The sequence below is a fragment of the Geotrypetes seraphini genome, chromosome 7 (assembly GCF_902459505.1).
Source record: "Geotrypetes seraphini chromosome 7, aGeoSer1.1, whole genome shotgun sequence".
Taxonomy (NCBI): domain Eukaryota; kingdom Metazoa; phylum Chordata; class Amphibia; order Gymnophiona; family Dermophiidae; genus Geotrypetes; species Geotrypetes seraphini.
The window spans coordinates 140,724,164-140,998,793 of NC_047090.1; the positions used below are offsets into that span (position 1 = coordinate 140,724,164).

The window sequence follows — 274,630 nt, forward strand, 5'->3', positions numbered from 1 at the left end:
CAGTTTCCAATATCAAGCATTCATAAAAATAAAACCATAACAACATATAGACATAAAATCAACAATCTCTGCTTTCTCATTCAAACATACTGGCTGGGGGGATTTCCCATCCACACTACATGTAGGCATCAACAAACAAGTGTGTCTGTAATAATTTCATGAGGCTTGCAAAGTCAATACTTAGTCTTAAGTGTCCAGGGAGATTATTCCATAAGGCCCTGATTGGCCCTATTGTGACTGAGAGGGGTGGAAGAGGAGTGTTGTGGGGGTTGGAAGGGTGATCAGACCTTGCTGGAGGAGATGGAGGGAAGGGAGGATATTGAACCATGTGCCAGAACTTTATGCAGGTGCCACATGATATTCAGCAGGAATAGTTAGGAGTGATTTTTATGTAGTCCATGCCCGGTTAGCTATATGGGTGATGACACTGAATATTGTTGGCACCCACATAATTCTGGGTTTATCCCCGCTCTGTTCCTGTAACGCACCTGACCTGCCCTGACGTTGGACACAACCAATGAGTACTAAATGTCACAGGATATCTGTGGCTGGGCAGACACAAGTGACTTAAATGGGCAGGAGGATCTCCCGTTTATTTAAGTAGTTTTAAGTATCAACCCTATCTGCTCGATTCTGTGTAGAGTATTTTCATTTGTTAAACACATTCTAGTACATATAGCTCCTGCTTCTGCAGATGGAGTAAAGCTGACTTAAATGAATGAATTTCCAGGTGCTTTCTATCCTAAATCAGTAAATAATGATTTATTAAAAAAAAAATAAATAAAATCTCTAGCTCTCTCCAATAACATCTCTCCAGCCAGAAAAACAAAATACTCATAGTGTGTCGTAGTTTAGCATCTGTGTTTGATTACCCTTAATCCATTCTTGTAAATGACTTGTTATACCTTTAGAATCACATTACATTAGAGATTTCTATTCCGCCATTACCTTGCGGTTCAAGGCGGATTACAAAAGAGTTATAAACGGTAGGTTACAATGGAAGATCATTTGTCATTTCTAGAGAGGTAAAGAGCAGGTCATGTAGTTTCTGTGTGGCGGGAAGAGGGAGGGAGGAAGGACGGTAAATGGGAAGTTAGTTTAGCAGTTTCAAATGGTGATGGGATACTTTGGTGAACTGAGTTTCCTGGAATCCATTATTCACATTATCACAAACTCCCTTTGTCATATGTATCCCTAACGTAGTGGCCTTTTATGAAAGGGCCCTGAGCTCTTAATGCAGGGTTAGCACATGAGAACAGGCTACCACAAAATGCAAAACCCACATGTTATGTAATTGTTGGGTTTTTTTTAATTATTATTCATTTTTAATTACAATTAAACATATTCCAACAAGATGACTCTTGCACAAGTAATACAAAAGGAAAATCTAAAGTAAAAGAAGGCGTCTCCTATTAACTCAATATTAATTAATATTTATTTATTCATTTATTTAGCCCGTCCTCCCAAAGGAGCCCAGAACGGGTTATAGGAGTACATTCATAGTATGGGTAGGACAAACTTTAGTGAGAAATACAGACTTTACAGTATAGACAAGGGGGTTTAGATTACAGCATTTACAGTGAAGACATAACATACAGATTAAAAAATATAGACTTAGTAGGCATAGGGTGGATTAAATTGCAGCGTGTACAGTGTAGATGTAACATGGAGGTGACATAACTTTCCTAGCAGGTGGGTGTATCTTTGTTGTCGGAGACCATAATAGTTGGAAGGTAGGTCCTAGAAAAGGGAAGAGAACCAATTTAGAATCAAAATAATAATAGGAAAAGGCCTAACGGGTTAGGGTCCTAATTTGCCATAACAGCACTTCTAAATTCAACTGAACATTTCAAGTCACCAATTTTTTCAAATCCAGGAATGTTCTCAACAAATCCAGGAATGTTCACAAGTGGTTTTTAAAATATTTTTTTTTGGGGGGGAGGCAGCGTGCCTTCCCGATCTACCGATTGCGATCGACGTATTGGGCACCCATGCATTAGAGCTTACAACAGCATTCACAGGTGTATACCCTAGCAGGGAAAGGAGAGCCTGGAGAGAAGGCAAAGCACCGCTGCCCAGTTGTAAGCTCTAATGTGATTATGCTGCTAATTGCCTGAGAATTTAAAGTTGTTGCTGTGTCTCCGGTTCCTCCCCCTTTTTGTCTTGACTGCCTGGAATCAATCTGACCTCTGGTCTGCCTCAGCCTCAGCGGAGGCAACTTCTTATGTTCTTATGCCTTAGTCTTTAAAATACAGTCATTTATTACAACCGTATCTATCGGGAACCATAAGAACAAGGGGGCACTCGGAGAAACTGAAGGGGGATCGGTTTAGAACCAATGCCAGGAAGTTCTTTTTCACTCAGAGGGTGGTGGAAACCTGGAATGCGCTGCCGGAGGTTGTGATAGGACAGAGCACACTACGGGGTTTTAAAGAAGGATTGGATAAATTCCTGACAGATAAAGGAATTGAGGGATAAGGATAAAGATAGGATATAGAAAGGGTATCAAGGCAAATTTTAAGGGATCACATACAGGTCATGGACTTGATGGGCCGCCGCAGATGCGGACTGCTGGGCGCGATAGACCACTGGTCTGACCCAGCAGAGGCGACTTCTTATGTTCTTATGTTCGTGTTGGCCTGTTTGATTCTTGAGGAAGGGGCTATTACCCTGAAGCCCTGCTGGGTAGAGCCGTGTTGAAAGAGAACTGCACCTTAACTTTGGTCTTTGATCCAAAAAAAGCTGGACTATCCTTGCTAGTATTTGACTACAGCACCTTTATTCAGCTAAGTAACTGGAGGGACAAGTGACTAATTTTTTCATTCTCTGTTCAGGTCAGTATGTTAGGCATTCGGGGCATTGCAGGACAGTGACCATTTTGTCTTCCATTTTTATATATAATAATAATAATAATAATTTATTTTTATATACTGCCTAACCAGCAGTTCATAGCAGTTTACACAATAGGTACTCAGCATACAATATAATAATAACATCATACATAATAAAATTCTAAGTAACTAATACAAGCATTAAAACTAATGAATAAGGAAAACACAATATAAAGTATAATAAGTATAGATAAAAAGATTAAAAGTACATTATAACTACATGATAATATAAAAATCAATAATGTATATTATATTGTTTACTTAAGATCTTTTTGAAATTGATCGTAAGTAAGAAATGGAGAAACAAGAAGATTCAAACATGAATTCATTAATCCTGCTTGGAATGCTAAGGTCCTATCTAAAAATTGCACATTGTTTGCACTTGACTTGCACTTTAAAGCACCCAGGAGCACCCAGATGATGGTGTGCGGCTGGCAGTGAGTAGTAATCTCTTCTCAGTGTTTGCTGGCTTTGCTATTCTAAGCACTAGAGCTGCTCTTTGAGTCACTCTTGAAAGCTTTCAAACTCATGCTGAGGGTGCTCCTTATCTTAAAAATTTAGATTTGAGGTTTATATATATATTTGGTGGAGTCTAGGGAGTTAACTTTCCTGCAATGTCCTTGGGCATGCCCAATTTATATTTTGGTGTCTTTTAAGGATATTTTGTCTTGGGGTTTTTGCTATAGTAATCTTGTCAGCATTCAAACATTTGGGCACCCACTTGTCTGTCAGCTTCTGCATATGCAGCTGCTTATGGATTATACACCCAGCACATTCACTGGATATCTGTAGTGTCTCAGCAATTGCTTTAACTGATACAATATTTGCCAATCTGCTAAAATCAGGTTATGGACATGGTCAACAATTTCAGGAGTTAATACCGTTTGAGGCCTTCCAGACCTTGCTGCATCTTCAGTCTTGACATCTCCATGATGAAAGTTTGCACACCATTTCTTCATTGTGGAGTATGATGGGCATTTGTCTTGTCGCTCAATGTTTGCATCATACATTCATGGATTTCCTTTGGAGTTTTTTTCTGCAGGAACAGGAACTTTATGGCAGCTCAGAATACCACATTTGAAAATTCCACACTTTTCATTGACATGGTTCAATGTCAAAACATGGCCTTATGAGTCTGCAAATTTGCACTTTGCAAAATAAAATAACAGTGTTTTCAGCTACAGTGGCAAAATAAGGCAGATTTAGGAAGTTGGGTGGGCTGAGAATTTTTCAGCACTCCCTCATATAAACTATGCCTAACTTTGGAGGTAGTTTATAGAATAGTGCTAAAAGATATTTTGGGCACAGATTTTTTAGGCCACATGTATAGAATTTGGTCCAAACTGGGCATTGGAGATAGTGAATGTATATCAGATAGCCTGTGCAATCATATGGTCTTGATGCCTCTTATCTCAGTTTCTCTCTGAACTTTCAGTGCTAGCAACTGCATATGACCAATTTGCTTATTAGCTGTGTATTTAATCAGTTTTAATATATTTTGTAAATTTATAATACAGTCAACAATATGAACTGATCATAAGTTCAGCTTACAATTGTCTGAACAGTGAATGTATTAGCCACTGGGCTATCTCATTTCAACGCAGTAACAATTACTCCATTTGGAATAGATTTCTATTTAACAAGAACTCTGATTTTATTGTCTAAACATTGAATAAAATGAGTTTGCTTAGACTTGAGCAGTACTGTAATATCCTTAAAATGTATTTAATTAAAGCTCCATTTGAGGATAGCTGAAGATGGCATGAGAAAATTGGTGGCAACAAGGGACTGTGCACTCATTAGCTAATGACAGTGACATAAATGAAAAAAAAAAATCCTGAAAAGTTTTCTTTAATTAAAGAAAATCAAGGCTTCCTAGTAAAGAAAATTTTTAATGATGAATCCCAGTTTTAAAATAATTAATGTCATCTATGATTTAAAAGATATGTGTTGTCTATTTTATAGAAAATGTGCTTTCTGTGTGAATTTAAAACAGTATTTCCCAAGCATTACATAGACACTGACTGCATGAAATGAGTATTCCACACACACATCAGACAAGCTTTAAAAAGAGTTCCTAGCTGTCTACAATTTGGCTGAATTCTCTTCATTGACTGTTCTTCATTGGCCATAGCTGGGGGTGGGAAGCCAATCAGAAAACTGGCTGAGGGAGTGCCCAGCAGGAGCTTGGTAGAAAGGAAATCAATTCTTAGCTTGCTTCCAGAAATGCATAGTAATTAAAAAAAAAAAAAAGTGAGCACCCAAAGGCATATAATTTTAGAGAATAGTCCAACACACCCATATCTCTGGTGACTCTTTGTTGAGTTATGCTGAATTACTTCTCTACATGTAGATTTTCTGCAAGGTACCAGATTGTAGTTTTAGAAAGCGATTCCCTTCACTTGTCCACAAACCAAGCTGACCATGAAATAACTGCAAGGCAAATATATCTTTGTTATTGCCATGACAGATATGCTTCAGTTCAGTCTCAGGAGGTATGCATGGCTGTGATCCTTTTTTAAAGGGAATCCCTCGGGGATCACTTTTTTCTTCCATGCTGTTCAGCTTGTATTTGGGGCCATTGCCACAGCTTTTGGATAGTTCCGGCATTAATTTTCATCTTTTTTTTGCAGATGACATTCAGCTGTTAATTTTCATCCAAAGGCAATCAATGTGAGACTCTGGCTGACCTAAATTTGAAATTAGCAAAGTTAACTAAATGGCTTTATGATCATGAACTGTTTCTTAATGAATAAAAATCCATGTGTATGTGGATATCACAAAAATTGAATCCATTGTCACTGTTTGTATTTCAGAGTAATCTTTGGCGATTGTTTATTTATGTATTATTTATATTCCGCATATCCTACAATTCTATGCGAATTACACATTATTCAGGTACTCAAGCATTTTTCCTTATCTGTCCTGGCAGGCTCACATGCTATCTAATGTACCTGGGGCACTGGGGGATTAAATGATTTGCCCAGATGTTGTACATGTGCTACAGGCTTTAGGACCCCTTCCCAGACTCCAATTGGTTCAAATACCTAAGGACCCTCCTATGGGAGGGGCCTTAGACCCCCCCTCCCTGGTGCATCCCAGGAAGCACTGGGAAAGAGAAGGCCCACCACTTTGAAGAGGCAGGCTTGCCAGCAAGAGGGAGTGGGCTTAAGGTATCTGAACCAATTGGAGTCTTAGGTCCCTCCCAGTGTATCCTATGGGAGGGAACCTAGGTATCTGGGCCAATTAGGGCCTTAGGCCCCTTCCTGATGCACCCAGGAAACACCAGGAAGGGGAAGACCTGCCCTTTTGAAGAAGTGGGCCTGCTGGCAAGAAGGAATGGGCATCCTTCTTGTAGGCTTTCTTCAAAAAGGTACGAGGGGGTTTGGGGGGAATTTGGAGAGTGTGTGTTAAAGATGGGGGAAGGGGGTTTCTGACCTGATCCCCCCAGCCCTTCTCTTGGGGACTTATTGGTGGGTGGTGAGAAGGGGTGTCGGGGGAGCCTTGGTGTCAGGGGTGTGGGGGCAGGCACCAGGTTGTTAGTAAAGGGTGTGGGGGCGGTCTGGGTGGCCGAAGCAGGAGGGAGTGGGCATCCTTCCTGCTGACTTTTTTTTAAGTTGTTGAGAGGGGCAGAGTGTGAGTGAGGGGGTCTTGGTGGCCTTCTGCTTATAATCTTCAGGGGGGGTTGGGAGCATGGTTTTTTTCGGGTGGCCTTGATCTTTGTGTGGGGGGGGGGGGGGGGGGGGAGCACAGGGGGTCCATTGGCCGCTATCTTTGTGGTGGGGTTTCAGGAGCATGGGGGTATGGGTTTCTGAGGCAGGAGGCGTGGGCATCCCTCAGCCTCTTGTTTTTTATGGCAGATCTTTTGGTAACACAGTTACTGACAGCTAGACCTGTTGGTTTATTTGGGTTGTTATTAACTGTTGCTAAATTTAATGCATGCCTTAGCAATGTTAGACCATTGATTGAAGTGTTCGTTTTAAATACTAATGAGGTCATGGAAAAGCACACGGTGAGCCACTGTGTACAAATTAGGTCGTTGCTAAACCAGATAGTGACAATCGTTAGATGATCTGAGCGTTTAGTGCATCCGGGCCTTAATCCCTCCATTGCCCCAGATGCCACAGCTAGTTTGTGAGCCTGCCATGACAGATAGGGAAAAATACTTAAACAGTACCTGATTACTATTCAATGTATTGTAAACTGCTTTGGGTTAATCTCTATATGAAAATGGTGGTTAATAAATCCAAATAAGTAGCAGCTGCTGTTTTCCAGCTATGTGGTTTTGAATCTTGACCCAATTGTTTGTACTGCAGCTCAGCCATAGCACTGTTGTGCAGAAGAGTCAGGTCTGAGATATCCACATGACAAATGCAGATGTTGGCAGGGGAAGGGAGATGACTCTCACATGAGCAACTGAAGAGAAACTTCCTGTCAATCTTTAACTGTAGTGGCCTAGGTAGGCAAGCTATCTGCCAAGGGACATAATAGGGTGGTGAAAAGTAGAAATTTTTTTAAAAAAACAACAACTTTATCTTCTCTTTTTCAGACGCAGTAAATATTTTTTTGTGTATACTTATTATTCGCTTTATACAAAGCGAAGTACATGCAAACATACATAATAAAATATGCAAACAGACATAAAATCACACATAAAACAAAATCATGAGCTAAAAATACAGAGCATTTAACTGCAAGTGAAGTCTATTACAATGCTTCTCAACCCAGTCCTCAGGGCACACCCAGTCAGTTGGGTTTTCAAGGTACCAACAATTTTTTTTATTTTCTTTTATACTGTCTACAAGCTGAAAAGTGATCAAAATCGTGTATGCTCAGGTACAGTAAGCATTTTGGGGGAAATTCTAGAAACGGCGCATAAATTTAGGCACCAGTTGACGCCCTACCAGTGCCTAAGTTAATTAACAAACGCCAGTTAAAATGGAAAAATCAGCACTGTTACAGTGCCTAAATAATATGTGCCAGAATCGCGCCTATGTAGGCGCTTTAGGCCGCCGAATGCTACTATGGGCATGGCTAACGCTGGAAGTGGCACCAGACGGCCTTAAAGTGCCTACGTAGACACGATTTATGAAAAGGAAAGGCACCGTTAATCTAGGCCCTAAAAACGCTGGCCTATATTTCCGGCGCCTATCTTTCTCCGAAGCACCGGTGGCTGCTTTTTAGGCAGCAGCTGATATTGGCGCCCTGTAAACAATCCGGGCCTTTCTGTCCCAGGAGGGCAGACAATCTAAGGTGCCCTAGTATCAAGCAGTCATAAAAAGTGACCTGAACTATTCTCATTGTTGGTCTTTTCCATGTGCTAAGACCACTTTTAGTGACACCAGGAAATGGCTGATTTTCCTATTTCTACAATAATGGCTATGCACTAATTTTTGCATTATTTTTTATTTATTTAGTTTTTTTTATACCGTTCTCCCAGGGGAGCTCAGAACGGTTTATATGCATTTATTCTCAAGCAGTTTTTCCCTCTCTGTCCCGGCAGGCTCACAATTTATCTAACGTCCCTGGGGCAATGGGGGAAGTAAGTGACTTGCCCAGGGTCACAAGGAGCAGCGTGGGTTTGAACCCACAACCTCAGGGTGCTGAGGCTGTAGCTTTAACCCCTGCACCACACTTTCCAAGGACAAGCAGGCAGCATATTCTCACATGTGCGTGTGGTATTACTTCATGAGCACTTACCGACACCTATTTTGTAGGTGGTGAAGGGCTCACATGCTAATCAGTTAGAATGCAATGGAGCTGCACTAACCGACTATCACAGAACACATCTACTCTCTAATCTAAGACCTATTCCAGCATTAAAAAAATAAAAACTATTTTTTAGGATGTGGGTAGCATTCACACAAGCAAAAACTACCGCAGGATGTCTGAGCATGCCCCATGTTAGTGCATTTTAACTGTAACAGGACACCTACATTTGTACCTAAGGCAATGGAGAGCCTAATGACCTGCCCAAAATCACAAGGAGGAGCAGCAAGACTTAAACCAGGTTCGCAGCCCTATTATGCAAATTTATCTCATGCATATTCATCATTATAGATACAGTATTGTGAAAACTTGTTGGCTGTGCATGCCCTGAGGTTTGGGTTGAAAGTCTCTGGTCTATTATACTGTCTGCTGAAACCTTTTAAATTTATTCAATAATTTGTTATACCACCAATTGGTATTCCTTCTCAGTGGTTTGCATCTTTTATTTATTTATTTATTCAATTTTCTATACCATTCTTCCAGGGGAGCTCAGAACAGTTTACACAAATTTATTCAGGTACTCAAGCATTTTTCCCTGCCTGGCCCAGTGGGCTCACAATCTATCTAATGTACCTGGGGCAATGGAAGGATTAGGTGACTTGCCCAGGGTCACAAGGAGCAGCGTGGGTTTGAACCCACAACCTCAAGGTGATGAGACTGTAGCTTTAACCACTTCACCACTCTAGAAATCAAAGTGTAGTAAAAGTGAGTCAAGTATAGGACAATCAAGCCATTGTGACATCACTGCTCTTAGGCATCGGTGGAATGAAGCATTATGATGTCACAATACCAGCTCTGGTTATCAGAGGCTGAAACTTTTCACACTATTTATTTATTGGATTTTCTATACTGTTCTCCCAGGGGAGCTCAGAACAGTTTACATAAATTTATTCATGTTTAAAAACATTTTTCCCTGTCTGTCCCAGTGGGCTCACAATCTATCTAATGTACCTGGCGCAATGGGGGAATTAAGTGACTTGCCCAGGGTCACAAGGAGCATCGTGAGTGTGAACCCACAACCTCAGGGTGCTGAGGCTGTAGCTTTAACCACTGCCAAACCCACTTGCTCCTAAGTACTGAGCAATATCTATTATGTGGAATCATATAAATATGGATTTGGTTAATTGAAGACACTTTTTGATACTGTTTAAAGATTATTGTTTGATACCATCTAAAGACTATTGGGAGCACTGGTGGGGAGACTTTTGTCAGTGACTGAGCTAGGGAGCAAGGAGATTTTTCTCCAGCATGCTCCTGTTGAAAATTTGAAGCTTTTCCTCCTTGTGAGTGAGTTCCTGTTTTTCCAAAGTAGGTGTGTGAATATTAAAGATCTGGTGAAATATTTATATGATTCTACATTAGGTATTGCTCAGTACTTAGGAGCAAGTGGGTTTGGTAGTTTTTTCCTGCTATCCCAATTGAATGTGGTGCTTTAACCACTGCACCACACTCTTCCCTTATGGGGCCATATTCTAAAGCATACTATTGTAGATCATATGAAAATAATGGTTCCATTTCATTATAGAGAAATGCTATGCATTTCTTGTCCTGGATCTTCTTTACTTTGCCATCCACCTAGTATAAGGGAGAAAAAAAGTGAATAAATCCACTTTCAAGTAAAAACAACAGAGTCAAATGCATCCATAAAAAGATACGTTTTATTACCATTTTTAATCTTTGCAAAAGAAGTCTCCTGCCATAAAGAAAATGAAAGATTATTCCACAGTGTACTTCTTATGTTATCGAATCATATTTGTCTGCAAGAGGATATAATCAAACGATTATGTTATGACGACCTAGGAGATGAATACAGGAGCAGCAAATGAGATAAACATACTTGTAGACCTGAAGAGTGTGTTTTATAAACCAATAGTAATAAACTTCATTTCTCACAGACTTTAGGAGGACAAGGTTTTTAATGTACACTTAATAAAAATCAAAAGGAAATTTAGAACAATCTATGGAAGCTGTTCAGTGAAACATGGCATAATATGTTACATCTTAGAATGTCTTTATGACCGCCAACATCATTCTAGTCTTCAATAATAAAAATAACCTAATTTCTCTCAGGTTCTGAGAAACAGTTATGAAAAAATATCTTCTATATATGAGTGCAGATATAGAAGGTTCATTTAATATGAGGGGCTGCTGAAAAGTTCTCAGCCCAACCAACAAAGTTGGGGCAGTCTCCATCGAGGGCTATACACTTATCCTTCTTTTTATGAAGCCATGTTAGGTTTTTTTTTATCACTGGCTGCGGTGATATTAGCTCCAACATTCATAGGCGTCAGAACTAATACCACTGCAGCCAGAGATTTAAAAAAGCCTAATGCGACTATGTATAAGGAGCCCTTAGTCCAGCGATTTTCCACTTTTTTTGTTCCATTTTTTTCAACGGAACGAAAAAAGTGGAAAATCACTGGACTAACCCCCTGTTTTACTACGGTGCGCTAACCGATTAGCGCACGCTAAATGCTAACGTGTCCATAGACTAACATACACGCATTAGCATTTAGCGCGCGCTAAATCAATTAGCACGCGCTAATCGGTTAACACATCTTAGTAAAAGAGGGCCTAAGTGTTAAACCCTCAATGAAGACTGTCCCAACTTTGTTGGTTGGGCTGAGAACTTTTCAGCAGCCCCTCATAAAATATTGCAAGAATTTTTGCATAAAATGTCTTTTAATCATTTTTGATGACAGGAGAATGTATTCATATACTTTTGTGGTTGTAATGCTATATGAGTGGGGTTCTAAGGAATTCGACCCCATTTGTTGGAGACTCTACTGTTATTTCTGTACTGATTTACTGATTGGCATTTTTGAGCCAATCAGGGCCTTCTACCCCTCCCATTGCATCCCAAGATGCACTGGGAGGGAAAAGCCCCATCATTTGCATCATGCAGCCCTGTAGGCAGGAGGGAGTGGGCTTCCCTCCTGCCATTTTCTCATCCAAAGGTACGGGGGGGGGGATGTGGGAGGGGGGCCAGGAATGTTAAGGGATGTGGGAGGATGGCCCAGGAATGTTGGGGGGATGTAGGGGGGGTTACAAATGTCAGAGGATGTCAGGGAGGTCTGGGATGTCGGGGGGATATCAGAGGGAGGGGTATAGTAGAGAATGACACCGGGAAAAATTTTGTCCCTGCCCTGTCCCCGCAATTGCTATCCCCGCAGGATCCATACAAGCCTCAGTACTGTAATATTTATCTTATTCTTTCCTTATAAATCAAAGTTCTGGCTGCTGAACTAGAGAAAGAGATGTTCAGCTGGCAGGGCTTTGTTTATAAATATTTATGAACACAACTAATATACTACTTTATCCTAAAGCAATAAAAAAAAGAGAAAATAAATAAATAGAAATTTTTTTTTCTACCTTTGTTGTCTGGTTTCTGCTTCCCTCATCTTCTTATTCAATTCCTTCCATCTACTGTCTGACTTCTCTCTGCGTTTTCCATTTGCTCTGTTACTGTGCCTCTCCCTTCACCACCCCAATTGGTCTGGCACCCATCTTCTTCCCTCCGCTCCCCATAGTCTGGCATCTCTGTCTTCTTCCCTTCCAGTGTCTTCTCCCCACTCTCCCTTCCCCATTCCCTTCAGTGTCTTCTCCCCATTCTGTCATCCCCATTCCCCTTCAGCGTCTTCTCCCAACTCTCTGTTCCCCATTTCTCTTCAGCGTCTTCTCCCAATCTCTCTTCTCCATTTCACTTCAGCATCTTCTCCCCACTCTCTGTTCCCCATTACCCTTCAGCGTCATCTCCCAATCTCTCTTCCATATTTCCCTTCAGCATCTTCTCCCCACTTTCTGTTCCCAATTTCCCTTCAGCGTCTTCTCCCAATCTCTCATCCCCATTTCGCTTCAGTGTCTTCTCCCCACTCTCTGTTCCCCATTTCCCTTCAGCATCTTCTCCCAATCTCTCTTCCCCATTTCCCTTTAGCATCTTCTCCCAATTCTTTGTTCCCCATTTTCCTTAAGTGTCTTTTTCCCACTCTGTCTTCCCCATTTCCCTTCAGCATCTTCTCCCCACTATCTGTTCCCCATTTCCTTCCAGCGTCTGTTCCTCTCCATCCCCCTTCAGCATCTGCTCCTTTCCTCCACCACCCAGCTCAACTGATGGGGATTCCTTTGCCGCAATCAGACAAGGTAGTTGGTGGATAAATCTACAAAACTTGCTTTTGTACGTTTTTCATATGGACGTTTTTATTTTTGAAAATGGGCAAAAAAGGTAGACGTCCTAAGGACCAAAACTTATACCTAGCTAATTTTCAAAAATAAAAGACATTTGGCAGCTTTGAAAATGGATATTTTTCCTACTGGGTTTGTGGACATCTTGCACAAAACGTCCAACCTCAGACTTAGGCACACTTTCAATTATGCCCCTTCAAGGGTTTATCACTCAGCACATTCTTTGAGGTGGGAGACTACAAAGCAATTGTATATTTCAGTATTGTGTACTATTTTGATATGCAGAGACCAGGTCAATGCCTTTTTGGTAGCTGGACCACATTTATGAAATCAGCTACCAGAGTATTTGTGGCTTTATGCAAATTTGAAGCAGTTTAAAAAATATTTGAAAACACACTTATTTCTTATTGCATTTCCTCCTGACTAAGCAGACCAGGTAGATTTAGTCCCAGGGGTACATGCTGTCACAGTTATGAGTATTCTATGACTGATCTTACTGTACTCCAACAAGTTGTAGGCGGATTATACATTTTTAAGGATAAATAAAATAAATATTTTCTTTCCCTGGTCAAGAAGATAATACTCAAATGCTCACATTTTTCTTTACCTAAAACTATGTACTGGTATGTAAAGGCTCACCCATCATCTGGCTTGAGGTTCATTTCCCTGAGCACCCAGTCTACTTTTGGGAGACAAAAAAGAGGCAAAAATTATTTTCCTCCCAACATACTTAGGGCCTGTTTTACAAAGCCAATTTAGCGGCTGCCGCGCGGCAACAGCCCCAAAGCCCATAGAGGGCTTTGGGGCTATTGTTGTGTGGCAGCTGCTAGCACGACTTTGCAAAACAGGCCCTTACTTTATAGACTAATGGGGAGGTTAGTGTGGACTGCTGTTGAGACATATTATTTTACGGTTAACCCAGGTTATTAGTAACTAGGCCTTGTTGCATAAAATGGGATCTGTGCTATAACAGCATGAGCTGGTGGGAACTCTCCCCCCCCCCATCTTAACTGTAGCCCACGTTGATAATTTCCCCCCAAGAGATTTCACTATTACTTCTCTTGCCACAACCTTTTTGATAGAAGCCAACTACAAAATTCACTGAACCAGGCAAGTGGTACCTTTTAAGTAAAAATACTTCCACATAGATGCTTTTACTGACAGGTGTCTTATTTTGTTTTGATTCTGTTTGATTACATACTTATCAATGCAGCCTAGGGCTAGTTACAGCGTGTCTGTGCACTTTGGAGTGCATATAATAGACAAAACTACATCCAAAGTAAATAATTCAAAATTTAAACCGAAAGAAACTATACCTAGCCCATGTTGTGGCATGAAGCAGTTGTACAGTTGTTAATACAGCAAGCTAAGAACCAGAGAAACTAGTTCCAACAAGCTATGAACCAGGAAAACCAGTTTTCAAGCTTGCTGGCATTCTCTGTGATCCTGGGTAAGCCACTTCACCCTCTGTTGGAGTGGAGGAAACTAGGGTTACCATATGGCTCCAGAAAAAGGAGAACGGATTGAGACATCTGAATTTTACTGCAGTCTGCATTTATATATTTTTATAATTTTTCAAATTTGTATTAATTAATTTTTAAATTCATTTGTTAATTTGGATGTTATAGGATATTATGTATTAAAAATGTTATTTTTCCTTTTTCTTTTCTTTTTCTCTTCTATTTAAATGGAATTCTTTTCATAAATTTGATCGAGTTATATTGTAAACCGTTTTGATCCTTTTTGGCTGTATATGTGGTATATAAAGATTTTAATAAACATAAACATATTTCCATTACTTTCAAGTTGGTAGAGATCTGGAATGGACTACCAGATCCTATTAGAATGATTAGCCAACTACAAATATTCCGGAAAACCTTAAAAACCTTGCTATTTTCACAATATCTAAAAAATTTACCTGCAGAATCTACTAACTCAGTGTTTTTCAACCTTTTTACACCTATGGACCGGCAGAAATAAAAGAATTATCCTGTGGACCGGCGATTGAAGAACACTAGGCTAAGTCATGGGCCAGACCCCACCCATCTCTATCCAATCTCCACCCCAGACCCTGCCCCCAGAATAGTACTAATTGTAACACTATTTTTTCCATTCATTTTTTACAGATACACAATATAATCTTATTAACAACACATAATGGTTAACCACAAAATTAAACTACACAAAGCACACTGACAGCAGATGTAAATTCTCAAAATTGACATAATTATTCAAAAATAAAGTCATTCTCCCCTACCTTTGTTCCCTCCCTCCCTCCATGCTATGCCTTACCTTCTGGCCTGCTCCCGCCTGGCTATTTTATGCCGCCCCCGGTATTATCTTCAGCCAAGCTCCCTCTTCCTCACTGATGCAGTGCACAAAGCTGTGGGCAGCAGCTCCTTGCACGTCCCGTGCCTCATCTGGAAGCCTTCCCTCTTGACGTTGCAACGTCAGAGAAGGCTTCTGTTTCAGGCGCAGGATGCATGTAGGAGCCACTGCCCGTGGCTTTGTGCACTGAATCAGTGAGGAAGAGGGAGCTGGCTCGAAGATAATGCCGCATCGATCGTACCGTGGACCGGCAGTTGAAGAACACTGTTTTGGGCCTGATGAACATGCTGGCCCTGTGGACCGGCAGGAAATTTCTGTGGACCGGCACCGGTCCATGGATTAATGATTGAAGAACACTGTACTAACCTATAACAATGCAAGACCTTTTTATGATAAATTTCTAATTTTAAACTTTGCTTTATTCCCTATCATTTATGTACATTCTAGTCTTCTGATTATTTGTAAACTGAGTCGAGCTCCGACGAGAGATGACCGAAGATTAGATTAGAACCCTAGAAATGGCCTAATAGAGCAGCAGCAAAAACAAAGGAGTAAACACTACAACAATAAAAACAAAACAAACAAAAAAAAAGCGGTTTACTTCCACTTTTTTTTTTTTTAGTCTAATACAGCAATCCTCGAGGGCCACAACTATTAGGTTTTCAGGATTTCCCCAATGAATATGCATGAGATCTAGCTACATACATTGGTGGCAGTGTATGCAAATAGATTTCATGCATATTCATTGGGGAAATCCTAGGTCGAGGTGCCTAGTGATGCCTAACGCACCGGCGCCTACCTCTGTGGCACCTAGAGATGCCTAAGTCTGCTTAGGCGCTGCTAGGTATGATTCTATAAGTGGTGACTGGAATTGAATATCCATTCTATCTTTGGCTGACTTAAGCTTAGCTGCTAGGTCAGTTTTAAGCGCTGGCCAACTAAGTTACAGTGGACAAAAGTACAGTGGTGCCTCACACAACGAACTTAATTCGCTCCAGGAGCAAGTTTGTTATGTGAAAAGTTCGTTGTGTGAAACGCGTTTTCCCATAAGAATACATGTAAAACAAAATAATTCGTTCTGCAGCCCTACATTTCCCTCCCTCCACCTCACCTTATATGCAGAGTTTGCCAGCTTTCTTTTTCACCCAGCTGCACGCTTTCAAAAAGCTGTGCACGCGCAGCTGCTGGAGTTGATCAATGTTCTCCTCTCCTGCAACTTCCGGTTTCCGGTTGCGTCAGAGGAGAAGATTGAACAACAGAGCATGCGCGCATGTGCTGCTCTTTGAAAGTGTGTGGCTGGCCGAAAAAGAAAGCCGGAAAACTCGGCATCTAAGGTAAGGTGGAGGGAGATGATGGAACACTGCATTCAGACAGGAGGGTGCTGCTGTTCCCGGCTCACATTAGGAAGCGGCGAGAGTAGTTCCGCCCCCCCCCCCGGGCCCCTCGGGCGACTTCGTTGTGTGAAACGAAGTTCGTTATAGGGAGCAAGACAAAAAGTTCGTTATGCGCAGCGTTCGCTGTGCGAGGCGTCCGTTATGCGAGGCACCACTGTAGACTTGTTTTTTCCATGAGCCAATTTGGTCACTAAATTTGGTTGGTCAGCACTTAAAATGAGTGGCTATTGTGTGACATAGTCAGCCAAGTTTAAGCTGCTAACCAATAATATTCAGTGGAGATAGCAGGCTTTCTCCTGCTGAATATTAATGTTTAGCTGGCCAAATGCTATTTAACTGGCCAGGAGCTGAATTAACAACAGGATCTGGATGAGCTCCTTTGTTCCCTGTGACCCATGTTCCATGTCCCCAAAATACTCATCCTAACTATTCAATAAAACACAACAACTCTATTTTTTGGGTAATTAGCCGCAGCTCAGTTTATTGATACAAATCAACATGTTAACATTTTATCACAACTTTAATCAATATAAATCCAAGAGCTCCCCCGAGCTACCAAAAAACAAAAACATTCTGTGCCCTCGACCCTGCCACTTCAACAAGGGTCAGAGGGGTGGCATGTCCCTCATGCCCCTTTATCCGGGTCACCTGACCCACCAGGCACGGCACCCCGCCGGCCCACCGCTCATCACCTGATGAGCCCCAATGACCGAGTAGCTCGGGAGATCCGCCACAGGCCTGTGGTCCCACAGGCCCCCCCCCCCCAAACAACAGAGCAGCGGCTAACCCAAACCCAAAACGCGCTCGCAACCCACCGCGAAATCATCCAAGAGTAAATCACACCCGATATCGGACAAATGCACCCTGTCAACATGGAAAAGCCCACCACAACCAACGTCAACCCACCCATGCAACAACTGAGTACCGCCTTGCGACTCGACCCACTTCCCCACCTGACGGTTAAACTTAGCCAACCCTCTAGTCCACCGACGGGACGCAAGACACCGCGGGCGCGGAATAACATCCGACCACAGCACATGCGTGCCCGGAAACCAGGCAAAAAGAACCCGCAAATCGTCCTTAATAACGTTAACTAACTGTCGGGCCGACAGAGAATCAACATCATTGCCCCACAAATGAATAATGAGCACGTCCGGACGACGAGGGCTATCCCGCAAATGAGACAAGAACGGCAAGAGCTGATACCATCTCATGCCACGCTGACCCCACCAAGATACTCGAACAAGGTGACGACCTCCAGGACGCAACAATGACCTCTCTCCAGCCCAATGCACAAAAGAATGGCCGATTATCCACACGGAACTGCTCCGACCAGCACCTGAAAAACAAAACATATGTGCCACAGACAGAACAAATACTCACCCAACTACCCCACAATAACACTACCGACCCACCGAGCTACCCCCAGGTCCCATAACCGCACCAGACGGTCTAATATAACCGCGGAAGGCCCCAGACACCCAGCGACCCAACCGCCGCATGCCTTCCTCCGACATACCCGCAGCACGAGCACAGGTGGCTGCACCAATCCGAAACGAGTGAGTGCCATAACGGCTAGGCTCCTCACCACAGCGCACCAAGGCCAAACGAAGCACCGCCAGAAACTGGAATCTGGAAAGAGGGGACCCATTCGCGTGAACGAACAAGACCGGGGAAACCGCAACTCGCACGGACAAAAAATCGCGCAAGCAAACAACTGGACAAGAAACACAGCCCACAACCCGATGAAGAACCAACCACTGGCCACGGCCGGCCTGATCCGTCTTGGAACTAGCCACACAGATTCGCACCTCACCGACTCCCAGCCGCACGTGGTGAACCAACAACCCACGCCCTCTGGCCCTATCAGCTACACTGACCAACAACTCCCCCACACGCAACGCCCCAAAAAAGGCAAGTGAAAAAGCCGCCCGAAAAAGGGACGACTCGTATGAAGAGTGGGCCAGATCAGGTAATACCAATAAAAGCCGAACGAGTAAGCCATGCTGAATCGGCAAGCGCGAATCAGGCCTGGGAGGAACAACCCTGCCCAGTGCACGAAGCAAACGCTGAACCACGAAACCCGAGGAAGGACAGTTCCAACCCAAAGCCCGACAGAAAAAGGCAAACACCGCCAACCGCCCCTGAACCACCCGTTTTGAGACACCAGCTCTACTCGAGGCCAGCACGAAATCCTCAAGAAAGGACTCGGCCACATGCCCCGGAACCCAACCCCTGCTGAACAAAAAGGTAGAAACCACACGGAAACCAGCTGAGTAATGCGACCAAGTCGTAGGTGCTACCGACAAACGGAGCATTTCCCACACTCCTTCTCGACCAGGCTCCACAAATGCTCCGGCATCGTCAAACCTTCCACGTGAGCCTCCGGCGCGAGTCGACGAAACTGTGAAAAATGGAAACGGGAGAGAGCATCAGCAATGCCATTCTGCAAACCAGGCACATGCCGAGCCCTAAGAAAGACATTAAGACGCAAACAGCGCAGCACCAACTCCCTGACTAGCACAGCTACTGACAGGCAGCGAGCCGTCTGCCTGTTAAAAACCTCCACAACCCCAAGGTTATCACACCAAAAAAGTACACGCCTATCCCTCAATTTATCAGGCCACAGTTCACATGCTACAATGAAGGGAAACAATTCCAACAGCGTGATATTACATGTGATACCCCGAGCCACCCAATCCTGGGGCCACCGCTCAGCACACCAGGCACCCTGACAGTAAAGGCCAAAACCGACTCCTCCCGCCGCATCGGAAAATAACTCTAAGTCCCCGTTAGACACCTCCGGAGCCTGCATAGGCAAGCAACCATTAAAGTCTTGTAAAAAACAAGCCCACATGCGGAGGTCCGCCCGAACCCCTGCCGACAGTCGCAAAAAATGCCGCTTATCCCGTACCCCAGCCGTGGAAGCAGACAGCCGACGCGAAAAAACGCGGCCCTTTGGCAGCACCCGACAAGCAAAATTAAGGGAGCCAATAAGCGACTGCACAACATGCAAAGTAGACTTATGGGCAGATAACACACGCTCAATGAGATCGAGCAACTTCCGAACCTTAACCACCGGCAGAAGAGTCACCAGCGCCTCAGAATCCAACTCGATCCCTAGAAAAACCAGGGACGTAACTGGACCCTCGGACTTGTCGATCGCCAAAGGTATCCCAAATTCATCGGCCATCTCCTCGAAAACCCCCTTAAGTCGCCCGCATTCGTCCGAATCCCGAGGGCCTATGAACAAAAAATCATCGAGATAGTGTACCACAGCGTCCAACCCAGCGCGCTCAACTACCACCCAATGAAGAAACGTGCTGAACATCTCAAAATAAGCACACAAGATAGAACATCCCATGGACAGACAACGATCATAAAAATAGGCACCCTCAAAACGAAACCCCAACAAATGATAAGACTGAGGATGAACAGGCAATAACCTGAAGGCAGATTGAATATCCACCTTCGCCAACAGGGACCCACGGCCAGCCCTGAGGATAAGCCGAACGGCACAGTCCACTGAAGAATACCGCACCGTACACAGATCACGCGGAATACCGTCATTAACAGAACACCCAACAGGACGAGATAAATTGTGAATAAGGCGGAACTTACCAGGCTCCTTCTTAGGAACAATCGCCAGCGGAGACACCATCATGACTGGAAAAGGCCGCTCACGGAAAGGACCGGCAATCCGCCCCAAACGCAATTCCTCCCCCAATTTACTATGCACTACCGAACGCAACTGAGTAACCGACGACGCATTGCATGACCGCGCCCCCGACAATTCGCCCCTTAAAGGTATCTCAAAGCCAACTGAGAACCCACGCTCCAACAGAGAACCGACGCGCTCTGGCCGGTAAAGACGCAGCCAAGGACCCAACGCACTCACCAAAACCGGTGTGGGAACAGCACCGCTACTTGCCCACGCTCGAGGGCCCCGAAGTCGGTTTCTTGGGGCACTTAAGCAAGGGATGAGGCTGCCCACATTGGGAGCAGGCGTGACGAAACCTGCAATCTGTGAAGGAGCAACTTGATTTGTTGAATCTCCAACAGACGTCACTACCCGCTCCCCCACCGGATCCCACCCCCGTCCCGGACCGAAAGGGCCGTCCGCCACCCGAAACGCCCACTGGAACACGACCCCCGCTCCCAGAGACCGCCCCAGACTTGGAGGACATATGTGTCAGCCATAGGTTAACATCCTGCGTACCCCATGACATATGAGAATTCTCCTCCATTTTATCTCTAAACGCCTCATCATAGTTCAACCACGTCCAGCCCCCGAAACGCTGGTACGCGTCAAGCACAGAATCGGCATAAGCGAGCAATAGACCATAATCACTAGGATGCGCACGCCCCCATACACTAGCAAGCCGCATAAACGAACGGATCCAATTAAGGATAGACTGCGCAACTAGAAAAGGCTTGGAAGAACCCACCTCCCGCTTCGTCTTCTTACGGCTCCGCCGATGCACCCTACCCTCCAGAAGACGAAAAATATCAATGCAAGAACGCCGCCTAATCTTACGCCTCAAAGTATGCGGCACCCGCTCCCAAAGTTCGGTCAGGGCCACCAAAGCGGGCACACCCCGACCCTCACCCTGCGGAGCAACAGTGCCGCCCCCTGCAGAACCAGCCTCCCTCACCGGCCCGGGGACCAAAGAGGAGGAGGCCGACGATGAAGAGGAGGACGAGGAAGAGGACTGACTAGATGAAGAAGACTCGCGCCTGCGCCTCCGCTTCCCTCTACCCCCTTTCTTACCGGATTTCCCCCCAGCAACCAAAGCAGGCGCTACCTTACCTGAAACAGAAGGTTCTTCCACAGGAACGGAGATGCCGCCGGAAACAACCTCCGCCGAGGATACAGATGGACGCTCCACAACAGCGACGCCACGGCCAGCAACCACCACATCAGCCGAGGGACCAGCAGCGCCACCGCCAACAGCTACTGTCTCCAACGCCGAAGTAATCGAAGCTCCCTCGCTGTGCTGCCGATCAGATACCGCTCCAACGCTGCCTGCCAATGGACCAGGAACACTGCCAACTGCGCTCCACTGGCTCTCCGGCACGACCAACGGACTCTGTGAAGAAAAACCACAACCAGGAACAGAGCCCAGGAAACCACCCCCAGGCACCCCCCAACCAGCACCACCAGCCCCACTCGGCAGGGGCCCGCCAGTCCACCCGGGAACAACACCCCCACCCCATAAAGGAGAAAACATGCCGGGGTTCCAGCCCTGTTGCCCAGAGCACCACCCTTGCTGCCCAGGACCCCACGGGAAAGCCCCGTAAGGGACTCCATAAGGCCCCCCAGAACCAGCACCCCACGGTCCGGCACCCCAGCTAGTGGATGGCTGGGGCGACTCGCGAAAAGCCCTCCTCTCAGAACGACCAGACCCATCCACCCCAAAAAAGGGAGACGCCTGCCCCGCAGCGCCACTGCTACCGGAAATGGGGAGAGAAAGACCTACAGGCTCAGTCCGGTCACCGGAAGCCTGCTGGGTAACATGAGCCACACTCCCCATCCCCGGCAGCAGACCAGGAGCCCCTGAGCTGCTGCTTTCCAGCCGAACGGACTGCCGCCCGCCCGACTTGCCCCGCCCACCATGTTTTGACTTCCCCGACGCCTTGCGCGGCGCAGCCCCATCCGAGGACACCCCAGGCGCCGAGGATCGTCCCGCCACGCGGCTCGCGGAGGCAGTGATCGCTATGGCCGACAGGGCATCCCGTTTTGATCTGCGGGTCGGCCTGCCCTGCACCGCTAAACCTCCCGAACCCACCTGTTCTTCAGGATCCTCGAGCAGGGAATCGCCTGCACAAAAGGAAATCTCAGCCACATCCGAACCCACCGCAGCCGATCACTAAATTTGGTTGGTCAGCACTTAAAATGAGTGGCTATTGTGTGACATAGTCAGCCAAGTTTAAGCTGCTAACCAATAATATTCAGTGGAGATAGCAGGCTTTCTCCTGCTGAATATTAATGTTTAGCTGGCCAAATGCTATTTAACTGGCCAGGAGCTGAATATCAGGTGAAATCTGTTGGTTTCAGAGATATGCCCAAGTCTTGAAAATTATTGTAATACATTGCAGAGTTTTGGTTTAATTCTTAATTAAATGGGGTACAGTATTCAAATTTTGATAACTGCTTCACTGTATTTAGACCTTTTTCAAAGGCTAATCTAGTAAGGCAGCAATACAGAGACACTGGAATGTATTCAAATCATTTTTCTGTAAATACTCAATGGTGCCAAGATCCTTTTTGGTGACTCTACAATAATTGTTGAACTGTACAGGTTTCTGTTGAGAGGAGGAGAAAACCATACTGGCAACAAAGTTTAAGTATAAGGTCACTGCATAAAAACTAACGAAAAAGATAAGGAAGCCAATAAAGCAGAACAACTTTAAGCTTAATATGATGCTTATTGTATATCAGGGCATTATTGAATCAGGTCTCTGCTCGAGTGAATTTGCAAATCCCTGGCAGAAATCAGCATTGGATACTACCGTTGTTAATGTAAAAAATAGGTTTTGTTTAACAGAAATAGCTTTAGTTTTTATTAAAATATCTAGGAACCACATTGATCCAGTTGCCCAGTCTCATTTTATGCACGTTCTAAAACAGCTTGGAGGGGAGCATCATGGACTTTTTTTTTTCCCACTGATGCTGGAATATACGGTCCCCGTTTGGGAAAACCTCCGTGAGAACCTTCATATTTGCTTCTCACGTAAAAACAGAAATTGCGATTTATGCCAAACAGCGCTTTCCCGTGCAAAGCCTGTTATGTATGCCCGGACAAAAATAGACCTGTGCCTTTAAGAATTCCCTTTCTATTTTACTCTATGTTTACATAACAGAAAGGACTCTTTCAATGCGGGCAGAATGGGGGGTAACGGATTCACATTTACCCTGAAATACACTTTACACGTAGACAAACGCTGAGAAAACAAACAGCGCCACATGTAAAAAATATCACGCTTTGAACAGGGAATGTTGTTTCACGGTTTGCTGCCAATGTACTCACGTGTCTGGCGGTGGTCTGGGTGTCGCTCCCCCTCCCTCCAGTCAAGGCTTTTGGGAGCGTCCGTGACTGAAGCTCGGGCTAGCAAGGGTGCTTTAATCGGCTGTGCCTGGTTGGGGCGGGCTGTCAGTGTGGCTGCGGTGGAGGAGGACAGGAGGGGGTGGGGGGAGTCGATTGTTTCCTGGATGGAACTGTAAATCCCTCAGACAGAGAAAGGAAGCGCGAGACTCGGAAGGATTAACTTAAGTCGGGAGAACAGTGGCTACTTATTATCCATGTTTTCCCCGAGCCAGGAGGAGCACTGTGCCCCCAATAAAGAGGCTGTGAAGTACGGCGAGCTGGTAGTGCTGGGGTGAGTGTGGAGCCTGCTGCTCCTTCTTTCCCGCTCGCAAGGGGGAATAAAAAGCAGCCCGAGGTCACTTTATTGACAGGGAGGAAAAAAAATAATTTTACCCTAACAGTGTTTATAGCGTTGTGGAAGCTCAGCTCTTCAAGTTACTTCTGGTATTTTTTTTTTCTGCTCTTTTCACCTCATATACTGTGGATGCGGGTCGGTCACCTAGCTCTCTCTCTCTCTGTTGTATTGTGATTCTTATTTGCATATCGAATCCGTGTGCTCGAGACTACAAAGCCGGGCGATTGATGTTTGCCATTTACCTACAGGGCGAGACTGCACGCGCGCACCCCCTCCCCCCCCCCCGGGTGCTCTGAAAGCCTGTTTGCAAATGTAGGCTCCGGGATGGAAGCTGAGAGCTCAGTCTTCCAAACGGAGGTAATCACTAAGGCTGTCTTAATTTTTGCCCGTCCCTTCTCTTTACCACTTCTGGACTGCAGAGGTGGCAGTTAAAGTTGGTCTTTTTTGCACTCTATTCCACCCTCCTACCTTCCTCTGTAGTTTGTCTCACGAGTCACGGCCACCTTTTAGTGACAATAAAAACGGCGCTAAGCTGTTTAAACTGCCCAAGAGGCAACTGCAGTGGTTGGTGTTTTTAGTTTGTCTTTTTCGGGGTTGTACCTCTTAGTTCTACGGATTTTTGCTTTTATTCCTCATGGGCTGACCCCCCCCCCCCCCCCCCAGTGAGATGAACTGCTTCTAAAACATTTTCTTTCTACCCCTCTTCTCACACTTTGAAGAGTCCTATAGTAGAATTTTCCTTTGTCACCTTAGCTTGTTTGTTTTTCACCCTTTCAGCTGGGCTCTTTAATTTTCCCTTCTTAATCAAGTAAGGATCTATGGAAAGGTAGTTCAAAGTTGAAGACTGAGCTGTGACTTACACTTGGCCTATTTGCTCATAGCATAGTATGCTCCCCCTCCTTTTTCCCCCTAGGCACAGACCCCGTTCCCCAGTGAAGTCTGATGCCTAAGAAGCCCAGAAGGCCCTTCCTCCTCACATCTTTTTGTACAAGATTGCAGCTTTGCACACTTAAAAGCGGTCTAAGTGCTTCTGTGGGCCACAAGATGCAAGAAGGGTCCCAGTACTGAAATTGACTTGCACAATAGACAGCAGTGCACAGCATATTAAAGTATAAGGAAAGGAAGCTTTTTAGTAATTCACAGCTATTGTAAAAGTTGTGTGCCAATGTTTACTATGCCAGCACAGCACTAAAAAAAAATACTACCAGGTCTGAGACAGTGTTAAATAATCCATCTTAACCCAACCACTAGTAGCTTTCCACGTCGGGTCCTTCCCCCCCCCCCAACTTAACCTGACCTCCAACTCCCTGCCATCCCCCCCCCCCAACAAGATAGCTGACACTCCTGACAATCCCTGGCAGACTAGTGGTTCTTGATCTTGATATTTAAAAATATCATTCTTGGTAGTCTTCTAGTTTACCCCCTCCCATGCATCTCAAGACTGGAATGGCAGAAGTGATGCCCACATTTTCCTGTCTCTGGCGCTGCCATGATTCAAAATGGTGTCACCTGACCCCTAGTGCTAGGGATCATGGCAGTATAAGAAAAATGAGCGAGTAGGCATCACTCCTGCTTTTCCAGTCTTGAGATGCATGGGATGGGTTTGAGGGGAGGGGAGTACAGTAGACTACCCAGGGATACAATCTTGTTTTTAAATGTTGGGCTTACAGGAAGCTGTGGATTACTGCTGCTATTTTAATGTGACAGTAAGTTGCATACCCATATTTTATGGGAAACTCATGTTAGAAGCCATGCCATCATGGGCTCTAATACACAGCTTTCTGCATCGGTCCTTCACTTTTGAATTTATCCCTTGTTTATTCCCTTTAATGTGTTGTTTTCCTTATGTTGTCTACCAGCATGGCCTGCAGAATTACAAATAAGAGTGGGGCAAAGGTTGTCTCTGCAGTAACCACACAGCCTAAGGCCTCTTGTACCCCAACACCATCTTATTTTGATACCATCTCACTTCTCTACCCTCACTGACACTCTACCCGCACTGACAATTGCCATGACTGTCACCAAACCCACTCTGTGTCCCAGAAGGAGTGCTTCTGCTTGGGATGTGGAAGGTAAAAGGGGGAAGTCAGCGGGAGGGGAAACTCATCACTACCTCGCTCATCCCAGGAGCAAATTTAACCAATGAAGCAATGATACCAGCTTCTTGACATCAATCAGTACCCGCTTGAGACAGAAGTTGAGCACCAAGTCAAACCTACCCCTCCACTCTTGTGCCACCCCCAAGAGGAGAGTGCTTGTGGGGAAAAGGAAGCATGCCCTGGAAACTAAATACGTCTCCTCCTCGTCTTCTGTCTCGAATGGGAGAGAAGTGGTTTTCAAGCTCCAGTTGGGACACCATGTCATATGCAGTAATGGTGGCTGCCTGCCACCCACCCACCCACTCCTCTCTGCCCCTTCCACCTTTGTGGCAGGTGGCTTTTGTGCTGCTGGGGGACTGACTGGGCTTGATCTTAAGTACAGCATGGCCTCTTCTGATTGGCTAGGATTTGCATCCTACATCCTGTCATTGGCTATAAGTCATAGGGAGCAACAGGGCGATGTTGAAATCCAAGATGTATAGGAAGATGATGTCTTTCTGTAGTTCCCTAGCAGTTGTGAAAAAGCCTTGGAGAATGTTTTACATTAGCTAAAGTCTCGAAATAAAAGTGGTTCTTTTTAATGAGGATCATAGGGAAGTTATCACACCCAACTTGGCCCTCCCCCTGGGGTGCATGCTGAAAGATCTGCAGCATGTATCATCATTCCACGGGCAGATGTGAATGGCAGGTAAAGGGAAACTTTAGTATGTCATATGGCTTGATGAACATCTAGAAGTTCTGTTTCATGGAGGAAGTGTGGTGCTTTCAGTTCTACTAATATGGGTACTTTAAGAAACAACTATGTGCCTTCAGGTGCTGCTGGCAGTTCAGGAAGCGATGCCCTCTGTACCCAGAGCTTCTTGGTGCAACCAATCTTGCTCCTATAGGCATGCCTCTGTTACGTTGTGATACTGTTGAGGGAGGAGGTAGGTGTGCTCCGCTCCCTATTGCTCGGAGAGGATCTCCTAGTGTTCCGCCTATCACAAGCTTTACCACTACCAGTGATACCACCTCTTCATGGCCCATAACAAATTATCCCTCAACTTGGTAAAAAAAAAAAAAAATCCAGATCTGATGTTAGTTAGAAATTCCTCAACTGATTTGGTTGTGCTGATTCATAACCTTGAAGTCCACCAAGATGAACATCTCTGTATATGTGGTTATATTCTATATATGTAATGTATATTTTCTTGGGCTACTTGCTAATAAGAAGAAATCCCTTCAGCTTGCTCAAAACATCCCCGATCATTTACTTTGTGGGGCTGCTAAATACGTAGAATATGATCATATTGTATTTCACAGGTTTGTGTGCTGTACTAGCTGCTTATTGCTCAGCAGGTGATATTCAAAATCTGTACCTTGATTTTTAAAGTATTATCTGGCCTTGGTCCTCCTTATCTGGCTGTCCTACTGAGATGCTATCAACCAGCATGTGTGTTATGCTCCGATTTATTGATGGTCCTAGCTGCATATGAGGCTAACTTGACTTGAATAAGACCCATGGCATTTTAGCAGGAATTCCCTGTCTTATTCATTTTTGTATAGTACCCAATTTTTATATGATTTAGATGATAGTTGAAATATCTTCTGTTTTCCCTTGCATACACTTGATTTCATCTTGAGATGTACTGGGTTTAGAAGATTATGTATCACAAGATGGAGATTGATTAATTAAAGAAGTTTTTTTTAGGTATTTCTTACATATCTAAACCATATTTTTGCTTATTTCTCATTTAGAAGTTTATATTATTTTTCTTTTACTTTTGATGCTTTACTTTTGATTTTATTCATTTAGACAGTAACTAGATTTTATGGATGAATGTTTTGTTGTATGCTGTAGAGAAGAGTTATGAACTAGATGTGTTGGGTTTAAAATATAAATAATTCAGTTGCTGGAGAAGAAAACACTCCTCCTCAGGAGCATGGCTGCTATTCCAATCTTCTCCCCTCCCTCTGTTATCTGCTTCAAGGAAGAGGGGGGAACCTCCCAACTGTCAAAAGTGTAGAAGGTGGTGTGGATTTTGAACTGCTACCTCCTGAGCTTCTGCAGCCTTAGGAGATGCTGTAGAAGAGGTGAGGGGCACATGCCTTCTCCCTCTTGATTTTTGTAGTCAAGGACTTCCCACCTATGCCCTCCCCTGCTTCCAACTGCTCACCTGTCTTTCATGGCAAGAGAAAGAGGTTTGAGGAAGACCCCCCACCCCTCCATATTTCTTCACTCAATGTGTAATTAAACTCTGGAATTCATTGCTGGAGAATGTGGTGAAAGCAGTTAGCTTAGCAGGGTTTAAGAAAGGTTTGGATAATTTCCTAAAAGAAAAGTCCATAAGTCATTTTTAAGATGGACTTGGGGATATCTGCTGCTTATCGCTAGGATAAACAGCATAAAATCTGTTTTACTCTTTGGGATCTTGCCAGGTACTTGTGATCTGGGTTGGAAACAGGATACTGAACTTGATGAACCTTTAGTCTGTTCCAGTATGGCAACTCTTATGTTCTACTGGAGATTCTACCTTTGTAAGAGGGGCAAGAGATGAGGAATGGTAAAGGGAGCCCAGACTACCATATGGCTCCTGAAAAAGGAGGACGGATTGAGACGTTTGGGTTTTACTTCTGCTGAAAGCAATGGAAGTAAGGAGGATGGATTGAGACATCTGGGGTTTACTTCCAATAAAAGCAATGGAAGTAAAACCCGGATGTCTCAATCCATCCTCCTTTTCTGGAGTCATATGATAACCCTATGCATGCCCTGTTCCAGTGCAGCAGGACACTGATCCCAGAGGGGTGGGACTTTGAACTGGGCCCTCCCTCTCCCTGGTGGCACACTTGGTCTGTTCCCTTTTCCTATCCTGACCTACGAAACTGATGGATCACTCTCTCCCTGTCCCCTTGAATCTGCAGATCACTTTCTGAGGTCAGTCTTGTTTCACCATATGTCAAGTTGCTTCATGTATACCTGGAGATTCTGGATCTTGAGGAGGAGCTACCTGCTGGTATAGACCAGGGGTAGGCAATTCCGGTCCTTGAGAGCCACGGGCAGGACAGGTTTTCAGGATATCCACAATAAATATGCATGAGATAGATTTGTATCTCAAGGAGGCAGTGCATGCAAATTCATTTCGTACATAGTCATTGTGGACATCCTGAAAACCTGACCTGCCCGTGGCTCTCGAGGACCGGAATTGCCTATCCCTGGTATAGACTGTTATTGAGGCATTGCTATTCTATAAGTTCATATGGTTGTTGAACAAATCTTTTGAGTTTACAATACAATACAACTTCTTGTATCCTGTAGTTTTCTATATGGAATCAATATGACTCACAGCAAGATGATTTTACATTAATGATTAAAGATTTAGAGATGAGAGAATTTAACATTGATGGTTCAGATTTATAGGAACAGAGCTTTGGAATGATCTTCCAAATGCACTATGAAAAGTGTCTTCTTATACGTTTAGAAAATTGTTAAAAACTTTTTATTTGTAATGATTGTTAAATGAATAATTTGGTATTGGCACAATATCTTTTTAATTGTTGTTATCCGCCTAGAATCTATTGTGAGAATAGTGTGGAATATAAATAAATTAGAATAGAATAGGAGTTGATACATAGGGGTGACTGCTCTAGAAAAGAGACCCACTCGTCATCTATTTTAATGAGACTGTTAACTTTTACTCATATAGGCAATATCCAGGGGTGTCCTCTGGTTTCACCTATATTTAGGTGGCCCAGGAAAGCATATCCTACTTTCAGCTTGCCCAGTGGTATTTTAGTCACATCGTTAATGTACGAGTCTTGATGAATGCTGTGGAACTGGTACCCTTCTCAGATCACAAAGCTGTGGTCATGAAAGGGCTGTACTTAGCCCTGCTTGAGCCGTCTACTTGTACTCTAACAACTCCCTCCTGTTAAAGGATGGGTTTGTTGTGGTGGTCTTGGAGTTTTCAATGGATGGGTTCTCTTGGGAGGCCAACTTTTTTTCAGTTTGTCAATGGTAGGATTTGGGAGAAAGTCAACTTTTGTGTTCTCTGTCATAAGTACACCAGTGGCGTTGACGGGAAGAGGTGTTGCATAATCAAACTATTTTTGGAGGAAATGTTTGTTGCCCATCTCTGGTGTCCAGAATAAGGCTCTGTAACTGATATATATATATATATATATATATATATATATATATATATATATATATATATATATATATATATATATTTAAGAATAAGTATTCTTTCTGAGATATTAAGGATTGGTGAGACCAAGGGTCCCATGTGAGGTCAGTGGAGGTCAGTCCCATATGAGAAGTGGACTGTGGCTCATATCTCCTCTTCTTCTGTGGGTTGTAGAAGGGGAAGGGGCACAATATGCAGATGGTATACTTTCTAGGTACAGATGGTGTCTCCTTCATGGATCAGGGCAAGAGCTAAGGAATTTTTCTAGGCTCTTCTCTCTGGATTCGGTCAACTCTCATTTGCAAAATTCTGTGGGAGGAGCTACCTGTTGTCAGCAACGGGAACAGATATCAGCTGGATGAACCCTGGAGTCTAGCTGACTGCCTAAGTAATCCTCAGCCAGATGTTATTTTTTCCCTTAGGCATCATTTTTATGTCATTTTGACTTGCTAGAGCCCGATCTCCTGCAGGTCCTGGTTGAAGCCCTGGAGATTGGGAAGTTCGATCTCTTGCTGTTCTGTCTCTGTAGGGTGGAGGAGAAGCCTAATGGTTAGTGCAGCAGTCTTAAGTACCTGGGAAGCTGGTTTCAGTTCCCATTGCAGCTCCTTGTGACTCTGGGCAAATCACTTCAAGTTTTATTAAAATTTTGATGTATCACAATATCATTAATTCAAAGCGATTTACAATTAAAAACAGGGTCTTAATTATTAACTACAACAGAAACACACAAACATGATGTACTGATACATAAGGGAAGTAGGGAGAACTACAAAATAAGCATAGTAAAGAACACATGAAAGGAAAGTACAAAAGGAGGGTAAAAAAATTTTGAAAAGTATTGAGAAAAATTGAAAAGAAAATTAAGAACTTTTTAAAAAAATTTAATTTTATTAAATTTCTCGGAGCCTAAGACAGAGGACATATGAGTTTATGCAGAGAATGGGATCAAAAGAGACTCCAATGATTAGATCTCAAAAGCATCCTTGTACAACCAGCATTTTAACAGTCCTTTAAATTTACTTAGGGCTCCTTTTACAAAGGCGCGCTAGCGATTTTAGCGTGCGCTAGCCTCTACTGCCTCCTTTTAAGCATGCGGTAATTTTTCGGCTAGCGCGCGCTATAGTGCACGCTAATCTTGTGCGTGCGCAAAAAACGCTAGTGCACCTTAGTAAAAGGAGCCCTTAGTGATTTTTCTTCCCTAAACGATGGTAAGGAATCCATATTCCATTGCCCTAGATACAAAATAAATCCCCATATATAAAATGTAAATCACTTTGATTATAACCATAGAAAGGTAGTGTATTCAAATCCCATCCCCTTTCTCTTATAAGATTTAGGCCAAACCACTATCAGAGTGGCTGGCTATGTTTTATTAAAACTTGTTATACTGCTTGTTCTTATGACAAGTCCAAGTGGTTTACAATTATACAAAATTTAGGGCTCCTTTTACAAAGGCGCGCTAGGGCCTTAATGCACGGAATAGCGCGCGCTATAATGCCGCTACCACCTCCTTTTGAGCAGGCGGTAGATTTTTGGCTAGCGCGTGCTAATCCGGTGCTTGCGGTAGAACCCATAGTGCACCTTCGTAAAAGGAGCCCTTAAAAAAGGAACTCCATTTAAAACAGGACAGACCTACATAGTTCTATAGTCTGGATCAGACTTGTTTTGATAATCTTTTGGGGGTTTAATTTACTTCATATGTATAGCTGCTCTGTAGGTAGCTTTTTTTATGTCTTTACATCAGAAGAAAACCTTCAATAGGATGGATCATGTGTATCTCTCAGTTTGTAAGTCTTTTCCACCTCCTATACTGAACTGCATTGTGCTTATTTATGGTTCACTGGTTTTTGGCAGTACCCCTGGTATTTGGGAGGGGAGTACATCAAGGGTGCTCATTGTTTGGGCAACTACATTCATTAGACATTGAGCTGTTCCTATGCCTCATATGCAGGCAGCTCACTATATTGACCTTTAGGTGATGCTGTTGATCTATATTGATAAAATGCTGCTTGTGGTTTGTTACCCAGAAAATATAGAGATGATATAGGCCTGCCAATAGGTCTATTCTGCTGCATTCTCCAGCAAGATCAACTGGACCAAATGCTCAGATCTTTGTAGAACTTTTCATGAGGCAGAGAGACTGTAAAGTACTTAGAGGTCTACTTTTCTGTCATGGAAGTCCTAGCCTCAACTGCTGTGAGCTGGTGGAAACAATGGAGATCTGCCCAAGCTCATGGTTGGGTCTTGAGCAACTAGTGTCCTTCCAGGGCATGATCTTATAGCAAAATCAGCTGATAGTGAGCATGATTTGACACCAACTGACCACCCTGGAGTTCCAAGTCTGAACTCAGGATAAGCTACTGATTTCTTCTGTGCCAGTAGGGGTCTCCCTGTGAAGGAATGAGAGTCATGGGTTATTGTGTCTTGAGGAGTTGGGTAAGCGCTTTTTGCCCTCAGGTTTTGCAAATATCTGCCCCATTTTAAAAAATGAAAAAGCCCCCCCCCCGGCCAATGACGGCCCTCCTTGACATCCCCCTAATAAACTGGCACCGGGACCAATCTCCCTCCCCACTGCGTCAGTGAAAATTGGCAGGAGGGATGCCCACTCCCTCCTTCCCCCGAACCAGGCACCCCGAACCATCCCTCCCCCTCCCCCTTTCTCTCCCCCCCCAAAAAAAAGCAAGAGGGATGCCCACTTCCTTCTTCCACTGGATGCACTCCGAACCTCCCCTCATGATGCACTGAAGAGGGGAAGGCCTGCCATTTTGGATTGGTGGGCCTCAGAGCTGGAGGGGCTAGGTTACTTCCTGTTCTCTTCAGAGAAAAGTACTGGGGGGATGTTCAGGGGAGCATCCGGTGGCAGGAGGGAGTGGGCATCCCTCCTGCCTTTTTTTTTGGGGGGGGGGAATAAGGGGAGATGGTAGGGGATGGTTCGGTGGGTGGCACCTAGTGTGGGGGATGGGACTCTGTTGGCAGGAGGGAGTGGGCATCCCTCCTGCCAATTTTCGTTAGCTTCGGGGGGGGGGGGGGGGGGAGGGAGGGAAGTATCCGGTACTAATTCATCAAGGAGATATCAGGGAGGGCTGTCATTGGGTGGGGGGGGGGGCTTTTCTTTTTAAATTGGGCAGATATTGTGGTGTGTCTGTGCCCATTAAAAAAAAGGTTTGGCATGTTATAAATATTTTTGTATCAGTGGGACTGTTCTCATTTCCAAACCTGTCATTTTTGGTCACTGCCCACATTTACCCCCCAACACACCAGCCTCTACAAACAAATTAACCTTTGTTACAAGTTTCTAGGAGGAAGAGAGGTCAAAGGTGAGCACAGCAGGAGGCAGAGGTTAACTTATTCTCTTTAGTTTTGATAGTTTTAGTTTTATTGTCAGTTTTACTAGCCAGATGCACTGATTAGGCACCTGGCTGTCATTTGTGATGAGTACTAGTCATGCCCTCAAGGGAACATAGGCAAGCCCTCTTCATAAGGGGAGGGCGGGGGGTGGAGAACTGAGGAGGATACCTGAAATTTTCAGATTTTATGGCATTCAAAGGGGATATTGATTTGATTTCCCAACAAAACTGTAATTCAAGAGGTGGAGAAGGAAAGAAAACGAAACAAAACCCGGATACGGACGTGCTTGGAGAGCAGAGGCTACTTTATTATCATGTTATCCCTGAGCCAGGAGGAGCAGTGCAGGCCCTAGTATAGAGGCTTTGAAGTAAGGTGAGCTGGCGGTGCTGGGGTGAATGTGGAGCTACTGCTTCTGCCTTCTGTAAAAGGGGAGAAAGAACAACATGAGGTTACTTGCACATTCATTCTGTCCAAACAGCATGTACAGTTGTGAAATCTTGCTCTTGCAGGCTACTTCTGCTAATTTTCTGCTCTCTTTACCTCTTTCCACTGGGTTCCCAAGCTCCCTTGGTTTTTTTAGTGCATTCTGATCGTTATTTACACATCAAATATTTATGCCTTGTTGCCTTTTACTTACATGGTGAGACATTTTTGCCCTCCTGCCCCCCACCCCCCACCGTCCTGTGGATTGGAAGCATGTTTGTAAATGTCAGGCTCTAGAGTTGGAAATGGGATTACCCAGAAGGGACTAAGGGACAGATGTGTCTTTGACAGCTTTGTTCTTCCTGGCTGCTGCTAAATGTGCTGTTCTGTCTGCAAAGAATGGGGGTCTTCGAGGGACTTCATATCTCTTTTTATTTAAAAATTCAATGCTCTTTCCTTTCAATATAAATTGTATATTTTTATATTGGTTTTCCATGCTTTGTGAAAGGTGAAATATTAAGTAAGTAAATCAAATCAAATTCTGGGGACGAGAGGGAAGAATATCCTCCAAATCTACAAAAAAATTTTGGTTAGGTGTCCCTTAAATCAAGGGCGAGCCAGATTTGAAAGCTGGGCTTTCCCAGTAACACGTGAGTTCAATTTTGATGCGGCTTCTCCTGCTGGAGCAGGGGTGGACATCTTGAGGCTCATGGGTCAAATGTGGTCTGCCATTTAATTTTATGTGGCCCGCAAAACCATGAGAAGCACACAGAAAACAGCAACAACCAAAGTTTTTGTCAATTTTAAATACTGTGTTTTACAAATATTTGCAGAATAACCACTCTAGCAGTTTTTTTCCATTGTTTTTAGTTAAATTTTTACTGGTTTATCTCTGAAAGCCTATGGGGTTCTGTGCATTTATGGTTCTGACATTATGTAATGTTGCAGCACGCAAGGGATGGTATCGATATTCATGCAGCTCTCTGGTCCAGATTCTGTAATCAGGGCAGTTGGCGGCCGCCTTAAAAGCGGCCACTGATCACGTGTCAGTTATGCGCCAGCGCTGGCTAGATAATTGCACCTCTGGCAAAGGTAGGTGCCATAAATATAGGCCAGGGTTTCTGGTGCCTATCTTTGACGTGAATTGCACCTCTGAAGTTGCCTACTGACGCCTAATGCCATTTCTGACGTTAGTAAAAAAAGAAAAAAAGTATTATAGAGGCCTATGACGACCATGGATGCCAATTGAGTCTGTATGATCTTCAAAGCTTATAGACATACAGTATGGTACTTCTGAGGTCTGTTAGCCTGAACAAATATTAAATGTCTTAAGTCTAAAGACTCCTTTTAGTTAGTTATCTATTGCTTTATTCTAAAGGAGGTCTGAAACACTTGAGCCTGGTAGTGTGGACTTGTATTTCTGACGTTAGCCATGCCTATAGTGAGTGGTGTTAGGTGCTGGTAGGTGCCTCCGGAGGTGATTCTGGCGCCTTTTATGTAGGCACCGGCAAGCGTTTTAAATTTTAAGTTAACTGCCATTTCAAATGGCGTTTGCTAATTAACTTAAGGCCCCTAAGTTTAGGCGCCGGTTAGAGAAATTCCCTCAGTGTACAAAGGTTGGCCACTCTTGTGCTAGAGAAACTTTCATTTGAAGGGTGATGGCTCTGAGTAGGGTTACTAGATGTCCGGATTTCCCCGGACACGCTCTCCTTTTCGAGGACATGTTCAGGGGTCCGGACGGCTTTTCAAAACCCTGCACTTTGTCTTCGTTTTGAAAAGCTTCCTCAAAATCTCATTGGGTAGGAAGCCATCTGCGCATGCGCGGATACCCTCCTGCCCAACGAGAGCAGGCAGTGGGGTAGGGGGTGGGGTGGGTAAGTGGAACTGGGTGGGCCTGGGGGGTTGGTCTAGGGGTCCGGATTTACTAAAGATTTGTATTGGGGGACGAGAAATAGGGGGTTATAATGCACTTGGGGGTCTTCTGAGAGCCTCATGTTTTTTGACATGAAAATGGGGATGCAGCATTAGGTTAACCATCAATGTGCACTAAAGAACAGGATTTGCACAAAAAAAGGGGAAGGGTGGCTTTAAACTGAAGCTAGCCATGATTATATTCCAGCGATTAATCCTCTGTATTGTCTGGTATTCAGTATTAGAGGTGCAGAAAGCTCAGAATCTTAATTTAAAACAAGGTAGTTAGGCAGTGAAGTTGTCACACATGACATCAGAAAAGAAAAACTTGGATTCCTATTCTTACAGGAAATCTAAATGTTTATTTTATCAGCTTGATGTGGAGCTTTAAGTAATCATCCTGGTGTCATGTTCATGCCTTGCTGTTAGAACAGCAATCTTTTATAGGAAACTATCTGGCTTCATAATAAAGTGGAAAAAATTGAATGTTGTCCTGTAAAAATAGATATTATTGATTTGATGGAGTATTTTTTTTTTTTGTGAATCATATTTACATATACTGTATTTTTCAGTCTATAAGAAGCACCTGTCCATAAGACGCACCTCCCTGTAGAGGAGGAAAAACCAAGGAAAATAAATTCCTCTTCTATAGGGGGGTGCGTCTGGTGGTCTGGTGCATCTGGTGCTAAGCAGCCTGAAGCCACCCGCACCCAAAGCAGCCAGCCCACAGTCAGAATCTACCCGCATGCGAAGGAGCCCGCCCGATGACACCTGCACCTGAAGCCTCCGGCCTGCAGCCCAGTCAGAAGCCATCGCATCGAAGGAGCCCGCCCGAAGCTACCCGCACCTGAAGCCTCCGGCCTGCAGCCCAGTCAGAAGCCATCGCATCGAAGGAGCCTGCCCGAAGCCGCCTGTACCTGAAGCCTCCGGCCTGCAGCCCAGTCAGAAGCCATCGCAGCGAAGGAGCTCGCCTGACGCTGCTGGCACCTGAAGCTTCCCGCCTGCAGCCCAGTCAGAATCCGTCGCATCGAAGGAGCCCACCCGAAGCCACCCACATCCGAAGCCGCCAGCCCGAAGCCGCCCTGCTACCTTTTTAAAGTTGCGATGCTCTCCTGGGCTGTCTTTGGAAGCAGTGCAGAGCCAATTATTGAGCCAATTATTGAGCCAATTATTGGTGTGGGACCAGGCAGGAAGCGCAAAGGTCACGCTCCTGCATCACGCCGCTCTGCTCTGCTTCTAAAGACAGCCGTCCGGCAGGAGAGCACGGCAACTTTTAAAAAGGTACCAGGGTAGGGGGGGGGGAAGGTGTATTCGCTCCATAAGACGCACCCACTTTTCCACCCCCTTTTACAAAGGGCTAGATTCACTAAGCCCACCGATCAACTTCTGACCACTTAGCGACCCCTTTATGACCCGATTTTCCTCTGACCCAATTCACTAACCTCCAATCATCCTCCGATCCATGCATGTAAAAGAGGGAAAACGGCATTCAAATGTAGGCAGGAAGTGATTCACTAAAATAAAAAAGCAACACCGACTGGGCTGGCCAATCCAAAAATAAGCGACTGCTGAGGACCAGTCGCTGAGGTCCTTCTGCCTTCTGCTGCCCTGCTCTCAGCCCTAATCTCCTGCCCTCTCCTGCCTGCCCCAATCTCCTGCTCTTGCCCGAATCTCTCCTGCCTCCCTGACTCTCCTGCTCTTCTCCGCAGTGCAAGCCTGTGGTTTTAACCCGCAGGTTTAAAGCGGGTTAAAACCACCGGCTTGCAAAAAAATTAAAAAACAGTTTAAAAAAATTATTTGCCTGGTTCAGAGGGCCAGCGCATGTGTAGACCACCTACAGATGGTCTGTGCATGGGTTGGGATCACTATAGAGCGATCTGGGTAGGTGGTTGGGGGCGTGATTCTGATCGCCCTCATTTGCATGAGGGCGATTCGTGAATCAGCCCCCTGGACACGGATCGTGAATCTAGTCCAAAGCCCGATAGTGTGGGCCAATGTGGTAAATGCTCTGATACCCATAAGGTATAACAAAGGAGTCTTGAGGATGAGATGTCAATAATTCAGCCACGGGTGTAAAGTTCAAAGTTCACTTTATTGATAGTAGCACTGTGAGGACATTTCATCCTTACAACTCCTTTGTTGTGCCTTGATTGTCTAGTCGTTGAGGCCTCCTTGGGCTCTCTTTTTGGTGCTGACACCCTTAAGAACATAATTGCCATACTGGGACAGACTGAAGGTCTATCAAGCCCAGTATCCCGTTTCCAAAAGTGGCCAACCCAGGTCCCAAGTACTGTACCTGGCTAGATCCCAAGTAGTAAATCAGATTTTATGCTGCTTATCCTAGGAATAAGCAGTGGATTTCCACAAGCCATCTTAATAACGGCCTATGGACTTCTCTTTTAGGAAATGATCCAAGCCTTTTTTTAAACCCGCTAAGCTAACTGATTTCACCATTCTCCGGCAATGAATTCCAGAGTTTGATTACATGTTGTATGAAGAAATATATTTTCTCCAATTTTTTAAAAATCTATTACTTAGTAGCTTCATCGCATGCCCCCTAGTCCTAGTATTTTTGGAAAGAGTGAACAAGCGATACACATCTACTCGTCAGAGAATTTGCCACATGGCTTTGTAAAAGAGGCCCTTAATGTTTTACACTAATGGTGCTCAGTTAGACATCCGGGATAGGTCTACAAGTGCCTTTTGTTTTTATCTACAATGCTGTACTTAAGAATCTGATTATGTATTAACTATTTATGAAAATGTCAGTAAATCAACAGTGAGCTGTTTGTGGTATAGAGTTCAGAACTTTAGCCAATGAAATGGCTTTGATGCTTATTGTCACTTGAGAGGCTGTGGCTTGCGTGCAAAACTGTTTCAGCACTTTCAAGTCACAAAATCCCACATTAGGTTGTTAACAACAGAAGAGGATACAATACGTATATGATTGTAGGAGAGAAAAATCGATGGTAGCTTTGCTAAAGAAAATTATGTAGTTGTTTTTGCTAATTTTTTTGTTTGTTTAATATACGGTACTAAAGAGCCAGACTACAGTGTTTTTCATTAGGCTGTATAAATTGATTTGCATGGTGACCCAACACAATTTGAAGCACCTCCTCCTTTTGGTTATGCTGTATTGAATGGTTTTGTGCCTTATTTTAAAAATATAAAAGATAAATTTGGTTTATTTAACAAACCAACATTTAATGCAATATTACACTTATATAGTCTGGGGGGGAGGGAGGTTCCACTTCAAAATCACTGAGCTCTGGAACAACCTTACCTCCCCTCTTCAGAACTTGAGCTCTCTCCAAGTTTTCCGCAAACATCTGAAAACCTGGCTTTTCTCAAAAAATGTAAGTCTCCCTCCAACTTAGGAATCAAGGAAACTCTTATATCTTGGCATCCCAAGTCCTCTAAATTTTCTTCACACTTCTACCTCTAACCCTCTGTTGTAGTTCCTTCCTATTTCTCCTACTGTAAACCGTGTCGAGCTCTACGAACGTGGAGATGATGCGGTATACAAACCTAAGGATTAGATTAGATTAGATTAGGTTCTAGCTTTTTTTTGCATATTGAAAGTCATAGGAAAAAAAAAGTTTGCAAACTCTACAGTGCATTGTTTTGTTTAAAGCAGCCATTTTCAACCCAGTCTTTGGGGGTACCCCTAGTCCCATCTGACTTTCAGGATATCCACAATGAATATGCATGAGAAAAAGCTGCTTGCAAATCTAATTCATGCATATTCATTGTGAGAAGCTGCTTGCAAATCTAACTCATGCAAATTCATTATGGATAACCTAAAATCCCAGTGGGACTAGATATGCACCGAGGGCTGAGTTGGGAGTGGTTGATTTAAAGCAGATCATGAGAGAAAGCTGCCAATTGTTCAGGACACATTAAGGTTGCAAATTTGATCTGGATTTGCATGACAGGGTTGATCCAGTCCTGGGTTTACCCCATTGTAATGCTGGGAATTATAGTCTTGCTTTTATTAGGGAATGCAATGGGGAAATCGGAACTACCGTATTTTCACGCAGATAATGCGCACCCGTGTATAACGCGCACACGGGTATAGCGCGCAGAAACCACGATTTTATGTATAAAAACTTTTGTATACCGCGCTCACGGGTATAACGCGCATGCTGACCGACTGTCCTTTCGCCCGCCCCGACTCTCCTCTGGCCACCCCGACTCTCCTTTCGCCCTCCCCGACTCTCCGTGCGCTGTCCCGACTCTCCGTTTACCCGCCCTGCCCTCCCCCCCGGCAGGACCGCTCGCACCCCCACCCCGAACGACCGCTCGCACGCGCTCCCACCCGCACCCGCATCCACGATCGGAGCAAGAGGGAGCCCGGCCGACTCCCCGACAATATCGGGCCAGGAGGGAGCCCAAACCCTCCTGGCCACGGCGACCCCCTACCCCCACCCCGCACTACATTACGGGCAGGAGGGATCCCAGGCCCTCCTGCCCTCGACGCAAACCCCCCTCCCTCCAACGACCGCCCCCCCCAAGAACCTCCGACCGCCCCCCCAGCCGACCCGCGACCCCCCTGGCCGACCCCCACGACATCCCCACCCCCCTTCCCCATACCTTTGTGTAGTTGGGACAGACGGGAGCCAAAACCGCCTGTCCGGCAGGCAGCCAACGACGGAATGAGGCCGGATTGGCCCATCCGTCCCAAAGCTCCGCCTACTGGTGGGGCCTAAGGCGCGTGGGCCAATCAGAATAGGCCCTGGAGCCTTAGGTCCCACCTGGGGTCGCGGCCTGAGGCACATGGTCGGGTTGGGCCCATGTGCCTCAGGCCGCGCCCCCAGGTGGGACCTAAGGCTCCAGGGCCTATTCTGATTGGCCCATGCGCCTTAGGCCCCACCAGTAGGCGGAGCTTTGGGACGGATGGGCCAATCCGGCCTCATTCCGTCGTTGGCTGCCTGCCGGACAGGCGGTTTTGGCTCCCGTATGTCCCAACTACACAAAGGTACGGGGAAGGGGGGTGGGGGTGTCGTGGGGGTCGGCCAGGGGGGTCGCGGGTCGGCTGGGGGGGCGGTCAGAGGTTCTTGGGGGGGGGTGGTCGTTGGAGGGAGGGGGGTTTGCGTCGAGGGCAGGAGGGCCTGGGATCCCTCCTGCCCGTAATGTAGTGCGGGGTGGGGGTAGGGGGTCGCCGTGGCCAGGAGGGTTTGGGCTCCCTCCTGGCCCGATATTGTCGGGGAGTCGGCCGGGCAAGAGGGCTTGGGCTCCCTCTTGCTCCGATCGTGGATGCGGGTGCGGGTGGGAGCGCGTGCGAGCGGTCGTTCGGGGTGGGGGTGCGAGCGGTCCTGCTGGGGGGGTGAATCGGGCGTCGGGCGGGGTGGGAACTATGTAGAAAAACTTTTGTATACCGCGCTCACGCGTATAACGCGCGAGGGGTATGCGCGGTAGGTAAAAACGCGTATAACGCGCGCGTTATATGCGTGAAAATACGGTACTAATTCCTGCATGTAATGGGGTAAACTCAGGATAGAATGAACCCTGTTCGGCAAATCTGGATCCAGCTGGCAACCCTAGAGCCAATGGTTCAATATAAGGTGGCTTCCAAAATTGCTGTCAACCCATGGAAATTAGAGCTTTCTGATAGGCTGTAATAAATAGGTTGAGGTAGTTTGGGTGGATTTAAATTAGAAATGGATATGAATGATTCCAAATTTTCCTGTATCATCTGCAAATTAAAAGCAGATTTTGAATAGAAACATGCAGAGTATGGTTAATAGAATTCTTTCCAAGCCCCTCTACATGTGTATGTGTATGTTCGCATGTATTTTTTATCTGCATTGTACCAGTGCATGTCTATCCTAGCTGGAAAGAAAGGAGAGGAAGAGGGGAAGGAAGTTTGAATGGAGTGGTTGCCAAACATTTCATTGCTTTGGAAGTAATAGCAGTAATATTGAAAAGAGTTTGAAAATAATAACAAAATGAATAATGAATCTATCCATTAGATATCACTGTCGATGGATATTAAAGGATGCATTTTACATTTGAACCACAGTAGCAAGGCAGTGGGCTTTGCTTTAGCTCTTCATTATTAGGTTGCAGCATAGCAAACTATAGGCTTGAACCACTAGTTGTCTCTGTGTAGAAGCAGTGGTTCACAACCTTGTCCTGGGGGACCCCCAGCCAGTCAGGTTTTCAAGATATCCCTAATGAATATGCATGAGAGAGATTTGCATATAATGGAAGTGATAGGTATGCAAATCTCTCTCATGCATATTCATTAGGGATATCTTGAAAACCCGACTGGCTGGGGGGGTCCCCCAGGACAGGGTTGGGAACCACTGGTATAGAGCAACCATGAGGAAAATCTACATACTGCAGTTGTTGTTATTAGATTTCACGGTAGAACTTACAAGGAACATGAAATGCACATTTGAATCACTAAGATCTAGGCAGGAATAAGGGTGTGGTAGTAGTTGAGAGAGTTTGGTGGGGATAGTATGAACAGCATTTCTGATTGTTTCCACTTCTTGTGTGTCTGTGACTATGAGAATAGAAAAGAAAGGGGTTGGTGGCTTATATGATACTTTTTCTCCCATTGAAATGTATTAGACCATTCTTGGGGGGGGGTACATTTTCTCTTTGGAATTTACCATCTAATCTGGCCCATTTTTAGCCTAATGTTTCTGTTGAGAAAAGTATTTTGTCCCCATTGAGATAAATGGACAGAGGTTTTCAACCCCTCTTGTGTAATTTCTGTCCAACATTCCATTCAGATTTAAAGAATAATAAAAACCATATTGTTGTCTATGTACAAATACCAAAAGGAAAAAACATTAAGAGCTAAAATGCTTGGCACCAAGGGGTATGCTTATTAAAGGGTGGTAAGTTTGTTTATTTTTTTGCACTTACTGCACCTTAAGTATAAAAGCTTGTGCCTTAAATACTACTGCTAATCATTTCTATAGCGCTCTAGACATATGCAGTGCTATACATCAAAACATAGAAGAGACAGTCCCTGCTCAAAAGAGCTTACAATCTAGTCAAGACAGATGAACTGGACAAGAAGGTGCATCAATATACTCTTAAATGCAGAGGACATGCCTAACATCAGCACACTTACTGCATGGGCCCTAAGTTACATGCATTCGCTTATTTGGGGCTCAGATTTGGCAAACAAACCCATCCAGATTGCAATCCAAGCTCCCATCTTCCAAGAAGAACCCCCTCCCCCCACACACACACACCTTAGTAGTCTAGTGGGAAGGAACACTTCCTGGAAAAGCCATGTTTGTGGAGAAATCTTGAACTTGTTTGACAATCAATGTTTTTCCGTCTCAACCAGAGATATCTGTAGGTTGTTTTTTGTTTTTTTGGTGACTTTAGGCCTCACAGTAGCTTTCCTTAGCTAATTTTGTTATCCCATGATTACTCACTTTGGAAGAGTGGCCTGACTCGCAATAGGGTGTCTTGAGGGTGCCAAACGGTTTCCAGTTTATAATGAGCTGATAGTCTCCCAAGATATTCAAATACTCGTACACTGACATTTTCTCACAGCTTTCCCCCTATCTGCACTTTTTGAATAACTTTCATAGAGTTTGTTTGGCAGCTCTGTTTTTTTGACGTGTTTAATTAGCTTCACATTCATTTCATACAGCAGAAACAGCTTGATTCTTCATTCAGAAGTATTCAAAACATCTTAGTTATATTGGACACTGAGCTCTATTTAAATTATTGTAGACTTTAAGGCAAGTTTCGGAACCGAGGCTAATTTCAGATTTGCTATGACAAAGAATCGTACAATCAAGACTTTTTGGCCTTTTCTTAATATCTTTTTGAATATTTCTGTAGTGTGTTTTGTTTTTTTGAGTGTAAAATATGCTATCTACCATATTTACCCGAAAATAAGACCTAACCGCAAATTCGGGGGGGGGGGGGGGGGGGGGGGGGGGGGGGCGAGGTGGATGGTCAGCCCCAGGCATCATGTTGGTGGATGGGTGTTTCGCACCATTTTGTCTCTCCCACCAATCAAGTTTCATCTCCTATTCTTTTGGGAAAAAAAACAAGGACTCTGTCTGGTCACTATGATCACCAGACAAGAATTTTCTTTTATCCTATTTTTATAAAATAGGCCCCTTTCTGCAAGTCTCATTGTTCATTTTTACTCAGGGCCCCTTTTACAAAGCCATGGTAAATGCACTGAAGCCCATAGAAATTGAATGGGCTTTGGTGCATCTACCGCAGCCCTCAGGTTAAGAACAGCACACTAGCTGATAAGAGGCCAGACAGTTTATGAGGGAGTGGAAAAAGTCCCTAAAGTCTCGGTTTATATTTGAGCTATCCAGCTGTGCAACCCCTCTTCCCCGCCCATTCCCCTCCTGGACCCATTGCAGGCCTCCCGCGGGCTTGCCTTGAGCCCCTCCCATCTCCTGTCCCAGCCAGCTCCACCCCACCCCACCTCCCTTCTGCCTCCCAGACCTTGCAAAGGCCTACCTTGCATGCCTTTGTGGTCCAGTGGTGAATCAGGGCAGGAGTGATCCTCCTACGCTCCTGCTCCGTGCAGAGCTGCTAAAGAAAATGGCTGCCGTGAATTCCTGCTGCAATCTTGAGGAGGGGTCGGGGGCGCAGCCCCAGCAGGGACCAGACATGGGAGGGGGATTCTGTTCTGGCTCACTGCTGGACCACCAGAGATCAAGGCAGGCCCGGGGAGGCCTGCAATAAGTTGGGGAGGGAGCGGAAGGTGCAGAGCCAGCTGTTACAGGATAGAGGGGATTGCTTCTGTCTTGGCTTACCACTGGACCACCAATACCTATACAGTACTTGAATATAAATCCTCAATTTATACTCAAGTCAACCTTTATTTTTTTGGGGGGGAGGTTATCTCTGTTTATATTTGAGTATAAACGGTACATGAAAATGATTTTCATACAGGAAACGAACCCTGAATTTTTTATTTCATGTCATCTACCATGATGATGGTGGAGGGAGGTGTAGGAGCAAACTTTTTTTTCTCCCAAATTATTGGGGATACTAAACTCAGCAAGAATTACCTCTCCATGGACCCAGTCAAAAAGTTTGTTCAATATTGGGGGTTCTTAAACACTCACAGTATCCACAGAGCTGGCTGCTATGGGGAAAGGAGGAGATATGGGGAGGGGGCCTGAAAATTTTCATTTTATGTCATCTACCATGATGATGGGGGGGGGGGCACCTAAAGAAAATAACATTCCTGGAAATGACATGGCAATTGAAACAAACCAAAATTTTTCTGGCTGTCCATCCCTATATACCATGTAACTGAGTTCTTTAGTGGAGTGCCTCATTGGGGCCGGTCCTATTTAACTTATTTATAAATTGGAACGACGAGTGAGGTGATTATATTTGCAGATGACACTAAACTGTTAAATTGTTAAAACACATGCAGATTATGAAAAATTGCAGACAGACCTTAGGAAATTGGAAGACTGGGCATTCAAAAGGCAGATAAAATCTAATGTGAACAAATGCAAAATGATACACATTGGGAAGAATAACCCAAATTATAGTTACCGGATGCTAGGGTCCACCTTGGGGGTTAGCCCCCCAAAAAAGGATATGGGTGTCATTGTAGACAATACAATGAAACCTTCTGCCCAATGTGCAACAGTGGCCAAAAAAGCAAACAAGATGCTAGGAATTATTAAAAAAGGGATAGTTAACAAGACTAAGGGCCTCTTCTATTAAACTGCACTAGCAGTTTCTAGCATGGGGAGCCGTGCTGAATGGCCCGCACTGCTCCCAACGCTCATAGAGTTCCTATGAGCATCGGGAGCAGCGTGGCTCCCCCGCGCTAGAAACTGCTAGTGCAGTTTAATGGAAGAGGGGGTAAGAATGTTATAATGCCTCTGTATCGCTCCATGGTGTGACCTCACCTGGAGTACTGTGTTCATTTCTGGTCACCTTATCTCAAGAAAGATATACACTTCTCCCTCCGTATTCGTTGTTTCAGCATTCGCGGTTTTGATTATTCACGGTTTTTAGCTTGCTGGCTCCTCCCCCAATTTACATCAGCTTGCTTAGAGAAATCGCTGATTCCAAGGATTTACAGAAAAAAAAATCACTGATTCCCAGCATTTACTTCTCCGTGTTTTGCCTCTCCTTCAGGAACAGGCCAGGTCACCCACCATGTTATTCGCGGTTTCACCATATTCACAATGTTTTTAATAGAAAACAGTGAATAACATATGAAAAAGTTATTCACGTTTTTTCTGTATTTGCGGTTCTCTTAATCCCCTATCACAGCGAATACGGAGGGAGAAGTGTAGCAGCACTAGAAAAGGTTCAAAGAAGAACGACCAAGATGATAAAGGAGATGGGACTCCTCTTGTATGAGGAAAGACTAAAAAAGTTAGGGCTTTTCAGTTTGTAAAAGAGATGGCTGAGGGGGGAGATATGATTGAAGTCTACAAAATACTGAGTGGAGTAGAATGGGTATAAGTGAATCGACTTCACTTATCAAAAGTTACAAAAACTAGGGGACACTTCAAGTTTCAGGGAAATTCTTTTAAAACCAGTAGGAGGGAATATTTTTTCGCTCAGAGGATAGTTAAGCTATGCAATGCATTGCCAGAGGTTGTGGTAAGAGCGGATAGTGTAGCTGGTTTTAAGAAAGGTTTGGACAGTTTCCTGGAGGAAAAGTCCATAGTCTTGACATTGAGAGAGACATGGGGGAAACCACTGCTTGCCCTGGATTGGTAGCATGGAATGTTTCTACTTTTTGGGTGTTTGCCAAGTACTATGGACCTGGATTGGCCACCGTGAGAACAGGCTACCGGGCTTGATGGATCATTGGTCTGACTATTCTTATGATGTTAGGTATGATTTCTGCGCAGCTCCCTTTGAATTATATCTACTCTCTGACATAGTTTTTCTTAATACGCTAAAATGAAATTTATTTTTATTTTGTGTAGCTGTTTTTTAATGGCTGTATCAGTGTTTTAAAGCTTTGAACGTAGCCCAGTATTAATTTACCAGTTTTGTTCTGTTTTCAGTGGCGTACCTAGCATATGTAAAGCAACACTTTCAATTGGTGACTACTATGATTGTAGGACAATGTAGTAATAAAGTTTTGCAGAAAACTATGTGAGACAAGTATCAACTCTAAATTTACTCAAAAAGAAGGAAAAAGCCTCAGAAAAAGGCCCTCCCACCGCCACAAAGGTGGATATCAAGGTGGTTAGACGGTAACCTCACAGGCAAAACCTTCGTTAAAATGAGTGTTTGAGCAGAAAAACTTGTGCTTCACATATACAAATTTGTAGATAGAGGAAAAACCACTTATCTTCAACTGATCGGCACACCGACGGAGGCCAGCGTTTCACCGACAAGCTGCATCAGGGTGTGACCCGACCGATCAGTCTGCAAAACAAAGAAGAATAAAAGAAAAAGAACTTAGACAGTTTCTCAATGAGTTTTAACTTCTTAATATTAAATACTAGCAAGTACCTTGAAAGAGCGGAAACTACCGCTTCAGAAGAGTCCAAAAAGAAGGCTTCCATGGGGCGGCTCTGGAATTCTGAAATTTAAATACCCCCGGTGTGAACGTCACTACCGGAAATAAATCAAAAAAAGACGTGACAGCTGAGAGGAAAAAAGACGTGACAACTGAGAAAAAATCTGACAAGATGAACCAGTGCTACGGACCAGCAAAAGCAAAAACATGCATTTTTTGTTTTTTATTTTATTGTATTGTATTGTTTTTCATTTTTTAAAAATTTCAAAGAAAAACTTTGATTTTGAGAATTTTTGTTTGCTTTTCTCTTTTTTTCTCTCTTCTTTCTTGAATTATTTGTCCGTAAAATCTTATGTGATTGAAAAGGACCACTGCCAAAAAGATATAGAAAGATGTGAAAAAATGTATTTATAATTTTTTAAATTTTTAAATTTTTTAATAAAAAGCGTTCCATTCGAGTCTTTGATTTAAACCGACAGGTTTTTCGCTGTTTAGTAGGTGGATCCAAAATTGTTCAGCACGTAGTAACTGAATCTGGCAGTTAAAAGTTCTTTCCTTGATATGATCAATGGCAAAGCACCGTAGTCAGGGCAGACTACACGCACCCTGAGAAGACGCATTACTGAACATAAGAGTTGTCTTCACAACAACAAGCTACAAGCTCCCCTTGTTGTACACTGTCTTGAACACAACCACAGTTTTGAAGATTTACGGTGCTTTGCCATTGATCATATCAAGGAAAGAACTTTTAACCGCCAGATTCAGTTACTACGTGCTGAACAATTTTGGATCCACCTACTAAACAGCGAAAAACCTGTCGGTTTAAATCAAAGACTCGAATGGAACGCTTTTTATTAAAAAATTTAAAAATTTAAAAAATTATAAATACATTTTTTCACATCTTTCTATATCTTTTTGGCAGTGGTCCTTTTCAATCACATAAGATTTTACGGACAAATAATTTGAGAAAGAAGAGAGAAAAAAAGAAAAAAAGAGAAAAGCAAACAAAAATTCTCAAAATCAAAGTTTTTCTTTGAAATTTTTAAAAAATGAAAAACAATACAATACAATAAAATAAAAAACAAAAAATGCATGTTTTTTGCTTTTGCTGGTCCGTAGCACTGGTTCATCTTGTCAGATTTTTTCTCAGTTGTCACGTCTTTTTTCCTCTCAGCTGTCACGTCTTTTTTCGATTTATTTCCGGTAGTGACGTTCACACCGGGGGTATTTAAATTTCAGAATTCCAGAGCCGCCCCATGGAAGCCTTCTTTTTGGACTCTTCTGAAGCGGTAGTTTCCGCTCTTTCAAGGTACTTGCTAGTATTTAATATTAAGAAGTTAAAACTCATTGAGAAACTGTCTAAGTTCTTTTTGTTTTATTCTTCTTTGTTATGCAGACTGATCGGTCGGGTCACACCCTGATGCAGCTTGTCGGTGAAACGCTGGCCTCCGTCGGTGTGCCGATCAGTTGAAGATAAGTGGTTTTTCCTCTATCTACAAATTTGTATATGTGAAGCACAAGTTTTTCTGCTCAAACACTCATTTTAACGAAGGTTTTGCCTGTGAGGTTACCGTCTAACCACCTTGATATCCACCTTTGTGGCGGTGGGAGGGCCTTTTTCTGAGGCTTTTTCCTTCTTTTTGAGTAAATTTAGAGTTGATACTTGTCTCACATAGTTTTCTGCAAAACTTTATTACTACATTGTCCTACAATCATAGTAGTCACCAATTGAAAGTGTTGCTTTACATACATTGGTTTTCAATACATCTGTGTTTCTGTACCTAGCATATGTGACACCCGGGGCCCATCAATTTTTGGCACCCTCTCCCCATCTGTATGAAAAACATGAATTTTAGTAACAAGCCACATGTCACACATGAGTACCTAGTAAAAGGCAACGAGCAATACTTCAATACACCCATTGTAAAACTTAACAAGCTAGACCAGTACAGATCAATCCTACACTGTCATTCCTAACAGAAAACCATGTCTTTTGAACACACAGAAAACACCTTCGCCTAGTATGGAATATGTCATCACAAACTATCCCCTCCCCCTTTTACAAAACTGTAGTGTGGATTTTAGCCACGGTGGTAACAGCTCTGACGCTCATAGAATTCTGAGCATCAGAGCTGCTACCACCACGGCTGGCGCTAAAAAACGCTCCACAGTTTTGTAAAAGGGGGGATAAAATAGAAATACATAAACAAAGGTTAAATTGAACCAGCAAGAAGCTGGACTCTGCATAAAATGCAACACCTCAGAAACAGTGACATATGTCTCCTAAAGCAATAAATAAATAGAAAATTTTTGTTCTACCTTTGTCTTCTCTGGTTTCTGCTTTCCTCATCTTCTTGTTATTGTCTTCCTTCCATCCACTGTCTGCCATCTCTCTGCCCTCCCTATATGGCATCTTCTCTCCTTCTATGCCCCTTCCATAAACTGTATGCCTCCCCCTTCCATCTCTCCTCTAGACACCCCCCTTTGGTCTGGCATCTTTCTCCTTTCATCTCTCTTTCCCTCCCCCCTGTGGGTTTTTAGCATCTCTCTCTTCTCATTTCCTCCGCTCAGATCTGATATCTCTGTCTCCTTCCCCATTCTCTGGCATCTCTCTCTCCTCTCTCTCTCTTCCCTTTCCTTCTCTGGTCTTCCTTCTTTATTTTCTGCCTCCGTTTAAATTAAATTCTTTCTTACTATGCAGTCCTCAGTTTCCCTCTTTTCACTATATCTACCCACAGCATGCCCCCCTTTCCTTCACCCCTCCACTATCTCACTAACTCTATCTTTTTCCCCCATCCAGCATATGTCCTCTTTCTTTATCCTTCCTTCCATCCAGTATGTGTTCTCTTTTTCCACTTCCATTCAGCATTTGCTCTCCCTTCTCCCCACTTCCATCATCTGACCTCTTCTCTCTCCCCTTTCTACCCACTTCCATCATCAGCCCCCTTCTCTCAATCTCTCCATCCACCACAGGCCCATCTTTCTCCCTTCCTCACCTTTCCAATTTTGGCAACAAGATCTGCAAGTCCCCCCCCCCCCCCCCCCCGGACAACAGGCCCGGTCCGACAAACCTCCCTGCCCTGTGGCTGGTGATGTCTAAACTGCCTTCTTACAGCATCCGGAGCGTTGTAGTTGCATATGGCTGCCGTAAAGGTCGTCTCTGATGCAACTTCTGGTTGTGTCAGTCAGAGATGACCTTTACGGCAGCCACACGCAGCTTCAACGCTCTAGCTCAGGGGTGCCCACACTTTTTGGGCTTGCGAGCTACTTTTAAAATGACCAAGTCAAAATGATCTACCAACAATAAAATTTGAAAAAAAACACAAAGCACACTGTACGCTGAGAAAATGTTAATTATCATTCCTATTCTGGGGTTTTTTTCAAAGAGGTCAAGGCAGATGACTCTATGCATTGTCACCTCAGTAACAACCATACAAAAATAGACAAATATACCCCCCTCCCTTTTTACTAAACCACAATAGCAGTTTTTAGTGCAGGGAGCTGTGCTGAATACCCAAGGCTGCTCTCGATGCTCATAGGTTCCCTGTGCTAAAAACCATTATTGCGGTTTAGTAAAAGGGGGCTATAGTGCAAAATATAGACAGCAGATATAAATTCAGACACATTTTGATCATTAAATTGAAAATAAAATCATTTTTCCTACCTTGTCTGGTGATTTCATGAGCCTCTGGTTGCACTTTCTTCTTCTGGCTGTGCATCCAATCTTTCTTCCCTTCTTTCAGCCTGTATGCTTCCTCTCCTCCAGACCTCATTCCCTCCCCCAACTTTTTCTTCCTCTCTCCCTGCCCTTTCTTTCTCCCTGCCTCCCTTTCTTTTTTCCCTCTTCATGCCCCCTTTCTTTTTTTCTGTTTCCCTTCTGTCTCCCTGCCTGCCCTCCACCAGCCACTACTGCCACCACAGGCCCCAAAGCCGCTGCGGCCGCCCCAAGCTCACTGCTTCCCTGCGTCGGGCCGACTAGCATTCCTCTCCCCGACATCAATTATGCCGTCGGAGAGGAAGTTCCGCCCAGCCAGGCAGCGATTAGCTGGCCCAAACTTCCTCTCCGATGGCAGAATTGATGTCGGGGAGAGGAAGGCTGATCGGCCCGGTAGATCGTCAAGGCAAAGTGAGTCTATCACGGAGCCCGGGATGGGCTCCGCAATCGACTCACTTTGCCTTGGCGATCGACCATTTTCCGGACCTGGCAGGCTGTGCACCCCCCCTAAGGCTGCACCCAGGGCGGACCGCCCCCCCCCCCTCTTGGTACGCCACTGTCTGTTTAAGGAATATGCAAGTAAAGTGTGCCATATGCAATGTAATCTGTATTTGTGTATGTATCCCACAGGCAGCCCCATGCTGGGTGAACAGAGCCCTTTGCTGTTTTGGTGGAATCCTCTGGGTTTTTTTTTGTTCATCATTATGTTCACATATTTGGAAAATATGCTTTGTAGGGAAGTAGACTTTGAGAGAAGATCAAGAAGAGCCAGTTGGTGGTCTGGAGTGTGATGAAAAGAAGAGGAAGAAGGATATGGAGGGCCTCAGCATTCTTTCCAAACAGTGTAGTTCTGCTGGATATCTCCCCTCACCAGGCATGACAGCTCTCTTTCCTCCCTCCTGCTCCCTCTTTCCCTGATGCTGCCTGTTTATATTTAGAGTTCTGGTTGCTTATCAGCGGAGGCAGTTCAGTTCACACAACTCAGAGTTCCTCTTTCAGGAAACCCACAAGCTTACGGCCCATTCTCTCAGGTCCTAATTAAATGGACACCATAATTTTCTTTCTTTTTTTTTTTTTTTTGTAATTTTGAAAACACTGTGATCATTCTTGAGGTGCATTAGATCCCTATTTTGAAACTAGGAAAAGCTAAATGCTTTATAAAGCAAAGAGGTAAATAAAGTAGCATGACTTAGTCACACTGAAGCCTGTAAGGTCGTCGGGGTACTAGCAGCAGGCTACATTTTCTCAGAAGGCACCTGGCTGTTTGCTTGCAATTTGGTGATGGCCAGACACTGTCCACCAGTGTCACAGGGACTTAGGGTGCCAGATGTATGGTAGTAAGGCATCTGGAGAGCGAAATGCTGGATTAAGTGCAGATCTTGCATGTTTATCTGCTCAAGATGTAGAAAATCACTGAGGAAGAAATTATTCCTTATCCAAGTCAGTTACTATTCTACAAATGTTCATATTCCAGCTGGAAGCATTGTGGACAGGAATAACTGGGCAAACTAAACAGGCCAATTTGTCTTTATCTGCTGTTTAATGTATTATGCTACTCTGCTTTTGGAAGAGAGTGGGGCTGATGGAATAGAGAGCGACATTTTAGAAAGGGCATTCAAGTTAGATCTGCAGTCTGAATTTCTGGAAGTATTTTAGAAATTCCTCTTGTACACATCTGGCATACAGATGTCCATTTTAGTGAGGGGAGGAAAAACCCAGGTACCTAAATGTTGTTCACTTCACAGCACATGAGCATCTGTATTGCAAATAGTACCACAAATGTTCATATTGTCCCAAGCAGTCACATGACTTCCTCCCCACTAAGAGTCCCTGAGCCCCCCCACAACCCTGGACACATTGCCTGCAGCTGCCTAGTTTCCCACCCTTCTAACCTCTGTAAATGTCTACTTTCAGTGCTGCTGGGTGCTAAGAGGCAGAGATGTCATCTTAGTCAGCAGGAAGGGGGGGGGGAGGGATTACTGCATTCCAGGAGCACTGAGAGGCGACATTTACGGCCTGGGTAAGTTTTGGGGAATTAGGGAGGGTAGGGCTCTGGACAGTCATGGCTGACGTGTCCCTAGGGTCAGGAAGAGGGTCAGTGCTGAGGGGGGGTGTTGGAAGGGGGTCAAAACTCTTGGTGGGTGGGTTCAGGAGGGGGCTCAGACATACTTGGAGTGGGGTGGGAGGTGGTTAACGCTTGGTGAGGGTGGGTGGGAGGGGGTTCAGGTACCAATGGAGTTTGGGGACGGAACATTAGTTTGGAGGTGCATCACCACCACAGCTTTTGAGTTTATGTGGGCTCTGGATGGTGTGTGTATTAATGTAGGGCAGATGGTTGGGCACATTCCTTCCATATACTGCACAGGCTTTGCACTTCCCCTTTGCTATGTTTTTCGTTAATACAGAATAAGTGCAAACATTTACTGATTCTTCCAGGGGCTCCCTTGCTCTACATACCTACCTTTGTGTGGCAAAAGTATAAATCTATTTTTTGCTGGAAAAATATTTGGAAATTCAATCTCATTCTACTCTTCTTGTATCATTTGTATTTGAACAAGACTTGAATTCTATAATTGGAATGCGCTACCGGAGGAAGTGATCAGGCAGAGTACGGTACATGGATTCAAACAGGGATTGGATGGATTCCTGAGGGATAAAGGGATCGTGGGATACTGAGAGAGGTGCTGGGATGTAACACAAGTATAGAAAGCTAACCAGGTAATAAGTATAGAAAGCCAACCAGGTCGTGCATGGGCAAGACCAGAGGGTGAGGACTTTGATGGGAAGATAGGACTTAAATGAGAAACCAAGGTGGAAAGGGGCCCCTTCTGGTGATTCAGACAGGTCGTGACCTGTTTGGGCCGCCGCGGGAGCGGACTGCTGGGCAGGATGGACCTATGGTCTGACCCGGCGGAGGCACTGCTTATGTTCTTATGTTCTTATGTAATGCAAATGTATTTTCAGTTTTCTCAAGCTGTATTTTTTGGGCAGAGAATTTGGGTATTTCCTGATGTGACTAAATCCACTCAAGAATGCAGGAAATTGTTCCTGAATATGAGACAAGAAGTTAAGGCATTGGGGACTACAAATGTCTGATTAAATATGCTGGTATAAAATATGTCTTTTTTGCTCCAGAACAGCTTAAGGACTTTTTGGATACTAAGGGCTCCTTTTACAAAGGTGCGCTAGGACCTTAACGCACACAATAGCGCGAGTTAAATTCCCGAGCGCGCTAGCCACTACCGCTTCCTTTTTAGGAGGCGGTAGATTTTCTGCTACCGTGCGCTAAAAACCCTAACACACCTTCATAAAAGGAGCCCTAAGAGGCTTGCCCAGGAAATTAAGGGATGATTGAAAGAAAGATAGATGAAGTGTAACCCGTTAAGCTTATTTCTTATTTTTAACATTTCTTTATAGAAGATCTCCTTATCATGTTATATTCCCCTCTAGCGGTTTGTTTTAAGGTCTAAGGAAGAGATAACATTGTTTATATGATGGGATTAGTTTGCTTTCTATATTATGTTTATACCTTATTCTCTGTATTACCAGAACAAGTTGGATACTTGTAAAATTTGTTGTTAAAATGAATTTAAAAAAAAAAAGTATAAATCTATTTTTTCTCTTCATGATTATTTGAATTGAAGTTTGTAGCAGCTGGTAGCGCTTGAAGTTCTTTATGTATTTATGTTCTCCTTGCATTGCTTAAGGCTTATAACATCTCCCAATGTGTGAAAGGTTTTTTTATGCCTATGACGAGACTTACCCCTGGAGGATTTTCCTACGTTTGTTTAACTCAGTAAGTTGTTTGTGGGAGGGGCTCTGAGGCTTTTTCCTTTATAACCACTCACATTGGTTTGGCTTAGATGTTTGTGGAGCCTTTGCAATGCCAAAGAACGATTATTTGCTTCCACTTTACCCTGTCTCCTTTGGAGTGTGTTTTTGAGTAGAAGGGAGTTGTTTGTGTGTGTGCGTCCTGGATAGCTGTCGGGAGTTGTACCAGCTATCTTTTTGGATATGGAGTTTCCTTCCTCTTCTGCAAAACATGCCCAGATCATATCCCTTTGCCAGATACACAGTTTAAAATTAAATGTTCATATCCTGGCTTTGTAAAATCCGAAGTTGGACATTCATTCAATGTGAACATCCTAGGGCTCCTTTTACTAAGGTGCGCTAGTGGTTTTAGCGCGTGCTAGATGCTAACGCCTCCATAGAGCTTGCATTAGTATTTTTCGTTTAGCGCGAGCTAATCTTCAGTGCATGCTAGAAACACTAGCACACCTTAGTAAAAGGACCACTAGTGTCAGTTTATGAATGTCTAAAACAGTGGTTCTCAAACCTGCCCTGCCTAGCATCTGTGTCCATTAAAAAAAGAAAAAAAAAAAAAGGTTTCCTGCCCTCAACAGCTGAGTGGCAGGAGGCTGCTTTGGGGCTTCCCCTGCGGCTCTATGCATGTGTGAGAGTCGCTTTCACAACAATTAATCGGTCTGGAGAGTCTGGGATTATGATGAACCTCTACGTGAATCATTTGCATGTACAATTTTTAGTGCATCAAAAGCTCTTTTAGAATCGGCCAAAAATCGGATCGGAGTGGACCCGTGGTCTTACCGATCCTGTTTTGTGCATCTAGCTCTTAGTCCGCTAGCATGCTTTAACCTTCCCCTTTTATCAAGCTGCACTGCCGAGCAGCAAAAGCTAAATGCCGAGCCATAGGATTAGAATGGGCAGCTCAGCATTTAGCTTGCACTGCTAGGCAGCATGGCTTGATAAAGGGGGGGGAGGGGGGTTAAATATAATGAAGTAGCTGATTAATGCTATCATGTCCAAGACACACTCCCTCCCCAAAAATATTTTTAAATAAATTGGTAATGTGTAGGTTAACATGCACAAATATGGAAAATACTACAAAATGCTTTAACAGATTTCTATGGTAGCCTGTTTATGCATGCTGAGTGTTTTAGTAAATGGGCCCGGTAGTGTTTATATTAAGATTTACTATACCACCTTATCTGGCAACAGGTCTAAGTGGGCTACAAACTAACCCCCCTTTTCCTTTTTGCTAAGCTGTGATATAGGTTTTTACCATGACACAGAGTGCTAAATGCTTCAATGCTCAGAGAATATGTTCCAATATGACGGAATACAAGAGACAAAGCTGTCAGTAGAGTCTTCTCCCCCACCCCAAGTTCTTTAGGGAGCATGCAAGAGAGCCAAATTTCTCAACAGAACCACTCACTAGAGAATAAAGTGGTGACATGCATTTTACAATCCTCTTCCAAAATCAGAAATGCCATTCATATGCTTCAACATCATTGGAATGTCATGGAGATGCACCCGGTGTTTAAAGATACTCATTTGAGAATCGCATTCACATGGCATTCAAGGAACTGTTGAGCCTCTCTGATATCGGAGAACCAATGGATCATATTAGGCCAGTTGGCGGTCACTATAAATGTCACAGATGTATGATTTGTGCCATCATATTAGAGCTAGAAGGTTATTTTATTAATTCATGTATGGGTGACAGATTTAAACTGTTACATAAGACATCTTGTACCAAGTCTTTTGTAGTCTATGTAATCTGTCTGTGCCCTAAACTCTATATAGGTCAGACAATTCACCCTTTTAAAACACACATGACCGAACATACGAGTTGTTTGCAGAACTTAAGATTGTAAGCCCCTTTGGTATGGCACACTGTATGGAGTACACTCACACTTTTGAACGTCATATCCTTGACGTTAGTGGGGATAGGAAATGGATTTTGGTCCAACAAGAGCAGTTCTGGATTCATGAATTACAGAGTGAAGAACCTTATGGTTTAAATCTTAATTGGAATGGAATTAATTTTTGAGATTCATTCTTAGTGCAACTTTTATTTATTGTTTGGTTTCAATATTCCACACTATTCACATTGAGGAGCAGATCATTTTTGGGACATTGCAATATGCCAATAAAGGGTTTTCTTGATGCCATCATAAGTATGTTTGTATGAACAGATTTCATATGGTAGTGCAAATTCATGTTTTGGGTCTACTTTAGATATGGATTGCCCATTATTTATTTATTTTAAAAATTTCTATTGCCTAAACAGTTTACAAAATCTACATATGTAAGTTTTAAGACAATATAAAAAAACATATAAACATAAATCAGATTCTCAGAAAATCAGCAATCAGGAAAAATCAATGCCTAAAAAAAGGCATTTACAAACAGTTGTCTTCTTGAGTAGTTTCTTAAATGCAACTCTATTACCACATTTCCGTATCTGCCCCACCAGTGAGTTCCACAATTTTACTCCTGCACAACAAAAGGTCATTGCGATGGCTTCTACGTGTTTTGGGTAGACATTCGCCTGTAATAGCGCTGCATTTTAGAGTGCAATAATCTTTTTGGTTGGTAATTAGCCATCTTGCTCTTGAAGAGTTCATGGATTGCACCGTACAGAAATTAATAGGTTCCTCTCACTTCCGGGTTATGATGTCACATGCACGAATACAGGATAATAATAATAATAATTTTATTTTTATATACCGCCAAAGCCATAGTAGTTCGAGGCGGTTTACAATAAGAAGAGCTGGACATTCAGCGAAAAATTATAATGAAGTCTTTGAATATATGAGTATTTGTAGGGAGGGAGAGAGACACAGTAAAAGTCACAATGTAGGGACATCGAGTACATGTAAGTAGAATACAGGGATAAGGCTTTAAAAGTTCTTGGTTACAAATCGGTTAAACAGGTTGGTTTTAACTAGTTTTCTGAAGTTAAGATAGGATGAGGAGTGCTTAATGTCTGGGGCGATACTTGGAAAGACCTCCCAGGAAAGAGATTTGGGAATTCTGATCGACAAGTCGATGAAGCCGTCTGCACAATGCATGGTGGTGGTGAAAAGGGCAAACAGAATGCTAGGAATGATTAAGAAGGGGACCACAAACAGATTGGAGAAGATTATCATGCCATTGTACCGGGCCACGGTGCACCCTCACCTGGAGTACGGCGTCCAGCACTGGTCGCCATACATGAAGAAGGACACGGTACTACTTGAAAGGGTCCAGAGAAGAGCGACTAAAATGGTTAAGGGTCTGGAAGAATTGCCGTACAGTGAAAGATTGGAGAAACTGGGCCTCTTCTCCCTTGAAAAGAGGAGACTGAGAGGGGCATGAGCGATACATTCAAAATACTGAAGGAAATAGACTTAGCAGATAAAGACAGATTGTTCACCCTCTCCAAGGTAGGGAGAATGAGATGGCACTCTCTAAAATTGAAAGGGATAGATTCTGTACAAATGTAAGAAAGTTCTTCTTCTCCCAGAGAGTGGTAGAAAACTGGAACGCTCTTCCGGAGGCTGTTATGGGGAAAAACACCCTCCAGGGATTCAAGACAAAATTGGACAAGTTCCTGCTAAACTGGAACATACGCAGGTGAGGCTGGACTCGTTTAGAACACTGATCTTTGACCTAAGGGCTGCCGTGTGAGCGGACTGCTGGGCACAATGGACCACTGGTCTGACCCAACAGCGGCAATTTTTATGTTCTTATGTTCTCAAGAAGCGTTTGTGAACATGGTTTGTCCATCTTTGGAAGAAGGAAGACATCGGTTGTGATACTTTAAAATGCAGGTACGATTTTTTCATTTTCATATATATGTTGAGCGCACACTCAAGTTGGATTGCAGTCACAACAAAAGGGTTTCATGTTATTTGTAATGCAGGTCAGATCTGTCTTTCTATACCCCGAGGTAACAGGAATTACGAAATGCTGGCCACGTTAGATATGTTGATCTCCCGCTTAAAATAAGCACACATTATTTTGATTTTTTTTTTGTGTGTGGTTTTCTGCATTGCACAGAGCTACTATTGTCAGTAGAGGAAGTTTTATATGCCACTACCCTTATATGCCTTTCATCTGGTCCGAGTAGGGTAAAGGTGGGGATCTGAGGCTTTTTCCTCCTCACTAGATTTTTAGTAGCACATGTGAATGAAAGAGTGTGCATGTGTACATATTTGTTCAGTGTATTTAGACACCAATTTAGTATAGGTACTTGGGTTTGTTTCTCAGTGGACGAGTTTTGATTTGCATTTCTTATGGAAATACATGAGAAATGAACGTTCATATCTGACATACAGACTTGGACATCTTTTCTAAAATTCTGTTTGTAATTATCTCATTACATCAAGTCCCTGATGAAAGCTATGTTACTTAGGAAAGGCCAAACTATGGGGCCCTTTTTACTAAGCTACAGCTTAAAATGGCATAACGCAGGACACTCGGATATCCTGAGATAAGTATCGCTTTAGCAAGCACTAATCCATGTGCTAAAATGTTCTCTTTATTTTTGGGGAGGGGGCGTGTTGGGGCGTTCCTGTGGTAATCAGCACAGCTACATTACTGCTCATTAACTGGTTACAAAATGGGTGGCAGTAAGGGGCTGATTCTATAAAGGGCACCTAACTTCCCCTCCCCCCACCGTTTTACAAAACTGTGCAAGAGGTTTTTAGCACCAGCTGGTGTGCTGAATGCTCTGCGTTACTCCGATGGTCATAGAGTTCCTATGAGCATCGGAGCAGTGCAGAGCAATCAACGCGCTGGCCAGTGCTAAAAATCTCTTGCATGGTTTTGTAAACGGGGTGCGGGGGTGTTAATTAGCAAAATACCTTTAATAGGCTCAGTAATTGCTAAAAATAATAATAATTGGGCGAAAGGCGCCTATTGTATGGTGCTTAGAGGCGCCTAAAGCCTAAGTGGGCATTTCTATGGGTGGAGCGTGACTCAGACGCCACTGAGTTCATTCTTCAAAAACTTTGTTGCCTGAAATGTAGGTCTTTAAAACTCTTTCAGGTGCCACTAGCCGTGATTTTGTGAACAGCACCTAAGTGTGATTGACATGTGGCTGGTGCCATTTATTTAGGTACCTGACGATTTAGGTGCCGTTTGTAGAATCGGACCCTAAAGTGCTTATGTGGTAAGTTAATTTCTATTATTTTTGTTTGTTTGTTTATATCCTTGCACTAATGGCAACAGCACATGACCATTAATACAAAAAAAAAAAAAAAAAAAAAGAAAGCTGGCCTTTTTATAGCTGTAGCAAAAATGGCCTTTGCGCATAGGAAAAACTCAAGCAATGATGTGCTAAGGCCACTTTTTGCCACAGCTTAGTATTAGGGCGTCTATATTCTTATATAGTCAAGCAAGCAATAAATGGACTTCTCACTCTTATCAAAAAGCTTCCTGAGTGTAAAATTGTTGGAGAACAGGGCCTCTTCACTGCTAAATGTGATGCTTAAGTTCCTTATCTTTGTTCTTTTATCACTTGCAGTTTGTTTCTGCTAAGGGTAAGTGCTACAATTGCTCAGTGGAAGTGATTTACAGAAGTTCAAATAGAGATCTGTCTCTACTGTTGACCTTATCAAACAAAAATCATTCCTCTGTTTTGATTTCAGAAAACAAAGCCTTGGCAACAGAGTTGATTGTAACTGGAAAACCAAACTGTTCTTTGTTGAAATCTGAAATCTAACTTCAATCAATGAGTTTCATTTCAAAAACTGACTTTTAACTGCTTAGGGACATTTTAAGATTAAATTATACCAGGAAAGTTCTGTCTCTGGGCAATTTCTCCAAATAATGGATTAGTTTTGTACATATTATGACAGGCATGAACTTCATTCCTATGCCAGGGTATGTAGGGTATGATCTCTGTCCCTCAAATCTACTGCTAACACTCACTATAAAGCTTGAATTGTGCCAAAGAGAGCTTCCCTCTGGAGTTCATAAGATGTAACGTTTAGGTCAAGATTCTATGGACGGTGCCACAATTGGCAGCTGCCCACAAAGGTGGCGCTGATCCTGTGTCAATCATGCAACGGCATCATTTATAGAATCGAGGTTACATCATAGGTGCCATAAATGTAGGCCAGGGTTTTTCAAGGCCTACAATTCCAGCGCCTATCTGTGACAAAAATTGCATCTACCGAAATCTAAGGGTACTTCAGCATTAACCACGCCTATTATATACCCTTAGGTGCCTCCATAGTCATGGTTCTGGTGCTATTTGTGGAGACTCCTCTTTTATATAATGAGATTTTAATTGCTTTTAAATGACATGATCAATTATTGCATCAATTAAAGGCAATTAAACCAATTAAAAATGACCCCGTTAGGTTACCTAATGGTGCCTAACAAGCAGTGCTGTTTATTTTATTTTTTTTAAATTCTTTATTCATTTTCAAATATACAATAAGTGTAACAATATATCCAAACAAATTAACAATAAATATAACACTTACTAATCATCAATGGTACAAATAATATGCTCTTATCTCCCACCCTTCCCACCCTTTCTTATCATATAATCAATACCTTATACAATATGTAGCAATAAATTTACCCTCCCCTCCCCCCCTCACAATCAAACTTGTAAATTTAAGGGAAAATAAAATAAAATGTCATCTAATCGGTACAATATTTTGTAAATGGCTCCCACACATCCTTAAATTTCCTGAAAAAACCGCTCTGTATTGCAATAAATCTTAACATTTTATAAACATGACATAAGGAATTCCACCAGAAATTATAATTTAATCTACTCCAATTTTTCCAATTATACGTAATTTGTTAAATGGCAACCCCAGTCATTATAAGTAATAATTTGTTGTTATTTGTAGAAATCTGACTTTTTGCTCTCATTGCCATACCAAATAGCACAGTATCATATGATAATGCCACTGGGTTATCTAATAAACAATTAATTTGGTCCCAAATTGATTTCCAGAAATTCATAATAAATGGACAATAGAATAATAAATGATCTAAAGTCCCTGCTTCGAGATGACAGTGCCAACATTTATTAGACTTAGAGCTATCCAATTTTTGTAATCGAACAGGGGTCCATAATGCTCTATGTAACAGAAAAAACCAAGTTTGTCTCATAGATGCCGACACTGTACATCTCATCCTCCAAGTCCAAATTCGTGGTCATTGAGGCAGTGCTGTTTAAAGAAGTTGGGCCTTATATGCTACTCTTCTCTGTGCATTTAGAAATTCTTTGCAATTAAGCCTGTACCCAAAATGATGGGAAATACTTCTGTATCTTTCTGCCACTTTTTCTTGGTCTCAGACTGCATTTTCTGGAACTTCAGTCTTCTGTTCCATGCTGTGTAGAAGTGCTTCTCGTATGATTGCTTACAGGAAAAGATGTAGTTGGAGGAGTGTGTGGCGCAGTGGTTGGAGCTACAGCCTCAGCACCCTGGGGTTGTGGGTTCAAACCCCGTGCTGCTCCTTGTGACCCTGGGCAAGTCACTCAGTCCTCCATAGCCCCAGGTACGTTAGATAGATTGTGAGCCCACCGGGACAGAGAGGGAAAAATACTCGAGTACCTGATTGTAAAACCGCTTAGACAACCTTGATAGGCGGTATATAAAAAAACTTAATAAACTTAATAATAATAATAATGTATGTATTCTAAATGTTTGTAATCCTGCAAGTACATTTTTAAAGTTATGTTCTCATTAGGTGGGTTTTGGGTATAAATGGTATGATGGTTTTTCATTAGGTTAAGCCCTTGGTTCTTTATCTTCAGAACCCCCCCCAATCTACATGTAAATTGACTAAAAATATCAGAATGGCCTTCAAAGCAATGAGTTAACGTGTTTGATTATGAATAGTCTTTTGAAGTGCAGTGTGCTTGCAAATATCCTTCATTTTTCTTCTTTTGTTATACAGTGAAGGAGTTTTTTTAGATCTTTATTTAAGTTTTTGATTAAACGCTTATCCAAGAGTACAAAGCATTGTACAAAATATTTAAAAATAGCTGGAAGATAAACATTTCAACTTATTAGACATACATAAACTAATTATTGGACATACATGAACAATGGGAAAAGGGGGGGGGGGAGAACCACAATTTTTATAGAAAGAATACATAGAAGGAAAATACAATAGAAGATGGGAAAAAGTTAAGAACCACAATTTTATAGAAAAAATACATAGAAGGAAAATACAATAGGAGATGGGAAAAAGTTAAAAATTGCTGGAGTAGATACGTGTATGATTGTCAGTTATAGGCATCTCTTCTTAAATTTGTAGGGCTTAGGGCACACTTTTTTTATTTCAACCACCCCCCTCCAAACCCCCCCCCCCCAACAAAACAGGTAATCTTCTTAAAAATGGGGGGGGGGGGGGTGTTTGGCATGTCTGGGTTTTTTTTTTTTTTTTTTTCTGCTGTTGCTTTAAGACTTCCAGCTCACTCTGAAGAATCCCACCATGATCCTTCATTCGTATTTGGGAGTTTCTCACCTTAATGGTCTCCTTTCCAAGATGATTAGAGTAACAGAGATGCCAAGTCCAACTCATTAGGAGTGTATTACACTCATTTGAAAGCTTTCTCATTCTCATATTCTTGGAGCCCTATATCTCACTCATCAGAGCTTCAGTACCAGGGCACTGATCTTCATCACTGCTTTCCTGAGAGTGTAGCCTAAAGGAAAAAAAACCAAATGATCCAGCCAGTGGGAAGAAAACTGAGCACACCTTCTGCCTACTGCTTCCCCTTGCCTCATCTCTTTTTCTTTTATTTCAAGTACATGTGCCCTGAAACCAATGTACTGTACTTTAAACTACTGGGTAGAAGGCAATTTTCAGCTCAAAATTTTTTTAACCAAATCACTCACTATTTTGTCTGTATTCTTTCAGAGGCTCCAAAGAAAAAACAATATCATTTAATGCTGCCTTAATTCATTTGCAAAGCAATACTATACTTAAATCCATTCTAGATTTATAGCTTGGATGTATCATCTGAAAAATCTCACTATGGGATGGTTTATCCTTGGTATCTCTGAGAGTGTGGTAACAAGGGGTAATGCTATAAAGTGGGTGTGAACATTTACATGCTGATTACATGTGTAAATGATTAGAATAATTTCACTTTCCTATATATCTATATCTATATATGTATCTACTATTGCAAATACTTCACATTTTTTATGAGTTGTGGTAAACGATCTTCTGAGGTATAGCCTTTAAGATTTCATAACAAAATTGCTATTGCTTAAAGGAATTTCCCCAACTTCATTAGGTCAAGAAAATGTTTTCTTTCATTTCATTACAAATAAATATATTTAATAGATAACTTGTCTTCTTTTAGCTATCCAAAATTCATTTTCAAAATTTATTAGCTGGTGACATTATTGCTCTGACATGAATTCATGTTTTGCTAAACTAGCTGAATCATGAGGGTCTTCTAAAAACGCAGAACTTAACTTAGCAATGTCTTTTTCCTTGATCATTCATAAACATATCGAAATTATACATTCAAAAATTATACATTCTTCAATATGAGGTACATATCATCTGCCAAATCAAATTAGAATAATGGCGTGCACAAGTGCCAGAATTCTACCTAATTTATCGCACTGGTCTGTAAATACTGCTTATACAATCTTTTTAATTGTACTAAAGTCATATGTGTATTTCTCATCTGATGTAAGGCTAGATACACAAAACACAGTTGCTAAGACCATTCGGTTTATTGGGGGTTGATTTTTTTTTTTTTTTTTTTTTGGGGGGGGGGGGCGATTCTGGAACAGCGATCAATGTTCCAACAAGTGTGCATGCAAACACATGCGCTGAGCCGGTTTGGAGAAACTCAAACAGCTGAGTGGCAGGGAAGCCCCAAGGCAACCTCCTGCTACTCAGCTGTTGGGGCTTTTTTCTTTTCTTTTTTTTAATGGCACAGATGTGTGTGTGTTACACACATATACAATATCTCCCAATTTAAAAAAAAGAACTGCCCCCAAAGACCTCTGGAACCAAAATAGAGACAGGAGGGATGCCCATTTCCTCCTGCTGCTGTGAAATCCCCCCTCACTCCAGCCAAAATTGACAGGTATGCCCACGCTCCCTCTTGCCACCGCAAATCCCCCATCGAACTGAGTCTCCCCTCTACACTGACACCTCCCCTTTCCTTTCCAAAAAAAAATCAGAAGCAGGGATGTCCAGTCCCTCCTGCTTGCAGGCCCGCCACTCCAAAATAGCAGATCTTCCTGTTTTTTTTGCATGGGAGGGGAGCGGCCTTAGGTGTCTGAGCCAATCAGGGCCTTAGGCTCCTCCCTCCTGTATTCCGTCTGTCCCATGCTTTCTTGAATTCAGACAGTCTATGTCTCCACTACCTCTACTGGGAGACTATTCCACAGATCTACCACTCTTTCTGTAAAAAAGTATTTCCCTTAGATTACTCCTGAGCCTATCACCTCTTAACCTCATTCTAAGCCCTCTCACTCTGAGAGACATTGCCTCATTTGTATTTATGCCACATTGATATTTAAATGTCTCTTATCATATCTCCCCTCTACCACCTTTTCTCCAAAGTATACATATTGAGATCTTGAAGTCTGTCCCCATACGCCTTATGTTATAGACCACCAATCATTTTAGTTGCCTTCCTCTGGACCAACTCCATCCTGTTTATATCTTTTTGAAGGTGTGGTCTCCAGAATTGTACACAATATTCTAAATGAGATCTCACCAGAGTCTCATACAGGGACATCAATACCTCTCCCTATGCACCCTAGTATACTTTTAGCTTCGCTGTTGCCTTTTCAACCTGTTTGGCCACCTTTAGATCATCACATACTATCATACCCAAGTTGTGCTCCTCTTTCGTGCACAAAAGTTCTTCATCCCCTAAACTGTACCTTTCCCTTGGGTTTTTGCAGCCCAAATGCATGACCTTGCATTTCTTAGCATTAAATCTTAGTTGCCAAATTTCAGACCTTTCCTCAAGCTTCACTAGGTCCTTCATGTTTTCCACACTATCAAGGATGCCTACTTTATTGCAGGTTTTGGTATCTTCTGCAGAGAGATAAATCTTATCAGTCAGCCTTCAGCAATATTACTTACAAAAATGTTAAAAAGAACAAGACTAAGAACTGAACCTTGAGGCACACCACTGGTAACATCCCTTTCTTCTGAACGATTTCTATTGACTACTACCCTCTGTTGCCTTCCACTCAACCAGTTTCTGACCTAGTCGTCACTTTGGGGCCCATAACAAGGGCACTCAGTTTATTTATTAGATGCCTATGTGGAAAACTGTTAAAGGCTTTGCTAAAATCTAAATACTCCATATTTAGTGTGTTCTCTCTTTCCAATTCTCTGGTCACCCAGTCAATGAAATTGATCAGATTTGTCTGACAAGACCTACCTTTAGTGAATCCATGTTGCTTTGGGTCCTGTAATCCACTGGATTCCAGAAACATCACTATTCTTTTTTTGTTTTGAAAGCGTTTCCATTAATTTATTTACCACAGAAGCTAGAATTACTGGCCTGTAGTTCCCCCACTTCTTCCAAACTTCTACTTTGTGGAGAGGGACCACATTTGCCTTTCTCCAATCCTCCAGTACCACTCCCAACTCTAGAGAAGCATTGAAAAAATTAGCTAGCAAAGCTGCCAGAACATCCCTAAATTCCCTCAGTCCAACTCATTGATATACTCCATCCAGCTCCATCGCATTATGAGCGAGCTCCTAATAAACACAATCTGAAAATTGATCAGAGTCTATTTTGCATTTGCCTTTGCCTTCTGTGGTCCTTCTCCTGGCTCTTCAGCTGTGAACACAGAACAGAAATATTTGTTAAGCAATTCAGCTGTATCTTTATCAGCTTCTACATACTAATATATTAAATAACGGCAGATAAAGACCTGAATGGTCCATCCAGACTGCCCATTAGTTATTATCATTAAAAATACATGATTAAATTAACTTCTTTAATATTTCTGGGCCCTAGACTAAAATCCACGTGGTATTGTCCTAGGTTCCAACTGCTGAAGTTGCTAGCTAAGCTCACTCCAGCCTATTCACCATCCCCTTGTTTGCAGGATATCTACTGTAAAGTCTGACCAGTAATGTCCTTAAGTTCCAAGTTAGTAGAGTTCCCATTGATGCCCTCCCCAGCCCATCTTACATCGAATCATCATATATGGGACACAAACCATACAAGTCTGTCCAGCACCAGCCTTAGTTCTTTAATTTATACCATTTGTTTTCTAATTAGAGATTCTCTGTTTATCCCACGCTTTTTGAATTCCATCACCATTTTCTTCTCCATCACCTTTGCGTCTCACAATGCCACTTTTGTACTTCCTCCTATCACTAATGTATCTAAAAAAAAAAATCCCCCCCCCCCCCGTTTTACTGTGTCTGCTATTTTTTCTTACATTTGTATATTTGCTTTCCTGACTACTCAACCATCCTCTCAACTTTTCCAGATATTTTTGCATGTTATCTTCTTTCTGTTATCTTTTGTAGTTTATGAAAGCTAATCTTTTTCCTTACCTTCTAAGCAGCCTTCTTTCCTCTTACGTTTACTTATTTTTCTTACAAAATAGTTTGTTGCTCTTACAATAGCTCTTTTCAGTTTTGCCCACTGCTTTCCTACTTCTTCCAGATGTCCCCATCCAGACAATTCCTTGACATTAGCCCCCATCTGAACAAAATTAGTTTTATTTTCTTTCTTAAGTTTAGAACCTTCACATTTGAATGAGCCCTCTCTACATCTCTCAATCTTAAACCACACCATGTAGTGATCACTGGATGCCACATGATCACCCACTATAACACCAGAAACACTTTCCCTCTTTGTAAGTACTAAGTTTAGTATATCCCCCATCCCAAGTGGGTCCTTTTACCAACTGCTGGAACAGTTCTCTTTGAAGAGAATCCAGAATCTCCTTACTTCTAGGAGATCTCGCATTAGGGATACCCCAATCAACAACTGGCATATTAAAATCTCTTATTAGTAGTTTTCTGAGCAGTATAATTTATGCTGTGACTTTCCAGGCACAGCATGTACACGTAGTACCTACTTGTTCACTTTCCCATCCTTGAAGTGCTGTATCTACAAGAGATTCCTCGATAGAACATTATCATTCCAAGCAGGCAAATGGAATAAATGTTTAACCAACTTTATCTCAAACGCCCTTTCTTACCAAACTTTTAGGAAGTCAATAAAAACTTATCTCTTTGACAAATTTCTCTGTCTCCATTTCTACCATGATGTACTTCTAAAACACTTCCAGGAAAAATTGATTAATCTTACCATATTAATGTAATTTTGAAAGTTTTTTGTAATATTGCTGTCTGTATACAGTCTCTTCCTCTGTAAACCACTCTGAACTGTTTGTGGTATTGTGATATATAAAAATAAAGTTATTATTATTATTCATGATTTTATCCAAAACACTTCTATGGTAATCCATTGTACCTAGGGAGGAGAAGCCCATTATGGAACAACTAATTTATTTAAATTGGTCGCCATCACAAATCAGGTTGGGAAGATACCTACTAGAACTTTTCTTTGTAGGTGGCAATTCAGAGGAATTGAAACGGATCTGGAAGACGTGTTAGAGCAAATTGAGAAACAGTAGCAAATCATTAGGACTTGAAAGCATTCATTCAGAACTCTGAAGTAACTGAAATCTGAAATTATAGGTTTCCAGTAGCAAAACTGTTGCTTCTCATTCAAATCTGCCACTGCAATTGAGAACTGGCATGTAGCTATAATAATGTCAATTTCTGTAATAGTCATGGGTGATCCAGGGAACTGCAGAAAGTGAACTTGATGCTGGTGGCAAGTAAAATGAAGTAACCAATAAGAACAAAATTATTGCATATATAGTATAGGTAAATGTAGCTTAATGGGAAAAGGATGGATTTAACAGGATGCTTTTAGGACCCCTTTTTACAAAGCCGTGGTAGTGATGCTGCTGCGGTAAATGCACCAAAGTCCATGGGAATTGAATAGGGCTTTGGTGCATTTACCGCAGCAGAATCGTTACCGCAGCTTTGTAAAAGGGACCCTTACTGATCAACTAGAATTCCTAGAGGTACAATTAACATATACAGTAGGTAAGGGTGATCCAGTCGAATATCTTCTACAAATCTGTATTTATTATGTTTAATAAAGTCTCTCTTGTGAAATTAAATTCATGGATAGCAAATTGAGAAGCATGTTTTATCAAATTGTACTTACACATGTTAAGATGTTTTATTGGTCAGTAGGCCCCATTAATCTCATTGGAGCCTATTGATTAACAGCATGCATTAGTGCAATTTGATAAATAGTACCATTAGAGTAGGACTAAATAGTCAATTTTCCTAGCAGAGAGTGGGAAATAGTGAATTGCTGAAGGAATATGTTTTGAACTAGTACTGAACTACCGTTATTATGTTAATGGTCTGGAAAAGGAGTAGTGAGTGAGGTGATCAAATTTGCAGAAGACACAGATATTCAAAGTTATATATATATATATTTGCGCAAATATAAACAGAGATAACATTTTACACTCCACCCTACACTCTTGAAAAATCTCATTGATTGTCTCATTAGATCTCTCAGCCGTCTTCGACCTTGTAGACCATCCACTACTACTGATTAGCTGAAATTGGAATCTCAGGCACTATATGGGCTTGGTACACTTCCTTCTTAACCAGCAAGTCCTTTACAGTTTCTTATCATTCATTTCGATCAGTCATACTCTTATCTGTGGAGTCCCTCAAGATTCCCTACTTTCTCCTGTACTCTTCAACATTTTTATTAGTCCACTAGCAACCCTTATACAATCCTTCAATATTCTGTCTCTCTGCCTTCTCAACTTGGCTATCCTCCCATTGACTTATGCTCTATCCTGATAAAACTGTTGCTTGTTGGATTATTGGCCCTCTATTACAACCTACCCAAATCCCTGTATTTTTTGACAGGGTTTTGGGTGGGTTTCTAGTACTTGGGGGTCATACTGGACTCTAAATTGTCCTATCATGCATTCAATCTGGTTTCCTTCAACTTCTATTTCACATTTATCTCATTCGTGCTCTTATTTCCAAATTAGACTATTGTCAGGTAAGTTGTGCCTCTTTGCAGATGAAACCAAAATCTGCAATAGAGTAGATACTAGTGCTGCCCGATTCACGATTCAAATCGATTCACCGATTCATTTCGGGTTAATTGATTCAAAAACAAAAAAAATCGGCCTCCCGATTCGGCGACTGGCCCTCCCCCCTTGCCCCCTAAAGCAGGACCGGCAGTGCTGCCTCTTGCTGGCCAGCCACTGCCGCTCCTGCTTTAGAGGGCAAGTGGGGAGTGTCAGTCGAGAAGTGCTTCTGTCCGGCCCTGTTCCCCCCTGGCCTCCCGGCATCAATTTACCTAATTTCAGCAGTCTGCATAGATCACTAGTGCTAGCGATCTTTGCAAGCTGCCATAGGTCTTCCAAGCTGCCTTCTCTCTGCCGCAGTCCCGCCCCTCCTCTTTTAAATGGTGTTTGGTCTTTGTCATAAGGCATAGGGGAAAGACTTAAAGACCTCAATATGAATACTTTAGAGGAAAGGCTGGAGAGGGGAGATATGATAGAGACATTTAAATACCTACGTGGCGTAAATGTGTATGAGTCGAGTCTTTCATTTGAAAGGAAGTTTTGGAATGAGAGGGCATAGGATGAAGTTAAATGGTGATAGGCTCAGGGATTGTAGATGCATGGAACAGTCTCCTGGAAGAGGTGGTGGAGACAAAGACTGTCTGAATTCATGAAAGCGTGGGATAGGCATGAGGGATCTCTTAGAAGAAGAGATAATGGTTACTGTGGATGGGCAGACTGGATGAGCCATTTGGCCTTTATCTGCCAACTATCCAACTCAAGTGTCTCCAGACTCTCCAAAATACCTTTCTATGCCTTCTCTATAATGCACATCTGTTTTGACCTTCTCATTCTGCCCATGCAATATCATATTCTCTTTAAAAATCTAACTCTCAATCATAAATCCATTGCTACAAATATAGCTATGTGCATACTAAGAGGAAGGAACGTGTCAAAAGAATGTGGTCAACTGTCCTAATAACTGCTTTCACTCTGTCTAGAAAGTTTCAGTAAATTGCCTTGGATTTCAAGACCCTTCTTCGCATCCTGTTTGACCTTTTCCTGTACCCCTTGTGGTTGAAGCACCACTAGTTACGAACACCTAATTTAAAACATAGGGACTGAAGATTTGTAGGAGGATTTTGAGATACTGAGCATCTAAATAGCAGATTATCCCTTTGCACTTATCTATATTAAATATGCAGTATAATATGGAAAAATAATCCCAACATTGTATTGCCTATTAAGAATTAGGAAAAGTATGTTGGAGTCATTCTGGACAATACATTGAAAATCCTGAGCTCAGCATACCGTAACAAGTGGGGAAAGCATGCAGAGCATGGCTCATGGAATTCTTTCCAGCCTCTATGTGCGTAGGTATGTATAGTTGTGTTTTCTCTTTGATTTGGAGGGGAGGGAGTGGCTCTGTTTATGATATTGCCACCATGCATTGCCTCTCCAGAAGTAGCAAAGGGACAAATTCAGGGCTTAGTTCTGGGTTTGGCAGCAGCAGCTTGTGAATGAGCTTGATGACTGTGCAAGTACATGTTTTGAATGAAGTAGCATAAGGGTTAGAGGGGAAGACTGACAACCAGAGAAACTGGGCTAGTCATTTTCATCCTCCATTGCTATTGGTGCAAACCAGAGATGCCAAGAATTATATTAAAGGCCAGAGGGTTTATCTCTGAAGTATAAATCCAGAAAGATTTAATTGTCAAATAAGCTCCACAAGTGGAAGAGCTAACAGAAAGTGATAACTTTTTCTTCAGTGTCACTAAGTAGAGACTGTGCTAGTTGATGATTGTATTAATGTGAAGCAATGGGAAGTGAGAGTTCTACAGTTGTACCAAACTGAGATTTTGGCTTGTTAATTGTTATGAAATGGATCCTTGTTCTACCAATATAAATATATATATTTTTAAAAGGAACTTTTCAGTCTGGGACATTTTATCCAGGTAATTATTAGCTAGCCACATTCTTTTGAAACTTTCCTTGCACTTAGTATGCACATTTGTAACAATAGATTTCTCATCTAGATTTTTAAGTGGTTCCATTAGAGAAGACTCAAAAATACTCTCTTGCTCTTCATACACACACTCTTCTAGTGCCGAGTTGCTGTTTGCTGTTCAGTACTGCTCATCATCACTTGAAGTTGTTGCACTTGGTGACAGTACTTCTCATTGTGCAGCAGTCCTAACTTCACCTCATCCCTTTTCCTATTTTCTAGCAAATCTTGGCACTCTTCCTTCCCCTTAAGATATCTGGAATACCTCCAAAGTCAGCCCAGTGTCTTTTGCAGTGCTCATTCCTCCCACTTCCCATTGTCATGTAGAACCTTTATTTTGTTCAGCAGAGAAGTATTCTCCTGGCTCACATCCACCCTTCCTGTGAATATTGCAACCTATCTGTCTACCTATCCATTGGATGGATCCTATGTGCAATCTCATTGGCTGTTCTCCCCAACTACCTTTCCACTGGCTAGATTCTATCTAACATCTTTGCTGGTGATGACACCAGAAGCAGATAGGGCAAGCTCACTCATACAGGGAAAACGATTGAAGAACTATATAGGCTAGATGGAGTAGGGTGGTGATGGTAGGAGGGATGTGTGTATGAGAGCACTGGTGTGGTAATGATTGGGTTTGGATTAAGTGGTTGGAAATGTAAAGTGATGGGATGTGGAGGGTGATGGTGGATTGGTATTGGGGTGTTTTGAAGCAGTTTCATCAAGAGAAAACGGCCCGCGAAGAAAGCGGTGGGACCGTTGGATGACCATAGAATAAAGGGAGCACTAAAAGAGGACAAAGCAATTGCCGACAAACTGAACACATTTTTTTGTGTCTTTATTTACTGAAGAAGATGTACACAGCATACCGGAACCCATCAGGCTATATGCTGGAAACGAAGACGGAAAGCTGACAGAATTGACGGTCAGTATAGAGGAGGTGTGTAGGCAGATTGATAGCTTAAGAACGATAAATCCCTGGGACCGGATGGCATCCATCCGAGGGTCATCAAGGAACTGAAAGGGACCATAGCTGAACTGCTTCAACTAATAGCCAATCTATCGATCAAATCGGGAAAGATTCCGGAAGACTGGAAGGTGGCGATTATTACGCCGATCTTCAAGAAAGGTTCGAGGGGAGATCTGGGAAACTACAGACCTGTGAGTCTGACCTCAGTACTGGGAAAGATGGTAGAGTCACTGATAAAGGACAGCATCATTGATCATCTTTGATGAACTTTGGATTCCTGGACCATGGAAAGGCACTCCAGGGACTGCAGGGACCAGACGGACTTCACTTGACCAAAAGAGGTAAAAACGTACTGGGACACCGTCTAGCCCGCCTACTTCGCAGGGCTTTAAACTAGGTAAGTTGGGGGAGGGTATCCACTCACATTCCACAGCAGTAAGGAACCATCCAGTGGAGGCGAGACACAACCGCCCTTTTGAGCCCAAGGTAAGCACCCATAGCACGCATGACAGCTCTAACAAACACAAGGGATGGAGGGCCATGTATGTCAATGCACACAGTTTAGGCAATAAAATTCTGCAATTGGAAACCGAGATAGTGAATGCCAACCTAGATGTGGTGGCAATATCCGAGACCTGGTTCACGGACTCTCATGGGTGGGATATGGCTATACCGGGTTACAGTTTACTTCGTCGAGACAGAGAGGGCAGATTAGGCGGAGGGGTAGCGCTATACATTAAAGAAGGAATCAAAACCACCAGAATCTCGGAAGTCAAGTACAGCGGGGAATCCCTCTGGGTGAACCTGGCCAGAGGGAGAGAAAAATGCCTGTATCTTGGTGTGGTATACAGACCTCCAAGACAACCGGAAGACAAGGACACGGAACTAATCGAAGACATAGAAAATATCGCGCTAAGGGGGGACGTTGTACTAATGGGAGACTTCAATATGCCGGATGTAGACTGGAGCACACCTTCAGCAACAACCAGCGGAAGCAAGAGGCTATTAGCCTCCATAAAAGGAGCACGCCTCAATCAAATGGTAATGGAACCCACTAGGGCCCAAACGATCCTTGACCTAGTACTCACCAATGGAGAAAGCGTCTCAGAAATCTTCGTGGGAGATAAGCTAGCCTCCAGCGATCACAACATGATATGGTTCCATCTGAGGAAAGGTTTCCATAGATCAAACACTAAAACAAAGGTACTCAACTTCCGAGGAACAGACTTTGCACGTATGGGAGTTTTCGTCCATCAGGCACTCCAGGACCAAACGGAGACAGAGAATGTGGAGGATATGTGGTCATCCCTGAAATCTGTCATACACAAGGCAACCTGCCGTTACATAAAATCATCACATAAACAGCGAAGAAAGGACAAACCCCAGTGGTTCACCGCAGAGATCTCACGTCTCGTTAAGGAGAAGAAAAACGCATTTGCTTCCTTCAAACGCACCGGGAAAAGCGAAGATAAACTGCTACACAGGATCAAGTCCACAGAGGTCAAAACGGCAGTCAGGGAGGCCAAACTTCGAGTGGAAGAAACTCTAGCAAACAACATTAAGAAAGGGGACAAATCCTTCTTCCGGTATATCAGTGACAGGAAAAAGAACACAGACGGGATAGTACGCCTGAAAAAAACAGACGGGAATTACGCAGAATCAGATCCCGAAAAAGCAGAAATACTAAATAAATACTTCAGCTCGGTCTTCACCTGCGAGGCGCCAGGGTCCGGCCCTCAATTGAAACCACAGTCAAACACAAAAGACCCGTTTCGGAGTTTTAAATTCACACCCAGCGAGGTTTACTTTGAGCTAACAAAACTCAAGGTGGACAAAGCCATGGGACCGGACAATCTGCACCCCAGAGTGCTTAGGGAGTTAGGTGATGTCCTGGCAGAACCGTTAGCCGTACTATTCAATCTCTCACTGAGTACAGGGACAGTCCCCTTGGACTGGAAAACAGCTAACGTCGTTCCTCTACACAAAAAGGGTTGCAAGACAGAGGCTGCAAATTACAGACCGGTGAGTCTGACATCAATAGTATGCAAAATCATGGAAACACTGATCAAACGCCAGTTGGACACGGTCTTGAACGAAGGGAATCTACGGGACCCCAATCAACATGGATTCACCAAGGGTAGGTCCTGCCAATCAAACCTCATCAGCTTCTTTGACTGGGTAACAAAAAGACTGGATGAAGGAGATTCACTGGACATAGTGTACCTGGACTTCAGTAAAGCTTTTGACAGCGTCCCACACCGCAGACTGTTAAACAAGATGAAATCAATGGGGTTGGGAGAGACTCTGACGGCATGAGTCAGAGATTGGCTGAGTGGCAGACGTCAGAGGGTGATGGTTAACGGTACTTTCTCTGGGACATCGGAGGTGACCAGCGGGGTGCCTCAGGGCTCGGTCTTGGGTCCGCTCCTCTTCAACATATTCATAGGAGATCTGACTCAAGGGCTTCAAGGTAAAGTAACATTATTCGCCGACGACGCCAAACTATGTAATATGGTAAGCGAGGACAATTTACAAGATAGTATGGCGCAGGACCTGCGCACATTGGAATGCTGGTCCTCAACCTGGCAGCTGGGCTTCAATGCTGGAAAATGTAAGGTCATGCACCTAGGTAACAGAAACCCGTGCAGAACTTATACCTTGAACGGGGAGACCTTGACCAGGACTTCAGCGGAACGAGATTTGGGAGTAATCATTAGTGCAGACATGAAATCTGCCAATCAGGTGGAGAAGGCTTCCTCAAAGGCAAGGCAGATGCTGGGTTGCATCCGTAGAAGTTTTGTCAGCAGAAAGCCTGCTGTCATTATGCCATTGTACAGGGCCATGGTGAGACCTCATCTGGAATACTGCGTGCAATTCTGGAAGCCACACTACCGCAAAGACGTGCAGAGGGTCGAGTCGGTCCAAAGAATGGCCACCAGAATGGTCTCAGGGCTTAAAGGTCTCCCGTACGAAGCAAGACTAGACAATTTGCAGCTCTACACTCTAGAGGAGCGCAGGGAGAGGGGAGACATGATTGAGACGTTTAAATACATCACCGGACGTATAGAAGTGGAAGATGACATCTTCCTTCTTAGAGGCCCCTCAACCACAAGAGGGCACCCGCTCAAACTCAGGGGCGGAAAGTTTCACGGCGACACCAGGAAGTATTTCTTCACGGAGCGAGTGATTGATCGGTGGAACGGGCTTCCAGTGCAGGTGATCGAGGCAAGCAGCGTGCCAGATTTTAAGAATAAATGGGACGCCCATGTGGGATCCCTAAGAGGGTCAGGGCAAAACACTAGCTAATCTTAAGGGGAGGGTCTATAGTGGGCAGACTTGATGGGCCTTGGCCCTTTTCTGCCGTCATCTTTCTATGTTTCTATGTTTCTATGTTTCTATGTTTCTATCTTGACGGACACGGGCTGATGAGGAGCACTCAGCAGGGTTTTAGCAAAGGCAGATCGTGTTTGACGAACTTGCTGCATTTCTTTGAGGGAGTAAACAGACAAATAGACAAGGGCGATCTGGTCGACATTGAATATCTGGATTTTCAGAAGGCGTTCGACAAGGTTCCGCATGAATGACTACTTTGGAAAATTGTGAGCCATGGAATCGAGGGTGAAATACTCACGTGGATTAAAAACTGGCTGGAGCATAGGAAACAGAGTGGGGGTAAATGGACAATACTCGGACTGGAAGAGCATCACCAGTGGGGTGCTGCAAGGCTCGGTGCTTGGTCCTGTGCTCTTTAACATCTTTATAAACGATCTGGACATAGGTACGACGAGCAAGGTGATTAAATTCGTGGATGATACAAAGTTAGTGAAGATACAGGGGGATTGCAAAGATCTGCAACGTGACATAATCAGGCTTGAGGAATGGGCATCAACATGGCAGATGAGGTTCAAAGTGGATAAGTGTAAAGTGATGCATGTCGGTAACAAAAATCTCATGCACGAATACAGGATTGTCCGGGGCAGTACTTGGAGAGACCTCCCAGGAAATGGACTTGGGAGTTCTGATCGACAAGTCGATGAAGCTGTCTATGCAATGTGTGGCGGCAGCAAAAAGGGCAAACAGAATGCTAGGAATGATAAAGAAGGGGATCACGAACAGATCAGAGAAGGTTATCATGCGCCCTCACCTGGAGTACTGCGTCCAGCACTGGTCACCGTACATGAAGAAGGACACGGTACTACTCGAAAGGGTCCAGAGAAGAGCGACTAAGATGGTTAAGGGGTTGGAGGAGCTGCCGTACAGCGAAAGATTAGAGAAACTGGGCCTCTTCTCCCACGAACAGAGGAGATTGAGAGGGGACATGATCGAAACAAACATTCAAGGTACTGAAGGGGATAGACTTAGTAGATAAGGACAGGTTGTTCACCCTCTCCAAGCTATGGAGAACGAGAGGGCACTCTCTAAAGTTGAAAGGGGATAGATTCCGTACAAACGTAAGGAAGTTTTTCTTCACCCAGAGAGTAGTAGAAAGCTGGAACGCTCTTCCGGAGGCTGTTATAGGGGAAAACACCCTCCATGGATTCAAGACAAAGTTAGACAGGTTCCTGCTGAACAAGAATGTGCACTGTTAGGGCTAGTCTCGGTTAGGGTGCTGGTCTTTGACCAGAGGGCTGCTGCGTTAGCGGACTGCTGGTCTGACCCAGCAGCGGCAATTCTTATGTTCTTAACTTGGGGAGAGAGGCAGTTTGATAGGAGAAGTTTCTTGGGTTTTACTGTCTTGGATTTGCTATTCTGCAGAAGCCAGAACTGCTTCTTTCGTATAAATGAGTTGGGCCAATTGTTTTAGGATGCAATCTGGTACATTTTTGAAATGGTGATGGGATAATCGCACGCCAGACACCAGCGCGCCGACAAGCCAGCGCTGACAATTCGGCGCAAGAAAGAAGTGCGCCGTGGGAAAACTTTGTTTTAAAGAGCTCCGATGGGGGTGTGGGGGGTGCAAACCCCCATTATAGAACTTTTTCCCAAAAAAATTGGAAGAGTTCTGTTTTCTCTATAATGCAGGGTTCCAACCCCCCAAATCCCCCCAAACAGCAGCGCGAACACTATGCAGTAAAGTGTGTGTGTTTGGGGAGGGGTTCCCCACTCACACCCTGCTTTGGAGCTCTTTAAAATTAAGTTTTTCTGCGGCGCGCATCTTTCTTGTGCCGAATTGTCAGCGTTGGATTGTCGGCACGCTGGTGTCTCGCGCAAGACAGACTATGAACCTTTGAAACTGATGGCTTTTTTTATTGTGAGGGTTTATTTTTCTCATTGTGAAATCTGATTCCATTAAATTTTTTGGAGAGTTATTTTACCCTGAGACAGACTGACATTCTTGACCGTCTGTACATTCTTTCCAACACATTGGGCTGGAAAGAATAAAAAAATCAAATGGAATATTAAGAATTATCAATTTTAGTTTTCTCTTCCTGTACAAATATCAGAATGCCTCTGGATAAGTACATTGCATGACCACACCAAGTGTATTTTGTACGTTTCTGGTTGTTGCCCCCATCTAGAAAAGTATTACAGAACTTGAAAAGTTTCAGAGGAGAGGAACAAAAATGATAAAGGGGATAGAGTGAATCTTACATAACAAAAAAGGCTAAAGAGTTTAGGACGTTTCAGCTGGGTAAAAAAATGCTGAGAATGGGATATGATAGAAAGTTATTTATGTGTGTAAAACAAATAAATAGGTTGCTTTTTTTCCTTTTCAGATAGTACAACTGCCAGCAAGACTGCTTTAACAAGTCTTACTGGCATGGAAAACCTTTTATGTATCTGGGCCTGACTGAAAATGTTGGTCATAGAGCAAAGGTCCATCAAGCCCAGCATGGCAAGTCTTATGCACTAGGATGTGCTCCATGACCAACATTTTAGTCAGGTAGGAGGATGTATAAAAGGTTTTCCGTGCCAGTAAGACTCATTAAAGCAGTTTTGCTGGCAGGAAATCCCTCTTCCTGATGCACAAAAGGGTTTTCTGTGGCTGCTACCGATCCCTCCTGGTAGCAGCCACTGAGATTCCTATGTTAATGCATTAAAAGGTGGTCATTAGTATTCTAATGAGCACTCCCCGTAATGCCCAGCAGGGAAACACATTGTTTCCAGTGCAAATTTTAACAGCGGGGTCTGAGCTGTTGTAGCCATACTTTCCTGTCAGTGCTGAATGCTAATTGATTGGCTCATGCACTGACTGGAAAGTAAGGCTTGATAGCTCAGACCCCCTCCCCCACACCAATTAAAAAAAAATAGACCCCAATCCCTCCCTCCTTTAACATCCACCGATGCCGGAATTCACCCTCCCGCCGAGCCCCCTTTCAAGAAGTCCTGGTCTAGTGGGCTGGGACACCTGACACCCTCCAGTCCCTCTTAGGATGCAAAAAGGAAGAGGAAAACCCTCCATTTTGAAGAGGTAGGCCTGATGGCAGGAGGGAGTGGGCATCCCTCCTGCCCAACTTAAAAAAAAAAGGACGGGTGGGGAGTGTCTGGCATCTGGGATGTATGTGTCCCAACCCTGGGGCAGGAGGGCATCCCTCATGCTGGAACTTCAATAAAAAAAAGTACGGAAGGGTGTCAGGCGGTCCTAGCCAACTAGGCCACTGAGATTTTTATTTGGTGGGAGAGGGGCTTGGCAGGAGAAGGGGCTATTGTAGAGCTTGGGGGGAGGACAGGTGGAGGGAGGAATTGGGAATCTTTTTTTTGCTTCCTGCCCGCTGAAGCTTTGGGGAGTCCTGCTGGCTCAGCTGATAGGGGATTCCCCTGCCGCGATCAGCTCAGCTGGCTGGAGAGCAGGACTGCTGCAGCAGGATTTTTCAGGCAGACAGGTGGAAGAGAGATTTAGGAAGGCAGGAGGAGAAGGAACCATGCTAGTGATTGCTCTTCTGAGCAAGCACCCGGCACAGTTCTCCCCCTTTTACCGGGACTGCATGCTGTTCATGAAGAGCATCATCCACTGCTGAAAAATCGCTCCCACCATAGCATTTTGTACTTTGGTGTCGGAGCTTAGTGCATCAGGCCCTCTGTAGAATTTTCTGTAGGAGGATGTGGTCAAGGCTGGTATTATAGCTGGGCTTAAAAAGATTTTCTGAAATAATTAGCCAGGCAGTCTTGGTGGTTGCCACCTTTTGCTTCCAGGTGTGCGCTATAGAGACTATCTACCATTGGCATCTGCCAAGTTTCTTTTGACTGATCTAGATTGGCCACTGTTAGAGACAAGATGCTGAACTTGATGAACCATTAATTTGACCCAACATGGCACTTTTTATTTTTACTAGCCCAATGGCATGCTAGCAAGAAATTTGACTAAAGGGGAGAATCCCCTCTGAAATATAAATGGGACAGGACAAAATCTGGTGTGTATGGGGGGGGGGGGGGGGGGGGTGAACTGGAACAAAACATGTCAAGTTTTGAAAATAGATTAAACTGCAGGTTGCAACAAAATAGTCTTTCCCTTCCCTCCTCAAAAAATGGCCTAAAGCATTTCTGTGAGAGAAAAAATTATTGCACTTACAGTATAGAAATGCTAATACAAAGAAATACAGCTGCTAGGGCAGTGGTCTTCATTGCACTGTTCAGGAAGAAATGCATTTCTTTCTGTTTCTCTGGCATCCTTTTTGTGTATATTAGGACTTTGTGGTCCTGTATTTCCGTGGGGTTTATCTGTGTTCTGCATGTGTAATCAAGGCCAGGTGTTCTGGTAGGAATGAATGTCGAGAAGCTTTATTGCTTTTATGGCCCAAAGTAGGAACATATTTGTCAGCTCTCTTTCACCCCTTTTGGACCCAAAACAGCCCTCGCTTAGAAATTAACAAAGACCACTAGGCTAGGGGATTGCTCCATTTAGATTGTCTCTCCCCTTGCCTGTTCATTCCCATTCAGACACATACACACATCGACTCAAACACACACTAACTGAGACACATCCCTATCCTTACAGGGCTGACTCTTAATGATTCCGTTATATATTTAATTTTATTTGGTTTGCTACTAGTTGCTGTGTAAATTGCTTCCTAACAGTGTTGCTTTATTGCAGTGGAGCCCTAGGGTTTAAATTTAAAACACCTTTCTTAACGTCTGCTCCACTGTTTAGCATAAATGGGAGTTAGCTCTTCACAGCAGATACGGGGTAGAGAAAATAAAAATCTACCAGTGACATCACCATTGTAAGCTCTGGTGCTCTGTAAAACAATTCAGTATTTTCTCAATCTTCAGCAGTTGATAGGTCATGCTGTAAAGTGCTCCTGTCCCTGGCCTAACTCCCTGTTCTGCTGGCTGCACAGCAAGGCCAAATCTAATGGCCACTCCCAGATCATGGGACTTGCGTGATTGAGCGTGAAGCTTGGATCTACAACCCCAGTCACATTTCATAGTGCCTAAAGATAAGGCTTTGGCTTCGTCCCAAGGGACCTTACCTGAGGGGTATGGGTGCCTATCCCCCCCCCCCATCTCTTTGCCTGTACATTCTGTTTGGGTATAGTTCCCTCAGGCTCCTCTGTAGCTCCCAGGTGCAAAAACTTAAAAGACTTGGCCTGGCTAGACTTAGTCTATTTAAGCTGTTTCTGCAACTTTAAAAACTCCTTGTTTTTTGTTCTGTTGTTGTTGTTGTTTTTGTTTTTTTTAATAGATAAATCCCTTCTACCAATTTAGAAGTGGTTTCCCTTCTCTAGCAGAGGGGTAGCTCATCTGCAACTGCTGCTTCATCCTACTTTTCCTTCTTGGGATCTAAATTTGATGCTCTGGATGCTATTTGGGGCCTCGTTTGAACCACTATAATCAGCTTCCATTAAGGATCTTACTCTCAAAATAGTGATTCTGGTGGCTATCGCCTCTTTTCAAAGTATTTTGTAGTTGCAGACCTTTACCTTTCCTTCTTAGAGGATTCTGTGCCCTTGTGTACTGTTCTCTCCTTTCTGCTGGAAGTGGTGTTTCCATTCCATGTGAATCAGGAGATCTGCCTGCCCTCCTCTGTGGCAGAAGGTTTGACTTTCGCAGACTGGAGGCTCCATAAGTTGGATGTCGAGAAGATGTTGCTTCAGTACTTTCAGGAAACAAATACATTTTACTGTTTCATTGCCCTTGGAGGGGACAGGTAGCATCTAAGAACTACATTGCAAAGTGGATAAAGGCGGCTGTGAGTCTGCCTACATCTGCAAGAAGCGTCTGGTGCATCATGGGGTGAAGTCCCACTCTTCTTAAGGCTCAGGCTGCTTTCTGGATGGAGGCTCGGGCGCAACTTGATTATCGCTTCACTCCTTTTCTTAAGCATTACAGATGGATATGTTGGCCAAGGTCTACCTGGGCTTTGTCAGAATTGTCATTTGGTTGAGGCATTGTTTTCCTTCACCCAATATATCTGCTTCTATACATCCCATTTGTGCAGAACGGTGGAGCTAATGCTAAGAAAAGAGAAATTTGGCTTATCTTTTTTTTGTTTAGTCAGGAACACCATTCTTTAATCTTGCCTTTGGAGGGCCAGTATTATGGGTGTGCTTTGTGCCGCCTTTATCTTTTTCTTCTGAAAAAACTGAAATTTCCTGTTTTGATTGGCAGCTTTACGGGGTTCCTGTGATATGGCTATATCCTGGTATATGCAAGGTAATGAATGCCAGTTTATCCCAGGACAAGCAGGCAGCATATTCTCACGTATGGGTGACGTCACCAACGGAGCCCCAGGAGGGACCACTTTAAAAGTGCATTGTCACTTTAAGATCTTAGAAAATTTGTGATAGCACGAACCGGCCATGCGCGAGTGCCTTCCCGCCCGACGCAGGGTGCGTGGTCCCTCAGTTTTTTTGTTTCTGCGGAGCTAAGAAATCGCGTTTTCAATGGCTGTTGAAAAAAATCTTCATTTCGCTGCATTCCCGCTCTCGTGGCTTCTGACTTTTCTGTCAGTTTTCTATTCTTTTATTTTTCTTCTATCGTTTAAAAAAAACAAGAGATTATATATATTCTTTGTTTTTCTTTTTTTGTTGTGGGCTTCGGTTCAGCAGGCCTTTATGGATTGCCATAGCATTCGTTTTTCCTATGGCTGTCTTACCGTTTCTGGCCCTTGCGATGATTATTCTCAATACACGAGTATTTGCTGTGCTCAGGCACTTGTGGTCACCGCCATCCACCGCTGCTTCTTGCAGTGTTGGGCCCTCAACCTTGCCGATTTTTGCTTCCTCTGCTTTTTTTTCTTCTGCAGCGCATTTCCACTCTGCTTCAACAGCAGCTCCTATTCCATGCCGTCAGGAATCCGGTGCCCACCGCTTTTCTGACACCGGGCCGTATTCATCAAGCCTGCACCGATATCGACGCCGAGAGTGGATCTCCATATGCTGTCTGTGGTGGCTGCCTAACTTTTCCCTGCGCCCTCTGGACTTCGGGTCATAGTAGCAGTGAGTCTAATTCTGCTGACTTCTACCAGCCCCACCTATTGTTCCGCTTCGGCATCGATAAGTGCCATCTCCGGAGCGTAGAGTGGCGCCGAAGGTACCAGCTGAAAAAGGCCAATGGTACCGGTACTTTTCTCTTCTGCAGCGCATAATGCAATTGCTGCAAGAGGACTTACGGGAAGATTTTCGACTGCTTATGTCGACTCCCATGTCGACATTGATTCTCTCGGTGCCAGTTCAGTCTGAGCCATCGACTCCGGTAGTACCTACCCAGGAGTTTTTCAGTAGCGGCACCGATTCTGGTATCAGAGCCGACATCGACGGTTCTCCAGACACCGATCTTCTCCACCATATCGGTACCTTCTGCCAAAGCTCTCCGCAAGTCAAAGAATTTGGAACTTTTGGTACCGTATGTTCGACGCCCTGCATTGCTAGAGATTCAGATCTCTCGGGGGTTTTTGAACAGGAACTTTTGCTCTTCGATGTCAAGGTTCTTCAAGAAGTAATTCTACTCACCTTTCTTCTCAGGAAGCTCCTTTACCACATTTCACCTGCAGATGTTGGGGCTTTATCCATTCCTTTAGAGGCGGATTCTAAAACATCTAAATAATTCTTAGATACTTTAGTTATAATCAGCCACCCAGGGAGTTCTTCCATCTTTGCAACTCCACTTACAGTATAGGTGGCTTCCTGCACTTTGGACTCACTATACAGGGTGGTTCCCTTTTCAGGTTTGATACACCTCCACTCCCTCATACATCTCTTCTCGGGAGTGAGTGTCTGTGCCTTTGTACCTCTTAGCGGAGAGGACAAGGCTCTGCATCAGTTTGGCTCACGTCTTTATCAGAATGCTATCTTGGCCAACCGGTCTGGTATTTGCTTTTTCCTTCTACCTGAAGCATTTGGTGCACCAACTAGCCACTTTCCAAAATATCTTCTGGATGGATCAACACATGCCGCCTTTACCTTTATTTCTTGTGCGGCAGTAATGTCAGTTGCTATGAGGCACATTGCCTGGCTTAGAGGGTCTCAGCTGGGCAGGCTAGTCATTGCACCTTGTTTAGGGGAGAAATTTTTGCCTTTTCATGGACAAGGCTACTCAGATGTTCTCTGCCACGAGCTCAGATAGGACACTCTGGGCATGTTCAACATGACCTTTGACTCTGTTCCAGTCTCAATCCAGGAGACAAAGTCACAATAGCAACCACGCTAGCAACAATAGGCTGCTCCGTACACATTAATACAGCCTTTTTTTAATGTGTTTCTTCAGATCACATTCAATCTTCCCTTTTTTTCCAGTGAATGCCTCAACCCATTGAAGGTTATCTTCACTTCTTCATAGATCATTTAGAGCTCATCACCTCAGATCTCTGTATTTTCACTATTATGTGGCAGGGTTGTATACTCGATTTTCACATCCTGCCTTCAGACTCCCAAGCGAGTCTGTTTTGGACCTATCACAGTCCTCCCTTCTTCTTCAGGAGGCTCATTCTATTCTCCTGCTTAATCCCATTGAGGAAGTTACCTTTGATCAGCGGGGTCAGGCATTTCCTCTTGTTCCTTCTAGGTATCCAAGTAGGCTGACAGTCTGAGACCCATCCTGGCTCTCAGACCTCTGAACCTTTTTCTAGTCAAGGAGAAATTCAGGATGCTCTTCCTCGCCCTGCTTTCTCCTCTCCTCTATTGGAACGAATGGCTCTGCTATCTGGATTCCATGGAATCCTACAAGCATATCCCAATCCATCTGGCTTTCAAGGAGTACCTTTCCACTCAATTGGTGATATTACCAGTACAAGGTACTTCCTTTCGGCCTGGCATCTTCTCCCAGAGTCTTCACGAAGTGCCTGAGTTAGTGGCCGCATCTCTCCAATCTCAGAGTTTTCAAGTTTTTCCTTACCCGGATGACTGGTTGCTGTAGGCTGTTTCATTTCTGTACATGGTCCAAGTAACATCTCAGACCATTTTCTTTTCTTCAGTCACTAGGATTCTCAGTCAACTTCCCTGAATCACATCTCTCTGCGATTCAACGTCTGCAGTTCATTGGGACAATCCTAGACACCACTCTCATGAGAGTGTTTCTTCTTCCAGATTGCCTTCAGGCTCTCATTCATCTGTGTCAGCAATTGCTTCCTCTTTAATCCATCTCTGCCAGACACATGATGGTTCTTTTCTTGAAAGCTGTCTACATTGAAGGGGAGATGAATTTCCTAGTAGACAACTTCAGCAGAATTCTTCAGCTTCATGAATGGACTCAACTCTGCAATTTTCCAGTCCATCTTTGTTCAATGGAGCACTCCTCAAGTGGACTTGTTTGTGGCTCCTCACAATCACTGGTTTATTTTCCTCTCCGTCTGGAAGCAGATGCCTTTCTCCTGGATTGGATGGGTCTGTTTTTCTATAAGCATTCCCTCCAATTCCTCTAATGTTGAGAACTCTGTTCAAGCTCAACAGAGAACCAGCCACCATGATGTGGAATTTACTGCGTGCGACGTCTACCATGAGCTATCAAAACTAAAAGTAAACAAAGTTATGGGCCCAGATAATCTATACCCTAGAGTACTTTGAGAATTGAAAGATGTCCTGGCAGAACCGTTAGCAGAACTCTTCAATCTTTCCCTAAGCAAGGGAATAGTGCCCCTGGACTGGAAAACTGCCAACGTTATCCCGCTCCACAAAAAGGGATGCAGGTCAGAGGCCGAAAATTATAGACCGGTGATTCTCACATCAATAGTGAGTAAACTCATGGAAACATTGATTAAAAACAGATTGGACACGATTCTGGATGATGAAAGATTAAGGGATCCCCACTAGCATGGCTTTACGAAGGGAAAGTCTTGTCAATCCAATCTGATAAGCTTCTTCGACTGGGTAACAAAAAAACTGGATGGGGGGAGACCCTGGACATCGTTTATTTAGACTTCAGTAAGGCTTTTGACAGTGTCCCACACAGCAGGTTATTGAACAAGATGAACTCGTTAAGACTAGGAGAAACACTGACAGCATGGGTAAAAGACTGGCTTAGTGGAAGACTTCAAAGGGTAATGGTAAATGGTATTCCCTCAAAAACGTCGAAAGTGACCAGTGGAGTGTCACAGGGCTCGGTCTTGGGCCCAATGCTATTTAATTTCTTTGTAAGGGATCTGACTCAGGGACTTCGAGGCAAAATTACATTATTTGCTGATGACGCTAAACTATGCAACATTGTGAGCAGGGCAACAGAACCTGACAGCGCCACCAGGCCCAACACTACTTTTACTGGAACAATGGTCCAGTACTAGGCAACTGAACTTTAATGCCAAAAAATGTAAAGTAATGCATCTTGGAAGCGGAAATCCATGCAGAATAGTGAAAACTTAACAAGAACTACTGCAGAAAGGGACTTGGGAGTACTCATCCAGGAAGATATGAAGGCTGCCGATCAGGTGGAGAAAGCTTCAGCAAAGGCTAGACAAATGCTGGGTTGCATCAGAAGGAGCTTTATCAGCCGAAAGCCTGAAGTCATACTGCCGTTATACAGATCTATGGTGAGACCTCACCTCGAGTACTGTGTCCAGTTTTGGAGGCCACACTATCAAAAAGATGTGAAGAGAATGGAATCGATCCAGAGGATGGCTACTAAAATGGTCTCAGGTCTTAAAGATATCCCATATGAAGAACATCTGACCAGATTGCGCTTATATTCTCTTGAGAAGCGCAGAGAAAGGGGAGACATGATAGAAACATTCAAATACATCACAGGCCGCATTGTAGTGGAGGAAGAAATCTTTTTTCTTAAGGGTCCCACGGCGACAAGAGGGTATCCACTAAAACTTAAGGGGGGAAGATTTCATAGTGACACCAGGAAATACTTCTTCACCGAAAAGGTGATTGATCAATGGAATGGTCTTCCACGAAAGGTGGTCGAGGACAGTAGTGTGCTCGACTTCAAGAGTCGATGGGACAGGTAGGTGGGGTTGCTACAGAGTTATGCTTAAATGACTCTCTTTGCTCCACGGTGGCCCTGGCAATATGGGTTCTCCTTTCTACTTCAATTCAGCTCCAGGGAGCCCATATCTCTTCCAGTTTTTCCTACTCTGCTTAACTCAGAATAAGGAATTGCTTCTACATCCAACCTGCAATCACTCTACCTGACCGCTTGGTTTCTCTTGGGCTGAATCCATCTCACTTACATCTTTTTCAGCCTGTTCGTCAAATTCTTGATGCATCCAGGCAACCAGCCACTCACCTATGTTACCAACAAAAGTGAACTAGGTTCTCTGATTCATCTGTCTGATTCTGGCCTCAAATCTACATCTGTCAGAGTCCATCTCAGCGCTTTTACAGCTTATCACACGCCAGTCGAGGGAAACTCTCTTACTACTCATCCTTTGGTCTCTAGATTCATGACAGGACTTTTCAATGTGAAACCACCTCTCAAGCTTCACCTGTCGTCTGGGACCTTTATGTGGTCCTTTCCAATTTGATGCAGTCACCATTTAAACCAATGGCTACAGCTCATCTTAAGTTTCTTACCTGGAAAGTGGTCTTCCTTATTGCTCTCACCTCTGCCAGGAGGGTCAGTGAGTTACAAGCATTAGTAGCAGATCCACCCTTCATAGTTTTTCATTATGGCAAGGTGGTTCTGCGTACACGTTCAAAGTTTCTTCCAAAAGTTGTCACTGAATTCCATCTTAATCAGTCCATTGTTCTACCAGTGTTTTTTCCCTAAGCCTCATTCTCATGCTGGAGCTTTGCATACTTTGGACTGTAAACGAGCTTTGGCCTATTCCATTGACCGGACAAAGCCACATCGAACATCTCCCCAACTGTTCATCTCTTTTGATCTTCATAAGTTGGGGCATTCTGTTTCTAAAAGAACGATTTCCCACTGGCTGGGCTGCCTGCATCTTGTTCTATGCTCAGACTGGACTGGCACAGGAGAGTCATGTCACAGCCCACAAATTAGAGCTATGGCAGCTTCTGTGGCTTTCCTCAGATCTACTCCTATTGAGCTGCAATCTGGTCCTCAGTTCGTACCTTCACTTCTCACTTTTGTCTGGAGTCTTTTTTCCAGACAGGATGGGCATTTCAGCTAATCTATATTATAAAAATTTATTTTCTTAAGGCCAACACTTCCACCATCCAATTTCTGTTAGCTTGGAAGTCACCCATACATGAGAATATGCTGCCTGCCTGTCCTGGGATAAAGCACAGTTACTTACCGTAACAGGTGTTATCCAGGGACAACAGACAGATATTCTCACAACCCACCCACCTCCCCGAGTTGGCTTCTTAGCTGGCTTATCTTAACTGAGGGACCGCATGCCCTATGTCAGGCGGGAAGGCACTCGTGCATGTGCGGTTTGGGCTATCGCAAACTTTCTAAGATTTTAAAGTGGCGATGCACTTTTAAAGTGGTCCGAACCGGGGCTCCGTAAGTGATGCCACCCATACGTGAGAATATCTGCCTGTTGTCCCTGGATAACACCTCTTACGGTAAGAAACTTGTGCTTTGTGATATTTTGCTTGCTTGACTATCAGGGTAGTTGCAGTTGCTCAGGTGGATGCATACTGGATTGTTCCAGGGAGTACCACAGCTTATACCGGTTATATCACTGGTAGAATTCAGTTTTTTCCACCTTCACCTGCAGGAAGAGAACACCCATGTGTGCTGAACGGTGTCATTGATTTAAGAAAAGAAAATTATCCAGTAATGACATCCAGTGATTAGATATGTTGTTATGCTTTTTGTCTTATTGTTTCTAAACCAACGGAATGCTGAGAATCTCTCCATTCAAAACACTGCACCCCTCTTCCCTCCCAGGTCAAAGATTACACTCACACCACACACACAGATGAAACAGACCACTTAAATTCTCTCTCTCTCCTTTGCCCCTCTCTCCTCCCCCTTCCCGTTGGAAAGTAACTGTGAGCCATGCTCTGCATGCTTTTCTCTCACATGTTATCATACATAACCAACTACCGGAGTCCTTGGGGCAGCATATAAGAGCTATAGTTTTCAAATGCTTTACAGCACAGATTCAACTTTTATAAAAACAATTCTTAATTGTTCAGAGTATATTGAATGCTAATGTTTATATAGGAATGTTTGGATGATGATATTGTTAAATGTTGACATAGGGAACAGAATTGTTCCACTATTTGGTTTGCTTGGAAAAAAAATTTCAATAAAGATGCTTTCTTTAAACTTATTTTACATGTTGTTGATTTTCAGGATATTAAGTTCTGGCACATAAAAAGTTGCTTTCCTTTCTCAGCATGAGTGTATATCCATTCTTTAGACTTAATTAGTTTGTAGCAGTAGGAAGAAATCTGAATTTGACCCATTTGTTTCCGATTAATGTTATCAATTTTGCCTTAGCTGAACCATATTTGGTAAACTTTCAAAATTGCATAGGTTTTTTATGGGTACTGTTTGTATATCTGGTTAGAGAGGAATTCCATAGAAAAAAGAAAGGCCAGTAGAAAGAGGTGATGTCCCTGTACAGGTTGTTGGTAAGGCGTTATGTGGAATATTGTGTTCAGTTTTTGAGGCAGTAACTTAGGAAAGACTGTCAGGAGGTTAATTTATAAAGATTTTTTTCATCTGTATATAGCCATATATGTACACATAATGCTTTATATAAAAAAAACATTGGCTTGAAAGTGCCGAGAAGATGCATGCTTTGCCAGTAGAACTAACCAGGGAAACATTCTAGGTAGAGTCTAGGCAGAGTTTGCAAGTAAGCGTTGATTATAACGAACTTTGATCAATGCATATACTCGCAAATAATAATAATAATAATTTATTTCTTATATACCGCCAAAGCCGTAGTAGTAGTTCGAGGCAGTTTACAACAAAGAAGGACTGGACAATCAGCGAATATAGGTACAATCAGAGAAAATAGGTACATCAAAGAAGGACAGTACAGTCTGCGTAAAGGTTCAGTCCATGAATGTAGGTATAACAAAGGGGTACAATCACTGAATATAGGTATAACAGAGAGGGGGTAGGAAAATCAGCGAAAATAAGTACAATCAGCAAATGAAGATACAATTAAAATGGGTAAGCAGGATACGGGTGCGATAAATGGAGCCGTAGGTTGGGCATAGAGGTCTTAGGTTATAAATCGGTTAAATAGATTAGCTTTTAGTAGTTTCCTGAAGTTTAGGTAGGATGAAGCGCATGAGATAATGTTGGCCAGCCAATTATTAAGCTGACCTGCTTGGAAGGTGAGATTTCTATTCAGGTATCTTTTGTAACGGCAGACATTTAGAGTTGGATGGCCAAACAGATGGGTTTTACGTGTGTGTTTGGATGGGCGGTCTAAGATAAAATGGGGTACCAAGTAAAGGGGGGCCGAACCAAGGATGGATTTGAAACAGAAACAGGCGAACTTGAATTGCACTCTTGCTTCCAAGGGAAGCCAGTGGAGTTTTTGGTAGTAGGGCGTTAAGTGATCCCATTTTTGTAGTCCAAAGATCAGTCGGATGCCGAGTTTTGGATGATACATAGTCTTTGAATGTTTTTTTTTTTAAAGATCCCATGTAGATGATGTTGCAGTAATCGAGTAAGCTTAAGATGGAGGATTGCACAATTAGGCGGAATGAGGAAGCGTCGAAGTATTTTCTGATGGATCTTAGCTTCCATAAAGTGGAGAAGCCTTTTCTGACCAGAAGGTCGGTGTGTGTTTCGAGGGTAAGGTTGCGGTCAAGTGTCACTCCTAGAATTTTTAAGGAGATTGTTATGGGAAAGACTTGGCCATTTAAGGAGATTGAAGAGTCTTTGATTTTGTCGTTCGGACTCGCCAGGAAGAATTTGATTTTTTCTGAGTTGAGTTTCAGTTTGAAATCGGCCATCCATAGTTTGATTTGCGTTAAGATTGATGCTAGGTGATTAATTATCTCAGGGATTATGTTGGTTAGGGGAAAGACTATGGTGATGTCATCGGCGTACATGTAGAATTTGATCTTCAAACTTTGCAGTAGATTTCCTAGGGCGACCAGGTAGATGTTGAACAGCGTGGGGGACAGGGTGGGGGGAGCCCTGCGGGACTCCACAAGCGTTAACCCAGCTGACGGAATGAGAGTTGTCACTGTAAACTTGGTAAGAGCGTTTACCTAGGAAACCCTGGAACTATTTTAACACGTTGCCTGAGAGACCGCTTGACTCCAAACAGTATAGAAGAATGATATGATCAACCAAGTCGAAGGCACTACTAAGATCAAATTGCAGGACTAGTGCACTAGTGCCTTGACTTAACAGGTTATGAAGGTAGTCTAGAAGAGAAGCGATGACAGTTTCAGTGCTGTGTCCGGGACGAAAACCTGACTGGTTATCATTTAGAATGTTGAATTTGTCAAGATAGGTTGTTAAATCTTGGTTGACCAGACCTTTCATCAACTTTGTAAAGAAGAGAATGTTCGCAATCGGTCTGTAATTAGATGTAAGGGAGATGGAATCTTTGGTGTTTTTTACAATCGGATTGATAAGTATCTGGCCTAAGTCCTCAGGAAATATGCCTGATTGTAGCTGGGAGGCGAGCCAGGTGTGTAACTTGGCTTTGAAGGAGGTCGGGGCAACTTTTATTACATTTGGAGGACAGCAGTCTAGTTTGCAGTGGGAATTGGAGTATTTTGAGTAGAATTTGCAGATTTGTTGCCAGGTGAAGTTGCCAGGTGAAGTTGTTCCAGAACAAATCAGCCCTGGTTTGTTCTTGAGCAGGTGTACACGTTTGTTCCTGTTTTTCAAGGCACTGTTTCTTTTATGGACACTAATTGTCAAGACTAGGTCCACTCAAATGGAACACCAAAGGCGAGAGTCGCATACCTTAACAGTTCTCTTTCACTTTGGGTTGAACCTTCTAGTACTCAAAAGCTGCCAGGACTTGAAGCATGGGGAGTGGATGCCAAATATCAAGCAGGGGAGGGGCAGGAAAGATAACCAAGTAGTGAATAAATCCAAGATGACAGGCAGAGACAAAGCCCCAAAACTAGGAAGGGATCAGCTGGGTACACCGCTTCATAGGATGGAGAATAACAGAATGTAAAAGGAAAGAGGCTTGAGCTCATCTCATATTTAAGGTCCAGGTTTTGCAAAGGTTAAGTGCATTATAAGTAACTATGGGGCTCATAAAAAAAAAAAAAAAAAACATCCAAAAAGTGGCCTAAATCGGTACTTGGATGATCAAAAAGCTAGATCATCTAAGTACCGATAATCAAAGCTGGTATTAGATCAAGTTTTCAAGTTTATTAAAAATTTGTTGTACACGCAATGTCAAATATTTCAATATGTATGACAATTTAAAAAATAGGAGACAAAAATAAAACAATTTTATACAAATAAACATACAGTATTTACATACAAATAATTATTGATACAAAAGGATGTATCTAAAACCAGCTTAGGCCTTTATCCTGCCTCTAAATGCCTAGAGCGAAAAGAGGCGTTTTTAGAGGAGGGGAAAGGGCGGAAGGTGGGCCGACCTAGACTTAGTCGTACAGCAAGTATACTTCTCCCTCGGTATTCACGGGGTATAGGGGCAGAGCCGGACCGCGAATATCTTCTCGTCTGGCTCTGACCCACCCTCGCCTTCCCCCCAGCATCACGGCCTTACCTGGTGGTCTAGCAGGCTTTCGGGGCAGGAGCGATCTTCCTATGCTCCTGCCCCGTGCAGATCGCTAATAGGAAATGACTGCCGTGAGTTCCCGTAGTCTCTCGAGACTACGGCGGGAGCTCATGGCAGCCATTCCTATTGCCAATCTACACGGGGCAGGAGCGTAGGAAGATCGCTCCTGCCCCGAAAGCCTGCTAGACCACCAGGTAAGGCCGGGATGAGGGGGGGAAGGCGGTAGAGAGGTGAGAAAGTGATAAAATATGGGTTTTTTTCCTCTCCCCACCTCCCAAAAAAATCATGAATTTGTGAAACCGCAAATGGGGAGGGGGAAGTATATAACCAAAAACTTGAGCAGGTTGCTCAGTTGGAACGTTTTGAATTAGACCAAGTCAAAACAGGTATAAGTTCTGAATAGGGACCGCTGACCATATCGCGGCTGCCGCGATCAGCTCAGCAGCACCAGCAACCTGCTCACCTCTCCACGCAACGATCGCGGCAGGAGAGATGGCTCATCGCGGCAGGAGAGATGGCTGTGATCGCGATTTCCCCTGAACTGCTGCGGTTCGCAGAAGTTCAGGGGGGATTGCGATCGAGGCAGGGAGATGGCCAATCTCTCCTGCCGTGATCGTGATCCACCCCCTCCCCCAACACAATACCAGCAGGACGAAGCTCAACCCCGCCTGCCGAGGTGCGAGCCCCATGAGCCCCACGACCTACCCACCTGATACAATACAGGTAGGAGGGAGACCAACCCCTCCTGCTGAGGCGACCCGTGACCCCCCCACCCCCAGAAACTACCAGCAGAAGGGAGCCAACCCCTCCTGCCGAAGCGACCCCCACCCCCTCTCAAATAGGGACAGGAGGGATCCCAGGCTTTCCTGCCCTCAGTGACCCCCCCCCCCTAAAATATGGGCAGGAGGGATCCCAGACCCTCCTGCCCACAATGCACCTCTCCCACAACCACACCCCTATCGCCCCCTTGAACCCCAGAACCCCCCATAACCCTGCGAACCTCCGAACCCTCCCTACCCTTGACACCCCCCCCTGAACTAACATGAAGTTGGCTGGATGGACAGGTCCGAAGCCCATCTGCCTGGCAGGCCCGCCATCCTCCGAAAGGCAGGCCTACGCCTGATTGGGCCAGGTGCCTAAGGCCCTGCCCACAGGAGGGGCCTGAGGCAATTGGGCCAATTCCGGTTGGCTCAGGTGCCTAAGGCCCCTCCTGTGGGCGGGACCTTAGGCACATGGGCTGGGATGGCCCTATGTGCCTAATGCCCCGCCCACAGGAGGGGCCTAAGACAACTGGGCTAATTCCAGTTGGCCCAGGTGCCTAAGGCCCCTCTGGGCGGGGCCTTAGGCACCTGGCCCAATCAGGCTCTAGGCCCGCCATTCGGATGATGGCAGGCCTGCCGGGCAGATGGCTTGGGACCTGTTCGTCTATCCAATTTCATGCAAGTTCAGGGGGATGTCAGGGTTGCGGGATTAGGGGGGGGTTGGGGGTTTGAGGGGGGCGATCGGGGGGTTTGGGGGGCGGGCGGGGGGGCATCGTGGGCATGAGGGCCTGGGATCCCTCTGCCCATATTTTAGGTGGGGTGGTATCCTTCCTGCCTGTATTTGAGAGAGGGGTGGGGGGGTCACCTCGAAAGGAGGGGTTGGATTCCCTCTTGCCGGTATTGTTTCGGGGGGTGGGGGGGTCAGGGGATCGCGGTTCGCCTCAGCAGGAGGAGTTGGGTTCCCTTCTACCGGTATTGTTTTGGAGTTTGGGATTGAGCATCTCTCCTGCCGCGATCGCGATCCCACCCTGAACTGCTGCAAACCGCGGTAGGAGAGATTGGTCATCTCTCCTGCTGCATTTCACAGCATTTTGGGGAGGGGGATCATGACACGGGAGGGGAAATAAGGCATCTCTCCTGCCGTGATTGTTGCGGGGGAGGGGGGGTGGATTCTTAAACCGATGTTGTTTTTGACAGACACTGGTTACAGATTCCAGCTTTTAGGCGAAGGACTGGCTCCTTCGCCTAAAAGGTCTTGGTTTGGACATTTGGGACTTGGGCTGTTTCTTGGTTGATAATGTGTTCTAAGGTTAGACGTAGTGGTGGTCTGGGTGATTAAACTGCTGAAAGTAGAGGTAGGCCATTAAAAAAAAAAACAACAACCTGGAGGAAGTGACGTCATCGTGGCTGATGGCAGCCTAGAGCGATAGCTCCGCGGACCCCCGTGCTGTTTTTGGCGATCTTCGCGCGATTTCGCGTGCCTACACTGTCTGCCTCCCTCAGCTTGTTTGTGAAGCTGCCTTGCTACATCTCGATGGCGACGCGAAAAAAACAAACGGATATTAAAGCGTTCTCCTCACCGATCCCGAATGGGCCTCTTAAACCTGGCTCTAAAATGGCGCCCGATCCGGCCGCGGCTGCGGAGGGCCCACCTGCTGATGCAACGCTGCCGACTCTACAGCTGGAGATGCGTGGTTGGTTCCAAGAACTGAAATCTGAAATCTCTGCAGTTCGAGCTGATATCCATGCTGTTGTTGCTGAGCTAAAACGAGAGGTGGGTGAAATCGGAAATCGGGTGGGAGAGACGGAGGTTGCAGTGGAAGCACATGGCTCTGAAATAACACAGCTGAGAGGCAGGATTGCAGCGCTGGAGGAAAAGGCTGATGTGAGCACCCTTAAGCTGGAGGATCTGGAGAATCGCTCCAGACGGTGCAACCTTCGCTTTCGGGGTGTGCCAGACACTGTTTCTGACCCTCGCTGTATGGGGGTGATTGATCATATATGTATACAGGCACTAGAGACTGCTGGCTTGCCTGTGGAAGTGGGTAAACCATTGCTGGATAGGGCACACCGCATCCCTGGCCCTCGTGATGTGAACCGCCCTCGTGATGTTGTGGCTTGTTTCCATCGCTATATGGATAAGGAGCATGTGCTTAGGGCGGTGAGGCGCTCGGGGGGAACTGTGAAATGGGAAGAAGCGGACATTGATGTCTATCCTGATATAGCTCCAGCAACCCTGGCCCGCCGTCGCACGTATAGAGACTGCACCCGTATACTGCAGGAGCGCAGTGTTCGATATAGATGGATTTATCCCATCGGACTGGCTTTTACACATGCAGGCAAGACCTACACTGCAATAACTGTGGCGGATGTTCAGGCTCGAATGGTGGAAGCAGGTTTGATGGCAGCTTCAGAAATGGCACCACTTCCTCAGAGGTCTCCTGTGCCCAAATCAGGAAGAGGGCTGGGATGGCAGAGAGTGGCTAGATCGGCTGCAGCTCGTCGCCCTTTGGAGACAGCTGCCCCCTCACCCACTTGAACATTTATATTTGTGCACTGTGATTAAGAAATTTTGTGCTGTGACTGTTTTTTCTTCTCATTGCTGAGCGACATCTGTCGCGAAGATTGTTTATAGGGCTTGTTCTGGGGGTCCCTTTGTGAACTGTTTCTCTACACTTCCTGTACCATGGTTTCCAGGTGCTTCGGTGGCTGGACCATGTGGGGTATTGTTGGGGGGTTGGGGGGAGGGGGGGGGTGTTGGTGCTGGGAAAAGTGGTGACCGAGTGCTTTCTTGTATGATTGTATGGAAGAGTGTTTGTATAATGTTTTTCCTAAGGTTACGATTGCAGGGGTTGGTTGATTTGGCTGCTTTGGAACTAATGGTTGATTTGGTAATGCTGTGCTTTTTCTTTTCTGGTACAAATGGATAAACTCACTTTGCTATCTTATAATGTACATGGGCTGAATTCTCCACAAAAACGACGCTTGTTACTTAAAGAAATGAGCCGCCTGAATAGTGCGGTTGGATTTATTCAGGAGACCCATTTTCAATCTCATTATGAGAAATTGCTTACACACCACAACTACCCACACGTTTTCCTTTCTTCTAATAAGGTCCGGAAAAAGACCCAGGGGGTGGGCATCTTAATACATAAACGTGTCCAGGTGGTGTTGAGAGAGGTGGTGCGGGATGTTGAGGGCCGCTACATATTGGTCAAGGCTGAGCTGGATGGAACCTTGTATAGTTTGCTGAATGTCTATGCCCCAAACGCTGGTCAGGGGGCCTTCTTTACACTGCTAGAACGTGTACTGTTGGATCATGTAGAAGGTACTCTCCTTGTGGGTGGAGATTTTAACCTTACTTGCTATCCTCAGGAGGATAATTCAAATTCATCCATCCGCTACGCTAGAAGCGACAGAAGAGCTTTGCTGCGCTTCTTGCGTAGGCATGATTTGATAGATGTGTGGCGTTATTTACATCCAGGCACGCGAGATTACACATTTTATTCATCGAAACATAATTCATATACTAGAATTGATATGTGGATGCTACCTCGTATTGCTTTGCCTCGAGTCCTGGCCTCCAGTATTGAGCCCCGGGTGTGGTCAGATCATGCTCCTTTGACTCTGGAGTTACAGATCGGACAGGTTAGAGGCGGCCGTCGCTTGTGGCGTATGAATGACTCTTTGTTAAAGGATCCCAATACCTTGACTCTTTTAGAGACTGATGTCGAGGAATTTTTTGCATTCAATGACATAGCTGGCATTAATGTTGCAATTCTTTGGGAAAGTTTTAAAGCTACCCTTAGGGGTTGTTGTATCTCGAGGGGGTCGTACAGAAATCAATGTCGAGTGGCACGCAGATTAGAATTAGTGTCTCGCCTTCGCCGCCTAGAGAATGCTCACAAGAGAGCCCCGTCGGTGGCTGGGGGGGTTGCGTTGACGGAGTGCCGGAGAGATTTGCAAGAACTTGATTTAGAGGGCATGGCTTGGGCCCTGCAGAGGCGGAAACAACAGTTTTTTGAATGGGGTGGTAGGGCAGGCCGCTTGTTAGCTGCACAGATCAAGCAAACTCAAGCACAACACTCCATAACTCGGATTCGTAATGATTCGGGTCAGCTTTGTGTGGATGATGGGGACATCCATCAGGCCTTTTTATCCTTCTATCAGACTCTGTACACTCCGGAAATTGAATCCACGGAGGGAGAGATTGAGGCTTTTCTATCTAACGTTACCTTGCCTTGTTTGGCGGAAGTTGATGCGGAGTGGCTCTCTTCCCCTATTCAACCCGCTGAGGTGGTGGCTGCCATACGTCATCTGGCTGCTTCCAAGGCACCGGGTGTTGATGGCTTTTCCCCCCTGTTTTATAAGAAAATGGAGGCCCATATAGTCAATCCTCTGACTAGATTGTTTAATTCTTTTCTGGAGGGGGATTGCCTGCCGTATTCGTTTTGTCAGGCAGCGGTCTCCCTTCTTCTTAAACCTGGGAAAGATCCCCTCCTTTGTGGGTCTTACCGCCCTATTTCATTGTTAGGAGTTGATTATAAGCTGTTTACCCGTATTTTGGCAGTCCGGTTGCAACGTTTTCTGCCTTACCTAGTTCATGGAGATCAATGTGGCTTTATTTCAGGGAGGCAACCTGGTGATAATCTCCGAAGAGTGTTAGATCTTATTGGAGTGGCCCATCAAAATTCTGTTCCGGCAGTCCTGTTATCAGTTGACGCTGAAAAAGCCTTTGATAGGGTTTATTGGCCGTTTATGTTAGCGGCCTTGAAGAAAATGGGCATTTCGGGTGCTTTTCTACACTGGGTAACTTTATTATATGCTGCCCCGGAGGCTTGTTTAAGAGTTAATGGAAGATATACTGCTAATTTTATGATCCGTAGAGGAACTAGGCAGGGGTGCCCTTTGTCACCTCTGATTTTCGCGCTGGTCATGGAACCTTTAGCAGCCTCTATACGTGCGACTGCTGACATTCGGGGAATTATGGTGGGTGGTGAAGAGCATAAGATTTTATTGTATGCTGATGATATTTTGTTTACCTTGACCCACCCACTTCGTTCTCTGACGGGGGCGCTTCGTGTTTTGACTACATTTGGTGTGGTAGCTGGCTTTAAAATTAACATCGAAAAATCTGAATTGCTTAACATTTCCCTTCCGGACTTATTGGTGACGGACTTACGTACTAGGTTCTCGTTTCGATGGGCGGCTAAATCCATTAGATACCTTGGTGTGCGTATATCTAGAAGACTTACTGACCTTTTTGAATTGAATTACCCTCCGTTGCTAAGAACTGTATTTGCTGATCTGGACCGATGGGAGGGATTGAGATTGTCTTGGATGGGTAGGATTAGTGCTTTGCGTATGAATGTGCTGCCTCGTTTTTTGTATCTGTTCTCCTGCCTACCTCTCTCAATTCCTAAACGGTTCTTGCTTAGACTACAAAGGCGGGCCTTTGCTTACATCTGGACACGTAAACCCCCTAGGGTGCGGAGGGAACGTATGTACTGGGACAGATTACATGGGGGAATGGGTGTTCCTGATTTTTCTACATATTACTATGCATCCCAATTGCAGGGACTGTTTCATTGGGCATATCCCTCCCAGCGCTGGGTCTCACTAGAACAGGCCTTACAACCTACTTACCCATTGGCAGCAGTGCCCTGGCTGTCTTTTGATATCCTTCGGGATCTGCAGACTGAGACATCTTATGGGATGGAATGTACTTTGCATGCGTGGAGCCGGGTTCGACGAGCTTGGTTCCCACGTCAGCGCTATTTTTATGCTACTCCCATTAGATTTGCCCCTGATTTTCTGCCTGCTAAAGATACTGGGATTTTTCGGCGTTGGGAAATGGAGGGTCTTAGGGTCCTAGGTCAGCTGGTAGTGGGTGGACAACTGGTACCCTTTGCTGCCTTACAATCCATATATGATCTCCCCTCGACTGACTTTTTCGCCTATGTCCAACTTCGAGATTTTATGGTGAAGAGGGTGATCCCGGAGTGGGAAGGGGCAGACTCTGCTTTCTTACAAGTTTTTAGGATGGGATCTGGGGTGGGCCTTATTTCCCGTCTCTATAGGGCTCTTTTATACACTCGACCACAGGCCCACACATATGAACATCGTTGGGAACTCTTGCTAGGGAGGGCTTTGGATTATCGACAATGGGACTGTCTTTATGGTACACTGCTGAGAGTCTCCTTGGCATCTCCCTTAGTGGAGCAGGGGTATAAGATGCTATTTCAGTGGTACCTCACGCCTGAAAAGGTGCATCGTTTCTATCACTGTGGGAACGGGCACTGTTGGCGCAACTGTGGGTGTCTGGGCTCCTTTGGGCATGTGTGGTGGGATTGTACTAAGATTGTACCTTTTTGGAAGATGGTTCAACGACTGCTGATTGATGTGTTACGCTTACCCATCCTATTGCGTATGGAAACATTTTTACTTAACTATCCTTTGGGAAGTTTGGATGTGGATCAGAATCATTTTGTGGCCCTGGTTGCTACGGCAGCCAGACTTTTAGTGGCTACATATTGGAAGCGGGACTCTTTGCCTTCTCGTACTGAACTGTTACATAAGGTTGACCAAATTTACTTAATGTCCAAATTGACTGCACTAAATAATGATTCCTGCGGATTGTTTCATCGACAGTGGTCTCGATATAGCTCCTGGCGAGGTCTACTTTGAAACTTTTCTTATTTTTCTTTTGCATCTTCCTTTTGTTTTAGGCTTATATTGTATCACTCGGTGGGGGGGGTGGGGGGGTTCTGTTGTTTCATGTGGGCAATGTATTTTTGCTGTTGGCATACTGCCTGTGTACTGTTTTCATTTTGTTTAATAAAAAATTTTAAACTTCAAAAAAAAAAAAAAAAAAAAAAAAACAACAACCTCATTTTGGATGTTTTTTTTGAGAATGGACATTTTCCCTGCTGCTACTTTCAGCAACTAGGCCCTTAGGCCAAAAGGGGACTTAGAAGTTTTTTAAAAAAAATTATGCCCCTCTATGTGTTTCTATAAAATACTGGTATGTGGCTTTTTATAAAAATAACTCCTAAGTAAGCGCCTACTTGGCCCCTTAATCTGGGCACCCTGATAAAATTGTCTTCTAAGAGGGCAGTATAGAGAAGAGTAAACAAAATGGTATGGGGTGAGTACCAGAAAACATACAAGAGATGTGCGGACCTAAATATATATACCCTACGACTGGGGTAGTTTGATAGACATTCAAATACATGAAAAATATTAATACACAAGAAAAGCAAAACAAAGAAAACCAACAGAGCCTGCAGTGAAAATGCAAAACAGAACTGCAGGATAATGTACAAGCAAAACAGAATTATAAGTTTAAGTTTCAAGTTTATTTAAGGCTTGATATACCGACCATCACATGTATCTGGACGGTTTACAATGTTAAGAATAAACTGTCAAATTTTAAAAATCTAATTAATATGAAATAAAAAAAGGATAAAACTAAAACTATGACAAATTAGGACTTATTAGAAATGAAAGGTACTAGGGGGTAGGGATGTTTTAATTACAATATATTAAAAAAAAAAAAAAAAAAAGAGGAAGGATAGAGGGGTAGGGAATAACGAGAGGAAGGTAGGGATAGCATTTCTTAAAAAAGAAAAGAAAGATAAAAAGGTTTTTCCCCCCCCTTATTGATAAGGCATCTTTAAAATGAAATGTTTTAAGATTTGTTTGAAACATGGACCGTGTTGTGTCCTATCCATTTGCAAATTAGGACCAGTTTTTTTGGATATGTTTATTAATGTTGTGCTTTATATGTTTTAAGAATTTTTGTATAATAAATTCCTGCACCACATTGTCCTGCAATACACAAGAAAAGAATATTGTTTTTTTCCAAAGGAAAGGAAGTTGTAGAACTAGGAGGGGACATGATATGAAGTTGCAGGGAGATAGACTTACGAGCAACATCTGGAAACATTTTTTGCACAGAAAGAATAGTGGATGCTTGAAATGCTGTCCTGGAGAAAGTGGTAGGATTCAAAAAGGAGTGGGATGTTCACAAGATTTCTGAAAGGCAGAAGGATTGATAATATGCATATTGATTGCCTCAGCTCAAAACAGCACTGAAATGACTTTTGCAATTAGACTGAGAAGGGGCTGGTAAACGGCATGGTGCAGCAGATACATTCTCCTAACCACGTTACTGCAGAGTGAGGCGCAGTGGTTAAAGCTATAGCCTCAGCGCCCTGTGGTTGTGGGTTCAAACCCACGCTGCTCTTTGTGACTCTGGGCAAGTTGCTTAATCCCCCCCATTACCCCAGGTACATTAGATAGATTGTGAGCTCCTCGGGATAGACAAGGAAAAATGCTTGAATACCCGAATAAATTCATGTAAACCGTTCTGAGCTCCCCTGGGAGAACAGTATAGAAAATTGAATAAATAAATGAAGGGGCAATTCAGGATCTGCCATCTACTATGCTAGTCTGTAAAAATAGTGCTGCTCTTAGGGTCTTTGTATTGTTATTTTTCAAGGAATATACTGCTAATAAAGGGTATGGAAAATCTCTCATATACCGACAGACTGAAAAAGTTGGGGCTGTTCTCCCTGGAGAAGCGGAGACTTAGAGGAGACATGATAGAAACCTTCAAGATCATGAAGGGCATAGAAAAAGTAGACAGGGACAGATTTTTCAAATTATGGGGAACCACAAGTACAAGGGGGCACTCGGAGAAATTGAAAGGGGAAAGGTTTAGAACAAACGCCAGGAAGTTCTTTTTCACCCAGAGGGTGGTGGATACATGGAATGCGCTTCCGGAGGCTATGATAGGCAGGAACACGCTACAGGGCTTCAAAGAAGGTTTGGATAGGTACCTGGAAGACAAAGGGATTGAGGGGTACGGATAGGAGTAGAGGTAGGTTATAGGGATAGGAATAGAGGCAAGTTATAAAATTAATCAGGGACCACTGCTCAGGTAATAGGCCTGATGGGCCGCCGCGGGAGCGGACCGCTGGGCGAGATGGACATCTGGTCTGCCTCAGCGGAGGCAACTTCTTATGTTCTTACTGTAGCAAAGAGAAAGTTCCAATTAGCATTGCCATTTATTTGTATCCATCCATGACCATATATCAGGGAGGCTCTGGCAGACTGAAATGTGCCTCTGAAGAATTTTTGCCTGATCCAGTCTCTTCATAAACATACTGTGAAAACATGCCTGGTGCATTGCCAGTGCAGGTTTTAGCAATTCATTTTTATTATTTTTATTGCAATCTTTTTTCTGTTAAGATGTTTTGATAAACACTTCGGACCTTGATTGAATTCATGTGTTTTGAAATAAGAATAGTCAGTGGGAGTGCCAAGGATCCCCCTAGCTGCGAAGAGGCATACTGGAGTGAATTTAACTGTAAAGCAAAGATATTTCTAAGTAATCTTTCCAGAAATGTTTTGCATTAAAGTCTCACGAGTTTCATGCATTTGTTTGGCACTTTCTTAGAGGCCCTGCTGTTAGATTGTTTCTTGCCAAGGAGTTTGGTCATGTGCAGCTCATATGTAACCTTAGCAGACCAAAGCTCAAGTCTTTGTTGATGACGTCAACATTCAATAATAACTCGCATAGCAAAAATACCCTAAAAAGTAGATTTTGCTATCTAATATAAGTAGACCTCTTAAATATAATTAAGAAGGTAGAGAGATGTGAACTTAATACATTGATTACATAATTTAGAACATTACTTTGAAGATATGTCTGTTAATTATTGTTGGGCAGGATATAAGAACTCTGCTTTGATGTGACTAGCAGAAACCATGTTCTGTTTCTGTAATCTGCATCATTTTGATCAGTCGGGTGGGAGTGGTGCAATGCTGTGGCTTGTATGGGCTTGAGTGAGGCTGTCTTGCCTTCTTTAACTCCTTCAAGCCAAAGGCTCAATTTTTCAAATATATGCTTATGTACACTTGATTGTATTTTGATATTAGTATACAAAGAGATGTTATATGCATAGCATGCTGTATTTAAGATGGGATGGAATATACCTGGAACCCCATTTTATATAGAACGTAGAAATTGGATCTGGGACATCCAGATAGGGACAGACTCAATTCCAGTGGTATTTTAAAAATAGATCAGCAAACATAGAGTCTCTTCTAAAATACCTGTGGGAATGTATTTACATATGCTGGTATGTGTAACTGGCGTATTGATTTTTTTTTTTCCTATGTACTTGTTTGTAAAACGAATGGCGGAAACTCATCAACTTGCATGTTTAAGTGCTGACACTTAGAGATGAGATGTTTGCAAATTGTAAAATACCATGTGTGAATGCTGACACGTGTATGCTAGCCATTTTGTGAACCTGTACTTGTGAATGCTGCTAATTTAAATACAGAGACCACAATCTTATGTTTAATTTGGAGGAGGGAATAAATAATGGGAGGATTACGGAGGGGCTGACCAAAACAAGGACTTCTTTAAAACCTATATGTGCTAGGGAGCAGCTGCAGATCCCCACTTGAACATATTAGATCCTACACATGCATTCCCTTTGTGAAATGAGAAATAAAAACATGTTAATGTTATAGACAACCTCTGAAATCATCATGGATGCCATTTCTAATGTAAATGCCAGTATTTCCACAAAAAATTGCCAGTAGGGCTTCTAAATTAAACCCTTTAATGTGTTACGTTCTGATATCTATAAACGTATGTGTATGGGACAAAGTGAGTGCCATTATAACATATAGCTTGATAGGACGGAAATTAATTTACTTTTAAAGTGCATTTTCCTTATGATAAAGTGTAAGAACCTCCTGCTTGAATATTGTAGAAAAATTGCTGGGCAATGGAAAACAATGGTACTCCTTTAACTAATGTCATGCACTTTTGCTCACTGATAGCTTTATATACTAGCCAGTCAGCATGTGGACATATGCTTCTGGTTTGAATGTCAGGTAACAAAACATAATGGGACTAAAAATGGATCAACTGAGTTAGCAGGAAATGCAGGTTAATATTTTTTTTTATTATTATTAAATGAGCAGCTAAAGATTAGATTCAAAGAAGGATGTGGATGGATTTATGTATTTTATTTTTCAAAAATTATATCACTTACATTAAAATCATATATAATAAAATTAGATTCACAAATTGTTCAATCAAAATCAATACATAACCTGACATTACAACAAAAACATTCCTATATACATCCACCAAGGGGCATTACAGTATTTCTAATCTGATATTATGTTGAGCAAGAACTACCTGAAGTTCAAGCTGGTTTCAGAAAAGGTCAAGGAACAAGAGACATTATTGCCAATGTTAGATGGATATTGGAGAAGAGCAAAGAATACCAAAAATCCCTATACCTTTTGCTTCATTGACTACAGAAAAGATTTTGACTGTGTGGATCACTATAAAATGTGAAGAACTCTAGTGCAAATGGGAATATCCAAACACATAACTCAGCTGAAAGAGAGCCTATATGAAAATCAAGAAGCTGCAGTGAGAACTGACTATGTTGCCAGAAGATGTGGTAAGAGAGGATAGCGTGGCTGGTTTTAAGAAAGGTTTGGACAAGTTCCTGGAGGAAAAGTCCATAGTCTGTTATTGAGGAAGACACAGGGGAAGCCACTACTTCCCCTGTATCGGTAGCATGGAATATTGCTACACCTTGGGTTTTGGCCAGGTACTGGTGTCCTGGATTGGCCACTGTAGGAACGGGATACTAGGCTTGATAGACCATTGGTCTGGCCCAGTAAGGCTATTCTTATGTTCTTATATTCAGTTTCCAATAAAACATGGCATCAGGCAAGGATGCATCTTGTCACCTTATCTGTTCAACCTGTATGATGAAACCATTTTCAGAAAAGCAAATTTCGAAGAAGAGAGTGTCGGTTTCAAAGTTGGTGGCCGAAATGTAAACAACCTGCACTATGCAGATGATACAATGCTCATCACTAATAGCAAAGAAGACATGCTATATCTACTGAGAAATGTCAAAGCCAAAAGACTTAAAATGGGCTTAGAACTGAACATAAACAAGACGAAGATCATGAACACGGAAAATGATGAAGATTTTGTGCTTGAAGGCAATTGAAATCCTTTACAACTTCTGTCGTAGGCTATTTTATAAACAAAGAAGCAACTAGCAGGGAGGAAATACTCCATAAAATAGCACTTGGTTGCTCTTCAATGAAGGCTCTCAACAAAGTATTAAAAGGCGAGGAGGAAACACTCCAAATGAAGATCAGACTTGTCCATGCACTCATTTTCTCAATGGTCAGTTATGGATGCGAAAGCTGGACACTACAGAAGCAAGACATAAAGAAGATTAACTCATTTGAGCTTTTGTGCTGGAGAAGGATTTTAGGCATGCCATCGACTGTCAGAAGAACTAACAAATCGAATCTGGAAGAGATCATAGAAACATAATGGACGATAAAGGGCAAATGGCCCATCCTGCCTTCCCATCCGCAGTAACCATGATCTCTTCCTCTCTAAGAGATCCTATGTGCCTATCCCAGGCTTTCTTGAATTCAGACACAGTCTCTGTCTCCACCACCTCTTCCAATAGACTGTTCCATGCATCTACCACCCTTTCTGTAAAAAAAGTATTTCCTTAGATTACTCCTGAGTTTATAACCTCTTAACGTCATCCTATGCCCTCTCATTCCAGATCTTCCTTTCAACTGAAAGAGACTCAACTCATGCACATTTAGATCACATAGGTATTTGAACGTCTCTATCATATCTCCCATCTACCGCCTTTCCTCCAAAGTATACAGATTGAGATCTTTAAGTCTGTCCCCATACCCCTTATGATGAAGACCACTCACCATTTTAGTAGCCTTCCTCTGGACCGACTCCATCCTTTTTATATTTTTTTGAAGGTGTGGCCTCCAGAATTGTACACAATATTCTAAATGAGGTCTCACCAAAGTCTTCTACAAGGGCATCAATACCTCCTTTTTCCTACTGGCCATACCTCTCCCTATGCACCCTAACATCCTTCTAGTTTTCGCCATCACCTTTTCAACCTGTTTGGCCACCTTAAGATATCATATACAATCACACCCAAGTCCCGCTCTTCTGTCAAGCACATAAGTTCTTTACCCCCTAAACTGTACCGTTCCCTCTGGTGTTTGCAACCTAAATGCATGACCTTGCATGTGAAAGAATAATAAACGATATACTGAATAAAAAAATGTGCTAAATGAATGGCTTGAAATGTGAGAATCTAAATTGAATGAATGATAATATTGAGTGTTAAAATGAGTATTACCAAATAAGCTTAAGCAGGCTTTTGTAACATATTCTGAAGTGTGGTAATGTAGATAAACAATTTGTATCATGATATCATCTGGTATCTCAAATTTCTATTTTGGCGAAACAGTGAAAATGTTGTAGAAATTGATCTTTATGTACATTTGTGAAGAAATAGATATGAAGAAGTGTTTGCATATTTCTTTTCTCCACGGTTTAAAACAGTTTATTTGGCAGCAGCTTCTAAAGTACATTCAGTTCAAATCTTCCTCCAATTGCATGTTTGATGACAGTATAAGACTCCTTAGATGATTACCTTAAATAAACTTTTTAAGACCTCAGCGTTGTAACTGTGTGTATAGCAAACTCCCCACATAGGTTAAAATACCAACCTCTTCATTGGTCCATATTGATTAAAGTGCTATTGCTTTTTAAGTTTTTATAATTTATTTTATATGATTTTAAATAGTTAAATAGATACTCATCTTATAAACACGGCAAGGGGTACATATTCTGACATAGGACTATGTTTCGCCATGGGCTGTTTCAAGGAAATCCCCCTCTAAGATGCCATTTCCACATCTCTTGTATCGTTAAGTTCTGTCCTTAACGATACATTATGTTCTGGTTTGCTTGTCAATACAAAGCTGTGTTTTGCCTATCACATGTACTGTTGCACACATACGAGATTACAGCAATTCAATTTTATATCACTTTTGTTTAACTTTTAATATTTGATGTTATAGCACATTTCTTATGTTGTGACACTTCTTCATATCCATTTCTTCACAAAGATACATAAAGTTCAATTTCATAAGTTCAATTTTTTTATTATTATCAATTAGTTATAGACAAAGAATTAACTTTGAAAAGAAAATTAGAAACAATACAATCAATCAATTCCACTGAATTAGAACAAACAAAATTCAACTTAATATATAGTCCTCAATTGGGAGAACAAAATAAGAAAATAAAGATCCCTTCCAGGAAAAAGGGTAAATTCTAATATAATTATAAAGAATAGAGCAGTAAACCTCGGCTAATTATTCACAGACATGAGTTATCCTGTACTTTACTAAGTAGCATCAGAAATCCCTTTTCCTTCTAAGAAAAAACGCAGCTGTTCTGGGTCAAATAAAATATACTTATTTTCTTGATAATTAAACATTTACAGGGAAGCCTCAACTGAAAGGCTCCCAAAGAAATAACTTTAGATCTATATTGCAAAAAATCTTTCCTTCGAATTTGAGTCCATCTTGAAATATCCGGGAAAATGTAAACTTTTTTACCCAAATAGAAAAATCTGTTTTAAATTAAAGTATAGTTTCAAAATCATGTCCTTGTCTTGAAGAAAAATGAAGGATACTATCAAAGTAGCACAACCCAGAGTTTCAATAGCCTTAAATTCAAGCTTCTAGTTTGGTTTTCAAGAATTTCAATTTTCCGTAGATAAAGAGTTTTATCTGTAACTTGTTGTTTATTAAAAGTTTTGACCTCTAGCATAGTTGTTCAATCCCCCACTATTTTCTGATTTTGTTGTTGAATCTGAGTTTCAATTTCATTCATTTTTTATTGGGAGCCCAAGTGTTAGTGATATAACGTTGGTACATACCAAATGCAGGTTTTCTATTGCTGACCAAAGAGAGTCCAGGGTTATCACTGATAGCTTGAGAAGCTGCTTGAGTTGGGTCAAATGAGACTAATCTTATTCCAGCCGCTGAACTCCTTCGCGGCTCATGTCTCCTCCCAACTCACCACTGTTCTTCGGTGCTCCTCCCTCAGTCGGCTTCAACAAGCTTGAAGGTGTTGAAGCTGCTAACTGCAATGGGTTCTCCCTCCCTTCCACTCTCAGGGAGCTCTCTAGTCGGAGATTTGTCGCAGTCACGTTTCCAGGTGCAGGATCAGGGTCAGGTCCAGCTGGGCTCAGCAAAAATTTGCTGTCTAGGCTGAGCCTTTCCTGCAGCTCTGCAGCAGAGAAGCCCGTCGCCGAGGGGACTGTAAACAAAGTCATTACAGTCATAAGTTAAATTTTATGCAGTATACACTATGGCCCCGATTCTGTAAACTGCACCTAACTTTAGCCATCCATGTTGCACTGAGTGTTACATAGGTGTCGGGTAGGCAAGTTGCACTGAGCGTTACATAGGCGTCCGATGCGTGTTCCCAAAAATCACACTTTTTTTTTATGTAGACGCCAGATAGACGTCCCTACGATGTTAGTTATATATAAAAATGTGTGTTTTACTGATTTGTTATCATTATTTCAGGATTGTAACCTTTTAACATAATAAACCCAAAGTATACCATCATTAAGGCCAGTACTGGGAAGACTTGCATGGTCTGTGTCTGTATATGGCCATTTGGTGGAGGATTGGCTGGGGAGGGCTTCAATGGCTGGGAGGTGTAGATGGGCTGGAGAAAGTCTTAACAGAGATTTCGGCAGTTGGAACCCAAGCACAGTACAGGGTAAAGCTTTGGATTCTTGCCCAGAAATAGCTAAGAAGAAAAATTTTAAAAATTTTAAAAATTTAAATTGAATCAGGTTGGACAGACTGGATGGACCATTCGGGTCTTTATCTGCCCTCATCTACTATGTTACTATGTTAATATTAAAAGTATAATAAAAACACAGTATACCATGTTTAAAAGGATATTTATAATATACTAGTTCCAGTGGGAGTTGAACTGGGAACACCAATGTGAATTTTGAAAAAATGTGACATGCTTACACGCTAACCTTCATTCTAATCTGCTGTGCTAGACAATGAGCCATACAACAATAGCAATTCTGATTTGATTATACTGCTCCTTATAGGTAGTGAATGGCAGTTAATTCTGCTAGGAGACAGAACAAGGTAGATCTCACTGCCCTGTTATATCCTTTATCTTCATTATTTCAGAATTGTATACTTCAACAGTATAAAAACAAAAAAAGTAACAAAGTATGCCATGTTTAAAAGGATAAGTATATTATTTCTTTTTTTTTACTGAGAGGTACTGATTGGGAGTTGAACTTGAAACATCAGCATAGAAGGGGGTAAGCTTCATTCCTGTGCTACACATAAACTTGTATAGTAATGGTAAAATTAGCTGCTATAAGAAGTGTAAAGCATAGGAATTTGAGCATCATATAGGTTTTAGATAGACATGGTTTAAGCTTCAGAAAGGCTTTAGCAGGATACATGCTATTTAGGGAGCCTAGGTCGTCCAATGAGCTTTCTCTGGGCATCCCATAGATGTTATGTGAAAGATGTTTTTAGACGTTTCCAACGTGATCTTTTAAATACAGTTCAGTGATTTTTATTTTGTTATTCAGGCACCACATAAACGGGACACATCCATACAAGCATATTGAATTTAAAATTGCCTAAAGAAGCAATGTTATTAACTAATTACAGCACATGAAAATCACAGCTTTAGGTTCCTTGCTCTAAATAACACTCTCTTTCTCATTAAACATTGCTCCAATTAGCTCATTCTTGAAAGCAAAGAGAAAGCCCATAACTTCACCAAGTTTAAAAACAGAATAAAACACAAAACAGACCTGAATGTGGCCTCTAGTTCATTGGAAATGGAGCTCTGAAATTCCAAAAATGCTGATTTTATTGTGAGATCATCAAGGTGCACCTATTTGAGCAGCACACAGCTTTTACACATTGAGCTATACCAGCTTCCACACAGGTTAAAGCGCCTGACTTTGAATCATTGCCTTCACTTCTCAATGCTTTTACATGAATGCATTTGACATTTCTTTAGTCTGTAGAGGCTCCTGTTACCAAATCCCCAGTGTAGCTCTATGCTTAAAAACACTTCTTATATCATCCAAACGTCAGGGATTCAAGTCTTGAGTGCGGTTAGCAAATATTTTATATTCATTTTTCTACCAGAAAACCTGCAAACTGTTTGGGCGTTCTTTTGCTAAACACATTTGGGTTGATATTTATTGGCAGCAATTCTAAGATGTCTAAAGCAGCCTAACTAAATAACAAAATATATACCATCAAAATAATCATTGCAAAAATATGGCAAAGTCCATCATCTAGACTCTCTTTCAGAACTAATAGAAGTTTGTTAAAATAAGTGCAGGTGATGGTGGGACTTGAACCAGTGAGCTGGAGAGGATGGGCGAGGTGCAACCTTAGCTTGGTGAGCTATACATGATTGCTTGTGTACTGACTGAAATTAGCATTTAGCTGAAACTCTGAAAATGCTGAAAAGTAGACAAGCTGCAAAAATATGTGAACATCCTAAGACTATGCCCTAGTTACTGTATCTCGCTTTTGACATTTATTTAGTCTGTGTAGCTTGTACTTATATTTGTTAAAATGAGTATTGTGTCAGTTGAAGTACATGAGGGAGTCGAACCCACACCAGGCTCACACGCCAACCTTCATTCTAACCGCTGTGCTACACAATGAGACATAAAATCGTAGCAAATCTGGTATCTGGTTTGATTTTACTGCTCCATTTAGGCGTCATTACGGCAGTAGCTATGGCGTGCTTGTGGCTCTGTAGCGTAGCGCCAGAAGCATGCCGTAATGGCTGCAGTTAAGCATATCTTAAGCTGTCAGGGTATGAAATCTCTCCCCTGACTGAAAGAAGCCATTTCTGGCTCACCAAGTTAAGGCACCTCGTTGCACCTTTTCATTCTCTCCAGCTCTCATATAATCTCATTTTCAAAAATATTATGCTGGTTGCAGGCTGTGAGGCAGGAGACATGCTAGCTACCCTGTTTGCCACCCCCTAAGGGCCTCCCCACTTTTCTCCTTTGCAGCCTGGTGCCTCATGGAACACTAGAGAAGACAAAGGTCAAGCTGAAGTGGTGCTTATTAAGGAAACACTAATGTCCAGCTGCTACTCAATGTAAATAAGCACAAGGTGAAAAATGGTTTAAGATTTTTATTGCACAGTCTAGGAAAGCAGCATGCAAGTGTAATATCAGGCAACTGAAGTACGATGAGATGGATGACAGGTATGCAAAGTAAACCACTCCTAGGTCCAAGTTGTTACTGTGATAGAATTGTTAAGGTCCCATAATCTGCTCCTGGTAGGAAAAGGCAAGCTGTAGAAAAAGAAAGATGGATTGAGACAAATTGAGTTTATTGGTGAGTTTTAGGCTCTCTTTTACAAAGGTGCGCTAGTCAACCCATGCGCTAACTGCTAACGCGTCCATAGGACAATATGCAAGCGTTAACATTTAGCACACGCTAACAGCACCCTAAACACACCGCTTTAAGCGTGTGGTAAATGTTAATGCGTGCATGTTATCCTATGCACGCATTAACAGCGCATGCATTGATTTAGCACACCTTTGTAAAAGAGAGCCTAAAACTCACCAATTGACATTTCTCTCAGAAAATCATCAATAACTATACCCGTCTGAAGGAAAAAAAGTGTGAAACATGTTAGTATTGTGAAAATGTATATAGTTCATCATAAGGAGAAACAAAACAAAGGTACATCATTCTCACCTATTCTTTCTGTTTTGGTATTTGAGCTGTTGGCTTTTTGGCCAGGTGCAAGTTGGTGTGCTGAACCCAGTTTGAACAGACCTGCTCTGGCCTCTGGGGAACACAAGGAGAGTCATTAGCTACTCTGGGAACCTGAAATCAGGAGCAAAGGGGGAAATGTTACAAAGACATCTGTGGCAAAAATAAAAGCAGAAGTTGTGGGAGAATATGTCTCAGCACAGTCTCAAAATAACAGCTAGAATGAACAGAAGCACAAACACTGTTCCCTTTTTATAATAAGGATGCTTAACAATTATGACTCTCAAAAGATTTACCTTTAGTTCTATGAGGAAATGCACTGCTATAGGTTCCACATATTTATGTAACTTGCATATCCATTTTCCTGGCACCAAAGTTTCAAACAGCATGTTTTCTCAGCCAACACACCTGAAACCAATTTTTATCATCACTAATTCTCAGACCTGCTAATGACCCTGTGGAATGGAGAAAGTTGTGGCAGATATCAGGGGGACAAAAAGTTAATGGAGAACCACTATAAGCAATAATACAGAATGGGAGTCCAAAAGAAGAAATCAGTTCTGCCTGAGCTTTTATCTAATAAAGACACCTAAGTAGCTAGCAATATATCATTCTCACCTGGATCTGAGCTGCTAGCAAGGAGTTTCTTGCATAGGTGCATAGTCACCTGGAAAGATGAAAAAGATTAGAAAGACATAAAAATTGCAAATTACTATAGCTGCTAATGGTCCTGTAGAATGGAGAGAGTTGTGGCAGATATAGGAAAGAAAAGGTTAAAAGATAATCAAGAAAGGTAAGATCTCAGAAATCAGCATAAGCAATAATACAGAATAGGAGACCTAAAAGAGAAATAGCTGCTCTGATGGACCTTCTGATACTAAGTATGCCTAAGTAGCGTCTGACGTCATAGGCACCATTAGGACTTCCACCAGAAAACTTTCAAATCTGATTGGGCATGCCCTAGCCATGGCAAGATCTAAATAAATGTGCCTGAAAATTGCACAATGATGTTGAAAAATTGCAAAGTCCACCATATATACACTTCTATGAGAGCTTAGGAAGCTGTTAAGAAGTTGTTAAAATGAGTGAAGCTGAGGGTGGGATTTGAACCGGTGAGCTTGAGAAGATGGACAACTTGGTGAGCCAGAAATGCTTTCTTTGTGGTGATTGTGATATCATTCCTAACCAGATGATACATAGGCAGGTCAGTAAGCTATGATATGACAGGGGAGCCAGAGAAACTGGCGTGGAAGGTGGTGTAGCTCAATGTGTTAAAATCCTATGTTGATCTTGCAGAGGTTGTGAGTTCAACACCCAGCGCATCTTTTAATTGTGGCATTCTACCTTGCAGGTGCACCTTGATGATCTCACAATGAGGTCAACTTTGTGCAGCTGAACAGCTCCATTTTGCAATGAGGGAAAATGCATGTTAAGGTCTGTATCTGGTTTTTCTATTTTTAAGCTTTGAGAAATGAAGTAATGTGTGCAATATTTATATCTTTTCATGTTCTTTCTGTGCTCTCAAGAAAGAGCTGATTGCAGCACTGTTTGGTGAGAAAAAAGGGGGTTGTTTTTAAGCAGGAAAGCCAAAGGTGCTATAATTTGTAAATCATTTTGCTGTTTGGGCAGTAAAGTACTATGTTTTGCATGCAATATGTTTGTATTGATGTGCCCTATTGATATGGTGGCTTATTAAATCTATTAGGAGGGGAAAAAAGAGGAAAAAAACAGATTCATGAAGTCTAAGTAGAAAATATCATTTCAGAAGCCCAAAGCAAGTCTATGTTCCACCCATCGAAACCCAAGTTCAGCCCAAGCAGAAACCACACTTAGACCAGCTTTTCATTCACCTACAATTTTCATGATGTTTAGATGTGGTCTGCCGCCCAACTAGCGTCTATCTGGTGCCTATCCTTAACCACGCCCATGTTACGCCCTCATCTATATACTTGGATGTGACTTTCCTAAAAACTCGCAACTACCTTGCGTCTATATTCTGACAACGCCTAACTCAGTCTAAGTCCCAATTAACGCTTGTTAAGACCCTTAAATCGCTCGTTAACCACTTAAATCGGACGCCTAAACCATGCCTAAAGTTAGGCGCAGTTTACAGAATCAGGGCCTATATGTTTCTTCCATAGCTAGAAGTTTCCATTAATTGGACTTGTGCTTTTTTTATAATCCATCATCACACTCATAGCCTCCACAGGATAGAATTTTTTATTATATTCTTTTTGGAACTTTGATTCAAATCTTTTGCAGTTGATCTTATTCATTATTCAAATTATCTCTTTTTCGATCTTATGCATTATTCACATTGGTCTGATGTTCCATCTTTAAGTGACATTCTTCACATGTTTTAACATTTTTAGTCATATATTTATGATTTTTTATTTGCCAATCGTCTTTATGTCAATTCTGTTTCATTTTCACACCTCATTCAATATTAATCATTTGTATCATCAAAATTGATTTAAACATTAATGACCACTCATATGTTTCCCTAATTTATTCTTTTTCATCATTTAATTAATAGTCGTTTTGTTTGTTTTATAAAATTATATATGATGGTTTTGCATTGTCAAGCTTTTATTATTATTTTATTTTTCTATTGTAAATGTTGATTCACTGACCCCTGATGCAGGCTCATTGAGCCAAAATATGGGCCACTTTGGGTCCAGTAGTTTGATATCAATAAAGATCTAATTTGCATTTTGAATTCAATAACTTTATATCAATAAAAATCTGTTTTACCTTTTCTCCACTTTTTGTTTTTTTGTTCTAGCTCTGTGGAGATTGTTTTAGCCCCTTTTTTTGGACTGCTAATATTGTTGGCACTTTCAGCGACACTTCATAAGCTATTATTTACAGAATTGATGCAAATGGATATTGGAGGGATAGAATGGAATTGGCTTGTTTCCTATTTGAGGAATAGGTTGTAGGTAGTAGTTTGGAAAGGGCAATGTCTCATTGACCTCTAATCCTCCTAACCATTCCCATCTCCTCCTCCTCCAGTGGTTTGTGGTGTTTTTTTTTGTTGTTGTTTTTTTATACTGCTTTTGATGCTTTTTTACCGATTTATTTTATACCATTGTGTTGCAAACCCTCTCTAATGATGGTATATCAAGCACAAGTAATAAATATATTATAAAAGAAAGAGGTCTTACAGTACATAACCTTAGTATAAAATTAAGCACTGTCTATTCTCATTATTCACAGTGGTATGGTTCCTGAAAATGTTTGCGAACTGCAAAATCGCGAATAACAAAGGTTAGGTTCCAGCAGTACATGTGCCTCAAAACCACGGAAACTGAACAGTGGATCCAATTGGGAAAATAGGTTAGGTTCCTGCATAAGACAGCACTTGAGTACCTGTAATTCACACTCTGGACGCTTGGGGGCCATATCTGGAAGCAAACGCCAGTCCGTGAATACCTGAACATAGCGTGAATGGGAAATATTGGTAGCAATTGATGCAACCGTGGATACGCAAAATCGTGCATTGGGAACATGCGAATAATGAGAACAGACTGTACAGTCAATTTTTTTTCTTAACCTTGATGTTTGCCTTTTTAGAGCTGTCTTGTCATAATAAGCTGTGAATGTAGTTTTCTGAAAAAAAGAATTGCATTTAATTCTTTTCATCTGTTCACATTCAATATGCTTTTGATGTAGAGCAGTGTCCTATGGGAATAACATGGCAGCAGACCAGAAATCTAGCCATGCGGGGTATTTTCTGTTTTCATTAAGTTTGGTATTGTAGGCTATGTAACATTTGGTGACCTATTCTGAGTGTTAACTTTCTTTATCCCAACAAGACCCTTATTCCAAACAGGCTCATGTGGACTAGAACTGATTAATAAAAAAAAGGTAATTAAGTGAAATTTAGAAGGAGGTTACTTGGTGGGATAGAGGTAGGAAAAAGGTGGAGCATGGGGGAGCAGTTTGCAAATTTAACTAAACAAATAGTTTTCTAAGTTATGAGTGGGAAAAATGTGGTGCATGACTCATGAAATCCTTTCATGTGTGACTGATGGACAGGGGTAGTTCATTTTGCAAAAACATTTATGGTCCTTTTACTAAGCTGTCTTAAGCTGCTTGTGCAGTTTTTACTATGCAGTAGATGTTCGCACGAACCCATGCTAATGGCTACTATATATTAAACTAACAGAAAATGGGGAGAAAAATTCTCTCAAATATATATTAAGGAGGTATTGATGCCCCTGTATAAGACTCTGGTGAGACCTCATTTAGAATATTTTGTACAATTCAGTTGACTGAACCTTCAAAAAGATATAAAAAGGATGGATTCAGTTCAGAGGAAGATACTAAAATGGTGCATGGTCTTCGTCATAAGGCATTTGGGGACAGACTTAAAGATCTCAGTCTGTATACTTTGGAAGAAAGGCCGGAGAAGGGAGATATGATAGAGATGTTTAAATCAATCACAAAAAAAAAAAAAAATGTTATTAGCCAAGTGGTGGAAATGTCCACTGAAAAACCATTTCATTAAAGTGGAGAAAAAGCCTCAACTTAATTTTATATGTAGACAGCAACCCAATGAGTTTTTCAGCCATTCTTAATCTGTATCATGGGCAAAAAACTTCACTACTTTTCAAAAAATGTAATCTTTCAAACTGGGAACATATTCCACCACTGTGAACAGGGAACAGGTAAAAGAACCTAAGGGAAAGTTTCAACTTATCTTCAAAGCTGTTAAACAGACCAGGATCGCGATCCAATGCAATGATCTTCCTGCAGTAACAATTTTATAGAAGGTATAGAAGGATATGCCATTCAACGGAGGATTTTATGAGTAAAGCAAGAGTGCTGAAAATATGAAGAACGTGGATATCCTAAATCAGTGATTTCTAAAGCATATAAATGAGCGAGATATAGTTCTCGCGAACAGCTTTTACAATACAAACAGGATTCTGGGACAGCAGATTTTATGACATGTGTACTGAGGTTTTCTGGTATTTCTCAACAGCTAGGAAGGAAAATCAAAAGTCTATGGCCAATGTTACAAACAAAGCAGAATTGCCAAGAGTTGGATTATAAAGTGGCATTCTCACGAAATAAGAATTTAAAAGATCTGTTATGCCCGTCAGATGTATGGTTCACTAAAGGGATGGAAAGGGTGGGTTTATTTCACTGTAATAACCTTGTCTATTGATTTGTGAAGGAGATCTAGTACAAATTCTAAGAAAAAAACCCTGGAAAATGACAAGTTGGATTACATGTGAAACTACGGGTGTAGTGTATGCAATAATATGCCCATGTGACCTTTGTTATATAGGGCACACTGCGAGAAGTTTAAAAACTCGACTATTTGAGCATCGGTCCAATATCACGCATAAAAGACAAGTGGATGTGCTGACTCGTCATTGTGCTGAAAAAGGACATTCTTTTGAAGAATTTAGATGTTTTGCATTAGATCATATCCCTATAACAGCGCGGAGAGTAGATGTGAAGACTAGATTATATTAAAGTGAGCAAAGATCTATTTATTTTTTGAATACCATCTGGCCTAATGGTCTTAATCAAAAAATAGAATGGTATGCGTTCTATTAATATTTGGAATCTGGTCTTTAATGAAGTACTGTGCTTTGTTAATAAAGTTTCCGGCGTAAGTGACATCACGAGATAAGGAGCTACAAATCAGGTGCTATTGTGGAGCCAGATTGTGAACGGAATAGGAGGGAACTCCCTGAAGCAGCCATTCGTTGGTGAAACAAGAGCCTTGTTGGATCTGGACATCGGTTCCTTATCTTCACTTTAATGTCAAAATTGTTACTGCAGGAAGATCATTGCGTTGGATTGTGATCCTGGACTGATAAACCTGTTCCCTGTGCACAGTGGTGGAATATGTTCCCGGTTTGAAATATTACATTTTTTGAAAAATAGGGAAGTTTTTTGCCCATCATACAGATTAAGAACGGCTGAAAAACTCGTTGGGTTGCCGTCTGCATATAAAATTAAGTTGAAGCTTTTTCTCCACTTCAATGAAATGGTTTTTCAGTGGGCATTTCCACCACTTGGTTAATAACATTATTTATTATTTTTTTGTGATTGATTTAGATTGTTATTATTATTATTGTTCTAGAGAGATGTTTAAATCCTACGTGGTGTAAATGCGCATGAGCTGAGTCTCTTTCAGTTGAAAGGAAGCTCTGGAATGAGAGGGCATAGGATGAAGTTGAGAGGTGATAGGCTGAGGAGTAATCTAAGGAAATACTTTTTTATAGAAAGGATGGTAGATGGGTGGAACAGTCTCCTGGAAGAGGTGGTGGAGACAGACTCTGAATTAAATTCTTATGTTGCCTTTGCAAATCACTGGTAAAAACTAGTAGTCTCCTTCCCCAAAGCATGCTGTTAGCTGTATGACAGCACCCTCTATAGCAGTGTTCATCAATGGAAGGCTCTTGGTGGCTCTTGGATAACTCTAGAACGGCCCTCATCATTCTGACTTTTTTTCTGCTACTCTCTTCCTTTCTAACTAAGTTCATGACAGAAAGGGGGAAGTATGTTGGAGAATGAGCAACATGCTTGAAAGATGAGGCATTTCTGACTAGGTGAAGAGAATGCTTCTGGAAATGTCCACTTCCTTGAAGATACATGCAATAAAGAATTTAAAGGTGAGCTGGTGCTGTGGATGTCATTGAAACACACTAGTCAGTAGTATCATGACCTCACATGGGAAGATGTTCGGTGGCTTTCCTTCAACTCATTGGATCCAAAGTGGCCCTAAATTAAAAATTAGCGAAGACCACTGCTCTAGATAGATGAAACAATGAGACAAAGTTTCTGCTGAACAAGGACGTACGCTGATAGGGCTAGTCTTAGTTAGGGTGCTGGTCTTTGACTAGAGGGCTGCCGCGTGAGCAGGCTGCTGGGCATGATGGACCACTGGTCTGACCCAGCAGCGGCAATTCTTATGTTCTTATGTTCATTCACATTTATATTATGTAGGTATGTAAATGTCTCTATCATATCTCTCCTCTCCCGCCTTTCCTTCAAAGTACACAGATTGAGATCTTTAAGTCTGTCCCCATATGCCTTATCACGAAGACCACACACCATTTTAGTAGCCTTCTTCTGGACTGACTCCATCCTTTTTATATCTTTTTGAAGGTGCTGCCTCCAGAATTGTACACAGTATTCTAAATGAGGTCTCACCAGAGTCTTATACAGAGGTACTACTGATCAATTTAGAAGAAACCTGACATAATACAGAATGGCAGGTACGACTGATCTATTTTGAAGAGAACTGACAAAATAGATTGCAAGCAGCATTTCCTTTTAGGTATTAAGTAAAACAAGTCAGTAATAACCAACCAACGTACACTGAACATATTATAGAGCTTCGTCTGACTCAGCTAAGAGAGTTTATAGTTTATCTCCGTAATTAAAGCCAGGTAATGAGCCCAAGTAGGAGAAACAGGTTATTGTGCTGAGGTATACAATATATTTCTTCATATACAAACCCTCTTTTTTAGGCTGGGTTTGTTGTAGCAACATTGGCAACATTTGAGTTTTAATGGGCAATTTAGTTCTGTTCCCTAACATGTCCCTAGGTTATATGGGTTAGTTATTTCAAACAAACAAAAAACCAAAACAAACCTTGTATAATTAAATTCATTTGGTGATGTGTGAAGCTGTCCTGAAGAGGCTGTAAGTTGAAGAGCACAGAGCCAAAATTTATTATATTTAGCTGATTGGTTAGTTTTACTTAAGATGAGAGAGTTAACAGAATATTCTCTTTTGTTTTATGGATGATATCACTACTTGGCACTGATGCATGCCAAAGCTTTCCATGCATTTCCTGAAAAAGCCCTTCTGGGTATGCATAACAGCTTTGTTTTATTCTGTGTAGAGAATGGCTATGTGTTTTCAGCTTCAGCAGTCTCAGTCTTTCAGTTGCATTGTGGAGTGTTTTTGTTTTTGTAGTGACCTGTGCTCTTTGCAGTTTACTTTTTTCCCATCTGAATCGATATGCTTTGTATACTTGAACTGTTATTTCCTTATCATTCTGGTAGACCATTCTAGATGAGTGGTTATGTCTCCACGCCAGCAGTTGGAGGCAGAGAACATTGACAATTCAGCGATATTACTACTATTATTACTACTACTAGTTTTCTCTTTCCCTTTCCTATTGTTTTTAACCTTAATTGTTTTTCTTTATAATCAGATTGTATTTCCTTCCCAGTCTTTCCTTGTGTTTTATTATGTTTGTACAAGTTGGTTTTTTAATATGTTTAGTAGATTTAGTATTTTTTGTTAATTATGTTTGTTTCCCCTAATTCTGTAATTTTTATCGATCGCTTAGAATTTGGAATAGGCGATTAATCAAATTTTATAATAAACTTGAAACTTAAACTTGATCATTTCTATAGTGCTGAAAGGTGTACACAGCGCTGTACATTTAACATTCAGCAGATGGTCTGTGCTCAGAATAGCTTGGACAGACAGACAGAATCCTCATCGGACACTGTTAAGCATTTCTCTGCATCCAGCAGATGGGTCAGATGGTCTGGTGCAGCTGGATGAACACTTTTTTTAAATTGTATTTGTTGAGCTCTTCCTGAAGTACAGACTGTGGCCTATTGCCCACGGTTGTGTCTGTGCCTGAAAGAGCTTTCAGGGATCGGTCTACAGCCCTCTCTGGAGTGTGGGAAGTTTTCCCTGAGGGCTCTAAGTAAGTCTTTCATATGTTGAGTTTTCTCTTTTGTATTTCGATAAAAATTTTCAATAAAATTTCATGGTAAACCGCCCCCTCAACATATGAGCCTTCATTTGGTAACATGTACATGATAACACAGTAGATGAGGGCCCATTAACATAGTCCTTTCAGTCTGTCCAAACACGATAAGCTTAAGGTATGTGCATACTTTGATTGTGATTTGACCTTTGCCTTTTCAGGACACAAACTGTAGAAGTCAGCTCAGCACCTGTTGGAGAACTAAGCTGGTACTGGGAAGATTTTTACGGTTTGTCCTTAATGTCCCACTCCATTGCAAGCTAACCACTAAAAACACCCATTACATTCCTATAGGTGTCTTTAGCGGTTAGCACACACTAACTTGCATAGTGCCCTTTGATGAATTCCCCCTAAGTCTCATAAATGCGCATTAATGTGCATTCATTTGGGGAAAAAACCTCATTATTTAAATTTTGTTCCCCCTGGATTGCTTTCATATCCATTTAAATGCAAATGACATTAGGGAAGGCAAGTCTGCATGTATGAACTGTAATTGTTTGTTCTCCATCTTACATAGAACTTTACATGCTGTATGGAATGAAATAATAGGCACCAATGTGTTTAATGGTACAAATTAAAGCTGGTGCACCAGGTCTGATCTGTGAGTCTAGAGACCCATTAACTTTTTGATCAGGTCTGTTTCAACAAGAGCATCAAGGCATCCTTACATTTTATCTTTCCATTCCAGTGAGACCTGAGTCCCTGCAAATCAGTTTTCCTGAGCCAGTTTTCCTTTAAGATTGATTAGAACCACAGGGAGACTGATGAGTAGTACAGACATATATCTGAGACAAACTACTATTCATGGTATATCTAATCAGTTTTTCCTCTTGGTAAACTGGATATAATGGGATACAAATTTTTTAAATAAATAAATACGAATACTTATAATGTGCTAGATTGGGGCGCTGAAGTTCAAATAGTGCTAGTAAAATGACTAGCGTAACGTATATTGTTTTACCATAATATCTACAGTGATGTGAAAAATTGCATATTGAAGCTTTAAAATAGCATTAAAAACTGCTTATGCTGGACTTTTGCACACCACTGTAGTTGTTTTACAGACTCCACTGGAGGCTATGGAACAAAGAAATCAGGGATGCTAATATGTCAGATTTATTATATTACCCCTTGACTCCCAAGGATAAAAGAAACTATGAACGCAAGCTAACACAAGCCAGGAAATTCTAGGACCTTTGAAAGCAAGACCAACATAGACTTTTAAGATAAGTTAGGATATGATTGAAGTATAACATTGCTTCCAGTATATGAATGTATTTAAAAGAGGAACAGGTATTTCTTTGGTTAGGATTCTGTATGGACCTTCTTTGTTAGTTTTATGAGAAACTTACCGTATTTTTCGCTCCATAAGACGTACCTCACCATAAGATGCACCCCAGATTTAGAGAAGGAAAACAAGAAAAAACCCATTCTGAACCAAATTGTATACTAATATATACCCGACACCTTTAAATTCCATCCCAGCCCCCCCAATCAATCATCATTTTTACATACCCCCAACACCTTTAAATTCAATCCCCCAGCACCTTTAAATTCCGACCCAGCCCCCCCATCAATCATCACTTTTATATACTCCCAGCACATTTAAATTCAATCCCAGCCCCCCAAAACCTTTAAATTCTGACCCAGCACTGCCCAATCAATCATTATTTTTACATACCCCCCAGCACCATTAAATTCAATCCCAGCCCCTCAGCACCGTTAAATTCTGACCCAAAACCCCCCAATCAATCATCATTTTTACATACTCCCCCAGCACCATTAAATTCAATCCCAGCCTCCCCAGGCAGTACCTTTAAATGTTGGAGGTTGATGGACGGCTGCCCTGCTGCTTGTCGGGGCCCGCGGTGCACAAGCGTGCTAATTCCTGGGCCCGGACACTTCCCTAATTGGACTGGTCACTGGTGCTTTGCAGGGCTGCTGTCTGCTGATTACCGGCACATCGGGACCAGTGGTGCACAAGCATGCTGCTGCGTGGGTGGGCACCACTTCTGAGTGACTACTCAGTTCTACTGAGGCAGCCATTCAGAAGTGGCACCTGCCCACGCAGCAGCGCGCTTGTGTGCCGCTGGTCCCGACATGCCGGTAATCAGCATGCAGCAGCCCTGCGAAGCACAAGTGACCAGCCTCTAACATTTAAAGGTACCGCTGGAGGTTGTTTTGTTGGGTTTTTTTTTTTTGTATAGTCACTTCATAAGACGCACCCTTATTTCCGCCCATTTTTTTGGGGGAAAAAGTGTGTCTTATGGAGCGTAAAATACGGTAAATAGTTAAATATGTAACAAAGCTCTTTGTTTATGGTTTTCTTTAATAATAAACAATTTCTTCTTGTCTAAATTCCCCTACCAGTGTCTGAATTGAGGTTTAGTTTTCTGTCCTGAAGTATAACTAGTTAGCCAACAAAAGCATAAACCTTTTATTTCTTTTCAAGCTCTATTCTTATAGAATTCTCAATGCAGTCAGTTTATTAGGATTTCCCCAGTTAATTTGCATGAGATCTATTTGCTTGCACTGCTTCCTTTCAGTGGCGTAGTAAGGAGGGGTAGTTGGTCCACCCCGGGCGCCCTTCTTGGTGGGGGCTCTGGCTCCCACTCCTTTCCGACACCCCCTACCGTGCACCTATGCTCCTTCCCTTCCCCCATCCTATATAATAAAAGGCTAACTCGCGCATGCGCATTCCTATCTGCGTGCTTCCATGATCAGTAGTTCCGTGGCCGCAGGAATGCGCATGCGCGAGTCCCCAGCCTTACTTTCCAGTACCTACCACTCACCGCCAGAGCTGGACTTCATGCTCTCCGTGTGCGACACTCCCTGCTCTCCAGCAATGGCATGGCGGTTTCCCCAAATTAAAAAAGATACTAGGCCGTGCAGATAATGGGGGAAGCCGAAGAAGTCAGCTGTTTGCAATGGCCCCGCACCATTCCTTCCCTTCCTCCATCAGCTACAGTTCAGCTCCGCCTATGTTAAAAGGAGCTGCTTTGAAATTGGAGCCCTGCCGCCACCGTAACATGTTCCCTCTGCCGCGGTCCCATATGTCAGAGAAGGGGCGGGACCAAGGAAGAGGGGAAAGTGCTACGGCAGTGGCAGGCCTCCGATTTCGACGCGGCTCCTTTTAACATTGGTGGAGCTGCACTGCACCTGATGGAGGGAGGGAAGGAAAGGTGGTTGTGCGCTGTTTAGCCCCTCTTTGCCCTCAGACCCTCTCCTAACACTATCTGCGCATTGTGGATGCTCCCTCCTGTCTCAGACCACTGGGGGGAGGTGCCTGTCTTCAGCTGCAGGGATGGAGGGAGGGAAAAAGAAAGAAGGGGCCCTGGCAAGCGAGTTATCAAAAGCCAACCATAACCTGGGACCCCTGCATGATATGAATAATGACCAGACAACAAAAGGTAAGAAAAATAATTTTATTTTCTGTTTTGTGATTTTGAAATGTGTCTTGAGGGAGGCTGCTGCCGGGGCTTTGGACAGAGGGGTACCATTTTCGTGGGAGCCAGCCTTCGGAGAGGCTTGGGACGCGGGGACGGATGTGGGAGGGGCTACCGCTGCGAAGGGCTTTGGTGGGGGAGCCAACCAGACCGCGAGTGTGGGGCCGTTGTAAGCGCGGATTGGTCAAGGAGCCGCCGCTGCCGAGGCTTTGAAATTGCTCTCCCACCGTCACTCCCTCCTGCCCTGGCTCTGCCTCTGCCCCTGCCCAGGTTCAAAAGCAGGAGAGGCGGTCATCTAGCACCCGTTAATCTAACGGGCTTAAACACTAGTAACTCTATAATTTTCCCAGTGTGAGCAGCATCATGAACTTGCTGCCCAAGTCGGTGTCTGCTCTCTCTGACGTCATTTCTGGGTGCCGCGCCTAGGAAATAATGTCAGAGGCACAGCCAACACCGATGGGGGCAGCAAGTTCGTGATGCTGCTCACACTGGGAAAATTATAGAGTTATGGGGGAAGGGAAGGAGCACAGGTGCACGGTAGGGGGTGTCAGAAAGGAGTGGTCTTGGGGGAAAGGAAGGGCGCATGTGTAAGGCAAGGGGGGTTGGGAAGGAGCAGGGGACGGAGAAGAAGGCAGGGAGGGGCGCCACTGCTTCCATTGTATGCAAATAGATCTCATGCATATTCATTGGGGAAATTCTAAAATCCTGACCTGTCAAAGGCCGAGGTTGAACACCCCTGATCTAAAGAGATGATAAAATGCTGATTGTAGGAGCAAGGTTTTTAGTCATGAACCTGCTCCAGGATTTGGCTTCAAATGTATATTATTTTTTAAAATTCTGTAATTGTTTCCTTTTTCCTTCCCCTCCTCCCCAAGGTACAATGGCTCTCTCCCAAATGGTGACAGAGGGCGCAGGAAAAGCAGATTTGCATTATATAAGCGACCCAAAGCAAATGGAGTCAAACCCAGCACTGTGCATGTGTTATCAACACCCCAGGCATCCAAGGTAAGTTCTGTTTTGAAGTGATGATACTGAGTGGCATAGTTTCCTTCTTTAATCCCCTTTTCTTTCTTTAGTCTTTTTTGTATGTTTTTTCAGTTTTCACTGTATGATGACCATTGTTGGTGATAAACCATTCTTTTTTTTTTAATTCTTTATTTAAATTTTAACAACAATTCACAAGAGTAATCTTGTTCCATGCAATACAGAGAAAGAAACAAATTTCACCAAAACAATATATCAAATTTGAACAAAACATTTCAAATTGAAATAAAACATTTTATCCCTTCCTTAGACCACAATGAAAGGGGTGTGATAATCAAATAATATTGGAGACATAAATTAAAGAATTTAATTCAAAGGAAAAGGCTTAGTGAGGCACGGCTACCCTCTAATTATATTATATTCCATTCTACATCAATCCTTGGTAATCTTTTTAACTCTTAGAAACTCCTTTAAATGGTCTGAAGAAAAAAAAACCATATTTGATTCCCAAGTACCTTACCAAACATTTACAAGGGTAAGCTAGTAGAAATGTAGCACCCAATTTAAGAGTTTCTTGTCGTAGGGAAAGAAAATCTTTCCTTCGCTCCTGAGTCACTTTGGAAACATCTGGATAAATCCAAATAAGTTGTGCTCCAAATAATTTTTGAGAATTTTTAAAATATAATCTTAAGATCATATTTAAATCTTGCTCAAAAACAAAAGATATTAGAAGCGTAGTTCTCCCAGTATCTGGATTCAGAGTTTGTTCTAAAAGAGCAATAACATTAGCAAAATCAATCTGTTCCTCTTGTCCATTATTTTTCTCTGCTCCATCACCTATGTTAACGCTAATTCTTGCTGTACACTGTTTTGGGTAAATTTCTCCAAAAAGGCAATAACTGATTGACACCATAGATCTAGTCTTGAACACATCTCCTCACATTGCTTGGATCCTGTTTTCATCAGATGGGGCCAGTGCAGCTGGAATGACTGGATAGCTGCTCATGTGCAGTTGCAGAGCAGGCACCCTTAAATCCAAGCTTAAAGATTCTCATTTATTTTATTTTTTAAAATTTAAACCCGGCCTAAAAACTAAGTGGCTTACAATTAAAACATTCATAAATTAAAAACAATATTCACAAAAAAAATAGAGATTAACAAAGAATGCACAGTTAATTCTATGGGGTCCTCCTGTTTCCAGTGGGCCAGCCCTAGTAGCTCACTGTGTCTCTGCTCACCGGTCTCATTGGAGTAGCAGACACAGACTCTCTGAAGGACAAAAACAGAGCTTTCTCCTGTAACTCTACTTAGATATATGTATTTTAACATTTTTTTTTTAAGAAGAATATTGTTTGGGGTTGCTCTTAAGGTAGACCTCACTGCTCTTAGGTATGCCGCCTCCCCCTGTTTGCCACAAGTTATCTCTGAATGTAATTTGAATATATTTAGTTTGAATACATGGTGAAATGTATGTACACCCTATCTGGGTAGCACTGGTGCAGTCCAGGGTCAGAGCTTGGGCAGAGCTGGGAATTACCTGATTAGCAGCGATATTCAGTCCTCAAAGGCTGTTCTAACTTTAGCTGGTTACCTATTTGGATACCAGTGGGTATATTGCCAGTATCTGGAAAAGTAGCACCAGCCAACCTATATCTGGATATTTAAAACCAATCCATAACTGGATGGAGGCAAGCAATAGCTGGGTATAAAAACCCGTGGTATCCAGCGTTTATAAAAACACTGACTAATGCAAGCAGAATCATTTATTTTCTTTATGCCGTAAACTGTCCTATATATTTATAAACCTTTAACTTTGAGTAATTATTTTATAAAATGTTGGAAACTCATGAATACATTAATGCTTTATTTAATTACTACTTAATTCTGTAACTGTCAAAATTAAATCTTTTAATTAAATCTTTCATCTTTGACTGTAGTTTAATGCATTTCATTTTGTTAGAAACGAGTCGTGTTTCATGTGACTCATATGAATGGCAATGTAAAAAAATCTTTCACTAGAATATTTATTAACACTGAATAGTAGACCCTTTATCTAGATATTTGTTGCCAACTATTGACCTGCTATCACAGTGGGCACTACTTATGGAAAGTGCCCAAGAGCAATATAAAAAGCGGAGACTTAGAGGAGACATTATAGAAACCTTCAAGAGCATGAAGGGCATAGAAAGAGTAGACAGGGACAGATTTTTCAAATTATGGGGAACCACAAGTTCAAGGGGGCACTCAGAGAAATTGAAAGGGGGAAGGTTTAGAACAAGCGCCAGGAAGTTCTTTTTCACCCAGAGGGTGGTGGATACATGGAACGCGTTATCGGAGGATGTAATAAGCAGGAGCACGCTACAGGGCTTCAAAGAAGGTTTGGATAGGTACCTGGAAGACAGAGGGATTGAGGGGTACAGATAGGAGTAGAGGTAAGTTATAGGGACAAGATTAGAGGATTAGAGGCAGTTACAAAATTAGTCAGGGACACTGTTCAGGCAATTAGGCCTGATGGGCCGTCGCGGGAGCGGACCGCTGGGCAAGATGGACCTCTGGTCTGCCTCAGCAGAGGCAACTTCTTATGTTCTTATGAGCTCTAAAATGTAGGGTGCCATGGCTAGTAAAATCTCAAAGATGCTTGGTACCTTATACTATCACAGCGTGTTCTTTATTTCATTGCAGTCCTTTAGTTTGACATTGTAATGCCACAATGCCAAATTCTTAAACCTCTATTTGAGAAAAAAAAAATCAACCTTTCATTAGCAAGGTAAGGTTCCCTGTGCTGACACTAAAAAAAAGGTCAGGTTTGAGAGAAACCAAACTTTGCAAATAAGTATATCATGCAAATCAATCCTTTACTCCTTCAGAAAATATATCCCCCTCCCCCTTTTTACACAACCACGTAAGAGGTTTTTAGCACCGGCTGGTGTGCTGAATGCTCTGCACTGCTCCAACACTCTTAGGAACGCTGTGATCATCGGAGCAGCGCAGAGCATTCAGCACGCCAGACGGTGCTAAAAACCTCTTGCACAGTTTGTTAAAAAAAAAAATTTAAATGGGGGAGGGGATAAAGATTAGGAGACATACCATGAAATTACAAATAGGAGACAATATTTTTTCACTCGATGCATATTTAAGCTTTGGAACTTTTCATTGTTTTATTTATGTGTGTGTATTATTGTAACCCACTTAAGTAAAAGTAGGCAGGCTAGAAATGTACAAATAAATGTGTTAAAATATGATGTGATAAAATCAGTAATCACAGCTGGGTTAAAAATTATTTTTAAAAAAGCCTTGGACAAGTTACTGAAAAAAACCCCCAATACAGTTATTGAGATAGATCTGATGAAAGCTATTGCTTATCCATGGGAATATATAGCATGGAACCTAGCTACTTTTTAGGATCCTGCCAGATACTTGTAGCCTGGATTGGCCACTGGTGGAAACAGGATACTAGGCTTGGTATACATTTGGTCTGACCCAGTTTGATGATTCTTAGGTTTGTACTCATTTGTTATTCTGGAATCCCAACCAGTTAGAAGGTCATGAAACTGAAGTCCAGAACTACATTATCAAAGAGTGCTTGAGTGTTTCCCAAACTATCTCAGTACCTTAACTGCAGGGCTTCTAATGTATTAGTATAAGATGGAAGTACTGTATTAGTGTTCTGAAAATTATTCTCTATTCTGTCACACTCACTGTACTGTAAATTGTGGGTTGGATACCATTGTGAGGTGAGAAAGGGATAACTATTCCGGCATTAGCTTCTTACTCTTTTTTGTAAGACTCCAAATGAGAGCCCCCTATACTGTGTAGCATCCTGCCACAGCTTTTCACCCATTGATTGGCAGAGTTGAAAAGTATTGTACTAAAAAAAAAAATAAAGAAATATCTATCTGTTTGAAAAGATTATTAAGAGATTTATCTGAAGGGATTAATGTTTTTCTGCCACAAGGGAAGCTTAAGTCATTGTTTAGACCAATAAACTTTTTACCAAAGGATTTTTACAAGAAAACAGTTCAGATATTTTCATTCATAGAAAAGGCAATCCCTCACCAATTTTTTCTTTTGTAATTTTAGGAGAAACTGCATCAATTAAATAACTGGACAGACCATATGAACCAATTAATAACATAAAGAACGGCAGGGAGAATCAATTTAAGTATGTTAGCAATAGAGCTAATCTTCCTACACTCCTAGGTAATATTGTGTCAGTTGTACATGTGAACAAACAAGCTGGAACAAGGATTTCCCTAATCTAGGGTTTTATATATAACTTTATCCCAGGACAAGCAGGCAGCCTATTCTCACATAAGGGTGACATCATCGACGGAGCCCGGATGCGGAAGCCTCACAAGCAGACTTGCTTGTAGAAACTAGAAGTTTTGAGTCGACCGCACCGCGCATGCGCGAGTGCCTTCCTGCCCAGCGTAGGATGCGTCTCCTCAGTTCTCAGCGGAGCCGAGAAGTCCGTCTTTGACTCTCTGCGTTTAACTTTTTCACTTCATGCCTTCTCTACACCGTGGTTTATGTTGTTTTTCTTCATGAATCACTGTTCGTACTTTCTTTATTTTATTTCTAGTTAAAAAAAAAAAAATTATTTCTTCCATTCGGCTGCCGGGGCAGGCCGCTCGGCCGCAGCCCAGGGGCTTCAACCTTGCAGCGGCTGGTTTTCCTTCTATGTCCCGGTCAGCGACAGGCTTCAAGAAGTGTAGCCAGTGTCAACGTGCGATTTCTCTCACGGACCCTCACACCAGGTACCTCAAGTGCCTTGGACCACAACATCATCCGAAGTCGTGCGAACGCTGTGCTACTCTTCAACCTCGAGACCTTAAACGTCGTTTACTTTCAGCGGAGAAGCTCTTCCAGATGGATTCATCCATTTCTTTGACTCCGAAGCCGACCTCGGTCTTGCCTTCGACCGAGGGCCCTCCTGCCTCCACTGCTTCGACTTCGACCCTCATCAGACCTTCTTCGTTTGCAGTGGCTCTTTCCTCAACGACGTCTGCTATATCTTCCCCTGTATCCTCAGGTCAGATAGCTCAGCAGACAGTAGTGCTTAAGGTGCCTAAGACTTCCAAGTCGAAGCACATTTCCAGTGCCTCGGTGGAACCTCCAGCCAAGGCAGGTGGTCCAGTTTCAAACGCAGATCCATCTTTGCTGGCTTCTTTCCAGACCATGTCAGTTCCTCACCAAAATGGGACCGAAGCTAGCTACTCTAATTCAACCTGGGCATTCTGCAGACTACCGCAAGGTCAAACCTCTTCCTATGCCTCAGTCTGAGTCTACACACTCTATGCAGGGAGCAGAGTCTCTGCAAGTATCTGATCTGGCATCTAAGCACGTGAAACAAGGAGCAGATTCTTTGCCAGTGTCTCGGCAGGAATCCTCACACTCCATACAAGGAGTAGAGTCTTTGGGAGTGCATCAAGGTTCCTCCATCAAGCCTCTGGAGCTTCGATCTACAGCCTCCAGCCCTATCCATTCTTTGGTGGCATCAGCTGCTTCCGTCTCCAGGGCGAAGTCTCCTCGATCTTCGAGATCTGCTTCCAAGCACCGTTCTCACCGACGATTGAGGCCTTCATCGAGGCATCCTTCCAGGCATAGTTCTTCTTCTAAAGAGTGTACTTCCTCAACTAAGCCTCGATCTACACCTACTTCTATTAGACCGATGACTCTTCGTTCGAGGTCTCCACTTCCACGCCTAGAGGACTCAGCGGCTTCCATAGCCTCATCCAAGTCTCCCTTTACTTTTGAGGCCTTTTTTCCAGCCGAAGCTTCATATTCGACCCAGGCTGCCTCGACGACCTCGAGTCCTTCTCGAGGCAAAGCATTGACGGATCAGCTATCTTTCTCCTCTTTTCTTCGTCAGATGGCTGTGGACATGGACCTTCAACTGGATGCTGGTTCCAAATACTCTAAGGAGTATCTCGAAGTCATGCATCTCCTCAACCTCCGGCAGAGTCACTTAAGCTTCCTATTCACAAGCTTTTGTCTCAAACTTTTACCAGATGCCTGGAGACTCCTTATGCAATTCCAGCTGTTCCAGGAAAATTGGACTCCAAATATAAAACTCCCCATTGTAAAGGATTTGAGAAATCACAGTTATCTCATCAATCCCTACTTGCGGAGTCTTCTTTAAAAAGATCCCATCCTTCCAAGGTTTATGCTACAGTTCCTCCTGGAAGAGAAGGGAAAACTATGGTTCCTACAAAGTTTGGGATTCGAAATCAACTTTCCTAAATCTCAACTTCAACCCTCACAAAATCTACAATTCATCGGAGCTGTTCTAGATACTATCCAATTCAGAGCATTCCTTCCACAACAACATCTGGATGCTCTCCTTCAACTCTGTCATACAGTGTCTTCCTACTCTTCCATCTCAGCGAGACACATGATGGTACTACTAGGTCACATGGCCGCCACAGTACACGTGACTCCTTTTGCCAGACTTCACCTCAGAATTCCTCAGTGGACCCTGGCTTCTCAATGGACGCAGGTTTGCGACCCACTTTCTCAACACATAACAGTCACTCCTTCTTTGAAGCAGTCTCTCCATTGGTGGATGCTCTCTTCCAATCTCTCCAGAGTCTTGCTGTTTCAAACGCCCTCTCATCAGAAGGTCCTCACGACAGATTATTCGAGCTATGCTTGGGGCGCTCATCTCGATGGTCTCCGTACACAAGGCCACTGGACCAGTAGGGATCGTCAATGTCACATCAATCTGTTGGAACTCAGAGCGATTTTCAAGGCTCTCAACGCTTTTCAGCATCTTCTTCACGACCAAGTAGTCCTCATTCGGACAGACAACCAAGTCGCCATGTATTATGTCAACAAACAGGGAGGGACGGGATCTGCCTCCCTTTGCCAAGAAGCTCTGAAGGATTGGGACTGGGCAATCCACCACAACACCTTCCTCAAAGCTGTCTTCATCCAAGGGGCAAAAATTGCTTGGCGGACAACTTGAGTCATCTTCTGCAACCTCACAAATGGACTCTCCATTCCTCGCCTCTTCATCACATTTTTTCACAGTGGGGAACGCCTCTTTTCAGCTCCCCACAACTACAAACTGCCTCAGTTCTGCTCCAGGATATACTCTCCTCATCGCCTCGAGGCAGATGCTTTTCTTCTGGAATGGATGAAACTCTTCCTCTATGCATTCCCTCTTATTCTCAAGACTCTGGTCAAGTTGAAGAACAATCATGCCACCATGATTCTGATTGCTCCTTAGTGGCCGAGACAACCTTGGTACTCCCTTTTACTTCAACTCAGCAGCAGGGAGCCATACCTTCTACCAGTTTTTCCTTCTCTGCTTACACATAGTCAGGGATCTCTGCTTCATCCCAACCTGCAGTCTCTACACCTGACAGCTTGGTACCTTTCAACATGACTCCTCTTCAGTTTTCTCAACCTGTCAGAGACATTTTAGAGGCTTCTAGGAAACCTACCACTAGACAATGCTATCACCATAAATGGACTAGATTTTCTACATGGTGTTTTTCTCATGATAAGGAGCCTCAATATTCTTCCTTATCTTCTGTTTTGGATTATCTTTTGCACTTATCCAATTCTGGCCTCAAGTCTACATCAATCCGAGTCTATCTCAGTGCAGTTGTGGCTTTCCAACAGCCCATTGAAGGGAAATCCTTCTCTGCTCATCCGGTGGTTTCCAGATTCATGAAAGGACTTTTTATAATTTCACTGACTATTCTACATATTGTAACTCACTGATTGTCCAGCTCAATCTGCGTATGCTCAAGGCCTGCGAGTTCACGCTTTCTCCAAGATTGTCGGAGATCTCGGAGAGAGCGTGAACTCGCAGGCCTTGAGCATGCGCAGATGCTCAAGGCCCAGCAAAGAAGAGGAGGCCGATCTTTGGGCATCGGCACCAACGCACAGGACATGCCGGTGCCGAGGTCGAGATGGAAATAAGAAGCCTGTTCGGGTGGGTCTGGGGGACTTCAGATCGCGGCGGGGGGGGGGGGGGTAAGGGGTTGCCGGATCGCGGGGGGAGGTGCTGGATCGCGGGGGGGCTTCCCTCGTAAATCAAGGCACGCTCGGTTTCCAAGGCATCGATTTTGTGAATGTTTTGCTCGTCTTGCAAAACACTCGCAAACCGGTGCACTCGTAAACCAAGGTACCACTGTATTTTAAAAATCAAGATTTGATCACATTACACCATTGTTTATAGATTAACATTGGTTTGCGGTAGAAAAGCAGGTTAAATTCAAATTATGCTGTTCAACATTTAAGGTCTTATATGGAGATGCTCCTGATAATTTCTCCAGATTCACTGAATTGCTATGCAGATCGGTTGAGCACCAAAACTCTGATTGTCTAATATTATCCTTTTCCATCTCTGAAAAGAGTAAAATATAAAATGATTCACTGCAAATCATTTAACTATCAAACTGAAAAACTTATTCATTTCCCATTGAGACCCGCAGTACTAATACATATGCTCTATTTCATAAAAATCTTAAAAAATGGCTTTTCTAGAAATCACTGTTAGAGGATTAATTTGACCCTGACTTCGCATTATATGTAATTTTGTGCTAACCTGATTTTGCATTATATCATTAAAACCTGCTGCTTCTTCCTCTATAATATTACCAAAATCTGACCCTTGCTATCTGAGCACAGTACCAAAACACTTATCCATACCCTCATCATCTTGCGCTTAGACTACTGCAACTCGCTACTCTCAGGCCTTCCGCTTAGCCATCTCGCTCCCCTCCAATCTATCCAGAATTAGGCTGCATGACTCATATTCCGGGAGAGCCGCTTTACTCACGTTATCCTTCTCCTAAAGTCACTTGATTGGCTTCCCATCCATTTTCGAATACAGTTCAAACTCCTCTTTCCTACAAATGCACTCACTTAGCTGCCCCTCACTATCTTTCTTCACTTATCTTCCCCTATGATTCCCCTCCACCCCTGTGAGCTCCGCTCAGCTGGCAAATCCCTCCTATCTGTTTCCTTCTCTTCAACTGCCAACTCCAGACTCTGTCCCTTCTGCCTTGCTGCACTGTATGCTTGGAACAAGCTGCCTGAATCCCTGTGGTGGGCTCCGTCTCTGGCAGTGTTCAAGGCACAGTTAAAAAAAACATTGCTTTCAACTCCTAATTCCTTTCATCTTGGGTTCTACATCCCCAACCCTATATGTCGTGTCTGTCTGTCCAAGTTAGATTGTAAGCTCTTCCGAGCAGGAACTGTCTATAAATGTCAAGATGTACAGTGCTACGTACGCCTTTCAGCACTATGTAAGTGATAAGTAGTAGTAGTAGAGTATGTGTGTAATGAAAATGATGTTTGTAACCTGCCAATTTAGAAGACTATGATAGAAACCTAAGCAGACTTTGACATCGCACTATTGTATCATAGGAATACTGGTTGTAACTTGCCTTGAACTTTGTTTCAGAGGATTTGGTGGGATATAAGACTACATAGAATATAATAGTGCGGTAATAGGTTACTGTGGTTGTATACTAACAGTTAGGTGCCATTGACTCATGTTATTACTGTGTTCATTCTGCTTAGCACACTTTAGCAAAGGAGCACCATAATGATGATGATTTCTGTGATGTCCTTGCTGAAATTTCACTTCTGGTTGGGGTTTTCTTTTTCCAATCCTGATAATGGTTTTTTTAGATGTATAGTTTTGCATATGGCATATTGCTCTTCTTCCCCATTGAGAATGGAATGATAGAAGTTGGGAAAAGTTAAATACGTACATGAAATCTGTGAATGATTGGATGGACGATCATGGATTGCAATTGAATGTTGGAAAATCAGAACTAATGATTGTGAGTAAGGATGAGGTAGGGAACCTTCCAACTGAAATACTGGTCCATGGTACAAGTTTGCAAGTTAAAAGAGAGATTGTGATTTTAGGTGTCTGTTTAGACCACACTCTTTCCATGGGAAAACAGGTCCTCATGGTGATCAGGGTGGAAATGCACAGTTGCGAACACTTTATAGAGTAAAACCAATGCGCCTTCCATATGACTCATTCCGTGGTTCAAGCACTGATTTTGACTCGTTTGGATTACAGTAATATACTCTATTTGGGTATGGCGAAGGTCAAATGTAAAGCATTACAACAATTGATGAATTCAGCAGCTAGATTGATTCTGGGTATTTCATGCAGAGAACATATTACTCCGATGTTAAAGAAATTGTATTGGTTACCAGTGGCTCAAAGAGTTTGCTTTAAGTTGAGTTATAATTGAAGATACTTTTTATGTATTTTGTCTGGAACTGCTGGAGAGGGTGCAGAGGCGAGCAACTAAACTAGTGAAGGGTATGGAGAAACTGGAATATGAGGATCAACTTAAAACACTGGGATTGTTCTCCCTTGAGAAAAGGAGACTGCGTGGGGATATGATCGAGACCTTCAAAATACTGAAAGGAATCGACAAAATAGAGCAGAGAAGATTATTTACATTGTCCAATTTGACACGGACAAGAGGACATAAAATGAAGCTAAGGGGGGGCAAGTTCAGGACTAATATCAGGAAGTTCTGCTTCACACAGAGAGTGGTTGACATCTGGAATACTCTCCCAGGGGAGATTATTGCAGAATCGACAGTCCTAGGCTTCAAGGGCAAACTAGATGCATATCTCCTTGAGAGAGGCATATAGAGATATGGTTGGCTATAGGGTAAGCCAGGTGTATACCTGGCAGGGCCTCCGCGTGTGCGGATCACCGGACTAGATGGACCGAAGGTCTGATCCGGAGATGGCGCTTCTTATGTTCTTATGTTTTTACTGTTAACCGCTTAGGAATAGGTGGTCTATAAATTTTAGAAATAAATAAATAAATAATAAATTTTGCTACAAATCTTTTTGGCTGTATCTTCACTAATGTGTGATCATTCAGGTGTTCTCTCTGTCTTATTGTCCTGCCACCTTCTGGGGTTTGTTTTTTTAATATATATTTTGTTCCTGTTCTACACATCATCTTTCTGCTACTATGTCTTTTTTCCTGTCTTCATCCTTTCAGATACCCAGAAGACCTTCAATTACTGCCAATATTCCTCATGTCATCATCTTCCACATCATATCAGTCCTTCCCTATTATTTATTGGCATTTTTTGCCACTTGTTTAAACTTTTTCTTTCCGTTCTTGAGACAAAAAAATTTGTTTGTTTATTTATCACCCGCCTTTATCCAGGGCGAGTTGCATGTTAACATACAAAATAAAATGTCATATTTATCGTACAAAACACAAGACCAACACTATAACAACTACATACAAATAAAATCAGATTGCATAAAACATACTAACTAATCCTATCCTACATCAAAATGTAAAAATACATAAGGCACACAAGATGCCTCAATGAAAAACTTCTTTATGTCAAATGAGACAAACTAGACCATCAAAAACCTCTGGGACCAGCACTCAACAGTCATTACTCCTACCCCCTCAGTCAAACTCATACCATATATTTCATCTTACAGAACAGGTGTCTTTTCAACATTTTCTTGAAGTTCTGTAAATTTTGCTGTTGGTGAATATATCCTGGAAGGTTATTCCACTCCCTGGGACCAATACAGTGGAAAACACTGTTCCTGGAAGAAGAAAGCCTTAAGCCCCGCACAGCTGGCAAAAACAGATTACAATGCTCAACTGAGCGGAGCAGTCGAGCCGGCTCACAAGGCAAGATGCTCTGGACCCAGGTGTTCGGGGGCCAACTTCCGTAAGCACATGATAGAAATTTTCTATCATACCAAGAACTTGTAACCTATCTTATCCCTTACTTTCAACCAATACAGCCTTACTACTGAATTCTGGGCCACCTGAAGTGCACTCAACACTGGCTCTTGCACTCCCATCAACACCCAGACTGCAGTAGTCGAAAATAGACAGCACCATCGATTGCAACACCAACCTAAACAATGGAGCTGCCAAATTAGGCCTAAGTCCATTCAAGTTTTTTTATTAGGATTTTATATACCGCCTATCAAGGTTATCTAAGCGGTTTTACAATCAGGTACTCAAGTATTTTCCCTATCTGTCCCGGTGGGCTCACAATCTATCTAACGTACCTGGGACTATGGAGGATTAAGTGACTTGCCCAGGGTCACAAGGAGCAGTGCGGGGTTTGAACCCACAACCTCAGGGTGCTAACCTAAGATGAAAATACACCTTCCGAACTACTGCAAGCACCTGCCCTCTCATAGTAAGTCCTGAATCCAGAAGCACACCAAGATACTTCACCTCACGCCTCACCACTACCTTCTCCCCCCAACAACTGAACTGCCTCCGGAACATTAGCACCTCGTGTTCTTATAACAAACAACACCTGTGTCTTCTGAATACTTAACTTCAATCTGTTACAATCCATCCATTGTTTAATCGCCACTGCTACCATAAGTGAGACGCTGCCTTGTCAAAATCCCCAACAATGGGGAAAAAGAATTGGATATCATCAGCGTACAGTCGGTAGGATATGTTAAGGTCCGACAGCAGTTTACACAGCGGAACAAGGTGCAGATTGAATAGGGCCCCAGAAAGAGCTGATCTCTGTGGCATTCCTATTTTGACTTCCTTACGATTCGACAGATTTTCACCCATGCGAACCTCCTGCTGTCACCCCCTTAATAAGGTCTCAAACCAGGCCACGAATCCCACAGCCCCTCAGTCTGCTTAACAATATCGCATAGTCCACCATATCAAATGCTGCTGAAATATCCAGAAACACCACCAGGAATTGTTTTCCCTCATCTAAACCCGCTCTCAGTTCATCAAATATAGATACCAACAAAGTCTCCGTCCTGTGGTATTTTCTGAAAGCATATTGATGGTCATCTAAGATACAATGATCCTGCAGAAACTGATGAAGTTGGGAATAAACCACCTTTTCCATTATTTTTGCCACTACTGGTAATGACGCTATCGGACGGAAATTGCTCAATTCTCAGGACCCTATTTCTTTTCTTTTGTTCCTTTTAATGCTTTTATCATTTTCTATCATATCACTCTAATTTGGGAACAAGACACCTGAATAAAAAGACTAAAGAAAAGGACAGAAAGAGACCACTATAAAGTAATTGTCCACATCTCTCTTGTCCACAGTAGATACAGAGATAAAGAGATTATCGTGTTTCCCCGAAAATAAGACACTGTCTTATATTAATTTTGGGCCCAATAAAGGCACTAGGTCTTATTTTTAGGGATGTCTTATTTTTTTTGTGTACAATGATCATCTCTCCCTTCCTCTTCTCTACCCCAATTCTTCCTATTTCCTTTCTCTCCCCCACATGTGCAGTATCTTTCCTCCCCTCTCACCCATCCCCTTGTGCAGTATCTTTCTATCTCTCCCGCCCATCCCTTGTGCAGCAGAACCCTTGCAGCTTGTATCCCTCCCTTCCTCCCATCCCCCCATATACCATCTTTCTATCCTCCCCCCCCACCGCCGCGCCTCCACTGACCCATCTCTTCCTCCGACCGTGAGACAGAAAGAAATGTACCTTATAACAAACCAGCAGCATCAGCAGCAAGCTAGAAAGGCTCCTTTGCGGCCTGGGCCGTTCCTCTGCTGCGTTGCTGATGATGTCATCAGTGATGCGGCAGAGGAACGGCCCAGGCCACGAAGGAGCCTGTCTAGCTTGCTGCCGGTTTGTTATAAGGTTCATTTCTTTCTGTCTCGTGGTGAGAGGGAGAGATGGGGCAGAAGCGCTGCTGCTGCTGCTGGTGACTAGGACTTATTTTCGGGGAAACACAGTAGTTTTATAACAGGTCACCTAAGCATGAAGGTCAAGTGGACACCTGTTACAAGCCTATTTTATAAATACATATAGTGCTTATGTGATATAAATACTAGTGGCAAAGCAACAGAAATCATACCTAGATTGAATCCACAAACATTTATATCTGCTTGGGATCAAGCATAAATGTTTGCATGTATTCATTTTATAAACAATGGGCTAGATTCAATAAATGGCGCCCAAAGTTAGGGCTCCTTTTAATAAGGTGTGGTACCCATTTTAGCGCGCGCTAAAAATTAGGGCACGCTAAACGCTAACACGTTCTAATGCGTCCATAGAATATAATGGATGTGTTGGCACGCGTTAACATGTATCGCACACTAAAATGGCTACCGCACCTTAGTAAAAGGACCTCTTAGACTTTGGTATGATCTGTGCTAAGCTAGTATTCTGTAAAGGCTGTTCTGTGTGGAATATTCTTTATATAATACTAGCTTAGTTGCATTTCATGTCTAAATTTGGACATGAGCATTTACACACCCCAAAGGTCGATGTACAAGCTGGTGCCCAACTGATAGCATATTTGTTTCGGTCTTTACAGAAGAAGATGTGAGAGATCGGCCTGAACCGGAAATAGTTTTTAAGGGTGGTGATGCAGAGGAACTGAAAGAAATCTTGGTGCGCCTAGAAGATGTATTGAGCCAAATCAACAAGTAAAAGAGTGATAAATCTGGACTGGTTGGGATACACCACAGGTTACTGAGAAAACTCAAACATGAAATTAATGATGTGATGATGGTGATCTGTGAACTGTTACTAAAGTTGCCTGTAAAACTTGAAGATTGGAGGGTGGCCAGTACTACTTTGATTTTTTAAAAGGTTCCAGGGGTGATCTGGGAAATTACAGGCCAATAAACCCGACCAGTGCAGGGCAAAATAGTGGAAACTAAACTATTAAAAAAAATAAAATTATGGAACATGTACACAAACATGGCTTAATGGGACAAAGTCAGCATGGGTTCAGCCAAGGGAGATTTTGCCTTACCAATTTGCTTCATTTCTTTGAAGGTGTGAATAAACATGTAGATCAAGGTGAGCCAATTGATGTAGCTTATCTAGATTTTCAGAAAGCTTTTGACAAAGTTCCTCATGACAGACTTCTGAGAAAATTAAAGTGTCATGGGATAGGAGGCAATGCTCTTTTTTGGATTAAGAATTGGTTATTGGATAGAAAACAAAGAGTAATGTTAAATGGCCATTTTTCTCAATGGAGCAGGATAAATAGTGGTGTGCCGCAGGGATTTGTACGGGGACTGGTGCTTTTTAACATATTTATAAATGATCAGGAAATTGGAACGACAAGTGATTGATTAAATTTGCAGATGATACAAAACTGTTCAAAGTTGTCAAAACTCATGAGGTCTGTAAAAAATTGCAGGAAGACCTTAGGAAATTGGAAGACTGGGCATCCAAATAACAGACGAGATGTAATGTGGACAAATACAAAGTGATGCACATCGGAAAGAATCATCCAAATAATATTTATCTTATGCTAGGATCCACCTTAGGAGTTAGCACTTGAAAGATCTACTACTATGATTACTACTACTGAATGTTATTGTAGACACTACACTGAAATCTTCTGCCCAGTGTGCGGCTGTGGCAAAAAAAAGCAAACAAGGTGCTAGAAATTATTAGGAAAGAGATGGTAAATAAGACTAAGAATATTACATTACCTCTATATCCCTCCATGCATCCTAACCTTGAATATTGTACACAGTTTTAGTCACCATATCTCAAACGTATAGCAGAATTAGAAAAGGTTCAAAGAAGAGCAATGGTAAAGGAGATGAAACTCCTCTCTTATGAAGAAAGATGAAAGAGGTCTTCAGCTTAGAAAAGAGATGATTGAGGACAGATATGATTGAGGCCTACAAAACTCTGAGTGATGTAGAATGGATAAGAGTGAATCGATTTTTCACCCTTCCAAAAAGTATAAAACCCAGGGGACCCTAAATGAAATTACATATGAATACTTTTAAAACAAATGGAAGGAAATATTTCTGTACATAAAGAATAGTTAAGCTCTAGAACGCATTACCAGAGGATGTGTTTACAGTGGTTAACATAGCTGAGTTTAAGAAAGGTTTGGAAAATTCATGGAGGAAAAATCCAGTCTCCTATTGAGACAGACATGTGGGAAGCCACTGCTTGCTGTGGATCGGTAGCATGGAATTTTGCCACTATTTGGGTTTCTGCCTGGTACTTGTGACCTGGATCGGCCACTGTTGGAACAAGAAATTGGGCTAGAGGGACCATTGGTCTGAGCCAGTGTGGCTGTTTATGTTCTTATGACCGTTGCACAAATCCAGGCCTTCTGTAACATCATGCCTAACTTCTGGACATTCCCATGCCTTCTTTGGAGTTGTTCACTAGGAAATTTAGTTACACATGTTATAGGACATAGGCATATCTGTACGTAATTCCTAATTACAACCAATTAAGTGCTTGTTAGCTCCAATAATTGATTGGCATCTAACTGGCCAATGCAGAACCCAGGGGAATATGTCTAAATCACAACTGTGTTCCACCCAGATTCTACCCCTTAACACATCTACATGCATGTCATATAAAAGTTCCTGTGTTATGGTCACCATGCATATTTTTAGTCATTTAAACCCTCGGGGACTATTTGTTAAAACCTATTTACACAAAAAGCCCTTTATAACATTTCCCTCCTTATCCTTAATTCATTACTGTCATGCAGCACAAACAATGCTATTTACATAATATACAAGCATGCTCAGAAAATCTAAACTGCAAAGAGGCATACTCTACTCCATGCACCATGGATGGAAGACCAAAAAAGATGTTTCAGATCACATGCTTGTTCCAGGCCCAGGTTACACAGTTACATCTGTCAGCTTGTGGGGGACACCAATGCACAATTTCTTTAAAAATAGATACATGTCCATTGATTTCTGTAAATACACCGTGGTCCTCGGTGTTAAAGATTAAAATAGGGAAAGAAAAGTCATTTTAAGCAATCTTAACATATTCAGCAATTTTTTCAGATCAGGCTTGTCTAAATTCAGTCCTCCAGGGCTGCAAACAGGCCAGGTTTTCAGGATATCCGTGAGGAATATGCATGAGAGAGATATTTTCATGCCCGCTACACCCATTGTATGCGGATCTCTCTCATACATATTCATTACGGATATTTTGAAAACCTGGTCTGCTTGCAGCCCTTGAGGACTGAACTTGGACAGCCTGTTTCAAACAGTTTATGATAACGATGTTACTGTACCAAACAGATAACTATTTTCACAAACTCCCTGAGATTAAAAGCAGCTCTGAATAATTGGATACTGTCTGACTGCCCTATGAATGGGAAAGTCAAATAAATGTCTTTTAGCCAAATTGCATAAATTGACTGATTAGGAATTTCCTCTGCTGCCTGTTCTTTATAATGTTCGTTTTCTGAGAAAATGTAGTGGACTCATACATTTTGTACTGAATTGTATCAACATTAAGCTCAAGCAGTATGAAAGGCAGAAAAATGTGTTTTTACAAAAACATGACATTTTGCTGTGAGAGCTTTTGATTTATGGTTCAGTTTGTTCAATTCACAAACTGATAAGCATAACTGTCTTCTTTTTCCAGGCAGTACAAAAATGGTGTAAAAAATGTGTTAGCTAAAAGAATAACTTCCAGAGTGCTATAGAGATGGAACTTGCCACTAAATCAAAAACAACCTTTATCCTGATCTGTAAGAGTATAAATAGAATTAGTATTTTCAGCACTGAGAAATTAAGGTGTGAATTATTTTTATCCTTTATCACTGGGGAGGGAAACAGTCATTTGTCAGGATTCTAAGTTTTGTATGCTCCTCTAGATCGGGGTATCCAACACACGGCCCATGGGCTGCATGTGGCCCCATGAGGTATTTCATGCGCCCCGCTCGAGGGCAATGCGGCATTTTCCTCTACCGCCCACGGGTGTTTACCTTTTTGCCGGCTCCCTACTCCGTCTTGATGCAGTGTTCTCTCAAAGCAGCGGACAGCGGCTCCTACGTGCCTCCTGCAGCTGACCCGGAAGCATTCCCTCTGACATCGCGACGTCAGAGAGAAGGTTTCCAGATCAGCCACAGGAGGTGTGTAGGAGCCGCTGTCCGCAGCTTTGAGCAAAAAAAATGACTGTAGCAGTGAGGAGGGAGCCTGCCTGAAGGTAAACACCCATAGCACAGAAGGGAGGGAGGGAGAAGGGTGTGTTGGGACTTGAGAGGTACTGAGCACAAACTTGGGACAAATGATGGAAAGGAGGGAGGGGCATGATCTTAGGGCACAGAATGAAGGGAAACGGAGGGGAGCATGAGCCATAAGATGGAAGAATGGAGTGAAAGAAAGAGATTCTGAAGTGAGGGAGAGAATTGAAAGGGAGAATTGGATGTCAGAGACGGAAAGAGATGGTGCACATGGGGAAAGGAAGAAAGAGGAGAAATGTTGGGTAGAGAGAGGAGGGAGAGAGAGAGAATTATTGGACATGGTGGTGGGAGAGGAGTGAGGTAGCGATGCATGGGTACGGAGAGAAGGGGAAGAACATGCTGGGCCGAGGAAGCCTCCTGGACTTTTTTTTTTAAATACAGAGGGGGAGGGTATCAAAAGAAGTGCCATATTAGGCAAGGGGGGGGGAGAGCTTATGGGGCCAGAAACAGAGGACAGAGAGAGAGATGGTGGGCAGTGGTCTGAAGGGAAAGAAGTTGGACCTGGGGTGGTGTGGAGGAAGAAGGAAATAGATACTTGAAGGGAGAGCTGTTGGGAAGAGAAATGGTGGACCTGGGGAAGGGAGGCAGGCAGGCAGAGGGAGAGATGGGATGGGGCAGTTGGGAAGAGAAAGGGAGAGAAGTTGGATCTGGGGATGGAAGTCAGAGAGATGCAGCATCTCTCTTTATTTTCCCTCCATTTCATTGTTCAGCATCAAGGGGGGAGGGTAGAAGAAAACCAGAAAAGAGAGGGAGCAAAATGTTGGATGATGGGGATAGAGGAGGAGAGATGGAACCATGGGAGGGCAGGAGGGAAGAGAGCTGGGATAAGATGATGCTAGGGAATGGAAAGAAAGGGAGAGGGAGTTATAGCCTGATCAGTGGAGAGATTCCAGTGGGGGATTCTGAAAGTGGTGAGCCATGTGGATGAGGTCAAAAGGTAGATGACGACAAGATGAGTGAGAGAGCAGTAAGTACAGTGGTAGAAATGTGATAATAGGGAGTAGATAGAAGGAAATAGGAGGCTGGGAAAGGAGTGAGATGAAAAATGTTGAGAGCTAGGGACTGAGAGAAGATGAGAATTGAGAGGTAGCTGAACATTTAAAAAGAAGAAGGGTAAGAAAGAAGGCAAGATTTGAGGACAGAGGCAAAAAAGAAAAGAAAAAGTTAAGAAAGCTGAAAGGGAAAAATCAATACACTGGAGACAGGCATAAGAAAGAAATGGAATGAGAGAAGAGGAGAAAAAGTTGAAGAGGAGAATTAGTTGAAGATAGACAAAAATCAGAAAGAGAAACTGGGACCAAGATGATGGAAAAACAAAACATCCAGACAACAAGGTAGAAAAAATTGTTTTATTTTTAATGTATTAACTAGAATAAGTGGATGGGCACTAAGTTTCTCCCCGTCTGAGTGCAATTTAGAAATACTTGAGCTAGTGGGGATTCCCAAGCCCTACCAACTGAAGACATCTTCCTCCAGTCTGGCAACTCAAAATCTCCAAGCTTTGCAGCCAATGGCAATATCCTCAAGCTGCCCCTGCTTTCATGCATGCATGAAAGCCAAGGGGGGGGGGGGAGGCAGGGAGGAGGGAAGGCAACAGCTCTGCAATATTGCTGCCAGCTGCAGAACTTGGGAAGTTGGAGGGGGAGGAGGTGGCCTTCAGTTGGTGAGGCTTGGGGATCCCTACTAGCTACAGCAGGGGAGATGTTCATTTTGAGGGAGCCTAAGCTGAATGTGGGAGGCCCAAAAAAGCAGTAATATTTACCCTGACTGAACAATCCTCCACATGCATTGCTGACAGCATATTCAGCATCCCTGCTCTGATGAGGCTCACCTCTGAAGAGGCTCACCGTAGCTATAATAGAAGTGAACGGGAGAACCAGGAGCGTGCATCCCCGCTCATCAGAGTGGGGATGCGGAAACCTGTGGTTGCTCCCACTGTCATTGGTGCACATGGAGGATCACTCAGTCAGGGTAAGTATTACTGTTTTTTGGGGTTCCTCTCCACATTGTTCCTTTAATGAAGGTTTATTGGTAGATACGTACATCTTCTGTATTAGTGATTGCAAATTTGGGATCTGCTCAACCTTTTTTGTGCTCATCAGCGGCCTCAGAAAATTTTATTTTTTCGTACAATGCAGCCCAGGGAAGCCAGAAGGTTGGACACCCCTGCTCTAGATCATAGGTTCCCAACCTTTTTTGAATCAGTCCTCTTTTTCAGTGAATGATTTGATTGCGCCCCCTTGGATAAACTATATTGTACATACTTCCCTTCAGCGTCTGCTTCTCTCTCTCTCCCCTCCTTAATTCCCTTCAGCATCTGTTACCCTTCCTCCCTCTCCCTCCACTTCCCTTCAGCACCACTCAACCTCTTCCCCTCATCAGGACACCTTCTTCCTTTCCCCTCACCTTCACAGGTGCTCTTCATAGTTTTTTCTTTCTCAGGTGTCCAGACGCAGCAACGTTCTCACCAAGTCCTGCACGACTGCTCTAAAGCTTCTTCTCTGACTCACTTCCTGTTTCTGCCTGAGCGACTTGCGTCAGAGTAGAAGCTTTGAGACAGTGCTACCATCAGTGGCCCTTGGATTCGCCAATTTCTCAAGGGAGCGGTAGCTGGTCCTCAAAGCCCCATCAATATGACTTGGACACAAAATGCCCCCCTTAGACTTCTCAGCACCCACCAGTGGGCGATATTGCTCCCCCCCTCCCCCACCCCGTTGGGAACCACTACTCTAGATATCTATGGGACCTCACTGTTACAAGATCTAGCATCTAACTGTTGTGTCCTATAGATCTCAAGACAGGGGAAGCAAATTATTTCTTATACTCTGTGAAAGAAGAGAAGCAAAGAAGCAAAATTATATAGAGTACACATTTTTAATGATTAGAAATTTATTACCGAAGTCAAATATAGATCTTTAGATACACATAGAAAATAATAGTACAGTACTGTAGAAATAGACCATGGACTCATGTTTTGGATAAGCAGCATAACTCCTAATTAATGTATTTGTGCATGAACAAAAGTTTACTATTAACCTATGATAAATAATATAACTTGGATATACTGTCTTCAGTATTCCAAAAACATTATTTTATGCCAAGGGTGGGCAACTACAGTCCTCTAGAGCAGTGGTTCCCAACCCTGTCCTGGAGGAACACCAGGCCAATTGGGTTTTCAGGCTAGCCCTAATGAATATGCATGAAGCAAATTTGCATGCCTATCACTTCCATCATATGCAAATCTCTCTCATGCATATTCATTAGGGCTAGCCTGAAAACCCGATTGGCCTGGTGTTCCTCCAGGACAGGGTTGGGAATCACTGCTCTAGAGCCATAACCCAGGCAGGTTTTCAAGATTTCCATAACAAATATGCACGAGATTGATTTGTATAAACTGCTTCCATTGTTTTTTTATTAGAATTTTTCATTAATCAATACAAAACACTTATTATTTGGAAAACAATGCAGCCCACACCAAAAGATTGAGAAGAAGATTAAAAGTAACTATAAAGGAAATCCAAATTATCCTGGTTAAAGTCTTGGTGATCTTACAATTAACCACCTGAAAAAAAATCATCTCGCTTCTCTAACAGTAGACTCTCTAATTGTTCTGGCTCAAAAAAATAGTATAAGAATTGTCAGGAAATGTAATGATATATTTAGAAGGACATTTAAAAAAAAAAAATTGCACAGAGTGCCTGATCTCATGATTTTAAATTGAAGAAATTGCTTATAAGAACATAAAATTGCTATACTGGGACAGACCAAAGGTCCAACAAGCCCAGTGTCCTGTTTCCATAGCTTGTGTTGCTTTAGAGCAGGGGTGCCCATACTTTTTGGGCTTGCTAGCTACTTTTAAAATGATCAAGTCAAAATGATCTACCAACAGTAAAATTTAAAAAAACAAACTACAAAGCACACTGAAAGGCAGAGAAAATGTTAATTATCATTCATATTCCGGGTTTTTTTTCAAAGAGGTCAAGGCAGATGACTCTATGCAATGTCACCTCAATAACAACCATACAAAAATAGACAAATATGTCCCCTCCCTTTTTACTAAACCACATAGCAGTTTTTAGCACAGGGAGCTGCTCTCGACGCTCATAGGCTCCCTGCGCTAAAAACCGGTTTAGTAAAAGAGAGCCATAGTGCAAAATATAGACAGCAGATATAAATTCTCAAGACGGACACATTTTGATCACTAAATTGAAAATAAAATCATTCTTCCTACTTTTGTTGTCTGATGATTTCATGAGTCTCTGGTTGCACTTTCTTCTGACTTCAGCCCACTCCTGCATCCAATATTTCTTCCCTTCTTTCAACCTTCTATATGCTTTCTCATGTCTAGACCTCATTCTCTCTCCCAACTTTTTCTTTCTTTCTCCCTGCCCCCTTCTTTCTTTCTCCCTCCCTCCCTGCGGGGGTTTCTTCACCACACATTTTGATAAATTGACTTTTCTTAGGACCTCTGAGGAAGCAGTAGAACCCTCTGACGTGTCCCACCTCTAAAGGAACTTTATGTCAGAAGAGTGGAGCACCTCACAATATGTAAAAAGCTGGACATATCCAGGAATTCATATGCTTTTTCAGAAAATTATAGTAGAATTCATATGTTAGTAACTTTTAACTTACAGAATACAATCTTAAAATATATCTTTAAGGACATATTTCTTAAATAAATATATTTTAATATTTCTACAAAATATCGTGAGAAACTGAAGACCTAAGTATAAAAATGATTGCTTAGTTTAGTTGCTGTTTTGTCTTCTTGGCTTGCTTGATAAAGAGCAAGGGAAGTTGTGGCAGTGATGGAAGGAAGTGCTGGACCATGCAAGGAGATCAGACTCTAGAGTTGGAGAAGGGTGTAGGACAATGTCCAGCAAACATTTTCGAGCTGCGGCACACTAAAGGTAGTGGCCGTGGCTCGAGGCACCTGGAAGTGTGCAGATATCACCGTGATGATATCATGTGCATGCGTGACATCATCATGTTGATGTCCATGTATGTGTGAAGGCCCTCCAGGCAGGCCCTGAGACGCCAGTGGGGAGTGCCAGAAGGAAAGAGGGCCAGAGAGAAGGATAGGTGCTGGTACCCACTGATTGCCTACAGGATGTGCCTCTTGCCATGAGAGGCACGTCCTGTAGGCAGTCAGCTGGCGCCGGCATCTCTCCTCCTCCCCAGTGTAACACGGCATACCTGAAATCTCAGTTTGAGATACACAGTTTGAGATACACTGGTATAGGAGATGGTGGATGATGTCAGGGGCAGGAGAAGAAAGTAAAGAATAGGAGGAACTGAGAGGGAGGAAGGTGCTGGATCCAAAAGACAGCAGGCATCAGCAGCTCAGAAATCCAGGGGTGGGGCAAATGTCCTTCCCACTCCCATGCAAGTTAAGTAGATTGGGGAAGGAAGTGAAGGGAGCGATGTTAGACCACTGTATCTTGACGGTGAAAGCAAGAACTTATTCCATTCCCAGAGCTCAGGAGTAAGGGGAGAAATGTGTTTAAGTAATTTCATCTGGCCACCAAGATCTTCAAACTCAGCTCTACAGATCCTGGATTGACATAAACCAAAGTTCAAGAAAGATGAGCCAAAGAGATACTCTGATAGTCATCTATCCCCTGGGAGCAACCAGAGCTAAGCAACATCTTCCATGCTGACAGAATCTCAGGAGCCCTGAGTAAAAGATAAGCTGTCAAGATTGCAAGATGGACTTGGCTCAGAGATCCATTGCTTATTCCTAGGATAAGCAGCATAAAATCTGTTTTACTCTTTGGGATCTTGCTGGGTACTTGAGACCTGCATTGGCCACTGTCGGAGACAGAATGCTTGGCTTGATGGACCTTCGGTCTGATCCAGTATGACAACTCTTATGTTGTTATGTTCAAATATATGTTAGTTATACCTGCTGTTTGTATGAGCCACTTAAATCATATACTGGCAAAGATTCAGAGTGATAAAGCCAAGCAGGAGAGACTGATGTAAGTAGCTCTCATAACACACTTTGCAGCTTTTCCAAACGACTGACTGCTAATGGCCAACAGTTTTTGTAATTATTTTGTTCGTATGCCAGTGCTGGAAGGCTTCTCACATAGTTTATTTACTGTATCTTAGTATATGTTGGTATCTCATCTACAAGGTAAATGCAGTACAGCTGAATCTTTCAATACCATTTTACTAATAACAAGGTCATGTCTGTGTTTTGACTTTTCATGGTGTGAGCATGCTTTGATTTATGGAATTTTGAATGCAATTTAGCAGTTATTCTTCTTAAGTTTGTGACATATTGACCTGTCAGTGGAAAATAGTTTACCCAGTTATATGAGCTGGTTACCCACCTTCTTCAGTGATGCAGCATATAAAAAAGTTCTTGAAGTGTGGGTATATCTAGGTGAAAATAACAGTGTGAGCTGCTGACACTTTCAATAACAGTAACTTTTGAAGGCCAGAAGAGAATCTGACAACCCTGCTGAATAATTATAAGCATGCATCTGAATAGAAGCTCTGAAGAGAAAGCCAGATGCTGTATTAAGAGTCATGCACTTAGCACCAGAACGGCTCAAGTGCAGAGAATGCCAAATTTTAAACAAATCTAAGAGGTCTTTCATGCAACTTCAAAAGCTTTCCTCTAGAGCCGAAGTAATATAATATACTACAGCAAGATTAATCAGTTTCAACTTAAGAAAAAAATTGTATACAACAAATAAGTTCACAATTGTATTAGTTTAACCTTAAGGGAATAGCAAAATGAATTCCGTTTACAGAGAATGTTAAAATACATCAGTTATCTTATTGAAAACTTGCTGAAATATGATTAAATGCCAAGTGTCTTGGATAAGAGTTGCATATTCGGTAATATTTCAAGCTAGCAGTTTGCACAATTTAAAAGTGCCTACATGAAATATTTGTATTATATAATAAACAAGCAATTTCAACTTTATTACATTTTCAAGAGGCAACACATGCATGCTGCAAAGTAAATTTAATATTTGCAGTATTTAGTTGCATTGAAAAAGATGAGCTCTGTGGGAGTATTGCTATAAAATGGGTGCAAACATTGGCATGCTAATTACATGTGTAAATGTTTATAATAAGGGCAAGTATGCACTCAAATGACAAGCTTTCACCCAAATACTAGCCTGTAAATATGTGCTTGTCTTCATTGGACTGGAAAGTGTGGCTCACTTGCAGAGCTGCTGCCTCTGCACCCAAAGTTGTGCGATCAAATCCCAGTGAGCTCTTTTTGACCCTGGGCAAGTCACTTAAACCTCTAGTGCCCACTGCTTTGAATAGCTTTGAAATGCCAAAGCCACAGAAAGGTGGTATACATGTTCTCTTTCCATTTCAAGTATTTTACAAGTAGTTGCATACATAGTTGGAGTCTCAGTGGAGCGTGGGCGAGACTCGTACACATGTAACTTAAGAATGTTACCTGCTATGTCCGACATTTATGAGTGAGCCCTTATATCAGCTCTATGGATGACATAAGTCCTCATTCCTAAATTAAAGGGCATAATTCACCTGTTACGTTAATATTCTAGAAAGGAAAGTAATGGCATTCTTTCCTTTATAGAATGGGTGCTTATATATAGAATTACCCCCTATATATCTGAATCTGCTTTTGAAATAATTATTTTGCTATATGTAGGGTGATAAAAACTCTTGATGAAAATTATTATTTTTAATAATCGATTTTCAGTCTCTTCTCTGTGTGTCAAAGTTATCGCCACTTACAGATCTGTTGCAACTTTGCACCAGATGAAATAAATGTTTGACACGAGAACAGAAATAAAACCAGTTTTCATGTTTATATTTGTGGCAACTGATGTTATGGCTTGTCAGAGCTCTGTTCTGTTGCTGGTTGAAGGATTTTCATTAAGAAAACATTTTAATTTTTGAACTAGCTATATCTGTGCTGTAGGTGCCACTTGGAAATTATAAAAGACTACTGCAAGGGGTCATGCTAGCCATTTTGGATCCTAACGCAGTCCTGGGTAGGAACAGAGGGAGACTACTCCCTCCTGGGACCACTGAACACTAATGAAGACTCCTGGGTAGGTCCTGGGGAAGGAGAGGGAGGGCCCTTGGATTATTGGATTGGGGGGGGTGAGATTTCAACCTGAGGGGAGTGGGATCTGATGCTGGCCTGGTGTTGGGAGGGGGAGTTGGATACTGTAGGGATGTTGGAAGGGGGAGTGTCTGAGAAGAAGGGAAATGGACAAAGACAGAAATTCATGAGAGGGCACACCACTGTGGCAGCTGTTCTTTATTCTGTGTGAATTTGCACTCATGTTGCCACTGCATGTTAACAAGAGGCTTGTGCGCTAAGACCCTGATTCTGCAAAGTTCGTCTAAAGTTAAGCGGAGTTTGGAAGTCCAAGATAGGCGTCCTTTGTAGAATCGCTCTCAATGACGCTCTGCACTGTTTACATGTCCAAATTTTGAGACGTCCTTTAGAGAATCGGGCTTTAGGTGAGAGTTAGACATCCAAACAATGTCCTTAATGTTATAATATTTTATTATTACGACGTTATTAGAATGGCAATTTTATGTTGTTTTTCATTATAATTGTAATACTGGGAGTTGGGTCTGTTTAATGCTTTTATTTATTTCTCTTCCATCAGAGAGAGAGTGACTGGGATTCGAACCAACATTAGATACATTAAGGTACAACATTAAGGTAGAAGGCTGTAGGTTTCAACAGTGTGCTACACAGTGAGCTAGCAAGTTGCATAGCAATTGTAAAACTATGTCCTAAAAGCATTGTAAAGGAGGTCTACTTTTCAGCATAGTTTGGGCTTCAGATAGACCTGAGCTCTATGGATGGAACTTAGGCACAGTTTGGATGCCCTTAATGCAATCTGTTAAATAGCTCTCTGGGTTTTTATTTTTGCTTTATTAAGCTCAGAATACATTTAATAAGGCACCACATAAACAGGGCACATCAAACCAGATATATTGCATGCAAAACTTTCTGTTTTTGTGGGTAAACAGCAATGTTATTTGCTAATTAAATGAAAACATCCATTATCTGAAGCAGAGCATATGGAAAAAGCACAGCTATAGGTTTCTTGCTAAAAAGCTACCCTTTTTTTCTTACTCACGGGACTCGCGAGAACTGATGGCAGCCATTCATGAAGCTGTGCGGGGCCAGGCTGGAGCGCGAAAAGCTTGTTCCTGCCTTGTGCACCACTGGCCCCGAGATAATGAGGAGGCAGCCGTCCAGCGAGTGAGGGGCGGGAGCACGCAAAGCTCACTCCTGCTTAGAGAATGACAAGGTGACAAAATTCATCACCGTTCCCATCCCCGCAGATAACCGCGGGAAATAAACCCATGTAATTTTCTAGTGTCTATTTCATCCTCTGTCCTTCTACACCAGCATCATTCAAAGCAAAGCTTGCGGGTCAGTGGTTGTGGCCATTCATACTCTGATTCTTCCCTCTTTCCTTAAAGAATGACATGAAGATGGTTTCCCGTGGTTATCCGCGGGGATGGGAACGGTGATGAATTTTGTCACCATGTCATTCTCTACTGCTGATACACCGCTGGACCACCAGAATTTAAAAGTACCTTAAGGTGTGTGTGTGTTTAAATTTGCACCATAAGACGCACAGACATTTCTAACCACTTTTTTTGGGGGGGAAAAAGTGCTTCTCATGGAGCGAAAAATATGGTAGTTTGGACGCTTAAATCCCGCTTAGCATTAGGTGTGATTTAAGTGTCTGCCCTGTACATTAATTGCAGGGCAGATGCTGGGATCCCCCCCCCCCCCCGTGTTTACCACGCTTACTTGAAATTAACCTTGCTCCTAGTTTGTGCATCTTAATGCACAGTAAGTGCAAAAACTTACCACACTTTAATAAAAGGATCTCGTAATGCTAGAAAGATATTGAAATACTTGGTGATTTTAAAGTGAATCACAAATGCTAGCTGGAACACTGATTTTAGATCTTTGTATTACATTTATATTTGACCTTACTGAACATTCTCTTTGGACCTTCTTTGTGAAATTGCAGCTTGACAAAATGTTCAAAACATTTGTTTTCTGCAGAAGCAATGGTTGTAGGTAAAACAGCAGTGTTTGTGAACGGAATGAGAATATGCTCGGCGTATGCAGTTTAACTCTTCAAAACATTTCAAGGTTATAATTTGAAATTCTTACTACTGTTTGCCATGTATTTGTGTGAATAGCAGACTAGTAAATTCAATGAAGCTATTGAGTTAATACACATAGAGGCCCTTTTACTAAAATATGGTGAAATTTTGTGCTTACCACATTGTAATTGCCAGGACTCTGGGCCTGATTCAGCACTATTTAGCCAACCAGTAACAGCTCTCCATTTGTCTCCTTCCCTCCCCACAACCTATTACTCCTCCTCCTGAATCTCTTCCCCCCCAAGTGATTCCTGCCCTCCCCTTCTACCTGAAGGCTTCCTTAGGCCTATCTCACAATCCCTGTTGGTCTACAGGTGTAGTTGGGGATGAGCTGCCAAAGCTAGGGCAATATTCCTGCCTCAACTACACTACTAGACCACCAGAGATTGTAAGGTAGTCCTGGGGGGGGGGGGGGGGGGTGCTACTCTGTATTTCTTTTTGTGATATTATTACAAGTAATGAGATTATGATCTGGCAAAATAGTTTATATGGTAAATGGAAGCTTCTTATAAATGCAACGTTGCAGTAGGAATTAAGTCTGTAAATTTAGGATAATACAGGAGACTCTCTGTTAACTGGAACTCAATTAACCAGAACTTTCAAGCAACCAGGAAAAAAAAAATCTAACAAATACTGTAATGCTTTAAATAAAAATCAGTTTCTGGCGGAAATTTAAGTGTAAACTTGACACACCACGCTTTGCCTACCACGTGTCCGGTAGTTTGTCTGGAACAGTTTATGGTATATGTGGCATAGTATGGGTTATAGTATTAGTTAGACCTATTTTTAATAGTAACTCTCAAAGAACCAGAAACTACATTTGTTCGGCATCTATCAATACCCATGGGTGCCGGTTAACTGAGAGTCTGCTGTACTTCGGAATTAGTCTCTCTTTGGAGGTATAACATTGGCTTTCACTCTGAGTGAAGTACAAAGTCAGCCACTATAAAAGCAATGTGATTTTTACTTTGTTTTCATTAGCTGCAGTCTTTATATGGAGGCTATTTTGCTTGGAGGTAAAATACAGTCTTTTTTTGTTTTATATTATTATTTTCTGACTTGGATATTGTGGGTTTAGCAGAGAGATGCAGACTGCAAGTTCTAACAATCCCCAGCAGTCCTCACTGTTTACCTTCACACATCCAAACCTGAAGTTTTGGTTTTGACTTGAAAGCTTTTGAACAATTTTGGTGGAAGTTTCCATTTTGGCCCAAACTGGAAAAGGTTTGTCAGTCTCTGTTGCTAGGCTCATACTAGGCTGCTGCCTATATGAACTAACAAATGTCTCTAACTCCACTTTCTTCCCCCTCCCCCCCATATTACTGCACATATATTTAATGCCTATCTCTCCTTGATTTTTTTTGTCTGCATTGTGCTAAGAAAAATTGACCATTGTTTTTATTTATTCTAACACCTTTTGGTTTTCATGTACTTTCCTTCCTCTGTGCTGCTCTACAAACATCCCTTTGGATATATAATAAATATAAATTTCTAAAGTGCATAGTGCTCTCTAATGCATGTTCAATTTCCTTAAATTAAAAGATTTTTTGAAATTGAAGAGCTTGAGCGTAAATATTTATCTTAGTATGTGGCTCAGTGGGATGCAGAGGAAGATAAACTTTGTGACTCATTTTGGTTGTCGCTCTCCCAATAGCATAATGAGGTTTCCATGACAATGTTTTGTACTAAAGGTTGCAAGAGAGCTGTACTTAACATTATTATCAGGTTAGTATGTTGTCTTTGTGGCTGTATTAAATTACTCTTGTATAGAAGAAGTTATTTTGGTCAGTATATTTTTGTCCTACCTACTAATGCAAAAATCTACTCATAAGTTGAAATTTGTTAATGAATGGCTGGCAAGTATATTCAAACCAATATCGCTTAATCCATGCAAGTGTGTTTCTCCAAGGACATGATGTAATATTCCTCATAAGTGAATGATGTCTTCTAACAAAACTCAGAATGAGAAGGAGAACTTAGGTTCTTACCTGCAATTTTCTTTCTTTTAGTCGCTCCAGACCGGAACAGAAACGGATGGTTTACGCTCCTCTGCCAGAAGGTGGAGACTGAGAAATTGACTTTTGGCTGTAGTACAAGTGGGCTCTGCAGTCTCATCTACAATCAGTCTAACGAATAGCCAAGCAGGAACTAACTAAGCACTTAAGAACTACTGTGAACCATAAAACACCAACTTTACTCCCAGAAGGAGAATATCAAGTAATTGTCCGGTGTGGACAGGGAAAACACTGTTGGATATCGATTAGAATAAGAACCTTAAAAAACATCCCCACAGCTCACCAGCTAAGCCAGATGAACTAAACACTGCTGCTCTTATTCAACTCCCCAACAACCCAGACAAAAAGATACCACAGAAAAACTGTACTCTTCGAGAAAGAACACTGAATAAAAACAACAGGGCGGGGTCTGTGCCGGTCTGGAGGGACTAAAAGAAAAAAAATTAGCAGGTAAGAACCTAATTTCTCCTTCTTTAGCTTTCCTTCAGATCGGCACAGAAATGGAAGGGACGTACCAAAGCAGTATCCATCATGAGTGGGACTCCATGTCCCAATGTGCCTGAACGTCCACATTGTCGAACAAAAGGAATGAAGAGAAGACTAAATCACTGCTTTATAGATATCCTCTGGAGGCACAAGAGAAGACTCAGCCCAAGAAGCTGCCTGCTCGAGTGGAATGAGCATTGAGAAAATCCGGAACAGGCTTCTTTTGAAGAAGGAATGCCGAAGCAATAGCCTCCTTGATCCAGCACACAATTGTAGCCTTGGAAGCACCATGCCCCTTATGCTAAAAGGACAAAAAGATGATCTGACTATCTGAACTCCTGAGTCCTCTGAACATAAGCGTGAAGGACTCTACGGACAATCAATTTGCTCAACTGTCTCTGCTCCAAAGAGCCTCCCGACTACCTAAGAGCGGAAGGACAACGAACTGGTTGACATGAAAAGGCAAAACCACCTTCAGCAGAAAGGAAGGGAACCAGCTGTAGCATGACCCACTCCCTAGAGAACTTCAGGAAGGGAGGCCCACACAAAAAAAGCCTTCAGTTTGGAAACGCTCCTTGCTGATGTAATGGCCACTAGGAACACCACTTTAAGAGTATGGTCCTTCAAATGCAGGAGCCGAGAGGCTCGAAAAAGGATGCAGTAACACAGAAAGAACCAGTTTTGAGATCCCAGTCTAGAACTGAAGGACGAACTGGAGGCAGGATTGGAGGCAGGAGCAATTTCACCACTCTCCAGAATCAGATTACACCCGGAGAACAGGCCAAATGCTGACCATGCAACAGTCCGCGAAATGAAGACAAAGCCGCAATCTGAACCCTGACGGAGGACCAAGCAAGACCCCAGTACAGACCATCCTACAAGAACTCCAAGATGTGAGGCAAAGATGCATGAAGGGGAACTATGCCACATGCGAAACACCACTCCTCAAAGAGACGCCAGATTTGCACATAAGCCGGAGCAGTGGAAAGTCTCCGAGAACCTAAGAGGATGGAGATTACCTTTTCTGAATAACCTTTCTTACTTAGGTGTTCCCTTTCAAGAGCCAAGCTGTAAATCAAAAGGGACCCGGATCAAGCATTGGAATGGGACCCTGAATCAGAAGGTCGGGCGAGAGGGGCAGCGGAAGATGATCTGTCACGAGAATACAAACCAGATTCGCATACCACGGGTGCCTGGGCCAGTCTGGAGCCACCAGGATCATGCAGCCTGTGTGAAAAGCAATGCGAAGAAGAACACTGGCCACAGAGGAAAGACATACAGCATGCCGTCCATCGGCTAAGCTTGCTCCAGAGCATCCAGTCCTTCAACCTGGTAATCCTTGCACTGACTGAAGAATGTCATCACTTTAGTGTTGACACTCATGGCCATAAGGTCCATGACCAGCCAGCCCCAGGCCTGAACAATCAATGCAAAGGCTTCCAGGCTGAGACACCATTCTCCGGGATCCAGCACATGATAACTGAGGAAGTCTGTCTGGAAGTCCACTCCCACTATGTGGGAAGCCAAGATGTCCAGAAGGTGAGTCTCTGCCCATTCCATGAGAAGAGATGTCTTCTGCACTACCAGATAACTTTGGTTCCCCCCTGACGATTGACGTAAGCCATGGCATTGTCTGAGAGAACCCAAACCGACTTGCCCTTCAGCAATGCCTGGAAAGCTAGTAATGCCAACCGAATGGCTCTGGTCTCCAGAACATTGATCGGCCAGGACACTTCCTTCAGTGACCAGCTGCCCTGAGCTGAATGACCAAGACATTGGGCTCACCACCCGAGGAGACTGGCACTGTCAGACCCGAGGAGAAGCACTGTCAACGGGGTCTGATCCAGACTCGCTACTTGAACCAGATTGGAAGACTCTAGCCACCAGTGCAGGCTGCAACAAACTAACCCCCGAAGAGAGACCGAAGTGTCCAGATCGTGAAACTGCGGAGACCACCGCTAAAGGAGAGCATACTGAAGGGGACGCATGTGAGCCCAAGCCCACCTGACAACTTCCAGGGAGCCGCCATCGACCTCAAGACTTGCAGAAAATCATGCACCGAAGGACAACAATCCAGCAGGAATCGAATCTGTGACTGCAATTTCAACACTCGGGCCTCACGAAGGAAGACTCTCCCCAAGCTGGTATCGAAGAGAACTCTGAGATACTCTAAGCACTGAGACGGAGTCAAACAACTTTTGGATAAGTTGACCACCCATCCCAACAACTGTAGGAACTCTACAGTCCGAGTTGTGACCTGGGAGATCTCCTTGAAGGATTTTGCTCAAATCAACCAGTCATCTAGATAGGGATGAACCAGAATGCCCTCCTTGTGCAAGGCTGCTGCCACTACTACCATAATCTTGGTGAAAGTCCACGGAGCCGTGGCCAGACCAAAGGGAAGCACACAAAACTGATAGTGCTTTCCCAAAATTGCAAAAGAAAGGAATCATTGATGGGAGGCCTGAATTAGAACATGCAGGTAGGTCTCCATCAGATTGAGAGAAGTCAGAAATCTCCCAGGCTGAAAGGCAAGAATTACAGATTTCAGGTACTCCATGTGAAAAGAAGGAACCTGAAGTGCCCTGTTGACACCATTCAGATCCCAAAATAGGTCAAAAAGACCCCTCTTTCTTGGGCATCATGAAGTAAATGGAGTACCTGCTTGTACGAAACTCCTGAGGAGGCATTGGGACTACTGCCTTGAGATCCAACAACCTGCCTGATAAGAAGAAAAGAGGAAACGATCTGGCAAGGGCCAAGAAAACTCAAGAGCATAGACGTCCCGAATCACCTCTAGGACCCACTGATCTGTTGTGATCTCGGCCCACCCCCAGTAAAACTCCCGCAACCGGTCTTCCACTGGAACTGAGGGAAGGATCTGCAACGAGTCATTGGGCTGGGCGGGCGGAGCAGGAGCCTCCAGTGGAGTCGCGACCCCCTGGCGGGCTCCCCGTAAGGACTGCATGCACTGAAAGAAGCGACCTCTGGAAGGAAACAAGGCCACACCCCAGCCAGGGCAGTACCGATGAAAATCACACAAACGCCCATGGTCCTCTGGAAGCTGGGGCATCTTAGAGTCACTCAAGGCCAGAGCAAGCTGACATGGATAACCTGGACATACAGATGATTCAGCTGGACATACTGGCCTCACTTGTGTATGCAGGACACTACAGACCTATATTTTCCCATAGCCAGGCCCAGCCTGTACCTTGCTGTCTGTAAACACCTGCAGCCTTTGCAATGCTAACGTTTTTGTCTCCATTCCCTGCTGGGAGGATATTTCTCCAAGGTTCTGCTGAACTGTTATCAGTGCTGTATGACTTCATATGCCAGGCACCCTGGAAAGCCATAAAACTTTTATAATGAGCAAGGATCCCTGCAGGACGATGTGGGTGTAACAAGATGAGAGAACTTGGTACCAAAACATTTGCTCCCTGTCTCTGAACCAAGTTATGAGAACCAAGCAGCTGGATTGTCGAAAGGTCACCTTTGCCAACTTTCAGCATACAAGGACACCATCCCGAAGATGCACAGAATTGTAAAACCACTAATTAGCATCTACAGAAAGTTCACCAAGAGTTCTCTGTTTCTGCAAGGCCCCCCCCCTACTGGGGAAGGGGGGTGGAGGTGAGAGAGGCATGGACTGAGAGGAGGAGTTAGCTATACATTATTTTATGTACCAATAGGGAATTACATAACCAGAATTCGGGGATGTACTTTTTGGAACAAAGGAAGAATTTCTCTGTATAAAAAACACGTGTATTCTAGGTAAAGCCAGAGATATTCACTTACTTATGCTACGGGGATCTGCTAGCCCCCTGCTAAGCATATGGGTGCAAGTTCTTCTCTCCATTGCATATTCTGAACTGACAATACATTTTTCTGATATGTCTCTGCTGCTGTAATACTGTAAGTTTTTATACTAACAATAAACGAATATTGTCTGTTTTGGAAGATACAATGCCGTCTTGTAGTTATTCCAATGAGGTAAACAAAGCAGCCTTTACTTCAAAGCTTTTCCAACTCCTTCCCAAAAAGGAGGAGCCCCGAAATTTACTGAGCTTAGCCTTCGAGGCCACATTCACCGACCAACCCCGAAGCCCTAGGGTATGGCGAGAGGCCACTTTGAGGGCCAAGGACTTGGCAGATGCCTGCAAAACATCATACATGGCATCTGAGAGATAAGAAGTGCCGAGCTCGATCTTAGCCATCTCCTGATTAACCAAGGACCCGCTCAGACCGCTTGGTTTGCGTGAGGACTTTCCTGACATCCTGTCTCTTGAAATGTTAAGACTTGCACTGAACCACATCTGTTCATGAGTAACCTTGAGACATGTCACAACATGCACAGACTTGTTTCAACACGCTTTCTACTTTCTTTTATTTTCAGGTAGATAATTTATTGAACACCCCTTGTAAACTATCAAAAAGCTGGGGTCAGAGATGCAAGCCTTCCTGGGCATAAATGGAAAGGGAGAGGGAAAGTCGAGCTTGATCATTCTTGGAGGGACTCATTTCAAAATGCCATCATGTTCTATGTTTCTATGTCTATGTTTCTATGTTTCTACCTAACATTTTTTTTAAAAAAGAGGGGTGGAAACAACTTTGTTATCCTTTCATATTGCTGATTAATTTGCTGGGTTATTTTTGTAACTTTTTGTATAGAAGATTTTTTTCCTTTTAAGAAATCATTTTCTGCTATAGGAAGTTTGTTTTCTCTAGTTTTTAATTATAGAATTCAAAGATAGGGAAGGCAATCGATGGCGCTTGAAAAGTTGCTGCATCACTGAAATATTAGCTTCCTTTCTCCCTCCTTAACACATTCTACAGTGTAGCTATGTAGACTGAGTCAGCAATTAGGGTTTAGATGTGATTGATTTTTTGGAGAGGAAGGGAAAATAGAGAAGTAATTACATAAATTTGTTGTTTATCTATGAAAAGGGAACAATTATGTATATACAGGGGATGTTAATTAGTAATATCTTAATAAATTGTTGAGGTGGAATAAGGGAACAATTATGTATATTTTAGGGAGGTTTAATTAGTAATACCTTCATAAATCTAAAGTAATTCTACAAAGAGAACACAGTAGACTGCATAAACAGACACAGAATTCCTAAGTTGTATGATAAAATGCTGCTTAGGTGAGCAAGCAAGCAGCACTATACACAGGGAAAAGATCAGTGTTATGTGAAATCTAATAATCTAGCAGTTTTACTTATAGAACAGTTTAGGAAAAGGTATGAGATTTAGCAGATCTGTTTCTCATTTTGTCAACAGATACCAAAGTACCTACAGCAAAAATAGGCCTGGAAATATGGTGGATAGAGTTATTCAGAACAAAAAAGTACCCAACAATTGCACAGAAAAAGAAGGGAAAATTAAAAGAAAAGTAACACGCTGGAATAGATGTACTTGATATAATCCGCATCATTCATGGACTTCATGTACCTTACATGAACAGTTTGGGTCTGTAACATCCATGGACTTCATGTACATTGCCTGAATAGTTCTTATTTGCTGGATTCAAATAAACATTTACATCAAGAACATCTATTCCACAGTGTTACTTCTGTTTTGGATAGAGTTATTCTCCATGTCCATAGGATAATGCAGATGCACTTGGGCCCAGATGCACTAAACGCTCCGATCGTCTAACGATCATCGCTAACTGGTTTAGCAATGACCTAATTTGCCGACCCGATGTACACAATGACTTACCATGTGCTTTTCCGTGCATTCATACATTCTCTGACTCTCCCATGCAAACGACCTCATTAGTATTAAAATGAAGTCATTAATATTAAAATGGCCTAATATCACTAATGAATGCACTAAATTTAGCGACAGCTAATAATGACCCAAAAAACCCAACAGGTCTGCCATAAAAACTCATACCCCGCACTCCCAACCCCCTCCTCCCCGGGAAGATTATGACCACCTGAACCCCCCATGCTCCTGAAACCCCACCCCTATGAAGATCGCCAGCAGGATGGATGTCCACTCCCTCCTGCCTCGGCCACCCGGACCCCCTTACACACATCCCAACTACCCTTTGTGGAGTTATAAGAAAAAGGATGTGTGTGTTTCTTTCCCATCAAGACACAAGGAAGTAGTAGTAATCTTATAAAAATGATTGGATGGAATTGGGGTGGAGCCTGGACATCTACAAATAAAAGACATTCTGCTGCCCCAGAAAATATTTAAGTGCTTGGGGGGAGAGAGAATTCATGAAAGAATGCTAAGCGCATTAGTGCACGCTAATGGCTAAAGATGCACATCTACTATAATAAAATGCTAAGTATGCATGCACACTCTTGCCCTGATCTGTCAGGCTGTGGCCGGCAAGAGTGCACATGCACGACTCCAGGACGCCTTCAGTTCCGCGGGCCTTTCAAGCAGCGGTGGTGGCGGAAACGTTTCAGAGGGGGCTGCCGGCTGTTGACTTCCGGAAGGCTGCGGTGGCTTGAGACGGCTGTCAGCAGAGGGAAGACGCGAACGGAGGTAAGGGGTGCTGCTGGACAGGGGAAGAGGTGCTTATGGACAACGGGGGCAGAAAAAGGAAGGGAGGCCTACTGCTGGACAGGGAGAACAGGAAAGAGGTGCTGATGGACAGGGGGGGGCAGAAAAAGGAAGGGAGGCCTACTGCTGGACAGGGGAAAAGGTGCTGATGGACAGGGGGGAAGAAAAAGGAAGGGAGGTGTACTGCTGGACAGGGAGAGCAGAAAAGAGGTGCTGCTGGACAGGGGAAAATGTGCTGATGGACGGGGGGAAGAAAAAGAAAGGGAGGCATACTTCTGGACAGGGGGAGCAGGAAAGAGGTGCTGATGGACAGGGGAAGAGGTGCTGATGGACAGGGAGGGGAAGAAAAATGAAGGGAGGCCTACTGCTGGACAGGGGGAGCAGGAAAGACGTGTTGCTGGACAGGGGGGAGGTAAAACAAAGGGAGATGGGCTGCTGCTGGATAAGGAGAGCAGTGAAGGGGTGGTGGTGGACACAGGGGAGGTAAAAGGAAGGGAGAATGGACAGGGGGAGCAGGCAAGGGGTGGTGATGGACAGCCAAGGAAAAAGAAAGACAGAAAGCGGCTAAGGAGAGAGAGAGAAAGAAATAAAGACAGACACACACACACACATATATTCTAGCACTCGTTAATGTAACGGGCTATAAGACTAGTAGGAATATAATGGATATCTTTAGCATTTAGTGCCCTTTCATGAATTCTCCTTTAAGTGGTGTTCTTATAGAAAAGCATGCAGAACCCATAAATCTGGGGCCTTATTTTTAGCAGTTACTGAGAATTGCTCACTTGATTTAACTATGAGATATCTGAAATGCTGAGAGAAACTAGGAATATGGTCAAAGTAGTAAAAAATATGTATAGGGAATTACAGCTTACAAAATCAATAAAACCTTATGTGAATTTTTGTTGGTTTAGAAGAGAAATAAGTGTTTAATATTTTTGAAAGTGTCTTTTAAGTATGATATTACTTCCCCAAAATCTAATAAATTGAGGATGCCTCTCTACTGGCCCTCATCAGAAATTTAGAAAGATATTTAACCCTCCCCGCCCCCCACCTCATTTTACAAAACCCATAGGTTCCAGGGCACTGTATACCAGAGCCAATAGGTCTCAAATTTCTGGGTACTCTACTCTATGAACCAGTAATGCTTTGCCTTTTCCCGGAGAAGTGTTGAGACATCCTCTTCTCATCACTTCTGTTCTGACAGTAAATATCCTGGTTTATTGCCAGACCAGCATTAGTGTTTTCATTTTTCATTATTTGCAAATCTGCTTTTTCTCCCTTTCATATCATTCTTCTATGATTGTACCCAGTACTCCCTCAAGAACTCTTTGGTTGATGTCTACCCACCAGCACACTCCTCGTGGCTAGAGTTCACTGCTCTTCTCTGGAACTCTCTCTCTGGTTCTCTTTGTGGAACAGATATGCCCTAATTTTAAGGCTAGCCTTAAAGAATACCTATTTTGTTTGGCATATGTTGATCAGTTGGGGTGGTAGGAACACTGTTGTTGGCAGGCCACCTACCTTTTTACCTTCCTACTATAATGTATTGTATTTTATTTGGTTTTCCTTTCTCTTTCAACAACTGCTTCACTTTCCTGCCATGAATTGTAGCTCCCTTCTATATCCTCCTATGATATTTTTTTTGAGTGTGAACCATTTTGAAAGGCAGTGTATCAAGTTCATAGTGAACATAATAAACATTTACATGCGCAAAGGGACGCACACCCTTGTGCGCCTTTTTAATAGAATTACCCTTTATATATTTCCATATAAGGAGAAAATGGTTAAAATCACATTTCATATTTTCAGTACATGTGTAATTTAAATATTCTGATAGGTCTCTTTAAGCCAAGACTTAAAGCTGTTGTTTCATTACAGGCAGTCAGCTGTAAAGGTCAGCATAGTATCTCTTACACATTGTCCAGAAATCAGACAGTTGTGGTGGAGTACACACATGATAAAGACACAGATATGTTCCAGGTATAGTATGCATATCTTCCATGTTTATTGATTTAAAATGTCTGTGATTATGTACCTGGGGATGCTGTAATACAGTGCATTGCAAACTGTGTGCTGTGGTGAGATTCCGGGTGTGCTGCGAGATGCTGGCGAGGAGAGGCATCGGCTGACTGTTTACAGGACGTGCCTGTCGCGGAGAGAGGCACGTCCTCTAGGCAGTCAGTCGGCGCCTCTCCTCCTTTCCGCCTCTCTCCTCCTCCAGCAACCCCTTCTGGCGTAATAGTAGCAGGCTCAGGGCCCCGTCTGGAAGGCCCCCGCACATGCGCAGACGTTGATGTAATGATATCACACATGCACGTGACGTCATCGGGTCAATGTCTGCACATTTCCGGATGCCCTCCAGGGCATCCTATTGTTTCAACAAGAAATTCAGTATTGGAACCATTATCTCAATTAATTGACAAATTCTTACAAACTCCAGTTAAGAAGATTCCATCTTATGTTAAGGATTCTTCCGAAATTATATGTTTTCTGGAAGAGATGGAAGGCATTAATGATAAAATACTGTTAGCTACTATGGACGTATCAGCCCTTTACACGAATGTTCCACAAAATGATGCAATATCTATAGTGGAAGAAATTTTACAACAAAGGGCTGGACATGAACGAAGAATTTCCACTGAACTGCTGATACATCTTACAGAACTGGTTATAAAGAAGAACTATTTTTTGGTACAAAGGGAAATTCTTTGAACAAGTTCATGGGGTGGCCATGGGGGCAACCCTTGCCCCATCCGTTGCCTCTCTTTATATGGCTAAATTTGAAGCTGAGGTCATCTACCCATCCCAATTTTTCAATAAAATAAAAACATAGAAACACTATTTGAACGATATATTTTTGATGTGGAATGGTACATCAGTGGAACTATGTGAATTTCATAGATGGCTTAATGTCCAGAATTCTAATTTGAAATTTGATTTGAAATACCATTCTACATCTATTTAATTTTTGGATATATTAATATTTAAACAAGCGACTAAAATATGCACCACCATTTATAGGAAACCAGTAGAAAGAAACATGCTATTGAGTTTCCATAGCTTTCATCCTTATAATCTAAAATATACCCTTCCTGTGAGTCAATTTTTGCGTCTACTTTGTGCATCTTTAGTGGACTTCAAAATTCAAGCCAAAATTTTAAAACAGAGGTTCCTCATGAGAGGTTACCCCCAGGGAGCTATTAGAAAAGCATACTTGAGAGCCCACTTTGCTGATAGACATTTATTATTTCAATATCAGAATAAAGAAAAAACAGATAGAATTGTCTGTGTGGCACCCTTTTCAACTCTCTCCAGTTATTTTGTGTCAATAATAAGAACACATTGGCATGTAGTTCAACTACATCCTCTTACTGAACTTCCCCTTTTTGCCTATAGAAGATCTAGAAATATAGGGGAGATATTGAATGTATTGAAACATGAAACATATACTGTAACTACTGGAGGTGATCATTCTGGCTGTGATGGTTGCCAATGGTACAATTTAAGTTTATACGGTCCTTCATGGATCGACCCTCAATCTGGTAGAGAATTTTTCTCAAAATTTAATATGAACTGTAATAGCTCTAATGTTATTTATATCTTAATCTGCCCATGTAAAAAACTATATGTCGGGAGAAGTAGTAGAAAGATTAAGATATGCCTGAATGAACACAAATCATGGATAATGACTCAGTCTATGCAAGCTGCGATAGTAACGCATTGGGTAGAAGCAGGACACACTACAGAAGATATATAATGGCACGTTATTGACAAAATCGAAGTTGAGTAGGAGGGTGGCAATATAGAGAGATGGCTTAACTACCGTGAGCAAAAGTGGATTTACGATCTAGATACTATTAGCCCGAGAGGGCTTAATGCAGAAATTGAATGGATGTCTTTAGCTTAAATTTCCCACAGTTTTCTGAGTGGTCTATGCTGATTGGTTCTTGAAATCACATAACTTAATACTAGTTAAACAGGAAGTTGAGATGATGACACCATCTTAAAAATTTGTATAGACTGGCAACGAGTCGTCTGAATAGTAAGTCTAGAATATATCATCTAAGAGGGGGCATCGAGCAACTTTAATTTAAAGATATATGCTTAACTTAAACATATATGTAAAGAATAAATGGAAAATTAGAAATTTATTTCATAATGGTAGTGAGTGGAGGATAAGACCAATGAGGAGGCTCGCTACATATAACCTAAGCTTGAATGAAATATGTTATCTACTGAGGTCCTATCTCCTAACTAAGGGCTCCTTTAACAAAGGTGCACTAGCGTTTGTGCGTGCGCTACCCAAAAAAACTACCGCCTGCTCAAGAGGAGGCAGTAGCGGCTAGCGCACGCTATTCCGCGCATTAAGGCCCTAACGCACCTTTGTAAAAGGAGCCCTAAATGTTAAAAAGTTAATAAAATTGACTTTCTCTATAAAAATTTCTATGAAATACATAAGAGCTTTGGAGTGAATATAAATTATTTCTGAACAGTTTGAATGATATGGGAGCTAAGAAAAGTGCTAGGCTTCTGGAAACCCTTAAGGACTCTGTGACCAATACTGTCCGTACTTAATATCTAACAAAAATTGGTCCACAGTCAATGTTTATTCAAAACAGGAAAAAAGATTGAAAAGGACAGATTACTAATAGATAAATAATCTAGAAAATGGTTATATAAATGTAACTATGATCCCCAACCCTTAAACAAGATAATGCTGTCAAGTTTGTCGTGGATTTGTATGTATTTTTGTTTTTATTTATTTTTTATTTTTTATTTGTTTGATGGACATCAGTATGAGCCATGTGAAAGGTGCCCAGTATAAGGCTCAGGCAGTAACTTTGCGATGACTAGCATCATCCAGATAATATCTGGATAAAAATTGCTGCCTCATACATCATGTTTGTCCGTGACCGAAAAACAAATCCACAGAAATGAAAAGATAAATCACCAAGCTGTCCCTTACAATCTTAAATCCCCGAGATATGGCATATAACCTCCTAAGGGTGAGTTAAATAAGGTATCTGTGGCAAAAAATGCTATAGCTGAAATAAAATGTAGATTGATATAAATAACTGAAAAAAGTGCTAATGAAAAAATTAAAATGTTCACAACTTAAAAAATGAAAAAAAGTGAACGCGCCCACCAAGAAGACAAAAGAAAAAGGAAAAATGAAAAAGGTGACAAGAAGTCCAAATATTCAAAGTCACATACTTGAAAGAAGGGACTAAAGATTCAAGCAATAAGATAAAAAATGACTGACAGTCAATCCATTAAGTCTGAGTGAAAAGCGCTGAACCAATCCAAATCAATATGTTTCAAAGTCCCGCAGTTCATATGAAAAATTCAAAGAGAACATAAATTCTATAAGTCATCACTTAAATGTACATATGTCCCCGGTTTGAAAAAATGATAAATACTTAGCTTCCAGTCACTCGATGTAGAAAAGCGAGTGTTTCTGAAATCAATCTCCACTCGCAAGAAATCTCCACTCAACAGAGCTCCGTTTCGTACACCTTCGTCAGGAGCGAAGATCCTTGGTAATCTGAATCAAACGGCAAGCCTGCAATAAGGCTGTCGGGTAGGCGATGGGCAAACAATCAAAACCATCAACCTCTTGTTCTGGAGCGGTCTCAAATAAAGCCACCGCCTCTGTCCTTTTCAATCTTTTTTCCTGTTTTGAATAAACATTGACTGTGGACCAATTTTTGTTAGATATTAAGCTAAGAAAAGTGACATATCGTATGGTATCTGGGCTCTAGTATATCTTGGTTAAAAAGTTACAAAGTTCAGTACAGACCATCCTAAAGAGGTAACACCTTCATTCAACTCGTTTTTACCTGTTTGATAAGGCCTACTTTGGCTTCCAGGTTATTGTTTGCATAGGCACACTTCCCTTATCCACATTCTTTCACAAGTACATTCTCTCCATATACTTAACACTGTTCCAAATTCCTGCATTCCCTGGCACTGTGCTTATGAAAATTTACCCAACCTGTCAACATCTGTGCTCAGATTTTGTAGCAATGAACACAGTGAAGCCATTCTTACACAAAGTATGTTGTTTCAGTTATTGAAAACTCTTTTCTTTTTTTATATGCCTTTCACTCTATCCTGAACTTGAGCAGAGGTTAGGAAAAAGGAAAAATAATAATAATAATAATAACTTTATTCTTGTATACCGTATTACCATGAGTTGGTAAATCAATAATCCTAAACTCTTCAGCAGCAGCCAGTACCATCTAGTAACCATGTAATGATGATGATAGGCCTTGACACTAGAGGTTACTCTCCTTCCTCTGAGTGACTATCAGAAATGTAAATGCACGTAAACTTTTATTTTCATAGTGTTAAGGAACTTAAATATAAAAATATCTAACACTTTATTTTTTCCTTATCAATCTGCATATTTTGGAATTAATTGCCTTTAGAGTTGAGAAATCAACCTAACTCTTCATTCTTTTTAGCAGACAATTGAAAATGTACTTATTTCAGAAGTTTTTAAACTATAACAATGTATCTATAAGGATAGGGATGAAGAAAACCTTGGTTTTAATATCCTTATGTTACTGTAATCCACCTTGAATTTTTTGAGGCATGGGCAAAATATAAGTAAATATTTTGTACTGTATTTATATTTAAAGAAGAGGTAAGCACATTTCAGCATGGTGCAAACTCCACTTGTGGTACCATGAGACACTTCTTGGACATGAATGCTACTTTAAAATTACCTTTCAGTCTTAAGGCATACAGAGAGAAGAAGGGAGTGAAAACCCTGAGCCTCCCTTTCCATTAGCCCATGAAACTGTAGTGAGAAAAGTTTGTATAAAATAGAAAAAGTTGATGCAGAGGTCTGCAGCATTATAGATCCTCTTGAGCCACCATTTTGACACTACCCCAAGTTTGATGATCTAATTGTAAAGCACCAAGGGTGGAAAAATAGAGAATCTGGGATTTAGCAACTTTCTCAACCGGAGATGCTAAATCGGCTGATAAATTGTTCACTACATTATCCTCCTAAACCTTCTGCTCCTCTTCCTCCATTCTCCATCTCTGTAAATAATACTGTCATCATTTCAGTCTCCTCTGCTCACAACCTTGGAGTCAATTTGATTCCAACCTCTCATTTTCTATGCACATCCAACAAACTGCTAAGGCCTGTCGCTTCTATCTCTACATCATCAAAGTTTGCCTCTTCCTCTCTGAGCACACTACCTGGACTCTTGTAACCTCACGCTTAGATTACTGCAATCTACTTCTAACTGGTCTCCTGCAGTGCCACCTCCCCCCCCCCCTTCAAACTGTGCAATACTCTGCTGCAAGACTTCTTCTACCAACCTCGCTACACTCGTGTCACCCCTCTTCTTAAATCATTTCACTGGCTCCCTATCCACCTTTGCAAACAGTTCAAGCTCCTATTGCTCACCTACAAGTGTGTTCATTCTGCTGCCCCTCAATAACTCTCCTCTTTTCTCTCTCCTTATACACTTCCCATAGAACTCTGTTCCTCAGATAAGCTGCTCTGAGCTGTACGCTTCTCCTCCACTGCCAATTCCAGACTTCATTCCTTTCATCTAGCTGCCCCTTATGCCTGGAATAAATTACCTGAGTTTGTTCACCAAGTTTCTTCCCTTACATTGCTTAAAAGCAGACTGAAAACCCACCTTTTTGATATAGCCTTCAATCTAGAACCCTACTCCCCACCGCCTACCAACCTAGCCCACAGATTAACTATTCCCCTTAACTTAGGGCCTCTTCTATCAAACTGCGCTAGCAGTTTGTAGTGCAGTGAGCCACGCTGAATGGCTTGCGCTGCTCCCGACGCTCATAGAGTTCCTATGAGCATCAGGAACAGCACGGGGCCATTCAGCGCGGCTCTCTGCGCCAAAAACTGCTAGCGCAGTTTGATAGAAGAGGCCCTTAGTTTCTTTCTCTCCAGACTGGACTATTGCAATTTCATCTTCATATGCCTAACGAAGAAAAACCTCCACAGACTCCAGCGGATCCAAAATGCCGCGGCCAAGCTTATCTTTGCTAAAAGTAAATTCGATCACGTCTCACCACTCCTTTCCAAGCTTCACTGGCTTCCGATAACTTCCAGAGTCAACTTCAAATGCATCAGCCTAGCCTTCAAGATCCTCCACGGCATCCTTCCTCCATTAATTCCACTTTCCTGGAATTCCTCGAATCTTAGTACCTCCAGACTTACCCAAAAATCGAAACTATCCTTCCCCTCACTAAAAGGCATTTCCCACCCAGGAAAACTGGGGACTTCCCTCCTCTTCAGATTCACCGAGCTCTGGAATAACCTTTCCTCCCCCTTTCGGAACCTGAGTGCTTTCCAACCCTTCCGCAAACATCTGAAAACCTGGCTTTTCTCTAAAATCTAACTCTCCCTCCTCTCTGACATCCTAGCTCTCTAACATTCCTCTTCCCTCCGATCTTCATCTAACCATTTCCCTGGAGTTCCTTTCTTATTACAATCCCTCTAAACCGTGCCGAACTCCACGACCATGGAGTTGGCGCGGTATAAAAACCTAAGGTTTAGTTTAGTTTAGTTTAATAGTTCTTGTAAAATATGTTTCATCAATGTTCTTCTCTTGTATATCTATACTTGATATGTATAATTGAAATTACTAAATAAAATAAAAAAATTAAAAAGTTCTCCTTAACTGTATCTATGACATCATGTTTGTCTATCTTATCTGTTTAGATTGTAAGCTCTTTCGAGCAGGGACTGTCTTCTTTGTACAGCGCTTCGTATGTCTGGTAGCGCTATAGAAATAATTAATAGTAGTAGTTACATGTTTGACTTGGGCACTCCTGTTTTTTCTCTATCTGAGCCAAACATATACAGTAAGCTATATGTATGTATATTTATTTATTGAAAACTTTTTTTATACCGTTTAAAGAAAAAACTAAATGATTTACAGTAAAAACATACATAAAATAACAAACAAACTAAAATCTTAAAATCTCCATAATTAAATAGTTTCTTCTTTTCAGATAACAACTAATAAATCACAAAAATGCAATAACAAACAACAGTGTTTTTAACTGTTTCTTAAATTGAAGCCGATTTACACAGTCATAATTGGCCCACCAAAGCGTTCCACTTCTTAACACCAGCAATACAAAAAGTCAGTCATTGTACAGAGGCCAAATATTGGAGCCTTTACATATGTGATGAAATATGTAGTTGTTACTGGGTCAGAATGTTCCATCCATATCCCCTCTGCTCTAATGCTGTGGTTCCCAACCCTGTCCTGGAGGACCACCAGGCCAAAAGGGTTTTCAGGATAGCCCTAATGAATATGCATGAGAGAGATTTGCATATAGTGGAAGTGACAGGCATGCAAATCTGTTCCATGCATATTCATTAGGGCTAGCCTAAAAACCCGATTGGCCTGGTGGTCCTCCAGGACAGGGTTGGGAACCACTGCTCTAATACAAATAATGCTGCCTGATATTGAAAAATGAAGCACTTACATACATGGTGCTGAACGTCTAAGTGCTTTTTAAATATTGGGATCTTAGAGTATGACTGAAGCATCAATAAAGCTTCAATATTAATGTGTATTTTTGCTAAAATAGAGCTGTTTTCAAAAATAATAGTGTCAGAAAATGTGTTAATTCTTTCAGATTGGAAGATCCACAGAGAGCCCCATAGATTTCGTAGTAACGGATACAATTTCTGGCAGCCAGAACAATGATGAAACCCAGATAACACAAAGTACTATATCCAGATTTGCATGTAGGATTGTCTGTGATAGGAATCCACCATACACAGCACAAATTTTTGCAGCAGGATTTGACTCTTCTAAAAACATCTTTCTTGGGGTAAGTATAAACTGCTGGGGGGGGGAGGAAGGATGTTTCTTGGCTTTGTTGAGTGAGGATCAGCACAACATTCCTGCGCCTTTTTGATATATTAGAGTACAGATCTTTTTATTAGTTTTCCCGTGTATTTGAAAGTTACTTTGACCAGTGTAGCATTAGATATCTTCCTTCATGGATACTAACTAGTACTGGTTGTCTGGTGTCATGCCTGTCTGTCAGCAAGCAAAGCTTTTCCATTTTGGACATTCAGGCCCTGATTCTGCAAAGTGTGTCCCGATTGTAGGCAGCTGTAGGCGTCCTACAGCTGTCTAATCAGCCAATCGGGAGACACGTTTTCTAAAAAAAAAATGCTCCCTAGGCAGGTCGCCTATATTGAAGGCGCCTCCGGGAGCCTAAGGAGGCCCGCAAGCTCACCTAAGGCTAGGCAGTAGCCTTAGGCAAAGTTAGGCGGCCCTATTCGTCTCCCTAGTAGAGTGGAAGACACTTAAATGTAGGCCAGCAAAATGCTGGCCTACATGGTAAGTAGACGAGGCTGCTATACTTAATTGCAGCAAGGGATCTCCCTGCTGCAATTAGTATAGTGGCCACAGCTGCAGCCGCCAGTCTCCCCTCTACCCCCCCCAACGATTGCGGCAGGAGGGTACCCAATCCCTCCTGCCCACAGAACCCACGATCGCTGGCAGGAAGGTGATCAACCCTTCCTGCCGATAGAGTCACTCCACCCTACCCCTGACAATTGCGGCAGGATGGTGCCCAACCCCTCCTACCCACAGAACCCACGATCGCTGGCAGGAAGGTGCTCAACCTTTCCTGCAGGTAGGCCCCGCCCCCGAAGATTGCGGGCAGGAGGGTACCCAACCCTTCCTGCCAGACCCCCCCTCAATGACCCACCCCATCAAAACACCCCAACCCCCCTCTCCGGACCCCCCCATGAGCCCCCCCCTGGAACCCCTCCCCGGGTCCTCGCACCGTCCGGCCAGCAGGCTCGCCTCCATCCAAATGAGGTGGTCCCACCCCTCCCCTGCCCAACCCACAGGATCCTAGGGACAGATTGGCCCAGGCGCCTAAGGCCCCCTTCCTCGGGCCTCTCTGTTTCAAATGGACCCTCTTGACAAATTGATGTACTCGCCACTCACTGGATCCAATCACCCCTCCTCTCTCATCGGTTCTAGATTATCTCCTTCATCTTTCTAACTCTGATTTCAAAACAACTTCAGTCAGAGTTCATCTTTGTGCTATTAGTGCTTTTCATACTCCTCTGGACAAAAAAACATTATCTGTACATCCCTTGGTGTCCAGATTCATACCAAGCCAAATTTTCCAATATTTTTTTCATTTTATTTTTGCTAGGTTTGCTTAATTTTGCTATTTTTTTTTTTCTTGCTTGCTTTTCTTTCTGCTTTGATATGGAAATTTTGTAGCTTTCTCTTATGCTGCCTTTTTGTATGCCTATAGTATTCACAGTACTGTACTCCTCTTTCTTCTCTTCATATTTCTCTAGCATGTATTTAAATACTTCTTACATAGATACTATAATTAGATTGTGAGCCCACTGGGACAGAGAGGGAAAATTTTCTAAAGATTGAAAATGTAACCCTCATTTCTAATGTATTAGTATTATAAACCACTTAATAATCCGCCTTGAACCGCAAGGTAATGGCGGAATAGAAATCCCTAATGTAATGTAATGTAATGTAATAATCATGTACAAGCGGTATATCAAATATAGTAAATCCAATCCAAACATATAATTTATTTATTCAGCGTTGCCTTTTGAACAGAACATTTTCTAATGGAGTATAATCTGGATGATGTCACTAAACAGCAGTAATTCTCATTTTATGTTCTGTCAAATAGAATGTATTGGTGGCAAAAACCATATTACAATGCATGCATTTGTAGAAATAAAATACAAACCTTGAATCTAGATTTTGGAATTAAATTAGACTTTCAAATCTAAACTTAAGATACAGTAGGTATTCTTGTTTTAAGAGGTTTTACTTTCTAAGGACTTTATTTACTAACCTGCTTTGACAATTTTGCACTTGGTAAGTAGGCTTCATGCAGAATAACGGAGCTTTTATTAATACAAGTTAGTGCATGAGGCTGTAAATTTGTGTGTGAGGTGCCTAAGTTAATTAAGAAATGCCATGCTTGCCCTGGATCGGTAGCATGGAATGATGCTACTCTTTGGGTTTTTGCCAGGTACTAGTGACCTGGATTGGCCACCATGAAAACGGGCTACTGGGCTTGATGGACCATTGGTCTGACCCAGTAAGGCTATTCTTATGTTCTTATTTAAAACGGCAAAAAAAGAAAGTTAAAGTGCCTACCGGCACCTAAAAAATCAGTGCCGGAATCGCATCTCCTTAGGCAATTTAGGCCACTTTGATCGACTGTCGTTGGAAGTGGCGTTATGCAGCCTAAAACGCCTATATTGGTGCGATTCACAACAAAGATAGGTGCTGGAAATGTAGGCCTGGAATACGCTGACCTACATTTCCGGCGCCTATCTTTCCTGGAGGCACAGTTCTGTATACGGTGCTGTCGTGTGATTGACATGCAATCGGCAGCCGCCATATAGAGAATCCGGGCCTCACTGTAGCGAGAAATGACTTGTTTAAAGTCAGAAATAATATAAGTGGGTAAAGTGGGATTTCAGCCTTGGCTTCCTTGGTTCTGAGCCTGCTATTCTAACTCCTGGATAATTATTCTGCTCCAATATTATCTAATCTAATCTTCTATTTTTGTGTTAAGGTGACTTAAAGAGGGGGGTGAGGAAGGAGATGGGGGGAGGAGGGGTGGGAGAAGAGAAGAGAGGGGGAGGAGAGGATACAGGTGATTAAGTGTCACATAGATGAGTTTTCAGTTTCTTCTGGAATATGGTGTAGTTAGATTCCATCCTGATCATTTCAGTAAGGTCATTCCAAGTTTTTACACCTAGAAAGGTGAGCATGGAGTGGAAAACACGTTTGTATTGCAGATTTTTTGTGGAAGGGAGATTTAGAAGTATTCTCTTGAGGGTTCTGCGGGAAGTAGACCATGCCTTGGAGAAGAATTGGATGAGAGGAGCCCTGGAGTTTCTGTAAAGTATACGGTGAATGATGCATGCAGTTTTGAAGGTTATTTGTGATTGGATAGGTAGCCAGTGCAGTTGCCTGATTAAGTCTGTAATCGAGTCATATTTTCTCAGGTTGAAGATTAGTCTGACTGCGGTTATCCTATTGTCATATTGATGAATTTGTTTAATTTTTTAGCTGCCTTTCCAAATAAGTGATTTTCATCTGGATTGGATTGGATCATTTGAATTTACCGCTGTTGGGTAATATATGCGCAAACATGTCTGTTAACACATGCAACCTTATTGTAGACAGAATGTAGAAATCTGAATTCTGGTAGTAGTTTTGAAAAGGAGAATATTTACATAAGAGTTGTCATACCAGGACAGACCAAAGACCCGTCAAGCCCAGTATCCTTTTTCCAACAGTGGCCAGTGGTCAGGAGGATATGATGCTTAACAATGAACGAAGGCAACCTTCTTTAGGTATGGACAGGGCAGGATTAATTCGTCGAGGGCCCCTAGGCACCCAAGTACACTGGGCCCCCTGCCCCGCCCCACCCCACCATGTGCCCAGGCAGAAACAGGAAGCTGCGTCAGAGGGAAGTTTTGGGCAAGCAGTACCACTTGCACAATTACAGTTCCCGTTGCCTTTCTTACCCGCGTTGCTTGCTTGTCTTGCTTTACGTCAATGGGGGAGGGGGGGGGGAGATCCCGTGTTGCCGATCGATGCTGGAGGGGCCAATCGTCGTTTAGAAAAAACAATGTTGATACCCTCCTTCATCGGGCCCCCCTGACCATTTTGGGCCCTAGGCACGTGCCTACTTGGCCTATTGGTTAATCCTGCCCTGGGTATGGAAATTGAGTTTGAGGTTTTGGACAGTTATTATGAATTATATCTGTTGGACTTTAAGAAACATCTTTGTTTCATAGTTATATAAATTTCTTGTTGGGATATTTGTTAATGCTAGTTTATGTCTTTTAGGAACAGTGATTTCCCTTCTTGTTTATATCACTTTAAAGCATTTTATTAAAAAAAAAACAAAAAAAAATAACTACTTCAGATGGGGTTTTTTATGCTCTAGCTACAGATCTGTGGCCAGTATTCCTTTTCTGGAAAAGATATTTGGAAAAGTAGCCACAGCACAGCTAACAGACTTCTTGGAGGAGTCAGGGGTCTTGATGTATTTATGTGTGGAAAATTGGACTTAATGATAATACACAATGCAATTCTTTGTAATGGATATGGAGGAACAGGCCATGTTGGTTTTATTTGCTCTTTCTAGTGCTTTGACCCAGATGACTCTGCTTTGCTGAATAGAAAAACATTGAGTATTGTAGGAAAGACTATGAAATGTTTAGCATCTGTCCTGTTGCTTTTCTATAGCAGAAAAAAAGAGAGGTTTCTGGGTTGAGACTAATGAATTGGAGTTTCATAAGGATCATCACTATCTCCCATCATTTTTATTATCTATACGCAATCCCTAAGGACTTGATATATTCATTTGGTCTATGGGGATTCATATACTTTCATGCTGATGATATTCAGCTTGCAGTTCCTGTACTCCAAATATCCACTCAGGATTTGAGTAAAGCAGAAGCAACAATTGCTATGTGGCTATTTGAGAATTCATTGATTCTTAATAGCAGTAATAGAAGTTTTTCTCTGTTTCATCTAAGATTTCTCTTGATCCCTCTTAAGTCAATTGTATGCTCTACAAAATATAGTTGGCTCTCCAGTGGCTAGAGAGATGGACCACGTTGCTATTAACCTAGATTATAGTAACTAGATCTTGTAGCACCTAAAGGGACCTGTGGTAAAATAACCCATCTTAGTGGTGGCCCCTGCTGATAACTTCCCCTTAAAGAGTTTTAATTTGAAAGCCCGCTGTGGATTGGCCACTGTGTAAACAAAATACTGGGCCTGAAGGCCATTGGTCTGACCCAGTACGGCTGTTCTTATGTCCTTATGTAACATTAGACAATAGTTAATGTGCCATCTTGTCTGGCAAACAAAATCTTGTGTTCCCCTAGTCCCCAAATCTTCAGTGAAAATCAAGCCAAAATCAAAAACAAAACTGCATCCAAAAAATAGTCCATACACACTCCACATCCAAAACAGTAAAATCCAAATGCTTCTGAAAGCTCCCCTCAACTTCCTCGACACAGATCATGTTTCAACTGTTCTGTTTCAAGAGGAAGAATCCAATGCAGGAGGAGGGAGGTGGGGGGGGGGGGGGAACGCCACCAACTACCAAGCACAGCAGGAACCACATCAACCAAACAGAAGATTTGGAACTGGGAAACACAAGATTTTGTTTGCCAGACAAGACAGAACGCCATGGCACATTAACTCTTGCCTTCCTGATCAGGAGAGGACATCAGAGAAAACAGCTGAGATCAGTCTTTTTCTTATCTTTTTACTCTGTTTATTCAATTGGAGGTAGGGAGGGCGTGTGCTATGATGGACATGTTTAACATCTTTTTAGCCTGTCTGTGGCATTTCTGATGTTGATTCCACTGAGCCCACATTTATATTTATCTTTTTTTTGTCATTTTTCTGTATGTGTTTTTGAATCTACTTGAATTCTCTTGTTTTGTGAATTCTCAACATGTTTCAGCCACCCGTTGATACACAGCTCATCCAGAGAAGATGAACTCCTGGTTGGGGCCCGTTGATTACTCAAGCCTATTCTTATTTTACATTTAGGAAATCTTTAAAAACTTATTTATTTGATGAACAAGAATGTTGATTCATTTAATATTCATGATGGTGTTTTTATACTTTTACTTTACTTTTGTTTAACATATTTTAATCAATCTTGTGCTGTTTTATTTCTGTTTATCATATTTTTAATCAATGCTGTACTAATGGTTGTGTGCAGAAGTGTATTTTGAAATTGTATTTCTTGCTGACTAGTTTCAGTTTTCTGTTGTGAACCGCCTAGAACTGTTGGTGGGGCGGTATACGAGAAAATAAATTATTATCCAGGCAGCTACGCTTCACTGTGAGTTCCGGTTCATTTGTACGTTGTTTGTGTTGTCCTCTCAGGAACTCCTTGGACTCCTGAGGAAGATGTGTTAGTCGAAACACGGATCGTGTCGGGTCCCTGTTCCTTCATCACATAGGTGTACCACATTTTTACAACGGTTATTGTTTGAAATAAAGACGTCATCTAGTACATCGTTTTGGCAGTATTTCTCTTTGTTTTTGTGTTATTCTACATCTACTGCAGTTTTGTTGGATTTCTTTTTGTGTTATAGCGTTACCCTCCAACAGGTGTCAAAAAGAATGATGGGTTTCAGCACTGCAAATGTTGTGCAAAAATTGTATTTTGAATTTGTGCACAGAATTGTTTAAAAAGTTCTTACACTGGTTATATAGACCTTAATGCTGGATTTAAAGCAGTTTTTTTTTAACCAGTATTTTTCGATCTTACTTAGGAAAAAGCAGCTAAGTGGAAGAATCCTGATGGTCATATGGATGGACTAACAACAAATGGTGTTCTGGTGATGCATCCAAAAGGAGGGTTTACAGAGGAATCCAGACCGGGCATATGGCGGGAAATCTCAGTCTGTGGTGATGTTTACACATTACGGGAAACCAGATCGGCTCAACAAAGGGGTAAACTGGTAAGCTAACGATAGTTTTTATGGTTAAAAGCAAAACTGGCATGTGGCGGGAAACCAGATTGGCTCTACAAAGGGGTAAACTGGTAAGCTAGTGATAGTTTTCATGGTTAAAAGCAAAGTTATTGTTCACGTCATGTCACTTTCATTTTCTTTTCCTTTCTATAGCAAAATCTTTGAGCTGGTTATGAGAGAAGATCAGATGCAATAGGACAGTAACAAATGAAGCAATCTGTTTTGAGTTTTGTTGCTTTAAAAAAAAAAAGTATAGAAGGAAGTTTCCAAAGCATATTGGAGATAATTTTAAAAGGAACTTAAGCAAGTAGAATGATGTGTTTTGTGCTCGAGTAGGATCTTATAAAATTGCCAGGAGATACATGTGTACAAATTAGGTCCACTAGCACAAGGGTAGGCAATTCCGGTCCTCGAGAGCCAGAGCCAGGTCAGGTTTTCAGGATATCTATAATGAATATGTATGAGATAGATTTGCTTGCACTGCCTCCTTGAGATGCAAATGTATCTCATGCATATTTATTATGGATATCCTGAAAGCCTGACCTGTCTCCGGCTCTCAAGGACCGGAATTGCCTATTCCTGCACTAGCACATTGCTCCTATCTTTAATGCATAGGCTTTCCTGGGGAGGAGAATAGGCAGGAGGAGTAGGATTAGCATTTATGTGCATGCTTGCCTATTCTTTCCTATTTTGGAACAGTTGTAATTGTGTGTGTTTACTTTATATGGGGTAATTTTAAAAAATTCAGATATATTGCTGTTTATAAACTACACAAACCAGATCAAAACAAATTATAGAACTGACAAATATTGATCTCCAGATGAACAGGTAGCTCAGTAGTTGTCAGTGTATTTAACCCTACAAACTAAAATAAACTATATTGAGATTTCAATTTTTGGACCAGTATGTTTTTCACTTCATCTTCATTTCAAAATGAGACAACATAGAATGATTTTTTTGTGATCGAGTAGGATCTTATAAAATTGCCTGGAGATACATGTGTACAAATAGATCCACTAGCACATTGCACCTCAATATCGGTGTTTCTTCATCCACATATTTTGATAAATTTACATTTCTTAGGACCCCTGAGGAAGGTATGCAGCATGCTACCCTCTAGGCAGGAGTGAGTGAGCTTCCCTCCTGCCGTTTGCTCTTCCAAAGGTACGGGGGAGGGGGTTTCCGGGATGTGGGAGAGGAGCCCAAGAATGTTGGGGAGATGGGTGGAGATATCAGGGGAGGTACAGGATGTCAGGGAAAGGGGTGTAGGGCTCTGTGGCTCAGCTGATCCTGGCAGGGGGAATCCCCCAAACCGGCTCAGTTGATGAGGATTCCTTTTGCCGCAATCAGCTGATGGGAAGCCTATGGGGGGGTGTTGCTCTGTGGGTGGTGGGAGAGTAAGGGGGGGGGGTCATGCCTTAAATCCTCCAGTGGTCTTCTTAATAGTTTGGGCCCCTTTGTTGAACTTAGACAAACTCAAACAGGCCTAACTGCCGGTGTCTAAGCTCCCTCTAGGAAAGTTTTGATTATGGCTGGGGTATGCCCAGGTTGAAGCCCACCTGATTCCCACCCATAACACACCTCCCAACACACCCCTTTGCTCTCTGGACATACAACAGCTTAGAAGTGTTGCTGCATGTCCAGAAAGTTGATTTTGATTATGGACAATTGGACGTCCCTGCTATTAGGACGTCCAAGTGCCAACCTAGGCTGGTTGTTTGACGTTTTAAACTTTTGATTATGAGCCCCCATAGGGTCTACTATAAGTAAGGTGCTCACATTTAGATAGTGAATAATCATGTAAATGATTAGAATATTGACATATACGAGAAATGCTCATAGTGCATATCTCACAGGTAGGCATATTATATGAGCAGAGTCTAGACAGAGCAGGGGCATGATTCACATTTAATGTATGTAATTATAAGTTATGCATATATCTCTGGCTTTTAGGCACAAGCATTTACACCAATTCTATGGCTGGTGTGAGTGTTTGTGCCTAAAATAACTCATATATGCATATATTCCCCTTTGGTGCCTACTTTCCTTTATAGAAAAGGAACCCTTTAGGTGCACTGTAATTGAACTACCCTCATACAATCATATATGCATGAGAATGCCCTTATTAAATTATCCTTTTAGAGTATACGCACACAACTACATGGTCTTCGGAGCAGGTGTAAAAGTGTGTGCTGGTGTTTGTGTGCTACTAGAGCTGGATCTAGGAGCTTATGTTATACAAATACATACATGCCTTTCATAAGAACATAAGAAGTTGCCTCCGCTGAGGCAGACCAGAGGTCCATCTCGCCCAGCGGTCCGCTCCCGCGGCGGCCTATTGCCTGAGCAGTGGTCCCTGACTATTTCGATAACCTACCTCTACTCCTATCTGTACCCCTCAATCCCTTTGTCCTCTAGGAACCTATCCAAACCTTCTTTGAAGCCCTGTAACGTGCTCCTGCCTACCACAGCCTCCGGAAGTGCATTCCATGTATCCACCACCCTCTGGGTGAAAAAGAACTTTCTGGCGTTTGTTCTAAACCTGTCCCCTTTCAATTTCTCCGAGTGCCCCTCTCATTTGTGCTCGATTTTATCATACGATGTCTACCACCAGTTTACTGAAATGACAATAACTGAACAGGTTTTTTTACATTATGTATACCCCCTAGTCTTCCATTTTCAACCATATTGCATATAATTATGGTAAAGAAAATTAATGTGTAGTGTTAACCAGCATGCTACTTTAAATAGGGATACAATTACACATTGTAAATATTCTGGAGCTTACAATTTATATGCTGGACTCAAAATAATATGAAACATAATAACTAGAATGAATCCCCTTTTATATTTACATGTAAATGCTAAGACCTAACAGAGGTTGCAAAAGGCAAATTATTCAACTCCATTTCATATCAGAATGCTGTTCACAGGAGAAGGAACATGATTTATCTGCATCCCTGAAAAGCTTTAACCCAATTACATTATCACCTGCCTTAAAGGAACAGTGAAGTAAACCAGGAAGCAGCAGCGCCAAAATTGGTGTAGATTTTCATTATAAGAATGGCATCGTTTGTTAGAATGATTCATGAGAAGTCAGTATTAACTACTTGACCCTTCCCAAGTTGTCTAGGATGTGGGAACTTGCTCTGCCCCTTTGATGATGTCAGATGCTGCCGGGATTTAGAGGCAGGCTGCTAATACAGCTTGAGTGAACTGAACCTGTGCTGCTGTGCCTTCTGCCCTTTGAGGCTGGAGATTTGGGGAGTGGAAGCAGTCTTTGCCATCTAGGTCTACCTACCTGACCCTTTCCAAGTTGTCCGGGGTGTGGGAGCTTGCTCTGTCCCTTTGATGACATCAGTGTTATAACTGGTTTGAGGGATTTTAACTTAGAAATATCTGTCAGGCATAATGTGTTTCTCCCAATATCAAATGATGGCCCCAAAAACAGTTTCATTTGACATTGAGACAATTATCTTTAAAAGGGAAATCAGGTGAAAGACAACTATAAAGATCCCTGAGGCAGGCCAAAGGCAAAAACACTGGCAGTGTCGGGTTGTTCATTGAACAAATAACTATTGGTCCCAGTTCTGTTGGCTTGTACACTTCTTTTTGGATGATATGTTCTGATGAAATGTTGCAGGATTTTATTATTCTTATGTCTGGGTTAGGGTGCAATAGTGGAGGAATTGACTCATAAAAGAGGGTGCATATTGGATTTAATTTTTGTACAAGAACAGCAAACCTTTGAGATTAGTTTAGAGCAGAGGTAGGGAACTCCGGTCCTCGAGAGTCGTATTCCAGTCGGGTTTTCAGGATTTCCCCAATGAATATGCATTGAAAGCAGTGCATGCAAATAGATCTCATGCATATTCATTGGGGAAATCCTGAAAACCCGACTGGAATACGACTCTCGAGAACCGGAGTTCCCTACCCCTGGTTTAGAGCCTATTGTGTTGGCGATGCCTTGGTCAAATCATAAAGTTTTCATTTACAGTGACGATCCCTCATTTTTCCTATGTTTGTCAGTTGAGAGTGACAAAATATAAATGGCTCTCTTACAAGATAGGAGAACTGAGGTGGCTGTGGATGCCTCGGTTGTCCTCTTCTAATGCTGTAATTATGTGGCACGCTTCATTAGTCAACCTTGGAGAAGATTGCTCCTTTGCAAAGGGTTAGTGGTGAAATTAAGGTGTGTTGTCCTTGGTATTCAGTAGAAGTGAGGCAGAGCAAACGAGGCCTCCATGAGAAGGAGCAACAATGGAGGAAATATCCTGATGGGTTTACACAGGAGGCGTATTTGGTAGCTTTGGATGATTATAAACAGTTGGTATTGAGTGCAAAGTAGAATTATTATATTGCTAAAGTTGCAGCAGTACATTCTTGGTCAAGGGAGTTCACTATTGTTAATTCTTTGGTGGCCCTTTCAGTGAATAGGATTCTTTTTCCCTCTTGTGAGCAGTTTGCTGGGCGGTTTGGGTTTTTTTTCCAATGAAAGTAGGAGATAATTTGTGCCGGATTTCCTAAATATGAGCAGAAGATATGGAAGGATGTAGCTGAACTCTAGTTAGAGTTTGTGCCAGTCTCTGTAGATGTTGTTCAGGCTATTGACTCAAATTGTCCCCTTAATGCAGGGATCTCAAAGTCCCTCCTTGAGGGCCGCAATCCAGTCGGGTTTTCAGGATTTCCCCAATGAATATGCATTGAAAGCAGTTCATGCACATAGATCGCTTGCATATTCATTGGGGAAATCCTAAAAACCCGACTGGATTGCGGCTCTCAAGGAGGGACTATGAGCCCCCTGCCTTAATGTTTATGCACCGGCAGTTTTGAAAGCTGTGAAGGATGCTGTTACACTATCTATGGTGTGTTAATGCCATTTCAAAGGCTAGTGTAAATACTGGTGCCTAAAGCTGGCAGTTGCACATGTACATCATAGTATGCTGTAACTTACACACACATCTGCAAAGTGCACACACCTGACCTGCCCATGGGCACAACCCGTTGTAGGTGTAAACTACAGCATTCAGGGGCTAGGTGGATAGAATAGTGCAATCAGCTGGCACCCCGCATGAAAAAACAAAACGGCGGTTTGCAGATAAGTTCCTGTTTTTCAGCCATTTTATGAAGGGTTTAAAATTCACCAGGCTTTATACTTCTCAGGAGCTTTTCACCAATGTCATTTAAAAGCGTTGTTGAATTGTTGATTGATTTATTTGAATCCTATTTAAATTCAATTCTCCATGCTATACAGACGCCAGGGTTTTGGGCGATTGATAACAGTTCTTGCATTAATTTATAGCTTAAAGAGAAAAAGTAAAAAAGCAGTTTAAAAAAAAAATTTGCACTATGAATTATAGATTTTTAGATTAGCCCATAGAGTGTTTTAAAATGATGTGAGTGGGTAATGTCTGCCAAGCACGCTTGTGCATTTGGCGGTGTTGAACCCTGGTGAACTCGCACAAAACCTTTTCACAGGAGTTCCCACTTACTGATGTAACACTCTGTTGGTAACACCCAAGCAAACACTTGGCATAAGGGGTTCAGCTATCCCTAAACCCTTCAGGTGTCTGGAGAATAGAGAGCTGGTCTGGTTTTTGGAGAATAGTGCAGTTGCATGCATAACCACAAATTAGTATCATCACCAATTAGGTTCAAACAATTTTTACTGATGCAATCAACAACAAAAATAACATCAGAGCACATAGAACAGTAATGATGCATCAAATATAATAATAAGATAAACATATCGATGCAGTCAATATCACATACAATATCAAGGCGCTTAGAACAATAATGAAGCATCAAATACAATAATATGATAAACATAATAATTAATGCTACTTAAGAGCTGCTATTGGTACTTAATGGCGCCTAATTAAACAATTAAGTTAGGTGTGCAACTGCCATTATTCTATAAATTGTGCACCCAAATTTGTGTGAACAACTTTATAGAAGCCAATGGACAGTGGCAATATTCAACCACTAAACATACATATAGATAAGTGGCCATTTTAGCAGCCCTAAAGTAAGTAGCCTACTTAGCTATACGTAGAGCAGCCACCCTAACTCTGTCCCATGATGTTGCCGAAGTGGTTAGAGCAATTTCCGCCACTATCCACAGAATGCCATTAAAAATCAGCAGCCAGTAGACTTATGCATTTATGGGCCCATCTTTTGCCATTAGCAGAATGTGTGCGTCACAAATTCACTGGTCTTGTGTGGAGAAATCCATTTTTCCATAGATTTCAGGGTTTATTCAAGCTAGGAAAGAATTGCAGGAATAAACACATTACTGTAATATGAAGCATTGATTTTTTCTTTCCATTTTCAATGACTAAGAAGCTCTGATCTCAAGTGTTGTTCCTCTTTTTATATTCCGAAGGTGGAGAATGAAACCAACGTCCTGCAGGATGGTTCCCTGGTTGACCTGTGTGGCGCCACCCTTCTGTGGAGAACAGCGGATGGTTTGTTTCACACGCCGACTCAGAAGCACATAGAAGCTCTGCGACAGGAGATTAATGCAGCTAGGCCGCAGTGCCCCGTTGGGTTGAACACATTGGCGTTTCCCAGTATTAACCGTAAGGATGTAGTAGAAGAGAAACAACCCTGGGCTTACCTCAGCTGCGGCCACGTGCACGGCTACCACAACTGGGGACATCGTAGTGACACAGAAGCAAATGAGCGTGAATGTCCGATGTGTAGAACAGTCGGCCCTTATGTGCCTCTGTGGCTTGGCTGCGAAGCAGGATTTTACGTGGATGCTGGACCTCCCACCCACGCTTTCAGTCCATGTGGACATGTTTGCTCAGAGAAGTCTGCGAAGTACTGGTCCCAGATACCTTTGCCCCACGGCACACATGCATTTCATGCCGCTTGTCCTTTCTGCGCAGCTCAGCTTTCTGGCGAAGAAAACTGCATTAAACTCATTTTCCAAGGCCCAGTTGACTGATGGTATTTACAAGACTATAAGATTGTTTTGTTAAAATCGTTACTGTGAAGGTTTTGCCACTAACTTTAGATGTAACTTTTTTTTGATAATGTCGCTATGAATGAGGAGAACAGACAGTGCAGGATTTAACGAAGACAAGATATTTTAGCCTGGCAGACCTCAGTAGTTTCATTGAGCACTTTCACTGAGGTCTACAGTGTTTAGAAAATGGCTTTTACCACAGACCTTTGGTAAGAAACATGTCTTAAATGTTAATTTCTTAAAAAAAAAGTTTCAATTTTCTAATGAACAGTATTTTCTTCTAATATTTCATTTTTAATAACATTTTGCAGAAGTAGAAGAAACTTTAAGAGCATAATCTTGTATTGAAAACTTTGCAACATAACAGAGTTGACTATTTTCTCAAAGAGATAAAACACTGTGGGCTTTGAAAGTGTCTGTCAAATACACCTATGAGAAGTTGGATATGGAAAAGAAAATTATGCCTGTAATACAGCTGGTGACTTTCATAGTATATTGCTTTTGGGGGTCTTTTCATGCCAGCACTCCAAAGCACCAGTACCAACACATGGATCTACCCACTCAGTGGGGTTCAAGTACCTAAAAGCTATCTAGCCTTTTTTTTCTTACAAACTATTTAATGGACTTTTATATTTTGTGTATTGCAGTGGGTCTCTGCTGCTCAACTTGAATTTTAAGGGGTTGTAATATTATGATATAGTGATTAAAAGGAAAAAAAAAAAAAAAAAGGACCTTCTAGCAACCCATCACTGTAGAAAGAAACCATAGGTATATTTTCTTCTGGAGCTGAGAAGTAAAGAAGGGGGGTCAATGTTTGGGCTGTGATAATTAATCATAAAAGGTGAATATTTGAAATTCCCTGTTTTGAAAGGGAATAGAGAGAGACAGACTTCTTTTTTTGTGACTCTGATGGAGTAAAATTAGATTAAAGAACACAATCATTAAAAAAAAAAGAACAACCCAGTTCTGTTGCACACCAACAATCAGTACTATAAAATATTCTTCAATGACTCAGTGAGTGTAGAACTGCCCAAATCAAGTTTCTGTTTGATATACTGCCTAATTAGTGTACTGTCTAGGTGGTTCACAAGGTTTACAAAATAAAATTTATCAGGAAAATAAAAGAAAGGAAGGAGAAATTACAACTTGTATTGAGAAAAAAACAGGACCTTGCTAATGTTTGAGTCCAGGTTCCATAAACCACCAACACCCATGCCATTTAGTTGGTCTAGCAACAGAGATCAAGATTAGAGAATGACACAGGGATAAATTTGACCCCATCCCCGTGGGATCTATCTCCATCCCCATTCCTGCCCCATTCCTGCAAGCCCTGTCCTCATCTGCACAAGCCTCAAACACTTTAAAATCATAAGTAGCAACATTCTAGAGCTCAGATTGTGACGTCATAATGCCTCATTCCACCAATGCCTAAGCTCTGTCTTCATCTGCACAAGTCTCAAACACTTTAAAATCATAAGTAGCAACATTCTAGAGCTCAGATTGTGATGTCATAATGCCTCATTCCACCAATGCCTAAGCTGTCTTCATCTGCACAAGCCTCAAACACTTTAAAATCATAAGTAGCAACATTCTAGAGCTCAGATTGTGACATCATAATGCCTCATTCCACCAATGCCTAAGCTCTGTCTTCATCTGCACAAGCCTCAAACACTTTAAAATCATAAGCAGCAACATTCTAGACTCAGATTGTGATGTCATGATGCCTCATTCCACCAATGCCTAAGCTCTGTCTTCATCTGCACAAGCCTCAAACACTTTAAAATCATAAGCAGCAACATTCTAGAGCTCAGATTGTGATGTCATAATGCCTCATTCCACCAATGCCTAAGCTCTGTCCTCATCTGCACAAGCCTCAAACACTTTAAAATCATAAGCAGCAACATTCTAGAGCTCAGATTGTGATGTCATAATTTCTCATTCCACCAATGCCTAAGCTCTATCCTCATCTGCACAAGTCTCAAACACTTTAAAATCATAAGTAGCAACATTCTAGAGCTCAGATTGTGATGTCATAATGCCTCATTCCACCAATGCCGCCTAAGCTCTGTCCTCATCTGCACCAGCCTCAAACACTTTAAAATCATAAGTGTTTGAGGCTTCTGCAGATGAGGACAGAACTCGCTGGGACAGAACGGGGATGAAGATAGATTCCGTGGGGGATGGGGACAAATTACAATTTGTCCCCGTGTCATTCAAATGCCTTGTTAAACAAAATTTTCAATCAAGCCTTAAGCTTTTGATAAGATGGTTCAAACCTTAAATACCCAAGGAATATGTAGGACCAGTAACACTAAGGGCTCCTTTTACGAAGCTGAGTTAGTGGCTTTTTCGAACGCACCTTTTTAGCGCGCGCTAACCCCCGCGCTAGCCAAAAAACTACCGCCTGCTCAAGAGGAGGCGGTAGCAGCTAGCGCGGCCGGCAAATTAGCGTGCACTATTATGTGCATTAAACTGCTACTGCAGCTTCGTAAAAGGATCCCGAAGAATGGGATGATGTATAGTAGCCAAATAGATAGACCTAAATCATGCTTCTACAATACTGTTTCCTGCTTCCCCTCTTCTGCACAAGATTATTGGGCCACAAGGTGGGTTTTTTTTGTTGGGTTTTTTTTTTAATAGTCTCACTAGAAAAGAGTTTGTTTTTGCACTCTGGCAGGCAGACTATCACAGGAAACTTGGTTGTCATTTAAATTTGGCTCCAGAGAGCTTGTTGCAGGTCACCAGATCATCCCCTTCAGAAATACATAAATAAGCCTGACTAGTATGGGACAGGAACATCTCAATCTAAAAGATCAATCCACCTCTTCTATTGCATCTCTATTTTTAATGCTTTAACTTTCCAGGCAATTTAGGTTTCTTTGGGGGGGGGGGGGGAAAGCACCCTCAGTTATTGGTGTTAAAATATTAGGGGTGTGCAGGCCAAAAATCTTTTATTTTGTTTAGCTTTATTTGTAAAAAGTTTTCCTTTTGGGTATGATGTCATCAATAGTGGACAACAATGAGGACTATTGCTCAATAGCAAGGCCTAATGCTCAGTTATTCTTTACTATTGTGCAGTAGTGCACACTAGAGCTGCCCGATTCAGGAAAAAAATTTCAATTTGATTCGATTCAGCCTATTGAATCGATTTTTCGATTCGATTTGATTTTCCTGCCCAATTGGGTGGGTTTTTTTTAAACATCCTGGTGGGTTTATTTTATAGTCTCTTCACCCCTTTTATAGCATCTTCATCCCCTTTGCCCTCTCCTAACCACACTGGCGCCGTGGTGTAATCAAAATAAAGAAACAAAAAAGACTTCCTCTCTGTTAAATCCTAGCTCACGTTTGCAGTCTAACACCAGCTCTGGCAGGATACACGTTTTAAATCTGACATATTGTAATCACAAAACAGAAAATACAATTAGTTTTTCTACCTTTTGTTGTCTGCTCATTATTCAAATCTTGTGATCCCAGGCTCTGGTTGTCTTCTGATAACTTGCTTGCCAGGGTCTCCTCCTTTCTTCTTTCTACATGCTAACCATCCATCTGCCATCTCTGTCCTCCCCTTCTATTTCCCTTCTCTCCCCCGGAGGTCTGTCATCTTTCCTTGTTTTCGTCTCCCTCCACAGATCTACCTTTTCTTAACTACCCTTTAATCCAGCATCTCTCCCTCCTTCCCCACCACCCCAGGGTCCACCATTTCCCCTTTCTGTTCCTTTCATCCCTAAATCCCATTGTCTACCATCTCTCTCCCTCTCCTCTGTTTTTAGACCCATTATTTCTTCCCCCCCAAAGTCCGGCATATGCACGTCTCTTTGAACCCCCCCTTCCCTCCCTCCCTCGGTGTACTTCTATACCAGGTCCCCCTCCCCTGAACGTCTGCACCCCCTGAAGGCCTGCACCTCACCCCTGAAGGCCAGCCTGTCCTCCCTGAAGGCCTGCACCCCACCCCTGAATGCCTGCATGTCTCCTCCCAAAGGCCTGTACCCCACCCCTGAAAGCCTGCATGTCCCCCCTCTGAAGGCCTGCACCCCACCCCAGAAGGCCAACCTGTCCCCCCCTGAAGGCCTGCACCCCACCCCTGAAGGCCTGCATGCTCCCCTGAAGTCCAGCCTGTCCCCCCTGAAGGCTTGCACCCCACCCCTGAAGTCCAGCCTGTCCCCTCTGAAGGCCTGCACCCCACCCCTGAAGGCCTGCATGTCCTCCCCTGAAGGCCTGCACCCCACCCCTGAAGGCCAGCCTGTCCCCTCCCTGAAGGCCTGCACCCCACCCCTGAAAGCATGCATGTCCCCCCTGAAGGCCTACACCCCACCCTGAAGGCCTGCCTGTCCCTTCTGAAGGCCTGTACCCCCCCTTCTCTGATGTCAGAGAAGGAGCGGGACCGTGGCAGAGAAGACAACTCGGACGTCGTATGGCAGCTTACAAAGATCACTAGAGCCAGCAGCAATCTTCTTCTGCAGGGCAGAATTTAGATAAGTTGCTACGGGGAAGCCGGCACTAGCGGGGAAGCCACTTCCCGACTGACCCTCCTCACTCGCCCTCTAAAGCAGGAGCGGCAGGCCAGCAAGAGGCAGCGCTGCCGCTCCTGCTTTAGGGGCGAGGGTCATTCAAGGAATCGGGAGGTTGATTTTTTTGCGTGGTAAATCGATTTGAATCAATTCACCCGAAGTGAATCGATTTGAATCGGGCAGCACTAGTGCACACTGTTCTTTCAGTAGTACTTTCACTGATAAATAGTATCCATTACTACAGTCATGTGAAAAAATTAGGACACCCCATGAAATATTCAGTTTTTTCTTAAGAAATGTTCACATATCGATATCAAATCTTTTTTTAACTTTTCTCTGGAAAAGAAAGTGATGTAATTGCAGGTAAACACCAAAAGTTTCCTTGATTTACTCATGAAACAAAAGATATCCACAAAAATGTGTATTCTGAGGAATAAATTAAGACAACCCCCCCCCCATTTCCTCAGGTATAATACGGGGAAAATTTAACAATCTTAAGTTCAATACTTTGATGTAATTCTCAAAACGTTCAACTCTCTGATATAATACCATCTTATCCTACATAAAAGTAATTTGATTAGTTTTCACTTGTAGCTGCAGATCCTTGGCCTCCGCCTTCACTTTTAAAGTTGCAGTACTCTCCTCAAGTTTTTGAATCCACCCTCATACTCTGCTCAACCACAAGCAGAATCTTAGTGGAGACATTGTAGATGGCTTCCAGGGCTTGCCAGATCGCATTGAGTGAAATTACAGATGGTTGTGTCAGCAGCGGTAGTGTAATAGTAACTGCCGCCACTGGTATTTCTAATCTGTCCCACCAACCCAAAGATTCACGGCTTGAAGAAACCAACAAATTCATCCCACTTGAGCCCACCGGGAACAGTGTCTCACTCGGGCCCATGAGCTTCTGATGGAGATTTAGTGCCAGGGTCCTTTAAGCTAATTGATTTGGTAGCTTGATGCCATTACTTGCAGTACTTTGAGCCATATTGTCTGCAATTGGTTTCTGAAGGATCAATTAATCCTTAATGCAAAAAAAAAAAAAAAAAGATCTTGAGAGATGCTTGAGGTGAAAACTTCTGAATGATACAGTACACAAAATGCATTACTTTCATAGAAAAGAATGAATTACAGCTTTGTGTAAATATATAATTTATATGATTTTAATATATTGTGTATATACCTGAATTGACCTGTTCTCACTTTTGGTTGTAAATTAACCCTTTGCTGCTGTTTTAATATCATTTTGCTGTGTAATACGCCAGCCTTTTAATACTTTGAAAATGTTTTTCCTGTACAGAAGCATTTGAGTCCAAGGCTTTTGTTTACTCTCTCAGGATTCATAATTGGCATTTTTCAGCCCACATTACCAGGTATTGTTTCAGATTTTAAAAAAGAAATACGAATAAAAACATATTAATTTGCACAATGCATAACAACAAATGTTGGCAATAATATGTTTCATTAAGTGGAGGGTTTTACCAGATGCCATGGTGGGTCACTGGACAGTGGTTGAAAATCAATGAAGCACAACTCCATACATAATGTCTTCACTGTGTAGCATTTGAGAACCAGGGCTAACTACACAGAGGTATTCAGGTTTCTATTTTTGGTCCAAGTGTAAATCACAACGTTTTAATATGTTCAGTTAGAATTTAGCCTTGTTAAGACTCTGTGTTTAAACTATAAAGATTTGGTACCGTTGTGCCTCAGCTTAGCCTGCCACACGGACTGGTTTGATTTTTTAGAAGTGGTGGAAAAGCCATTAATACATGAAGCAGATTTATTATCAGTTTAAAACATTCTAAAACAAAAATAAACTGGTAATTTTATAATGAAAGCTTTGGTAGTAGTGGTTAATTTTCAGATTTCTTTTTGGTTAAACAATCACATGTATTATGGATTAATTTTTTGCCAGGAAAGTTGAAAACAATTTTCTATAGACGCTGTAGACAATTTTCACAAATTTTACTTCTCTTCTGAAGTACCATATATGCTCAAATATAAACCGACCCAAATATAAACTGAAGTAACCCCCCCCCCCAAAAAAAGGAGAAAAAAAGGTTGACTCGAATATAAACCGGGGGTTAATATTTAAGGGCCTGCCCGGCTCTGCACCCAGCCCCCCTTCCTCCCTCCCTCCCCTGTCATGTCAGACTCTGCACCCAGCCCCCCTCCCTCCCTGCTCTGCCAGGCTCTGCACCCTGTCACCCCTCTCTTCCTGTCTTGCCAGGCTCTGCACCCAACTCTCCTCCTTCCCTGTCCTGCCAGGCTCTTCACCCTGTACCTCTTCCCTCCCTGCCAGGCTCGGCACCCTGTCCCCTCCCAATGCCTTACAGGCCTCCACCAAGCCTCCCAAAAGACCTGGTGGCCCACCGGTGGGCCGGGACAGGAGGGATCCCACCCGCCTCCTGTTCCGGATGACTGTTACAACTTTTACTTCCCTCCCGCCTCCAACGCATACCTTTAGAATCCCTGGTGGTCCAGTGGAGAATTAGAGCAGGAGCAATCTTCCCGCGTTCCTTCCCCCTGGAGAGCCGCTAGTGAATAAGAATATAAGAACATAAGAATTGCCATACTGGGACAGACTTAAGGTTCATCAAGCCGAGTATCCTGTTTTCAACAGTGGCAAGTCCAAGTGGTAAAACAGATTTTATGCTGCTTATCATAGAAATAAGCAGTGGATTTCCACAAACTATCTCAATAATGGCCTATGGACTTCTTTTTTAGGAAATTATCCAAGCCTTTTTTTAAACCCCGCTAAGCTAACTGATTTCACCACATTCTCTGGCAATGAATTTCAGAGTTTAATTGCATGTTGTGTGAAGAAATATTTTCTCTGCTTTGTTTTAAATCTACTACTTAGTAGCTTCATCATATGACCCCGTAGTCCTAGTATTTTTGGAAAGGGTGAACAAATGTTTCATATCTACCCTTTCCACCCAACTCAGTATTTTATAGACCTCTATCATATCACCCCTGAGCAGTCTCTTCTACAAGCTGAAGAACACTAGCTGCTTTAGCCTTTCCTCATAGGGAAGTTGTCCCAAACCTTTTATCATTTTTGTTGCCCTTTTCTGTACCTTTTCTAATTTCGCTATATCTTTTTTGAGATGATACAACCAGAACTGCAAACAGTATTCAAGTTGTGGTTGTACCATAGAGCGATACAAATGCATTATAACATTTTCTTCTTTGTATTACATTCTTTTCCTGATAATTCCTAACATTCTATTTGCTTTCTTAGCTGCTGTCACACATAGAGCTGAGGGTTTCAACGTATCCTCAACAATAAGAACATAAGAATTGCTGCTGCTGGGTCGGACCAGTGGGCAATCATGCTGAGCAGTCCGCTCACGCGGTGGCCCTTAGGTCAAAGACCAGTGTCCCATCAGAGTCTAGCCTTACCTGCATATGTTCTGGTCCAGCAGAAACTTATCTGACCTTTTCTTGAATCCCTGAAGGGTGCTTTCCCCTATAGCAGCCTCTAGAAGAGCGTTTCAGATATCTATCACTCTCTGGGTGAAGAAGAACTTCCTTACGTTTGTACGGAATCTATCCTCTTTTAACTTTAGCGAGTGCCCTCTCGTTCTCTTCACCTTGGAGAGGGTGAACAATCTCTCTTTCTCTACTAAGTTAATTCCCTTCAATATCTTGAATGTTTTGATCATGTCCCCTCTTAGTCTCCTCTTTTCAAGGAAGAAGAGGCCTAGTTTCTCTAGCCTTTTTCTGGGCAGTGACTCATAACATAGAACTCAGTATCACGTAGCTACAGTTCAGGTTCCTCTTTCCTAAATGCATCACTTTGCACTTGCTCACATTAAACGTCATCTACCATCTTCCAGTCTCACAAGGTCTTCTTGCAATTATTCACAATCTTCTTGTGCATTAATAACTTTGTGTCACCAGCAAATTTAATTAACTCGTTAGTTATTCCTATCTCTACATAATTGAGAAATATGTTGAAAAGCAGTGGTCCCAGCACAGACCCCTGGAGAACCCCACTATTTACCCTTCTCCATTGAGAATATTGACCATTTAAACCCACTCTGTTTTCTGTCTTTCAACCAGTTCTTAATCCATAATAGGATGTTACCTCCTATCCTATTCTAATTCTGGGAGTAATTATAGTTAGCAAACTGACCTACCATACACAAATTAGCTCAGTAGTAAAGAATTGTTTCATTAGACTTAGGATGATTAGATCTCTTGTGAACATTTTGGACCCCCAATCCCTCAACATTCTAATTCACTCTCTTATTATATCCAAACTTGACTACTGTAATACATTATATAAGAGTATGTGCCAAAAAGATATTCACCAACTACAATTGATACAAAATACTGCCATAAAAATTATTACTAACAGGAAAAAATTTGACCTCTGCTGAAAAGTGCACATTGGCTACCAATCCCACATCGAATTATATATAAAATAGCTATTCTTTCCTTCAAGTCCCAAAATACTAATGAACCGGCCTTTATCCACAAGCTCCTTATTCCACATGAACCTTCAAGAGTCTTAAGATCTTCCTCTCAACATCTTCTTTATATACATTCCTTGAAAATCATCAGCACGCGTTGGGCCACTTCATTTGCAATTACGGCCCCCACAGTATGGAATTCCCTGCCAACTTCATATCACGGTGGAAAAAAAATCTAGATAAATTTAAGGGAAAACTAAAGTGCTACCTCTTCCAAGATGCTGAATAGATTTGGAATCAGCCAAGGTTATTTAATAATCTTTATTCCCTAGCTTCCCTATTGTTGTTTACCCTTTATGTTTTCTTTACTTTTAAATTGTAGTTCTCCCCACTTTCCTATTGTTTCATATTTGTGATGTATTGTTTAGTCGGTACTTATTTGTTCATTGTTTTCCCCTTTTTTAATACAAATTGTAAAACGCTTAGAAATCTTGATTTGCGTTTTATCAAAATTTTAATAAACTTGAAGTCTTTCATGCGGTACTTTGTCAAATGCCTTTTGAAAATCCAAATACATAATATCAACCGATTAACTTTTAGCCACATGTTCATTCACCCCTTCAAAGAAATGCAGTAGATCGATGAGGCAAGATTTCCTTGACTAAAATCATGTTGACTTTCTCTCATTAATCTATGCTTACGTACATTTCAGCATCTGTCAATTCATTCTGGTCAGGCAAATGGTAGTACACTCCTATTACTATTCTTTTCCCCCATACACATGGAATTTCTACCCATAGGGATTCCAAGGTGTGTTTCTGCTCCTGTAGAATTTTGAATCCATTCGATTTAAGGCCCTCCTTAACATACAACGCTACACCTCCACCAATTCGATCCACCCTATCACTATAATATAACTGGTATGACAGTGTCCCATTGGTTATCTTCCTTCCATCAGGTTTCAGTGATGCCTATTATATCTATCTTTTCATTTTAGTGCAATATATTCTAACTCTTCCATCTTGTTTCTTAGGCTTCTGGCATTTGCATACAGACATTTCAAACAGTGTTGTCATATCTATTTACAATTTGCTCAGCAGTTGGCATAGATAATTTGCAATCTTTAAAATCAACCTGCTTTGAATTTAAGGAAACCTGTTCTACTGTGGCCTGTATTGCAATCTTTTTTTTTAATAAATTTATGCATTTGTTACAAACATATAACAATTACAGGCAATTACACACTGTTCAAAATAAACTATACTAAATTTAAAGTATTATCAAGTCCATATTATTATTGGGGCTAGATATCAACTGAAGGAATCGCATCAATAAAGGAAAAATAAAAAATATCATTCTCTGAAATCAAGTACAATCTAATCATCTTCTATGTTGCTTCACTTATTTTCAACCTCTAAACTTGTTATAGGTAATGAATCTATTTTAGGTTTACCCTGAAGAAATGTTTCCAATTGAGCTGGGTCAAAAAAGATGTACTTATTGTTCTCATAAGTTACTAAACACTTACATGGAAATTTAAGGTAAAATAAAGCCCCCACTGCCAAAACAGAGGGCTTAATTTGAAGAAATTTTTTTCCTCCTGTATTGCATCTGTTTACAGACGTCTGGAAGAACATTTAATTGCCCAAAGAACAAAGCATTTTTATTTGCAAAGTATAGTTTAAGAATATCTTTTTTTTCTAATATAGTTCTAAAGGTTACCAACAATGTTGCTCTCTTGGCTATATAATCTTTAGAACAGGGGTGCCCGATAGGTCGATCACGACTGACCGGTAGCTCACCAAGGCAAAGTGAGTCGATCGCCCAGGACTCACTTTGCCTTGGCGATCAATCGTGCTGATCAGTCTTCCTCTCCCCGACGTCAATTCTTCCGTCAGAGAGGAAGTTCAGGCCAGCCAATCGCTGTCTGGCTGAGCGGAACTTCCTCTCCGACGGCAGAATTGACGTCAGGGAGAGGAATGCTGGTCGGCCCGAAGCAGGGAGAGCTTGGGGCGGCGGTAGCTTTGGGGCCTGTTATCCATTGGTGGTGGTTTGGGTCCTGTTCCCCGATGGCAGTGGCAGTGGCTTGGGGAAGGGCAGGGAGAAAGAAAGAAAGGGGGCAGGCAGGGAGACAGAAGGAAAGAAGAGAAAGAGAAAAAAAGAAAGGGTACATGAAGAGAGAAAGAAAGAAAGAGCAGGGAGAGAGGAAGAAAAAGTTGGGGGAGGGAATGAGGTGTGGAGGAGAGGAAGCATACAGGCTGAAAGAAGGGAAGAAAGATTGGATGCACAGTCAGAAGATGAAAGTGCAACCAGAGACTCATGAAATCACCAGACAAGGTAGGAAAAATGATTTTATTTTAAATTTAGTGATCAAAATGTGTCTGAATTTATATCTGCTGTCTAAAACTGCTATTGTGGTTTAGTAAAAAGGGAGGGGGGTATTTGTCTATTTTTGTATGGTTGTTACTGAGGTGACAGTGCATAGAGTCATCTGCTTTGACCTCTTTGAAAAAACCCCGGAATTGGAATGATAATTAACAGTCGGCAGGGACATGAGGCAGGAGGTATCTCTCCTGTCCTGGCCCACTGCTGGCCCACCAGGAAATTGAAAGCTAAGCCGGGGAGGAAGGAGGGACGTGAACTTTTTAGAGATGGCTGGGACAGAAGATGGGAGGGATTGTCCCGGCCCACCTCTGAAGCACCATGTCGTATGACAGGCCTGGTGAAGGCCTGTAAAAGGTCCGGGGAGGGGGGAGGTGGGCGCTGACCTGAATAAAAGCTGAAACCCCCCATTTTTGGGCCCAAAATTCTTGTCTTATATTTGAGTATATATGGTAAATCTTCAGATTTTCTGGTTTTGTTATTTTGAAACAGTTATGAAAAAGAAAATAGAAAACACCAATCTACAAAAAAGTAAACACCCAAAAATTTAAAACTTACACAGATACATCTAAAAATAGCAAATATTGTTTATCTTTATTTCCAAAAATAGTAAAAAAAATTTTGTATTTTATCTCAAGTTATTTGTAACTTATAACTCATGAAAATCATCTTTGATTCAAAAAAATTAACAAACTAACTAAGTTAAGTCCAAAATGCAGGCTTATGAGAAATTATAAAGTGCCTAATGACACCAGAATCATGCCTCTGGCATTAGGCACTGGTAGCACCTCCGGAGGCATGATTCATGTCAATGACACCAGAAATGTAGGCCTTGAAAATCCTGGCCTACATTTCTGGCACCTACCTTTGTTGGAGGTGCGATTCTCTAAATGACACCACGATCGGTGGCTACCAATAACAGTGCCATTTAGTAAATCTGGGCCTAAGAGTACAACTTTCAAAAAATAGTGTGAATATTGTGCATATTTAAAAGAGTCCTTAGCTAAGATCTCAACCACTTAAGGTATATAGTACACAAATGTGGTGAGGGGCTACTTTCATCCTCATACCAAAAGATCTCTTAAAAGAAAAAGAAATGGAGGGGTGACAAGACCCCTCCTCCAAAAAAGTCCTGTCCTTCGAAAGGTATCTTCATCCATATAGAAAAATCATCTCCCAATCATGGTCCATAAAATGGTTTCACAAGGGAAACTGTAGACACACAAATGATTTTTCTTCTTTCCTCTTTTCTTTATTGGTATGTAATATGCGTACGTACTGCCCTATCATGGAGAAGTTCAGGGCATTGTATAATTTTTTCTGTCAGGTACTCTTAAGTATTTTCCCTGCGGCCTCACAATCTAACTATGGTACCTGGGGCAATGAGAGGGTTAAGTGACTTGTTCAGTTTCAATTGCACCTGCTTTAATATAATTTCACTGGACCATCAATAAAGCAGTAAATGGACTTGCTTTCAATATCTTATTTAATTAAATTCAACTTAAGCTCCATCTAAATCAGTTATTATTGGGAGAGAAGCATCAGTGGAAACAATTTACAGCAGATATGAGTAAATCTAGAGGCTATTTACAATTCTATGGTCTGCATAAAAATTTAGATGATCAAACATCCTTATTAGTTGAATATTCTATTAATGTATTTCTTAGAAAAAAAATGCTGAATTATTTAATATATCTTGTATTATCTGAATGATTAGCCTACTTTTGCAGAACGTCTTGGCTCCTTTCCTGAATTTGTTCTAGTCTGAAGTTATAATTGTGCTGAGAGCGCTCTATTGGCACAATTTTTCAGCATTTACAGTAGTCTAAGAGGAGGATCTTGGTGCATATGTATAACGAGGTATTGATGTAACTTTGAAGGATAATTTTTCTCCAATTGTTTTATATACAGGCTGTCTAGCAGTGGCATACCTAGCATATGTGACACCCGGGGCCCATCATTTTTTGACATCATTTTTAATAACAATCCACATATCGCACGACAAGAGTGTACTAGGAAAAGGCAGCATCTTAAACACTGCAGTGAGCACTAGATCACCAACACATACATTGTAAAACTAAACAAGCCAGATCCCACACAGTCAATTGATCCTGCAGTCAATGGCAACTTAAAACTATGTTCTTTTCATGCACACAGAACAGAGATACACCCTCACCCAATATGGAATAATCACAAACTAAAAATAGAAATATGTAGACAAAAGTTAAACTGAACTGCCAAGAAACCAGACTCTGCATACAATGCAACACCACAGCACCACAAAAACAGTAACACATGTCCTCTAATACTGTGCAAAATATAAAGACAGTAGATGTAAATTTGAAAAAACTGATACATAACAATCACCACTTTACAAATTAGCAAATAAAAATAAAAAAAATAATGAGAAATAAAAAAAATACCATTTTATTGGACTAATCCATTTTTTAATTAGCTTTCAGAGGCCAAATCTTTCTTCAGAACAATACTGTTATGGTATCCTGTCCTGACATGAGGAAAAGGATTTAGTCCAAAAAATTGCCTTATTTCCATTTCCTATTTATAAAATTTTATCAATACAGTTACAATACTACTTGATTCTAAGTAAAGCAACAAAAAAATCTTTCTACCTTTTGTCATTTCTGCTTTAAACATCTTCTCTTTGCTCTCTTCTTTCTATACAGCGTTTGTCCTCTCTCCCTTCCATGCAACATCTGCCCTCTCTTTGCCCCTTCCACCCAGCTTGTGCCCTCTCTCTCTCTCTCTCTGCCCCTTGCATCCACTGTCCACCCTCTCTCTGACCCCTTGCATCCACTGTCCACCCTATCTCTGTTCCATATAGCATCTTTCCACTTTCTATGTCCCTTCAATAAACTGTATATCCTGTGCCCTTTCTCTCCTTTGTACATGATTCATTTTGGCTTCACCCCCTCCCCTATGCTCTGGTATCTCTCTCTTCTCCTTTCCTTCCTTCCTTCCCACTCCACCCCATGGGTCTGGCATTTCTAGCTCCTTCCCTTCTCTTCCCCCATGCCCTGGCATCTCCCTCCTATCTCTCCCTCTGGCACCTCCTCTCCTTTCTTTCCCTCTGGTCTAGCATTTTGTCTCCTTTAGTTTCCCTTCCTTCCCCCCATGCCCTGGCATCTCTCTCCTCTCTTTCCTTCTCCCCCACCCCACTCCATTATTTAGCATCTCTTCTCTTTCCTTTCTCTCCTTCCTTCCACCTGGTCTGGCATCTGCCTCCTCCCCCTTCCCCCGACATCTCCCCCCCCTCAATGGACTGGTAGCTCCTTTCCTTTCCTTTACTTCCATGGTCTTGGCATCTCTTTCCTCTCCCTTCCCTGGTGTTCCTTCTCCCCTCTCTCCCTAATTGGGTGCAGCAGCAGCACTTCTCTCTTGCCTCCTCCCCAATTGGGTGCAGCAGCAGCAGCATCTCTCTTGCCCCTCCCTCCCCCTTGGGTGCAGCAACAGCATCTCTCTTCCCCCTCCCCCCCTTGGGTGCAGCAACAGCAGCATTTCTCTTCCCATCGGCAGAGTCGCAAGCTTTCCTCCATCGCTGACCTCTTGCTGCTCTTCCGTGCTTCGGGTCTTCCTCGTTGCCGGGTCCTGCCTTCGCGGAAACAGAAAGTAGGCAGGACCTGGCAGCCAGGAAGGCCCGAAGCATGGAAGAGCAGCAAGACAAGTTTTAACTTCCCTCCATCGCTGACCTGTCTCCCTTAGCTTCTCTCCGTCGCTGACCTTAGCTCTAGCGAACTCATGCTCCGGGACTCGAACGTGTGTGTGCCGACTTCTCTTCTCCTCCCCCCCAGAATGTAACTTCCGGTTTCGGAGGGAAGAGAAGGGAAGCTGGCACGCACACCTTAAAGCCCCGAAGCATGAGTTCGCTACAGGCTAAGGTGGGAAATCGCCAAGCCGGTGAGAGGCGGGGGTTGTTTTTTTTAGAAAATTGTTTTTATTGATTTTATATAAACATTGGATAAAAATACATATACTTTGTGGTCATGTTCAATCAGAAAGATATTGCAATGAGTAAACATTCATTATGAAAAGATATAAGTGCTGTATATGTCAAAGTACAGCAAAAACACAACAATAACAGATAGCAAGAAGAGGAAAGAGAAATTGTCAGTCATGATCATAATACCATAATACCAGAATTACATCCTGTCTCAGAAAGAAGTGAGTGAACCAATAACCCAAAGTGACATTAAAGGGAGTCACAATAATCCAGTGCAGCACCCCACGTTTTAAGATATTTAGTATAGCAACCATGTTTTTCAGCATAGGCCTTTTCAAATTTGGCAATTTGACAGATCTGAGACCACCATAATTGAAATGAAAGATTACCACTGTTTTTCCAATTACATAAAATAGTTTTTATAGTGATTAGCAGTAAGCATCTCAACAGTGATCCAGGCCAAGTATCAATAGGTGTATGCAATCCATGCTTGCCATATATCACGATTGCAAGTGTTATGTCTTCACCTATACCAGTCATCAAGCATATAGTCTCCCATACTTTTAGCCAATATGTTTTGATGGGTGGACATGTAAAAATCATGTGGTCCAACGTACCAACTGCCGACTGGCATGACCAGCATTTGTTTGTTGTCGAATTAGGTAGTTTGCTGAGTTTATATGGTGTCCAAAAAGCTCGGTTCAGGAGAAAATATGCTGATTGGATTATACTAGCAGAATGAAGCGAATGTGTGCATTCATGCCAAATTTCTTGCCATTCTTGTGAGCTAATGTCCATACCAATGTCATGAACCCAAACATCTCGTAAAGCTGAGGAGCATTGAAACTTGGCGTCTATTAGATAATGATACCAAAATGCAGCTTTACCTTTCTTCTTGGATACAACCATTCGATTCAAGACCATTAGAGTAGGTTGATAGTCTTTCACTAATTGGATGTTGATAGTCGCCTTGATAGAATGACAAAGTTGTATCCACTTGTATTGTTGAGAAGCTGGTAATTGGAATTTCTCTTGCAAAGTGTGGAAAGGTACCCACTTACCGGTGGAGAGAAGTTGATGGAGGTAATGTATGCCATTGTTCTGCCATATGGGCCAAATAACAGGTTTCCCTTGAATTAATATTTTGTCGTTACTCCATAGATAGATATGAGAGGAGTCTGTCCATTTAATATCCGCGAGGTCGTCAGCTGTATGTAAAGCTAGCTTGGTCGAATGAGAGGGTTCTCTATCACCATCAGTGTTCTTCACTTTCAAAAGCATAGCCGAGCGGAGATCTGAAATGCCTAAAGAAGCTTTTTCTAAGGGAGATGAGATATTTCTGCACAGATCTTGCTGTTCAGATAACCAAGCCGTACTTCTTCTCAGGATGAATGCGGTATGATATTCGAAGAAGCTAGGGAATTTAACCCCACCCTCAGATATTTCTCCTTTTAATTTCTTCAATCCAATTCTCGGAATAGAATTATTCCAAAGAAACTTAGATAGGTGAGATTCCATTTTTGCATATATATGTTTAGGTAAATACATGGGCAACATACTCAGTATATAATTCACAACTGGAGTCACCATCATCTTGATAGTAGATAACCGTCCCCACCAAGTGAGGCGTAAGGGAGACCATTTGTTAGTGAGAGAATGAATGGATTCCATTAAATATTTGATGTTATGATGCACGGTATCTTCCAATGATTTGCCAAAGAATACGCCCAGGTATTTAATTTTCTCAGTGGTCCATTTTAAGCCCAAATCATTGATGTCTGCTTTCACTTCAGGACAATTAAGGGCAAGTATTTCCGTCTTATTCAAGTTCAATTTGTAGCCAGATACTTGAGCGTATGACGAAATTATCTCTAATACTTGTTTAAGCGATGCAGGGTTTACATATAACAGGACATCGTCCGCGTATGCAGACAGTTTGAATTCGTCTGTACCGTATTTGACTCCCCTAATACCTGGGTGTGATCTGATCGCTATTAATAGGGGCTCCAGTGCAATGTTGAAAAGCAATGGTGATAGCGGGCAGCCCTGTCTGGTCCCTCTAGTAGGCTTAAACTCGTTTGAATATAGGCCATTAATATATATTTTGGTAACCGGGTTGGAGTAGAGAACTTTTACCAAGGACAAGAACTCAGATGAGAAGCCAAACCATTTCATTGTGGAAAAAAGAAAATCCCATTCGATGCGGTCAAACGCCTTTTCAGCGTCTAGGGCCATAGCGACCAATTCACATTTATTATGATTAGCATAATCTATGATATGTGCAAACAATCCCGTGTTATCAGCAGCCAGCCGGCCAGACATAAAACCATTCTGTTCAGGTGAGATAATATGAGGCAGCACATGTTGAAGTCTCATCGCTAGTGTTTTAGCATATAATTTAGCGTCAATGTTTATTAGTGACAAAGGTCTATAGTTTTGCACTAACAAATTATCTTTGTCTGGTTTAGGGAGCACTATTGTTGTAGCTTCAGTGAATGTTCCCGCTACATCTCCAGAATCAATAAGGTACCGGTAGAAAGACAACAGTTTAGGTAGCAGCAGATCTTGGAAGGTCTGGTAGAATTCTGATGTTAGACCATCCGGGCCTGGAGATTTAGCTTTAGCCATTGATGATAGTGCCAAAGCTAACTCTTCTTGTGAAATCGGATTGTTTAGAAGTATATTATCATCATCTGTCAATATAGGTCTTGAGAGGTTATTTAAATATGCCTCTATATCTACATCAGTGTCTAATGCAGATGTATAGAGCAGTCTATAAAAATGTTGAAACTGGCTCAAAATAGCAGACGGATCAGTTGTAATAGAGTTGTCTATACATTTTATAGCTGATATGTTGGTTTTGTCATTTTTACCCTTTAAGTATTTAGCTAGGCTGCAGCTACACACGTTGGATTCCATGTAATAGTTAGCATTTTGTGAAAATATTTGTTCAGCAGCATTGTTGCTAAGAGCCAGATTATATTTGTATTTCAGGGCTTGCAATTGTCTGAGTACTTGCATATCAGAAGTATGGGAGCTGTGTTCCTTCTCAAGATGTTTTATTTTGTTTTCCATTACATTCAGGTCTGCCGATGCCTTCTTTTTTTTATGAGCCGCATAAGATATTATGATTCCTCTTATGTACGCCTTAAAAGCGTCCCACAATGTTCTCCAGTTAGTGTCCTCTGGAAGATTAAATTCAAAGTAATCCTGTATAGCACTTTCTATATGTGGTTTGAATTCAGGATCTTGCAGTAGGATGTTATTAAATCTCCAGTGACTCCTAATAGCCGGTGATCCTATTGTATTGAATGTTAACAGTACTGGAGCATGATCGGATACCGTGATCGACTTGATTGAGGAGGTTTGTATGTGTCGCACCAGTGGTGGCGTGACCAGAAAATAATCGATACGAGAATATGAATTGTGTGGACTGGAAAAAAAAGTATACTCACGATCAGACAAGTGCAGCAGTCTCCAGGGATCCGTGAGCTGAAATTGAGTAATTAGTTCCTGTAATTGGGACCACATTTTAGACTTTTTGAAAACACAGGAGGATTGTCTATCCACATCAGGATTACTTATTAAATTGAAGTCACCTCCTATCATGCATGGGGTGTCTATGTATTTGTATAACTGTTCAGCCATGGAAGGGTAGAAATTTAAATCTTCAATATTGGGACCATATATATTCATTATCATCATTTGAAAACCTCCTATGTCAATAACCACTATAACCCATCTGCCCTTGTCATCATGGGCCTGTGACAATATTTTAATCTCAGATTTATTCCGTATGAAAATGAGTACCCCATTTTTCTTATCTGAGGATGGAGAAGAAATACTAGGAAAGGCCCATGGAATATGTAATCTATCAGAGTCAGTGGCATTTAAATGTGTCTCTTGAAGTAAAATGATATCTGCCTGCAGTTCCTTTAGGTATGTCAGTATTTTTCTTTTCTTGACAGGGTTATTAAGACCTTTTACATTCAGTGTCACACAAGTCAAAGGCATATCAGATAACTAGAAAAATTCAGTAACATGCGCATAAGTGATGTAATTAGTAGTATGAGTGAGAACATGGTATAAGTAAATTTGTGTTTATGACCAGACTGACAATGTAATAGTGCATGAAATCTAAAACATAACAACAACAGTAACAGAAGTGGAACACGGGTAAGCAAGACCACAGGCAGTGTAAGTCTGCGCTACCCAGTATGAGATAATGTAATATCAACTGACCTAGTAATTTATAACAGGCACTCACAACAGCATAGATTTAGATAACAGTATAACATCTGAAGTCACATTAGCTATAGCACAACCTGTAACTGTGCAGCAGGGTGAGTTTCAGGTATTATCTATGGAGGTTGGTGATATTTTCTCCAGATAGTCTGCAAGCTCCAAAGGGCGTACAAAGTCTTTTGTACAGTTGTTATAGGTGACACGCATCTTGGCAGGGTATATCATACCAAATTTTGCACCCAAGGACTTGAGTTTCGGACGGTATTCCAGGAGTAACTTACGGTTTTTAGCCGTCTGCTTACTGAGATCGGGTACAAACATTAAATTGCGGCCCTCATATTTTATGGGAGTACGCAATCTTGCCTGCTGCATGATAGTAAGAACTTGATTGTACCTGAGGAGCTTGACCACCACTGCCCTTGGGTATTTGTCGTTAAGGTTTTGTTGTGCTGGCACTCTGTGAGCCCTCTCGATTTCCAACGGTTGTGTAAACTCCACCTCAAGCACTTTGGGTAGTAATTCCGTTAAGAATTGGATCATGTCGCGGCCTTCCCGCGATTCCGGGAGCCCAAGGATCCGGAAATTACTCCTCCGGGCACGATTATTCGCATCCTCCAAATCTGATTCTAAACGATCAATTCTTTTTACTTGTCTCATCAAGGTGGAAATATTCTCCGTGTTGACTTTGGTTTTTAGTTCTGTTGTCTCCATTCTGTGATTTAGATCAGAGAGTTCAGCTCGGAACGTTGAAAGCTCCGTTTTGATGTCGGCCATCATGGAGCGCATGGCGCGAATCTCCTCTAAGATGGTGCAGGCCGTCTCGTCATCCACTTTTGGAGCCGTTTTGCTCGGGGAGACCGGATCCGTATTGCGCCGTTTGCCAGTTTTGGTGGTTGCCATGGTGTTTGGGCGAGTGCGCCGTGAATTTTGAACGATCGAAAAGCTGATCAGCCAGTTTGATTCGGGACTTTCGTTTGAGTCACGCTGGAGCACAGATCCTAAGCAGCCATGCCGTGTAGCGCTCGCTAGCGCCCCGGGGGTTGTTTTTTTTAAAAAAATGTTGAGCAGCGGCAAGATTCACGATAGATGGCAGCTGGGCAATCATCTAAATTAGCCGGGCGCAGCGCCCGGCTAAAAGGCCCTAGGGCAGTGGTGGGCAAACTCATTAGTCAAAAGAGCCAAAATCAGCAGTACAACGATTAAGAATTTTTTTGAGAGCCATACCCCGTGCCTGCTTGCGCTACAATGGCTATGTCAACCCGACTGACACCCCGCATGTCCGCACGTAGTCGAAATCGATTCGTGGCAGAGCCTAGAGAATGACAGGGGGAAAAAAAATTGTCTCCGTCCCCTCCCAGTCAGCTCGGTCCCCATCCCCGCAAACTACCTGATTCCATCCACACAAGCCTTGAATTGTTTTATATTGAACTTATTATATTAAAGTATAAAAATCAAACAATATTCTGTACAATTGTCAAATTATAAATCAGCGTCTTCTCCCCACCCTCTCTTCCCAATTTCCCTTCATTGTCCTCAGCCCATTCTCTCTTCTCTTTCCTTCAGCGCACGCACATAAAAACAAGCAAGTAATTTTATATCATTTTCATTCTATTCATTCATAGAAATTAAAGTCTAAATAATGCCAATCATATAAAAAACATGATTTTACAAAAATAATTCCCTGCACAGTCAAGCCTGCAAGGATTACTAGATGTTTTACAGCAGCTTCCCTCCCTACCTCCCCCTTACCTTCGTGGCCAAGTCAAAATGATCTACCAACAATAAAATTTTAAAAACACAAAGCACATTGTACACAGAGAAAATGTTAATTATCATTTATATTCCGCGGGTTTTCAAAGAGGTCAAGGCAGATGACTTTATGCAATGTTACCGCAGTAACAACTATACAAAAATAGACAAATATACCCCCTTCCTTTTTACTAAACCGCGATAGCGGTTTGTAGCGCAGGGAGCTGCACTGAATGCCCCACGCTGCTCTCGACGCTAATAGGTTCCCTGCGCTAAAAACTGCTATTGCGGTTTAGTAAAAGGGGGCCATAGTGCAAAATATAGACAGCATATATAAATTCTCAAAACGTACACATTTTGATCACTAAATTGAAAATAAAATCATTTTTCCTACCTTCGTTTGGTAATTTCATCAGTCTCTGGTTGCACTTTATTCATCTGACTGTGCATCCAAAATTTCTTCCCTTCCTTCAGCCTCCTGTATGCTTCCTCTCCTCCAGACCTCATTCCCTCCCCAAACTTTTTCTTTGTTTCACCCTGCCCCCTTCTTTCTTTCTCTCTCTTTCTCCATGCCCCCTTTCTTTCTGTATGTCTGTCTTTCTGTCTCTCCATGCCCCATTTCTTTCTTTCTTTCACCCTGCCCCCTTCTTTCTTTCTCGCTCCATGCCCCCTTTCTTTCTGTATGTCTGTCTTTCTCTGTCTCTCCATGCCCCATTTCTTTCTTTCTTTCTTTCACCCTGCCCCCTTCTTTCTTTCTCGCTCCATGCCCCTTTCATTCTGTATGTCTGTCTTTCTCTCTCTCTCTCTCTCTCCATGCCCCATTTCTTTCTTTGTTTCACCCTGCCCCTTCTTTCTTTCTCTCTCCATGCCCCCTTTCTTTCTGTATGTCTTTCTCTCTCTCTGTGCCCCATTTCTTTCTTTGTTTCACCTGCCCCTTTTTTCTTTCTCTCTCCATGCCCTCTTTCTTTCTCTATGTCTGTCTTTCTCTCTCTCTCTCTCTCCATGCCCCATTTTTTTCTTTTTCTTTGTTTCACCCTGCCCCCTTTCTTTCGTTATGGCTCCCTGTACCCCCCTTTCTTTCTCCCTGCCCTCCCCTCTCCCATGCCACCGCCATTGGGAAAATGCTGCCACCGCCGCTGGGGAATAGGCTGCCACTGCCGCCATCGGGAACAAGCCGGTGCCGAGTTCACCCTGCTTCCCTTCCCCATGGGGCTGACCAACTCTTGCCACCCGACATCAATTCTAACATCGGAGAGGATGTTCCGGGCTAGCCAGGCAGCGATTGGCTGGCCCAAAACATCCTCTCCAATGTCAGAATTGACGTCGGGCGGCGAGAGTTGGTTGGCCCCGCAGGGAAGAGCAGGGAGAACTCGGCGCCAGCCTATTCCCGATGGCAGCGGTAGCACTCAAATGGCTAAAGAGCCGCAGTTTGCCAGCCTAGGGAGAACACTGGAGGGTGGCCAGCTGTGCACCCCCTTGGGCGTGCACCCGGGGCGGACCGCCCCCCCTCCTTGGTACGCCACTGCTCTGGTACATCATGTTACAAATGGAGTTAGCACTCACTTAATTTTGGATTGTCAGCTTAGCAAATTCCTTACATGAGACACTGGAATAACTCTCTTAAGAGATTGTTTGCGGTTACTAGATCAAGTGGGCAAGATTGAAATTAGCACATGTACAGGATTTGAAGAGCATTTCAGCTAACTATCTGAGGGCCACGATGGAGGACTTTGGGAGTTGTTCATGTTAGGCACTTGTTGCCACTCGTAAAAGGAACCCTAAGTGCCACTGAATATAAGCCGCTGGCCAGCTGATCAGAGTTTAGCCTGACAGGATCCTCTCCTGACCAGTTAAACTCCTCTTAGGGCCCCTTTTACAAAGCTGAGGTAACAATGCTGCTTTGGTAAATGCACTGAAGTCCATTCAATTCCTATAGGCTTTGGTGCATTTACTGCAGCTTTAAGAAGCTCATAATAGAGAAAAAAAAATTGGGTGACAGGTGCCTATCTTAGGCGCAATTCTACAAAAGATAGGCACCTATTGCATGTTGCCTAGCAGCACCTAACTGTAAAGTAGGCGTGTTTAGGGGTAGAGAAGGACTTAGGCAACCCTAGGCATGATTCTTTAAAGGACTTTGGTGCCTATAATGTAGGCCTTTAAAACCCTGGCCTATATTACAAGTACCTAAGTTTTAAGTTAGGCATGATCCTATATAATAAAACTCTAGAGCGCGCATGCGCTCTTGAAAAATCGTGATCCCTGGCGCCGTGTTTTCTGATCCGTGGCCGCGTTCCATTTTAGAACGTGGCCAGGGATCACTCTGGCCACTCCCCTCCTCACTCACCAATCCGAAGCAAGCTCCTCACCAACCAGAAGCAAGCACCTCATCTCCCGCCCTCGCTCACCGCTACTGCTGCCGATGCCGCTGATCCTTCTCTTCTGGGCAGCCTGCGATCGTGGCTGGCTTTGGCAGGCCTCACGGGCCGCTTTCCGGCCTTGGTGGCACATTCCCTCTGACACACAGGATTGCGTCGGGAGGGAGTGTGCTTCCGGGTTGGGGAGCGGCCTGTGAGGTTCGCTGGGGCCGGCCACCACGATCGTGGCCTGGAGCAGGCCAGAAGACGCCGGGATGCAGGGAGGGTAAGCAGGGGAATCAATACAGGGGGCCAGAGGGAGAGGGAAAGGGGGCTGCTTTGGGGGGAGGGGTGTGCTGATGGGAGACAGAAGGGGCCATGGAGAGATAGGGAAAGGGAAAAGGGGGCTGCTTTGGGGAGGAGGTGTGATGGGGACAGACAGGTTTGCTCTGGGTGGAACACAGAAGAGACCATGGAGAGACAGGGAGAGGGAAAGGGGGCTACTTTGGGGGAGGGGTGTGCTGGGGACAGACAGTTTTGCACTGGGGGAAGATAGAAGGAGCCATGGAGAGACAGTTAGGGAAAAGGAAAGGGGGCTGCTTTTGGGGGTAGGGGTGTGCTTAGGGCAAACAGCTTTGCTCTGGGGGGAAAGACAGAAGAGGGCCATGGAGAGACAGTTAGGGAGAGGGAAAGGGGGCTGTTTTGGGGGGAGGGGTGTGCTGGAGGCAGACAGCTTTGCTCGGTGGGGGTGAGGGGAAGACAGAAGGACACAGACAGCGGCCAAGGAGAGAAAGATAAAGAAACACAGACAGACAGACACACATATATTCTAGCACCCGTTAATGTAACGGGCTTAACGATTAGTTCTGTAATAAACGCCTAAGTGTGATTGACAAGAGATAGGTGCCTATCTTTTTAGATGCTATTTACAGAATTTTCCCTTTAGGGTGCACAAAATTGATTTTAACATGTACAATCAATTTCCACATGTTGAGTTCTAATGTGCATGTTAAAAAACAATACACAGGCATTGGCAAAAACTAACAAAAGCTTTGATAGAGGGAGCTTGCCAAAATTTGTGTGAAGCAGCAGAAAACCTGGAGCTGGCGCTGTTTATGGAGGTAGATGAGAGAGATGGGCTGTACTGAAGGGGTGGATTAAAAAGAAGAAGGTAATGATAAAGTGGGAGAAAAGATAGGAAAGAAAAAAACTAGAAAAATTATCCAAGCTACAGTGAAATAAATTATGTATTGTTAATTAGCATGCATACAAGGCCAAAGTTGGAGTGCAGCTCTGTTTCTATTTTATGTAATGATCGATTAGCATCTCATCAAGTTCCCATATTTGGATTATGACCTCTTGCTATTTCAAGTTGCATATCAATTTTTCATTAACTTGATTACTCAGTGGAACAAAAACATCACTGGAAGACCAAGCAGCAATATGATATAGAAATTAACACAATTAGTTTAAGTCATGCTTTAAAAAAAAAAAAAATTAGAAAAACTCCTAAGCCCCATGACATCATACAGCAGTAACTCGTCTTGTGAATGCATTTCAGTCTCAAGTTGTTAAACAAAATGATGTCTGGCTACGACAGTTCTGTCTAAATTTAAGTGGCACTATTTACTGAATCTGGCCCTATGTGACTATCGTAACCCCTTGCTTCTCCCAGTGGCTGCCAAGGGGCAGACAAAGTTAATTTTATTTGTTAGGCCAGAGCTGAGACCCTGAAGTCTCACAGAAAGCATGCACCAGACTTCCACTCTCTCTCTCTCTCTCTCTCTCTCTGAATAGTGCAGAGCAGACCACACCACAGGCAAACCCAAAAACTCCAACTTCTTGAAACCAGGAAAAGGCACATTCTTAAACAGTGAGCAGTTGCTTTCAGAACACAATCCAACTATGTACAGATTATCCTTCACCTTTACTCCAAGATATTATTTTCTTCTTTCCAAACTCCAAATCCAATGATCAGAAGGTGAACTCTATCAGAAGCCAGACCTCTTAATCAGACTTTTTATTGGTCATATGGTATGCTTTGACCAAAAGACAAATCTCCCACCCAGATCCAGTCCTTAAATCTCCTCTAGAGTGAGGTCACAAAGCTGAGATCAGTTTCTAGGAAGTCCAAGAACTGATGGCTTTTCTATGGGTTTTGGTTAGGCTTCTGGAAACTGATGGAACCCTTGTTCTGAGTCCTTGGCAGTTTCAGAGGTGCCTGCTTGTCTACATGTAATGGGTGATTCCCATGGAGACCCAGATGCATGAGCTTTTTTCAAACTCCCTAGGTCACAAGTTCACACCCTCTAGTTGTTAACCATTAGCACATATTGGGCAGGATTCACTAAAGTCCCGAAATCTATCCTATTCGTATCCTATCTGTTGCTGAGTCATTTGTAGCTGATCGATTCAGTACAGCTTGTCCATGCAAATGATCCAATCTCCTATTCGGCCAGCCGCCACCCCAATAGGGCCTTATGCCCCGCCCCGGCGCATCATCTGATGCAAGGGGAGAGGCCTAAGGCACTGATTGGCTGAGGCGCCTCAGGCTCCTCCCTTTGGAGGGGCCGGGGCACCTCAGCCAATCAGGGACTTCCTTAGGGAGGGGTCTAGGGAAGTCCCTGATTGGCAATTGCATTGTCGGGCTCCACTTTGTTCTCCTAATAAGCAACACCTCGGACCCCTGAGGAAGATGTTTTAATCGAAACACGGACCGTGATTGGATTCTTGTTTCCCAAGAACAAAGGTGGACCACTTTTAAACAAAGTTTTATTGATTCAATAAAGTGCCTACATCAAGTACATCAGTTCTGCAGTTTCCTTTTTTGCTTTTCGTTCGCTCAACATTTACTGCAGACCAGTTGGATTCTTTTTCTCTATTATAAGAAGTTTCACAAAAATTTAGTAGTTTTGAAGATTTTTTTTTTGGGGGGGGGCTTGGTTAAAAAAAACAACAAAGAAGTTAAACAATGTCTTCATCGAGGGCGGACTGCTGGGCACGATGGACCTCAGGTCTGACCCAGTGGAGGCATTTCTTATGTTCTTATGTCCAGCACGTTTCCAGATTTTTCGTATTATAGGAAAAATAGCTTAAAAAAAAACTGGAAACTCACTGGACTAAGGGCTCCTTTTACTAAGCCGTGTTAAAGTTTTTAGCGCACGCAGCATTTTAGCACACTCTAAACCCACACTACGCAGCTAGAACTAATGCCAGCTCAATGCTGGCGTTAGTGTCTAGCGCGCGCTATTCTGCGCATTAATGCCCTAATGCAGCTTAGTAAAAGGATCCCTCATTGAAGACTGCATTGTTTAACTTGCTTTTTTACCTAACTTTTCAAACCACCCTCTCACATCTATTTTATTTTAGGTGTTCTGTATTTCATTGATAGTAAGAAATCAAACAACCTATCTAAAACAGTGCAAACTAGAAGTGCATCATTTCTCTAGCCCCTCTGTTCCAATCCTACCCATGAAGGACCAAGCTCCTCATGACCAGTGACTGCTGGTCATGAAATATTTTATACTGCTTTTATGAATATTTTTGGAATTCACTTGAGAATATCATGGAAACACTGTTTTTCGGCAAATAAAGGGCCCCTTTACTTAAGAGCAGTAATCATTAGTGCATGAGAATAGAATACTGCATAAACATGTATTTTTGAGTTAAACCATGCAGTGTTTATTTATAAGGAATTTTCCTCCGAGGTGGCATGGGTGAATAATATGCATCAAAATGTTAATAAGCTAGCATTAAAGGCTCCCGAGTTAATTGTTTGCAGGTACCATGTTCCAATGGGAACATTAGCATACGACCTAGAAAAAGAAAAAGCCCTATAACAGGGGTGTCTAACCTGCGGCCCCGTGAAATATTTTGTGTGGCCCTGGTCGAGGGCGATGAAGTGATTTCCTCTGCTGCCCCTGGGTGTTTACCGTCTTGCCGGCTCCCTCCTCTGTCCTGCTGCAGCATTTGCGCGGCCCCAGAAACATTTTTTTCAGCCAATGCGGCCCAGGGAAGCCAAAAGGTTGGACACCCCTGCCCTAAAACAATGGCACATTAAATCTAGGCTTGACATGTGGGGAAATTTAAGCCCAGCTTCTAGTTCAGTAAAAGGTTTCCATAATAAACATCCATAGTTGATCATTTCAATTTTTCTAGTTTTCGACGTCCCCCACGTATATCAACAATGTTTGAGTTCCGTTAAAGACTGTCGTTATGAAAGATTTCACAATAGATTGTTTTCATATCAAGCAGCTATCCGGGACTCCGTTCTCCGCAAACTATTGCTTCCACATCGTATATGGATTTTAGAAAACAATTAAAATCTTTATTTGTATGATAGATTTTTATAATTGACAATTCTTTTTCTAATTCACTGACAGATGCCTAGTTTTTCAAAATTGACTGTTAACCGCAAGGATCCATATACGGCCTCTTTTGCAAAGCCCCAAAGCCCTTTAAATCTCTATGAGCTTCAGGGCCGTTAGTGCAGCCGCTAGTGCAGCTTTGTAAAAGAGGCCGATAGTTTTGCGGTATACAAATGCTTTTGTTATGTTATAACTGTAAGTAAGGGATTTGTGGTGGCAAATCAAATTAAAATTACAGTAATCTGTTTGTTTGTTTGTTTTTTCAAGTCCTGTAGTTGGCATGCTGAATTTATGTTGGATTTTGAAGTTAGGTGTCCTGTTTGGTGTTTGCCCTTTGACTTCACTGGGAGCTGATGTGGAAAATATGCAAACATTCCCCCAAACTCCTTTAAGTGCACTTTAACGATGTGCTTTAGTGTCAGAATGGCCTGAGATCACTAGTGAAAATCCCACTCCCTCTAGCAGTAAAACATATTTCTCAAATGGGAATATAAAAAGGTTAGGGGGAATATTTGTTCATTTCCCCGATGGAAAACAAACATAAAATAATTCAAGATGGTGGTTCTTAAACTGTGATGGTCACAGAAATAGGACCACTCCCCCTTTCCCTGAACTTCCTCTTTAAAAGGTAAAGAGCAGTGTCTCGCAAACTTTCCAGCTGGTGGCACTCTAAATCCAGTGCCCCGGCTGGAAGGCACCTGGAAGTGCGCGGACGTCATTTCATCAATGTCCGTGCATGCGCCGAGGCCCATCTGGCTGCGACCCGCCGGTGAAGGGATCCGGTAGGTGTGGGGAGAGGAGGAGAGATGCTGGCCAGGAAGAGAGTTATTTGCACTGGCTGCCTGCTTACAGGACGTGCCTCTCGCCGCGAGAGGCACATCCTGAAGGCAGGCAGCTGGCATTGAAGACTCTCCTCCTCACCAATATGTCGCGGCACACCAGAAATCTCAGGAGGCGCAATGGTGTGCCGCGGTACACAGTTTGCAAATCACTGGTAAAGAGAATGAGACTTGATATACCACTTTTTTTTTTCTGTGTGTGGTTACAATTAAAACAGTTTACATATTTTCGATAGGTACTTATTTTGTACCTGGGGAAGTGAAGTGTTCAGTGACTTGCCCAGAGTCACAAGGAGCTGCAGTGGGAATTGAACTCACAACCTCAGGGTGCTGAGGCAGCTGCTCTAGCCATTAGTGACAGAATGGGGCCTGTGAGCAACTGAACAAACCCTGGCCCCTCCTGGATTAGGATAGGCTTCCTGTTAGACTGAAAACACATACAGTCAAACCTCGGTTTACGAGTAACCCAGTTTGCGAGTGTTTTGCAAGACGAGCAAAACACTCAGCAAACTTTTGACTCGTAAACCGAGCATTGACTCGATTTGCGAGCCCCCACCCGACCCGACCGTGGGAACCAACAGTATTGCACCCCCCGAGGCCACTGGCGCTTCTATCGCCTCTTCCCCCTCCTCCCCGACTGGCCCTGTCCTTACCCGTGCCTGCCGCCGGTCTGCTGCTGAGCCTTGAGCATCTGCGCATGCTCTCATCCTCACTGAGATTCTCATGAGAATCTCGGAGAGGGTGTGATCCAGAAGGCCTGAGCATGCGCAGATGCTCAAGGCTCAGCAGAAGACCGGCGGCAGGCACTTTTATCACCGGCGGTGCAGGGGTAAGGACAGGGCCAGTCGAAGAGGGGGGGGGAAGAGGTGATAGCAGCGCCGGTGGCCTCGGGTGGAGCATGGGAGTTGGGGTGCGTCCGGCAGGAGTGAGCCAGCACTTGAGAGTCCCAGCAGAAGGGGTAGTGGCATCCGGGGGGGGGGGGGGGGTGCGGCGTCCGTGAGTGGCAGATCCAACAGTTTCCATTCGGGCTCTGTGGCGGCGGCGGCGGCGTTTGCTTAGCCAGCACCACTCGCAGTGAGAGGCAGCGAATAGCAACAGAGGAGAAGAATTGGAGGAGCCGCATGGATGGGTCTGTGGCAGAGGCAGCGGTGGAGGCGTCCCTAATGGTAATTAAGTTTTTGGGGATGTGGAACAAATTGTTCAAGTTTACACTAACTCTTATGGGAAAAGTTGCTTTGATATACGAGTGTTTTGGTTTAAGAGCATGCTTTTGGAACGAATTATGCTCGTAAACCAAGGTACCACTGTACAGTGCACTGGTACATGGACTCAGCCCTACATGTGCTTCTCCCACTGTTAGTATCACTGCTGCTGCTGCCTTTCTGCTTTGGATGAGCATGGGAAGGAGAGGGTGAGTACAGACCTGGTTTTTTTTTTTTTTTAAATTAATCACCATCTGGCTTCACACACATTTTCAGTTGTTCTAATGAGGTCATACTGGATACATTTTGACTATCTCTTTTCTAATTCTGACAGTTTGATCCAAGAGCTCATTATTTTCAAATTTTTCTTTCTTCCTGTTTCACATTAGTCTCTCTTCTTCAAAAAATCTTTCAACCATACTCTCTAATGATATGTCTAGTTTATCAGGTCACGGTCTATTTATTTAACCCTTACTTACTAAGAAATAGGTATGTTCTGTTTTAAAAGGTGGAAGTTTAGATGCTCCACGTTCTTATCTGTCATTTTGCAAAACAATTTAGCCTCCATATGTCCATTTTTATTATTCAAGGTGGCAGCCAAGCTAATTTATGATCTGCTTGGTCACCTGCAAATGTAATTGTGGTGTCAAATCCATTGAGATATAAAATTAAGGGAAGAAACTTTAATCGCATCACTGCAGAGAATGAAAAGCATATAGCAAAACCCAACTGAAACCATCACACTATACAGTAACTACGATGTTTATATGTAACCCCCTGTTTCTCCCGGATGCTGGCAAGTGTGCATGTGTGGTTTTCAAACTCCATTATGGAATATTTGACTCTTTGATTCCCCTTAGTGGGAATTCCTTTAGATCCTGCTATTCAAGAATTACAACAATTCACAAATTAGCATTTCCTTCTCTGAAAGGTATTAAATGCACTGGGAAGCTTAGTCAATCTTTTACTTTTAAATTGGTGAGAATTTGAAATGGACTTCCAGATTCTCTAAGACTGGTAGATCAATTATTTCAATTTCGAAAAAGTTTAAAAAACTGGTTGTTTTCACAATAGTTCATTTGATTTTAGCTGTCATATAGTAATTTTAAGCAATTCAACATACTGTACTTTTTTCTAACTTTTTCCATCCATCTAATCTAACTAATTTCTGTTTTTATCCCACAGTTTTTACTTATGTTTCATTTTTTAATAAACTATAAACTCCACAGCAAGCATGCACCAGACTTCCACTCGCTCTCCCAATGAGTTAGACTACTCAAGTAAGTCGCTGAGTAACTCAAACCTTTACTTCTCCTTGGAACACAGAAGAGGCAATACGCTTGAATAGACACTTTTCAACACTCCAAATTTAAGTACAAAATCCCAGTCAGATGTAAATACAGTACTGTAGTTCAGATACACTGGGATCCTCCTTGTTGCTGCCATTCTAAAGGCCAGGTCTATTTGTGTGGGGTAGACATAAATTTGAGTTTTAGTTGTGATCAGTTGTGTGGTTCTGCTCAAAATACAAACTTCCCACCCAGCACCAGTGGGTACTGGATTTTCAGTAGGTCTGTCCCTCTTTGTTGACTCTTCTGCTTTCCTGTTGTGCAGTACTTTCATAGCATTGCCCTGCTTGCCTTGGATCGGTGGCATGGAATGTTGCTACCACAGGCAGTCGCTCGACTTAAGACGACTCATACTTAAGAATGTGGTCGCTGCTTCATTTGATGTCAATGAGCAGTATTTCCAGTGGCATAGACTCCTACACTTCTCCTGCAGCAGATTCAGGAATGGTGCATGGCCACAATAAGAACAGTGTGTGGTTGTGCATGCTGTATCTTAAAGGGAACACTGGTAAGGACAGTTGGCCTTTTTGTCAGCTGGAAACAGAGGGAAGCAGCAAGAATTTTTAAATCTACAAGTTCTGAGTTACATACAAATCCGATTTAAGAACAGCTTTAAAAACATAACTTGTCCTTAATCCAGGGACTGCCTGAATTTGGGTTTCTGTCAGTTACTATGGCCTGCATTAGCCACTGCTGGAAACAGGAAACTGGGCTAGATGGACCATTGGTCTGACCTAGTATGGCTGTTCTTAAGTAGCAGGGATGCACATAACTTACCCCCTCTTTTACAAAGGTGCGCTATGCTGTTCAGCACACGCTAAACGCTAACACGTGCATGTTATCCTATGGACAAGTTAGCAGTTAGTGCACACGATGATTCGGCGCTCGCTAAATCCACGCTAAAACGCTTAGCGTACCTTAGTAAGTTGTGTGTAATTGAGAGCAACCCCATGCTTTATCTATATTACATTACATTACATTACATTAGTGATTTCTATTCCGCTTATACCTTGCGGTTCAAAGCGGATTACATAAGAAGAAGCTGGACATTTCCAGGAGGGTACGTGACATTTAGGATAAGACATAGTTACAGAATGAGTATAGACTTGGAAACATTGGATGAGAGCAGTTATATTACATTACATATCAAATCTTTTTCCAGGCGTTGGTAGGTAATAAATCGGTAGGAAGAATTAGGTTTTTTATTTTATTTTTTTTTTATTTTTTGGTCGGTTGAGGATATGGTGTCAGGGAGTGTATGTTCCCTTGCATTTACTCACCACTCCATTTCTGTGCACTGTTATAGAGTAGCACTTAAGCTGAATATTCACGTATATGCATACATTTAGGCATCAATGTCCATGTTCTATGCGTTGCGATTTTAGTGACAGACACAAATCTGTGTCGCAAGCAACCAAAGGTCTGTTTTTTTAACTTTTGCAGGGTTTCCGGCTGGTGACTGCATGGCAACACAGTGTTTGCTGTGTGAATTCAACACTAGTTAGAGTGACTAACATTTATAGGGCAGAAAGGGCTAAATGACTCGCATGCCAAGAAAAAGCGCTTTTTCAATAATACAATCTTTCAAGTCATGCACATATAAAAGTGTGTTAAGGTGGAAGTTTTGCAATGATTGGGTGGTGAGGTTTTTGGGGGACTTTCTGTCCCCTTTTTCCTCCATGTCTCTGAGCGCAATCTATTCACTGATTAAAGTATAAGGAATATGGAGTTCTAAGAGGACTTTTAAGAAGTTACAGCAATTACACTAGCGTGTTTTTTTGTTTATTTTCTTGAATTTTTTCACGCTATTTGATTTTTTTGAAGTTATTTTCCTCCTGTGTAGTTTTGATTTAGAAGAAAAATGATTTGGCAAAAATCTCTCACCCTCTGACTCCACAGAAAAGGAACATCCACTATAACTGCTACTACTTAACATCTCCAAGTCACTACCAGGTTACACAGCACTGTAAAGATACATAAAAGAGAAAAAGGCCCTATTCCACAGGAATTACAATTTAGTTAGTGCCTTGGTGTTCACTTCCAATCCTTGAGGGCTGCCAGAAGGGGATCACGAACAGTTCAGAGAAGGTTATCATGCCGCTGTAACGGGCCATGGTGCGCCCTCACCTAGAGTACTGTGTCCAGCACTGGTCGCCGTACATGAAGAAAGACACGGTACTACTCGAAAGGATCCAGAGAAGTGCAACTAAAATGGTTAAGGGGCTGGAGGAGTTGCCGTACAGTGAGAGATTGGAGAAACTGGGCCTCTTCTCCCTTGAAAAGAGGAGACATGATCGAAACATTCAAAATGCTGAAGGGAATAGACTTAGTAGATAAAGACAGATTGTTCACACTCTCCAAGGTAGGGAGAACGAGAGGGCACTCTCTAAAGTTGAAAGGGGATAGATTCCGTACAAACATAAGGCAGTTCTTCTTCATCCAGAGAGTTGTGGAGAGCTGGAATGCTCTTCCGGAGTCTGTTGTAGGGGAAAACACCCTCCAGGGTTTCAAGACTAAGCTGGACAAGTTCCTGCTAAACTGGGATGTACGCAGATGAGGCTGGACTCATTAGAGCACTGGTCTTTGACCTGGGGGCCGCCATGTGAGAGGACTGCTGGGCAGGATGGACCATTGGTTTGACCCAGCAGCGGCAATTCTTATGTTCCTATGTTCACGTTATCCATGATAAATATGTATGAGTAAGATTTACATGCCTACTGTCTCCATTGTATGCAAATCTTTCATACATATTCATTAGAGAAATCCTGAAAACTGACCCACTGTGTCCCTCACAAACTGGGAGTGAAAATCAAGTTTCAAGTTTATTATAAATTTGATTAATCGCTTATTCAAAATTCTAAGCGATGAACATATCAGTAAAATTACAAAAATTGAGGGGGCAGCAAAACAAACAAAGAACTAAACCTTACAAAACATATTAAAGACTAACTTTACAACCATAATAAAACACAGGGAAAGGATGGGAAAAGAAATACAATTTGATTGATAGAAAAGAAGACAATTATGGTAAAAAATGAAAGGAAGGGAAAAAACAATGAATCTCAGAGAAATTATGGAATTGGAGTGAAACTCCTAGTTGGGCTTTCTAATTATTAAATGTGTCTTTAAAAAGAAAGCTTTTTAGTTTGCTCTTAAATTTATCCAAATTGTTTTCTTCCCTTAAGTAAATAGGGAGGGAATTCCATGTTTGAGGAGCTGTAACAGAAAAGATGAAGTGCCGCCGTGTATTAATAATTTTGAGTGAGGGGATAACTAGTAAATGTTGATCATTAGACCTCAGAAGTCTGGTTGAGGTAAAGGGAATCAATGATTTGTAAATGAAAGCCGGAGTTTTGTATAGCAAAGATTTGAAGGTAAGCAAACTTAATTTATACATTATACGATGTGCGACTGGGAGCCAGTGCGCTTTATTAAGAAGGGGAGTCACATGATTGAATTTCTTAGCTTTCATTATAAGTTTGATTGATGCATTTTGGATAATCTGCAAATGTCTAATTTCATTTTGGGATATTCCCTTGAATAGGGCATTGCAATAATCGATTTTTGAAATAACCAAGGAGTGAATTAATATGTTAAGAGACTTTGGACATATAAATTTTGAGACTGAACAGATTTGACGAAGTTTGTAGAAAGTTGATTTAACAATGTTACTAATGTGGTCATAGTAGGTTAGTTTATTGTTGAAGATAACCCCTAAGATCTTAAAGCTACTTATCAACTGTAGAGTGGTACCCTTAATAGAAATTGGAAAAATAAAGTTTATAACTATCTTTCCAGGGAAAGAACATGACATTTAATTTATTAACATTAAGAGCTAATCTGTTACTATCAAGCCGCTGGTGAATCTGTTCAAGTTTCTTATTAATAGCTATTGTTTCAAGAGAATTATTGGGATCAAGCGGATGTAAAAGCTAGATATCATCTGCATAAGCAAATACAGTAAATCCAATGGATTGGCAGAGGATCATGAGGGGTGCGAGAAAAATGTTAAACAAAAGTGGAGAAAGAATGGACCCTTGCGGAATACTATATGTTGCCGAGAAACTTTCTGAAGTTGTATTGTTGAAGGACACAATTGATGAGCGATTTTCAAAGTACGATTTAAATCAAAGAAGAACCTGGTCTGTAATGAAGTCTATCTATTAGAAGATTTTGGTCAATTGTGTCAAACGCCGATGAAAGATCGATGGAGATCAGAAGGACAGATGAATGATGATCTAGAAAGTAAAGTATGGAGGTAGACATGCCAATCAATGAATGTTCAGTATAGTGATGCTGTCTAAAGCCTGTTTGATTTGGATGTAAGATGTTCGTTTTTTCTATAAACTCTGATACTTGATTAAATACTACCTTCTCAGTCAACTTTGCCAAGTAAGGGCAACTACAGACCTGTGAGTCTTACATCTGTCCCTGGAAAGATGGTTGAAGCACTGATTAAAGATAGCATAGTCCGGCACTTGGATACACATGACTTGATGAGAGCCAGTCAACATGGCTTCAGGAAAGGGAAATCATGTTTGACAAATTTACTTCAATTTTATGAGACCGTGAACAAACAAATTGATAGTGGAAAACCGGTGGACATAAAATACTTGGACTTTCAGAAAGCGTTCGACAAGGTTCCACATGAAAGACTTCTCAGGAAACTACAAAGCCATGGAATAGAGGGAGATATACTAAGATGGATAGGCAAATGGCTGGAAAACAGAAAGCAGAGAGTGGGCATAAATGGGAAGTTCTCAGACTTGGAGAAAGTGACTAGCAGTGTGCCCCAGGGCTCGGTACTTGGGCCCATCTTATTTAATATTTTCATCAAAGACCTAGAAGAAGGAACATCCAGTGAGATCATCAAGTTTGCAGATGACACAAAGCTATGCTGGGCAATCAGATCACAGAAGGATAGCGAGGAACTCCAGAGTGACTTGTGTCAGTTAGAGAAATGGGCAGAGACATGGCAGATGAAGTTTAATGTGGAAAAGTGCAAAGTAATGCATTTGGGCAGAAAGAACAAGGAACACAAGTATAGAATATCAGGTGTAACTCTGGGTAAGAGCGAACAAGAAAAGGACCTGGGTGTACTGATAGATAGGACCCTGAAATCGTTGGCACAATGTGCGGCAGCGGCAAAGAAAGCGAATAAAATGTTAGGCATAATAAAGAAAGGAATCACGAGTAGATCAGAGAAAGTTATAATGCCACTTTACAGAGCAATGGTCAGACCACACTTGGAATACTGTGTCCAATATTGGTCTTCCAACCTAAAAAAGGACATAAAACTGCTGGAGAGGGTGCAGAGATGAGCAACAAAGCTAATAAAAGATATAGCGAACTTGGAATACGAGGAACGACTTAAGAGACTGGGATTGTTCTCCCTTGAGAAAAGGAGACTGTGAGGTGATATGATCAAGACTTTCAAAATACTGAAAGGAATCGACAAAATTGAGCAGGAAAAAAAATTATTTACAATGTCCAATGTGACACGGACAAGAGGACATGGACTGAAGCTGAGGGGGGACAAGTCCAGGACAAATATCAGGAAGTTCTGCTTCACGCAGCGGGTGATGGACACCTGGAATGCTCTCCCGGAGGAGGTTGTTGTGGAATTCTAGGATTCAAAAGCAAACTAGATGCACATCTCCTTACGAGAGGCATAGAGGGTTATGGGAGACTAGAATTACGCCAGGTGTACACCTGGCTAGGCCTCCGCATGTGCGGATCGCCGGACTTGATGGACCAAAGGTCTGATCTGGAGATGGCAGTTCTTATGTTCTAAGGGATATTTGTAATTGGCCTGTAATTGGATTTTTCCTCAGAACTGATTTTATGATCCTTAACAATGGGACGAATGACTATTTCCTTCCATGCTTTAGGCATAATGCTTTGTTGAAAGGATGAAGGGACCGAAAATTGCAAAATAACATTTAAAAATGAAAGGGGGGATTGATTCTGCTTTGGAACCTTTAATATTGATGGTTTTAATAAGGGATTCAATCTCCCTAAAATTAGGTAGATTAAATTGTGTGCATTTTGAAGATAATGATGACCTTGGCTCAGTTTGGTCTTGAATTGGTATAGAATGCTGATTCACGGTTAGTTTTTTCCAGATATTATTAACCTTATCTATGAAATAAGATGCAAGTTCTTGAGCAGTAGGCAGGCTATTAGTTATTTGATTTTGTTTTTTAGTTGTGGAGGTAACCGATTTTAAAATAGAGTAAAGCGCAGAGACGTTTTTAGCTTTCAAAATTTGGCTTGAATAGTAGTTCATATTTGCTTGATTTATTTTTACTTTATAAAAATTTGAATGTCCTTTAAATTTTTCAAGATTGATCTGGGTCTTATCTTTTCTCCACCTAAGTTCTAGAGATCGAAGTTGTTTTTTGACGAGAACAAGTTCTGCTGTGAACCAAGGATTCAAATGTTTTTGTGCTGAAATGGATCTTATTTGAGTTGGCGTTAATTCAAAGAGCTAGTGTGATTGAACCATAATGCATGGGAGGGTTGTGGAAGGATATGCAAGAACTAGCTAAATCTTGGACATATACCAGTGGTCTCAAACTCGCGGCCCGGGGGCCACATGTGGTCTGCCAGGTACTATTTTAAGGCCCTCGGTATGTTTATCATAATCAAAAAAGTATAATAAAAGTTTCTTGATCATATGTCTCTTTAGCTATAAATTACAATATTATTATTAAGACTTAGCCAAAAGGAAAGATTTATAAACTATAAAGAGTTTTACGTCATGCAAAATTGTAATTTCTTTAATAAGACATTAACTATTTTTTCTGAGGCCCTCCAAGTACCTACAAATCCAAAATGTGGCCCTGCAAAGGGTTTGAGTTTGAGACCACTGATGAATACTGAGTCATCCCTGAGAACAAGGCTCAACTCGATTAACAATAATAGTTAATATAAAGAATTGACCTCATGGAAACTTATCTGCTAGAAAATGCAGAGTTGTTTTCAGAATTTTTTTGAACAACTTGAAGGGATAGACAGGATCTTATTTGAGAAGGTAGGTCGTTCCAAATTTTTAAAACTACGTAGGCACATTTAAACAGAACTCTCAATTGAAAAGGAAGCCAATGTAAACTCCTTAACAGAGGTGACACATGGTCATAGTTTGTTTTACCAAAGATCAATCTTGCGGCGGTATTTTGAATTTACTGGAGTCTTAATTTCCTTTGCTCAAACCTATTTTATGTACCGAATCTACTCCCTAAGGAGCTCAACTCAGTTTACAGTTCGTTAAAAAATGAAACATAACAAGTAAAAACTGTGGGATAAAAACAGAAATTGGTTAGAATAGATGGATGGAAAAAGTTAGAAAAAAAGTATGTTGAATTGCTTAAAATTACTATTCTTTGGCATTTCTGGGATACCATAGATAGGGTTAATTACCAGACGTCTGGATTTCCCTGGACATGTCCTGGGGTCCGGATGACTTTTCAAAACCCGGCACTTTGTTCAGGTTTTGAAAAGCTTCCCCTGAAATTGTACATAAGAACATAAGAATTGTCACTGCTGAGTCAGACCAGTGGTCCATCATGCCCAGCAGTCCGCTCACGCGGCGGCCCTCTGGTCTAAGACCAGCACCCTAACTGAGACTAGCCCTACCAGCGCACGTTCTTGTTCAGCAGAAACTTGTCTAATTTTGTCTTGAATCCTTGGAGGGTGTTTTCCCCTATAACAGCCTCTGGAAGGGCGTTCCAGCTTTCTACCACTCTCTGGGTAAAGAAGAACTTCCTTATGTTTGTATGGAATGTATCCCCTTTCAACTTTAGAGAGTGCCCTCTCGTTCTCCCTACCTTGGAGAGGGTGAACAACCTGTCCTTATCTACTAAGTCTATCCCCTTCAGTACCTTGAATGTTTCGATCATGTCCCCTCTCAATCTTCTCTGTTCGAGGGAGAAGAGGCCCAGTTTCTCTAATCTTTTGCTGTAAGGCAGCTCCTCCAGCCCCTTAACCATCTGTTGCTCTTCTCTGGACCCTTTTGAGTAGTACCGTGTCCTTCTTCATGTACGGCGACCAGTGCTGGATGCAGTACTCCAGGTGAGGGTGTACCATGGAGTAAGAAAGCACGTTCTTCACAACCATTTAAGTTTTTGTTTTTATATCATTTTGTTTTCTAATTAGAGCTCCTCTGTGTTCATTCCATGCCTTTTTTGAATGCAGTCATCTTTCCATGTAAGCTTCTTCCTTTGATGCCACAGGCTGTTCTTAGTGAATTCACGAGAACTAATATATGCAATTTCCACTAATGAATTTGAGGGTGGGGAGTAGGGAGAAGTTAGCAAGGTGCAGACTTTTACTGCACCTTGATTTTACCATGGGATTCACTCCTGCCCTTGCCAGTGGTTGTCTCATGATACTGCTGCTAGGGGTTATGTTTCCACATGAGGGCAGTAGACAGCCTTGTCCAGAAACTCCTAGCAGTAATACTGAGAGACTATTGCTAGGGGTTACTGGCACCATTTTTGGAGTAAGAGCAGAAAGCAACTGGTTATTTTACCAGCATACCACAATATAATTACACAATTATGAGTTGCTTTACATGCATTTACATCTAATTACTATGTAATGTGAGGTGATATTGCTGTGTTAGTGCCCTATCACAGCGCAATAACTCCTCTTCCCCCCTTACTTAAGGTTTCAATATAGTACAACATTTTATGTAATTATTCAATAAAGCAAGCTTTGATTGCATTAGGGGAGAGGATACATTCCATGGAGGAAGTGAGCAAAATAAAAGGTTCACACTAATCAGAAAAATATTTACTGCAAGAAATAAAAAGAAGGAGATTAGTAATAAAATCAAAAGAGAAAACAATGGAACTAAGCATAAATCCCAAGCAGATTCATATTTCAGGATCTTTAATGACCACTTTAATAAATTGTACGCATCTATCTATTTGGTTGGGGCTACTGATTTCCTGAAATCCTATTATATTTTTTTGGCTACAACAATTTCATATTTGTATATAAAACATTGTATTCCACTTAGTATGGTCCTCTAGGAAGGAATAACAGAAACACTGACATTCCACTGTCAAATCACATGACTGCTTTGGAGATCATAGGTTAAGCTTTCCTTAACAAACACACAAATGGCAAATGATGATATAAATGACAACAAAGACCTGAATGGTCCATCCAGTCTTCCCATTAATTATACCCATTACAAATACTGTTCATGATTAAATTAACTTGTCTCTTCTTTGATATTTCAGGGTCATAGACTGTAAAGTCCACCCGGTATTGTCCTAAGCTAAATCTGCTGAAGTTGCCATCTAATCAAGCCATTGTGACATCACTGCTGAGGTTGGCTCTTAGGCATTGGTGGAATGAGTTATTATGACATCACAATCTCAGCTCTGGAATGTTGCTACTCTTTGGGTTTCTTTCAAGTTACATAGTAAATAACGGCAGATAAAGACCTGAATGGTCCATCCAGTCTTCCCATTAATTATACCCATTACAAATACTGTTCATGATTAAATTAACTTGTCTCTTCTTTGATATTTCTGGGTCATAGACTGTAAAGTCCACCTGGTATTGTCCTAGGTTCCAAATGCTGAATTTGCCGTCCAAGCTCACTCCAGCCTATCCAACCATCCTGTTTGCATATCTACCATAAAGTCTGGCCGATAACATCCTCATGCTCCAAGTTAGTGGAGTTCCTATCAATGCCCTCCCCAGCCCAACCTACACCACATCACCACATATGGGACACAGACTGTGCATGTCTGTCCAGTACCAGCCTTAGCCCTTTAATTTACATCCTTAGTTTTCTAATTTACAACTTGCTTCTCATCTGATATTAATACATGCACATATTGATTATAGCCCTGAATGATCTCAGTATCACTACAGAGTGCTTGTGAAGGAGTTTCTTGTAAACATTTAGAAATAACTAGTTAAAAACCATTTTTTCTTGTTTATTAACATATTGGTAGTTGCTGATAAGCAACTAAAACTTTAGTAAGATGCAAAACGACCTTAAACAGAAAATTGACTTGGGTACAAGATCCTGCAGTATGTAAGTGTAGCCAAGCATGACAGAGATTTTGCAATGATTGAGGAGAATGTTTAATAGACAGGTTATTGACTTGCTAGAAAAGGATTGTGTTATGTTACACTAAAGCACCAGATCAATGGATAATGATGTCCTAGAAAACAGATAAACCCTCTTGGAAGCTAAACTCTTCTTATTGTAAATGCTGGATTACTAAATGTTTGCTCAGTTGGAATGTTACTGCATTTAAGCTCCACGGTGAAACAGATCTCTATTGAAAGCCCTGTGGATAAGCGGTTTGCTTCTGGTTTTATTTAAATGGCAGACTTTTATTTTCATTTTGTCTCTGGTGCTCTTTCTACACTGGTTTCTTATGAAATCATTTCAGCATAATAAAAGAGCTGAACAGATCAGAGGCAGGTGTCTGAGACTGGTAGCCTGTAATAGGATTTCAAATGAATTATAAAATTAAAATCCCAATAAAAATAAAAAAAGAACATAAAATTATAATCCCTCTATTTAAACAGCTGCTGTTTTGTTTGATGGTTTAATTTAAGAACGTAATAATTGCACAGAAAGGTCCATCAAGCCCAGTATCCTGTGGCCAATCCAGGCCATAAGTACCTGGCAGTATCCCAGACAGTAGCAAGATTCCAGGGATAAGCTGTGGCTCTCCCCAGCCCTACCTCTGTAATAGATTATGGATTTTTCCTCCAGAAATTTGTCTAATTTTATATTTAACCCAGCTCCAAAAACTGCTTTTTCCACATCTACTAGCAATGAGTTCCAGAGCTTAATTTTGCATTGAGTGAAAAAAAATATTTTCTCCGATTTCTTTTCAACGTACTAGTTAGTAACTTCATAGCATGTCCTCATGTCTTTGTAATTTTGAAAGCCTAAGCAATCAATTCAGGTTTACTCATTCCACTTCACTCAGGATTTTATAGCGCTAAATTATATTCCTCCTCAGCTCTCTCTTCTCCAAGATGAAGAGCCCTAAACTCTTTAGCCTTTTCTCATTTGATAGCTGTTCCGTCCATTTAATCCTTTCTGTCGCTTTTCTAACTCCACTATAGGGCTCATTTTCAAAAAAAGAAGCACGTTCAAAAAGTGGCATATTGATGTTTTTCCTCACCAAACCCTTCCAATTCACTATTTTCAAAACATGTTTTCTAGACCAGGGATGTCAAAGTCCCTCCTTGAGGGCCGCAGTCCAGTCGGGTTTTCAGGACTTCCCCAATGAATATACATGAGATCTATTAGCATACGATGAAAGCAGTGCATGCAAATAGATCTCATGAATATTCATTGAGGAAATCCTGAAAACCCGACTGGATTGTGGCCCTTGAGGAGGGACTTTGACACCCCCGTTCTAGACAGAAATCTATGTTGTTCATCTGCAGTTTGTCTAAATCTGTGTGTTAGAGGTGTGTTGTGGGAGGAACTAGGGTGGGATTATGACTTGGATGTTTTTCTGCCATAATCGAACATTAAAGAATAAGTCCAGGGCATTTGGGGCAAGACCTTTTTTTATTTATTTTGTTTAACAGTGAATAAATACCAAAAGGTTACCTAAGCTGACTAAATGACCACTGAAGGGATGAGGGTTTAACCTTCCTCCACACTCCCCCAGTTGTCTTTGCCAAGTGAACAATATGCTTTATACCCCAGAACAGTGTTTTTCAACCTTTTTTGGGCAAAGGCACACTTGTTTCATGAAAAAAATCACGAGGCACACCACCATTAGAAAATGTTAAAAAATTTAACTCTCTGCCTATATTGACTATATATAAAGTAATTCTCTTGAATAGGAATCAAATAAACACAAAGAAAGTATTTTATAATTACTTTATTACGAAATAAAAATTATAAAATACTTTATTCAGTGCGAAACCTGGGCCTGTTTGGCTGAACACAAAGCTGATATTCTGGCTGGAATTGAAGAAAGACACACACGTAGCTCTTCGTCAACAGCTCTCAGTCTCTCTCTGTATTTGGTTTTTATAGCATACAAAAATAGACAAATATACCCTCCATCCTTTTTATTAAACCACAATAGCAGTTTTTAGCGCAGGGAGCTGCGCTGAATGTCCAGCGCTGCTCTTGACGCTCATAGGCTCCCTGCGCTAAAAACCACTATTGCGGTTTAGTAAAATATATTGTAAAATATAGACAGCAGATATAAATTCAGAACTGTGCATAGTAAGTGAAGGGAAGTTTTCATCTCTGGGAATTTACCCAGTTAACTATTAAGTTATTTGGGCAAATTCCTTTGAAAACTGTGGTAATACTGCCTCCACTTTGCTAAATTTAAAATAAAATCATTTTTCCTACCTTGTCTGGTGATTTCTGGTTGCACTTTCTTCTTCTGACTGTGCATCCAATCTTTCTTCCCTTCTATCAGCCTGTATGCTTTCTCTCCTTCACACCTCATTCCCTCCCCCAACTTTTTCTTCCTCTCTCCCTGACCTTTCTTTCTTTTTTTCTGTTTCTCTTCTTTCCTTCTGTTTCCCTGCCTGCCCCCTTTCTTTCTTTCTCCCTGCCGTTCCCCAAGCCACTGCCCACTGCCATCGGGGAACAGGACCCACCAATGGATAACAGGCCCCAAAGCCGACGCCGACACATGCTCTCCCTGACGTCAATTCTGCAATCGGAGAGGAAGTTCCGCCCAGCCAGGCAGCGATTGGCTGGCCCGAACTTCCTCTCCGACTGCAGAATTGACGTCGGGGAGAAGAAGACTTATCGGCTCGATAGATTAGATCGCCAAGACAAAGTGAGTCCTGGGTGATCGACTCACTTTGCCTTGACGAGCTACTGGCGCCCCTGCCTCGGGCCCCCTGTCAGCTCCGGGCCCGGCGGCCCTGCGGCACACCAGGCAACATCTCGCGGCACACTAGTGTGCCGCGGAACAGCGGTTGAAAAACACTGCCCCAGAAAACCTTGAGCCAGTTTACCATGGAAAGGTTTCACTGTTGCTGCATGGGGTGATCATTTTATTCTAGCTGGCAACATAGAAGTGCTAGGAAGGAGCCCTCCCAGTTGTGGGAAATACAGATTGTTTTGCCATTGCTGACACCCCTCCCACTCCCCAAAGATGTGAATGAAACAAGTGAACAGCTGCTTGTGTGATAGTTTCAGATATTATGGGGCAATCCTATTACAGCAAGTAAGGTCCTGGAATAGCCTGGTGGGTGGTGTAGTCCACCGTACAGAGTTATTTGTTAATTTATTCATGTATTTAGCCCGTCCTCCCAAAAGAGCTCAGAACGGGTTACAAGAGTACATTCACAGTATAAGTAGGACAAACTTTGGTGGGAAAAACCAACTTGGTGTACATAGAACTTAGGCCCATACTCCACTCTGACCAGTACACTTATGGTGGAATTTGTGAGCCTTCCAAATCCCATCCTATTTACACTGTACACCTGGTTACCTGCAAGCATAAGGGCTATTGGTGTGGTATACAGTTGGGTACAGTGAATTTTAGATAGGGTTTACTATACAATATAAGGAGGCTATGGTAAGATGCATAGTGGGACTTTTTATGTGACGTTCACTGCAGTGCCATAGGGTGCCCTACTGCTGTGCTGGGATGTCTGTGTGGTCTGTCTACTACAAATGCTAGTCCTTCCTCCATTCCAATGGCTTGTTCTATGTGTTTTTCTTTTGGATGTGGCTTTTTTTTTTTTTTCAGAAATGGTCCAAAATGATAGATGCACAGAGCACAAACACATCTATTTTTGAAAAAAAAAAAAAAAAAATCTAAAAACCCCCAAGATAGATGTTTTGCAATTTTGAAGTTTGGCAAGTTTGGTACTGGATTTTTATTTGTGTTCCGCAAAATATCTTAACTCAGATTTAGAAGTCATAACGAAAATGCCCGTCTACATCTTTTTTGAGAAGTGCGGACCAGAATTGCACACAATACTCAGTGTGGTCACACCATGGAAATGATACATTAAGGGCCATTTTCAAAAAAGGACATCTAAGTCCATTTGGATGTTTCCTGCAAGATGTCCAAATTCGGAGGCTCAGAAATGTCCATTTTCAAAAGGGGAACCGCTAGAAATCCAAATAATTTTTTTTTAAAAATTGCCTACTTGACTTAGGATGCCTAACTTTATACCCCATTTTCAACCACAGAAACGTCCAAGTCCAAAACATCCAAACCCATACCATTTGGACATTGGAGGGGTCAGCGTTATAATGGACTGGCCATATAGACATGGGAATCCTTAGAGGGCACTGATGTGAATTTCACATAAAGTGCCAAATGTACATCTCACTGTAATCTACTTATAATTTACTAGTCTTTAAACCCGTTACATTAACGGATTCTAGAGTAGATGTCTGTCTGTCTGGGTATTTTTTTCCTTGTCTCTCTCTCCTTGCATGCTGCCTGTCTGTCATTTTTTCTGTCTGTGAATCTCCCTGTGCCTCCTTCCTATGTCCATAGTGCCCCTTTCTATGTTCTTAGTGCCCCCAGTGCCTCCTTCCTCCCCCCCCCTCCGATGCCAGCCTGCCTTCCATTGAAAATCCCCCACCCCCTCCGTTGTCTCCCATAACCCTTCCATTGAAACCCCCCCATGCCAGCCTGCCTGCCTCCCATCCCCCTGAGCAGCATATTTCCATGGAAATCCCCCCCGATGCCATCCTGCGTGCCTGCCTTCCACTGAACCCCCATCCCCCTCCAATGCCAGCCTGCCTGCCTCCCATCCCCCTTCCACTGAACCCCCCCCATGCCATCTGTCTCCCATTCCCCTGAGCAGCATGTTTCCATGGAACCCCCCCCCGATGCCATCCTGGCTGTCTGCCTTCCATTGAACCCCCCACCCCCCTTCTGATGCCAGCCTGCCTGCTTCCCATTCCCCTTCCACTGAACCCCCCCCCCCCATGCCTGCTGCCTGCTTGCTTGCCTTCCATTCCCCTGAGCAGCATGTTTTCATGGAACCCCCCATGCCATCCTGTCTGCCTTCCATTGAACCCCCCCCACCCCTCCTCCGATGCCAGCCTGCCTGCCTCCCTCCCATTCCCCTTCCACCTGCCTGACTCCCCCCCCCCCCCGCCGCCACCAACGACCCGGCACAACCCAAACCCCCATTGACCCTCCCACCGCTACAAGGCTGACAAACCCGGCAGGAGCAGCAGCGTCGCAGGCACACTAAATGCTGCTTCGGGTCTTCTACTGGCCTAATTTCCTCTGCCGCGTCCCTGATGACATCTTTAGTGTGCATGCGACGCTGCTGCTCCTGCTGGGTTTGTCAGCCTTGTAGCGGTGGGAGGGTCAATGGGGGTCCAGCTCCGACGCATCGCTAGCAGCGGCTTGAAAAAAGGAGACTGTGATGTTAAGCGCGCATGCGCACTCGTGCCGTCGCGACAGAACAGGGAACACGACTTTCGAGTGCGCATGCGCGCTTAACATTTTATTATTATTGATGGTGAGCCCCCCCCCAACTCCTCCAAAACCTATTATACTCACCTATCTGTGATTTCATTTCATTTATTTCTTCTATATTGTACCATTTATTAGCCATCTTTTCATGAAGAGATTCACCCAAAGCGGCTTACAATACACTGAATAGTAATCAGGTACTCTTAAGTATTTTCCCTATCTGTCCCAGTAGGATCACAATCTAACTGGGGTACCCGTGGTAATGGAGTGCTAAGTGACTTGCTCAGAGTCGCAAGGAGTAGGTCAGGATCGAACTCACAATCTCAAAGTGCTGAGGCAGCAGCTCTAACCACTAGGCCACTCCAAACTGCCTTGATAACCTCACAGCAAATTAGAGGCAACCAATAAAATTCCATTAAAACACCCTCTAATTCTAAGACCTTCCAGTATATTAGAGATTTTCCTTCCCCATCCCCCTCCCAGTACCCGATATCCACTGTCATACTCACATAGCATTAACCCTTTCAGGACCAAGGGACATATTTGTCCCATAACTTTAAAATCCTATAAATTTTGATTGGGATAGTCTACAGTTCTAAATTTGATATGTACGGATTCCATATGATACTGCCTTTATGTAAACAAACTGGTTCCGACATTCATTCATTAGCGTTGTTGCCAGATTGACGAGAAGATTCACTTGCCACACTGTCCATAAGCCAGAAGTGTGATTTTTTAAATAAAAATAATGATATTTCACAAAAAAAATCAATTTTTTGGCATCTGCAAGCCCTTTTTACCATAAAAATGTCGTCAAAACCACAAAAATTGGCCTACGATCCTTATGGTCCTGAAAGGGTTAAAGGTACATTAAAGGTAAAATACATTCCCTAATAATAATAGTAATAATAACAACTTTATTTTTGTATACCGCCATACCCAGGGAGTTCTAGGCGGTTCACATCAATTAAACAGAATTTAACAAGAAATTACAATTAATCAGATTTACAAGCAATGAAGTTGTTGAGGTGAGCATGAGGGGGGGTTGTACAGGTCATTGGAGTTAGCTGGTTGGAAGAGAACAATAAGAGGGAGAACCGGGAGAGTTTGGGTCGTTAGTGGGAGGGGTGATAAGAAGTGGAAGAGGGGGGGTTAGGGATTTTGACCGTGGAATAAATGAGTTTTGAGTAGTTTTCGGAAATCGAGGTAGGTGGGGGCCTTGAGCACAATTTGGGCTAGCCATGTGTTCTGTTTGGCCGCCTGGATGGCGAAGGTTTTGTTGAAGAACCTTTTGAGGTGACATAGTTTTAGGGAGGGGAAGGCAAAAAGATTGATTCTGCGGGAGTTCTTTTTGTTGCAGTACAGGTTGAAATGAGGGATGAGGTAGCTCAGAGATAGACCAAATACAGTTTTGTAACAAAAGCACGCGAACTTGAATAGGATTCTAGATTCAAGGGGTAGCCAATGTAGTTTGTGGTAAAAAGGGGTGATGTGTTCCCATTTGTTTAAGCCAAATATAAGGCGGACGGCGGTGTTCTGGATCCGTTTCAGTCTCCTGATGGTTTTCTTCGTGGAGCCCAAGTAAATGATATTGCAGTAGTCTAGAATGCTGAGAATGGAGGATTGAATTAACAGGCGGAATACTGCCTTCCTTCTAATAACTAACTCTGTGCTGGTGTATTTGGTTTATCCAAGTAAAATAATGTTTTTCTTATTACTAAAATATGGCAAAAATCTTGATTTGTAATAATAGCAGAGAAGAATTTATCACTATTTTGATCTCATTCTCACTTAGGGCTCCTTTTACGAAGCTGCGTTAGCGGCTTAACACACATAATAGTGCGTGCTAATTTGCCGGCCGCGCTAGCCGCTACCGCCTCCTCTTGAGCAGGCAGTAGTTTTTCGGCTAGCACAAAAGGTGCGCGCTTAAAAGGTGCGTGCGATAAAGCCGCTAACGCGGCTTCGTAAAAGGAGCCCTTAGATTTTACATGGTATGGAGCACAAGGAATATAAAAAATACAAAAAGTGCAAACGCATATACACTTTTTCTAATCTGGTGCCATAGTACAAGGTAGATTTAAAGTACAGAAATGATTTCATGCATTGCTTACAAATGGAGGCAAACTATTTTTACCTACGGATGAATAACCTTAACTTTGTTCTTTGAAACTGCTATAGAAGATTGGACAGATTCCTGGGCACACACACACCTTGGATACTCTGATAAGGTATAATGAAAAGTCTTTATTCATTCACAGACCCGAGATGTAGAAGTGAGATATATATAGAATCTGAACCTTTCTGCCAGCAATGGCAAAACAATCTGTATTTCCCACAACTGGGAGGGCTCCTTCCTAGCAGAGCTCTGTTGCTTACTAGCATAAGATGTTCACCCCTATGTAGCAACAGTGAAACCTGTTCACGGTAAACTGGCTCAAGGTTTTCTGGGATATAAAACATATTGTTCACTTGGCAAAGCCAACTGCTTGCCTGAGGCATGGTATTCTCTTTAATAGGCAAGTGGGAGGGAGTAAGGAGTTCTCTCTCACTAATGTTGCAGTTCTACCACGGGACAGCAGGGGATGCTGGCATAAGAGTAAGCCACTGTGAAGGAGCTAGATGCGGCCAACTGCTTCATTGCAGATCTGCTAAGATTAGGAGCTAGATGCTAAGAGGTTCATAATCAAAATTAAAATATGTCTAAAAACCCGCCTAAGTTGACACTTGGAACACAAGACAGGTTGTCCAAGGGCCGATAATCGAAACGGGCTTTTAGACGTATCTAGAGGCATTTTAGGCCTCTGACTGCCGCTGGGTGTCCAGAGCGAAAAGGGGTATTTTTCGAGGAGTGGTTTGGGCGGGAGGTGGGTGGGATGTGGGCCAACCAAACTTAGTTATCTTGCAGCGATAATCGAAAGTTTGACAAGACTGCCTAGATCAGGGGTCCCCCAAAGTCCCTCTTTGAGGACCAAATCCAGTCGGGTTTTCAGGATTTCCCACATGAATATGCATTGAAAGCAGTGCATGCACATAGATCTCATGCATATTCATTGGGGAAATCCTGAAAACCCGACTGGATTGCGGCCCTCAAGGAGGGACTTTGGGGACCCCTGGCCTAGAAGGATACATTGTGACTTAAGCAATCTAAAAACAGGTATAAGTGCCCAGAAGGCATCCAAAGTAACCAGATAACCACTGTAGGGACAAAGTACAGACCCCCGCACATTCCCCCATTGATCACTGACCCCCCCACACCACCATACAGATTGGAATAAAAACATACATATCTGTCTGCAGAATATCAGCACCTGGCATAGGAAAGCCTAGTAGAGCTGCAGAGAGGTGGCTTAAGTAGTCTGATTAGTAAACCATAGAGAGAAGGACCCAGGCCCATAAGCCACTCTAACATTCATGGTGAAAAATGTTAACCCACCAAAACACCACAAAACCCTACTGTACTGCCATATAGGTGGCACCTCCAGCCATAAGGGCTATTGGGGAGGTAGACAGGTGGCTATAGTAGGCTTTTGGGGGCTCATCATGACTTGTAAGGGAGTTCTGGGAAGATGTTTATGTGGCACCCTTTTTGTGAAGTTCACAGCAGTGCCCTGTAAAGTGCCTCACAACTCTGTTGCCATGTCTGGGTGGCCAGTCCATCACTTTTCTGACCCCTCCCATGTCCAAAAGGTTAATGGGGGGATGAAGGGGAGAATAAAGAAAGAAAAGACACTTCTAAGAGGATGATATGATCTGCCTATTTTGTTGCAATTCTATTTCAAGATTCTAACAATAATGCAATAAGCGCTTCATCTTTTTCTGCTGGCGGGTCTAATCTCGCTATACACTTCTCATACCATGAAATCCACATGACGGTACAACTCTTGATCTCCAAAAGCCTGGCTAAAAAAAAGGCTTCTTGAGCTCTTTTCTAAAGGTACAATAGTCTACCATTCTGATTTCATCTGGCAATTTGTTCCATTCAAGGTCTGGCTAGGTAAAAAGACATAAAACTTATCTAATACGACCAGTTCCTACCTAAACCCCACCTACCCACTCTATACCCTTAATATACTCTAATATGCTTCTAACTACCCAACTAATGCTAAAATGCCTCTATTTACCCAACACTTACCACCTTAAGATCTCGACAACTCTTTGGTAATTCTTATGTAACTCTTATGACATCTCTTATGCTATCCCTGTAAACGTTTATGTAATCTCTGAAAACTTTTATGTAATCCGCCTTGAACCACAAGGTATTGGCGGAATAGAAATCACTGATGTAATGTAATGTAATTCTATAAATGGTGTCCAAATAGGCACACAATATTGAGGCATGTGTGCAAATAAATGAGTTAACGAGCCTCTTCTGTTCTCACAGACTTGATGACAATGTTATCTGAGAGCTAAACCAGTATTTAATATCACCATTATTCTTTATTGCAGTCAATCAATGAAAGTAAAAAAAAAAAAAAAAAAAAAGCACATACTACTGAGAAGTATTGAAAACTGTCTGCTACTATAGATGAATCTATTCTGGATCCAACTCCCTCTGGCACGAGAGGCTGAAGAATTCAGCTTACACAAGCTGACTGGTAATGTTGTAAAAACTATATTGTGGTAAAAACAAACCCCAATGAATTATAGGAGGCTTGAAAACACAAACAGCAGGATTATAGAAACAACATGGATCACGTTCAGTATCCCTGACTGAACAGAACATGCAGTTTTTCACAGACATGATGGAAAAGGGGGGGGGGGAGGCATAAGCTCTTTACCCAGCATTCTTGGAGACAAGGCAAGTCAATAAGAATAGCTGACAAATCCCTGGGAACAGTGAACATTGGTGATGCCAAGGGTGGCCCATCGCAAAGCTGGAGATTTGCAACCACTTTGCTGGAGATTGAAAGCCAATGAGAGATTTTTCTCATGGACCCAGCCATGTCTAAAACCAATTCCGGATGATGTACATTGCAAAGAACTGAATGTTTCATGGGGGTGTCCTAATTTTTTCACATGACTGTAGATCAAGTTCAGATGAACATATTGTTTTGTAAACACATCAAATGTAATCTGTCTTTGACTATATTCTAAGTGTGTTAACCTGTAACCCATTCTGAGCTTGTTGGGGAGAATGGAATAGAAAACAAAATAAATAAATAAATACATTAGTTCTGGGTAAACCAAAGAAAGAAAAGACTCTACATCACAGTTCTTCAACCGCCGGTCCGCGGACCGGTGTCGGTCCGCAAAAAAATCTTGCCGGTCCGCGAAGGACTCGGGTCCCCGCCGCAACGAAAAGTGCCGACGTCAGCTGACTTGCAACTTCCTGTTGCCGTCGCTGTGCCGGGACTTCTGCCTTCGCCGGGACTCCTGCAGCGTATGCTTCCTGCCTTGTCTTCGCACCTCCCGACCAGCAGCAGCAGCTCTGTATGCTTTTAACTTCGGTACAGAGCTGCCCCTAAGCAGTAGTTTAGCGCGGTTTCATGAGGCAGCCTCGGGGCCTTTGCTAGGCCGGCCCGCTTCGATGATGCGATGTGGGCCGGCCTAGCAGAGGCCCCGAGGCTGCCTCATGAAACCGCGCTAAACTACTGCTTAGGGGCAGCTCTGTGCCGAAGTTAAAAGCACACAGAGCTGCCGCTTGCCTAAAGACTCTTGGGCTGCTGAAGGAGGGCAAAGAGCAGCTGTCCTGGAGGTTTCCCTTCCTCTCACCTTTGGAGGTCCCTTTTTTTTTTTTTTCTTCAAACGGCAACGGGCCCCAGCATGACATCAAGTAAGTTCCACTGTTCCTTGCAAGCAGTTATGCTCGGCCAAAGCTTCCCCTCTGACATGAACCACCCTCAGGGGAAAGAAAGTGACCCGCAAAGGTGAGGGGAAGGGGGGCAGATGATGGAAGTTGGGGGGGGGGGGGAAGAGAGAGAAGGGGCAGATGATGGAATGGAGGAGATGAGAGAGAGAAGGAGACAGATGATGGAAGTGAGAAGAAGGGAGAGAGAGCAGAAGGCAGATGGATGTCAGTTGAGAGGGGAGAGCAGATGTTGAATTGGAAGTGGGGAAAGAACACATACTGGATGGAAGGAGGAGCTAAATAAAGGGGGAAGAAAATAGTAAGATAATGGAGGGGTGAGGGAAAGGGGTGACAAGCTGTGGGTAGACACAGTGAAAAGAGAGAAACGGAACTAAATAGTAAAAAATAATTTAATTTAGATGGAGGCAGAAAATAGAGAAGGAAGACCAGAGAAGAAAAGGGAAGAGAGAACAGAGAACAATATCAGATCTGAGTGGAGGAAATGAGAAGAGAGAGATGCTAAAAACCACAGGGGGGAGGGAAGGACAGAAATGCCAGACCATGAGGGGAACAGAAGGAAGATGATGTATGCCAGACCAAATTGGGGGGGGGGGAAGAGAAATGGCAGGGAAAGACAGACAGTGAATGGAAGGGGCAGATGCTGGACTGAAGAGACAGAGAAGGTTATCATGACGCTGTACGCCCTCACCTGGAGTACTGCGTCCAGCACTGGTCACCGTACATGAAGGAGGACATGGTACTACTACTCGAAAGGGTCTAGAGAAGAGCGACTAAGATGGTTAAGGTGTTGGAGGAGCTGCCATACAGCGAAAGATTAGAGAAATTTGGCTTATTCAGTTTTCTTGATAGTAGAGGGGATATATGTGAAGGGGAGGGGAGACAGGGGGTTTGTTGATCCTTGCTCTGTATTATTTGTATTTATAAAATGACAATTGTATAGAATATTGTTTCTTTTTATACTTTAATAAAATATGTACAATATAAAATCATAACTATTTGAGGCTTGTGCGGATGGGATCAGATGGTTTGTGGGACCGGGCTCGCGGGGACGGGGCGGCGATGTTTTTTAAAAAAAAATTTCAGTCTTAGTAGTTTGCCGGTCCACGAAATAATTATTTTATTTCCGCCGGTCCACAGGTGTAAAAAGGTTGAAGAACACTGCTCTACATCATTATGGAGATACCATCAGAATGACTTGGGAAAAGACTCTTACATTATCTGTAATATACCTACCTTTGAGAAAATCAGATTGATCAGGATCAATTAAAGAGGATAATGCAAGCTCTAATCTCATAGCTAGGATTTTCACATCAATATTTGCATCTTGATTAATGAGAGAGATGGGCCTGTAATTACTGACATAGAGGTTGTCCTTAATCAGATTCTTCCAATAGGATGATTATTGCTTCCATATAAGCATCACAACTCCCATTTAATAGGTACTGATGGCAGGAGATGGAGAAGGCTGAGACCTACCCGAAGGAATATGAGAGACGCCAGCTTGTTACATCTAAAAGTATGGGGGGGGGAGGGGTATGCCTATTTTTTTAATGGAGAAAATTCTAAGTACTTCTGGCCCTACAATACCACTTTAGCAATATAAAGCTGAGATTTCTTTTAATGAAAAGGGCAAATGATTATGCCTCTAAGCATACAGTAATCTCTCCCATCAGATATTTCTTTTTTCTCAATTATGCATCTTTGTATAGACATTGGCTTAAAAATGTAGTTTCACTAGGCTGTGATTCATTTGATTTGAGCCAACGGCAGAGAGATTCTCCTCAATTAATAATAATAATTAATTTAGCAAGTCAAAATCATGGTAGTACTTTTATAGCAGCTCAAAAAAAAGTTGATTGTGAAGAAGAATGTGTATGCTACTTTAGGGCCCCTTTTATCAAGCTGTGCTAGAGGACTTTAGCACGAGCCTGTGCAATAAATGTTCCAACACTCATAGAATTTCTATGAATGTTGGAGCACTTACCTCGCCGGCTCGCACTGAAAATCTCTAGCACAGCTTGATAAAAAGGGGGGAGGGGGGAGGTTTAACTGGCAGAAAACAGAGTAAAAAGAACCCAGTGATCATTAAAACTGTCTGGGTCATGTTGACATTTCAACCGTCACAACAATCATGATACCAGCTGAGAAGTTCTAAGACAGGGGTGTCAAAGTCCCCCCCCCTCGAGGGCCGCAATCCAGTCGGGTTTTCAGGATTTCCCCCATGAATATGCATGAGATCAATTAGCATACAATGAAAGCAGTGCATGCAAATAGATCTCATGCATATTCATTGGGGCAATCCTCAAAACCCGACTGGAGTTGCCCACCTCTGCTCTACACTGTTTATTTCTCCACAACTAATCTACTTCTTCAGAAACTAAATTTCCTTCTGAGGATAGTCAGTAGCTTTCACTCCATTAGTTTAAAGACGTCACATACTTGAATCACATGAAGACTTTATTTTCTATAACAGCCAAAACCAATCAATTAGTGTAGCTAGCTAATAAAGTCTTAATATGAAGCTCTATAAAAATGTAAATCAGGCACAAATAGTCCTACTTCCACAGGTTGGATTATCTGAGTAGAGCATATCTCTTTTTGTGACTTATTTCTAATGTCTGGTGCCCTGAGGCAGTATCTGTAGGCTTCTTTTACTGCTTCTTTAGCAATTACCGTATCCTTTCAGTCAGTTTGAGAGGTTGCTTTGGATGGACACCGTGCTGTCATGTTCATTAGTGGTTGGTATATCTGAGCTTTTGAGGTTTCTATTGCTGTCAGAAGGCTTTTGTTAATTGACTTGAAGGTACACATCAGTTTCTCTAGCTTTGCTCATTTATGCTGGGGCTGTCAAGTACAGTTCTTCAAACTGGCAGTTCTTTACATTACTTTTCTTCCTGGTTATCTTCCAGGTTCTGCGCATTAAAAAACATTTTTTCACAGTGATTTTTCAGTACTGGCCTCACCATGGTTTGTCACTGAACAACTTATGGAACCTAGAAGAGTCTGAACGCAGACAGCTGGATCAGTGGTACAGCCAGACCTACTATTTTTGGTGGGCCCACAGTTAACTTGGGTAGGCCCTTCCCACTCCCACTCCCCCCACCCTCCTTAGCTCAGCATTTCCTCTATTCTTTCCAACCTCCCTGACCCAAAAGACCATCATCTGACTCTTCTCTGAGTTCCCCTGTATAAGGTATATGATACTTCAGAGTATACCTTAGAGCAGTGGTTCCCAACCCTGTCCTGCAGGAACACCAGGCCAATCAGGTTTTCAGGCTAGCCCTAATGAATATGCATGAAGCAAATTTGCATGCCTATCACTTCCATCATATGCAAATCTTTCTCATGCATATTAATTAGGGTTAGCCTGAAAACCCGATTGGCCTGGTGTTCCTCCAGGACAGGGTTGGGAATCACTGCCTTAGAGCAGGGTTGCTCAAGTCCGGTCCTCGAGATCTACTGGCAGGCCAGGTTTTCTGGATATCCGCAATGAATATGCATGAGAGAGATTTGTTTGCACTGCCTTCTTAGTATGCAAATCTCTCTCATGCATGTTCATTGCGGATATCCAGAAAACGTGGCCTGCCAGTAGATCTTGAGGACCGGACTTAGGCAGCTGCCTTAGAGTGCATCACAGTGGTTGCCTGCACTAGCCCCTCACAGACTTCCCTCTGCCATGTCCTGTCCTCACTGATATCACTTCCTGTTTCCTCATTGTCAAGATGTCATAGAGGAAAGCCTGCAGGGGGCTGGTGCAGGCAGCAAAGATGAATTGCTTCAGCTGCCAGTATACCTCTTGAGGTACACTGGGGGGTGGGGATAGAGATGGGGGTGGTCAGAGATGGGGCAGACACTGGGCCACTGGAGGAGGAGAGGAGTGAGGCCCCTCAGCTACACTGTTAAACTGGATTATGGCGGCTATTTTAAACGCCCTCTTTGTGATTTGGATGTGTATAAACTGGCATTTAGATGTGTATATCACACGCATGTCTGGAGGGGGGAACTTATTAATATGGGCTACTGTTGAGTTATTGTACCACAAGTCATGTTATTTAAATTTGACCATGTCACACCGCTCCTATCCAAACTCCACTGGCTTCCCGTTATTTCCAGGGTCTACTTTAAATGTGCCTGCCTAACCTTCAAGATCCTCCACGGTATCCTTCCTCCTTTTATCCCTCTATCCTGGAATTCCTCAAATCCAACTTCCACTAGATCCACTCAAAAATTAAAACTATCCTACCCCTCCTTAAAAGGCATCTCCCTTGTTGGTAAACTTGGCTCTTCCCTCCCTTTCAGAATCACTCAGCTCTGGAACAGTCTCCCTTCCCCTCTCCGCAATTTGAGCCCCCTTCTACCATTCCGTAAGCATCTGAAGACCTGGCTCTTCTCCAGAACGTAACCCCGTCCCGCTCCTGGCACTCTCACACCAACCTCTCTTCTCTCATACTTATATAATTCCACTGGAGTTCCGTTCCTTCCCTAACCATGTAAACCGTGTCGAGCTCCATCTGCGGAGATGATGCGGTATATAAACCCAAGATTTAGATTAGATTAGATTAGATTTAGCAAAGGGTCTCATTGTATAAAATGGGACCTTGTACTAAAATAGCATGACTTGTGGTAAAATAACCCATTATTCTTAATGGTATCCCACACTGAGAACTTTCCTCCGAAATTCTGATTTTATAAAGCCAGGATACAACATCCAAATCTCAAAATGTGCATATTACATTACATTACATTACATTAGGGATTTCTATTCCGCCGTTGCCTTGCAGTTCAAGGCGGATAACAAAAGAATTATCCAAGATGTATTACAACAAGAACTTACAAAAAAAAAAAAAATTTGGTCATTTTCAAAAAGAATAAGAAATGGGTAAGGTTATTTGTTTGGGGTAGTTGGCTTTAGTGAGAGGTGGAGTTTGAGACTTGCGGTATTATTTCTTTTTTCAGAGTTTTCTTGAAGAGTATGGTCTTTATTTCTTTTCTAAAAGTCTTGTAGTCGAGGGATGCCGTCAGTAGATTGGCGATTTGGTTGCCTAGTTTGGCTGCTGCAAGCAGGCATGGTCTGGCTATGTTCTGGGTGGGGCTAACATTTTGAGACGCACGCTCCATTTCAGACCTACATCAGGATTTACAGCTGCTCTAGGGGATGGCTGTAGTTGGACAACCATTCTCAGTTTGTGCTACACTCAACTGGAGGGATTGGGGGAGATCACCTCTTAATTCTACATTGGTTTTTTTTTTCTCCCTCCCAAAGCCCCACAAAATATCCCTCCCAAATAATTATACTGACAAATGATAGTGTGACAACTTCAGGAAATTTAGATGTGTAGGTTTCTAAATTGGCAGGCATACACATGTATGTGCTGATACCTATATGTATATAATTAGATTGTAAGCTCTTTTGAGCAGGGACTGTGTCTTGTGTGGTTAATGGACAGCACTGGGTGTGTTTGGTACTGCTATAGAAATGATAGTGTAGTACTGTAGTAGTAGCATGCTCTGAAATACCAACAAAAATATGCATGTTGCCAGTGGCATAGCAAGGGTGAGAGGTGCCCAGTGCAGTTGTGCCCTTCTCCTGCCCTCTTCTCTGCCTCCTCCACCTCCACATGCTCCTTCCCTGCCCCCTCCTGCCATGCACACGTCGCTTTCCTTTCCCGTACCTCTGTAACATTCCTGGCGCGAATGATAACCCCAAACTGTTGTTGCGCCAGTGTCGGCTCTTCCTCTGACTAGGCACAGGTCCAGGAAGTGACATCAGAGGAAGAGCCAATGCTGGCACAACAGCAGGTTGGGGGTTGCTGCTTATGCCAGGAACATTACAGAGGTACAGGGGAAGGAGCGGGGTGCAGAGAGGAGGACAGGGCAAGCCCCTCTTTGTACCCTTCTCTTCCACTGCCAACTCCAGACTCCGTCCCTTCTTTCTTGCGGCACCATATGCCTGGAATAGTCTTCTCCCTCCCTGGCAGCGTTCAAATCCAAGCTAAAAACCCCTTTTTTGAATCTGTTTTCAACTCCTAACTCCCACTCGCTGCTGTCAAACATCTATACCCACTGTATCATTTCCTCTACCATAATCTCCCCAACCCCGAAATGTCCTGTCTGAATTAGATTGTAAGCTCATCTGAGCAGGGACCATCTATTGTTTGTTAACATGCACAGTGCTGTGTACATCTTTCAGTGCTTTAGAAATAATAAATAATAGTAGTAGGTGTCTGTGCCCTCACCCAGTCGGCGCCTGTTGGCCCCGCTGGTATTTTGGACATTGATTCTTCTTAAAAACGGATGCTCCTGCTGCATATAGCTGGCACATACATGTTCAATCTTGCATGTAGTTTATGAATTGCTCTGTGTTGGCAGATTCTGTCCTAAAACGCTACTGGAATTTGAGTTATCCTGACCTGGTCATCTCCATTCCGAATTGTACATTCTTTCTAAAATTTGCCTTCATATTTAGCAACTCTGCCACTTTAGTCTATTTACAAAAATCATTTTTCCTATTATAACCATTGTTCTGGCCATTTATAAATCGTAGTAACAACACTGGTTCAGTACACTCCAGAAAAAATTAATTTTAAAAAGGGGAAAGATTCCGTACAAACGTTAAGGAAGTTCTTCTTCACCCAGAGAGTGGTAGAAAACTGGATTGCTCTTCCGGTAGCTGTTATAGGGGAAAACACCCTTCAGGGATTCAAGATAAAGTTAGACAAGTTCCTGCTGAACCAGAACATACGCAGGTAAGGCTAGTCTCAGTTAGGGCACTGGTTTTTGACCTATGGGCCGCCGTGTGAGCGGACTGCTGGGCACGATGGACCACTGGTCTGACCCAGCAGCGGCAATTCTTATGTTCTTATATATGTTACAGCTGTATATATGTTACAGCATATTTTACTATTTGGCCAAATATGAATAATAAAAAATATTATTTAGCCGAATATGAATAATGGGCATTGAGCTTTAACATAACAAATAATAAAAGAAGCAATGTGAAAGCAGAGATCAAGGGAGAAATTCTATAATAGATGTCTACAGATAAGTGCCTCATTTAGGGTCCCTTTTATCAAGCTGTGCTTGAGGTTTTTAGTGCGAGCTGCTGCGGTAAATGCTTCAATGCTCATAGAATTCCTATGAACTTTGGAGCATTTACTTCACTTACCCATGCTAAAAACTTTTAGTGCAGCTTCATTAAAAAAAAAAGTGTGTGTTAGGGGTGGGGGGTTAATTATGAAATTGGTTTCAATAATTGAAAAATAAAAATCAATTGGGTGATAGGCACCTATCTTCTTAGGCACGATTCTACAGAAGATGGAAGCCTATCGCGTGACACCTAACTCCAAAGGGTTCATAGACAGTAACGCGGAAGACAAAGGCGCGCGCCGACAACTGAGCGCAAGACGGAGGCGCACGCCGAAGAAAAAAAACTGTTTTTAGGGGCTGCGACAGGGGTTTTTGTTGGGGAGCCCCCCCACTTTACTTAATACAGATCACGGCGGCATTGTGGGGGGTTTGGGGGGTTGTAACCCCCCACATTTTAGTGAAAACGTAACTTTTTCCCTAAAAACAGGGAAAAAGTTAAGTTTTCAGTAAAATGTGGGAGATTACAACCCCCCAAACCCCCCACAACGCCCCCACAACGTGGCGCGATCTGTATAAAGTAAAATGGGGGGGTTCCCCCTACACACCCCGTCATAGCCCCTAAAAACAGTCTTTTTCTTTGGCGCGCGCCTCCGCGCTGCGCTCAGTTGTCTGCTCGCGCCTTTGTCCCGGCGCGCTTTTGATCTGACACCCTCCAAAGTGTTTAGGGGAGGAGATGGACAAATGCACCACTCTCCACCCACAAACACACCCATCTTTGGAGGGTAGGAGGGAGTCAGTGACCACTGGGGGAATGAGGGAGGGGGGTTATGCTTACATCCCTCTAGTGGTCATTTGGCCATCTTTATGGCACTTATTTGTTATTAAGACAGGTCTAGCCCCAGATGCCTAATTTGTGCCCTGGACATACTCTTAAATGTTTGATTATGGCAGAAAAATATCTAAGTCATAAGCCTGTCATAGTCCTGCTCACACTACGCCTCTAACATGTCCCCTTGAGATTTAGACAAACTACTGATCAAAAGCTTAGATATTCATCTAGAAAATAGGTTTCAAAACTAGCATATTAGAAGGGTTTGGCAAGAAAACCATCCATCTGCACCTTTATGCTGCTTTTTGGAAGTTTTTCTCTTTTGAAAATGAGCCCCATGGTAACACATGTTATTTTCTCAGCCTATGTACTTTGAAAATAAGCATCATACTCTCTGCTCGCTAGACTAGCCCACAACCATGTTTCTTCCCGATTCCCCTTCTTTCTTCCACAGTCAAGACTCTTTTACTCCCCCTCCTGCTGATATTAACCATCCCCAATCTCTCCTCTCTCCCTAAGCCACTGAACCCCTTAACAATGATAATAATAACAGTTTATATACCGCAAGGCCGTAAAGTTCTATGCGGTTTACAATAGTTAAAAATAAAACAAATTGAATAAAACTAAAAAGGTAAAAGCCAATAACTAAAAAAACCCTAAAAAGATCTGATTATTGCATGATAAAATTCTACAAATCAGCTACCTAAGTACTTCAAAAACAGATATGTTTTTAGATGTCTCCTAAATTCTCCATAAGTATCAGTAAGCAGAAACAATTGTTCTAGATCTTTGCCCCATTGCTTCCACCTTCCTCATATCCACTACCCTCTTATTTGCCTTAAAGATCCAACACTTTCTCTCCCACTCAGTTGGTCAGCTCCTCTCTCCCTGCGTGCACCTCACCCATGTCACAGCAGCAGGCCCCCCCCCCTCCTCACCTCCCATACCCTCACCCATATTTTTCTTCTTCTCTTGATCTCTGCTGGGGACATCAACTCCAATCCTGGCCCTCCCAACCAACTCCCACCCTACTCTTATGGTCCACCTTACTCCTGCAGGCCAACCCACAATATCACCAACCTTATTTCTATTCCTCTCCTCCCCCCTCCTCCCTGCCCTTCTCTTGTGCCCACTCCATTCCCAACAAACTTGTCTATATCCACGACCTCATCATTTCTCGATCTCTCTACCTGCTCGTATTAACAGAGACCTGGATCCACTCTGATGACTCTACTTCAGCTGCTTCCTTGTGTCATGGAGGTTACCTTTTCCTCCCACACACCTTGCAGATTTCAACCCCTTCTCCCACCACAATCTCAGTGCTCTCTCTCCTATGAAGTCCATTCCATCCGTCTATTTGCTCCCCTACCTCTATGAGTAGCAGTCATCTACCAACCCCCCCAACATGTCCCTTCCTCACCAAATTTGACTCCTGGCTCTCCTTCTCTCTTGAGCCTTCAACCTCTTCCCTCTTCCTCAGCAAATTTAACATCTATGTCGATGACCTCTTCAACTCCTACACTTCCCGGTTCCTTGCTCTAACATTCTCATTCAATCTCCAGCTGTGCTCCATCACTCCTACACATCAAAATGAATGCTGCCTGGACCTAATTCTTTCCTCCAACTGCCCGACCACTAAATTCTGCACTATCACCCTTCCCCCTGTCTGATCATCATCTGCTAACGTTCACAATTCATCACCCCACACCCCAGACCTGGCCAATCGCCACTAATATTTTCATGAACATTCAGGCTATTGACCCTGGAGCCTTCTCCACTGCTGTCTCATCACTCTCCTCAACTAATATATCACACAAGACTTTAAAATGAAACGATCTTCTCCTAAAATACCATTCTCTCTTCTGCTTTAGATACCCCCACTCCACCAATTTCATGCCCTGTTAGGTGTGCCAAACCCCAACCCTGGCTGACCCCCCACATCCTTTACCTGCACTCCTGTGCCCACTCTGCTGAATGACTGTTGCTTAAATCCTGTTTACACTTCAGATTCATACTAACATCATTCCAGTCTTCCCTCTCGCCTGCCAAACAAAAATACTATACCCACTTAACCACCTTGCTTAGCTCCAACCTTCACCGTCTCTTTACCACACTAAACTCCCTATTCAAAGCACCCTCACCTCCTATCCCCCCTTCAATTTCTCCCCAGACTAAGGCAGAGATCTTCTACAATAAGATCCAGCTCTCAATCAGGCTGGCTCCCCCTCCCCTCCTGCTAACCTCCTTTTAACACCTGCCAACCTCTCCTCCTTCTCTGAAATCACCTCCTAAAAAAACTCCTCACTAGACCCAATGTGCCCCTCCAGCTATCACCCCATCTCACTCTTCCCCTTATTATCTGAGTTACTTTCTGTTCACTGCTGTTGCCTGGATGTCCTCTCATCCCAAGCTATTCTTGATCCGCTTCAGGCAGGCTTTCGCCCACTGCATTCCTCGGAAACTGCCTTACTAAAGTTTCCAATGACCTGTTCCTGGCCAAATCCAAAGGCCTCTACTCTATCCTTATCCTTCTTGATCTACAGTATTTGCCGCTTTTGATACTGTTGATCACCACCTACTCCTTGATACGCTGTCCTTGCTGAGATTCCAGGGTTCTGCTTTCTCCTGGTTTTCTTCCTATCTCTCCCATCGCATCTTCAGTGCATGCAATGGTGTTTCTTCCCCAACAGCCATCCCACTATCAATTAGTGTACCTCAAGGCTCTGTCCTTGGACCACTCCTTTTCTCAATCTTCCTCCTTTTCACTTGGAGCGCTGATCTCCTCCCATGATTTCCAGTATCACCACTATGCTGATGACTCCCAGATCAACCTCTCTGTACCAGACATCTCTACTGAAACTCAGACCCAAATCTCAGCCTGCCTGTCTGACATTGTCGCCTGGATGTCTCACTGCCATATAAAACTGAATATGGATAAAACGGGACTGCTCATGTTACCACCTAAACCCACCTCTTTACTTTCCCCATTCTCTGTCTCTGTGGACAACACTCTCATCCTTCCTATCTTGTTTGCTCGCAATCTTGGGGTCATCTGTGATTCCTTTCTCTCTTCTCTGCCCAGATACAATATATCGCTAAAACCTGCTGCTTCTTCCTCTGTAATATTACCAAAATCTGACCTTTCCTCTCTGAGCATACTATCAAAACCTTTATCCATGCCCTCATCACTTCACACATATAGTCAGGGCCGGTGAGAGAAAATCCGACCCTAGTACAAAGAAGGTGTGAGGGCCAAATCTACTAGTTGCGCTTGTGACATAGTGAATCTTAGAAAATTTTTACCAGCTTTAGCTTGCAGAATGAGAGCTCTGCAGAGGCGACATGCAGACTGACGCATATATTTGGAAAGAGTCCTTCCAGTTTGTACTTTTTCAAGCAATTCAGCAGCTCCAATGGGCTCAGCTGGTTCTCTCCAAAATTTGATTGATGAACAGCTGGCAGATGACTCATCTCCATTACAAGATCTTCACTGATATCAGCAGGATATTGATTTGCCAGTGATTTTGACTTTTCTTTCAGCCGTCTACAGGAATTGTTAGGTAATTCCAGAAGAAGCTGAACTTCTCAGAAATGTTCACTGCAGCATTGAAATGAACTGAATCCACTCAGGGCAGGATTAACCAATAGGCCCAGTAGGCACGTGCCTAGGGCCCGAAATGGTCATGGGGGCCCGATGAAGGAGTGCATCAACATTGTTTTTTCCAAACGACGATGGGCCCCTCCAGCATCAATCGGCAATGCGGAGCCCCACCCAATCAGCAACGCGGCTCCCCCCCCCCCCCCCATCGACGGAAAGTAAGACAAGCAAGCAATACGGGTAAGAAAGGCAATGGGAACTGTAATTTTGCAAGCGGTGCTGCTTGCCCACAGCTTCCTGGTTCCGCCTGGGCGCATTGTGGGTGGGGAGGGGCAGGGGGCCCAATGTACTTGTATGCCTAGTGGCCCTCGATGAATTAATCCTGCCCTGAGTCCACTAATAACATTATCTAACATTACATAGAAAACAGACTTTCTGAAATACGTTTCTTCAGGGGAGTCATCAGTTTCATGTTGTTGACAATTTGGCATCTTCACCATGGAACCTCCTTTTGCGTTTTGCGTCACCACGACTTCCAGATAGTTTATGTAAATTGGAAACAACATGCTTAGCTTCACTCCACATATTTTTCCAGCTGTTGTGGAGATCTGTTAGCTCTGAAATCAAGGTTTTTATGTTGCACATCCAGTGTTGCATTTCTGGATTGGATAACTTTGTTACAGATATCAACTTGAACCAATATTTTGTACCATACAATAGACATTATCACGCAAACGAATGATGTCACATAAGACAAAGCTGCATTAATCTCTGTTCTTGTTTTGGAAGTTAGGTTCAGTTTCAAGAGGTCTAATGCTAATTTGATGCCAGGCAAATGGGCTACAAAGGGTTTCACACTTTAAACACGGTCTGACCACCGTGTGCTAGATACGCCACGAAGGGAACAGCCAATACGATTTTGCTAAATTTTCCATCGATGTGGATTAGAGCTAAACAAATTAAACAGTTTGTATAGTTCCAAAGTATGTTATGGTTTCAGGAATACATTTTGCAGCATCATTTCCACACAAATTGAGTGTGTGTTTAAGTTTATTATTAAGTTTAAGTTTATTAGGATTTTATATACCGCCTATCAAGGTTATCTAAGCGGTTTTTACAATCAGGTATTCAAGCATTTTTCCCTCTCTGTCCCGGTGGGCTCACAATCTATCTAACGTACCTGGGGCTATGGAGGATTAAGTGACTTGCCCAGGGTCACAAGGAGCAGCGCGGGGTTTGAACCCACAACCCCAGGGTGCTGAGGCTGTAGATCCAACCACTGCGCCACACACTCCTCGTGTCATCCACATGGAGAAAATATAGCTGTTGGACACTGCTCAACTATTCTTGCTTGTGCACCTTTATATTTTCCTGATATGTTGGCTGCATTGTCATAACCTTGGATTTCATTGGGCCCCCTTGAGCTTCATAGGCCCTGGAGCGACGTACCGGCTGCACCCCCTTCTCCTCGGGCCTGCTTATAGTGCTGCAACTCGCTACTTTAAGGTCTTCCGCTCAGCCATCTTTCTCCTCGTCAATCTGTCCAGAATTCAGCTGAAAAACTCATATTCCATGAGAGCCTCTCCTAATGTCATATTCCATTACCCCTCCCTAATGTTACTTCATTGACTTCCCATCAAGTTTCAAGTTTCAAGTTTCAAGTTTAATATGTTTTTGATTAATCGCTTCATCTAAATTCGAAGCGATGTACAATATAATAAAATACAATGTAAAAACAGAATCATAGAAGATATTACTCACAAGGTTAACAAACAAATTTGATGAAACTGGAGACAAGAGGAAAGTATGGGGAAAAAGTTACATTTTAAATAAAAAGAATAAACATAAAGGGAAAACACATAAGGGAGGGATAATGATAATAATTTTAAAAAGATAAAATTTAGTAAGAAAGTAAAATTGGAAATGAAACTCGAAAGAAAACTTTATAAAATTCTCATGATTATTTAAAAAAGATACTTAGAAGCATAGTTAGTTTAAGAATGCGTCATTAAATAGGAATGTTTTTAGTTTACATTTAAATTTTCCTAAATTAGTTTCTTCCCTTATAAAGCTCGGTAGAGAATTCCATGTCTGGGGTGCAGTGACTGAAAAAATAAACTGACGTCGCGTATTTATTATTTTTAGTGATGGGATCGTTAGAAGATGTTGTGCAGCAGATCTTAAAGTTCTATTAGTTGTATAAGGGATAAGCAGTTTGTGAATGAAAGCCGGAGTTTTATAGAGAAGGGATTTAAAGGTGAGCAAGCAGAGTTTGTATATTATTCGATGACCCACCGGAAGCCAATGGGCTTCCTTAACTCACAGAGACCCAGTGTTGTAATATTACAACATCACATTTAAGGCTACAAAATAAACCCTCCCCCATTTTTTTTCTTTTTAAAACTTCATGTACATTACTAATAGAACCTATTGTTCAGTTCTGCAACACCATTGGATGGTTGAATGTGTAAATAGGTCTGTTTATCTGGCCATGAAGTCATACAACCCTGTTGCCTGCTTTGGAGTATATCATCTTGTTGTTTTGGACGGGATACATCAGGACTAAAGTAAGTAAAAAGCTTGAAATATTTTTTTATGTGATCATTAATATGTGTAGATCATGCAGATTTTATGACATCATTGAATATACTGATTTTAAGAGATTTAGAGCTGGTTATTTCTATGTTGTAATTTTACAACAGTGGGTCAAAGTGATAGCAAGGTTTTGTCTGCACTCCCCTGAGACCCAGTGTTGTAATATTACAACATCACATTTAAGGCTACAAAATAAACCCTCCCCCATTTTTTTTTCTTTTTAAAACTTCATGTACATTACTAATAGAACCTATTGTTCAGTTCTGCAACACCATTGGATGGTTGAATGTGTAAATAGGTCTGTTTATCTGGCCATGAAGTCATACAACCCTGTTGCCTGCTTTGGAGTAATGATGTCCATTCCCTCTGCACACCACTGGAGTACTTTCAGAAGTTTGTGACAGAAGATATGATCAACGCTCTGGCAGATAACACAAATCAGTACAGTTTTCAGAAGAAAGGATCATCTATAAACACAAACACAAAGGAAATAGAGCAGATGATTGGCATGTATCTGAAGATGGGTCTTGTCCAAATGCCTGGAGTCCGTATGTACTGGGAAGCAGACACAAGATACAGTCCTGTCGCTGATGTAATGTCACGAAACAGATTCCAGACTCTGTTGACATCATTACATTTTGTGAACAATCTAACCGTGTCTGAGATGGAACAAAAAAGTGACAAACTCTGGAAACTCAGACCATGGCTTGATGCTTTCAGAGAGAAATGCCTAAAAGTGGTCCCTGAAGAACATAACTCTGTTGATGAAATGATGATCCCTTTCAGGGGGAAATTCAGCAGCATCAAACAGTACATGCGTGGCAAGCCAAACCCATGGGGGTTCAAGCTGTGGGCAAGGACTGGAATCTCTGGTATACTTTGTGATTTTGATGTGTACCAAGGCAGTGTGAATGGAATACGGGCAAGATCTGAACTTGGACTATCAGGGGATGTTGTGATGAAACTTGCTTCCACACTTCCACATAGTCACAACTACAAGATCTATGCAGACAACTTTTTCACCAGCATCCCATTGATAGTTAGGCTGCTGGATTGTGGAATTCATTACACAGGAACAGCCAGACAAGTGCGCCTTCCAAACTGTAATCTTGAGGATGAGAAAAGCTTGAAGAAAAAGGGAAGAGGAAGCTTTGATGTCAGAGTGGAGTCAAATCACAACATTTGTGCTGTGAAATGGTTTGACAACAGACAGGTTACACTTGTGTCTTCCTTTGCTGGCCCACAACCAGTGGAGAAGATTCAACGCTGGGACAAAACTGCCAAAAGATTTGTTGAAGTTGAGAGGCCTTATATCGTGGCTGCCTATAACAAATTCATGGGCGGAGTGGATTTGTTAGACTCATTTGCAGCAAAATACAAGTTTCCACTGAAGTCCTACCGCTGGTACCTTTACATCTTCTGGCACACCATTAACCTAGCTGTGATCAATGCTTGGCTCCTGTACAAAAGGGACTGCAAAGCTTTGGATATCCCAAAGAAACAGATGCTAAACAGGAGAATGTTTCAGGCCCAGTTGGCATCTTCTCTTATCCTGATCGGAACGGCTGGGTCAGTGTCAAAGCGAGGGCGACCATCTGCAAGCCCAGTTTCATCAAGAGGGGGCACCTTGACTTCCCAAAAGAGGCAGTTTACAGATGATGGAGGTTCTTCAGCTGCCATGACAGCCAAAAAGTCAAATGCACACCCTCCAAAGGAAGTTTGCAAGGACATGATTGGACATTTTCCCATCAAAGCCGATAGAGGACGGTGCCGACACTGTGCAAAAGGCTATACCAACACACTTTGCAGGAAGTGCAATGTTCGCCTGTGCTTTTCAGAGCAAAATAACTGTTTTTGGAACTACCATAACTGAATAAATGAACAAATAAAACATGCACATATAGGGCTCGATTCACAAAACCGTGCTATGAAGATAGCACAAGTGCTATTTCATAGCGTGGCCGTTTTTACCCGTATTTGCGCTAACATGAAATTTTTTGTGCAAAAACACGAAATTTCTTGATTACCGCTGATAGAAGTCAATGGGCGCTTCACAGGGAAAAATTTGCGTTTTTATATGATACTCATTTTTTGTATTAAATTGATAATAAAAATTACTTTTTTCTTTATTATACTATTGTTGTTGTGTATATACATAAACTTAGGTGGGTCTTTATAAGCTGTAAAGTACAAATAAACTTTTAATTATTCCTTACATGTGTTCAGAGAGAGAGTGACACTATTGAAATTCTGCTACCTTACAGGCCCAGCGTTGCAATTTTACAACATCCTCCCCAAAAGTTACTAAAATGTCAAAATAAAAAAACAAAACACTGATTTAGGGATCACAAGCCTCCTATAACAACATGTGAACGTTCGAAAACATTTTTTTTACGTTTTTTTCTATATTTGGGTCTCTGGGGGTTAAGGAGCGGCGTTACGTGATCGAATTTTTTTGCTTTGTAGATAAGTTTGATGGATGTATTTTGTATAATCTGTAAGCGTTTTATTTCCTTTTGTGCTATACCTTTGAACAGGGCATTACAGTAATCTATCTTTGAAATGACAAGTGAATGAATGAGGATATTTAGAGAGTTGGCATTTCCGAATACAATTCAAACTCCTCTTACTCACTTATCTGCCCCATGTCCCCCTCCCCCAATGAGCTCTGCTCAGCTGGTAAGTCCCTCCTATCTGTGCTCTTCTCCACCTCTGCCAACTCCAGGCTCAGTCCCTTCTGTCTTGCTGTGCCATATGCCTGGAACAAACTGCCTGAATCACTATGCTCCATCTCTGGCAGTGATCAAGTCCATGTTAAAAGCCCACCAATTCGAGAGTGCTTTCAACTCCTACTCTTCTCACCTTGGGTTCTGCTGCCCCAACCTTATATGTCATGTCTGTCTGTTCAAGTTAGATTGTAAGCTCTTCTGAGCAGGGACAGTCTATTTAATGTCAAAATGTACAGCGCTGCACATGCCCTTCAGCACTATAGAAGTGATAAGTAGTAGTAGCCCTAGTAATTTTATGTCTTGGTATTATCTTCTGTAATGTGCCACACTTTCACAAAAAATGTATTAATGTCATAAATAAGTGTAGGCAGTGCTGCTTTAGTTCAAGGGGGTGTATGTTTCAAAAAATGGAGGAAAAAGCCACAGGCAAATACCCTCCCACCACCACAATGGTGGAAAAAGGTGGTTGGGTGGTAATCTTCATTGGCAGAAAACCTCCATTGCACTCCCTGTTAGATAAACTATAAGCAGGGCTGTCTATGCAATCGATAGATGAAAAAACTTTCAACTTATCTATGATCGGTACACCGACGATGGCCAGCGTTTCACCAACTTGCTGCCTCAGGGTGTAACAGATAAAAGGGCTAAGTTCTTGAATAGAGATCTCCTTTTTCTGCCCAGAGACAAAGAAAAGGACGATGAAACAGTGGATAACATTGTCACATGTGTACTTGAATATTCCCCTAACATTAATAACATCACAAGGATTTAAGACGCCATTGGGAAATAATGGAATTGCATCCAACCTTCAGTGACACTCATTTAAGGATGGCCTACTCTCGTCAAAAGAATTTCAAAGAACTATTAAGTCCATCTGACATCATGGATTCACACCCAATCACTACTCAATCAGCAGGCCACTTTAAATGTGGTAGTTGTTCTATTTGCACTGTCACATGAGAACTTACTGACGTTTTTATTCATCCAAGTACAGGTCAACTGTTCAAGTTAAAACACGTTACTACATGTACCTCCACCTTTGTGGTCTACATTTTCATCTGCCCTTGCCCTATGATCTACGTGGGTCAAACAACTCGCCCTTTTAAAACGCGGGCCATTGAGCACAAAAGCTGTATCCGTAATAACAGACTTCAGGCCCCTATGGTCACTCACTGTTTAGAGTACAATCATTTATTTACGGATCTACAATGTTGTGTTATTGACCACATAGACGTAAGCCATACGGACCGACAACAGCGATTATTAAGGGCAGAACAAATATGGATCCACAGATTGAATAGTGAAGAACCTAACGGGTTGAATTCGAGACTCGATTGGGGTATATTTTTGTAACTCTAGTCATTCAGACTTTTCTTCTCCTCTTCTTTTTGCAAGTCTTCGGTCTGGGAGTGTTATTCCAGTTGCCTTTGTTCTACGTTGCCAATGATCACTAACAAACACAAGAATGAGCAATTCTTTTGACATACATAATTTTGACATACTTAATTTCAACGTTTTTATTTATTGGAAAACCCAAGAAACATCACAAAAATCAAGAGAAATAAAAATAAAGAATAAGAAAAAACAAAACTAAAATTAAAATCAAAATTAAAATTAAAATTATTTAAATGAATAGATAAATAAATAAATAAATGAATGAAATGGTTTTGAATAGATTATTCAATGTAATGTCAGTTGTGGAAAGCAATACAGTTTTTAACAGTCTTGTAGTTCGTTTTGAACCGTGGCTGTATTGAATTTTCATCCCAATGATCAGCAACGTAGTAACATCAACTTTCTACGAGTCAGTAACTTGGTCAGCATTTTTACTGAACAACCACATCCGGGTTTTGACGTCATCTCCCGGGAGCTTTTAACCCCGTACAGTCGTGATGTGGCCATCTTTTTGATCAGAGGAGACGTTCTTCACGTCCCGGTTAAAAGGTATGTCAGAGTGGCTTCTTTAAATTTGTTTGAAGTTATGCATAAGTCCAGTTTTTGATTTAATTTTCTTTTCTGGCCCTAGTTGATCGGATTCTGTTACACCCTGAGGCAGCAAGTTGGTGAAACGCTGGCCATCGTCGGTGTACCGATCATAGATAAGTTGAAAGTTTTTTCATCTATCGATTGCATAGACAGCCCTGCTTATAGTTTATCTAACAGGGAGTGCAATGGAGGTTTTCTGCCAATGAAGATTACCACCCAACCACCTTTTTCCACCATTGTGGTGGTGGGAGGGTATTTGCCTGTGGCTTTTTCCTCCATTTTTTGAAACATACACCCCCTTGAACTAAAGCAGCACTGCCTACACTTATTTATGACATTAATACATTTTTTGTGAAAGTGTGGCACATTACATTATTGATATTTCACATATCCGAGTTCTTTTGCTATGCTTGGTATTATCTTCTGAACATGTAATTTATGTTTAATCATGAGTCTATAATCTGTTTGATGAATTCCAAATTGATGCCCTGCACCCTTGAAATTAAATAATAGAATAATAGTGGACAAGATTATGATTTTATTTTATGGAGCTAAATACTAGCAAACTGCTGGACTTTTTGGTTTCATGTTCCTATGCTGCCAGAAACCTCTCAGTGCAATTATAGTCAAGTGTTTCACATACTTATGGTATTTTATATAATTAATTCCTGCTGTGCAGTGATAAATTGCCAGGCAGAAATTACAAACTATCTTAGTAGAGATTTTTTTTTAACTAAAAGCTTTAAAAGTACTTCCTGTTTTCTCCAAAATGCAAGAACTTATAATTTTTTTAAAGTCCCAAATAAATCTTAATGTTAGCTGCTGTTTCTACTTTTCAGCAACTGCTGAAGATCCATGAAGTTGTTTATTTCTTACTGATATACGTCATAATGAAATACTAGGAGTTAAATTTGGGTTTAAGGCCTGCCCTGCTTCAGCCAACCCAGCCGACGCTGATCTTACTGCTGGGCCGGGCGTGCGAGCTTGCTCCGCCCCCCAGCCCCTGCCGGGAAACTTTAAATTGGACAGCTTGAGCAGAGGAGCCATCTAGCAGCCGTTGCTGCTTAGGGACAGCCCTCGCGACCCTGAACCAACCCGGGGACGTCTCTCTTTCAACGGCTGCCTGCCCTGCTTCAGCCAACCCAGCCGACGCTGATCTTACTGCTGGGCCGGGCGTGCGAGCTTGCTCCGCCCCCCAGCCCCTGCCGGGAAACTTTAAATTGGACAGCTCGAGCAGAGGAGCCATCTAGCAGCCGTTGCTGCTTAGGGACAGCCCTCGCGACCCTGAACCAACCCGGGGACGTCTCTCTTTCAACGGCTGCCTGCCCTGCTTCAGCCAACCCAGCCGACGCTGATCTTACTGCTGGGCCGGGCGTGCGAGCTTGCTCCGCCCCCCAGCCCCTGCCGGGAAACTTTAAATTGGACAGCTCGAGCAGAGGAGCCATCTAGCAGCCATTGCTGCTTAGGGACAGCCCTCGCGACCCTGAACCAACCCGGGGACGTCTCTCTTTCAACGGCTGCCTGCCCTGCTTCAGCCAACCCAGCCGACGCTGATCTTACTGCTGGGCCGGGCGTGCGAGCTTGCTCCGCCCCCCAGCCCCTGCCGGGAAACTTTAAATTGGACAGCTCAACGGCGCAGCCATTCGGCGCGCCGGCTAAGGCGCACGGCAAAGGCGCGTGCGCCTTAGCTCGCGCCTTTGCGAAGCGGCTGAGTGAAGCTCAAACAGTCCAACTTATAATTCAAACGCAATAACTGATTCTTTAAGACTTCACAACAAACGCGGAAATCCTCCTATATACAACAAACTAACCGCCTCAATCTAGACCAACATCATTAAGAGACGCGGCTTGATTACCGCGGGAACCACAAACATGAAATAACTACTCCTCTTCACCCACACTCGAAACTGATTATAAAGTGCTTATTTTTTGGAAAAAAAACAACAAAACACAAAACTTCGCTATTTCGCCAAAATATAACTTCATGAGTCACTATGTCGCCTACAAAATCGACAAAAAACGAAACTGTTCCACCTGTGACGATCGGAGGGAAGAAGCAGAAATCTGATCTGAACACGCCAGAGAAAATGGCGTCGAAGAACGATGAGGCTTCATTAGACTTGCTCCTGAAAGAAATAAGATCAAATCGGAGCATAATTCAAGAACAGGTTGATGAAATCAAACTCTTAAGGGGTGAGATTGAGGCAATTAATTCCCAATTTGTGGATGCCCGACACCGTTTGGACGTCCTAGAGGAAAAAACATCTGTCATATCTTCACTACAAGAAACGGTAATTAAACATGACAAACTGATCACTACTTTACAAAGAGACTATGAAGATCTTTCTAATCGAAGCAGAAGATCCAACTTAAGAATTATTGGGCTACCTGAATCATCGGAGGGCTCTGATATGGTTGCCTTTCTTTCTGCTTTCCTGCCTGCTACCCTGGGTCTCGTCTTCTCACCTCCACTGGAAATAGAGCATGCTCATCGCGTGCCGTCTCACCTCTCTGCACATGCATCTTCTCCCAGGCCTATTGTGGCTAAACTCCTCAGATTTCAACACACATTACAGATCCTCACAACAGCTGCAAAATCTAAATCTCAACTCCTCCACCAAGGTAGAAAGTTCTTTATAGTTCCAGACCTGGCCAAATCCACGGCCTTGAAGAGAAAAGCATTTCTTTCCCATCGACAAGAGCTTAAAGATATAGGAGCCAAATATGGTCTTATGTACCCAGCAAGGATGAAAGTGACCTACAACAACCGCACATCTTCATATACTGACCCTAATGACTTAGTTGCATTTCTGGAATCTTTAAAAATGCGCTGACATGAATTGCTGCAAACAAACTCACTGGTTTCTCAGTTATATTGCAAATATTAATAAGCACACCAATTTTCAATTTATTGATATAGTATGGGTGTGGGGTTCTTTGCTAGCTTTCCCATTTGTGTTATATCTTTGTACTCACAGGAGCACCCATAAAAATTTTTAACTCTATGTATGAGAATGTGATCCTTTGTGATGACATTTTTTACTCTTTCTCTTCTACCTTTACGCTCTTTCTTTTACTTTCTGACAGGAGTGTCTTCCTCAAACATTCTCTTTACTATATACACACATTGAACATGTGCAAAATATACTGCAATATATTAAGGTATTTAAAAGATTATGGCTGACTTGCATATTTTTTCTTTTAATGTAAATGGACTAAATCATCCCATTAAAAGGAAAAAGATAGCTAACTATATTTTTAATAAGCACCCTGATGTGGTTTTTTTACAAGAGACTCACCTACCTCTCGCTGCTGCCTTAAAATTTCAATTAAAGGGATACTCCTCTCACTTTTATTCTCCTGCAACCCAACGTAAGAAAAATGGAGTCTCAATATTTTTTCATGATAAACTCTCTCCTGTAATACACTCTTCTACGACGGACAAAGATGGAAGATGGTGCTTGGTGCACGCTGCGTTGCACTCAGTGAACTTTGTGTTCCTTAACATTTATGCTCCAGTCCTAGATCACCCAGAATTTTTTCAAGATCTTCAGGTGGCGTTAGTAGAATACAGTTCTTACTCTTTAATACTTGGAGGCGATTTCAATCAAATTCAAGATATTTATATTGATAGATCATCTTCTTGCAAACCCTCCAAATCCAAGTCATTCACAGCCTTACACGCCCTCAAAGATGCCTTCTCCCTTGCAGATCCATGGCGTTTGTTTAATCCAAAAGGTAGAGAATACTCTCACTTTTCACCACCTCATAATACCTACTCAAGAATAGACTTTTTTCTTATATCCTCCTCTCTCATTCAAGACCTGGCAAACAATGTTATTCACCCAATTTCTCTTACAGATCATGCGGCCACCTCCCTACACTTACTTATCTCTGCCCCTCGCAAAGAATCTTCTTCTTGGAGACTAAACAATGCTTTACTCTTAGACTCAGAAATAGCTGACAAAATTCAATCTTTCACTGCTGAATTCTTCGAACTTAACTCCAAAGATCCAGAAATTTGCCCATCCATTGTCTGGGAGGCTTATAAAGTCTCCCTTAGGGGTGAACTTATCAATCTTGCCTCTTGGAAAAAGAAACAATCCATGAAAAAAGAGAAAGAATTAGAATCTTCTATCAAAGAGTTAGAACTACAACATATGTCTGCCCACTTACATGATTCATCCATTTTTCAACGTATACAAAATCTTAAATACGAATTTAACACTTTAGTTTCCAGTACTGCTAGACGAGATATTTTTATCTCAACCTCTGGACATTATATGGGAGACAACCTTATGGGACGCCCTTTGGCTAGATATCTTAAAACTAAATCCAAACGTCTTCATATCACAGCCATTCAAAACCCATTGGGACAGATGGTTAAAACCCGATCTCTGATCTCTTCTCAGTTTGAAAACTTCTATACTAATTTATATAAATCTGATTTTTCTGCTTCAGAATCGGAGATAGACTCTTTTCTTGCTTCTTTGATTCATCCGACCTTATCGGACTCTGTGAAATTAAAACTGGACTCTCCCATTACTGTATCTGAGATAGAAGCCGCAATATCATCTATACCTACCGGCAAAGCCCCAGGTCCTGACAGTTTTACCAATGAATTTTTTAAGCAGTTTCGTAATCTCCTGGCTCCTCATCTTCTTTCTTACTATGAATTCCTCCACTCTGATCCAGACAAACAATTCAACTTCACTGAGGCCACTATAGTAGTTATTCCCAAACCTGACAGAGACCCTACCTTGGTTAAAAACTTTCGCCCCATTTCTCTTCTTAATTTAGACTACAAGATCATGGCAAAACTTCTTGCACTGAGACTCAACAAAGTGATCCCCTCTCTTATTCACAAAGATCAAACGGGGTTTATTAAACAAAGGTTTATAGGAGACAATATACGCCTTTTTCATCATATTAATGCCCATGCTAAAACACTCTCAGATCCCGTAATCGGCTTGGCCATAGATGCCGAAAAGGCCTTTGACCGAGTTGAATGGCCTTTTCTATTCCAAATTTTAAAGTGGTACAACTTTGGCCCGTTCTATACAAACTGGATTAAAACTTTATATCATCAACCCACAGCTCGCATTTTAATTAATAACTCTCTCTCCAATAAATTCTCCCTACATAGAGGTACTCACCAGGGCTGCCCTCTGTCGCCGCTGCTATTTAACTTAGCGTTGGAACCTCTCCTCTCTGCTATCCGACAATGCCCAACAATAACAGGAATTGAAACTACTTATTGTCATATCAAATTAGCAGCATACGCTGATGATGTCCTTCTCTTTATCCGAGATCCTGTTGCTTCCCTTCCCTCACTCGTTAATATTGTCTCTCATTACTCCAAGCTTTCTGGATACTTAGTTAACTGGGAAAAATCAGAAATTTTCCCTCTTAATGATCTCATTTACCCCTCAGACCTCGCCCAATTTCCCTTCACGTGGTCACACGGAGCTGTAAAATACTTGGGAGTGTTAATACATAAAGATCCGACTCAAACTCAAGATCTAAACATATCTAAAATTAAAAGCTTAGTTCTTAACACCCTGTCTCGTTGGTCTCCACTCTTTCTTTCATGGTGGGGCAGAATAGCTTCCATCAAAATGACCCTTACTCCTCAGATAAACTATACCCTCTCAATGCTTCCCTCCTTATGCAAGAAGAAATTTTTTCACTGGTTGAATAAGAAAATATCTGACTTTGTGTGGAATAACAAAAAACCTCGTATTGCTCTCGACAAACTGAAAGCCTCTAAAATTAATGGGGGTCTGAATGTACCTGATTTTCATTTTTATTATATCGCATCATTGGCCAAATATGGAGCCTACTGGATTACTAACCCTAGTACCCAAGACTCACCAACCTGGTTTGACCTGGAACGATTTTTATGTGCACCACTACATGTTTCATGCTTGTTGACGGTGCCAGTACCCAAACTCTTGAGAAAATACTCCTTATTGAGTGCAACGCAGCATGCCCTTCATATACTAGACACAATCGCAGAGATTTCAATTAAAGACAGTCCACTCTTGTCCATTTGGAATAACCCCAAAATCCAAATCAATAGTAAATCTCTTTCATGGAAGAGGTGGCAGCGGGCTGGTTTGTGGTCTCTCCATCAGATAACCACTCTCACTTCGTTTGTTCCCTTTGTCACAATTTGCTCTACTTACTCGTTGTCTCCTTCTGCTTACTCACAGTGGCTTTCTCTTACTGAGATGTTATCTTCTATGTCTATACGCTTTGACTATATGACATCCACTCACACTTTGTATCACTGGTCCACAATGGCTATATCAAAAGGTAAAGCGATATCTCTCTTTTATAGTATTCTAAGAGATCACTCTTTTACATTTTCCTCTCATTCCATGAAACATTGGGAATCTATGCTGACAACCTCACTTTCTGATGTTGACTGGGAACTCTTTTGGTCCTCGACAAACCGACCTCTTTTATCATCCAGAGTCTCACAATCAATGTTCTTCATTATGTGGAATGCGGTATGGACACCTTATCGGATGTGGAAAGCTAACCTAAAACAAGACTCTATATGTTGGAACTGTATGAAAGAAGCTGGGACTCTTGATCACATGCTTTTCCATTGTGCTCAAGTTCGTTCCTTTTGGACGTGCATTTGGGACACCATAAAGTCTATTACCAATTGTTCAGAAGAAATTTCCTTTGACATTATAATTCTCCGATCTCAACACCCTTGTTTTACACAGTCTAACTGTCCTCCTAAACTCATTGATGCAATGTTTGTGACTGCCCTTATGCACATCTTGAAAAATTGGAAGTCCTCTTCATTACTAAACTATACCTTCTGGTGGAATTCTTTGAGCATGTATCATAAATTTGAATCATATGCTTATGAAAAGAAAAATATAATTCGACTTTCCAAAAATTTGATACAATGTAAATAGAAACATAGAAACATAGAAATAGACGGCAGATAAGGGCCCACGGCCCATCCAGTCTGCCCACCTTAATGTCCCTCCCCTACCTTTGCCCTGTGAATAGATCCCATGTGCCGATCCCATTTTGCCTTAAAATCAGGCACGCTGCTGGCCTCAATCACCTGTAGTGGAAGACTATTCCAGCGATCAACCACTCTTTCAGTGAAAAAGAATTTCCTGGTGTCACCTCGTAGTTTCCCGCCCCTGATTTTCAACGGATGCCCTCTTGTTGTCGTGGGACCCTTGAAAAAGAAGATATCTTCCTCCGCCTCGATGCGGCCCGTAAGATACTTGAACGTCTCGATCATGTCTCCCCTCTCTCTGCGCTCCTCGAGCGAGTATAGCTGTAATTTGTCAAGCCGTTTTTCATATGGTAGATCCTTGAGTCCCGAGACCATCCGGGTGGCCATTCTTTGCACCGACTCCAGTCTCAGCACATCCTTGCGATAATGCGGCCTCCAGAATTGCACACAGTATTCCAGGTGGGGCCTCACCATGGATCTATACAATGGCATAATGACTTCCGCCTTACGACTGACGAAACCCCTTCGTATGCAGCCCATGATTTGTCTTGCCTTGGACGAAGCCTGCTCCACTTGATTGGCAGACTTCATGTCCTCACTGACGATTACCCCCAAGTCTCGTTCTGCTACCGTTTTTGCTAGGATCTCGCCATTAAGGGTATAAGACTTGCATGGATTCTGGCTGCCCAGGTGCATAACTTTGCATTTTTTGGCATTGAAGTTGAGTTGCCATGTCCTAGACCATCGCTCCAGTAGGAATAGGTCGTGCATCATGTTGTCGGGCACTGAATCTTCGTCTGTTGTGCATTTGCCCACTACATTACTCAGTTTGGCGTCATCGGCGAATAATGTTATTTTACCTCGAAGCCCTTCTGCCAAGTCTCTTATAAAGATGTTGAATAGGATTGGGCCCAAGACTGAGCCCTGTGGTACTCCACTAATCACCTCCGTCATTTCGGAGGGGGTGCCGTTCACCACCACCCTTTGGAGCCTACCTCCAAGCCAGCTCCCAACCCATTTCGTCAATGTGTTACCTAATCCTATAGAACTCATCTTGCTCAGTAACCTGCGGTGTGGTACGCTATCGAATGCTTTGCTAAAGTTCAGGTACACGATGTCCAGGGACTCCCCAATATCCAGCTTCCCCGTCACCCAGTCAAAGAAGCTGATCAGGTTGGATTGGCAGGATCTCCCCTTAGTAAATCCATGTTGTCGGGGATCCCGTAGATTCTCCTCATCCAGGATCTTATCTAATTGGTGTTTGATTAGAGTTTCCATTAGTTTGCTCACTATCGATGTTAGACTCACTGGTCTGTAGTTTGCTGTCTCCATCTTTGAGCCTTTCTTGTGGAGTGGAATGACATTAGCCGTCCTCCAGTCCAACGGGACGCTGCCTGTACTAAGGGAGAGGTTGAAGAGCGCGGAAATTCCTGGACTCATATGTTCAATCTATTTCATAGACACTCCTCTCTTCTTCTTCTTCCTCTTCCTCTTCTTTTTCTTTACCTTCACCTTTTTTCCAAATTTTTTTTTTTTTTTTCTTCCTTCAATTTCTCTTTCCTCTTATCTTTTCTTTTACTAATTTTTCATGAACAGTCCTAGTACTTTAGATCTTTTAAAACGATTCAATTCTACATTGCACAATGTAACTGAATATTTGTTATACTAAATGTTTTGTTTTATATTTTGATACCATGTACTTGAACTGTTTCTTATATTTTTTCAAAAAAATCAATAAAAAATATTGAGAAAGAAAAAAAAAAAAAAAAATTTGGGTTTAAAAAATATATATATATTAGGGTGTTTTGTTTTTTTTAAAGAAATACAACTGTATTTATTTCATTGGAGGCCCTTTTACAAAGGTGCCAGAAAATGTAACCTTAGTGTGCTCTTGAGCTGTGCTGTAAAGCTACTTTCTACCACAACAGTAAAATGGCCAATTTGTCATTTTTAAAATTGATGACCACATGCTAACATAAGAATAACCTTACTGGGTCAGACCAATGGTCCATCAAGCCCAGTAGTCCGTTCTCACGGTGGCCAATCCAGGTCCCAAGTACCTGGCCAAAACCCAAGGAGTAGCAACATTTCATGCTACTGATCCAGGGCAAGTAGTGGCTTCCCCCATGTCTCTCTTAATAACAGATTATGGACTTTTCCTGCAGGAAATTGTCCAACCTTTCTTAAAACCAGCTACGTAACCCGCTCTTACCACAACATCTAGCAAAGCGTTTCAGAGCTTAACTATTCTCTGAGTGAAAAAACATTTCCTTCTATTGGTTTTAAAAGTATTTCCCTGTAACTTAGTTACCCTATCCAGCCCTCCATAAAGATTCTAGGTGTAACTCTGGATCAATGCCTAACCATGAAAGACCAAGTAGATTCCTTAATCAGAAAGGGATTTTTCACTCTCTGGAAACTCAGATCCCTTAAAGCTTATTTTGTTACATCGGTTTTTAGAATCTTAGTCCAATCCCTCGTACTAAGCCTGCTTGACTACTGTAACCTCGCCTATTTGGCAATTTCCCAAAAAAATATGAGACGCCTACAACTGTTGCAGAATGCGGCAGTCAGACTAATCTTTGGACTAAAAAAATTTGACCACGTGACACCCTACTACCGGCAGCTACATTGGCTGCCGATGAAGGCACGCGTAAAGTTCAAATTTGCCTGTTTCTGCTTTAAAGCATTACACGGACTTGCCCCCAAATACATTACTGACCTTTTCTCCTTCTCAACCAACAGACACAAGAGAAGTTCACATTCCAACTTCGTTTCCCCCCCAGTGAGTGGTTGCAAACTGAAAAAACACCATGAATTCCTTCTCTCACACCAAGCAGCATCATGGGGTAAAGACCTAGAACAATTACTTTCGCCCTCTACTTATGAGGAATTTAGGAAACGTTTAAAAACACACCTGTTCCTAAAACATCTTGACAACTGATCCACTTATCTCTTTCCTCTCAATAGCGACCTACTGTCCTTTTGATCACTTTTCTCCTCAACAATGAATTTCCTGTCTAATTACTTCTCTTTCCTCTTCCCCTCTTGAAGTCAGTCAATTTGTACCTTTGCTTAATCTTTTGTAAACCGCATAGAACTTCACAGTATTGCGGTATATAAGCTGTTATTATTATTATTATTATTAACTTCATTGAGTGTCCCCTAGTCTTTATAATTTTTGACGGAGTGAAAAATCGATCCACTTGTACCTGTTCTATTCCACTCAGGATTTTGTAAACCAATCATATCTCCCCTCGGCTGTCTCTTTTCCAAGCTGAAGAGCCCTAACCTTTTTAGTCTTTCCTCATACGAGAGGAGTACCATCCCCTTTACCATCTTGGTCACTCTTCTTTGAACCTTTTCTAGTGCCGCAATATCTTGCTTAAGATAAGGAGACCAGAATTGACTGCAATACTCCAGATGAGGTCGCACCATGGAGCGAAACAGAGACATTATAACATTCTTAGTCTTGTTAATCATCCCTTTTAAAATAATTCTTAGCATCCTGTTTGCTTTTTGGCTGCCATGCCATTAGCATGTAGCCATTAAAATAAATTAGCGCCTGAGCACCTACAAACACCTATTTTGCATGTAGTAAAGGACTGATTCTATAAGCAGCACCTAAATTGGTAGGTACTTAGCCAAATGGTGCCTTCCGCATGTCAATCAAATTTAGGCACCGGTCACTGAACCCCTTCTCTCAAAAATTATAACACTTTCTACAACCATATTTCAAAATATGCTCATAGATCTGGAGATGAACATTAGAGAATGACACAGTGGTTGTTACCCGCGGCTAGCCGCGAGTAGCCGCGGGTAACCCACCAAAACGGGGAAAGAAAAAAATAGTAGTCGCTGCGGGGACGGGGACAGGGACAAGGCCATTCACTGCCCCGTGGAGCAGTGAATGGTCTTGTCTCCGCAGTGAGGCAATCAAGGATCGTGCGGTCCAGCAGCCCCCACCCGCCCGATCGCAGCATTCAGCCAGCTCCCTCCCTCCACCTCACCTTATATGCAGAGTTTGCCGGCTTTCTTTTTCACCCAGCCGCACGCTTTCAAAAAGCTGCGCACGCATGGCTGCTCGAGTTGTTCAATCTTCTCCTCTGCTGCAACTTCCTGTTTCCAGTTGCATCGGAGCAGAAGATTGAACAACTGAGCAACTGCGCTTGCGGCTGGGCGAAAAAGAAAGACGGCAAACTCTGCATATAAGGTGAAGTGGAGGGAGGGAGCTGAGGGAACGCTGCAATCGGGCAGGAGGGGGCTGCTGGACCGTGCGATCGCACGTGTTCCCGGCTCACACTAGGAAGGAAGGAGTGAAAGGGAAAGAGATTCTGGGCCAAGGGGATGAAGAGGGAGAGAAAGAAACCCACAGCAGGAAAGAAAGGGGAGGACAGGCAGGTGAGCCACATGCTGGAAGCAGGGGGAGGGGGAAGAAAGAGGTAAAGAAGCTAGATGGAGTTGAAGAGAAGAGACAAATTGGTGTGGAAGAGGAAGATAGGGGAAATCTGGACACAGGAAGGTAACAAAAAGAGGGGAAATTATATGCATGGGGCATAGGGACAGAGACATAAAGGGGACATGCCATGGGGATGGTATATGGACATGGGGGGGGGGGGCAATGCCAGATACATAGGGGAGATATTAGAAATGGGGAAAATAGGAACACAGAAACGAGATTGTTTGGGGACCAAGCTCACAAGCTCCAGCGGCTTGCACAAATTACATTGTAACGTGCCACGAAAGTAAGAGGAAGGGAGGTAGGTAGATAGGCAGGCCGTGCGAGAGGAGCTGAAGGGTGGTAGAAAGGAACAGATGGTAAAGGAAGGAGGGAAGGGTGGTGGTGGAAAGGAATAGAACAGACATTGAAGGAGGGTGGAGAGGAACAGACCCTGAAGGGAAATGTGGAAGACAGAGTGGGGAGAAGACGCTGGAAGGGATGAAGACAGATGCCAGACTATGGGGGAGCGGAGGGAAGAAGATGGGTGATAGACCAATTGGGGGGGGGGGGTGAAGGGAGAGGCACAGTAACAGCAAATGGAAGACGCAGAGATAAGACACACAGTGGATGGGAGGAATTGAATGAGAAGATGAGGAAAGCAGAAACCAGACAACAAAGGTAGAAAAAAAAAATTCTATTTATTTTCTTTTTTTGCTTTAGGATAAAATAGAATATTACTTGTGTTGATAAAAATTTATAAACAAAGCCCTGCCAGCTGAACTTCTCTTTCTCTAGTTCAGCAGCCAGAACTTTGATTTATAAGGAAGGAATAAGCTAAATATTGCAGTACTGAGGCTTATATGGATGCTGCGGCGACGGTGACAGGTTGGTGAATGGGATGGCAGTGACAATGACGGGGCGGTGATGGTGATGGGGCAGTGAAGGGAATGGCGGTGACGGGGCGGTGAAGGGGACAGTGGGCTGGGGACGGGGCAGTGACGGGGACAGATTTTTTCCCCGTGCCATTCTCTAATGAACATCTCATAAAAGTCTCCAGGTCTCTGAGCATACACTTAAGGGTCCTTTTATCAAGCGGCGGTAGGGGATTAACGCGTGTAATACTTCACATTAAACCACCTGCAGCGCTAGCCGCTAATGCCTGCATTGAGCAGGCATTAGTTTTTTAGCCGGCTGCGGAGGTTAGCGCGTGATGAAATGTCGAACGCGTTAACCCCGCTAGCGTGGCTTGATAAAAGGAGCCCTTAGGCCCTCTTCTATCAAACTGTGAAAGCAGTTTTTAGCATGGGGAGCTGCACTGCACTGTTCCCGACACTCATTGAGTTCCTATGAGCATCGGGAGCAGCGCTTAAATCAAGTTAGGTGCCAATAGGCATCTCTAACTTAGGTGCTGGTATATTAGGCCAGGGTTTTCCTGGCCTAAAATTTCAGCACCTAACTCATATCATGCCTATACTCCACCCCTAACCACACCTACTTTTCAGGTAGGCGTGGATAGACGCTGTGCTGAATTCTGTGTAGAACTTAAATTAACCCCCTACCCCCCTTTTACTAAGTAGCACAACAATGGTCCTGAAGCCCTTTAAATCTCTATGGGCTTCGGGGCAGTTACCGCAGTGGCCCATGCTAAACAGCTTCGTAAAAGAAGCCCTAAATTGTTTTTAAATTAGCTTTTAATGGCATTTTCAATTATTACATCAATTAAGCCAATTATAAAAAAAATTAACTTGCGCGCAGAATTTGGCTAGATGCCATTTATAGAATCAGGGCCTAAAGCAGGGGTGTCCAATGTCGGTCCTCGAGGGCCGCAGTCCAGTCGGATTTTCAGGATTTCCCCAATGAATATACCTGAGGTCTATTTGCATGCACTGCTTTCATTGTATGCTAATAGATCTCATGCATATTCATTGGGGAAATCCTGAAAACCCGACTAGATTGCGGCCCTCGAGGACCGACATTGGACACCCCTGGCCTAAAGGATCACGTGCTAAAGGCTTGGTGCACTAACTAATCAGTGCTGGCATGCCAACTCACTGCCTCCTGACACTTTCCCTCTGCCATAAAAATGAAAATATTTTTTAGCATTTGGTTTGCATGCGCTAGTCTTAGACTTATTTCAGAACCTCCCACGGTAAGCCTTGTTAAGTTTCAGTAAGCACACACTAGCGCATTCCACAGGTGAGTAAGTGGACCTTTTGGTTAATGCATTTGTATTACATTGTGGCAGAGTCCAGTCCAAACCTTACTGGAGCCCTGTACACATGTATTCAAAAACAGTATAGATACTTGTGGAAGGTATAAGGAGAAGTTTTATTTACACACCCTTTTGAGCCTGTTCTCTCACAGGCTTAGAGAAAGTAGTTTCTCTATTCAAATAAATAGTCCCAGCCAGACCCATGAACACATTCCAGTCAGAATAATAATTTGGAATATCAAATCCCCCAATCAAAACCACCCATACCTCAAGCATGCGGCATCAAATCCCAACTTGTACGGTGCACTTTTTGCTGTTATAGTTTTCAAGTGCTGTTTTTCTGGCTGATCTGTTTTTATGCTTACTCTGCTCCTGGTAGTGTGTTCCCTTTGCAATTGTTAATAAAGATAATTGAAAAAAAAAAAAAAAAGAATAATAATTTGGGCTTATCTCAGCCAGCCAAGTATCAACAGTCTCACGATGTCACTTCCTTCAAACAGTCCTTTCCAGACTTAACTTCCCAGGGTTCCCCTTAGCCCACAGCTAGGGAATTCTCCTGGAGAGTGTTTATTGAGGCTTGTATCAGCCTCTAGGTTTGGAAACCTCCTCTCACTCTGGGACCTCTTTGAATGAATCTTAAACTGGAAAAAATATACAGTAAAATCTTGCATTGCAAGTAACTTGGTTTGCAAGTGTTTTGCAAGACAAGCAAAACATTTTATTAAATTTTAACTTGATATACAAGCAATGTCTTGCAATACAAGTACATACAGTATACACACATCACAACTGAGCTGATGGTTTCTCTCTCTCTGACACTGCAAGAGTATAGTGACTGTTCTAAACAAGCAAAGTCTTGCAATACGAGTACATACAGTATACACGCATCACATCACAGTTGAGCCAATGGTTCTTCAATCTCTGATGCTGCAGGATATTAGTGACTGTTCTAAATGAGCGAGGTCTTGCAGTACAAGTACGAATAGTATTTTGTATTAAAGTTTTTGAGTTCTGGAACAAATCGTCTGAGTTTCCATTATTTCCTATGGGGAAATTCGCTTTGATATACGAGTGTTTTGGATTACAAGCATGCAGTGGCGTACCTAGGGTATGTGGCACCCGGGGCCCATCATTTTTTGACACCCCCCCCCCCCCCATGTAAAAATTTTTTTTTTTTTTTTTGCAATAACCATGAAATGGAATAAATGGTCAGAATAGAAACAGGCAGTGAAAATTTTCTTTTATTGAACCTCATATATGTAACCATTATTCCAAACATAACAAAACATAAATTATGTCTAAATTGTCATGACATTAGAAGTACATATGGAGTAGTTGCAGGCAGTGGCGTACTTAGGGTATGTGGCACCCAGGGCCCATCATTTTTTGACACCCCCCCCCATCTATATGAAAAATATGATTTTTAGTACCAATCTACATATCGCACCACAAGAGTGTACCTAGGAAAAGGCTGCATCTTAAACACTGCAGTGAGCACTAGAACACCAACACATACATTGTAAAACTAAACAAGCCAGATCCCGCACAGTCAATTGGTCCTGTAGTCAATGCCAACTGAAAACTATGTCTTTTTCATACACACAGAACAGAGATACACCCTCGCCCAAAATGGAATAATCACAAACTAAAAATAGAAATATGTAGACAAAAGTTAAACTGATCCGCCAAGAAACCAGACCCTGGATACAATGCAACACCACAAAAAACAGTAACACATGTCCTCTAATACAGTGCAAAATATAAAGACAGTAGATGTAAATTTGAAAAAACTGATACATAACAATCACCACTTTATAAATTAACAAATAAAAATAAAACAAATAATGAGATATAAAAAAATACAATTTTATTGGACTAATCCCCGTAAGCTCGGTCCCCATCCCCGCAAACCACCTGATTCCATCCACACAAGCCTTGAATTGTTTATATTAAAGTATAAAAAGAAACAATATTCTGTACAATTGTCAATTTATAAATCAGCGTCTTCTCCCCACTCTCTTCCCCATTTCCCTTCAGCATCCTCAGCCCACTCTCTCTCCACTTTCCTTCAGCGCACGCACATAAAAACAAGCAAGTAATTTTATATCATTTTCATTCTATTCATTCATAGAAATTAAAGTCTAGATAATGCCAGTCACATAACAAAACATGATTTTACAAAAATAATTCCCTGCAGTCAAGCCTGCAAGGATTATTAGATGTCTTTCAGCAGTTCCCCTCCCTCCCTCCCCCTTACCTTTGTGGCCAAGTCAAAATGATCTACCAACAATAAAATTTTAAAAACACAAAGCACGCTGTACGCAGAGAAAATGTTAATTATCATTTATATTCCGCGGGTTTTCAAAGAGGTCAAGGCAGATGACTTTATGCAATGTCACCTCAGTAACAACTATACAAAAATAGACAAATATTCCCCCTCCCTTTTTACTAAACTGCGATAGCGGTTTTTAGCGTAGGGAGCTGCGCTGAATGCCCCACGCTGCTCTCGACGCTCATAGGCTCCCTGCGCTAAAAAAACTCTATTGCGGTTTAGTAAAAGGGGGCCATAGTGCAAAATATAGACAGCAGATATAAATTTTCAAAACGGACACATTTTGATCACTAAGTTGAAAATAAAATCATTTTTCCTACTTTTTTGTCTGGTGATTTCATGAGTCTCTGGTCCTTCTTCTGATCCTTCTTCTTTCTCTCTCCCCCTGGCTCCCCTCTTTATTTCTGCCTTTCTTTCTCTCTCCTCCTGGCCCCCCTCTTTCTTTCTGCCTTTCTTTCTCTCCCCCTTGACCCCCCTCTTTATTTCTGCCTTTCTTTCTCTCCCCTTGGTCCCCCTCTTTCTTTCTGCCTTTCTTTCTCTCTCCCCCTGGCCCTCCTCTTTCTTTCTGCCTTTCTTTCTCTCCCCCTTGACCCCCTCTTTATTTCTGCCTTTCTTTCTCTCCCCTTGGTCCCCCTCTTTATTTCTGCCTTTCTTTCTCTCCCCTTGGTCCCCCTCTTTCTTTCTGCCTTTCTTTCTCTCTCCCCCTGGCCCCCCCTCTTTATTTTTTCCTTTCTTTCTATCTCCCCCTAGCCTGCACAAAGCCATCGTGCCGATTTCTCCACTTCCACGATTCTTTCCCTACCCTCACCTCCAAGCCAGCAGCCGATTTCTCCCTGCTCCTTCCCCGATGTCCTGAACTTCATCGGGCAGCAGCAGCATT

At 42.4% G+C, this 274,630-nt stretch overlaps 2 protein-coding genes across 2 annotated transcripts; one reads left to right on the forward strand and one right to left on the reverse strand.

Moving 5' to 3' along the window:
• Positions 1 to 10,142: 10,142 nt before the first annotated feature.
• Positions 10,143 to 22,098, reverse strand: LOC117364245. The gene is made up of 4 exons (XM_033953255.1): positions 22,045 to 22,098; positions 21,375 to 21,654; positions 17,632 to 17,903; positions 10,143 to 10,235 (listed from the first exon to the last, which is right to left on the reverse strand). The coding sequence occupies exons 1-4, from the start codon at positions 22,096 to 22,098 to the stop codon at positions 10,143 to 10,145; spliced, it is 699 nt and encodes a 232-aa protein (XP_033809146.1).
• A 1,671-nt stretch (positions 22,099 to 23,769) lies between these two features.
• PELI2 (pellino E3 ubiquitin protein ligase family member 2) lies at positions 23,770 to 187,073 on the forward strand. Its single transcript, XM_033953500.1, has 6 exons — positions 23,770 to 23,944; positions 125,546 to 125,675; positions 164,697 to 164,798; positions 172,461 to 172,658; positions 179,161 to 179,349; positions 185,747 to 187,073. Exons 1-6 carry the CDS (start codon positions 23,868 to 23,870, stop codon positions 186,311 to 186,313), a joined length of 1,263 nt encoding a protein of 420 aa, XP_033809391.1. The 5' UTR covers positions 23,770 to 23,867; the 3' UTR covers positions 186,314 to 187,073.
• Positions 187,074 to 274,630: the final 87,557 nt, after the last annotated feature.

Bases quoted from the DNA above. Each gene is read 5' to 3' on its own strand.
- LOC117364245 (XM_033953255.1), bottom strand. From the start codon at position 22,098: ATGGGGAGTGTGGCTCATGTTACCCAGCAGGCTTCCGGTGACCGGACT. The intron at 21,655-22,044 runs GTAGGTCTTTCT...TTTTCTTCACAG, and splicing joins CCGGTGACCGGACTGAGCCT to AGTCCGTTGGTCGTGCCGGA. The intron at 17,904-21,374 runs GTAAGGTAGCGC...TTTGTTTTTCAG, and splicing joins GGAAGAACCTTCTGTTTCAG to GTGCTGGTCGGAGCAGTTCC.
- PELI2 (XM_033953500.1), top strand. From the start codon at position 23,868: ATGTTTTCCCCGAGCCAGGAGGAGCACTGTGCCCCCAATAAAGAGGCT. The intron at 164,799-172,460 runs GTATAGTATGCA...TAATTCTTTCAG, and splicing joins AAGACACAGATATGTTCCAG to ATTGGAAGATCCACAGAGAG. The intron at 179,350-185,746 runs GTAAGCTAACGA...TATATTCCGAAG, and splicing joins CTCAACAAAGGGGTAAACTG to GTGGAGAATGAAACCAACGT.